Raw genomic sequence first — 288358 nt, forward strand, 5'->3', positions numbered from 1 at the left:
ATATTTGTCTTGATCCAGTGTCTTATCTGATTACCTTGGGCCACAGGAATACCCTAGGTGAGAAGGGAAAGTTGGGTTCTAGCCCAAGTCCTGTTACTAAGTCTCTTAGCTCCATGACCCTTGGATATTCTAGTTATTATTACTACAAAACTTAGTGGCTTAAAGTAATCTTTTTATTTTACATAATTTTATGGGTCAGAAATTTGGGAAAGGCTTAGGCTGGAAAGTTTTCACTTGGAGTTTCTTCTACCATTGCAGTCATATGTCAACTGGGACTGAAATCATCTGATAGCTCAGCTAGGCTAGATATCCAAGATGCCTCACTCTGGTGGTTAGTACCAGTAGTTGACTGGGATCTCAGTTGGGGTTGTCATCTAGGACAACGACACTTGGCTTTTTCAAGTGGCAGTGTTAAGACAATACTTTTAATATGACATCTGGCTTCCTCTAGGGTGAGTGTAGAACCTGTGGAAACTACACGGGTATTTATGACATAGCCTTGGAAATCATACAAGATCACTTCTCCCATACTCGATTAAGCCAAGCAGTTGCAAGTCACCCAAATTCAAAGCAATGGGACGTAGCTCCCCACCTCTCAATGGGAGATGTGACAAAGAATTTGGGAGCAATATTTTAAAACCACCACAGGTACTTTATACTATGTGAGTCTTGCTCTCCTCTATAAAATGGGACTACATTGTCTCTAAGACTCCTCTAGGGCTTAAAGTCTATGGAGCACTTTCCTTTAATAATCTTAATTTATAGATACTTACATTAGTATTTCTATTCCAATTCTTTTCTATCATAAAATAACCGTAGTACATAGAATTTTTAAAAATAGAAAAACAGGCTTAGTTTCAATGCCTAAATCTTTATGTATTTCCATATTTAGAGTTGTTTTCTGTGTGTCTGTTTATGGTGCTTGTGTGTCTGTGTGTGTGAGTGTGGTGAACCTACCAGTACATCATTTTGGCATCTTTTCTCAGAATTAAACAAGCCAGGAAGACATTCTGACAGTTTGTTTTTAAAGACCATCAGTTGCCATTATAACTAAACATACTATACAACAGTAACATTTAATATCCCAATTAAATTGTAGTGGTCGTTGACCTCAGATTACAAACTCAGGTGGGCCAGAAATGTCTTATTTTACAATAAATCTGTTTTAATTTTGATTCTGAACCCCTGTCCTGCTGAGCTGGTGGGAAATATAGCCCTTCATTTTTGAGACAACCTTCCCCACTAACTCCTGAGGTTATATCATTCATCCAGGTCTCACACAGTTGGAACAAAGGGGAGGGGGCTGAAGGGTTTTGGTTCTCAATTATCCATGAAACCAAATTCACCCTGAAATGCCCATTATCCTTATTTGCTGGACTTGTTCAGGTCTGCCTCTCTTATGGTTCCTTGCCTTGCAGGGAGTTTGTTATTATTCTCCAGGAAACAGAGTATCTCAGGTCTAGACTTGCTTTTTGGTGCACCACAAGCAATTTCCTTATATCCTCCATGTCCTCAGGGTCCTGCCATGGAACAGTAGGCAGGTGCCCTCTGCTCCAGAGATCCCCACAACTCTTTCTCCCTTAGGTCCTACAGATTCCATATCCTCTGCCTTTTGCCTTACCCAGGCTCCATTCCTGCTTGTTTCTCAGTAGTTTTTGATAGCCTACCAAAATCATTAGCAACCAAATAACTGCTTCACTTCATCCTGAAATTTTCCCTGGAGAAGGAAATATTTGCATTCCATCTTTCTACTGCTTCAGAGAAAAGAAGAACCAAATGACTATTTTTCCACAGTAAGAGTGAATGTTCACATCCTGCTACAAAAGAATACATCAGGCTAATTTATATGCATTGCATATTCTCCAATATATAAAGGGAATCACACTTCCATCAGATAGTTTTTTGAGTCTGTGTTTAACTGCTTCCTAAATCTTCTGGGTCTAACAGGAGAACAGTCTCTTTCATGGCTGACGACACTGAAGAAGTGCCAAAGAAACAGCAAAATGGCAGATTGAGTGTTTATTGTTGGGATAAGATAACACAGGTTCATAATCCCTATGTGCTGTTTCACATTCAAAAGCTCAGAAAAATCGAAAGAACTTCTAGCTCATTTGGCTTCTAAACCTGACCTGAACTAATGTGAGGCTACTTTTAAGTCTTTATTTACCACACTTACGGTGCATATTTATGTTATATACCAGAAATATTAGTATGATTGATTATGGGAGTGTTATCTACTTTGTGCTGCAGGGTATCACATGTTGGGGCTCAGAAAATGATACCCTGAAACATACTGCTTTGAACTTCCAACTAAAAGGACCTGAGGAGCAGAAAATGCTGAGTTCCTTATTTGACTAAGAGAATTTCCTCCAGAAGGCATTAAATTGTCTTGCCCCACCCCACCCTTCATCCCCATAATTTCATCAAACAGATGAGACTAACTCATAGGAAAGAAGATTGAAGCTGACTCCACACTTGGAGCCCATACAAACTTTTTCCCAGGCTATTGTCTGTTCTTCAAGCCCATTCACCTCCCCTAAAAATCATGTATTCTTCCTCAAAAATTGTCTATTATCTTCCACTTCCCTTTCCCCCATGAAAAGTGTTGAGGCTTATTCTGAGCCAATATGAGTGACCATGGCCTGAGAACCATCTCAAGAGCTCCTTCAACAGTGTGACTGAGCTTGTCAGGTTGCAGTTTGGTTTTATACATTCTAGGGAGACAGGAATTATAGGTAAAATCATAAATCTATATATAGAAGGTATACATTGGTTCAGCCTAAAGGGGTGGGATATCTTGAAGGCAGGGTTGCTGGGATGCTTACAGATCATAGGTAAATTCAAAGATTTTCTGATTGGCAGTTGGTTGAAAGAGTCAAGCTTTGTCTAAAGACTTGAAGTCAGTAGAAACAAAAATGTTTGAGTAAAGATAAGGGGGGTTGTGAGGGCCAAGGTTTTTGGTATGTAGATGAAGCTTCATAGATCGCAGTCTTCAGAGAGAATAGAAGATAAATGTCTCTTTTCAGACTTTAAAGGTATCAGACTCTCAGTTAATCTCTCCTAGATCCAAGAAAAGCCTAGAAAGAGAAGGCCTGACTCCATTAATGGAGATTCTCTACAGATGCAAATTTCCCCCACAAAAGATGGCTTTGCAGAGCCATTTCAAAATATGTTAAAGAAAAATAACTTAAAGTAAAATCTGTCTATTTCCTTCAGGGTCTGCTATCTGTCATGTGCCATGACATGCTATACCAGTCAGGTTGGAATTGGTGTCTTATTGCCATAGTCTGTTTACTCAGTCTTATGATCTCTATTTTAATGTTAATGCTGGTCAGTTGCGCCTAAACTGCAAAGGGTGGGAGTATGATGAGGCATATCAGACCTCCATTCCCATCATAGCTGGGAATTCAGTTTTTCAGGTTTCTCTGGGTTTTCCCTGAACTAGAGAGGGTCTGTTTAAAGCTGCGTTTGCAAACATTATGACAGTGAGACAAATCTAGCGTGGCTGATTCCAACTTGCTTCTAGCCTTACATGCTGGCTGTTTTTACCCATTCTTGGCTATAGGCCAAGCTAACCATGAAAGGGGACTGAATTCTGCTAAGATCTACTTTCTGTAGTCCACTACTGCTCAGGAGTCACGTGGCTGGAGGTCACAAGATTTGTGACTTATTGCTCCTTTAGATAACATCACTATTGTAGAAACTAAATTGGCCTTTTGAGATGTTTTTTAGACTTTTGTGTTCTGGCAACCACTGACCCCACCCAGACTCAGGACTCAACTGGTCCTGTGGCCCTTCACCCAGAGTGCCCCTCCAGCACACAAGGACTATTTTCCATGCCCCTGTGATTGCATCCCCAGCTAATCAGCAGCACCCATTCATTAGTCCCCTGTCCACCAAACTATCTTTGAAAAACTAACCTCTGAGCCTTTAGTGAGGCTGGTATGAGTGACAACTGCAGTTCTCCTGTGTGGTCTGCCTCATGTCAGTTAAACTGTTTCTTTACTGCAATACCACAATCTCAGTGAATTAATTTTGTCCATGTAATGGGCAGGAAGAACCCACCAGGCGATTACATGTTTATTTAGCTGAGGGGGCTTAGGATTTTATTTTTAGTTTATAAGAGGGGATTTCAGCTTCAATTATCTGAATTTTCTTTGAGTTTGCATACTTTTTGTGACTCCTGTGCACTTTCATGTTAATACATTTGTATGCCTTTTCTCCTGTTAATCTGTCTATTACCAGTTTATTTCAGCCAACTTAATTATCAAACCTTCAGAAGAGAAGTGTAAGCTTCCCTGCACACATAATATGTACCATATTATCTTTTGGAAAGTTCTCCAAAATTCTAGCTTTCCAAACCTATCTTATTCTAGGGATTTGAGATAAGGCTTGGGATATATATATATATATATATATATGAATTAGACAGTTTCTTTTTCATGGTATTTCTTCATGTGCCCATTACAGGGACAGAAAAAATAATTTTTCCTCTACCCTTGTAAATTCTCAGTGGGGGCCTCAATATAAAAAGACAGATTAACAAAAGAAAGACAAATAGAAGTTTATTAACATGTATACAGTGACTTTTTCTGTAACCTCTGCCTCCCCCACTCCCACCATCTTTATAGACCCCTGCATTTAAACCATCTGGGACTTCAGGTTTTAAACACGAGCTGGCTGAATCTTCTTGCTTGGTACCCTGCAATAAATGTATACATGGGAGACACCCAGGGACAAATGAGGAACTCTCAAAGAGATAGTTTAGAATTCAAGCATAAATACTATCTTCAGCTAAAGACAAAACAGAGAATGGTGTCAGGGAGGAGGAGGAAACTAGGAAAAGTACAGTAAAGAAGAGTAAGTTTTGTAATGCAGTTGTAAGTCAATACCTTCCCCACTGATAAGAGTCTCTAGTGATTGACCCATCCTTCTCTTTCTTATATAGAGAGGGAGACACACTTAAAAAATTGAGATTTACTTTATAAATGCAAATTTCCCATAGAAAAGGGTTTACTTCTCCTTTGTTTTCAGAGCTTCTCCTGTGTCTGCTGTTTCTCAAAATAATTCTGCTAAAGAGGCATATTTTGGGGTGGCATATTCTGGTCTCCTGTATCATTCACGCTAAATCATGGGGCAGGATGATTTTCCATTAAAGCTGAATACCAGGAAAGGCTTTTTAAAATTTCAAATGCTTGTGCTTCTGAACATCAAGAGGCAATCTGTGAAGAGATTCAAAGCAAGAAAGAAGACAGGAAACATAAGAACAAAGCTTCTTGTTTCCCCATCACCAAGTCTAGTTAAAATTTTCCAGTTGAAGGGAGACAAAGGAACTAAGATGAGATAAGATGTTCATGGGGCTTAGGGACAATGAGCTGCAGACTTGGAGGAACCATGCAGAATGAAGGTAAGTCATCATCCATCATCCAGGGAACAGCCAGCCCCCACTGGAGTGACACTTTATACTGCCAGCCCATGGGAACAGCAAGGATACTAAGTCAGAAACTCTAAAACTTCTGGATCCATTCAAGTGAGAATCATCTCTTGTGCCAAAGAATGACATCAATAGTCTTTCATACTAGCAACTGGTAAGAAGCTCCCATCCATAGCAGCCTACTGCCTACTTAATGTTAATCAGTACTGGCTCCAGTGGCCCAAGATAATTTTCTCAGGCCTTGACTGTTATGAATTAACCTAACTCAGTTTTGCCAGTCAAAATTATCAGATTCTTTTGGTTATCAGTAGTTTCAAATGCTTAGAAGCAGACTAAGGATACAAGACTCCTCCCAAAAACCTCCCCAGCAGGCTTCACTGAAAACAATCTCAGATTGCAAAGAAAGGAGTCACACAACAGAGACAGAGCAGGGACCCCTCTTAAAGGCCTGCAGCCCACCCCTCACCACCAAAGCATGATAATAAGGGAATATTTTGACTTCCTTTAAGGGAAATTCCATACACCTAGTTAGCCCTGGGAAGTAAATGAGCGATTTGATAAGCAAGAAGGCAAAAGTAGCTTAAAACAATAACTAAAGCAGTTAGCATCACAAGATGTTTTGTTCCCTATAGAAATTAAAGATAACATTTTAACCTCTCTTCCTGAGTTGGTTTACAGAAATCCAAACTCCCACCAAACGGATCCATTGGCACATAGAACTCAGATAAGGGGCAAATGAGGACTGAACTCTGATCACCGTTCTTCGTTCTAAATTTCTTCCCGAGGGAGGCAGTTAAACCCATGAGCTAAAGCTAACATTCTTTTCTGCTGATCCCAAATTTTAGACAAAGCTTTGCTTCTTAACCAGTCACAATTCAGAAAGTCTTTGAATCTACCTATGACCTAGAGGCCCTGCTTCAAGATGTCCCACATTTTTAGTCAAACCAATGTATAGCCTCAATGTATTGATTTATGACTTTTTCTGTAACCTCTGCCTCCCCATCTTTATAAACTCCTACCTTTAAACCATCTCAGAGTTCAGGTCTTAAACATGAGCTGCCTGAATCTTCTTGCTCGGTACCCTGCAATAAATACCTCATTTTCTCTCATCTCCATCCCAGTGTCACTCTTTGGCTTTGCTGCACTGGATTAACAGACCCTGGTTTGGTTTTGTTGGGTACAGGCCCCCAAATCTGGCCATAAACTGGCCCCAAAACTGGCCATAAACAAAATCTCTGCAGCACTGTGATATGCTCGTGATGGCCTTGACGCCCATGCTGGAAGGTTGTCGGGTTTACTGGAATGAAGGTAAGGAACACCTGGCCCACCCAGGGAGGAAAACCGCTTAAGGCGTTCTTAAACCACAAACAATAGCATGAGTGATCTGTGCCTTAAGGACATGTTCATGCTGCAGGTAACTAGCCAGAGCCCATCCTTTTATTCAGCCCATTCCTTTATTTCCCATAAGGAATACCTTTAGTAAATCTTATTATGACTGGCTTGCTGTCAATAAATATGTGGGTAAATCTCTGTTCGGGGCTCTCAGCTCCGAAGGCTGTGAGAGTCCCTGATTTCCCACTCCACACTCTATATTTCTGTGTGTGTGTCTTTAATTCCTGTAGCATTGCTGGGTTAGGGCCTCCCCAATTGAGCTGGTCTTGGCAGGTTTGATAATACAACCTTTACCACAACCTCAAGGAAGTTCCAAGTCTCTCTCTTTAGGTACCATCACCAGACCTCACACCTGAGACAAGAGCAACAATATTCTAAAGTTAGGAGGCAGCAACTTTACAGTTGGTGTTCAACAACCAGAATTTAGTAAATTAGTACCTGGACATTGTTTCAGAAACAAGCTTCAAATGCCATTGTAAAAGATCTGGATGTCTGAGCTAGCTGGATTCTATTCACCTGAAGATGGAAGGGATCTTCACAATATTTTTAGTCCATCCACATATTGCTATAGTTTGGATTTTTGTCCCCCAAACCTTATGATAAAATTGGATCCCCAATGTCAGAGGTGGGGCCTAATGGAAGTGTTTGGATGATGGGGGCAGACCTGTCATTAATGGCTTGGTGCCATCTTCATGATAATGAGTGATTTATTACTCTATTAGTTCCAGTAGGGAGCTGGTTGTTTATTTTAAAAAAAGGGATGGAAATGCCTCTCTCACTTGCTTCCTCTCTTACCTTGTGATCTCTGCACATGCCAGCTTGCCTTCACCTTCTGCCATGGGTAGAAGTAGCCTGAGGCTTCACAAGAAGCAAATACTGGCACTATCCTTCTTGTACAGCCTGCAGAACTGTGAGCCAAATAAACCTCTTCTCTTTATAAATTACCCATTCTCAGGTACTCCTTTATAACAACACTAACATGGACTAAGACATATACCTTGAACACCAGTAATTTCAACAATGAGCACTTATTTGTATATCCATCATGATAATTGACAAAACCTCCACCATTGATATATAAAGGTAGGTGAAATGCTTGTAGTTACAGTCTCTGAAGTGTGACTTTTAATATACTAACTCACCATCCCTAGAGTATTTTTTTGAGATTGGGCAGCCATGCATCCTAGTAATGTGCAGTAAAGCCAACATACACACACATATATATCAAATGCATGTGCTATACTATTTGAAAGTAAGTTATAGACTATAATTTATTAACTGAGGTCCTGTGTGGGTAACCTGCTTCTCAGTTTCCCAGAGCACTCAGAAGCCCTTCAAGTTAGAGGGTGGAGCAGTGGATATCTAGAAGGATAATGGTGATGATATTTAGGTGAAATCTTCCCAGCTCCTCAAACTTCACAGTTGAACATGTTGGGAACTGAATGCAATCAGAAGAAAATCTCCTCCAAAACCAGGAAAGAAGTATATTATCTTCCATTCTTTCTGGTCAGGGAACAGACCCTACATTTGGGACAGAGCTCGATTTGTTGGAATGTTTTTTCACTATAGCTCCCCTATGGACTACGCTGAGTCATGCTTTCTGCAACAAATGTCTCCGTTGTTGGCACAATGGTCCAAGAAAAAGCTGTTAATGTGGCCATACCTTGTGGTTTTGTTTTATGAGACACGTAATTGTGTTAATTTGTTTTATGAGACAGGTAATTGTGTTAATATACAGATATTGTGTTAGAAAATTAAACCATTCATATACAAGTATTGTAAGAAATTAAACTATGTTATATATTTTCACTAATTGATGTTAAATGTGGTTTCTTAAAATGCTAATATGAAGTTAATAACTTAAATATAGAACATTCAAAATTTTATAAGGCAACAATATAGAAGTGATTAAGTAAAAAGATTTTATGTCTTACATAGGCATCTGTTGGGGCTCAGAAAATGATATCCCCCAAATTAAAGTATCAGAAGCAGTCTCAGAATCAAAGTTTCTCTCTGACCTTCTGCCTTCCTATCTCTCAGCCTCATTCTCTTCCAAGGCAAATCATAGAAACCAGAATCTCTTTTCCCCAAAGTCAGCTATGAAGTTTAAAATTGTTACTTTAACTCTCCCCACCCACTTCCTTCCATGTAGAACATGGCCATAAAGAAGGTGTTTCATCTACCTTGTTTGATTATGAGTCATAACACCCCGATTCCAGAATTCTGCCCTATGACACAAGGAAATGAATTTCCTCCAATCAGTCTATTACTATTAGATCATACATTTTATTGGCCAATCACATTTCTACTCAGCTGTCCCTGCTTCACAGAAGCTAAATATGAAATAAGATAGTTTTCCCTGTGTATTAGTCAGGATTCTCCAGAGGAACAGAACTAATAGGATATATGTACATGGGAAAGGGAGTTTATTAATGAGAATTGACTCACAGCATCACAAGGTGAAGTCTCACAATAGGTCATCTGCAAGCTGAGGAGCAAGAAAGTCGGTAGTGGCTTAGTCCATGTCCCAAAGCCTAAACAGTAGGGAAATCGACATGACAATGCAACCTTCAGTCTGTGGCCGAAGGCCTGAGAGCCCCTGGCAAACCACTGGTGTAAGTCCAAAGGCCAAAGAACCTGGAGACTGATGTTCAAGGGTAGGAAGCATCCAGCACAGGAGAAAAATGAAAGCTGGAAGACTCAAAAAGCCAGCTTATTCCACTTTCTTCCACATGCTTTTTCTAGCCACACTGGCGGCCAATTGGATGGTGCCCACCTACATAAAGGGTGGGTCTTCCTCTCCTAGTCCACTGACTCAAATGTTAATCTCCTCTGGCAACACCCTCACAGACAAACTCAGAAACAATACTTTGCGTCCTTCAATCCAATCAAGTTGACACTTAATATTAACCATTATACCCTATATCATTTGGTCATTTAACCTGGAGCCTCCTGTGTCATGTAAAACTTAGATTAAATAAATCTGTTAGGCTTTTCTCTTGTTAACTTGTCTTTTGTAATAGGGGTGTTGGCTATTACTTTTATCATCCTCATGAAATGCATCACACCTTTCTGTTCCTACCTATCTATGCTTGTTATTTTATCGTTTCTGTATTTCTGTGTGCTAGATTGCTTCCCATTTCCCTTTTTCCACCATCATGAACAATGCTGCAATTAATATTTTCATATAAGTTTGCTATGTTTTATTTTTCCTTAAGATATACTATAAGAGATTATGAGTATTTTTATGATACTTATGGTCTCTGGCCAAATTATTTCTCAAAAGTTGTATCCATTTTGATTCCCACCAACAACACGTAAGACATATATTTCACAGAACATTCACTAGCTTTACATATTAGCATTTTTTAATTGTAATATTCCACAATTATGCCTCACTAATGTTATTATTTGTATCTCTTTCATTCATAGAAGGTTGAGTTTTTTCATATACTTGTTTAGAAATTATATTTCTGGGCTGGGAATTATATGTAATTTCCTGTAGGAGAGAACAGGTAGTACCTTATTGTCACCCATTGCAAGATTACTGGCTAAGATCCCTATAGCAAAAAAGCAGATTAACAAGAGAAAAGCATAACATTTTTATTTAATATAAGTTTTACATGACACAAGAGCCTTCACAAATGAAGACGTAAAAACCCACAGAAATCTATGTATTTTTGTAGAAAGTTGTGCAGAAGCGTGGCTGGAGGACAAAGGAGTGTGATCTAATGGTAATAAACAGGGGAGAACTCAGCCAGACCTGTTTGTTTAGAGTCTTACTGGCTTCCCGGTATAGGGCAGGGCCCCTCTGGAATAAAAGTCTTATGTCCTACTTTCAAGGGAGGTAGTGTAGGGAATTCTTTTATGGCCTGCTTCAGAGGAGAAAGGCAAGAGAAGATCAGCGAGGACCTTCCTGTTTCTGCGGAGCATTTTTGTCAATTTCCTTCAGCTTAAAACACTCATCATGCCAAGGTGACATATTGCCAATGGGTATTGTGTTCTGAGCCCTGACAATCCTTTATATATTTGTCTATGACACTGAAGTGATTTTATGAATTATAATATTTGCCAGAAATAATTTCCCACTGTATAGGGGAAAGATTTATTTTACCCATCACTAGCTTCACTGCTGAAGTCTCTGTAACAACAGACAGATTGACAAGAAAAACGCATGCAAATTTATTCACTTATAAATTTTTTGTGACATGGGAGTCTTCAGAAAGGAGGACCTAAAGAAACAGGGAAACCTATGTATTTTCATGCTTAAGTTTGATGAAGAGTGGACAGTTCTGCAAATGTATGACTGCACAAAGAAGACATAATCTTACGGTAATAAACTGGGGGGAACATAGCGAGGCCTGTTTGTTCAGATTCTTCTCTCTCCCTGTGTCTTCAGAGATAAGGATGTTCCTTCCTCTGGGCATAGGAAGGGTACCTCTCTGAGGGTCTTACGACCCACTTCAGGGGAGAAGGGCGAGCGAAAGTTGAGAGGGGCCTTCCTGGTTCTTCTGTTTTCTCAAAGGTCAAGGTGACATATTTTGAGAGTAGCATGTATTAAACCCTATCACCAGACTTTCATTTGCTTTTTAATTTTCTTAATGTGTACTTAAAACATTTAAACTAAAAAATATTCATGGAGTATAATCGCTCACTCTATTTCCTTATGAATTCTCCTGTTGCATTCATATTTAGAAGAAAAGTGTCTGTCCAAAGATCCAGTAAACATCCACCTCTATTTTCTTAAAGATTTTCTATGGCATTATTTTAAAACAATTAATTGCTTATTCTCTCTAGAATTTATTCAGGTTCATAGTGTGGGCTTGATGGAAGATTATTTATGTTTTCTAATTGCTAAACAGATGCCCCCAACATCATTTAATGTGGAGTAAGAATGAGAAAGTTTCATTTATTGTCAATTTGTGCTACTTCCTTAAAGATGCAGTACATTTGTCCTTGCAATGGAAACTTCTTCTGGACTATTTTGCTCCATAATTCAGATTTCAGTACAAGTCTGCTGTAGATAATATTACTTCTAATTAATGTTTGTATATTTTAATTCCAGAACAACAGAAAAATTATGGCTGTTAATGTTTTTGTGTTTGTTTTCTTATGCTTCCTTTTTATCTAATCATAAATTATTTTATTAGAAAAAATTAAAAAGTCATCACATACTCAGGCCTATAGCATGTATTCAGAGTTAATAAAGGTATTTTGTCATGTTTGATTCAGAACTTAGCCTTTCATTTGAAAAGTAACAAAACATTACAAATACACGAACATCTAAGTAACTGTCTTTACTTCCTAGTCCTGTCTCTATTGACCCTCCAAGAGTCCAGTTCTCTTTGGCTTAAATGTGGATCTTTCCTATCGATATATGTGTCTAAAATCTAGAGTGTTACTTCCTGTACGTGTTCTGTTTAATTTATGTAAATGGAATTTTGTATATATTGCTCTACAACTTTTTTAAAATTTAAGATTACACCCTTGAGAGCTATCTATGTTGATCAATATCAATCTAATTTATTCATTTTAACTGCTGTGTAGTGTTATCACACGAATATAACAAAATTTCTTTACTTGCCTTACTCAAAGACATTGGGTTATTTCCAATGCTTTTTATAATTACAAAGTGCTGAGTAGACAGACTTGATCTATTTTACTAGAAGAGGAACTATCAAGGTTAATTAACAGAAACAAAACAATTTAGATTATAAAATTCACTGAAAAGTAAAGATTGAACATAATTAGTGAAGAAACAGATAGTATAAAGAGTAGAAGACAGTGTAATTGTAACCTCAAAAAGGGAGATACATCTGTCAGTTTAAGCTCTAACAAAATATGTCTAGAATCTGTATGCTGAAAGCTATAATAAACTAATGAAAAAAGAAAGATAAACATAAAAGAAATGCTAAACTCTAATCATATATCTCTAGCAAGAATATTCTAAAATTTATGTAGAGATGCAAAGGAAATAGACTAGCCCAAACAATTCTGAAAAAGAAATAAGTTGGAGGGTTCATACTATCTGATTTTTAAAAAATACCTATAAAGTTACAGTCCTCTGAATAAGGAACCCAGAAATAGACTATACAAATATAGTAACTTATTTTTTAATAATTTTCAGAGAAATCTAAATAAAAGAAATGGAAAAAAAATCTCTTACCAATCCATAAAATCTCTCCCTTCACAAAGGTAGAAGAGAGGCCGGGTGCAGTGGCTCACACTTGTAATCTCAGCACATTGGGAGGCCAAGGTGGGCAGATCACTTGAGGCAGGAGTTTGAGACCAGCCTGGCCAACATGGAGAAATCCGATGTCTACTAAAAATCCAAAAATTAACTAGGTTTGGTGGCGCATGCCTGTAACCCCAGCTACTTGGGAAGCTGAGGCACGAGAATCACTTGAACCCAGGAGGTGGAGGTTGCAGTGAGCTAAGATCATGCCACTGCACTCATGCCTGGGCAACAGAGTGAGTGAGACTCCATCTCAAATGAAACAAAACAAAAAACAAAGGTAGAAGAAAAAAAAACAATTTTATTATTCCATAAGCATTAAACTATAATGTAAGGAGCATCACATGCAACCGGCTAAGGGGATTGTAAAAATGGAAAGAAATCACACCATTTTGTATAGCAAAGCAGATGCAATCCATTACATACATGTGAATTGTCTTTATCAAAAAGAATAATAAAACTTCTTATATTTTTGTGAAAAGCAGGAAGTTACACTAGGAGTCAAGCATGTAGGCTGAAACTCCCACAGGAACAGGAAGACAGAGCTCATCTTCCTCGATGTTTGCATTTCAAAAAGAAGGTCCAAACATCCCCAAGAAAAAAAAATAACTGAAATGAAAAACTAGCAAGAGACTCATTTAGCTTTTAAAGAGATTTAAATACGTCTCAACCTGGCACATAAAACATTTGCAATCTATTTTCTAAAGGAAGTGCCTATCAGAAAGAAAGGGGGAAATGTTTTCTCTCTCTTTTGGCATGAGGAAAATTACATTTTTAGGATTTATATTTATACTTTATACAATATACAAAAACAGCTGAGTGGATAAAGAATAGTCCTTTCTAAATAGTAGAAAAATTAGGTGTCATATACAAAATATATGAACCTCAACATATACCACACACCTTATACAAAAATGAACTCAAATGGTTTATAAAAATAAATGAAAAAGTGTAAAATTATAAAACTTATAGAAGAAAATACAGGAGAAAATCCATGTGACTTTGAGGTTAGAAATGAGTTTTTTTTTTTAAGATATGATACCAAAATAGAAAAATTAATACATTTCAGTTGATTAAAATTTAAACTTTCATTTTGTAAAAGACACTAATAAGAAGACAAAAAGGTAAATCACAGGTTGGGAGGAAATATTTGTAAATCATATACCAATAGAGGACTTTTATCCAGAATATATAAAGAACATTTAAAGCTTAATATGAAGAAAACAAAAACATTAAAAAAAGGGGCAAAAAACTGAACAAGAACCTTATCAAATAAAATATACAATGGCAAATAAGTATATTAAAAGCATCTCAACATTATCAGTCATTACAGAAATGCAAATTAAAACTACAAGAAGGCAGAGGATTCTGCAAAGATGGTGGAGTATGTAGCATCAAAATCTGACTCCTCAAAAGTCAGAAATTGCACTGGCAGAATTTGTCTGATGTAACTATTTTGGAATTCTGAAGTCTATTGAAGGCTTGCAACTTTCAAGGGAAAGCTTAGATGGCAAATTGCTGTTATTTTAGTCAATTTCAGCTCTTAAAATAGTAGTAGCTACCTATGCTCTACACCAGGGGTCCCTAACCCCTGGGCCACAGACCTGTACTGGTCCATGGCCTGTTAGGAACTGGGCAGCACAGCAGGAGGTGAGTGACAGGTGAGCAAGCATTACCGCTTGAGCTCCGCCTCCTGTCATGTCAGTGGCGGCATTAGATTCTCACAGGAGCATGAACTCTATTGTGAACTGTGCATGTGAGTGATCTTGCTATCATTCTCCTTATGAGACTCTAACTCATGCCTGATGATCTGAGGTGGAAGAGTTACATCCTGAAACTATCCCCCATACCAGGTCCATGGAAAAATTGTCTTTCACAAAACTGGTTCCTCATGCCAAAATGGTTGGGAACCCCTGCTTTACACCTCAGCCACATGGCAGGCTATTTTGCACATGTTCCTGGAGCAACTTGCACACAGCTTGTAGGACCCAGGGTGGACAAAATTAATTCTACTCTTTAAATAGTGGAGATCCGTGCTTAGTTGCTGATTGCCACTTCTGATCACAGGGGTGCAGACACAGAGGTGATGGCATTGTTGTTGTACCTTCCCCAATTGTGCAAGCCTCTTCTCCAGCTGAAGTGACTTCCAGGAGATGTATAAAGCTGGTGTCCCCTCCCCTTCATTTTTCTTTTTTTCCTTTTTGGAAACCAGATATTAAAGACTATGGCATTCAAAAGCAAACACATATATGAAAGAAATTAGAAAATCACTATATATGCCCAGGGAAACACAGAAGTTCAGAAAAGATCTGAGAAGACCTTAAGTTCACATCTGAGGTTGACTGTTGGCAAAGATATAGTCTATAGCAAAAATGACAACTAAAAAAACCATAATAACAAAAATACTTAAATCCCAGGGAAAGAAGAAAATCTGATTTCCAGAGTTAGCATGTTATTACTTACAAATGGCCAATTTTCAACAACAACAAAAAATTACAAGACAAATAAAGAAATAGGAAATAACGGCTCACTCAAAGAAAAAGAAAACCGCAGTAAAAACCATACCTCAAAATTGATCTACTAGACAAAGACTTGAAAACAACTATCTTAAAGATATTCAAAGAACTAAAGGAAGATGTGTAGAAAGTCAACAAAATGTTCTATGAACAAAATGGAAATAGCAATAAAGACATGTAAAACCTAAAAAGAAACAAACAAACAAAAACCAAAATTCTGGAGCCAAAAGTTTCAATAACTGAAATGAGAAATTCACTACAGATACTCAAAGGTTTGAGCAAGCAGAAGAAAGAATCAGCGAACTTGAAGATAAGACAATGGAAATTATTAACACAAGAAATAGAAAGAAAAAAGATTAAAGAAAAGTGAACATGGCTTTTGGGACACCATCAAGTGAATCAATGTACACATTGTGAAAGTCCCAGAAGGAGAAGAGAGAGAAAAATAGACTATTTAAAGAAATAATGAGTTAACACTTTCTAAATTTGATCAATGATATAAATATAAACCTCTAAGATGAGGGCATGTCAAAAGGACACAGAAGTCAATCTGTGAAAGCTCCCAGTGATCAAACCTGGAACCAACAGAGCATAAAATGAATATCCTCGAGTCCACACTGATATAAGTACAAAATTAAGTACATAAATAACTATGGAGAAATGCATGTTTTTCTTACAAAATAATTCCAATTGATAAATGTAAAAGAGATGACAGAAATACAAAGTGGGGCCAGGTGCGGTGGCTCATGCCTGTAATCCCAGCGCTTTGGGAGGCCGAGGCGGGTGGATCATGAGGTCAGGACTTCAAGACCAGCCTGGCCAACATGGTGAAACCCCGTCTCTACTAAAAATACAAAAATTATCTGGGCATGGTAGTGTGTGCCTGTAATCCCAGCTACTCAGGGGGCTGAGGCAGGAGAATTGCTTGAACCGGGACCTGGGAGGAGGAGGTTGCCATAAGCCGAGATCCTGCCACTGCACTCCAGCCTGGGCTACAGAGTGAGATTTCGTCTCAAAAAACAAACAAACAAAAGTTAGCAGTAGAACACCACAGGAATAATTGCAGCTGGCAGCATCCACTGATGACTGCAAAAATTAGTGAGCAAAACTTTAAGGAGAAATAGGATACTTGCATAGCCTTAAAAATCTCCCCTAAAATATTTATTAATTATTGTTAGTGGTTTTACTTTATGTCTACAGATTCTTTTATACTCCTCACTCCAAAAATGGAGCTTAATTCTCCTCCATACGTAACTGACTTATAAATAATAGTGCATGAAAAGGGAAAAACAGTAAACTTCACAATGGAGAAACCTGCCAGGTACTACCTTAACCAAGTGATCAACATTAACATCATCAGTAATAAGACCAGACACAACCCAGACATCTTAGTCTAAGGCTAATTTTGTCCTACTATTGAGGCAAGGCTTTTTAAAGTATTCTACCCAATGCTTTTCTAAGTATTCTACCCAATGTCTTGTAAATCATGAGGTTTTTCAGCCTGGCTAGTAGAAGGAGGCAATATTACAGGCCCTGTATGAGAACTGGACACTGTTTCCTTAAACCTTCTAAGGGAATTCTTTCTTCAGCCTCAGGTAGTTTTCTTACATGCATGTGCTGATCAGTACTCTGTTGAAGACTCAAGGGAGACTCTCTGCGGATCAGAATTTTCTCTCAATGTAGCTCTTTTCTCTTCAGTAATCTGTCCCAATCCTCTAGCTACCTGGTCTCCCCAGTCTTTCAAATCCGTCTCTTTAACTCAAAGAGTCTTCTGACATCCATCTTAGCTTCTCTTCCTGTGCCACACTTAAAAAACAAACAAAAAACACCTCTCATTCATTAAGCTGGAGCAATCATTGGGTTCACCTCATTAGCTTCCTATTTCTCAGGGATCACTGTCCTTCATTACCTGATGTCCAATGTCTTAAAAACTTATTTAATGTATTTTGCCCTGTTGTTTTGTTGTTTCATGTGAAAGAATAAATTTGGTTCCTGCTACTCCATCTTGTAGAAATGGAACACTTTCTTTAAATTCTTTAATTCTAGCTTTTACATCTATTATTTTATCACCTAATCCTTTTATCTCTCTGTTCATTTATTTCACTTCTGACAGCTTTCTCAAGTCAATCTTGTGCTTAATTCATCTAAACATCAAATTATTTTATATTTATTCATTTATTATCTAAATATCCAACAATCATTGCTAATATCTGCTGTTTCCAGTGCAGAGTTGAATTACAGAAGCACAAAATTATATGCAGGATACATAAGTGATTGAATTAATAAAATAATACTTCCTTTTCAGGATTATTTAAGAAAGAATATTTCGGTAAACATAAAGCACTATAATATGTTTAAAAAATAACTGTTTATATTTTCCACCCACAACTAAATCTTATCCCCTTTAATCTCTCTCTCTCTTTTTCTGACTCTGTGAGGTCAGTTTATTACTCCCTTTTCTCCCAATACGCTATGGATGTTTTCCATTTCTTTCCTGGTGATTCAGGTTTGTCCTTTAAGTTCGTGAGAAGCCCATAGCAGCTTAAACTGGTTGAGTTTGATGCTCTACTTCACCACTGTAACTTACTCAGGTCAACTCTCTACCAGGAAGCAAACTGATATCTAATCTTTGTGAAACCTAAAATATGCTTGACTCTTGTGATCCAGAATAACTGTGGCTAAGTATTTTTTCCTCGTTTTCAGCATTTAATGGCTATTTTGGTGAAAAAGAGAGAAAAGGGATTTCATGGGCAATTACTCTTCAAATTAAGAAAAATCATCTGTAAGCAATGAAACTCACAGTGGGGTCCAAAGTCACACAAACATGCAGCTAGTGCTCTTAATTCAGCAAACTCTTTGAAGAATATTCATTGGATTTTTTATTTTGAAGATAAGAACCAAAGGCAACCCATTTACAGCATCAGGCCTAAGACTTTAAGACATTTAGTTATGATTACAGAAAGCAGCATCACAGAACATTCAGCAACAACGGGATTTGAGAGCTGCAGCAGCAGCAGCATAAATGCCAACCATTGACTTCTAATTACCAGGCGCTTCTTAGAAGACGGCAGTTGGCACAGTGGCTGGTGATCCAGTTTTTCTTCGGTTTTCATATGCAGTAGTAAGTTATGATTGTCAGTGTGTTTCAGTTTTCTGAATTGTATCACATCTCTTTTTGGAAGTTACTTGCTCATCCAAATTCATTCACCCACTTGCCTACTTAACTAAGCTTCCTTCCAAATTTCCCTGGTAATGACAATCCTTTTTTCCACTTACCCATAGTCAAAGACTTGCATCAATATTCCACAAATGCCCTTACTCATAATAGTGCACCCTTACTATTGGTCCTTTAGAATAATGTGATCCACGCACATCACGTATATTAAACTGCTGACCTGTGAAGGGGAAGCTTAAACACTGGCTGTAGTGTTCAGGTCAATGACCTTGGTACCAATTTGATCTCTGTCAGAAGTTATGTATTTGTAGCTCTACCAGCCTCTGTTAACTCTTGCTTTACTCTCCATCTTTGGAAATTGGATTTTATTGTTTAGGCTTGGCCTATGCAGCATTCAATCTACTCTTTTCCCAAGATGTAAAGTATAGTGATGGTCACTGCATTTCAGTTAGAAATCTTATACTTCCTTTTTGGCTTTAGAGAACCCAAACCTGCTGCCAACACTTGACAAACATCCTGACCAAGTCAGCCCCATCCCTAAAAGTACCATGCCTTCAACCTATAATCCAGTCCCTGATCTGTAACTACATACATACACCATAGGCCAGGAGAAGAGCTGTTGTGTGAAACCTATATCTATTAAGATGTTTCCATGATCTTAAAACTCAGACCAATAGAGATTGGAAACACTATGCTAGAGCATAAATATGCAGGATTAATCACGTGACTGTTATTTCACTGATTTAGCTAGCTACAGTAGGGGTGGAACAGGCCTAGGTGCCACACAATTAGTTTATTCATAATCTCTAGGATCTGTTCTTCACCCTTGTGTGTTCACATTAGGAGAAGAGATGCAGAAATTCTCACCTATACCTTATTCAGCTACAACTACATATGGATATCCTGAGCTTGCAGAGACTAAAGATTTTTAACATTTCCTCACAATTTGCATACCAGATTAGGGCGATATGCAAACCAGCAAGTCACACTATAACATGAATGTAAAAGCCCCCCAGAAGCCATTCAGGTTGGATTGTATAGCTCTGCCCTCAAAGATGTGAGAATACCAAAATTGATTCACAGGCTCCAGACAATGGACAGTAAAACACTGAGTTGGGGATATTCATCCCAGAATGAGAGAATTCTCTCCTATAGATCCAAATTGGAGGCCTTAGAGGGGTTTTTGAACACTTGATCTAGTCATTCAACTAAAAATTCAACCCACATGTTAACTTAGATATGAGATGAAAGACATATTTTTCTATTTAGCATGGGTTCTTAAATGCGTCCCAAGAGAGGGGAGTTGAGGTAATGACATTTGCTCAAGCATCCATTGCTCATCCTCTTCTGTACCCAGCCCATCAGCAGAAAGGAACCACACCTGCAGAGAGAACAGCTGTGTTTCCATTACGGTTTAACAATCTTCTCATCCCTTCATTTCCGGCAGAGCATGACTTACCCAGAGAAACTTCAAAGCTTTCAAATAACAGAATAAAAATTGTTTAGGACTCACCATCCACGTGAACCATAGTTTGAACTATTTGTGTACTATGTTGTTATCAGTTAGAATTTCAAATTCCAGAATATTTCAAATGTGAGTCTATATGGTGTCAGTGAGGTGTTAACTGACCCATCTATGATTTGCGAAGTCTTAAGATGGATGAACTCTTGTCATACTCTATCGTGAGGAAATATTTACAACTCAAAATCATGCTTAAGAAGAAAAATTTTCTGAGATAAGTCAAGTCTAGCCGGGTGCAGTGGCTCACGCCTGTAATCTCAGCACTTTGGGAGGACAAGGCAGGTGGATCACAAGGTCAGGAGATCGAGACCATCCTGGCTAACACGGTGAAACCCCATCTCTACTAAAAATACAAAAAAATTAGCCGGGCTTGGTGGCGGGTGCCTGTAGTCCTAGCTACATGGGAGGCTGAGGCAGGAGAATGGTGTGAACCTGGGAGGCGGAGCTTGCAGTGAGCCAATATTGCACCACTGCACCCCAGCCTGGGTGACAGATAAGTCAAGTCTAAATTTATTTTTAAGAAGAAACTTTTCTCTTTTCCTGTAGGGGCACATTTACTAACCAGAACACATTATGTCTCAATTTGTAGCATGTATTTTAAAATTAGAGGTGACTTTAGCACTTTCTCTAAGGCAATTGGTTAGTTGTTTTACATTTATGATATGCCGCTCAAATTAAAAAGTCATCTCCAAATACAAAAGCACCCATCTGCCAATCTTCCTTACTTCCCTAATTATATATTGAGCAATTAATTACCATGTGTCAAGCCCTCTATAAATATTATAGTTTAATTTTTTAAAATGCACAGAGATATGTAATTACAAATAGTCACACCTATATTTTAGGGAAAGTACAGCAGCTTATATTGGTGCGATGCCATTTGTGTGGGTAGGGTAGGCAGAGAAGCCATCCTTAAAGAACTGAGAATCAAGCTGAGATCTGAACTGTAAGCACAAATTTAGTTAGGCGTAGAGAGAGAAGAAGGAAATCACACTTGAGGAAAAGGGAGTACATGCAACATCCAAAGGTTTTGACATTCAGGGGAAAGAAGAGGGGAGGCTGAAAGAAGACTGAATTTTCTGGACCCCAGCATGAGAAAGGCACCAAAACATAAAGCTGAAACTTCATGGAATCTGGAGGCATGCAGAGCTTTGGCAGCCACTTGCAGAAATAGATCCTTATGAGAATTCAAATCACTTCCTTCCATATAGCTTAACTATCAGGAATGAGAATGAGGATCACTTACACCAACAAGATTTAACTGTTTATTCTTAACTGGAGATTCTTGCTCAGAAAGTTAAGGCTGTAAATCAATGAATAACTTTATTGTTTACTTTAGGAAATTCCTGCTAACCGATTTATCCAAACAAACACTTGACTCATCTCTCCCATAAGGACAAAAGAATGCTCACGTGCAGAAACAGCTTGCTTATCAAACAGCAGTTTATTTGTCAAGACTCACATCAAGACTTTCACTTTGCTGTGCTCACCAGTCCTAAACAATTACATGATAAATTGTATTCCAGTCAGTTTGTCTTCTAAGCTACTCGTGTTCAAGACCAAAGCCTATAAATAGCCTCCTTTTCCCCCTTTCTGGGACACCACTAAAACTCATTCAAGGCCATAGGATAAATAGACTTAGGTTTTTTTCACTAACAGGTTTTCTGGTAGTCTTTGGCAGAGTTGGTAGTTGTCAATCCTGGGAGCAAACAAAAAGCGATTGAGGATTTTTAAGAAAAGTGGAAGATAGGACCAGCATTTTAATTTGGTTGCAGTTTGGTGAGCAGATTGGACAAAGCACAGAATCAATGTATACATGTGGCAGTAAGGAGGCTATTGCTATATTCCAGGAGAAATGTGACAGAAGCTTGGAATTTGAACATGACAATTGAGATAGGATAAATGGATGGATTAGGGATGTGTTTTGAAGGTAGATTCAACAAGGCCTGCTAACAGTGGAGGACAGGGGGAGTTAGAGGTGTTAAGCATTAATTTATGAATTTTTGGTTTGCCGAACTAGATAGAAAATGGTGCCATTTATTGAGATGGAAAACATAGAAAAGGAACAGGTTTGGAGAGGAATGTGAGGTTGGGGGTAGGAAATCATGAGTCAGTTTTGGACATGCTGAGTTTGAGGTGTCTTTGAGATACTCAAGTGGCACTGTCAAGTAAGCATTTGGACACGTGGTCATGGAGATCAGAAAAGGTCTGAGAAACAAAGCAATGGCCAAATACTCAGAAAATAATTATTTCATCTCCACTGTGGTTCCCGTTTAAATTTCGTAGTATATCAACTCAAAGGGCCTTTATACTGCTATCCTCCAAATTTAGTGGCAAAAAGCAGAAAGGAAAATTCTTGTATTCAGGCTTGAGAAAGATGGCAGGGTGGTATGATGTAATTATTGCCTCCTAAGAGCAACTTGGTTCTTAATGGCCTTTTCTTTCCATGTAGCTATACTAACAAGAAGCTAAGAGCCTGGGCTCTGGGGTGAAGTGGACTTAGATTTGACTCTTGAATCTATAACTTACTAAATCGATAATCTTAAGAGATTTTCTTAAACTGAGCCTCAGGTTCCTCAATTATAAGTTGAGGATAATAATAACTACCACCTCATAGGGTATTATGAGAAGTAAATAAGTCCATGTAGTGTGGCTGGCATAGTACTTTGTGTGTAGTATGGACTCAATAAATGTTAGTTGTTGCTATAATCATCCTTGGATTCCGGCATTAGAGGATTCTCAAGCTTATAGAATTTTGGCCATAAGAAATGCCATGCCTGCAAAATTAGAGAGTTAAGGAAACAGAAAACTTATACTATTTTCTAATGTACTTCATGCCCACACCCAAACTCACTGCCAACCCCATGGAACTATAAGGGTCTAAGTATCCAGTGCTTCATTTGACTAATCTCATGCCTGTTGAGAAGAAGTGGAAAACAGAATGAAGACTGAGAGCTCTCATTTTTCTCCCCTTGTGACTTACATTTAACCTGGGGTTGTTTTTGTATCACTAGATGAGTTTTCCCTTAAAAGCTAGTCAAGAGTCCCTCTATTGCACTATTGCTACTGAACTGTGGTTCCTAAAGCCAAGAGATTCATGAAAAGGGAACTTCTTTCTGAATCCAGTTGGATTGAGCAATTTAATCCATATTTTCTTGAGTTACATTGTGTAAAATAAATCCTATACAAATTTGAACGAATCATACAAGTTCTACTTAGTTGAAATAAATTTGCCCAAGGTCAAACTAGCTCAAATAGAATGTGATCAAAACAGAGAGACATAAAATTACTTCAAACTGCAATCAGGCCAGTTCAAATTATGTTAGGCTACTTCAGACCAGTTTAAATTAAAAGGAATCAAACTGGTCCTGAAGAGCTTAAATTGAGTCAAATTTTTTTCCAGTTCAAAATTGGCTCTAATTGAGTCAAGGGGATTAAGACATTTCAAGTTGTATCAATCCATTTCCAGTTGGATTAGATAAGCATAAACCAGGCAAGCTGGCTCTGATCAGCTAGAATGAGACAAATTGAATTCCAAACAGTTTAATTGGAATCAAGCTTTATCAATCTAGGTTAATTTCTGTGCTGTCTGGGAAACAAAACATTGCTTTAAGAACTGGTGTCACTCCATGCTTGTGTCATGGTGGCAAAAACGATGAGTTGCTTGCCAGTGTCCATTCTCATAGTTTTCTTCACTACTAGTGGAACTACTTATATGGTTGTGGTCATAAATGTGTCTAGCTAAAACAAAGCAAAAAACAAACAAAAACCTACATTTTCTCATCTCTCCTGAAGAGAAATATGGCAAATGGAGTGGGCATTGAAAAATAAGTTCTTTTTTATTTCTCGTGCCTGAATGTGTAAAAAAAAATGGCTGGAACTACAGAGTTGCAACCATGGGTAAAACATGGTGACTTAATTCATCTCTAAGGATGGCAGAATAAAAATATATAAGGATCCTGGGTCCCCGATAACATGGTAAAGGTACCATCCCCTGTTTCCAAAGTGGTCAGTGCTCCTTCCAAATCTCCTAGGCACTCACCAGTCCTGCTGAAGACTTTACCTTCAAGCATCTGTACTCTCTGTCCAAAGGATTACTAGGGCCATGGGAGCATGGTGGGGGACTGTCAGGGAGCTAATGACCCTGGGATCAGTTTCAACCAATTTATCAACCAATGGATTAACACCTGTTCTTCCCCAGCCCTCAGATGGGACATCTCCAAGGTATATTCTATACCCTTTCGCCAATGTCATGGGTAGGATTAAGCCTCAGTTGCTCAGAGCACTAATTTGCTCACTAATAATCACTACTGATTCTCTTCCCTTTCCTGTCTCACTGTACCACTCCCAAAACAGTGTTTCCTGGCATCACCAAATGAATAGGATACTTGCTCTCAAATCCTTGTCTCATGACTGCCTATGAGGTAACCAAATGTAAGACCATCTCTGGATTGTCTATCTTGGAACTTCTTTTGAATAAAGAAACATAAGCCTCTTTAATTAAATCACAATTATTTGAGTATTCTGTAATATGCTGCTAAACCCTTTCTTATCTGATCTGATTAGCAATGTAATAATTTCTTAAGCTTAAATCTCTTTATTATTAGTAGACCTTTTTCCAATGAAGAAAAACTATTAAAAACCAAAAGCCAGAAGAATTTAAAAGCCTTTTGATTTAATAAAGTCTGATGCCTACTAAAATAAATATTGAAAATTATATTCTTAATGTTTACTTTTAGCAAATACAATTTCAACAAGTAAATGGCTTTACATTGCCAACTAGTAAATTTCAGTTCTTACTTGACTGATCCATAGCTTTTGACAGAGTTGGTCCTTTCCTCCTTTCTGAAAAATGTTTCTCTAATTGGTCTGTAGGCAACCACCCTCTCTTGGCTTTCCTTCTGCCTCACTGGCTGCTTCTTTCCAGACTCCTTTTGCTGGTTTCCCCTCAACTCAAGCTGGTATTCTTAGGCTCAATCTTTGGCCTGTCTCTCCTTTTTATCAACAAGCATGCTCTACATGATATCATTTGATCCCATAATTTGAAATAGTATCCCTAGGTTGATAGATCTTAAATTTACATCTTCGACCCCAATTTCTCCCCTGAAGTTGAGACTCATAATTATTACTTATATACCATCTGTGGTTGGCTGGCTTTTAGACAGCTCAGTTTTTACATGGCTGAAACCAGGCAAAACCACTGTTCCTGCAATCTTCAACTCAGTAAATGGCAACTCCTTTATAATGGTTGCCCAGGCCAAAAGCATACGAAACTAGCCACATTTCCTCATTTCTCTTTCAACACTCCACACCAGTAGCCAACCCTATCAACTACACCTTTAAATGCTTCCAGAATCTGACCCCTTTTCACCATACCTCCACTAAAATGGTAATATAAACTACCATAATTTCTTGCTTGAACTCTTTCAATTGCTTCCTATTTTAGTTCTCTGAGTCTACTCTTGCCCCACGCACACCCAATTCTCTAAGTAGTAATCAGTGTGATCTTGATTCAAATATAAATTGAATTACATCAATACCCTGTCCAAATTTTCCAGTGTATATCCATCTAACTCTAAGTCTTCACCTACAGAACCCAGTGTAGCTGACTCGCAGACACTTTTTTACTTCGTCATTCACCACTCACTCTGTCATTCACTCGGCTTCAGCCAGACTCACCTCCATGTTGATCCTTGGACATATACCATGAATCCAACTCCTCAGGCGTCTGACTTATCATACCCTCTATCTAGAAGATCTTCTCACCAGCTACCCTTGTGCCTCTCTCCCTCACTTCCTGGAAGTCTCCACTCAAATATCAGCCAACAGAGGCCATGACTAACCAACTTTTCTACCATAGCATGGCCCACCACACTCTCCCTTCCATGCTCTATCCCTTTACTCTGTTTTTCTTCAGAATATTTATTGCCACCTGACATGTTATATATTTATGTGTCGTCTGTCTCCATTAGGATGAAAATGTTAGAAGAGAAAGGACTTCGCCTATTTTATTCCCTGAATATTTCTAGTACCTAGATAATTGCCTAGAACATAGCAGGCACACTATAAATGTTTTAATGAAAGAATAAATGCATTATAATCATACTTTTATCAAAAAATTATTTTTGACCACTTAGTCAAATACCTGATTGAGTGTGGTATGTCGGAATATTTCAAGAAAAATTAATGAAATTTTCAAAATTTCTGGCAGCAGTTTTTTTTTACATTGATCAAGGAGCTGCCCTCTCTCGTAAAAAGGCACAGCAGGAGTTGAACTGTGGCTGAGATACCCATGGCTTACCCAGTAATTGAGAAAGACTAAACAAGAGAGTCCACTCTTTGCTATAACTGCTTTTTCCATTTTATTCAAGGTGTTAACTAAAATACAGAGAGCTTTCAACCTACTTTTTCAGTCATTAAGCTAAAATGCCAACCAAGTCCAGTTCACTTCTAAAATGTATTGGTACAATCCAGTAAAGAGGAGATGACAGGAAAAGAAAAGTCAACAACACTAAGTATAGTCATGTTCCTTTTTGTTTCATGAAACCCAAATTGTTACAAACATCAATTTTAGAAATATTTTATGTAGACATTAAAACAGAAAGGCAACAAGAAATGCAAAATAAACACACACACACACACACCAATAGGTTTCACCTGAGAATTTGAAGTAATTCAGAGACAGATTTAATATTCTTTGACCAATAGAGATACCGAGAAACTGTGCACACTAAAATAAAAATAAGCAATAAAAGCAAATAGTACTCAAAATTTAAATGACATTGGTTAACAATGAAGTACGAAAAGGTTATTGAATGTGCTAAGTCTAATGCTTTAACACTCTTCAATCATTCACCTTTTAATGCAGAGCTTTAATTATATTCATAATCTTATCTTGTTGAACTCTACACCCACACCTATGAATTCTGTCAATTTCTTAGTTAAATAAAACTCCCCTAGAAATCTAGGACCAGGGTCAGAGATAGAATTAAAATCACCCACTCTCAGGAGAAATGGAGGAAGTATTTCCACTGAAAGGCTGCTGATTCCCAGATTCTGTAATATAAACCACTTAATAATCTATACTGACATTTCAAAGCTTAGGAAAGGGAATGTTGTACAACCCTGGACTTCATTGTGTTTATTCCCTATGAGGCACAGAGCAAGATAAGAAACAAGCCCCTCAAGCTAAAAGAGGAACACAGAAACATATATGTGTGTATATATATATACATATATATGTATATCACAGAAACATATATATTTCCCAAATTTGTTCCCAAATTTTTCTTAAAAAGCACCCCAGTTCAGGTATCTTGAATAAAGAAAATTAGTTATAGATGAAAAAAAAGAAAACCTTCCAGTTGTCTACCAAGAAAAAACTAATATGGATATTATGTGCATTTCTATTTTGAAGACCAACAGTTTATTAATTTATTAATAGAACCTGTATTTTTCTGTCAATTATTGTGCTTTCAATTATTGTGCTTTGAATTATATATATATATATGTATATATATATAATTTTAACTTTTGAGAGTGGATAATTTTAACTTTTGAGATAAACATTCAGCCTGCATAAAACATAAATCTCTATGAAGTAAACATCTTATACAGTTTCTCTCTTTAAAAATAGCTTTGACATGCTTCTGATGTCCTTAAATATTTGTGCTACAGATGCCATAGTTGTATTTTTTCAAAGACTGGCTCAGAGGCTTCTGAAATATTAGATATCCCTTTGCTGGCAAAACATCAGAGTGAGTATTCGATCATTACAAGGTTTTTCTTAAACCAGTGTTTCTCGGATTTTACTGTGCATCAGAATTCCCTGAAGGACTTGTTAAAACACAGAATACTGGGCCTCACCCCCAGAGCTTCTGATCCAGTTGGTCTGGAGAAAGCCTGAGAATCTGCATTTTTAGCAAGTTCCCAGGTGATGCTTTGATGCTGATAGTCCAGGGACCACACTTTGAGAACCACTGCTTTAAACTGTTAGTTTATAAGTTCTTTAAAGAGCAATGTAAGCTTAGAATCCAGAACCTACATGGTACTTACTAAACTCTCTTCAGAGCGGTGTTCCAGGGGCATTCCTTGAGAAAATCTTTTTTTTTTTTTAAACTTTCTTCTTTTAGCAACAGTAATGCCCAGGCAGCTAGAGAGTCCTTAATATTCATTGCTTAGCATTTTGGTTTTGCTGGGGCCTGGACTGGGAGTATTTCCTATTTCTCATCAGAAGGGCTGCAATCTACTGTGTATCTCCAAGAGGTTCTGGATCTAAACCCTCCCAGGACAGGATCTATGCCTCTGGGGGACCAAAGCCACAGCTACATGTCTTTACCCAGTAAGTCTATCTCATCCAGGAGGAAGTCTATGTCCTCCCGGCTCACTTGAGGGCTGATCACCACCTGGCGGAAGAAGTTGACCTTTCCCCGGTGCGGCTGGTAGCCCAGCATCAAGCTTCCCTTCTTCATCATCCTCTCCTTAATGGCTGGGGCCACCTGTGTGGGGAGAAAAGGGGAGAGGGGTGAAAGACCAGAACATCAAGGCATTTCAATAGCATTTTCACCAGCCATTGGACATTTACTGGGCATCCACTGGTTTGGATCCCATTCTCATTCACACAAGGTTGACACTAATAATAATAATAATTTATGGAGGACTCATGAGTACTGATTCAAGTGCTTTAGACATATTAATTAATCTTCACAATAACCGTGAGGAAGATGCTACTAATGTGCCCATTTATGGTCGAGAAAACAGGTACATGGAGAGTAAATCAATATCTCAAGGTCCCAGGCATTTTCTCCCTAAGCCCATACTCTTAAGTGTAAATCATTATTCAGTGCTGCCTCATTAAAAACAAATCAGGTGTCCACAGGGATTACAGTCTCATTCTCAAATTTGTCTTAACTAAAAAACACCCCAGTTCAGGTATCTTGAATAAAGAAAATTAGTCATAGATGGAAAAGAAGGAAACCCTTCCAGTTGTCTACCAAGAAAAAACAAATATTGATATTATGTACAGTTCTATTTTGAAGCCTAAGTTTATTAATTTATTAATAGAACATGTATTTTTCATCCTAGAAAAAAAGAAAGTTAGATATTATTCTCATATATGAAATATAAACACCCTGTCTCTTATTAAGAGATGTAAACATGGTAATAAAATTAGGAAGCACATATTTTAAAGATCTATAGCTGACATGAGAAGTACAGGCCCTGATAATCCAGATACACAGATTTTTCTAAAAGTTTAATGTTTGAAGAAACTAGTCCAATTTAAGAACCACATGGGAAAATGAGTCCATTTTCTAATCAGTAGTATGGCCACCAAAGAGCTAGGTTGTAAACTTTTAAAATAGTGAAGTTCATTTTTGATACACTGAGTTAAAATATTAAGAATGCATTTTTACTGTCTTGGAAATACAAGCAAAGTTTTTCCATTTGAATTTTATTTTAACTCTGAAAACTTTTTGAGTGTGTCCTATGTGAATATGTGGAAAGGGAATATAATGAGTTTCTATCCTTGCCTTCTCAGGAAGATGAGACTTACTCCTCCAGAAGGGAGGAGTACATATAGAAAGAACACCAGGCAGAGTGTGCTTTTAAACTCCTTAGGTGAGGGGCATGAATCTTGGTTCCCACGAGTCTCCCTCTCTCGTAATGTGATAATCCCACACCAGTCCAGTTTTTGAACATACCCACATTTTGTCAGCAAGTCAAATGACTTTATCTGACACTCAACACAATCTTGATCTGTTCCAAAGCTGATGAAAAATTGGGTGTTCTAGACCTCTGAAGATATTATGTGTTGAACTTAACCACAGAGCCTTCCCAAAGGATGTTCAAGGTTAATTTTAACTCAACACTTTTTTTTCCACATGTACTAATTTTAGAATATAAGTCTTGCAAAACATGGACTACACAGTGCTTGTAATAACAAAACAAACACCTATTCAGCAAAATCACATTGCCATTCTAGCAAAAAATTGGAAGTTTCTTATATTATCACAAGATATGAAAAGAAAATATATGCGTGTAAAAGAAAAAATGTAGAAAAGGTGATGTTAGAGGTCAAGTTAGTGAAAAAAGCATGGGCCATCAGGTTCTACAAACTTCTAAATATATGTGACACATTTTATTCTGAGCTTTCTAGAGATTAGAAAAATGTAACTAAACAACAGCCTCCATTCACTTGAAAAGAGTGGCAAATGTCCAGATGATGCTGGAAGCCAGAAGCTAGGAAGTAACTCTCTACTATGCTTATACATATCTGCTTCAAACCCATGAATTTGTATGCATTGGTTGAGTTTTCTTCCAAATCCATGTATGCAAGTAGTAATTATAAAATCTAGTAAAAAAATATGTAAAACAAAGATAGATGAGTGCCAAAAAAAGTGATTTTTGTAAAAACTAAGTTGAGTCCTTTGGAAAGAAGAGATAAAGGGGGATGGCTAAACATCATTGTGATCACACTAGGCAAGAGAACTGTAAAAGCTTTCGAGAATCCAGACTGATTCTGCACTGAGATCGCTACACAGGTGTCTGAATACTTACTTCACCTGAAGAAACACGAGCTGCATAAGACAGATGATTCCTGAAGAATGTAGTTTATGCAAGAACAGTGGAGGGCCCTCTCATCATCAGACCTCTACTTAAGAAAAGTTTCACTTGTTTATAAAAAGCATTTGGAAATCTTCACTAGGTGGAAAAAACCTTTCCATCAAAAGATGGTAACATAAATGTACACTGATGTACAAATATAACATTAAAAATTTAAATATAAAGATACAAATATTAAATGGGAAAATGCTCACATTATGTATGTATCACATTATTTTCTAGGATTATTTGCTTTACCTGACTAATCCTCCTCACCTTAGGTAGGAGGGCTTCTCGTGCATATGTGGATATAAATGGGTCTGCATGCATAAGCATGTGTGTGTGTGTGTGCCTGTGCATATGCACATGTTAATATACACACTCACATATAATTTAAACCTCTGACCCACCATATTGCACTGCTTTTAAAATCTCTCTGGCCACAGGGCAATGGAGAACCACGCTTTGACTTAGTTTCATCATAAAAGTACACTTGTTTTTAATTCAAAGAACAAGTGGCTTTCTGAACGCAAACTGTGAGAAAAAGACAACAGTAGTGCCAATGCTGAATCAAGATTAGGAAGACCTGGTTTACATGGACCAAATGTCTAGCTAAAGGGCCACAGGCTATCAGTTTTAGAGCTTACAGCTTGCGGTTCTGTGGTTCTTGTTTTTGAAATCAAAATTCTCTTCACGTTCCTCTCCTTTGTCCTCCAGGTACCCAGGGTATAACTGGCTCTGGCTTGTAGCCAATTTTAAATGTAAAACAGGCATGCTCTTGGCTCAGGCCTAATTTGCATAGTCTATTCCTGTTTACTTTTCAATACTTCCATTTTTTCTCCCAAAATGGTATTTTATGCCTTATCTTTGGAGAGCATTAGAATTTTGATTCCAGCACATAATATATCTGAGGCTCACATGAGGCAATTATCAAAATGAATCTGTCACGTTCGTATTTCTTGTGAGGAAGCCAGAAATACTTTCTAACGTGAACAAGAAAGGTAAAGGAAGAGGGCACCTCGGATGTTTTAATATAAAGATACTTTGGATGTTTAAATTCTTGCTCTTGCGCATGAATGTACTTCCATGGGCAAAACACAGGGAATAAAAACCAAACTTCTAGGACAAATTTTGTTACTGACTTTCTGAGATTATAAAGATATAACTAAATATATGACTCAGAGAACTAGCTAAGCAAGGGTTTGACAGTACAACACACTTTTATTTATGAGTCTATGAACTATAAGATTAATTCCTACAGGCAGTTACTACTAGGTAAAAAAGGAAGGTCTCCCTTGTCTATGAATACTTCACGGGAAAGAAAGTAATAAACAACATCAAAGCTGATATTCATCAAATCTCTATCACAAACTATTCTGCTTGTAGTAGTAGTTGTTGTTTTTAACAAGTATTTTACCAGTTCTTTACAATTTGCAATGTCCTTTCACTTGTCTGATTCCCATAAATTCAAATTAAAGCTTATTTGAAAGGAATTCATGTTTTGGCAATTTAGGGACCAAGCACATTCTCACTAACAGTCAGCTTTCACCTTTGCACTTAAAATCAACCATTTTTTATTTATGAAGCTCCAGGCATAATCCAACGCTAGGTAATTTGGATATTCCTTTTTGCTGATCACAGCAGAGAAACAGTCCTAATCTGAGAGGATGGCATGGTCACAGGGGAAGGAAAATATGCATGAACTAAATGTAGGTATCCAGATACCACCCCTAAATGGGGCACGCATAGAGGAAAGCAATTTGGCAGGAGTGAGATTGCTTTCCAGCTCTCAATTATTTTTCTGCTGTTTTTCCTTCAAATTGTAAATCAAATTCTTTTCTTGTGCCTCAGTGCACTGGTCCCTGCATCTTAAGTAGAGGAAGATTCTGACATTTCTATTTGGATACACAGTGACTTAATCTACACATTTCTGTGGAATTTGTCTCTCCCCACCCTTGAGTTATGTTCCATCAGTGATTTAGTCATTTAAATAGAGTCTCGTTGCACATCGCTGTAGCACCAAATAGGATTTGATAATTAAAAGTTGCTTAAACCCAAGGAAAAATAAAATAAAATGACTTTCTTTCTGACCAAGCAGGGCAATTTGATAAAAATCTTCTGACCAGGCATCATTATTGCCTTTGATTAAAATAAAATGATAATTTCCATAAAATGACATTTCTTTTTAAGAATTTGTTATATACTCAGTGTTCACAAGAACAGTTTTTCAAAATACAAAGTGTTTTTCAGGGTCGGGCATGGTTGCTCACGCCTGTAATCTCAGTACTTTGGGACGCTAAGGCGGGCAGATCACTTGAGGCCAGGAGTTTGAGACCAGCCTGAGCAAAATGGTGAAACCTGCCTCTACTAAAAATACAAAAATTAGCTGGGTGAGGTGCTGCTTCTTTGTAATCCCAACTACTAGGGAGGCTGTGGCACGGGACACAGGGGTTGTGGTGAGCCAAGATCACTCCACTGCATTCCAACCTGGGTGATGGAGTGAGACTCTGTCTTAAAAAAAAAAAATGTAATAAAATACAAAGTGTTTTTCAAACTATCTGTGGGGAAGGATCAGTTTTATTTTTTTCAATGCATTATAAACTAATACTTTAGTAAAATACAATAAAAATCAATTACTAGCAAAATGAAATAAAAATACAAGCCCAATTTTGTTTATTTTTAAGTTCAATAGTAAAGCTAATCTGTTAAGGTTGCTATAAAAATTTCTAAACGGAAACTGTGGATTTCCATAAATTTCTTATTGCAGACTGGTAACACAGATGGGTTGGGATTGCTGCTGTGGCTTTCTTCCAGTATAGTTTTTCTGGAACAATCACAAAAACTAATTTGCTTTATACTTTCCTCCCACGTAATCTGGGTTCCCAATGTGTCCCACTTTCTATGTCAACTTGAGGAGAGTTCTGCTGAGTGGGATATTGAAATCTAGTTCATGGAAAAAATTGGCATGAAATGTTCATACTTTGTATCTGGCACCCAAAACTATCACTGAGACTTATATACCTCCCTCCCCTGTAAAGTCATCTCTTTTCTTTTCTTGTCTTTTCTTTTCCTTTCCTTTTCTCCTTCCCTCCTTCCTTCCTTCCTTCCTTCCTTCCTCCCTCCCTCCCTCCCTCCTTCCCTCTCTCCCTCTCTTGATTGCTTGCTTGCTTTCTCTTCTTTCTTTCTTTTTTTGTAGTTTGGGGTCATCTTAGATTTTCTGAAGCCAGGTGGAGATACACCATGGATCAAGGCAGGGGCCAGAATTCAGGGCATGAACAGCATCAAGGGGAGAGCTTAAGTGGAAGGATTTCAGTTCAAGAGAAGTATTAACATGTCAAGACAATTCAGACTTTGATGGGCTTTCCCCGTGCCTCCCCCTTCTGAGGGGGTGCTCCAATGCAGTGGCTATCTAGAAGGCAGAGTTTTTCCTGTCTCACTGTACTCAGGAGAAAGTAGCCACAGTCCTCAAAGGCTGAAGGCTGATTAACCATCTGAGAAAAGCCAACCTAGAGAGTCTTGAATGCCAGCTTCTGCAGATGTGAAAAGTTAGACATGTGAGAAAGCATGAAATTCTTTTATTTGCTTTATTAATTTTTCTGGTATTTATCTCCATAACTAAAGCATTATGGTTGCCAGTGAATTTAAGGTCTTCAGAACCATGTTAGATCACAAAGTCTCACATCGATTTACATCTCTGTTTGCCTTTTAGTTTCAATTTTTGTTTAAGTATATTCTTCAGTGGAAAGTGGATTTCATCTGTTTCTGATGATGAAAGAGCTCAACAATATGTCTCATACAAATACTTCTTAAAACCTAATGAACATTCTTATCTCTGAACTACATATCTGACCATAAATATGAACTGAATTATTCTGCCTGTAAATATGAACTGGATTTTCCTTTACACGTGCAGCTCACAACATGTAGAGCTGAAATGGGCTTTGGATTCAGCTAAATATATATCCTCTAGTGTGTAACCTCCATGTTAGCCAGGCAGGTTGTTACTAAATGAACAGCTGTTGACAGAAAGCATTTCCTTATGGTCCAAACATATGATAGTGCAAAAAAGAAAGTGGTTGTTTTAGTCTTATATAAAAAAATTTTTGTGGTAATGGTTAGCTTTACATCTTTAAAATGTATTAAACGGATAGTCTCACCAAATAAAAAAAATTGCTAACCCACAATATAGAAGATTTTCTTTGTATTTCCAAATCTGTCTGAGTACTTTGTCTCTTGTCCCAAATGAGACATCCTACATACCAGACATTTGCCCTCCCAACACAGCTTGCTTTTGTCCATAGCCATAAACTGCAGAAATTTTGATTATCCTTCATCATATAGTCAATTTTGCTCCCCATTAAGGAAGAAACCAGTACTTGCCAGACAAGTACTTTAGCACCTTCATGTTTCTTAGAGCACCTGACAATGTAAAGAGGGGAAAATAATAGCCTTCTTAGTTTGTGTTCAGGTACCATCTAAATCTCTTTACTTTGTTGTTGTTTTTTTTCCTGATTTAGTCTTAGGTAAAATGATCTGATTTCTCTGTTGTTTCATCAAGTTACACATTTTCCTTCTGGAATAGAAAAATAGCAAGGGTGCTGCCCTTTTTGAAAGCTACTTGATCCATGCAGTAAAGAAAACTAAATCTCCCATTGCATTGTGTAGAAGGGGTCACACTATACAATTTAACCTTCTACGGCAATTGTTTGTTAATGAAAAATTTAGAACATTTTTCTTAAAAATGCCAAATCAAATGAAATCATTCACTCTATTTTCTTCTTCTTCTTTACATTGGTGTTTTGGCTGTATAGTCTTCATGAAAAAAGAAATGTGAATGTTTACAGCAACTTTATTCAAAGCAACACAAATGTACTTCAAGTACAGAATGGATAAACAAAACTGTGGTATACCTATACAATGGAATACTACTCACCAATTAAAGGGAATAAACTACCAACACAACATAGAAGAATCTCCAATAGATTATGCTAACAGAAAGAAGCCAGACTCAAAGGCTACCTTCTATATGTTTCCATTTATGTGGCATTCTGGAAATGGCAAAATCAAATGGCTAGAGAAGAGATGAGTGGTTGCCAGGACTTGGGCTGAGGGGAAGGGTTGACTACAAAGGGTCAGTCCTAGGGAATTTTGGTGAGTGATGAACACTGTGTCATGGTGGTGGGTATATAAACACCAACAGACAATAAATTCTGTTCGAAGCTGGGCCTTTGCACTCTTGGGTGCAAAGGAAGAAGGCATTTTGAACATGGTGGAACTTGAAGCTTTTCTTCCTGGTGGGCTGAGTGGAATAATGGGAACTGCATGGCTCAAGGATTTTGGGGGGCTCTACCACACATCAGATTGAACATATTTAAATGTACCCAACATACTTATTAAATATAATTCATATGTAATTATAGAAGATTTCAGTTGAATTGTGATTGACTAAATTAACATAATCTTTCATTATGTTTGTTTTTCAGTTTTCCTTTTACATTTTGGATCCATTTTTAAAACTAGCAAATATTTTAATGTGGCCCTATTGAAGTCTATGCTCTCAATGTTTATTTTGCCCTATGATTAAATAAACAAGCTGTGTTCACACTAGCGTGATCAAATATCTAGTTTGCTCAGGAGACACCCATTTTATACATGTTTTCCTGTAATTATCAATAACACCCCTTTTCATGGCCATAAGTGTCCCAGTTCAGATGATAAAATTTATGGATTAGACCGACCATTAACAGACCAACAGACTAGCTTAGACTGACTTGCGACCTAATTCCTGAGATTTTCTGTGACTTTGGGCCAATATTTAACTCCTCTGGGAATCATATTTCTCTTCCATTCAGAGCCGATAATCCTTTGCAGGGTCCTTATGTGGACTAAGTGAAATAATGAGAACACAATAAGCATAGTGCTTGGCATGCTAGGCACTCACTAATAGGAACTAATATTATTTATTTCTTAAAATAAATTTGTATTTAATCAATTTACACTCCCGTTTGGACTTTTATTACATTATTTCATTATTATCTCTTGAGACATGAACATTTGCAAGTGCTATGAAAAACATGAAATAATTTATTTTCTCCCCGAAGTGTCTAAACTGGATTTAAATATTTATGAGAGAGGCTGCAAGTTTGAAGTTTCAGAAATTAAATATTGCAACTCATGTATGCCATTAATCTTCCATTTAAGTTCCAGGATTTTTTCAAACGTTGATAAAGTCAACTTACATTTTTCCTTTACAAAGTAACACAGTCATTGATAATCTTGGCAGATTTTTTGGAGGGAAGTTTTCCACTAAAATTTATTGTGGGCAGGGATGAGTTTTTATTATATTCTAGAAATTTCTATCTGTTGCATAAGTTGTTAGAATACAAAAACATTTTAAAAGTAAAAAAAGTTACTTTTTCTTGGACCTATGAAAAGGCCATGTACTTAAAATTCATGAGCTTATTTCCAGCATTGTGCAGTCTCCTTGTGCTTTCTTGTCACTTATGTCTTTATCAAAGAAAGGTTGAAGAATACTATTTGGTATGTCCCAAACGTACATGAAAATACAAATCACCTAGATTCAGGCCCCAATCAGAGCAGCTGAATTTGAATTTCAGTCGAATAAGCCTAGTGGTCTGTACATTTACCAGGCCATCCAAATGCTATTTTTCATGATGTAAGTTTGGTGAATGATGATCTCTTACTTAGGACTTTGGGAGAAGCAAAGGTGAGGTTGGAGGTAAGAGAAGTTTAGTAAAGGAAAAGCAATTTTGACAGAAGAGGGGAGAGGAAATTGAGAATTTCCTCTCGCATTGCTTATGTCGATTTTGTAATAAAACAAACCAGTGACCTTCAAAGAAGTTGTTAGCCAACTTTTTTGTTAATCATAAAACCTAATAAAGTGTTTAAAACACTTAACCATGGCCCAGGAAACAATGAGCCTCTTAGTTTTGATTGCTCAAAGAATCAATTTTTCTCTTCTAATATATTTTCTGCCATTTTTAAACCTATCTAATTCTTCTCTTACTCCTTCATACAACCTTACTCATTTCCCCTGATACCTCCCCAATCCATAATTTAGAGGTAAAATGCATTAGTATGAGTCTCTCAAGTTTAAATTATGTAAAATTGGTGGTCTATAGCCCATGAAATCATGTGCATCCAAGAGATCATTTTAGCTTGGCAGAATATGAAGAAAAAAGCCATACTTTGATTGGACATACCTTTTTCAAATATGAATTTTACCCTTATTTTCCTCCTGAGTATATCTGAAAATCAGACATGCGCAAAATAAAAGAACTGCCTCATTCATGTTCTTTCCAATACAGATGAGCAAAGCTACAGAAACAAAGAGTTTAGAAACCCAAAAAGCCAGAAGAACACAGTGAGCTTCACATTTGGTGTTTACAACGTAGTGACGATGATGACAGCATTTCCAATAAACCTAATGTCAGTCATATATTCAAGGCAGCTGAAATGAACAGTCATAAAAACAAACGAAACTGAACTGAAAGCTTTAGCTGAACAATGGACACAATAAACATTTTATACTCTCTATAAAGCAAAAGCTTAATACCCAGTTGTGTCTCAGCAGCCACCTGAGCTAATAGCTCCTGAGTAACTGTTGTGGGCCAACTCCCAAATGTCTGCCTATGTTGGGAGATCCCTGTACTGCTCCCTAAATGCAGTTACTCAGTAGCTCTCTACCAGAGGTGCTACCAACTCCCTTGGGGCATTTGGAATCATGGCAAAGCATTTTGGATGGTTGCAATGACTGTGGAGTGCTACTTGTAGTTAGTGTCTCATGGTTAAGGGTGCCAAACACCTCACAAGGCTGAAAATAAATCTGCCCAAGGAAGAATCATGTTACCCAAAATGCCAGTAGTGCCTCTGTTGAGAAACACTTCTCAGGAGCCCCATAATTCCCACCGACATCTCTACACTTTTTCTTGACATCCCCTGAGACCTTTAAGTTTCTCTCGGGAGTCATTAACCTTGCTTTGGCCCAGAGCAAAGTAAATGGGATCTTAAGTGCTTAAAGGTATGTTCATGTTGTTTTCCAAGGATTCTTAACATATTCAGTGAGTATCACTCCATCTGAGAGGAGAGAATGAGTATAATCCCAGGTTCTTCTTTAGGTTCTATGGGCAGTGGTCCAATATTTCTGAATATTGTGTCTGGCCATTTCAGCAGGGATACAATGCTTTAGTTTCGGCATTACTGCCTATTACAATAAGTGGGTCATATTCATGAGTTTTTAGCCACACAGATGTCACATTCACACCTTACCCACACACTTAGTGAGATGAGGAGCCCCTGAAATACACTCTATAGAAGATGAAAATTATGATTCATTTTCTCACGGGTTTTCTCAGGGCAACTTTCTCTGAGAATCCTATTACTTTTCAACATTTGGCATTGGGAAATTAGCAGCTACAATTTTCTCTTTTGATTTATTCCACTCTAACAAGCCACTGACAGCCATCGAGGCTCTTCTGGGCATAAAGGCAAAACTCCTACCTAGCAGCACAGGCACAGATGTGGGAAGCGGCCCCAGTGTTGGCACAGCAATAATTTTACATTGTAGAACCTGCATATCAGGCTTGGGAGGCCTAGCTTCCTGAATTACAGAATTACTGATTTTATAGTAGATGCAGGGGCCTGACAAGGCAGGGGATGGAAAAAGAAGGGAGCCCATGGCGTTATGCTGCTTTGACCTAAGAGACATCTTGTTCTATACAGGCTGCCGAGACATTCCAATTATGCCTTGGTGAGATTCCTGTATTCACCATCCTGCACTCTCCTTCCTGTGCCCATCCTCCTGTGTGACTATCTACCTGCCCCCACCTGCCTGTGCCCACCTGCCTGCACCCATGCACCTGTATCTTATCTTGTTTATAGGTTTTTTCCACTGATTATTTGCTTCAGGAGTAAACTGAAGTCTAAGTTGTCTTTTTGACCTTTTTGTTTGTTTGTTTGAATACAGTTGTTCATTATCCATACAAAGTTAGTTGCACACCACAGGATGTGTTCTCAGCTCTCCCTATACCTTCTCTTTGCATCTCTATTTATGTCATTTTCATGTTTTACTGCACTTCTTTATTCAGCTATAGTGCATCCTAAAACACCTTGGTATTTCAATCTCAGAGGCAAAACCTGAACTTTTAAAGTCCCAAGTGTTATGTACCTTACTTTACTTCTGTCGCTGAATCAAAGAAAGCTACCATGAGGATACTTTAAAATAATTATTATTCCTGTATTATTCATAAAAATATTGAGAAAATGTTAAGTATGAGGTGTTTGTTCCTCCTGGAAATCTTTATAAATACTAATAAAGAGTCCTTACCATTAATGCTGTAAATATTAACCAATGGTTTTTAAAAGCAATCCAGACCATTTACTTAAGTAATGAAATGCTTTTGATTTGCACATTTTGAGAATATTAATGAAAGCAAGTTACACATTATTTTTTACAGAGCTTGCTCAACACTCCTAGTGTTTAAGGTTGGAAATTACTCTTTCCTCTAAATCATGATGTTTCTATTGTGTCCAGGGGGCTACAGGCTACAGAGGGATAGAGGGGCTCCCACAAGGGGCAAGAAGAAAGCAAAGCAGGCAGGACCCACCTCTGCCTAAACTAAGCTCTGCTTTACCTGCTTCATATATCAGAGTTCTACGTAAGAGTTTGCTTGGCAAAAAGGGCTCTGGTATTTAAAAAGACAGAGTTTGAATTCGATTGGTAATGTATTTTTGTTATTATTCAAGATCTTTATTTGGAAATAACTGCAAAATAGCCCTCAAGATGTCAGCTAAGGGAATTCCTACATGCCACGTCTAAGGGGAGAAAGTTGCTCTTGGAGTCTGGCATTCTTTCCCAAGTTGGGGAAGTTGTGAGAAAGGTCCTAGAGAAACATGTGGCTCTGCTGAAACCAAGCTTCTTTTGCTTAAGAGTTTAGGGTAAGTGATACACGTCAAGTTATGTTCAAGTCAAGTAATGGTAGTAATAAATTACTATTTCACATAATTGAACCTCTACGTACGTCCTAAAGCAGTTACATAACAAAACACTATCACCTTCCCCCCAAAGGTCTCTTTTGCTTCTTCCAGGTAATCACTATTCAGCTCCTACTTTCTTACTCTCCCATATATGCCCCTAGGGTTTCAAGTTATCTACCAGCCATTTGAATGTCTTCTTTTTGTGAAATGCCTATTTATGTTCTTTGTATATTTTTGTTTTGGGTGATCACCTTTTTCTTACAAATTTAGAAAAACCCTTTATTATTAAGAACATTAATTCTGACTTTACGTGTTGCAAGTTATCTGCTTTTAACTTTGTTTTTAGTTATTTCCTGAACAATTTTTATATTTATACAAACAAACATATATATATCTAATATATAAAAAACAAATATATAATATTTGATATATCAAATATAATTATATATTTGATATATCAAATACATTTGTTATATATTATATATTAATATATATAATATATTATATAATATATTATATAATATATATTTGATATATCAAATATATAAATGTTTGTATAAATATATATAGGTGTTTGTATTATATATATATGTATTCCTAGTATATATATATATATATATATATGTGAGATAGGTGGTTTGTTTGTATAAATATTATATATATTATATAATTATATGTGTGTGTGTGTGTGTGTGTGTATTCCAACACTGTGGTGTTATACTTAAGCTCTCTCTGCCCACGCCAAGATTACAAAAATGTGTGCTATTTTCTGATTTGATTATGACACTTAAACTTTTAATCCATTTAAACATTCAATTTTTTACCTTGCATAGAGATACACTCCTACATCCCCACATTTAACCAGTAGTCTCAACACTGCTGATGGAACAAGCCGCCTTTCCGCAGTGTGTATTGGAAACATGTTCGATTCCTATAAATACTTGGGCCTAAGCCTTCTATTCTGTAAGACTGATCTGTCTATTCTCAGAATAATCCAAGTTGTTTTATTTATATAATTCTATAATATATTCAGTTCCTAGAGAACTCCTCTCTCAAAATGTTCTTGCCGGTTACTACCAACTTAGTCTCCTAGAGGACATCTAGAAGTGTTTTTGATGAGTTTAAAAAATCATTTAATTATTATGATTAGAATTATATTAAGCCCATGTATAAATTAGGGAAAAATTAATCTTCTCACCTAAAATTATGGTGTTTTTCAGTTTCAAAATGAGGTAAATTTAAAAAATATGACTGCCATTTTTTTTTGACGCTTCTCTCAAAGAGATTTCTTGAATGAGAGAGGGCTTGTGGCACACTAATCACCAGTGGGGTGCAGTGGAAGAGATCCTGTGTGGCCTCCAAGGCAAGGTCAGGAGAGGTGGACTATTGTCCAAATTGTTCTCAGGTACACTGACTTTCCCAAGTTCAACTCTCCTAAGCCCACTATGAGGAATTCCAGGCCACATGGAGAGGCTTTCCTGTAGGTGCTCTGATTGACAGCTCCAAATGAGGTCCCAGCTAAGGGCCAGCATTAACCACCAAACATGTGAGTAAAGACGCTTCCAGAATATTTTGGCCCGGACAGTAAATCACCTTCAGCTATTTTAGTCTTCCCAGATGAGACTCTAGACATCATATTCCCTCTGTGCTCTGTCAGAATTCCTGACACACAAAATCCATGAGCATAATAAAATACTGCTTAATGCTCCTACATTTGGAGTGATTTGTAAAACAGAAATAGTTATTGGAACATTAAGTGGTTTTTTTTTTTGGCCTTAAACTTTTATAGTTTTCTTCCATAGATATTATACTTTATTTAAGTTAACTCTTAGTTATTTAATATACTTTTTTTATTATGGTGATAAAATTATTCTGACTAAAAAGCTACCTTCTGATGTAATTTTTCATTTTCTAGCTCCCAGTTTCTTACCTTTTGTGTAGTTATTCAACTTTGTACATCTACTGCAGTACATTTCTAAAAGTATTTTATTTGATATTCTTAGGTTTTATAGATATACAATCACACAATTTAAAATGAACATATTTGGGTCTTCTCCATTTAAATATTAAAAAATTCAGGTCTTTTTTGGTCATTATATTGGCTGGTACTCTCAGAACATCATTAACTCATGGTGGTCAAGCCAGACGTTCCTAATTTGTTACTGAGTTTAAGGGGAAGGTATTTCATGTTTAATATATATAGTTCTAAATATCATACAAGAAAACAAAAAAATATAATCATGAGATAAACTCTAAGCCCTACTATTAGTTTTGAAGGTCATATATTTTAGCATATTTCAAGTAATTTTTTTTTTTGCTACATTTAAGTGGGAGAAGTAATTTTGGATTACTTTTTTGATTTACTTGTTCAGAGATAGGAAGAAAATGGTGAAATTGCTTCTTAAAGCATGCTTCTGCTTAGCTTTAGAAATAATGACGTTCTGCTGAATGGAGCAATAAAAACAGAACCTGCGCATGATCTTGTATGCTACACCAGCTGACTAATCCATCTCCTCAGATGGTTTTTCAGAGTCCAAAAATGCTACATAAATTTTTTTCAACCTGTGTGAGTGGATTATTTTGTGGCTTCCTGAAATAATCCTCTCATCTTTTAACACAGTTCTGACCCAGTTTGAGAGAGTATCTTTAATATCTTGTTCTACTTCACTGACCTCAAGGCAGAATAGCCAGAAATATATGCATTTAACAGGCAACTTTCATCTTCAAGCTCACAGAAGGGTTGGCTTTCTTTAAAAAGGAAATTGAAACTTATATTACCAGGCAGCTTTTTAGATGATTTTACTTTCCATTTTATAACTCCAGCAAATAGGAAGCAGAGATGTGGAGTGACTGAAGGAGATATGTGGAGTGACCGAGGTGCCTCAGAATAGCGCATAACAATTGATGGAAGCAAACACAAGCTGTCACAGCGCCTGCTTTTACCTCACCATTGATTATTCATCAGGTCAAAGGCACTCATCCCAGAAAGAAAAACAGAAACACACGTATGGAAGACAAGGAAAGTGGGTTGCTAGAACAAACACAGAACAATAGCCCATCCAGAGGAGTGGGCTAGTGAGGTACTTACAGAACACAACCACTCTGAGAATTCACAACACACTCTGATTCCCTGAGTGGATGGTTAGGAGCATGGGTGTTTTCTAGTTGGTAAATGTGAGACTGATTGTTATGGTTATTGCCTGTTAAAAATAAATTTTATTATTGTTCTTCATTATTTAAATGTCCTTCTTGCCTTTGCCTCATAACCCACACACAGGGCCTGCTGTAGGAGGAGTACATATCTCTGTTCCATTGCTAAGTGACCACTTCTGAGCTGAAACTCTTAAGAGTCATTGTGTGTTTCTGCCAGGCTTTCTCCTTTCCCTTTGGTGCAAGAATAGCATTTCCCAGACAGGGGCTCCTCCATCAGTCTGGATGCTTGGGGGAAGACCATGGAGCAGAGCAGAGCTGTGACTGACCCCCAGGGCATGAAGCATGATCAAGAAATACACCTTTGTATTATAAACCATTGAGATTTGGCTGGGAAAGGTGGGTGGGGAGAGGGAGGCTTATTTGTTGCTGCAGTGTAACTAAGTGAAACCTAATTCATATGACTCAAACTAAGTTTGGTTAGATCTAGGTGAGTTCTACTTTAGAGGAAATCCTGGTAACCGTTGTTTGTTTGTAAGTTATAGCTGTAATTAATTTTCCCTGTATTCAAAGCCCCCAAACCCTGCATTCAGATACTATGCATTTAGACTTCCTTAGGCAAAGTCAAGGCAACAAGCTGATGATTCTAAGCTATTATTCAAGGAGTATCTGCCATCATAAAGGTGGTTTAGTCATATAGATAATATCAATCAATAATACAGGAGACGGCAAAAATTTTTTGTGAAGAGCCAGATAGTAGCTGAGTATGATGGCCCCTAATCTCAGCACTCTGGGAGGCTGATGAGAGAGGGTCATTTAAGACCAGGAGTTCAAGACCAGCCTGGGCAACATTAAAAAACTCCATCTCTACCAAAAACTTTAAAAAAATTAGCTGGGTGTGGTGGCTCATGCCTGTAGTCCCAACTACTTGGGAGACTGAGGCGGGAGGATTGCTTGAGCCCAGGAGTTTGAGGCTGCAATGAGCCATGATCACACCACCGCACTCCAGCCTGGGCAATAGAGTGGCACACTGTCTCCAAAAAGAAAAGAAAAAGCCACATAGTAAATATTTTAGACTTTGCAGGCCATACAGTTTCTGTGGCAACCACTCAGGTTGTAAGTGAAAGCAGCCATAAATAATAGAAAACAAATGAGAGTGGCCATGTTCCAATACAACTTTATTTACAAAAAAATGACAATGGGATGTGTTTTGCCTGTAGGCTGACCCTTGTTGTAGAATAAGAAACACGAACAGCGGCGAACGAAATCTAAATAACAAGCCTAATGTAGCATGTTCTACAACTATGTTTATATGGTTTTAAAATTAAAAGCTATCCAGGAGCCATTGAAGAACATGGTTAAGTTCTTGGTTTTCCTATATGTAAAATAGAGACAGTAGAAGTTATTTCATAAGATTTTTGTAGGAATTAAGATGAAATATAAAGTGTGCATGAGTGAGCAAGTGCTCAATGAATTCCAGCTTCTTTAATCTTTCTGTGTGCTACTATTCAGGACTCAAAGTAGATTATTAGTGAAGGCCTATTTAATTCATGCCAAGTTAACGAATGAGGTCAAACAGTAATAAGGTGAAGCACAGAATCCTTTAAGTCAACATTTGCTGAGCAATTCAAACTTACGGTAATGAAGAATAAATATTATGTCATGATTTACATGTCTATCAATTAGATCCCTAATTATATTGATTTGACATGGAAATGCTTTATTTTTATTGCAGGGGTACATTTGGAATGATAGAAAATAATTATCTGTGTTCCACACCCAAATCATGAAATTCTTTCCTGCATGGACAAGGGATAGAAAAAAAAACCCTATTGCTATCTGCTATATTAAGAAGCTGCTCAATTAAACAGAAGTCAATTTTGTTATTCATTAAACTCAGATTGAGACATCAAATTTTCTTTCAAAAAGCAGTGGATCGCAATATGTTGCTCTATGTTCTGTTAAATACCTTCCATCATGAATAATTAGTGTCAAATGTGCTCAGAAGCTCATGGCCAATATTCATCATCTTTGGTGCATGGGCCATAGTGACAATTGTTGAGATACCTGAACTTTTTCTTTTTGTAAATCTAAATGCCACCAGAGAAAAGTATATTTGTTTTTCCAATACATTCTCTGCCTGATTTAACATTTAAAATTTATCTTCCTAGGCCTCTACTTGGAGTTCATCCTGTTCCAAAATATTAAAATTCTCTTCCCTTATTCTCCTTATTCTTTCCATTTCTTCTTCTTCTTCTCCTTCCCCTTCCCCCTCCCCTTCCCCCTCCCCTTCCCCCTCCCCTTCCCCCTCCCCTTCCCCCTCCCCTTCCCCCTCCCCTTCCCCCTCCCCTTCCCCCCACCTCTCCTCCTCCTCCTCCTCCTTCTTCTTCTTCTTCTTTTTTCCTTTTATTGCACTCCAGATCTGTTGCCCAGGCTGGAGTGCCATGGTGGGGTCTTGGCTCACCGCAGCCTTCGCTTCCTGGGTTCAAGCAATTCTCCTGTCTTAGCCTCCCAAGTAGCTGGGATTGCAGGTGCGTGCCACCATGCCTGGATAATTTTTGTAGTTTTAGTAGAGACAGGGTTTCACCACGTTCACCAGTCTGGTTCGAGAACTCAAGTAGCCTCAAGAGGTCTGGCAGGCCACAGCCTCCCAAAGTGCTGAAATTATAGGCATGAGCCACTGAACCCAGCCTCCATTTCTTCTCCATTGTTAAAATTACACACTTTAAGGTACCACTCACTGCAGACCCACTGAGCCTCCAGTCTCTAAGAAGTTGTTTCTAGAAATACAATTTTTACCACATTTTCCCATGATTTTAATGTGAAACCAAGTATAAGACCCTCCTTATTAAAGGAACATGAAGAACATGAGAGATGCTAATAGTCATCACCATCAATATTTTCACAGGGGCATAAAAAACAGCACTAGGGCTGTGATAAGGGTAATAAGGTGACAGGTGCACCAGGTGAGACAGGTGATGGGGTGATAAGGTGACAGGTGGGTCAACAATTGTTAGGAGGAGTTTTCTTCTCTTTTTACTTTGTACCTTTCCTTTAGCTGAGAACAGTGTCTAATCCTGGGCCATCAGATTTCTTACACACAGAAATGCCAACACATAAAAGTGACATATAAGTTGGAGATGCAAGAAAAAAATGGACATTAAGATAATTGACAATAAAAATTTCCATTAAAATAATTGAAAAAAGTGAACCAGATCTATCATATCTACAAAATTATTGTCTATAAATTCAATGTTGTATTTTGGTGTTCCTGATGGCCAGCAATGAAGGGGAGTGAAAATGAGATATGAGAGTTTAAGCATTAAAGGGCAGAAGGATACTGAGAAATCCCTCAGTGAAACAACGCAATTTAGGCCAGGAATTTTCCACTCTTTATCCTCACAGGCCCTTTTTGGTACCTTGTATAATTATAGCAGACATATAGGGATGTCTCTGCAACATGGTGCCTGTCAGGTTCCTGCGTTTTTCTTTTTGCCTCTCAGATGATTTTTACTATCACAGGCCTGGAGAAAGTGATTTGCACATGAAGCATATTAGCAGACCAATCAATTAGAATCAGCCTTTTTCTGTTTATGTCAACAGCCAAATGATCACGAGAATACCCAGGGCATTGTTCCCTCCCAGGGATTTAGCATCCAGCACCTTGGGTTGTCTGAAAGTTCTTTCCAGGGAGCTGCCTCCAGACCTTAAACACACCACGAAAAAATGTCTCCTTGGCTACTGACAATAATGAATCAACTGCATAAATATATCTGTCAAAATGATGGTGCATTTGTCTATCTGAATACTAGAGAAGGAAGGGTAGGAGAGAGTGAAAGAAAGGTGGAATTGAGTAGTCTGACACCTCACAAACTTAGCAATTTTGGTAAAGGATAAATTCACATCTATCCATACATTTCTTTGGACATCTGTGCAGAATCCTCAAATCCAATTTCTTTGGAAAAGACAGTCTCCAATATATTTTTTGAATCAAATGGATTTTTAGTTTGTTTGTTTGTTTGCTTTTAAAGTTAATTTATAATTTCCTTTGAAATGAAGACTGTAGACATGGCCATATCTAAGAGAATATGAATGAAAGATTTAAATAGGGGCATTCATGGTCAATCCACTTCCTTTGTTTATCCTATCCTGTAAATATTTTCAGTCTACTACCCATCTGTCACTCCATTCTCCTGATTCCAGCTCTTATCAGGATTGTGGCCTGTGGTTTAACTGACTGCCTTTGCCAGAGAGTTAAAATGAGTCTGTTCCTGATTCACAGCACCAGCTAGATCACTAGGGCCACTAATGATGAGTTTAGCAAACCTCCCTGCCAATAACATGAAACCATTCAATGGCTGAAAAATGCTTCCTGTCTGAATTAATCCCCCAAATATTTACAAGCACAGCCTACAAAAAAATTCAACAGCATGCAAACTTAATTACTCAACAGTGATGAAAAGTCCACTTATTCTTGAAGCCAGAGAAGGGAAGTTAGGTGAGTTAGAAAGGGATGACTTGGTGTTTTCTCACCTTCCTCCTGGACCAAATCAATGGCATAGACACTATGGATTGATTTGGAACACCATCTAGTGAAGGATATGAGGAAGCGCATGGACATAGAAAAATCCCACATCAACTCCTGGTTCGATTCATTTAACATTTCCTTTAGACTATTTTAAATGGTTCTGAAATGAATAAGTATGTAATTTTTATAAGTTATGAAAAAAACAAAACAGAATGACCAGTGTGTACTCCAGCACCGACCAGATTCAGCTAATGAGTCCACTTGCCTCTTTCTCTCTTAGCACTTTCCCACTGACTACAGTAAGGATGTAAGAAACACCCCCATAGAGTTGATACAATCAAGTTTCCTTCTGCCGGAATGTCAGCATCTGGAATGGCACCAAAGGATTTGAGAAGAATGATGCCAGGACACCAGATTTTCAAACAAGCATCTATCAGCCATGGTATTTTTCAGTTAAACAATATATGTGTAAGAGGCTTTAGCTATCAAAAAATTTAAAAATTTTCTGGAACTCAATAGCTTTTATCGTCAGAAAATCGGTACCAACAGCACCTATTTCACAGTGTGCTGCACACAAAAAGCATTCAATAAATATGATATTGTTCAATAACTAGAGGTGGCAGCTAGAATTTTTAACCTGGGAAGAAAGCTGAATATAATTCAACCATTACATTTTGAATTCTTCTATATAAAACTGTGTCCTCAATTTATTTATTTATTTATTGAACTTCTCAACTCCACATTTCAATGTCTTACCCCTTGGGATGTTGATCCATGTGCTGTTAGCACTGAATAAATATTATATGACTGCCTCTAAACTTCCCACAGAGGGAAAAAAAGACAAAGCAAAACAACAACACAATCCCCCACATTCAATATTGTGGTTCTTTTACTATAATTATCAATTCCCGAATCAATCTTGCCTTCATTTACCCTAGTCTGACTTTCAGGAAACCTCACTGCACTGTTCCTGATTGGAATCTTGCTTTGTGTTTTCTAGCGGTTGCTCTGAAGTCACATGGTCAGCCTGCCATTTGGGGTATCATAGTTTCTGTAAGTAATTGATTCTATCCAGTCTTAAATGGAAATAAATGCTGTGTTTGTGTTGCCCAGCATGTTAAATTTTCCTTTTAGGTGAAGCAGAAAAGGTTACATAAGGTCTGAAAGCCTCAATCATAGGCCACTAGGAAGACAGTGACCTCCCATTACACTCTTGGTCTTCTCTCTAAAATCAGAAGAAAAGAAGACTGGCCAGAATGCTGGAGTGTCTCTCACTTTCTCTTTTCAACTCTTCTATTGTTTGAACAATGACTAATTAGCTGTCACTATCTTTAATCCAGCAATGTACTGACTAACTCATGCCTATTTTTAGCAACAGGTGAATCTTAGGACATTTCTTCAAGAAGCCAGCACTTTAGACTAATGGGACCTACTTTGATCTTAGAGAACAGAACAGTTTTCAAACATTCCAACTGTGCTTCCCTGATTTTGTGTGTCTGTGTTTGTGGTCCTTGAAATAATAGAGAAGGAAGGTTTTTACCTAGCAACACATTTTCAATCTGCTAGGCAACACCTGAGAAGCACCTGAAGGCAGGCAGAAGTCCTCTACTGAGTGGTTTCATTCGCCCCAGCTGAACACCTGACACGAGCTCCCGAGGCACTCTACCAAGGATAATTAGACTTAGCATGTCACTACTCAGGGACCGGCAATAAAACATGAAAACAACTATGATATAAAATGAAATGGGCTATCTGTCATAACTGAAGAATAAACTGTGATGGAGATTTAAATCAGGGTATTCTACAGCCAATGATGAGGGCCAATGGAAAAGAGTGCTTTGGGCAGGAGGTTTTGTGCTTTAGACAAAGGTCAGATTTTGCTGTCATTCAATCAGCTGTGTGTTGTGTAGGCAACTTATTATCATCCAGGTTACAGTACAAGAATTTACAAGTGACTCCTCCTCCTCTTTCTCCTTCTTCATCAAAGTAAATTAGAAAATACTGTAGATTATCCCAATATAATATTCCTCTTACTCTTGCTCTGAAATATTTTAATGAATGGGACAGAAGGCGTTAAAATTACAATCAGAAGAGCACATAACTGGAGATGCTGGTTTCTTAGAAAAGTACTTATTTCTTTATGTTGTTGTTCTGGTGTGATTATTGATAGTATCCTTTTCACTTTCAAAAATGTCCTGAGTTGGGCAATTCATCCTCTGGTCACCAGACACGCACCAACAGTCTATCTCATGAAAGCTGTAACAGCACACGGAGTGGCAAAAGTGGGTATGATGCATCGTCCACATCCACTGACATCACCGATACTGTCGGCCTCCCTCTGCTTAGGCTTCCAAAGCACCAGGTCTACCGAGATGCCCAAACAACATTGCAAAGGCAAGGTTATGAGAAATGCCACACTAGCTGTGGAAAGAGTACCAGTTGATGTTTCCAATGGAATGAAATGATGCAAACGCCCACTGTATAAAAATTTCCGTCTATCCCTTCTCTCCTCTTGCAGCCACTTTTTTTTTTTTAACACAATTGCTACTGCTAATTGTCAATATTGGCAACACACGCACACACAATATAGAATATACATATACGTATATGTAATTTGTCCTGTAGCTTCATATGGATTTCAATTCATGTCTTCTTCAAACTAACTTATTTTCAGCTTGACTAAAAAGTTGCTAATTCATTCGCCTTAGCTCATTTTTTATTTTCAATGAACATTAGGCTCTGGTGGATCCTATAATAAATAAAGCATTATACATTTTAAATATTTTTGAAAGACAGAGGACATTATCTGAAACACAAAGTCAACCTTTGTAATAAATATAAAAGTGTGCTTTGAGAGAAAGAAAGAACTATTGAGACAGGAGAATAGGAATTAGGGTAACCGGGGTTAAGGCATAAACAAAAGAACAACAGCTGCAGCCAATTCGCATAAGCAAAAGAACAGCAGGTGCAGCCAGTTCTAGGCAAGATTGGGCAGCTTACGGGCCATATCCTCGCTCCTGTGATAACAAGACAGGAGTTTCCAGTTCAGCCTCTGATTGCGGGCCAAGCCCTCACTTCAGCCTCTGATTGGTCACAGGCCAGTCCTTCAAAGGGCATAACCAATTGGAGGCCTCTAAAGGGCACGTGGGGGGGCGGTGTTGCCAATTCTTTTGGCTTTATAAAGCCCTGGGACCATTGTGGTAAGGAGGCTCTTGGGCCGTTTGCTGGTGTTTGTTTCTATTCTGTGAGTTGTCTTCGCTCAGTCTGTGCTTTTTCTTTCCTTACTCCATTCTTCTGTTGCTTTGTCTTTCATTGCTTCTTTTGTTCCTTCGTGTCTTTTGTTCAACATTCTGAGAAGAACCTGGGCAACTAAATTTTGTAATGCTATTTGCCTATGAAAATAAGCAAACTGGAAATATCTAGTAGAATAGAAAAAAGTTCTCTAGAGTTTAAGTGGGGAGGTATCTATAGAAGATAGGCTAACGTGAAAACTGAAAGACTGAAAGAGAACCGGTTTGAGGAATTATCTCCCTATAAACCCACCCCTTCATCTAGTTTTAACTACAATCGTATCTCATAGACAGGAAGATCTATGCACTGAGAAACTGAATTAGATTTCTGCTGCGCTGGTGCCCCCTGATGGTCTCGCCATTTCATGGCTCATAGTTTTTAGAAGAAAGTCCCTTAGAAAGCTTTTTTTTGTCTCTGGCTAAACACAGAAGTAGGATTAAATGGTAGGGCTAAATCTAGCTTCCGTTTTCATCCCCAACCAATCTTGTTTCTCTCTTCCCAATATCCCGTTGAATGGCAAAGGGTAATGAGGCTGAAGATGAAAAGAACAACAGCAAAGAAGACTTGCTGATGGCTGTCTAAATAAGATAGGACGAGATTCTGAAATTAAACCCAGCAAGTAGAATGCTTCTAAAGGCTACCTAGGCCCATATGCTGAAACCTATTTCGTTAAAGTACTGTTGTGGTTTCTTATTCCACACACAGTGGCACCTGACTGAGTACTTCACTGAGAAGATTGAGCAGAAGATACGGCTCTGATGTAGTGCTGTTTATCAAGTTCTCAGATAATTTTAGGGTTATCGACAGCTTTTTCTTTTAAACTTAAGGGAGGCCAGATCCACAAACCGAGCACTAGCACAGGCTGGCACGAAACACAGCTTAACTTTCATTTCAGGTATTGTAGGAGCCTATCTCTCTTGCTGACAGTTACGGGTGCAGTTTAAGCACAATCTAAGTGGTGCACTTTGCATGGAGATACAGAAATGTATAGTGAAAAGAGGATAGGAGTAACAATGGAGTCTGTGCCGCAGCCAGTCTCCGCTTTTAGATAATGCTCTGTATCTAGTTACTATAAATTAGGGATAGCCCTGGCGATGAGGATGCTTTGGGACACTGTTTGCTTCTTTAAATCACCATAACCACTCACAAACCCAGTCTCGAGGAGTTATGCGAGTGTTTCTCTGTCCTTTCTCTTAACCTGTTCCCCTTAAATATCGTTACAAGAAAACGTCTATTGGAGCATACTTCATAGCACTGTGACAGTAGCAGAAGGGAGAAAGTGACTGTTCTAGAGGAACTTCCCCCGGCTCTTAGTTCCTTTGAGTATTTAGAAAGTGGAGTCCAAAGATTTGTTAGCATTTGAGATGTTAATGGCAGGTTAAAACAATCTAGGCTGCTGGAAGCCAAGAGTGTTTTCTATTTAAGTTAACAAGATAATTAAGTTCTCAAATAACTAAAAGTGGCTAGAAGTCAAACCAGTATAAGATGATGGCAAGCTGGTAGGGCTTCTGAATTCAGTTGAGAACACAATCCTCATTTTTCAACTTGGTTTTGAACACTTCATCGTCAGCAATATTTAAACATTAAATTTTAAAAATACTTAGGGATTCCTAAAGGAGAATCATAACGGGCATCTTAAACCAGCTACTCTTTAAAATCAAAATGCTGTCACTGCCAATAAACAAGTGCAGTGTCTTTTTCTTATCAGTGAGTTATTTAGTCTGTGATTTCAACCTTCTAAGTAACCTTGCGAAATATTAACCACGCTCCACAGGCCCCACCCCTGACTGCAGGCAAGCAGAAATTCCCTTCAGATTGTGTGAATGGAGACAGTTCCAATCTACATTACATAATCTATACACAAGTGTTTTCTGACACTTATTCCTTTGATTCAGAAATTCTTCCTCAAAACCATGTTTTTTTGAATTCTAGTTTCAAATATGTCTTCGAAAATATCCATGGCAGGTTTGTGCATAATTTGCATTTTGCTTATTTACCTTGGTTGAGGTTTTTTCTTAGTTTAAAAATAAACTTTAATTTTTAGGAAAATATCAGGTTTTTTCAATCTTAAAAAAAACCAAATTACTTTAAGGAAGGATAGTTTCTTGTAGAAAGGATTAATGAAAAATCCCTGTTTTTGCCATTCTGTCATTAAGCTCTTTCAAATAAGCATCCAAAGACCAACAGACTTAAAAGGGTAACTTGTTCTTTTTTTGAGGTACTTAAGTTCACTTTTGTTTACTTGCGGGATGTGGCTTAGAGAATCCCAGTTCATATTTAGATAATACGAGGAAACCAACGTGAATCCAGTGGCACAAGTATAATAAATGAAAACTTCATTTGCTTTTTAACTAAGCCTACATAATACATGTGTTCCTATGCAAGATTTTTCTAATTCATAAATTGCAAGAAAACAGGCTAGCTTCCTTGTACACTTAAATCTGAGGCTCCTCACTCAACTTTTGTTTTAGTGGACCCTGCAAATGAGGTAACTAGACCATTGATGAATCCAGAAGAGGGAAGCAATTGCCTAAAATGACATCACTACTGTTAGCACACTAAAAGCCATAGCCGCCTACGGATTTTCCCAAGGAGGACTGAGGTGAGGGCTATTTGCATTACCAATTGTATTCTATATTTTCCACCTTCAAATAGTAAACTAAATTAGTAACAGGTTTTCCTGAAAAAGCATCTGATTGCTAATGTGCCTCCCAAATAAGTAAAAACCCTTTTAAGAAAAATAGACAAGGTTGTGTATTGGCTTACTTTTGAAGTATGCCTTCATCCCTTTTTTGCTTTCCCCATGGATTACAGGTTCAATGTGAGGGGCAGAAGGCCTACCATTTTTTTTTTTCAAGATGTGTAAAGGAGAACCATATGCAAGCCTTTTGAGGGGGAACAAACTATAATTCTGTCAAACTGATGAAACAAGTTATCAAGTATAATATCTTAGCTTCCTTCAGGAAAGAGAATATGTTGGGGCTACATTCTGATAGGATATATTCAACCATAAGCCTTAAAAGCATGAATCCTAAAGGGATATAGAAAAAAGCCTCACAGGAATGCCAATGACGGACTCTCGAATCTTCAGGAGTTCTGGGAGTATCAAGAATATGGAGTCCAAATTCTACCGCTAAGCTGACAGATGACAAAGAGTGTATTACCTCAATGGCTAAATATTTAAGCCTCATGGAGTGGAAGATAGTTGACTGTAAATGAGCCAAGAATACAAAAAAAACTGCATGTGAAATTATACTGCAGACATAAAATCTCAACTGCCTAAGAGCTCTGGTTCTTCTAAAAGCCATGGCTGACAGAGCAAATTAAGCAGTGAGATGTTTACTATGTTTAACAGAGATAAACTGGCAAATGTAGAAGATGTAATTACCCAGCATGTTTTTCTAAAAACGAATTTTAACTCTGTTCTATGAGGGGGCAAAAGCTGCAGGGCACTGATTTTTTTTTTTTTTTTTTTCCTGAAAGTCTTGTGTTTGGGTAGGATTTTTTAAATTATTCAGTAACTTGCTAATAAATGGTCAAATATTGAAAAACCAAGAGACTTTCAATGAGGAAGCAGACCAAAAGGGGAGCACTTTAGCATTTTCAGCATGTCTGAAAAGATTTCTGGTTGAAGAATATTGTTCTAGCAAGATATCCAGAGGATTTAGCCTACCCAGGGACAAAGCAGTGCTTCACATAGAGAAATTAGCCAGTTAAAGCTGACTTGGGACTCTGTATAGTGAATGTCATATATACAGATGATCTCCCACCCCAAAAACTAACCTGTACCTTACTGTAAATTATATCAGTTATATTTGTCTTGCATGCAATAGATAATTACTGACTTTAAAATATACAAAGATGTTTACATGGTAAATCAAGCTGATGATTTCATTAAATGAACCTGGATGCTTTTCTTATTAAATAGCAACAATAAATGGAGGAGAGTTCCAAGCCAGCTCTTGGAAGAAGACACTATTACTAAAAAACTTAAGTTTTTCTATGCAGATATTCTAATAAGCTAAAAATTTCTCTAAGCCAGCACTGGAATAAATACAAAGATTATTCACACATCTAAAAACATTACAGTAACCTGAAGGATAAGTGAAGACTTCTCCCCCTAAGGAATTTCTTGGGCCTGTCCTAGGAGGGCTATCTCCTTTGCAATATGTTACGACAGGAAATCGTCCATTTTTGCGTGTGTGTGACAGTTGTAGAAAATTATATACTAGCCTAATAGTGGTAGTGTTTAAATGTCTGAATCCCCTGTTAGACTATAAACTCATTCAGGTCTTGGAGTCCTCCTAGAGTAGTGTCTGACACATTGGAAATGTTCAATAAATGTTAAATGAATGAAAAATAGAAGGTAAATGTCTAGATACCTATGTTGTGACTAGAAAAATTTAAATGCCAAAGGTACCTCTTTCCTTCTAAGAGGTCATCATTTGCATACATAACATTCATACACAGTTCCAAGTCAGCTTTAAATGGCTGGTTCCTCTGTGAGCCACTGCTATGGTCCCTGGTGGTAGACTCCCACAAGCCGCCTCCTATGTGCAGATTAAGACCTCAGCTTCTTGATAGTTCATACAGTCACCTCACCTAGGCTTCGCAGGAGAAACCTGGGACTCTGCAGGAGACCTAGGAGGCTGTGCAGGAGGAGTTTCACAAATGTTTTGGCAGCAGGGAACGAGCAGCAGCAGAGATGAAATGACTCGCCACTCTTCGGGGCACAGGATCTAGCTATGTCAAGCATTCATTTTCACTTTATTTTGATAAAATGTTTTTATGGACGATGACATGAACATGAAGCTTGGTAACAGGAGAAACGTAAGTTCTGAAACTCAGCTACTCAACTGATCTGGCCTCAGTTTCCTCTACATAAGATGAGAATAAGAAGGAAATTAACTTATCTAGGTTTCGTTGCCAAGTGAGATTGTGGATGTGTAAACACTTGTCAAGCCATAAAACTCTATAATGTATAAAGTTATAAAGGCGTCTTTGTGGTAGAATGATTGCAAATATGGTACCAGTTATCCTTCTACCACTTTTTGCACTGTGCCTTTGAAGTTCCTACTATCAACAGGTGAAGTCTATTCCTCCTCATCTCTGTAATCTAGGCTGGTCTTGGAATTTGCTTTGGTTCATAGAAAACAGCAGAAGTAATCGTGTGCTAAATTCTGACCCAAGGCCTCAAGGTAACTACTTTTGCAAATATATTTGCTCTCGGAACCCTACCACTGGCAGAACAAGCCTGGATTAGCCTGATTGGGAAGTAGAGATCATGCGGAGGAGAGTTTAGTTGTCCCAGATGAGGCCATCCTTGTCCACCCTTCAGCAGCAAACACAGCCAAGATCCAGCAGAGCTCCCTACCTGACCCATAGCTGATGGCTTGTCTCACTCTTACACTTGCCAAGACCAGTAGATCCATCCAGATTCATTAGGAAAGATAAAGGCTTGATTGTGTTTAAACCACTGAGTTTGGGGGTAGTTTGTATGTAGCAATAACTCAGCACTAGCCTCCAACCAGAGTCTGTGGGGACATGTCAAAGGAGAGGGGTAATAGGTAGAAAATGTGTGGGTCTTGAGAATCAATGACAGCTGTTTCAGCATTACCCCTCAGCTTCCTCCATTTCCAGGGTGGTGGTAGTCACAACTTCTGGCTCACCTCGAGACTAGGGCTGAGAACTTCTGCTCTCAGTAGAAAGACTGCTCTTAATTGAGTGCCATGTGAACCACTATACCTCTGCTTCCAAAATGTGATTGAAAAAGAAATGGCCTCCTGGACCTTCATCAAATATCTAAGTATGCTGTCTCAATCAAGAGTCAAATACTCAAATCTCCTTTTAAATATAGCCTCTGAAATCAACCTACCCAGCCTGACATTTAAAAATCAGCTGATACAGAAAGGCAGGAAGGGATTAGTTAGCAAAAGTGGGAAAGTGAATAGATCAGAGGCTAGATCATCAGAAGCCTATAAAAAGTGTAAATGCTTAGGACAATTCGCATGGAAAGTGAAAAGGGAATTAAAGACATGAAAGGGAAACCAGTTAGTCTCTCTTTATGAGCAAGTGTATATCCTTGCTCACAGAACTCTGGCTGTGTACAGCCTAAAGCTTAATGTAATGCCATCAGTAAATATTGAGGATAATTACAGGCCCATGGATTAGTGGATTTCTGCTTTAAGTTTGCCGTTTATTTTCTAGGGCACATAACCCCTCCCACAGAAAATGAGTAAACACAGAAGGACCTAAATTCCACTCATCGAAATAGTTCTTGTGATTAGATCAGATTCACAAAATCACAAGAATTTGAAGGAGTTCTACAACTCCTACAAATGTAGTCCCTCCCCTGTTTAAACGGTTCCTTAGTCCGTATCTTCTGGATCCCAAGACGTCCCTCTTCTCTTACCAGAATACGCTAATAGCAAAGCTGCTCAGATAATCAGCAGTTCAGCAAAATCAAAAGGAATATCTGAGCTTAAGATGGAAAGGTCAGTTACCCAGTACCAATAAATGCAGATAACACTTATTGAGCATGTTATCATGTGCTGAGTACCATGGTGTTTTTCATTAATCCAAATTTTTCTCAATTCCATGAGTTAGGTATTAAACTAATTTTATAGACGAAACTTCTCAAGATGCAGTAGCTTGCCCCAAAAGTTTGATAGCTTTGTTTCCTGCACAGCCAAGAGCAAATCCAAATCTGGATGATACCAAAAATCTGGATGATACCAAACTACTCTCTCCAACCATCCAAACATCATGCCTTGGCTTTACTCAACATTCCTTGCCTTTGTACTACACATTCCTATCTGCCAAGTACTATCACATACACAGTTGCGTGAGTCAAGTATGTATTCTTAGTGAAAAACTTTGACAGCTTGGTGGAGCACTCCACTCTCTGAAGGAGCCCCTCCTTAGCTGATGAGTTTTCTCTGGGCTATTCTTTGCAGCCTCCCTCCAGCTCTTCCTTCCGTCAGATCTCCATTTCCTGCACTTTGCTCCGTATTGCCTTTTATCTTTTTCCTGTCTTCCCCTCTCCTCAGGAAGAAACACAATGATTGTGCTTGAGAACTTTAGAATCAGATTGGCTCTGTTAGTTACCATCTCATTTTTTTTGTCAGTTACTCAATCTACTTCATAGAGGGTAGTTGAGGACTTAAATGAGATCATATGTGTAATGGGCTTAGCACAGTATAAGATATAACATGGTAAATGCTTAAATCTCTAAATGTGGACCTTCTACGAATATATCAACTTGGTGGAAGAAGAGAGTAAAAACTATTCCTGGATTCTTATCACTGAGATAAAGGTTTTCATGGTGACTCCATTCAAGAGGACTCCATTGTATTTCCATAAAGCAAGTATTTATTTATTGCCTCATAATGAAGTACTTTCATAAACAGAATCCTATGCCATCCTTGCCATTAGGCAGCACTTTGTAAAAGCTGGTACAAGTGTCGCCCTTTTGATAGTCTCCCCTGAGCTTCCAGTGGAATATATAGGGGATTGAGTCAACATTTATTTGATCTCCTTCTAAAGTCCCTTCCTATATTGCAGAGGCTTACACATTTCCAAAACTCTATTGCAGTTAGTCTGATGTAATTTAAAGTGAGCCAGCCAGACGAACCTGCACATAAGCCATAATTTCAAACTTGAGTTAGGTGGGAGAAGAGTCATAATGATTAAAAATCCGTTTTTTCCAGTGCAGATCACAATGGAGCTGGGTTGGATTTCGTGCTGGCATCTCTTAAGGCAAATTCACAATTCGACAGGCCACTGCAGATTGGAGCAGAAGCAGCAGCTCCCTGGGCAGCCCAGTTCTAGGGTAGGACTTAGACATCTGTCTCTTTAGCTCTCCCAATGATTATGTAAATCTTTAATTCTCTATAAATCTTTTTCTTCCAAAATTAGCGAGAGTATATCCTACTCCCTGCACTTGATTTCTAAACAATAGCTAAGAGGAGCTCTTGCCCTTCTTTCTGTACCTCCAGTACTTGTTCCTGCTCATAATTGTTACACTGGACATTTTATTACAGTAACTTAGAAACATTTATCTTTTCCTCAAGTTGAAAGCTTGATGGAAGATGCTATGTCATCTTCACCTTTGATATTTCCCATAGTGCTTGGCACAAAGCATTTGCTGAATTGAACTGAGACACGTTCCCACAGTAACACTGTGGTAAGCTAATGCCTAATTTTGAATTGTCACTGGGTTTTATTCCACATTCTGTACATTGCTGAACTATGCCTAAACCTGTTTTAAAAGTGACCATCTTTGTGGTAGATTAGGTTCTTCAGAAATACGCATATGTATCCTCACTACACTTCCTTAGAAGTAACATTTCCCTGCTCGACTGACATTGGATTTGTGCATATGGCTGGATTTGGCTAACTGCAGTAGAGTATAGTCTCCAATATCTTTTAAGGTTGGGCTTAGTTATGAGATTCACTATGGCCAAGCTAATGTCGCCAGATATAACAGACTCACAAAATGCTCTTATGCAGCTGGACTTGTGCTCTATGCCTCTGTTACTCTCATAAGAACATGCCTCAGACAGTCCAGTTGAAGAAAGATTCACGGAGCCACAGCCACTGCCAGCCAAGTCCAGCCTAAATTAGCTACCTAATATCTCCTTTTTACCTGCAGATTCATGAGTGATAAATGCTTATTGTCTCATATCACTAAAGTTTTGTGATTGTTTCACGGTATTGTCAAGTCATGTTTCTAGAGAATTCTTTCAAAGAAAACTTGGATGTACCAGAAAGAGAAGGCATACCCTGGTATGAAGTTTAATGCTTCCCTGTAGGACACTTCTTTCCTGCACAATCATCTTCCTCGAGGTTCATCTCCTTCGTTTCCATAGCAATATATATTACTCATACCCCAGTTACTTGCTGGCTTGACCTTACATCTCTTTGTGCCTTATCAATAGATGTTCCTCAATTTTTGCTTCTCTTAAGCTTTAGTCTCTTTTAAATATCATTTTCAGGGACTTGTATCACCCTGTGAAACTCCTAAATTCTGTCCAACCCTGAACTTTTTAAGTCATAGCCACCAACTTCTAGCTACCAACAGACTGTCTAGCTGGCATTCCTCCTAACGTCTTACATAAAACTCTCCAAACCACATCCAGCAATATTTCCTTAACTTACTCTTCTGTTTCCTCTTTCTCTTACCATCTTCCAGGCCATCTATACACAAAATCTGTTATCTTCCTCTCACCATACCAGACTCCAAATTTAATAATTACTACGTATCTTAAGTGCTCTGACAAACATTCCAAAGGATTTAGGCTAGTGAAGCTTCTAATTTGAAGGAATACTATTTGAAATCATCCTTGTAAAGCAATGAGTGGTTTTGGTTATGTGACTTGGCCCTGAATTGATTCTCTAATCTTGGGACTTCTCCACATGTTTTTCTTCAGGTGGGGGCAGGGTGATGATGGGCAGCCTGTGGAGCCTCAAATATACTGATAAAGATGTCAGGCAGTCATTTGGTAGAAAGGAAAGGACATAGGGAAACTGGCCATTCCTGCTTCAACTAGAAAATTAAAGGCTGATGTCCTGTGCTGTTCTAAAAAATCAATGGCTAATAAAAAATATTATATTTACCTAGACTGGCAAAACAAGGATTAAAATTTACCATGCAGAACACAACCCACAAAACATTTTGCAACTAGTATACTTTGAATGGAAAAAAGCTATCGGGTTTCATATAGGCATTTAATGAAGGATCTCTGAAGAGACCCTGGACGTAAATCTTTATATTGTATGATTTATTTACTTTAATAAAATTCCAGCTTTCCTCTAAATCAGGCTATATTTCTATCACATTATACATTGAGAGATGTTCTATCGTGGATAGCAATGAGAATTCTGAGTCTCCAGGGAGAAGACAGCTAGAGCCTCTCAGAGCTCCCCAACAAGCTAAGCTAAAATTGACTCAATATTGGTGAATTCTAGACACAAACTTAAGTTAACCAAATATATGTGGGACTTATTGACAAAACAAGTAGCCAAGTCTTCTTCCAGGCACCCAGTGTCGGTGGCGCACACAAATTTTCGCAGTCAATTAACTACAGAACCTGGGGGATAGATATGTTTTTATTTTTACTGCATGGTATATTTTAGCTCCTATACTAGCCAAATTTTTAGTGCAAAGGATTATTGGGTAAGCTTCCTTCCCTGAATCTGAAGCTGACCTTTGTTCTGTGTCCAGGAAGTCTGAGTCTAAACCAAACTTTATCCAATTGAAACTATCAATCCTCAGCAGTCTGTAGTAACTTTTTAAAAAAGGAATGATTTTTTTAGACATATCCATTTGTGAGGGGAGTAGAAAGTAACATCATTAGACCAGTAAGTAAAAAATCTGGAATACTTTTTCTACCTTATCACTAGAGCATCCCCTCCACATAGTAGCTCTACCAATTAGATTCAAACCTATGGTCAATATTTTGAATGGCAATCTTGAAACAGCACAACACATAAAAATGCTGCATTTCACAGGATATATAATATGAAGTTTATATGCATGTGTATATGTATTATATGTATATAATATCTGGGGCCATGGGAGGAGTGAGAATCTAATAGAGTATCTGAAACTAAGGCACAAAAGAGCCGAGACAGTGAGTACAGGTCTTGCAATGTGACCTGGGTAGGTGAGAGGTCTGGATGCAGGAGACAAAGTCTACATCACCAAATGTCTTGACTGCCCTGTTTAGGAACCCATGTTTTATAGAGAAGGCAGCAGGAAAGTCTTTACATAGTGGAATTGAAGGAGTCAATGGCTGTTTATGCAAGGCCTCTAACAGTGAAGAGAAGAGGGGCTTGGGGTAGTGACGATGCTGGGAGTAACTGAATTATGTTGAGAAGGTTCATGGCAGTAATCTAGGTGAGAAAAGAGAAGTGAGGACATATGCTTTAAAAGGCTTCCTTTTCTACCCTTCGAAGACTAAAGTTTTCATGCGATTTTTGAATTGTCACAGCATGAAAAAATACACAAAGCATATCTGAACTCATGTACTTCAACAAACAACTTCAAAGTCAGATTAGAAACTTAACATTTTTATAATAAACTTAACTTTCGTGGGCACCATAGTTAGGTGTGTATAATTCTGGGGGTACATGAGATGTTTTGATACAGGCATGCACTGTGAAATAAGCACATCATGAAAAATGAGGTATACATTCCCTCAAGCATTTATCTATTGAGTTGCAAATGTCCCAACCACACTTCTTAAGTTATTTAAAAATGTAGTTATTGAATAGTCAGTCTATTGTGCAGTCATAATACGAGGTCTTCTTCATTCTTTTTATTTTGGATCCATTAACCATGCCCAACTCCCAGACCCCCACTACCCTTCCCACTCTCTGGTAACTATCTTTCTAGTCTCAATTGTTTTTGATTTTTAGATCCCACAGATAACTGAAAACATGTGATGTTAGTCTTTTTCCTTGCTTATTTCACTTAACATTACAATCTCCAGTTCATCCATGTTTCAAATGACTGGATCTCATTCTTATGGTTGACTAGTATTCCATTGTGTATATGTACCATACTTTATCTGTAGATGGACACTTAGGTTGCTCCCAAATCTTAGCTATTGTAAACAGTGTGCTACAACAAACATAGGAGTGCAGTTATCTCTTCCATATACTGATATCATTTTAGGTTGACAATTAAAAATCTAGCACCATAAATAGGTACAGTCATCTGTCAAAAGTAGAACTCTGTATGTGTATTTATACATATACATACTCCTCAGCTTACAATGGGGTTACATACCCATGATCCCATCATAAATTGAAAGTATTGGCCAGGAACAGTGGCTCACGCCTGTAATCCCAGCATTTTGGGAGTCCGAGGCTGGTGGATCACAAGGTCAGGAGATTGAGACCATCCTGGCTAACATGGTGAAACCCCCCGTCGCTACTAAAAATAACACAAAAAATTAGCCAAGTATAGTGGCCGGCGCCTGTAGTCCCAGCTACTTGGGAGGATGAGGCAGGAGAATGGCATGAACCCGGGAGGTGGAGCTTGCAGTGAACCGAGATCATGCCACCGCACTCCAGCCTGGGCGACAGAGCAAGACTCCGTCTCGGGGGGGTAGGGGGGAATATTGTAAGTCAAAACTGTATTTATTACACCTAACCTACCAAATATCACCGCTTAGCCAAATCTACCTTAAATATGCTCAGACTTAGACTATAGTTAGGCTTCCTGTTAGATGATTTTGCCCATTTTATAATAGTGTTGCATATCTCAGAATTTATTGAATACCATACGTTACATCAAAATTGCAACAGTTTCTCACATTGTAAAGTTGAAAAATCCTTAGGTCTAAGCATTGTAAGTCTTAAAGACCATATCTTTATATATCTATCTCTCCATCTATAGAGATGTAGATAACATAATCCTTAGTCAGCTTTTGACCAGAAAATTCTAAATGTGAAGATATCAGAAAATATCACCTTAAAATGATATAATTTGGTTATCCATATTTGAAAAATGATTTTATAAATTTCCTTGATAATAAAAAGGAAAAAATCTTCCCATTGACTTTTTTCTTAACAAAGAATAAAATACTTAAAATATTTCTACTAAACAAACCTCAAATCTCTAAATTGAGGATACAGGATTTAAAATACTCCGTAATTTGGTCAGAATAGCATAGAAAGTTTTAACATTCATAAAAATGCAAATGTACATTATATATGCTTATGTTTATTAAATATATTAACACTTCACTGAAGTGATTTTATATTTAAAGTTTTTCAAAACTTAGTTCTTAAGAGAATTTTCCTTCATGTCCTCAGTTACTTAATAGTTAAGAGATTTTTAGATCCGAGTCATTTTCCCTACTCAAATTGTAAGAAGATACACAGTAGAAACTAATTTCTAAGACGTGATCTGATAGATTCTGGTGTATAGACTAAGAGAAACCCTGCAAAACTTGTTAGATTACACTTGAAACATAATTCTCTTGAGTTATGTAACTCATAAGAAAAGCAAAACTACAAGACTCCAGTGCATTATAAACTGAATCAAACTGAGCTTTTCCTGTAAAAATGGAAGTAGAGCCAAGTGTAGTTACATTTTCTTTCCAACTCTTTCGTACTACTCGGTCCCTTGTTATTTTTCTAAGCCGCTTGCTGAGCATTTTATTAGAGAAATCACTCGAGAAGCATATGTCCCAAGCACCAAGAACAGTGGAACACAATAGATGCTCAACATATTGTTTGAGTAGGCAAGTTCCCATGTGAATTCTCTGATCATCTTACACTTAAGAATTGTTAACCCACATGATAGACATGATTAGTACCAAACTAAACTGCCACAGTATTCTAGTCCACCTCGGTATACTTCAGTGTCAGCTCACCCCAGGTTGTACTGACAATCTCCATTCGGAATTAGGCAAGTGATATTACAGTTGACTAAAGCAAGCTCTGCTGTGGTACTGCCAACATTTGAATTATCCCTACCTACCCCTGAAACAGTGAGGCACTACCATTTCTAGAACATCCTGCGAAGAGGGGGGACATTTTCATAAGAAACAGCATAATCCAAGGACAGATTGCAGGAAAAGTTTGACAATGGAGGCTTAACCATCTGTAGTCACAACTGCAAATTTTTTTCCTTCCGAACTGATGATTTGACCAGCAGAACAAAAACTAAATAGCAACTTACAACACTGCTAGATTTACGCAAGACAGAGGAGGTAGTTCCCTCAAAGGCAACATTAGAAGAGCCATCAAAATGTTCATCTGCCCTAACATGTCTTCCTTATTAAGCTGTCCTTATCCCGAATTCCCCACACGGATCACCATTCATAAGAAGTGGTGGCTCTCGGCTCTTCCTGCACATCAAAAGCCAGATAAAAAGATGATCCTAGGTTTTTACTGCAGACCAACTCAATGACACTTTCAGGGTGAGTAGTCATATTCTGTAAAACTACAGGTGGGATAATGGACAAAGAACGAACCATGATGTCTTCAGGAAGCCACAATAAGCATATAAATTGCCCAAATGAAGTTCATGCTTTATTTTGCTGAATGAATCAATAAACTATTTTTTATGCATCTACTATGTGATAACATTGTGAAAACATACAAGGACAATCAACCCCATTATTAAACATTCAGTACCAGGGCTTGCTTCATGGGTGTGCAACCTGTGCAGCTGAACAAGGCCCTGCCCTCAGAAGGGCATGCTTGGTTTAATGCTCAGCTGTCAGCATCTTAAAACTCTGGGTAATTTTGAAACAAGGAGCCCCACATTTTTATTTTGCATGAGTTTTTGTACTAGCCAGGCTTGGAAGGGTTGAAACTCAAATATGACCCTAATGTGACACATTGCACCTTCATCTCCCCTGCAATCTACTGTATCATAGGGGAATTGTAATGCATCATCCCTATGCTTAAAATTCATCAGCCATTTTCTCCTATGCATTGCGTAATTTGTCTGTTTCTCTCGCCTCTAGCTTGACATAATCTTTTCCAACTCCCCTCCCAAATATTGCTTTATTATCATAACTGGCAAGACGGGAAGAAAATGTGTCATAAGAGTATATGAAAAGGGGTACTCATGCTCAGGTGCCAGGAAATAAGTCTTGGGAAAGCTGAGAGGCTGACTTTCTAATTTTAAACTGGAGTCAGACATAAAAATTGACTATTGGTTAAATGATACTGGTTAAAAGCTATAAAAATGGCTTACAAAAGATTGCATCATTCCCCATTCAGAGGAAGAAACAAGTATATATCTGAGGCCTCCAGGAGGAAATTGAACATGGGGCACCAAGAATGAAGAGGTGGTAGAACATAGGCACAAGGCATCAGGGATGAAAGCAGAGAGAAAATACTAGGAGGTAGGAATGCTAAATTCACTCTCATTAACCCTGAGCATCAGGGATGTCTTGAAGATGTGCAACCAGCACAGTCACACAAGCTCCTGAGCTGACAAGGGGCCCCATGCTTGGTAATGCTCTACTGTGGCCATCTTGAAATTTTTAGTAGTTTCTGGAAAAGGAACCCCACATTTACTTCACATCAGGCTCTGCAAATTATGTAGCCTGTCCTACTTAGCACTATGTGAAGCGGTTTACATGTACTATCCTATTTAGTCCCTGAAAATCCATAACACATCATTACTGTGATTTTTTTCTCTTAATGAGGAAACAGGTATGGAGTGGTAATGTACTGTACCAAAAGGCACACCACAAAGATGAAGCCAGAACTTTCATCCAGGTTTTTCTGACTGCCAAGCCAGTGTGTTTTTGATGACAGTGATAGGCTGGCTTTCCAAGTAAAGACAGGAGAGAGCAGGTGGCTCAGTCAGCTAGACTGCAGGGGACATAAATAGGATTACCAGAGGACAAGGTAAGAAGGTTGAGTAAATCAGATCACTGTAGTCCCTGAATGATCATAGACTTTCCTATGGGACAAGGGGAAACAGTGACATATTGAGAGTTGGACTTTAGGAAGTCTATTATTGTGATAGTGTTAAGGTATTTTGTTAAGCAAACAAAAAGGCATGGAGAAGTTATCTGGGGCTCATATAGTCCTTCAAATATGAGGTAACAGGATGAATAATAATGAAAGCTAATGTTTATCAAGCATTTACTCTGTGCCAGGCACTATTCTAAGCACTTTACAGTATTAAAGCATTATACCAGTCAATCCCCATCAAAGTTCTGTGAGGTGTAGGTAGTTTTTAAATATTCTCCTGTTATTGATGGAAAAAATGAAAGGAAAGCAAGTTTCAGTAACTTGTTCATGGTCACGCAGCCAGTGAGTGGCAGAGGCATTATTTACTTCAGAATCAGTGATTTAATCTTCAATAAGAATATTTAAAAGATGCCCTTTTTAACTTAAAGGGTTCTAAAACACACATAAAAACGAAAAATATTAAAGAATGCTATTTTACAAAGGATCCAGGAGGATAGAGTTTTAGCAGATTTGAGAACCTATCGTAAAGGAAAGCCATTTAAATCCTTTGGTTCTTGGCACAAAACCAGAAACGCAGATCAATAGAACATATTGGAAAACTGAAATAGTTTTTAAAATTGTAACACATAAGACCCCATAATACAGTGTTAGGAGGAATTAATTAGAAAAACTTGATAATACTTTGAGGAAATGATCAGGTTAGATTCATACTTTGCATGATACACTAAAATAACCTCTACATGGATTAAGGATTTAAATACAAAAAATTGAATGACAGTAAAGCCAGCAGGAGATGGAATAGAATATCAGGTTTATGAGAAAACAGTAACTTCAGCTTTGAAGCAGTGGAATAAATTATGAAGGAAAAGATTGACAGATTTGAATACATAAAAAATTTAAAACTTCTGTACGATGAAAACAAGACTAAATACAAAGGACATTATTACTGAAGGCCATATTTGCATTCCATGCTACAAAGACAGCTTTAAAACCCAAACCATGTTACCCTTATTCAAATTTATAAGGAAAAACATCAGATCTCAAAATATACTTAAAATATGAAAAAATGAATACTGACAATCAGATTATTCAGCCTACCAACAATTAATAAATATATATGTGCAAAATAAACTTGATAGGATTTTTTACCTTCTAAATAACTCCCCATAACCCCCCCTTATCCTTATAACACCCAATATTGTCAGAGTTAGATTGAACCTTGTGTACTCATTCCTTACTGTTGGCATTGTAAATGTATACAGACTTCTTAAAAATTAGTAATACAAAGCTAATCAGGCTCAAAGCTGCATGAGTTTTTTCATAGTCAGCAATTACATTTTGAGCACTTTATCTTCTGGAAATAATAGCAAAAGCAGATGTGAGCAAAAGATGTTCATCTGTTATTGTTTACAATAGCAAAACCCTGGAAACCTAAATGCCCCAAATTGAGAATGGTTTTATAAATTGAGAAGGGACTACTTGTTATAGAGGGCAAGCCATTTGAAGATTTTTATTTTCAGGAGTTTGGTCCAAAGGGATGAGGAAAGAGACAGTGAAGTAGCCTGAGAGGAAAACAACATAAATGACAATTTTTCCTTAATTTCATTGAAGCCTTGGACATATCTTGTTCCCCCTCAATTGATAAATATTAGAGGAAATAAGAATGAAATTTTGAGAAGGAGAGAAGGGGAGAGAGAAGAAAGGAGGGGGGGGGAGGGAGGAGAGGAGAAGGAAGAGAGTGGCGAGACTGGAGGTGCAAAGACCTCTGAGGCACAAGCCTCAAAGGCAAACGTGGAAAAGTTTGCTTTGGAGACGAGATGTGACTTCCTCTGAGATAAAGATGAAACATTTGAAGTGAAGAGAAGGAACAATTTGATCCTCTGAGAATTTGACTTAGGCGAGTCTTTCTTGGTCTGGCAGAACCGGATACCCTGACACCTGTGATGCTGTAATTCTATAACATTTTCACAGCATTTGTTCACTCCGTATTTAGTGTGTCATTTTCCAGCTGTGAACGAAAACGTGAGCAAAAGTGCCACCAGGGGGCAGGCTGGGCACTGGCAAAAGGACTTTGAAGAGACCATGGAAAAAGTCTTTTCCTTTCAGTCCAGGGGTCCATTCTTTGTTTTTGCAACAACAAATACTGCATCAAGTCCAGAGCAATTTCCTTAATGGTTGTGTTGTGGGTATGGATTTTTGCTCCATAAACTCAAGTGTGCAAGAAATGTCACAGTACTGTACTTTATTTTCTCTAAATAAAATTAAATTCAACTGCAAGCCACCATCCTAGGCAAGGCTGAAAGTCACTCAGTCGTTATTACAGCTCCCACAACCCCAAAGCATTCTGTAGAGATAATGAGGATCTTATTCAGTGCTCATATTTAGGTCATTGGTCCATCCAGTGACTAGTGAAATACTTATGACCTGAACCAACACGATATCTTGGTACATGGTGACAGTGCTGTATCCTTATCTGTTAGGATAGGGGCAGAAGTTCCAATGTCTGGAACGCACACACGCGCACACACCCAGATACCTCCTTAGGGATCATCCTCAGCTTCCCTGCTTTGCGTAACCTATCTGTAGAAATTGTCTCCTGCACCCTCCTCTGGCTTGAGGGAAATTCCTCCTGCTTCCCCCTGTGCCTGCCTCTTTGTCTCCTCTATGGTCTAATCATGGGCCAGCTTAGGCTACAAGAACATCTAGGAAGATAGACATCTTCAGAACACACGAACCTCAGGAGAGGCATTGAAGCCCAGAGGCCCCATCTAGTTCTAGGAATCCAGAAAGGAGAAAACACAAGATCAAAATGCACCCACACCCATATGTCTAAACTGTGTTGCCACATTTGCTACGAGGTTATCGTCCTTAAAACACCCACTTGACAGGTCTGACAGTATGAGACAGTCATCTTCTGGTAGATGACAGAGCTCAAGCATCCCTCAGTCGATAGTGGGCCAATCCCAGAACTGCTGCCATGGAGGAGCAAAGATGAAAGGACAAAACTCTCATCTCAAGGAGCTTCCAGTGACACACAGGTAATCAAGGACTGACGAATTTAGGTAAGAATTGCAAGCTAAAAGCCTGAAGGCCAGATCCCACTGGCAAATGTATATTACACATTTCTAAATCACTTACGAATATTGAAAACATTAAAAACAAAGGGTTCACGTAAGCATCTGTGTATTATCTAGCTTCTCTTAAAAATAAGACCCGGCAACCCTGGCCTGCATTCCTGCATGGCAGTCATGATTAGGAGCTGAGTAGAGGTTGTTCCCTTTAGCTGGGACCAATATACTTCAGTGTATCACAGTCCCCATCACTCCCTACTATGTTATGCTCAGGCTCCTCTCATTTATGCTACTTGTCTAGCTTCTATATGTACTTGGGTTTGCAACTCGACTGAGTAAACCAAATAAAATCAGAGACACAGTGGTAAGTGGTATAAGCATTAATTAAGCTTCTGCCTTTCCTCGATGTTCACCCTGATATATTTGGGAATTCAGAATTATTTCACGTAGACCTTACACGAACAGACACTAAAGAAACAGACTTAAATGATAAACTTGGCTCATGTGCAAATGTTACACAGAAAGCCAGTGGCACTCCATACAGAGAATAGTATACTCATGCCTCATGTATGTGTGCAGAACAATAGATGCTCATGAAATGCAGATTTAGCTGTGTTCCTTGGCCTCATCTCCCATGACTGTCATCGAGGGTGCCCAGTGGATCAGTAGGTCACAAGTGAACAAGTGTTTACTGTTGTGAGCTGTGGGTGGCCACTCCCACGAAAATTCCTGAGAACTGGTCTCATCCTAACCTCAGGCCCATGAGCTCAGAGAGAATTGGTCTCATCCTGACCTCAGGCCCGTGAGCTCAGCCTCAGCCTGCAGAAATGCCAGCTTCATTCTTTATTTTAATTTTCAAGAGATAGGCTAAACTCAGAACTTATGCCACAATAAATTAGAACAGTCCAACAGAAACGAGAGGCTGTCAAGCTCAAGGAAAGAAAAAAAAAATTATAATGAGGACATCTGTACTTATCTGGCTTTTCTGGAGAGTTCAAGTTACTATCAACAAAACACTTATATCTATGAAAACGTTTAGACCACAAAACAATATATTAATCAGCAAATAAGCAAAGTAATAACAAATTTTATGCATTGAAAGATGCTATTAAATACAAAGGAAAACTCATCATGAACTTCCCGTTAAACATGCGCATACAACAAGAATTTTATTGGAACTTTTTGTTGGTTGAAATTGTATAAATCCAGTGGAGTATATTTAGAAAGACGACAATTAACTAGAAAAGAGATTGAGCATAAAAGCGAGAAAAGCACTGAGTATTCCCTGCCCTTCAGCTGAAGGAACACTCCAGCTTCTTCAGCTGATTGCTGAAGCTGGCCATAATTATCAGAAGTACCTAAGTGGCTTCTTGACCCTTAGTTGCAGAATGGCATAAGAACAAAACTGATAACCATTAGAATGCATGACAAATTGTACATAATATCTCTACCTGACAGAATACTTTAAACAACATTTTATCTTAGGTTTTAATGGTTTGGGGAAAGAGCATACGGTATCTACAAAATTCAGGACATTCATTAATTAAGCATTCTCGAAATCTACAATGCCAGCCACTATCCAAGTAAGGGGAGCCTCTTAAGTCACATTTAGAACTATTTTCTTTAAAAGGCACTTTGATATTAGACTCTTTAAACATAAATTTTAAAGTACAGCTTGAAAGCGAGTGATAACTACTAGGAAACAGGATTTTTGAAGGATATATAAATTCTGTAGCATAAGGTTTAAAAAAGAACCTCATCTTTGAACATTTTTTAAAGTGCTGCACCTTTAAAGACACAGGTGCTTTTAGTTCATAATCCAAAAATGAGTGACTGAATATACTAATGTCAGACAATGACAAAATCAGAATTCTGAAAAATACACAGCTTTCAATTGTTGTGAACTCGTGAACATGTAGCTATGCATACACACATGCACACAAGTCCCTAAGAGATCAGGAGACGTTATACACAGAATTGCTGTTATTTCTAGCCGCTCTAAGTCCAGATATTAGACATGCAAAAAGACATTCAGGAAATAAATGGGGCAAGTGAAAGAGATACTGAAGCCCTCCCTAAAATCCAAAGCAGCAGCCTGTGTAGATGTCTTCACTGTGAGGTTTCCACGGAAGCACATCACCCTACTCAGATTATGCAGTCTCATCTTCAAGTGCTGTTAATCAGAAACCTGCCAGGGAGAATACTAAACTTTCTAAAGATATCTGGAATATCAAGTTTTATCACCACACAATAAAACAACAAACCCGTCAAGTAGATTTTAAGATTTATTTTTCCTCTACTATTAAGGAGAAAGGAGCCTGTTATAAATGACTAACATTAGTCACAAATCTGCAGGTCAGCAAATGGAAAAAAAAAGTTGAAATAACCATACATGAATACGAAAAGACAGCTTGTTAATTACTTTTAAGAATGTAAATTGTGTTGGCATAATGTACTTATTTATGAAATATTGACAAAAGAAATCTTCTGCATCAGAATACTGAGTAATGATGGGGCAAAACAAACTAGTGGAATTTTCAATTACATTCTCTGGGGTCTAACATTTCCCATCTTATCTTTGCATTCTATCCTCAACTTCCTCATCCTCAATATCTGACCACTATAAGGCAGCTTCAGAAGAAGCAAAGATACAAACTTATTTCAGGAAGTTACTTCAGAAAGCAAAGTGTATAGGGCTGGGTGCAGTGGCTCATGCCTCTCTAATCCAAGCACTTTGGGAGGCCGAGGTGGGTGAATCATGAGGTCAGGAGTTTAAGACCAGCCTGGCCAACATGGTGAAACCCTATCTCTACTAAAAATACAAAAAATTAGCAGGGCATAGTGGTGAGCAGCTGTAATCCCAGCAACTTGGGAGGCTGAGGCAGGAGAATCGGTTGAACCCAGGAGGTGGAGGTTGCAGTGAGCCAAGATTGTGCCACTGCACTCCAGCCCGGGCGACAGAGTGAGACTCCGTCTTAACAAAAGTAAATTGTAATTCTACCACAGTGCCCGAAGCTTTCAGGGAAACTTAGGAAGCCGAAGCCTATTGAAGATCACTAGGAACCGCCACTAGCAATGCGTCTAAACTTAAAACCAATGCAGATACTGTGTGTGTGTTAGCAAGGAGGGGAGAGATGGGGAGGAATGACATATCGGACACAATACCTGGGAACACATCATGAGAGAAAATAGTTTGCAAACTAATTATTGTATAATCATGATCCTTAGGGTGGTACAAGAAGAAAAGATTAAAACATTTTAATATTTAAAACTTTAAAATTCATCCTTATAAAATCTGTTAAATCTACATGCTATATTTCTAAGGTAATACACGTAGATAATTTTTAAATGGTAAAAACGTACCATATTGGGATTAATGCTTATTTTTTTCTGGCCCTTGGGGGAATACATGGTTAAAACCTGGATAACTTTTTGTCTAGATAGAGCACTCAAGGAAATCTGGCTTCATTGGATCAATTACTCCACTAAGGTATCTCATTTTAATTATAGAAAATTTTCAAATTGCAGAGAAATATAAAAGAAATCACCTACAACTTTGTCTCTAAAAATATTTTGGCACCTCTTATGCACCCTTAAAACATACACAGTATTTTACATGTATTTAAGTATGTATATTTAAGCATAAAATTTCGATATTAATATACTACAGTGGCTGTTTTAAACCCCTTTTTAATATGAATTATTTTGAAACACAATCTTGTCTGGACACTACAAATCTGTTTATAAGTTATGTACTAAAATTTAGCCAGTTCTTTATAGTTGAATAGTTTCTTCTGAAATATTTGCTATTTTAAAATAATGCCTATGAATGTCTTAGTAGCTTCTCCCCCATATTTCTATAACTTAATACATTTTTAGAAAAGGAATTGCTGAAAGAAAAATTAAGATATTTGATGTGTTTTATAAAGTTGCTTTTCAGAAAAATGGTAAAAAATTTACCCACGAATAACTTACAGGAATCTGACGCTCACCAACAGTAGACATCAACATTAAAAACTACAGTGATTTGTCAATTTGATTAGTGAAAGATATCCAGTACCCAATTTCCATTGTGTTTCCTAACTCCTCTAGCCCAATTTACTCAGACATGTCTCTTTGGCATCCAAAACTCTCCAAGATTCGATTGGTAAGATATGGTAAGATTTTATTCTGTGAGACAGTGGTTCTCAAGGAAATGGTACAACATTCCTAGGGAATACCTAGGAAATTTGGGTAAATGCTTCGGATTTTCATGATTTTGAGGGGGTTGCTACTGGCATTTAGCAGGTGGAAACCAGAGGTGTCAGCTGCCCTGCACTGTGTAGAGCAATCTTGAGTGACATTGAACTGTGTCCCATGTTTTACACAACTTTCAAATGTCCTAGTAGAAATGTATGAGGTAGGAAGCTTGGTTATAATTATTCAAGCACAGAACCTTAACTGTTTAACATACCAATGCCAAATATTTTGTGGCCGTTTTTAATAGTTTTCTACTACCATGTAAAGCAAGGGAAAAATGATTTCTTCAGAGTATTCGCAAAAGTTCATAATTTTTGAAAAGTATATCAATACCACAGTTGCTGTTATTTTCATCACTAACATCACCTACTTATAATAGTCTGCATTCATAAAGAGACTACATTCACTGTGTTTCTGAGTATATGCAAGAATCTTATCACTTATGTATTCCAATACCGTCATGCTCAAGTATTTATATAATAAAAATTTTCTTAAACTTTCTCTTTCATATTGTATATAAAGTCTTATGTTGCCTTTTACAAAACTGTATAGGGGGGTCATGTATTTCATTGGTTTCATTTTAGAGAAAAGGGTATATTCTCCTAAATATTATATTTACTATAAATAGTGGTCATTGACTGACAGGGTTGAGAACTGTTGCTATATGGGACTAGGGAACAGGAAGCAAGTCAGAGACTTCCAGCAGAAGAGTGACGTGATGAAGCAGAGACGGAGGTAAAGAGGGGCTTGACAGTAAAGAAAATAAACTGGAAAAGCAGATGGCAGGAGGCAAAGAGACCAGAAAAGAGACAAATACAATCTAGGTAGGGAAGTAATGAAGACCTAAGATATCATAATGAGTGAGAGTCAGAGGAGGATTTTATGGAGGGCATCTTGAGAAGTCATTGGAACTCAGGGATCCAGTATCACAGAGTGTCATTGTATTGTTAGGCCACAGAGTGAGTGTGTTCTCAAATAGTCTCACGTATGTGCACATACTTGCAAGCATACATATGCGCTCATACCCTTCAAGTCTCCAGATTCATTACCAAATAATCCCTCTCCCCTTCTGCCGCCAAATGGAAGATTTATTGCACCAGTGATTCTGAAATCTGACAGCTCAACCTGACATTAGTCTGAATCAGAGGGGCAAAGCCTTATTTGATTTGTGATTCTCTATCCAAGATAAACCCTGAAATAAATTTCAAGTGTGCTGTAAGTACACTACAGGTTATAAATCATATACTTGTATTCTCATTCTACAGTAAGCATAAAACCTCAAACTATGTGATATATAATCTCCCTTCCCCCTTGCCAAATTCATGCACACTTCCTGACTTGCAGGGAGAGAATGATAGGAAATTAAGAAACTCAGGACCAGTGATAATTTGTCTGCAGCATGCATTTTTTCTATTCAGTAGCAACTATAACAAATGAAGTTACTAGATCAGGCAAGGGGAAACCATGGTTGTAAATGGCAGAAAAGCATTTCCAAAATTAAGGGATGGAGAGTCCAAGATGGCTGACAGTAAAAAAAATAAACTGGATATTTACCGTATGGATCATCCATTTTGGCAAATATTGGGGATAAAAGAGAATGTCCCAATTCCTGTTCAATTCCCAATTAAGATAAAAAGTGCACTACAGGCTGGGTGCGGTGGCTCACACCTGTAATCCCAACAATTTGGGAGGCCGAGGCAGGTGGATCACCTGAGGTCAAAGCCTGGCCAACATGGTGAAACCCCATCTCGACAAAAATACAAAAATTCAGTTAAGCACAATGGTGGGTGCCTGTGATCACAGATACTCGGGAGACTAGGGATGTGGGAATCGCTTGAACCCGAGAGGCAGAGGTTGCAGTGAGCAGAGATCGTGCCATTGCACCCCAGCCTGGGCGACAGAGCAAGACTCCGTCTTGGAAAAAAAAATGCATTATATTCTGTATTTGAGATTAGCTTATATATCCATACTCAATTTCAATTTCTCTAAAAACAAACATGAGTCTGTCTAGTTATTCTAATCCCTGTCAGTCCAACAGTACTGAGTTAGACACAAATATCACATTCTTCATTGTTTTTCTTAAACAATTTCTAGCTTAGTGAGAAAAATGGTGACCCTATCTTTCTCAACTTGTAATTTCTTTCTCTACCCTACTAAAAAATGTCAGCCACATCCCATCAAAGTGAAAAAATGTTACTCTAAACTTCACCACTAAATTCTCACATTGTCCAGTTCCTGTTTCTCTTTATGGGTTACTTAACATCTGAAATGTATTCTTAAGCACTTTGCTATTTTGTATGTGACAAAAATACAAGACATCCCCAAAGTCTATGCTAACTGCCTGAAATGGATAAGGGCACAGATATAACACCATCCATCTCTCCCCATCTTTGCTCCCTGAGAGGGTTTGATAAGAGGTGTATTCTGTATTGGTCATCTATTATGTTACAGGTTAGGAGGTTTGAGCCATGAATAAACAGAAAATGACCTGAAGCTAAAAGGACATGCTGCCAAGTGAGGCAATCAGTGACCATGACTTAAAGGCTATGTTCTGCCCTCTTCCTTCTAGTTAGACTGGGGCAAAAATCCCAAGCTTTCTGCCGTGGAAGGCAAGGCTCCCATGACCCTCCCTCTGCCTGTTACTCTTCTCACCTCCCATCACTGCTGCTTTGTACCCCTGTGGTCTTTGAATCACATTCTCCTCTCTTGAGCCTCTGAGTTCTCATGCTGTGATTCTTCCTAGAATCCGCTTCTTTAAAATTGTCCCCTGACTGACATCTGCTTATTGTTCAAAACTCAGCTCTAGCATCACACATTGGGGTAGATACCCTTTCTCTCTCCTTTCACTGCAAACAGTTAATCTCCATTCAGGTACTTCTTGGTTACCTTGTGATTGTCTCTTTACTCATTGTCTCTAGGAATACTGAGTTTGTCAAGGGCAGAGACATGTCCTTTTGATGTTTGTATTTCTAGTGCATAGTATAGTGGAGACACAGCAAATGTTTGTCGCTTACCTGAGTAGGGAGTTTTTTGTTTTTTGTCTTCTAAGGGGAAAATAGGCTATGGACAATAAAAATTGCTTTAAAAAAAATCGTTTTCCCCCTGAGGGTAAGGAGAGGGGTTTGCAAGTCAGCTTTTACTAACCAGGGTCATAAAGTCAGCTGTGCTGACTTGATCCCACTCAAGAGGTAGGGAATTGCCTGATTTTTAATGGTGCTAGCCCATAAGAACTTGGACTCTACATGTCATGGCCACATAATCCCCAGTGAAACTCCCATGGGTTCACTTTCAGTATGCATTATGTTCATACATCCAGAGTGTGGGATCAAGTAGTGTTACTCACGAGACTCCATAGTGCTTGGAAATCTGGATTAGAGGCAGGATTATAACTGGCAGGGCCATGCTAGGCGAGGAGTAGATGAGACACAAGCAGTCCCTGGAGCCTGGGGCCTCTCCTCACACGGTATCATCAGCCCCAACAGCTGTGTGTGAAGACACTTCCAAGCACATTTTGTTCGATGATCAGCTGAAACCCACTGCTAGCATCTCTTTTCTTTTATGTAATCCCCTTGGGTGTAAGACATAGGGCCTTTGTTAAAGACAGTAGGCCTCATGCTTACAAAAAGTATCAGATTTAGACGTCTAACATTATTTCCAAGTAAGGTGGTACAACAGTCAGAGATGCAGTAGCAGAGTTGAAATAGTCATTCATCACACAACTTTAACCTTGTGTCCCATGACCGGATGTCACTTCCTGAAGTACACTGTGAGCCAGAACTTGTAACTATCTTACAAACAACCTAATTGTTTTGGGTGTGTGTGTCAACCATGTTAATTTGTTAAATGTAAACAATGCCTACAACTGTTTGGCCTGTCATTACTTTTTAACAAACTGGAAGACACTTCTCTAGATAAGAGGGCCTAGCAAGCACAGAATTATTTATAGGATCAACAGATAATGTACACTGAATCTACTTCATCAAAAAGAAAAATACCATTTACTTATTACTTACCAAATTAAGTTTTGCCCAGAACTCGGGTCCTTCTTCCATCTCTCTGAGGCTCGGTGGAATGTACCAAAAGCAAATATTGGCATATTCAGGCTGAGAATTAGAAAAAATATAAAGTTGTTATCTTAAGATTTATCTTAGAATGCAATGAAATACTTTTAAAACTTAGCTAGTTTCTTCAAGAGTTATCATGTGTATAAAATCTTAACATATCAGAATCTTAGAGTAACAATCCCTTCTGCCTTCTGATAATATCCTATTTAAAAATTTTCTACTCCATAGCGTGCACCTAGCAGGTTCTCTTTCATCTTTACTGTTTTTTCCTGATCTTTGCACATTTAAGTTTGAAGCTGACTCAACCCAGCTCTGATCGTCAGTTAGTGCCTGCTTTACATACATGCTCAGAGATGCCCTGGATCCTCTCTCTCCAACACTGATCCTTAAGTTATTTGCTATACCATCATAGGCTTCCAATAATTCTTCTTAAGGCAGCCAAAGTTGGCCCCTACACCTGGCAAATGCAAACGCTTTGATTACCTGTGAGTTGATAGCAGCATGACATGCTTGGGCTTCACTAACCAGCACTACTATGACCCTAGCCAATACTGCTTTTGAAAAAAGAACATCACCTTGACTCCCGGCTCTCGAATATCAGTAAAAGTGAGAATTAGCTAGGGGACCTATTCAAAAATGTAGATTCTGAGTTCCTATGTTCAAAATGTCCAATATCTAAGTCCATCCTAGAAAAGGCTAAAGAATTGGCATTTTATGAAGCATGTCAAGTGATTCTGAAGTGGGCAGTTTATGTTCTATCAGAAACTCATCTAAACTAAGTAATCATAACCCAGTTATCTTCCCTGCCAGTCTGTTTTTCTATCAGACATGACTTGCTTAAACATGGGACTGTATTGTAACAGGCTTTAGCCCAGCCTTTGTCACGCAGACAAGGCTTTGTCCTCACTGGACAAAAACATAGGAAATGCGATGACTACTCAATGACTAGGAGATCTGGGACATTATGTTGGGGGTTCACAAATTAGACATGTAGAATTGTATTCAGGAAAGATTGTGTCATATGCATCTTCCTCGTTTGATGCTTCACACTGACAATATTTGAACAGATTTTCATTTTCTGCCGTAAACAGTTTGTAATAACCAATGTTACAACAGTTCTCAATAACCGTCAGAATTATGCTCCAGTATATAAAGTTTCAAAGCATTTCATCAAGAGGAAAGACCCATCATCTCATATCTTAAAATCAAGCCTGGTGATATATATGTATTTGATTTTAAATCGTAAGTGAATGCCCATGAAACATCCTCAGTTCAACAAGATAAGTTCTTGATCTTATCCTTTCATCTCTGAAATTGTTAACATTCTTATTGGACTTGACAAGAAAAGAGCTATAAATCTTCAAAATAAAAAGTAGCTTAAAATGAAACACTGTAATTCAACTCAATTTTCACAAACATCTATGAGACTACAATCATTCTTACAAATCTACACAATTTATACCTGGATTTCTGAAGTATTGAAAGTAATCACAAAAACCACAATGACTTTTGCAGCAACCTAATATAATAATTTACCTAGGATAGACTGTACTGAACTCCCAAATTCTTTGAGCATTTAATGTGAACACATTTTTCAAATGAAGTAACTATACCTGACTAGAAAGTAGAAGAAAAATATAGTAATTATCTGTCACTAGATTGTGTTATGTCAGTTATCAATTTATTGCCTCTCAGCCAGAAATCTACCCTTTTTGAGTGTCCTAAAATAATGTAGGTGGACTCTGCAGATATTTCTCCTGTGACATGTGGTCCAATCTTAGACTTTGTCAGCAGAGGGTGCTGGAGAGACACTCGAGAAGGAAGGAATGCCTTCCTGCTGTGGTGTGCTCACTTCATGGGTCTCCTACAGAATCTGTGGTTCATTTCAGCAGCACTGGTGACCAGAAACATGAGCACACCGCTACCCATCTGCCCCAGTAGCTTCCCCCAGTACACCCCTTTCAGGTGGCATCAGGTGGCATCACAGCAGACAGGCAGCAAGTGGAGGGCCCATAAATGGCTTTTCCTGGCATACTCCCCTCAGGTGGTTTCAAAGGGGAGAGATGTCAGCTAGGCACCTTGCCTTGGATGACTTCTCTGGCACTCCTTCTAGGTAGCTTGCAGTGATTTCCAAGTTGTGGCACGGCCCCTGTGGATGGCTTCCCTCAGCTCAGCACTCCAGACTAGATTTCTAGTGAGTACCACCAACGTAACATCTCAGTAAACTTTTCTGCTATCCCATGAGCCAAGGTCATACTCTCTCTCTGAAGAGGTCTAGACCTCAGTCCTGGGAAGGGATGGCCTCTCCTTTGGGCGCTCTATCTCAGTTCCAGGAGTGGTGGCTGCTCTCTATATCTGCTATTCCTGTTCATTTTTAGGTTTTTCATTCTCTCCTATGAGGCAATCCTCCATTACTCCAATCCCTTGTTAATAATTATTGATATTACTTTCCCACTTTACCATGCAGTTCTTGTTTTCTGAGTGGACTCTAATATGTCACCAAATTTGTTATTCCCTTTCATTTGCATAGGAACATTACAAAACAGTTTACGATGTTTTATCTATTATGGGCTCTATATTTTACAAGTTAGGACTTTGACCTTTTACATTTTTTAGTAAGTTTCTGTTTGGGCAAAAGGAATCAGATCTATCACTAAGCACTTTTAGAATGGAACGGCTTCAGTGCTACAACATTTGAAAGCTTATAAAGCCCTTCTGACACTTCATTTCATTGGAAGAAATTTGATGTTTCATTTGGAATATCTTTGGTCATTTCCAAAATTAAGAGTTGAAAGTCTTTGAATTTTTGCAAAAATATATTTGACTTTTTCCTGTCTCTGCCTCTGTAGCTTGTATTTTACATAATTCTTAGAGACTTCAAAGCACTAATGAGTATTTTCAGAGTAAAATCATTTGTATACCCCTTAATTTTAATTGCCTACATATATGAAAGTCTGACTTCTTGGGTGTCCTGAGAACACATTTAGTCTATGTTCTAAAATCCACAAAATTAGGAAGGTATTTACAGGAGTCCAAGTGTCTAGTGAAGGGTACAAAAACTCTGGAGCAGCAAGTGCATTGTCATAATCTTTAAAAATTCATGATAAAGGAGTAATGTGCCATTAAAGAATGAATACATTCTATACCGATTTTCAAACAAAAAACATTCTAAAGTTCTTTATCAATTTCAGGAAGAATTATTTAGCAAATTTTGAGACCATTTGGGAAAGAAATTAGTGGTCACTAAGGTAGCAGCTCACATTCTCTAAAACTGAGTCATGTCAAAAGAAATTCATCTCCTTTGCTTACAATGTCATTAGATCAGAATAATAGGTAACAAAAGCAAAGCTAGCACTATTCTGTTTTAATAAATGTAAATGCAGAATCCAGCACACAGATTCAATCATGCAAATATAGAGTTGAAGGAAAAGCTGGAATGGTGAATTGTAATTGACTTCAAGCTTATAGGTGTTAAGATTAGACTATTGAAAAATTTCAAAGGCAGAACTGGATAGCACAAAAAGCCTAAGTTTTGGAGTTGCAAGGATGTGGCTTTGAATTTCAACTTCATCAGATCTTTGGGATGAGTATCAAACTTTCTCAGTTTCTGCCTCCTAAACTATAAAATAGTTTTATAGATGATGATGTCTGCCCCACAGTGTTGGTTTGATGATTAAAGAGAAAACGTGTTTTCAAAATTTAGTACCGTGTCTGGCACACAGCAAGCACTGTAGTCAGTTAGTGACTATTATTTGGGGCCATAATGGTAAAAAGAGATGTCTTTTAAAGTGGATGAGTAGCTCCATTAAAATGTGCACTAGTGAGGTACATCACTGTTAATTTCTTGGTACTATATTTGAAGGGAAACATTAAGAAATAATGTCCAGCAAGGGGTAACCAAGCTGTTTCAAATTAATAAGCAAAGCTTTCTATGTTATAGATATTGACTAGGCATCAGGACAAGAAAATGACACTTTCTGAACTTGGAATGAATAGAGGACAGGGTGTACTGAAGAGAGGTGAAGCTAGAAACGAAGATGGGAGTCATGTCATGAAGGACTTCTCGTATGACGTACTTGGAAGCTTGGGCTTGATTCTAGAGGAACATGGAGTCACTGGAGAGTAGTTTCACTACTCTAGGAAATAGATCTCATCTTTGAAAAGCTGCTCTAGCAGCAGTGTGGCAGTTAGGCTGGAGGGATCTAAGACTGGAAGTGGGACACAAGTTAGCAGACAGTACCTAGATAGTTCAAGATCTCATCACTCTTCAGGTTGGTACTAAGGCAGTGGCTTTGGGAGTGGAGAAGACTAAGCATTCAAGATATACTTAGCGGGGAAGAAAAGGAGATAGTAAAAACATCAAGATTTTTGGTTAGTGGATCATAGTTCTAATGACCAAAAGAAGAAAGTAGAATTTTGGTAAGGAAAATACTACACTTAAGTTTTTAGAAATGTTGAATTTTGAGGTGTCTGTGGCGTCTAGGTGAAAATTTCAGGAAATATTCATATACAAAGGCCTGGAGTTTAAGAGCTAAGTTGAGGATGAAGACGTACAAAGAGGCTATTGATAACAAAGTTCTGAACGTGAGGACATTTCAGGCAGACTATGTGGCCAAAGACAAAGTGTTAGAAGAATATTTAAGGGAGTGCCCTGATGAAAAGTCCCTTACATGGAGACTGAAAAGAACAAGTCACATGGAAAAGAGAAATTGGGAAAGGAAATCAAAGAAACTAAGACAGGGGAGACTATCAAGAGATGGAGTGAATGGATAACATACAATGCTACAGAATTTCAGCAAGATGAAGATTAAAATAATGTGCATTGGATTTAGCAATTAGGAGGTAGTAATCTAATAAAACTATATAACAAGATAACAATGTAAGAAAAATCACAATGTGCTTGATACATATTAGTAGGTTCACTATTAGAACATGAATAATTAGAACTATCTGGAAGAGGAATGAACTAGTGAATTCTCTGCAAATAGGAAGTATTCAGAGGTTGACCACCTGTTAACAGATACATTAAGACAGGTTTGCTGCATTGTGCAGGAAGTTGACTATATGTCCTCGAAGATCTTCTATAACTCAGTTGATAAAACATTAATAACTCCTCCTAGTGTAGACCTTGAGAAAAGAAAAAGTTGAATAATTAGGACTCTCCCAAGAGATAAAAATAAAATATGTGAATTGACAGTAGAAGAATGAATATACCTCTAGGAAAACATCTATTAGATCTTAGATCCAACACAGAAAAATAGAGATGATTTTCAGGGGCCTATGAATAATTCAGAATTCACTTAAAATAATAACTTTCAATCATCTTCAAGAAATGTATTTTTATCCTTTCCAGGAAAAAATACTCAAGTACTGGGTATTGTCTTGTTATGTTCACTTACAATTTCCAATGTTCCACTTTCTCCTTGCTGTTAGACAACAGTGACACATACTCTCAAATACATGTACATATACATATATAGACATACAAATGCATATAAGCAAAAAGACTATCAACTTTATATGTGACATTCAAGATCTAATTCTGCTTTATTCTCAGTGTAATAAAAAGAAAAGCAGCAAATGCAGATCACATACAAAAATCCTTACACCAGGAATTCCGGAAAACCATTTAGAAAACCACCTGCACTGCTTGTGGGCCAGCTGGCTCCCACAGATGAAAAAATCCAGGGGTAGAAGGCTGACTAAATCCCACCTTAGCTTTCATTGCAAGGACATGAGTGTTTGCAATTTCCTAATGACGATGGTAAGTGGTTTTTCTTTTCTAAGACTTTAAGAAGAATATATAAAGAACTTTTTAATCGGCCCATCTTTTTTCTCATCACTTTTCAGCTCTGTCAAAAGACTGTACAGTTTCAAGGTTTATAGGACTTTTCATAAGCACTATAGCTCCCATCACCAGAGAAAATAACACAACTCAAATTGAGAAAATAGAGGAAACTCAAACCCAAGAAAATATAAAGTGATCAAACTCAATTCAAATATGACTGCTGTTTCTCCCATACATGCTTTAGGTATCCACCACTAAAAACTATAGACATTTTCTTACATGTTTATAATGCCATTATGCCTCACAAAATTGACAATTCCTTGACACCATCTAATAGCCAGTTCATATTCAAAACTCCCCAACTGTTACAAGAATTACTTTTTACAGTTGGCTTGTTCAAACTGGGATTTCAACAAGGTCTATATGCCTTATTTGGTTATGCCTCTTCGGTCTCTTTGAACCTAAAGAGATTATCACTACTCCGTTTTCCTCACGTCACCTGCCTGTTGAAAGAAACCAGGTTGTCTGTTCTGCAGAACTTCTCGCACTCTAAATTTGTTGTCTTTATAGTACTACCAGAAAGTTGTTTAATTTTTAATCATTTTGGTATGCATGCAAGAGCTTCCATATGTCTAGCTTTCTAGCACTTTGGAAGCTTAGAACTTTCTAGTCTGATGCTTCCTTTGTAGATACTAGGGGAATCCGTGCTCTAGATTCTCTGGAAAGTATTTCCCAAACTTCCCTGAGGACTATTGTCATATTTCACTTTGGCTACTAAAAACAGTTTCCAAGTTTGTCTTGCTTATTTTTCTCTTGTCCTCTCTTCACTATTGCTTTTTCAACATTCCTCTCTCCTCATGACATCAAGAATAATCTCTTAAAATGCAAGTCAGACTCCTGTCTTCTTAAAACATCTCCAGTGACTACATTTGGGATACAGGCTAAAGGCCTCACCTTGACCTACCTGACCACCACCTGCTCGGGTCTCTGCCCACCTCTGCAATTCCATCACCTGCTGCACACTCCCCTTCATTCAATACAACTTTTTTTGGCTGCTCAAAGACAGAACTTTCTTCAGCTTTAAGCCTTGCAGTTGTTTACCAGTTCTGCCAGAGTATCTGTCCCGCAAACATCCGCATGGCTTGCTGTTTATCTTTATTCAGGTCTCAGCTCAAAGATAACCTTAAAATCCCCTACCCAGCTTACTCAAACCAAATAAGCCATCCCCATTTCAGCGTTCTACACTTTTCCCCCCAGTACAGTACTATATCTATAACCTGTCTAATTATTTGTATACTAGATTATCTCATGAACATGTTTTATTGTTTTAAGACTACCTGATTTCCCTGTTAATTTGCTTAATTAGTGCCTTTCAGTTTCCACTTGAATGTAAACATGAAATCGGGGGACCTTTTCTGTTTCTAACTCCTGTGCCTAGAACCATGCATGACACATAGTAATTGTTCAATGCATCTTACTGAATAAATACCAAAAAAAGCTAGATTTCTTTTTTCTTTTTACTTTTTTTTTTTTTCCCCCGAGACAGTGTTTCACTCTTGTTGCCCAGGCTGGAGTGCAATGGCGCGATATCAGCTCACCGCAACCACCGCCTCCCAGGTTTAAGCAATTCTCCTGCCTCAGCCTCCCGAGTAGCTGGGATTACAAGCATGAGCCACCACGCTCGACTAATTTTTGTATTTTTAGTAGAGACAGGGTTTCGCCATGTTAGGCTGGTCTCAAACTCCTGACCTCGTGATGCCTGCCTTGGCCTCTCAAAGTGCTGGAATTACAGGCGTGAGCCACCGTGCCTAGCCAGCTACATTTCTTATGTATAGCACAGGTTCCAAGACTGGAATCTCTAGGTTATTTTTACATTAGGTTAAAAACTTCTATAATACATATACTATAACAAAATCTAAGAAGTTTGCAATTTATATTTCTTAAAAACCAGAATTACACATCATATTTTCTAAACATGTTTTAGAGAAAAATATTCTCTACATTTGTAACCACCTCATTTCTTACACATAGCAAACAATCCAACATCAGCAAAATGACTTATTTTCCCATTGCTCCAAAGCTAATATGCTCTCATTATTTTATAAAAAGAGAAAACTGTATGCAGTACTGTACATTCACTTAATTGATTTTTCGCATGCAGGCACCACTACATCACAGATGAATATTTGCAGTACAATCATGCAATTTATATACCAAGATAGAGGTCATAATTTATTCAATATTATCCTTGGTAATTATTATTGAGCATTTTAATTTTCAATACTTAAAGGCAAGTATATTCTGTGAATCCAACAAAGAAAAAGTACTCACTAATAGCTTAATTCATAGTCTATTATGTTAATTTACTCTAATGACTTGTTTTTAACTCTGCGACACAAAAACCAATGAAATATATAACAGATAAGAAAATTACCACCTTCATCACTGTTAACTGACAAAATCACAAGCACAATTATGCAATCACTTACTTCCATCAGTAACTTGAATCCTTCTCTTTTCTTGATTTCATCTACTAGGTACCTAAAATTAAAAGTCACAATAATATTTATAATCTGCAATGTAAAAGTGTCATGAACATGACTGATATGACAAAACTGATTCAGACAGGGCTTGGAGATAAGAAAGATACAGATAAAGGTCAAGGAACAGGCAGAGCTATGGATAGATAAATACTCCAGACCTACTGTAATTTCCTTGGCCTGAGTAAAAGGATGCATCTTTTTGATGATGATATCTATCTCACATGTTAGCATCAGGCTTTAACCCTGGTGTGAAAAGCCAGATAAAGCAGGCTGGATATATATCTCTGAACATGTGGGTCTTAGATTCATACCGTAAATGGGGGATTTAACCATAGGTACTTAAATTAAATAGCTGGCTTGGAGGAAAGAGTTTTTTGTTTTTGTTTTTTTTTTTTTTTGGTGTCTAATCCTGCTTGTAAGTTCACTTAAAATCAAGAAAGATCAACATGATCTTTTCTAAGTCCAGCACAGAGAGGACTGATAATCAGTATCATGTTAAAAGTAGGCTGATTATCCTCAGCAAACTAACACAGAAACAGAAAACCAAACACTGCATGTTCTTGCTTATAAGTGGGAGCTGAACAGTGAGAACACATGGACACAGGGAGGGGAGCAACACACACTAGAGCCTGTCAGAGGAGGATGAGGGGAGAGTATTAGGGAAAAGAGCTAATGCATGTGGGGCTTAATACCTAGGTGGTGGGTTAAGTGCGCAAACCATGGTACATGTTTACCTAGGTATCCTGCACATGTACCCCAAAACTTAAAAAACAAGAAAAAAATTAATAGGGGAAAAAAGTGGGCTGTAGCCATTGATGAAATATCTATAAAGTCATTTTGAATGTTGGGGGAAAGAGAATTATCACACCTAAGTAAAGGGCATAGATGAAATATGGAATATGAGTGAGAAAAGACTAAAACAACATTGAGAACATGGTGCTTTATATAATAACATTGACTCCTTTCTTCTAGGCTTGGCTTTTGTCTATACCAAAAGAGAAGTCTGAAATGGTTGGCCTTGTGAACTAATGATTCACGAGCCTTTGAAATATTCACAACACTTGACCCAGTACTTCAAATCTAGGACTCAAACCTAAGGAAATAATAGAGATGCTGACAGAAATGTGTTAGAGCATTTATTGTGATTTTTATAATAGCAAAAAATCACACCAAACATCAGGAATGCCTTTGAAAACTAGATTCCAGTAAGTTATGATCATGTCACTAAATCATAAATATTCAACTAATATTTAAAGACACAACCATGCTCCTCTTGGGCCTCAAGTCTCTTACCTGTAAAACTGGACTAATACAATCTTCTCCAATTTGAAATGGTTTTTAAAAAAATAATAAACATAAATGCAGACTATAAAAACTGGAAAGGGATTATTACATCATTTTAGGAAGGCCATTCTATAATGTGAATATGGAATACACTAGTTTTTAAGATGTTCCTTTTTGCAAATTTATACAGCTTTTTAAGTTAAATATTGATTGTATATTTCAAAGATATTATCTATATGCAATTGTATTAAAAATTGTCAATATTAACTAGTAATATGGGAATCCTTGAGCGATAATGTGAGCATACACATGGGCACACATGCTCACAAAGTACCGGATGTTCTACATATGCCATTCTCTGAACACTTTTTCAGAAGACATGTAGCTATAAAGTTTTTAAACCTTCTATCACACTGGCTAGCTTTCATAAAAAGCAATTCCATTGCTCAACAGATACCAGAAAAGTTATTCAAAACCAGTAATAATCAAAGAAGTGCAAATTAAAACAATATAGGCATCCCTCGGGGGGTATTGTAGGTTTGGTTCCAGAACACTACAATAAAGTGAATGCTGCAGGAAAGTTCCTCAGTGTATATAAAGGTTGCATTTACAGTATACTGTAATCTGAGTGTACAATGGCATTATGTCTAAAACACAATGCACATGCCATGATTAAAAATACCTTATTGCTAAAATGTGCTAAGGATTATTTGAGACTTCAGTGAGTTGTAATCTTTATGCTGCTGGAGGGTCTTGCCTTGATGTTGGTTGCTGACTGATCAAAAGGCTGAAGGTCGGGGTGGCTGGGACAATTTCTTATAATAAGGCAACAATGAAGTTTACCACATTGCCTGACTCTTCTTTCACAAAAGATTTCTCTGTAGTAGGCAATGCTGTTTGAAAGCATCTTACCCACAACAGAACTTCTTTCAAAATTAAAGTCAATCCTTTCAAACCTTGCTGCTGCTTTGCCAACTAAGTTTATGTAATATTCTATATCCTTTGTTATCCTTTCAACAATATTCACAACATGCTCACTGAGTAGATTTCTTCTCATGAAACCACTTTCTTTGCTCATCCATAGGAAGAGGCTCCTCATCCATTCAAGTTTTATCATGAGACTGCAGCAATTCAGTCACATCTTTGGGCTTCATTTCTAATTCTATTTCTCTTGCTGTTTTCACCACATCTTCAGTGACTTCCTTCCCTGAAGTCTTATACCCCTAAAAGTCAACCATGAGAGTTGGAATTAACTTCTTCTAATTCCCCATTATTAGTATTTTGAGCTCCTCCTATGAGTCATCAGTGTTTTCAGTGGTGTATAAAAGGGTAAACCCGTAAAATTTTCAATTCACTTTGCCCAGATCCATCAGAGGAATCACTGATATCACAGCTATAGCCTTACAAAATACATTTCTTAAATAAGACTTGAAAGTCTAAATTACTCCTTGATCGATGAGCTGTAAAATGAATGTTGTGTTAGCAAGCATGGAAACAATATTAATCTCCTTGTACATCTCCATCAGAGCTCTTGAGTTACTAGGTGCGTTGTCAATGAGCAGTAATATTTTGAAAAGAATCTTTTCTGAGCAGTAAGTCTCAAGTCTCAACAGTGGGCTTCAAATATTCAGTAAACCATGCTATAAAGAGATGTGCTGTCACAGGCTTTGTTCCACTTAGAGTACAGGCAGAGTAAGTTTAGCATAAATCTGAAGAGTCTTAGAATTTTCAGAATGCTAAATGAGCATTGACTTCAACCTAAAGTCACCAGCTGCATTAGCTCCTAACAATAGATTCAGCCTGTCTTTGAAGCTTTGAAGACAGGCATTGACTTCCCTCTGGTCATGAAACTCACAGGTGGCAGCTTCTTCCAATATAAGACTGATTTGCCTACATTGAAAACCTGTTTAATGTAGCCACATTCTTCAATGATCTTAGCTAGATCTTCAGCATAACTTGCTCAGTTTCTCCATCAGCATTTGCTGCTTCACCTTGCACTTTTATGTTATGAGACAGCTTCTGTACTCGAACCTCATGAACCAACCTCTGCTAGCTTCCAACTTTCCTTATTCATCTTCCACACCTCTCTCAGCCTTGATAGAACTGGAGAAAGTTAGGGTCTTGCTCTGAATTGGGCTTTGGCTTAAGGCAATGTCATACCTGCTTTGATCTATCCAGAACTCTACAACCTTCATAGCAGCAATAAGTTTGTTTCGCTTTCTTATTATTCATGCATTCACTAAAGTAGAACCTCTAATTTCCTTCAAGAACTTTTCCTTTGCATTCATAACTTGGCTATTTGGCAAAAGAGGCCTAACTTTGTCTGTCTTGGCTTTTGGCATGCCATCCTCACTAAGCTTAACCATTTCTAGATTATTTGAAGTGACAGACATGTGACTCTTCCTTTCATTTGAACACTCAGAGGCCATTGTAGAGTTATTAGTTGGCCTAATTTTGATATTGCTGTGTCTCAGGAAATTGGAAAGCCTGAAGAGGAGAGAGATGGGAATGGCCAGTTGGACAGCAGTCAGAACACACTCAATATTTATTAAGTTTTCCAGCTTCTATGGGTGCATTCTATGGAGCCCCAGAACAATTACAACAGTAACATCAAACAGAACTGATGACTCAAACATTTTTATTATGAGAATTACCAAAACATAACACAGACATGAAGTGAGCACATGCTGTTGGGAAAATGGCACTGATAGACTTGCTCCATGCAGGATTACCACAAGCCCTCAATTTGTAAAAACAGCAAAACCCCCAAAACACAATATCTGGAAAATAAGGTTAAGCACACAAAATGAAGTATTCCTATATTAACCATGTTTCCCAATGATACCAGAAACAAATTTTAGAGTGACAACTTCCAGTGGTGGTAAGAATATGATAGAAAGGTGCTACAAACCTTTTAAATAATACTCATATCTTATCAAGCAAACCAGTTTTGAAATGCTGGTCTACAAAGAAAAAAGTTATCAATATCAAAGATAGTACATATATGTGCACATATATGCTGTTATATCTAAATCTCTGTACTGTGGGTATATAGGTATATTCCATACAAAATAACTAGAAACAAGATTAATATTCATAAGTAGGGAATTAAAATGTGGACTATAGAAACATAATGTAATATGCAGCTATTAAAATGAATGAATTATATCCACTTAAAGCACAGGATGATCATGATAAATTAGTAAAAGATAAAAGTGAGGTTCTGAGAAATGGGGATGATTTGATTCAATTTTTACACTTTTTTTAAAAAAAATCTCTATCCACATGTATATACAAAGTATGGAAGGATACATCATAAATTATTAGTTTACCTGAGGGAGGGGGAAAGAAGCAATGGGGGTGTGGGGGGTTTTCCATTCCCTTTTTATATCTCCTTTCAAAGTTTCATACATGTGGTTACTTATATAGTTTTTTATAACGAACTTAAAAATATAAAACAAATACATGAATATACTTCCTACCTATAGGAGGAAAGCTTTGTGAACCACCCTTTTTCTCACCTTTTCAGGCACAAATGTACTGGCAATCTGTTAACTCAAAAGCTTATGTTATGATTTCATCCTGAACTGAGCCTATGAAGAAAGCTTTCTCCAGAAATCTTGGGAATAACTTTAGAAGATTCTAATTGTGCAGCTAAATAACTTTGTGAGTCTAGGCAAATTCCTAAGTCTTCCTGAGCCTGCCTCCACTTCCTCATGCATGTAAAGATGTACAAAAAAATTGGTAAAATCCTTCCCTTACAAGTTATGGCAAAACAAAACTTGCATGTATTAACCATAGTATCATTTTAAAATGCTTGTCAAACTGGCTAAATGTGCTCCTAGAGGAAAGGCATCCTAAAACAGAGCTGAATTATTTCTGTTAAAACTCTTTTTGCTAACCATGTAGATCTGGGCTTTGTGTTGGGGTAATGTTCCTATCGCAGTCACTCTCAGAGCCTGTAAAGCCCAGTGATATGGTTTGGCTGTGTCCTCACCCAAATGTCATCTTGAATTGTAGCTCCCATAATCCCCATGGGTCATGGGAGGGACCTGGTAGGAGGTAATTGAATCATGGGGGCGGGGGGTGGGTTTTCTCATGCTGTTTTAATGACAGTGAATAAGTCTCACAGGATCTGATGGTTTAATAAAGGGCAGTTCCCCTGCAGATGCTCTTACCTGCTGCCATGTAAGATGTGCCTTTGCTCCCCTTTTACCTTCTGCCATGATTGTGAGGCCTCCCCAGCCACGTGGAACTGTGAGCCCATTGAACCTCTTTTTCTTTATAAATTGCCCAGTCTCAGGTATGTCTTTATTAGCAGCATGAGAACGGACTGATACACCCAGTGTAACACTCCAGCTGAGTTGAAAGTAGAGGTGATTTTGAGGCAAGAGGGGATGCAGCTATTACTATGATAACAAAGGTCTTACACCAGAGTTCTCAGACTGTGCTCCGTGGTATACCATCTTAATAGGTTTTCCACATAAAAAGTCCCACTATCGAATAAGTTTGAACATTGCTAGGCATATCAATTAGATTGATTTTTGTCTACGCTTAGAAGTACACTTGGCCAGGCATGGTGGCTTATGCCTATAATCCTAGCACTTTGGGAGGCTGAGGTGGGCAGATTGTTTGAGTCCAGGAGTTCAAGACCAGCCTGGGCAACACGGTGAAACCCCATCTCTACAAAGAATACAAAAATTAGCCGGGTGTAGAAGTGTACATCCGTGGTCCCAGCTACTCAGGAGGCTGAGGTAGGAAGGAGGATCACTTGAGCCTGGGAGGTGGAGGTTGCAGTGAACCATAATTGTACCACTGCGCTCTAGCCTAGGTGACAGAGCAAGATCTTCTCCAACAGGAAACTATACTTGCCTTAATTCATAAGGCCATTTGTCAAGCTGGTTGGATTGTTCAATAATATCAGGAACCAGTTATTTAATTTCAGCTAGCCATGCTCTGTGTTAGGGAGGTTTCCTCTCATGTTCACAAGACAGCTGCTACAGCTCCATATATCCCATCCTTATACAGCAGTGTCCAAAGAGCAGAGGGGGCTATAGCAAAAGCACTTTAAGTTCTATTTAGGTAAGAATATTTTCCCCAGAAGTCTTCACAGTATCTTGTTGACTGAGCCACATACCCTCCCCTAAACTAATGGGGAAGATGGCTGACTAAACCAATGTTCCCAGCTTGAACATTGTGCTACGTGAACAAAATCAAGGTTCTACAGGCAAGAGAGAATGGTCCTTGGTGAGCAAATCAACAGTGTCTGCATATTGATTAAAGTTAAAAAATGCTTCTATATTACAGGCCCTCTCAAAGTTTTAAATATCCTAATGAGTAGTACTTCGAATTTCTAGGAGAGGAATAATATAGTAGTTAGCATCTCCCAGACACATTTAACCATGGAACTATTTTTTGAGGGATCATCTGTTAAGATCTCTTGGAAGTCTACTGGCCACAGCATACTTTCACTAATGCTGGTTTATAAGTGTTTCTACTATAAAGTACCCTATCCTCTTCTTAAATAAATGCTTAAATGAAATGTGTTGTTGGGAGGAAAGCCAAAATGTTTTAAGTCACCTCTGCCTCTGTTTCTAGGGATGATTTATTCCTCGTAACTTTTTTTTTTTCAATATATGAAAACAGCCCAAAGACAAAATACATTTAATAAACTAATCTTACATGGTGCAAGCCGGAAAAAAAGTACGTTCAGTTTGGGGACATAATGCAGAAACCATAAACTACTATCAAAAGGCATTCAAGTAAGTGGACTCGAAAAGCAGTAATAACTTCATAAAACTCTTTGTCCCTTCCACTAACCTTGGCATAAAAGAGAGAAAAAAATACATATTGAGTTTTCACCAATCCTACTGTGGGGTAATAACATATTAATATTCTGGCTTGATCTTGGCATATGCATTAATGATAAACTTGCTGCAAAACAATTTTTCTTCCTTACAAAGAATCTCAGTTCTGATTGGTTATATAAATCTCCCCCTTTGTTTTTATTTCTCTTGTCCTTTTGCAAGACATTCTTTCCTCTCTGAAAATAGCCTCTCCAGTCCCTTTCTTACTTCAGCAGCCGCTTAGCGCCTCCCTGAACCATTTTGGACCAAGTTTCTCTCCTAGTCTCATCTTCTCATTTGAAATCTCTTCTGATGCATTGAGCCTCCCAGAACTCCTGAGATTTTTCCATCTGCTTTCCGTATGCTCTGCATATATCAGCACATGTCACATGACTTGTGGAATTCATCACAGACACCCACGTGCTCTATTCTACTGTAATTGTAACTTTTAAAAAGATCACCAATATAAAGATAAAATGAAAACAAAGACTGTTCCCTAGTCTTCCAGACTCTGTACCTCCCATCACCTAGAGAAATACACTGGCACAAAAGCACCATTGTGTAACTGCTCACCTTTTCCATACTGATAACAATACACCCCTCGGTATCCATGCAAGTCTATGAAATGATTTCCATTTGAGAGATTGCAGAGATTGTGTGTCAAGGGAATAGATAAATGATACTCTGGAGACCAAACAAAGTAGCAGAGTGGGAGTTCCTGAGATGTTTGTTGTTGAAAAGACTTAGACATGACTCTTCTAGCCTGCTTGAAAAATCCCTTAGTGGATATCCATTTAACCTGAATGCCATAACAAAGGCCTAGAAGGTGCCCTCAGCAACAGGTAACCTTGTATAGTAAAACATTTTTTACTTTCCTCGGCAGATATCAGAAATGTACAGTCACTGGCTTTGTGCCATAGTGGTAGTTTTAAACCTGAGCCCCCTGGGTTTCAATTATGCCCAGTAATCACATGTTGCTTTAGGCTCTCAGTGTCACTGATTTTCAAACCAAAGAAGAAAAAAACATTTTAGTAATTAATATTTTCTGGGAGAAATGTTCTCTCTTCAACTGGGTTGACAGGGTAAAATGGAAATTAGGAAAAGCCTTAGAGGTCTCCTAGGCACTAAATTTTTCCTTGCTAAATTTGACAACCCATAAAATTGGAATCATTGTCCTCCTGAAAGTGTCTGCTCTTACTTTCCCAGGGGAAGATGAAGAGGGCTATCTGATCGGTGCAGTGATCATTGGTCTATCAAAATCTCATCCTTAAATCTTAGTCAATATAAAAACTTCAAAGTTAAGCTCCATTTAGATTCAGGAATATGGAAACATTATTTCTATGGAATCAGTGTAATTCTTCCTGTATCATTATCAAAGGAAAAGAGTTGCACAGCTTTTCCAGTATTTTAGAGACCTGACCCTAGGGCCTAGGGAAGTGGATATTTTAGCTATAAGAGCCTGCCAATAACGTGCTCCTCAAATACCAAAACAATCATCACGTGTAGCTTTACTTTGCTGGAGTTATCTACTGAAAGAAGTTACGCTTCTTGGAAACAAAACAATGTTACTGTGACTTAGAATTATTCCAGGTGGAGCCTTCCAACCATGGGTGAAATGCTTTTGATTTGGTAAACTCTGAAGCAAGTTGCCAGGCATCAGTGGGCTTCATGGGAAATATCTTGACCCTGTCGGTGGTTTGAACAGATTATGCTAATTCACATTATGCACATGGTTAGAAGACTGAAAGAGTTACGATTATAGCTGGAAGAGTTAAGATTATGACTCACAGAACCAGTGGTGTTCTAGAGCTACTTTGTAGTGGTTGAGAGTCCACTGTTAAATATTCAGGAATTTCCTCAACTACAACCATTGGTAGCTTGCAATTTGCTATGACAGAAATATTTACACCGTGAAAATTGGCAGACACTACAAACTGGGGCTTTCTTTAACTTCTGAAAGAAAATTTACTGCCATACCACTGCATATAGGCTTAAGCAAACAGAATAGACCCCAGAATTGAGAAAAATATTCTATCTTTCCTAAAAAGCAGAACTACAAATGAAACAGTAATTTGAAAAGAGATAAATCATGAAAATAAAGCCCTTCTGTTGCTAATTTACTATAAATCTTAATTCTAGAGAAACTCTTTCCAAGTTTTATAATTTCACATTCATACCAAATTACATGCCTCAAAGTACTCTGCCCTTTTCCTTGGCATTGGAGGTAGACTTTTGCCCACCCCAGGAATAGACTGTTGGATATCAAGAGTGTGGAAAGTTAAGGCAAAAAAACTACTATGAGTAACAGCAGGAAAGAGGAGGGATTATTTTTCAAATACTTAAACATAGGTCACAGTCTGCAGCAATGCTCACTAAAATGTTAATTCAATTCAACTTGACAAACATTTACAAACAATAAGTGTTTGTTGAATTGAATTGAAATGTTAACATTTATCCTCCTGTGATATTTCTCTGCAGAAATTAGAAAGTATTCTTAGACTATAAACTAAATTCCACCCTGAGATGAATGTTAACTTTATAATAAATACAATCATAAAATATTTATAACCTTATTTCAAGACACCTCCCATTGAATTATTTCAAAGCTTAGACAAAATAATGCAGAGATTCTACCCCATTTAAATAGTGCAAGAAAATCCACAAAAAGGGAACAGAGCTTCCGGGACTTCTAATTTAGTGAGCAGCTATAAATAATTTATGGTAGACCGTAGACTGTCTTGTTTTTTCACCACTGGGTTATCTCCCCACTTCTAATACAAGCACTTCAACCCTATCTCTAACAAAGGTACCTTCATCTAGGATCAGTACACATTCTATAAGAGGAATTGACACACTCCCCAGTGCCGAGAGAGAGCAGGTGAATCATCATTACTACTGAGAGCATCACATTGCCCTGGAAACCATGACTGATTCAGAGATGGATATTTACTTCACTCTCAAATAATTAAACTTTCCTCAGGATTGTTGAGAGAGGAGTACTTTATCTTTTTGATCTTAAACTTGAACCCGAAAGAATATAGATCTGACACTCTTTGCATCCATCTTCCTCCATAGGAATAAACCCAACCTGAAGGAAAGCAGAACTGAAAGATGCAGAGAGACTGAGGACTGCTGATACTGTTGAAGCACCTAGACCAAGCCTTCTGAAAGTCATCACTACACTAGTCTTAAAAGCCTTAAATTACCTTTGTTTATAATACCTTGAGTTAATGTTTCCATCGCTTACTACCGAGAGTCCTCATATAATATTCACAGGTTTTTCAAACTACTTCATACCGATAATCACCAGAATTACTGACTTCTAAAAGTCTTCTGAAAATGCCAAAGCCGTGTGTTTACCTGTCCTTATATCCAAGCCCTTTGCTATGTAACTTTGCAATTCTTCCTGCTAAAAGGCAGAGGGCACTTCCCACCTCCTCACGTTGGGTTTAGCCATATGATTTTCTTTGACCAAAGCAGTATTATAACGCAATCAGCTACAGATATAATACAATCAGGAGTTTAAAGTGGGCTTACATAATTGGTTTGCCTTCTTGGCCTTCTGTCATGGCCATCTCAAGAATGTGCTGGCTAGTATGCTGATCAAGGAATATGAAAGACGTGGCGAGTAGACTCAAACACCCCAGCTACTGTGATATGATATAAAGTCATGCTAGCCAACATTTAGACCTCTAGGGGGAAAACAATTGTTGTTTTAACACATTCAGACAGCTCGTTGCTCAGAATACCCACACTACTCCCAGTATAGAAAAAAGAAATTGCTATAAATCTCTAAGAAGGTCCTACATGATTTTCCAAGCAGTTAAGTAAATAATAACTAAAACTTAAATAGCATGTAGGACATCCCAGGCATTGATCTAAGTGTTCTACATGTATCAATTCCTTTAATCTTTACAGTAACTGTTTGAGATACGTGCTATTATCACTTTCCTGGGACAAAACTGAGGTGCAGAGAGACTAAGAAACTTGCCCCAGTCACACAGGATTTAGGTCTTGAATCCAGGTTGTCTGTATGTCTATGCTATTAGACTAGATTTGTTTTTTGGGTTTTTTTTGTTTGTTTGTTTGTTTTTGTTTTTTAAACTGTAAGAAATGATAGGGACTGTGTTTCTCCAGAGTCAGGCATCATCATGTTCAGCTAGTTGTTACCATGTGGGATTGAGAGCATTCTAAGCTTTGAGAAAAGCAAAAAATCCAGGTTTTTTATAAATTTATTTTTTTAAAAGCATTTCAAATATTTAAATGTTTGAATGTTTAACACCATGAAAGTTAACCCTGAACAGTATAAGCTCAACAAAACACATTTAAAACTAAATGTGGCTATGGCCTGTCCACCACTGATCTAAGTTTAGCAGTTCAGTCCTATTCAAGTAGCAATGTCTGGCACCTATATCTCGAGCTTTTCTAATGTTCTTGAAAGTGTGACAACAGTTTTATTTCTAATGTTTACTACAAGGCAAGTAAACATGGTGCTTCCACACTGCCTTTCCCTTCGAGACTTAAGCTGCCACCACAACTCTCAGATCATTTGCTTTTCAGGTCCTTAATGTCACATCCAGACTTTTGTGTCACCTCACATCCAGAGACTTGGGCCTGCTGCTCCTTCCACTTGGGTCATTCTTCTCCCCTTCTGTTTTAGTCTGTTTTCACGCTGCTGATAAAGACATACCCGAGACTGGGAAGAAAAAGGTTTAATTGAACTTATAGTTCCACAGTTCCCTGAGGCTGGGGGAGGCCTCAGAATCATGGTGGGAGGCAAAAGGCACTTCTTACGTGGAAGTGGCAAGAGAAAAAGAAACGCAAAAGCAGAAACCCCTGATAAAACCATCAGAGCTTGTGAGACTTATGCACTACCACGACAGCAGTATGGGGGAAACCACCCCCATGATTCAAATTATCTCCCACTGGGTCCCGCCCACAACATCTGGGAATTATGGGAGTAGAATTCAAGATGAGATTTGGGTGAGGACACAGAGCCAAACTATGTCATTCTGCCCCTTGCCCCTCCAAATCTCATGTGCTCACATTTCAAAACCAATCCCACACCTTCCCAACAGTCCCCTAAAGTCTTAACTCATTCTAGCATTAACCCAAAAGTCCACAGTCCAAGGTTTCATCTGAGACAAGGCAAGTCTCTTCTGCCTACGAACCTGTAAGGTCAAAAGCAGGCTAGTAACTTCCTAGATACAATGGGGATACAGATATTGGGTAAATACAGCCATTCCAAATGGGAGAAATTGGTCAAAACAAAGGGGTTACAGGACCCATGCAAGTCTGAATTCCAGCAGGGCAGTCAAATTCTAAAGTTCCAAAATGATCTCCTTTGACTGCATGTCTCATATCTGGGTCACGCTGATGCAAGAGGTGGGTTCCCATAGCCTTTGGCAGCTCCACCCCTGTGGCTTTGCAGGGTATAGCCCCCATCGTGGCTGCTTTCACATGCTGGCACACAGTGTAAGCTGTCAGTGGATCTACCATTCTGGGGTCTGGAAGATGGTGGCCTTTGTCTCACAGCTCCACTAGGCAGTGCCCCAGTAGGGACTCTGTGTGGGGGCTCTGACCCCACATTTCCCTTCCACACTGCCCTAGCAGAGGGTCTCCATGAGGGCCCCCTCCCCTGCAGCAAACATTTATCTGGGCATGCAGGGGTTTCCATACCTCTTCTGAAATTTAGGTGGAGGTTCCCAAACCCCAATTCTTGACTTGTGTGCCCACATGCTCAACACCACATGGAAGCTGCTAAGGTTTGGGGCTTGCACCCTCTGAAACCATGGGCTGAGCTGCACCTTGGCCCCTTTTAGCAATGGCTGGAGCAGCTGGGATGCAGGGCACCAAGTCTGTAGGCTGCACACAGCTTGGGGACCCTGTATGTCCCCAAGCCCATGAAATCATTTATTCCTCCTAGGCTTCTGGGTCTGTGATGGGAGGGACTGCCATGAAGACCTATGACAAGCCCTTGGAGACATTTTCCCTATTGTCTTGAGGATTATCATTCAGCTCCTTGTTACTTATGCAAATTTCTGCAGCTAGCTTGAATTTCCCATCAAAAAATGGGTTTTTTCTACTGCATCGTCAGGCTGAAAATTTTCTGAACTTTTATGCTGTTTCCCTTTTAAAACGGAATGCTTTTAATAGCCCCCAAGTCACCTCTTGATTGCTTTGCTGCTTAAAAATTTCTTCCATCAGATACCATAAATCATCTCTCTCAAGTTCAAAGTTCCACAAATCTCTAGGACAGGGGCAAAATGCTGCCAGTCCGTTTGCTAAAACGTAACAAGAGTCAACTTTGCTCCAGTTCCCAACAAGTTCCTCATCTCCATCTGAGACTACCTCAGCCTGGACCTTATTGTTCATATCACTTATCAGCATTTTTGTCAAAGCCATTCAACAAGTCTCTAGGAAGTTCAGAACTTTCCTATCTTCTTCTGAGCCCTTCAAACTATTTCAACCTCTGCCTGTTACCCAGTTCCAAAGTCGCTTCCACATTTTTGGGTATCTTTTCAGCAGCACCCCATTCTACTGGTACTAATTTACCATATTAGTCTGTTTTCATGCTGCTGATAAATACATACCCAAGACTGGGAAGAAAAAGGTTTAATTGGACTTACAGTTCCACATGGCTGGGGAGGCCTCAATTCATGGCGGAAGCCAAAAGGCACTTCTTCCATGGTGGCAGCAAGAGAAAACGAGGAAGAATGCAAAAGTAGAAACCCGTGGTAAAACCATCAGATCTTGTGAGACTTATTCACTATCAGTGCAGTATGGGGAAAATAGCTCACATAATTCAAATTATTTCCCACCAGGTCTCTCCCACAACACCTGGGAATTACGGGAATACAATTCAAGATGAGATTTGGGCGGGGACACAGAGTCAAACGATACCACCTTCTCTTCATTAGATCTCAGTTGAAAGTCACTTCCTCCAAGGAGCCTCTGCCAGTGTTCCTCAAGAACACATTAGAGAGCCCTCCTGATTGGTCTTGGACTCTATACCTCACCTTGCCAAAAATGAGGGTCATTTGTGTATCTCAGTAGGCTAGGGATCTTGGAGGGAGGTGGTAGGACTGCTCTGTTCATAATTCCTAACACTTAGTAGGTACTGAGAAAATGTGTATTGGATGAAATAAAGAATGCACAAATGAAAACATGTACTTGCAACACATTTCAAGTATTACTTTCCTTAGGTCTTCCTATTACAGACACAGATGGACACACACACACACACACACACACACAGAGAGAGAGAGAGAGAAGCTAGTACCTAGATAAAGCAAGAGCACGATTAACTCTTTCTTCAAGGCCTAATGTACCCAGGGCCTTCCAGGTCATCCAGAACTTGAATGCATCTGGTCTTCTGCTACATTGGATAGACTTGTCTCCTGTGTCATAGCTCACATCATAGAATTTATCCTGCTGGAAGAGGTAAGATGCCTTGGCAGAGTAGCATTTTTTAAGAAGATCCTTCGAAAAAGAAAAGATTACAAGACTGTTAAACTTTAGAATATAACTTGATTTTGAAGCAAACACATGTACACACACAATGTGTATATTCTACCTGTGCCAAGTGTACATCTCACTTTATGACTGCCTTACATCAGACACAATCAGTGTACATTGACTTTCAGATATACATTACCCACGGTGTTACCAAACAAAACTTCAGAGTTGACAATGCTAAAATCCATCTTCACAATTTTACTGAGTATTGAGAAGCTGAGAAGACCATGTCATTATAACTATGACATCAAAGTGGCCCAGCTTTTCAGTGTGAATAAAACTCTCTATAACTCAAAGTGCTCTCCATTGGCCAGAAAAAAAAAAACTGACATATTTACATATGTTATACAATTTCATAAGCAAAAAAACCTAGGTTTTAAGACCTTCTCCTTCATATTCATTTGAAAAGGCTAGACCCAACATAACTCAGGGATAAAAACCCAGTGAAAGAGCTATGGAAGAGGTAAACAAGAGCCAATAAGTTTTCACTACCACAGAACATCAGCCATAATCCCACAGGGCCTTTTGTGTTTGTCTCATGCTGGTCTTATTTGCAACCAAATTCCATTTGCATTTACTGACTTGTTATCATTAAGAAATGGGTGATAATTTACTATTCATCACGATTATAGGGCCTTTGCCTCGACCTCAAATCATTAAAGTTGAAGCCATGTTGTCTTCAATGTCATCTAGTGTCTACAAAAGCCAAGATTTCCTAATCGATCATTTACAGCCCTGACAACTCCCCCAAAATATTTTAGATCCTTATGCTCCTCAGTGGAACCAATGTACTCAATGTCCTTGAACCACTACATCATGTCTCATCTATGTCTTGTCTTATACCATTTGCTTGAATCTAACTCGCTATTTTATTATGATACTTGACACTTTCAAAAGAATATATGCAGTCTATTTATAAGCTGTGAAGTTTACTGACACTAAACATAGCCTGCCTTCTTTCCCAGGTCTGCCCTGCTATCAGGTCCCATCTCAACTTTTTCTTCCCCTTCAGCTTCATCTGCCCATCTCATTGGGCTCAAAGGAATAACTGGTATTTGGCTGCATTTGTTGGCCTTGGTCCTGTGCTTTCCGCATGTAATGAGCAGTCACTACCTATATTCTCTCCTTGTGTGGTCAAGCAGGTTATTGGGAGCAGGAATCATTTCCTATCCATTGTTATATCCATGCAGCTTAACACTGTGCTGGGCACAGAGCACTCTCATTAAGCTATCAAGACAATGATTCCACTCTCAATGCCCTGACATGTGGTATGAATAGAACAAACACAGTTGCATGAGCTTCTCATTTGGTGAATTTTCCAAACTTTAACAATGCAAAACTACTAGTGCTGTACAGGAAGCTACAAAAAAGCTTCTCAGTAGACATGGGGGTCCTAGAAAATGTTTCCTTCTGGTCAGAGAATGTATTAAATGTGCTTCATTTGACTAATCAGCTTGTGCTAATTAGCTGAATGAAAAGGAAATCTCAAGATATCACATTTCAAATGAAAGCATAAGTTTGCTGACTTAATTTAAGCAACATTGTCTTGTGTAGATACTAGTCTGGATCTAAATATATTCTATTACAAAAATATGATTTTATACTACAGAGAAATTATATACCAAATATAACCAAGAATTGCAATATGCCCCTCATCCAGTATCCACAATAAACTGAGTATAAAACTGATAAGGCTGGGCACTGTGGCTCACACCTGTAATCCCAATGCTTTGGAGAGCTGAGGCAAGAGGATCATCTGAGGCCAGCAGTTTGATACAAGCCTGGGAAACATAGACCCCATCTCTACAAACATAAAAATTAGTTGGGCATGGTTGGCATGTGCCTGTGGTTGTGGCGTATGCCTGAAGTGGGAAGACCACTTGAGCCCCCATGAGGTCGAGGCTGCAGTGAGCTGTGAGCACACCACAGCTCACCAGCCTACGCAACACAGTGGGACCCTGTCTCTAGAATAATAAGAAAAAAAAATATTAGTATGCCTTCAGCCTGGTTCCGATGGGTATTCTTGAGAGATACAGGGAAAGAGCAGACTGCTCTGACCTGAACACTAAAGTAGAAAAATCCCTTACTTTTTTAAGTCTTAGATTTTATCATCAATATCTCTCCTCTGATCACAGTTGGCACTGCTGCATCTCCCTGCCCTCAAAAGTCAGGAAATTTGGTTGTTTCCATAGCAACTACACTGACCATATATTATAACACTAAAAGGCCACTGCATGTACTTCAAGGACAAATCATGCACACATGTTCACGACACAGGCACCCACACACTTGCATTATGATTATAAATTTACTGTCACCAACCATGAAAGATTAAAAATCCCCAAAGCAAACGAACTTTGGACATTTCTTGAGCAAGTTTTAGGGGCCTATGGTAGTGATTGAAAGGGAGAGGAGGCTCATCCATTATCAGAAGACAAATTGCATCATCATAAGCAAGTGGAGAACAAGAGAGCCAAGAAAGCAAACAACAGAATAAACAATTGTCCTGCAATAGTGACAGTTAATTTTATGGCACTAAAAAATTCTGCCTTGGGAAGGTTTCCTAAAGAACAACTGGAGGCTTGGGATTTACTTTATCAAAAATAAACTTTCCTCCCAAAGATTTCACTTTGCATTTTAGTTTATGTCCTTGTATTAAAATGGATGAGATGTCCTTTAGTTTTAAGACATCAACTAAGAGAAGATGTTGAGATGTTCAGAGAAAACATTTTAGAATAAGTATAGTAAAACTTAACATTGTTGAAAATAATTATTATTGTGCTATCAAAGAGAAGCACCATATTTATCTTGCTCATCTTCATACTCTTAATCCTAGCAGGACAATAAATATTAGTAATATGGCTTTCAGAGACAAGTATCCAATGAAAATACAAATTGCTTTATATTGTGATATTAATTCAAACTCTCCTCAGGGATTAGTAGACATTGTATTAGGACTTATACAGTGGCAAATGAAAGAAGTTTAAGCAAAAGGGAGTATTTTTATAGGCTTTTGTATATTTAATAATCTAGTCATATATAATCTTCAGGCACAGTTGAATCCGGTACTTAGTAATATCCATTATCAGGAATATGTCCTTTCGTCTTGTTCTATTGTAGCCTATATTGGCCTCGCTCCCTACATATGGAAAGCTGGTAGGAAGCCTGAAAACCAAAGCTTCCAAGTAGAATCTGTGAGCATGGAGAGAGGCTCTGTTTGAAGACAGGAAATGACAGAGAGACAACTTCTGCTGGTGGTGCTACTAACAAAGATTCTGTTTTTGACTAACATTTAGTTACTTAGTCTGTGTCCTCTAGGTCTCCACCTTGACATTTATCTTTCTGTAAATTCATCACCCTATTGTAGCAAGAATCTTGCTAGTCAGCTTGGAAAGAATCCCCCACCCCGATATCTCCCTTTATCTGACCAAATTCTTCATCCTTCTTACTTGTTATCTGACTATTCTAGCCTGCCTTCAGCAAGAATCTTGTTAGATGTCTAACCTGTATCCTTTTATTCCTAACGTTTTCTTAGTCATTTTCCACCCACTGACTCCCAACCTGCCCCTTGGCTATGAATCCCTACTTGTCCATGCTATATTCAGAAGTGAATCCGGTTATACTGAGGTCTATCTTCCTCATTGCAGTAGTTCCTGAACAAAGTCTGTTTTTACTACTTTACTGTCTGGTTCTGGTTTTCTTTAACATTACCCATGTAGAGAGAGACTCTTGGCCTCCTAACCTCACTATCGTATATGAACCTTTTGTGACCAAACCTAGCAGGAAGCCAATTGGCAAAAGAGCCTGGAAAATACGGCTTTTAGGAGTCTGGCCCTTTTGCAGAGCAAAGTGGAGGAAAGTAAAGAATGGATTGGATTATACAGTAAAGAGAAGCCAATGACAAGCACAGAAAACACAACTTTAACTTTCCCTCTTTGCAATCACAACACCTAACCTAGCGCACATAATAGTGACCAGAGCTAACATTTATTGAGCTCTTACTATTTTCCAGACACTTCATATGTAATAACTCACTTAAATTTCACAACCCAGTGAGATAAATTCTATTTTTGTCAACTCCATTGTACATTTTGCAACACAGCAAGTTAATTACCTAAGTTCATGTAGCTACTACGTGATAGGGCTAGGTTTCAAACCAAAACTGCTTAGATTCAGGGCCTGAACGCTAACCTATTATACTTTATTGCATTGACAGTGGGCACTTAAATACGTGTGAAAGAGGGTGCTCCATTTGGAGAGGCTGGTGAAAAGGAAAATGGCAGAAGAGAGAACACTGAGCTAGAGGTCAGAATAACTAAGATCCTGTTTCAAACTCTTATTTTTTCCTATAAACATGACCTCTGGTCTTACCACCAGTAATATCCTGTTTTTAAAGCATTTTGAGATCTTTATGAATACTTGTGAATCTGGTAACATTATGGAAAATATTCACTCATTATGTGAAAGAATTAATCCGTAGGTTGCATATTCTCCTGACCAAGATTACCAAGCCATCTTTGATTTCTATAGGCCAGATCAGAATCTGCGGTCTCTTTTTGGTCAGTGATCCCATGGGTCTACTAAGTCAGGATTCTGTGCACCAGCAGTCCCCAGCATTTTTTTTTTTTTTTTTTTTTTTTTGGCACCAGGGACCAGTGCTCATGGGAGACAGTTTTTCCACAGATGTGGGGTGTGGTGTGGGGGAGATGGTTTCAGGAAGAAACAGTTCTACCTCAAATCAGGCATTAGAGTCTCATAAGAATCACGTGACCTAGATCCCTCTTATGCACGGTTCACAATAGAGTTTGCACTCCTATGAGAATCTAATGCCAAGACTGATCTTACGGGAGGCGGAGCTCAGGTGGTAATGCTTGCTCACCTACCACTCATCTCCTGCTGTGTGGCCCGGTTCCTAACAGGCCATGAACCGGTACAGGTCTGTGGCCTGGGTGGGAGGATCCTTGCTCTCCACAACAACAAACCTTTGTATTTCCTCCTTGCAATCATGTTTTTCAGCTCATCAAAGAAAAGCTACCAAAAGCTCTTCCCGTATGGCCCTTCCTATATTCTGTCCTATGTCACCATATTTACATGCAAAAAAAATGGTCTAAATGACTTAGAAAATAGGAATATTAATCTTTTAATAATTCATCTAAAAATTATGTATTGAGGACCTATTATATAACAAGCACTACCATGCCAGGAGCCTCGGTATACAAGCCCATGAAGGTGCTAAGTGTCTGGGTTAGTATTTGTTGGCGTAATGTGCAAAATCAAATTTAGGTTGCAAATAAAAGACTTGGCTGTAATCTAAAATATAAAAGTGAACTTTTAAAATGATTATGCCATCTGATATTGGCTTTCTTTATTGATCAAATATTTGGGTACCTTAATATAGGCTGAAAGCTGTGCTAAGCACTGGAGATGTAATGGCAAATAAAAAGTCACCATCCTTAAGGCATTTCAGATGGGAATAGGAGCAGAAAAAACAAGCCACTACTGTCCAGTGCTAGAATAGGAGAAAGAACAAGGCACGACAGAGCACAAATGAGGGTCATATTCACCACCTTAGAGGTGTGAGAGATGGCTTTTCAGAAGAAGCTGAGAGCTGAAAAGTGAGGGACAGCTGGACAGATGAGAGAACAGAACTAATTGAGTACAACTGGAGCTAATTAAGGAGGTGGGCCATAGCTGGAGAGTTCAGGCCAGAAATCTAGAGTAGCCAAGTCACCATGCATCTTAAATGCCACAATAAGAATGATTAGTGATGGAATCTTCCCAGGCTCCTACAGATATTACAACTTAAAACTTCATTACTAATCTGGCAGAATAAAGTGAGAATCAGCAGATGTGAATTCTGCTTTTGATTTAGTTACTTGGTGTCAGAGCTCAAAGCCTGTCACTTAACATCTTGGGCTTCATTTTTCTCATTGGCCTAATGAAAATGCTGTTACTTGCTCTACCCATCATACATAAGTATTATGAAAATCGAAGGAACTAATGTTAACTGGGAATACTCTTTAGTCTTAAGCCAAAAATCTTACCCACCACTCTTCCTCTTCTCGAACATTCCAGTATCCCCTGACCCCTCCCAGCTGTCACTGCCTGTTCTTCCTTTGGTTTCCTTTATTTCCCCAGGCAAGCTACAGAACAGAACATCAGCTCTAGACTTCCCCACTGTTTATGAAATGAACATATTACAACCCTCCCCCACCTTCCTTTTTAATGGAATGTATTTGCCAGTTAAACAGTTATAGAAGTAGGCTGAGTTGACAGAACATATTACAAGAAATCTTAAAGCAACAGGAAGAGTTATCAATGCTCTACATCCTTCAAATGGAATGGATCCTGACTGAATTAAGCTCCCATACTTGATGTCCTTGGTAGATGCTGTGGGTCTTTACAAGTCTCAGTGTAGTTTAAATGGAACACTCTAAAGGCATCACATAAAATAAGAATGACCCAGGGTAGGGATGCTAGGTGGACTTGAGAGCTAAGGAGCCATCAAATGGCCAGGTGTAACTTGAGTTTTCTCCGTTTCCTTAAGCAAAGAGGGAAAAATGGTTAACTCCTGTGTAGTTGGTGTGGGGGTGAAAGGAAGAGAGTAAGCAGAGGACAATAGTGGATGTGCGGCCGGGTGCAGTGGCTCATGCCTGTAATCCCAGCACTTTGGGAGGCTGAGTCGGGCAGATCACTTGAGGTCAGGAGTTTGAGAGCAGCCTGGCCAACATGACGAAACACCATCTCTACTAAAAATACAAAAATCAGGCAGGTATGGTGGCACATGACTGTAGTCCCAGCTACTCGGGAGGCTGAGGCAGAAGAATCGTTTGAACCCGGGAGGTGGAGATTGCAGTGAGCCGAGATTTTGCCACTGCACTCCAGCCTGGGCAACAGAGAGAGACCCCTTCGGGGGGGGGGGAAATAAAACAGTGTTTTTCCCAAAAGGAAGCAAATCAGACTGACCCAAGTAAAAGGTCAGTGTATTAGGTTGGGCCATGAATAGTCTGAGAAGGAAGAAAAGAAAGGAGGAGGGGAGGGAAAGAGCAAGGGAATGGCAGGGCAGAGAGGTGGAAAAAGGAAGAGAGAAGCAAAGGATGAACCGGCCGGGCCCAGTGGCCCACGCCTGTAATCCCAGCACTTTGGGAGGCCGAGGTGGGCAGATCACTTGAGGTCAGGAGTTGGAGACCAGCCTGACCAATGGTTGAAACCCCATCTCTACTAAAAATACAAAAATTAACTGGGCATGGTGGTTGCATGCCTGTAATCCTAGCTACTTGGGAGGCTGAGGCAGGAGAATCGCTTGAACCTGGGAGGCAGAGGTTGCAGTGAGCTGAGATAGCGTTCCTGCACGCTGGCCTGGGCGACAGAGCAGGACTCTATCTCAAAAAAAAAAAAAAAAAAAAAAAAGGATATCATTCAAATGTGAGATTTCAAGTGCTAAAGTACAGGTCAATACAAAGCGTCTGTGTAAATGGGTGCATTTTGAGCTTGTGGAAACCAGCAGACTATTTGGATGTCATCTAACATACAGATTCTTATATTAGCCCACTACTTTTATGAATCTTTTGCCTTTTTTGTCTAAAATGCTGATGTATGAAGTTAGAAAATGGGAAAAATAACCCTCTCTCTTCATTTCTCTAAATGCAAGTCCATCCACTACTTTTATCTCTTTTTTTTTTTTTCCCTCAGTGTTATAAATATTCCCTCTTTCTGGCTTTCAAATGTATACAACATGTTACAAGTCCTATGATAAGAATGAGAGCAGGTCATCAAAATCATTTGAAACCTCACCATCTTTGCACTTATGTTCACCTCACTCTCCTGTGTCTGTTCTTCTGTGTAACCTCTGTTTTCCCTGTCTCATGCACAGTGACTAAACGGTGGTGGAGAGTGTGCTTCATATACTCAACTCTACTGTAAGAGCTATTCACTTATAATTGGGAATTTGCCTTCAGCTTTAACCAGCCAGGACTCATTTCCTGAGTGTCTACTCACAATATTTCTGCATTTTGCTGTATTTATGTTCACCTATAATCCAAAGCAGGTATTCTTTCATTTCTGACATCTTCAAATAAACATCTTGCATTTTTTCCTATGGCATGTCTTTAATTCATTTCTTTACTTGGATTTATTTAGTTAATTCATTTTCTTTCTGCTGTAGATTTTTCATTCTTTGTCAGAGTAGAAAATATTTAAAATCCAGTTTGCATACAGCTTGGAGAGAGAACTTATTTTTTATAAAGGGTCACAATTATCTTTTGAATTTACCATCAAATCTGAATTCCTATTTGCCTTTTCATCTGCAATTTGAGAGGCTAATTCAAGAGGCAGACACATTGTGCTCCATTGGATGTTTCAATGTAGGAGGTTCAAATCATGATATAAACACTTGCTTCTATTACCAGTTCTGAATCATTTTTTGATATTGACTCAGCTATCTTTCCCATTCCAGTCAAGCATTTTCCAATCACTGGTATCGCCTATAGATCAATCTCCACTCAAATCCTCAATTTGTTCTCCAATTCTCACTTCCTTCCCATGATCTCTTGTACTTTCTGGAAGATGTTTTGTACAGAAGTTTGCTGATACTTTTTGTTTTAATAGTTTAGAGGTGGGATTGTAGAGAACTTTCATTTAAGCTCATATTTTTATATTACTTGGATTTATTACAAGTATATATTAACAAAAAGTGAAATTTTTAAACACACCTTTTCCTCCAAAAAATCATTGCATAAAATTCATACTGCAAGAAGGGTCTCTATGCATATTCTGTGGGTATATATACATATTTTTTGTCTTATTTCAATTTAAGGAGCATGAGGCTATAAGGAGACAACAATCTTGCTCTAATATTTTCTCAAATATTCTGAAGTTTATAAGCTATGTAATGAAGTTTGCTGATACATGAGGTGCTTGTGAGTGAATTTCTGTTCTGGTGAACAGTCTGCCCTGTTCTCTTCTGCCATATAGTGACATATTTGAGCTTTTGTCTTGCCATTTTGACATCTCCTTTCCTCGAGTTTATTTCGATCTCCAGTTTCTCAAAAACTGTGTGCTATCAGCCCTTTCACAAACTGGCTTGATGGTCTGCCTGGTTCAAGTTGTTTCCAGAAAGTTTCTGGGTGCTGTGTGCTAGGTTTCCCACAAAATGTGATTTCCTCTCATTTCAGTTAATTGATACAATGCTTTTAACTTCACAGCTATCTGTGAAAATGTGTTCTTTGAGAAAACATCAGCATTTCAATTCATGATACTATGAAAGAAAAGTTACATGATATATATAGACAGACAGATACATAGGTAGATATAGAGATATATATATATAGAGAGAGATCTGTGTTTGTCTTCCACCTTTGGCCCTTTGGTTGATATGCTCTTGAAAATTCTTAAGTTGCTTTACAAAGCTGAGGTCAGTTGCTTCTTTCCTTAATACATTTGACGTTTTTGTGGTTGTTCAAAATCCTCACTTTCCCACTGTGTATAATGCTTTACGTAATAAGTTATCAAAGAGATCCTACAGCCCTGTGTCCAGCTCAAGGCAGAAGGGCAGGAAACGGCATGTTTGTGCAGTGGGCAATACTCCCCAGGTCCCTCCCATGAGCCCCCAGTCCTCTCTTGGCCGCACCCTCCTCTGGCTCGCCTTTCTTCTCGTTTGTCATCCTAGCTACTCTCTCTCCCAGTCACCCACAGTAGTCTCACAGCAAAATGCGCAAAAGAAATAGCAGCCTTCCACGCAAAATGAAAGAAGAGGGGGAGGGGGGAGGGAAGTCCCTCCCCCTCATGCTACAAGGGTGGGGCTGGAAACATACCAGCCTTCTTGATAGTGGTTTACACATTACCAGCTATGAACTGCTAAGAGCTCACAGGCACTGGATCAGTTTATCATCTGTAAAAACCACTGACTTCTGAAATATTCTGAACACTTAGTGTTGAGATCAAGACTCCCCTTCCCCTTCCAGAAAGCCTCTTGGAAGATTCCAGAAAGCTTTAAGTTTCAGGGCTTGCAGACCCGTTAGGAATTTTCAGAGAACTGCTAGCATACTTTAGTACAAGATCTGAGATATTTTCTCCCAGAGTGTAAATCTTCCTTAAATACCCCTAACTAAGGGTTAGAATGAGCTGCTTAGAAAATGAGGAGACTGAACTAAAAGATATTTTTAGAAATGCAACTTAATAATTTTAAACCATAACGCTGCCTACAAGAGAGGAAAGTTGGACTCAGTTTCTTAGAGAATGTGTAAGTGCCTCTATAAATAGTTAAGAAACATTTGATAGTGCAGAGATCACTTGGCAATACCTCTGCATGCCCTACAAGCATTTAAAAATAGTACAATCGGGCTTCTCAGGACAGATGGAGATTTTTCGATTTTCCCTAGGCAACAATCCACACACCTTCTCTATTAAAGATAATCTAAAACAGTGTTTTTCAAACTCTGACTAGAATTCACAGTAAGAAATTATTTTTAAATAGTGACACAGTATCCGCCCTACCACACATGAAACTGAAAGAAAAATTTCATGGAATAGTACACATTATTACCACATGGAGTGCATACTGATTTTTTCGATTTCAGTCTGTTCTGTTAATTTAAAGGAAAAAAATAAAAAGCTGGCATGACTTACAATTGACTGTGTAACTCAAGAACAATTGGTACAGTGATTGTTAACCCTGGATAACATTAGAATCATATGGGTTTTTTTTGCCCCAAAATAACATTGCAGGGTTCCTACTCAAGGCCAAAAAACCAGAATTTTCAGTGTGAAGTAAGGGCAGTGTTATTGTTTAAAATGTTTCCCAGTGATGCTAAGGTGCAGCCAGGATTGGAAACCACTGCTCTGATGGGTCTTGATCTCACATTGAAAAATCCTGATCTAGAAGTTTAAGTCAACATTACATTCATGTTGGGACTACAGAAGTCTGAAGTGTTGAGTTTTTCTGATAACATATAAACCAGGGTGATTATCTGACTTATTTTTTTGCTACTAGTACCCATTATAAGAGTTTTATTTGTGTGAATACAAGTGAAGAATGGCTTTATTCCATGCAACCCAAAGAGAATATGGGTTACATGTGGTCCATGCTGAAGTCTTAATCAGTGGAAGAAAAAAAAGAAGCTCCAAACTATAAAACCTAAGTCCATGGGTTATGGCATGGATGAAATGTACAAACAAAACCAAGAACCCTAACCTATTCAACCTTTTGCTTTGCTATGTATATTAGTCTGTTTTCATGCTGCTCATAGATATACCAGAGACTGGGCAATTTACAAAAGAAGTTTAATGGACTCACAGTTCCACGTAGCTGGGAAGCCCTCATAATCATGGTGGAAGGTGAAAGGCACATTGCTCATGGCAACAGACAAGAGAACTTGTGCAGGGAAACTCCCCTTTCTAAAACCATCAGATCTTGTAAGACTTACTATTATAAGAATAGCATGGGAAAGACCTGCCCCCATGATTCAACTACTTCCCACTGGGTCCTCCCACAACACAAAGGAATTGTGGGAGCTACAATTCAAAATGAGATTTGGGTGGGGATACAGGCAAACTATCACTATGTTACTGTGATATGGAAGAAGAAAAACTTGTGTTCAGAAGCTAGTATCAACAGATAGGGGAACTTTGCTCACTTGGCTCTGATAGGAAGAACTGTGATCCTTCCTCTTCTCATATTATTGCTAACTCTGAGTTTCTGGGATCCATTTGAGACCCTACTTTGTTGCGAAAGGGATTTTAGGTAGCCTACAATATGGTAGGATTGGGAGGAGGACAGGAGGAAGGAGAGAAGAGAGATAGAAGTGAGGGAGGTAGGGTAGATCAGGGAAGAAGAGAAGGAAGGGGAAATAAAAGGGGGAGAATGTGGAACAGAAGAAATGAGGTTCAAAGCCAAGAGAAAATGCAGTGAGGAAGCCTGGAGTGTCTGCACACACACAAGGCACATGAGAAGGGAAACAGAAGAGATTACAGAATTTGAAAAATTTTTGGCATACCTAGGAACTGATGCATAGTATGGCAAAGGCATTCAGTAGTCATTTGCTCCTTCTGAACTTCAGGTATTTGCTATGTAACTGTCAACTACATCACCTTGCTTCATCATATAACATTTTCATTCATCTGCAAATTGAGGATAATAATATTGCACTGCAGCCCACCTCCTGGAGATATTTGGATTATTTGTGGCATGATGTTTAAGTAAATGCCTGGAAAAAATATATTTATTAACACAGGACATATTTCTTCAGTCTAGATGGATTAATTGCATCTCTCCAGAATAGGCAGACAGACATATAGAAATGTTCTTTCAAACTGGACAAAACAGACACAGAGTGAGTGTTCTGCTTTGGAATGAGGCTGGAAGAGCAATTCTTCACCAAGAGCACAATACTTAACAAAATCAATCTATGTCCCCAGCTTATTGTGATGCTGTCAACAAAGGCATGGTTCCTTCTCAAATAGAATTTTACATTTGAATTTTACCTGTAGCAGTAAGGCCTGTGGCCTACATTTCTTGGAGTTTGAGCATTCTTGAGAGGTCTGGCCTCTGAGGCCTGGAGTATAGGTAGGAGATTGATTTCACAGACAGGAAAATGCTATGCAGGAATGCAAGTTCTGAAACACGAGTTCCCTGGTCGTCTTTGTATAAATCCCATTGAAGATTTGTGGGATATTACTGACATTACTATCATCATGAGCAGTCCTATTTAAAACTATCCTTAAATAGCAGTTAAACATTTAGGAAGTACTTGGCAGAATCTTTGGATAGAACAAAAGATGTAGTGGACAATAGCATGTTTTCAAGGACTTATGATAAAATACAGAAATGCGCTGAAATGACAAAAAATGTTTCCACTATACTAATGGCTATTTGTTCAGGCAGAAAGAGCCTGTGCATTAGCATCTGGGTTACTCCTCAACATAGTCATAACAAGGAAAAAGGAAATTACATTTATTGTATGCTTACTACTTGATTAACAATGCACTGCACACGTTTGAACATTATCTCATTTAATGTTAGTTTTTCAAAACAGAAGGTGTCTTCATTATACAGATAAAAGCATCAAGGTTCAGAAAGGTTAAATGGCTTGTCAAAGTCACACAAGGCAGTCCCAAGCAGAGGAATAATTTGAACACAAATCTTGCTGGGTTTCAATGTCCATAGGTTCATTTACCCACTGAGAAATCATAGTTAATCCCAGAATTTCCCAGTTCAAACTATAGCCTTAAAGACTGGGTAAAGCAAACCCACATCTCTGGATGTTCTAAAACAAGGATGAGCAAGTGAGTCCATCTTATATATCCTATATAGGATAGATAGAATCTTATCTGTATAGGGCCAGGTAGTAAATACTTTCAGGTTTGCAAGCCATATGATCTCTATCACAACCACTGAACTCTATGGTTGTAGCATGAAAGCTGCCATAGAGAATATTTAAATGAGCATGCCTGTGTTCTAATAAAACTTTATAAGAACAGGTGACAGGCCAGGTTTAACCCAAGGGCCATAATTTTTAGACCCCATGCTTTAAGACATTCCAGTGAAGAGACATTCCATAAGATAGTCATTTCCAAATTTGTAGAGGCAGAAAAAGTTAAACGTTTACATGAAGGCTGCAAAACCAGAGACATTATTCTTGATTAAAAAAAAAGAATAAGAGTTCGAGATCAGCCTGGCCAAGATAGTGAGATCCTGCCTGTACTAAAAATATAAAAATTAGCTGGGCATGGTGGTGGGCACCTGTAATCCCAGCTACGTGGAAGGCTGAGGCCGGATAATCACTTGAACCTGGGAGGAAGAGATTTCAATGAGCCGAGATTGTGCCACTGCACTCCAGCCTGGGTGACAGAGCCAGACTCTGTCTCATTTAAAAAAAAAAAAAAAATTCTTTCATTTTCATTAAGGCAAATTTTTAATCCCTTTTACACAGTAAATACTTAGCCACTAAAAGAGATACTTAAACTGGGAAATAAAATGGCCATGGTTTATTTGCCTTTCTGGATTTGAGAAACATTTTACACAATTCCCATAGAGAATGGCATTTGAAAATCAAGACCCATACTGGCTGATAATTTCTAATTTTCATTGTTCCCCCGATGCCCCAAGAAGAAAAAAAATTACTCTGTGATAAAACTGGTTAAATTTGGGTTCATTTTCTGTTTTACTGCAAACAGCAAGTGGAAGCTACTAGTAAAGGAACAAGAAGGCAGGGAGGGAAAGTAGACAGTTCTCTCTGGTCGGTTAGAAGGAGGGCTATGTGATGACATTTACGATTCTCTGGCACAATTCTAGGTCTCCAGGTATGAGAATTATAGTTTCCAAACCAAACAAGAAAACCGTTGCCTGACAGATTGCAAGTGTCCCGAAGGGAACAAGAGAACCAGATGTATTTAGAACAACCATGACTGCAAATCCTGGGGGAGAGTGACTATGTCTACAGAATTTCTGTACAACCTTGGCTGAAAGAGGGAAAGTGTAATGAGAAAAACCTATAGGCAAGAGTCTGGGGACCGAATTGAGTTAGGTGGAGATTTATAGGTCAGTTTAATCAGACTGGCTTTGGAAATGAGTTAGAATTAGCAAAATCATCAGCATTACTACTTCATTTTGTATAGGTTCCAAAGGGGATTAAACAATCAGGTTTTATCTTTCTAAATCAATGTTTTCTATTTCTGTACACTGTTATGGCTTTAAAATTCAGTTTTAGGCGGGAAACAGGGTTGATCCATTACCTGCCATCTTGTTTTAGGCACACATAAGCTGTGTGGTTAAAAGCATGGATTGCGGACTAAGCATGACTGACTGAATCCCAGTTTCATCCTTTATGAGCTTCATGGCCGTGAGCATGTTATTTATGCTTTCTGTATTCAGGTTCCTCATCTGTACAGTGGGAAGGGGAATAGTCCCTACCTCATGGGATTGATATGTGGATTTAATGGGTTACTATATTTATCCACTTGTTTTATCTGTTTATTGAACTTGCCAGGCCTGCACTGGACATGAGAACAGGTAAGGGAGCCTGTATTTCAGTATAGATGAGAGGCTAATGGCTCCACCATTAGAGGAATTTGCAATATGTACTGAACAAATGCTTGGCTAGAGAGGAGACCCCTAATGCATCCTGGAAAAGCAGAAGGGGGCCCCCTGGAAGAGTTGAGGCTTGAGCTGTGTTTCATGAGAGAAACAGTAGGACTTAGGACTCAAGTGGGCAAAGAAGAGTTTCTGGTTTTCCACACAGAAGGAACAACTTGGCTGTAGGAAAATAAATGCATTCTTAATGTGATGTTTAAATCCCTCCATATGTAATCTGAAATTGCTTCCAAGCCTCATCTCCCAGCATATCGTTCCCCAGTCCCAGACACCTGGCACATGTCATTGTCCAGATCTGACTTTGCTCTCTCCAAGATCATATATTCTTAATTTGTTTTTTTTGTTTTTTTTTTTTTTTTTTTTTGAGACAGTCTTACTCTGTCACCCAGGCTGGAGTGCATTGGCGCTATCTTGGCTCACTGCAACCTCCGCCTCCCAGTTTCAAGCAATTCTCCTGCTGCAGCCTCCCAAGTAGCTGGGACTACAGGTGCATGCCACCATCCCTGGCTACTTTTTGTGTTTTTGGTAGAGACAGGATTTCACCACGTTGGCCAGACTGGTCTTGAACTCCTGACCTCAGGTAATCCACCTGCCTCAGCCTCCCAAAGTGCTGGGATTATAGGCATGAGCTACCACACCTGGCCCACATATTAATTTCTGACAGTTCAGTGTTTGTCAGAAATCAGGGGATAACTGTATTTTATAGCATCTTAGGGTGAAGAGTACCACACCCTATTCCTGTCCCATATCCAATCACTTATATAGTACCCAAGCCTATCACTGCTCAGCATACCCTCTAAAAAGTCACCATGGGCCCATACCCCAGTGACCTAAAATAAACCATAGACATTTGCCTTCTCCCCTGCCTTACAAAATCCATGAACCCATTACAATGATGAGAGACAATGTCTTCTCTCTAGTCTCGTTAGCCTGGCATGCGTGTCTGTTTTTGGTTCTAAATAATTATGATAAATGTCCTGAATGTAAGTGACAACCTTTCTCAAAATTGTCTAAAGCTATAGAGGCATTGAGAAAAATAAATCCCTATACAGGGAGTGTTAAACTCCATGAGTTCATACTAATTTTATTGTTATATTGTAAATCCAATATCAGATTCTGGAATATACTTAAGATTCCAGCTCCGTGAAATTAACCTTGCCACCAATCATGGGTAAGTCATTTCCTCAATCACAAGCTTTTTAAACAAAGAAGACATTTGAAGAACTCTACTTCCCTAGAGATTTTCCTTTTAGATTTCAGTTGAACTTTTTAAGTGCAGGGGCCCTATATCTTTCAAAATTGGGAAATGAAATCTATTAGAGTGGCTAATCCTCTAATGCTTGATGTTGCTACCTCACAGGCAGAAAACAATCTTTTCCTTATTACATATAAATTTCTGGTTCACACTAGCTCTGAAAACAGCTATGTATTTCATTGCATTTCACTACCTCTCTGGCAAGTTGAATATTGAAATGGCACAAAGATTCTGACAGTGCTATAAATGAATGCACCAGTATTTCTATAACTGGATGTCGAGGGCTTAATCCGCACTATGGTGCTGTCTAAGACTGATAATAAAACAGAAGAATACTATTTCAAGGTAAGATCAAAAGGACATATAATAGTCACATGTGCTACTTTATGACAAGGGCATAATGAAATGTACTGGGAAGACAGTAGCCTTACAAAAGGGAAGTGGTGAACTTCTTTCTGATAACTGCTATGGAACTGGAGATAGGGAAGATACAATTCTTGTTTTTTTAGTTTCTGGACTACATTTAAAATTCGGCAATCCGCTAGTAAATTGTCACAGCAAGACATGGAAGATATTCATTGTAGACACAATTTAGCCTCCTTGTCCAGTTCACAATGACCCCTTACTTCCCCTCTCATCCATAGAGATGGGCATAATGAACCCTTGCTCCATCCCGCTGCCCTACCAATTGGACCAGAGGCTAAGAAGACTAGAAATGTGGAATTAACACTGAGAGATTCTAATTTAGCTTTGCTGGTCTCTTGGGCAGAGATGTAAACATTATACTGTGGAGGTGCCATATTTTACCTGTCATGAGAACTTAAAAGCAAATATAATTGTTAGAAGTTTTAAAATTATATCACTTTGGATGTATAAAAAGGGAACTTTATTTTTCTTTAAAACGTTTCTGATTTGGAGCCACCATTACTTCTAATGCATAATATTTAGTCTGGTCACTTTCAGAAAAACTCAAATTGACTAGTCAGACCATTCAGAAATAAAACATGGTTGATTAAGATTTTTTTTTTCCTGAGAATAATTTCTTCCTCCCCTTGTTCTCTATTTCATGTTATTGTGAATTTCTCAAATGCTGCTGAGAAGAGTTGCCAGTTAAAATACAAAATACCTCATTAAATTTGAATTTCAAACACATTATAAATTTATAAAAGCCATTAATATAAGTATGTCCTATGTAACATTTGAGATATCCTTACACTAAAATATTGTTTAATGAAAATCAAATTTAACTGAGCCTCCTGTGTTTTTATTTACTGAATCTGGCAACCCTATACTGAGGTGTGAAATTTGCTTGTCCAATTTGGTCACTGCAGTCGTGTGTTGAGCCTCCACCCTTAGCTCATCCCAAGATGGTCTTCCCACCTTGCTGCTGATACCTGAATATCTGCTATGGCCTCTGAATGTCAGATCACTTGAGGCCTGCTTCTTGCTTCATGCCCCTATTTCCAGGCTTCATTGTGTCTTGTTTCATGTTCAGTCACTTTTGGATGATCCTCCATACCAGCCATTCTGAAGCCTGCAGGAACACAGGGGGCTATCCCAGGCACTCTTATGCCTAGATAAAAGGCCATCTCTAGTTTCTGCTTGACCATATTGACATGGGAGATTGAGGGGGGAGGCTTCGCACATTGAATTTCACCTAGAATTTGAGCTGAGAGGAAAGAACCTATTATCATTTCATTTACAGGGAGGTTCTATTCTTTCTTGGTGCCATGGGTTTACACTTATACTTAAGAATTGCTTTATCTTCAGAGAGTCCCCTTCCCTCCCCAACTCTGAGGCCTGTTTATCTACTTGGGAAAGAGGGTGTGAACTAAAAATGGTTTTTTGTATAAGATGTCCTTCCAAGAATAACTATGAAGTGTAAAAGATAAAAATTTGTCACTCTTTATCTCTGGTTTCATTCTGATCATTATCTGAGTACAATAAAAAGAACCAGAATTTCATAACACATCTTAAGCACTTGGGAGGTTAAAATCACTTTTATAAGTCAGCCTTTGCTCAGAGTAAACTAACATGGTTATTATAGATTAATTGGAAAGTAATTTAGATGAGCACACTCCAAAATGGAACTTAAGGAGCTGAGCCAAAACTGCCCTCAAATGTAAAATAGCATTCTTACAGAACAAAAACATAAATCAGGAGAAAATGAATATTAATTACATAAATTTAATAAGGACATGAAAAATAAATGCAAAAAGTGATTCCTCATGGAAAGAAAAGATAAGTAATCAGGGAAAAAAATTTTAATTAAAAATTAAGATTTCAGGCAGGAATACAAGACAAAAATGAGATAAAAATAAGGACATGGCATATATTATGCTAAGATCTTTGAAAATCTTAGCAAAATATATTTAAGAAAATATTGTAATGGACTCAACTAGAGCAGAAAATTAATAGTTCAATGAAAATGTAAAAACTGAACACACAAATAATTATCTACCCCAAAATTTCTGAGCAAGAGTTTTATAATTTCCTGAACATTTCTAAAAACTGATGCCTGTTATTGAAATTATTTTTTTAAAAAAAGACGTTTTAAAACTGCACTCAAAATACTATCCAAGATAAAACAAATAATAGATCTATATTATGTACACGGAGGCAAAAATCATCCACTAATATATTAGAATAGTTTACTGCAATAAAATGAGGTTAATCAGTAATACAGAAAATCTGTTAACATAAATTTAATTTTGTTTAAGGAGTAAATTGATATCTTTCTATTATCAAATAAGGTAATTCTATGTGGTAAAACTCAATACTAGATAATTTCTCAAGATTTATAAAGAATGTATAACTTAGGGCAACTTCAATAAAATCACAAAGACAATGTCTTATGTTTACTGAACATATTTTTGAAAATTCTATCAGTCTATTATAATTGTAACCAGTATGAAGCTTAGATATTAGAATGAAAAGATAATTTATACTGATAAAATCATATTCTTGGAAATGCAAGAGAATAACTTAAAATCTCTCAGAACCAATTAGCAATCTGGTGAAATAGTTAAATATAAGTAAATATTTCAAAAGTTTTTCTTACATCAGCCTTAGCAGTTTAGGAGGTTTAAAAAATAAAATATAAAATGTATAAATAACCCTAGCAAAACATATGCAGGATCCTCTATTAGAAAAGCCATTGATGGGGTTGTTTTTCTTCTTGTAAATTGGAAACAACAGGTGCTGGAGAGGATGTGGAGAAATAGGAACACTTTTACACTGTTGGTGGGACTGTAAACTAGTTCAACCATTGTGGAAGTCAGTGTGGCGATTCCTCAGGGATCTAGAACTAGAAATACCATTTGACCCAGCCATCCCATTACTGGGTATATACCCAAAGGATTATAAATCATGCTGCTATAAAGACACATGCACACGTATGTTTATTGAGGCACTATTCACAATAGCAAAGACTTGGAACCAACCCAAATGTCCAACAATGATAGACTGGATTAAGAAAATGTGGCACATATACACCATGGAATACTATGCAGCCATAAAAAATGATGAGTTTGTGTCCTTTGTAGGAACATGGATGAAATTGGGAATCATCATTCTCAGTAAACTATCGCAAGGACAAAAAACCAAACACCGCATGTTCTCACTCATAGGTGGGAATTGAACAATGAGAACACATGGACACAGGAAGGGGAACATCACACTCTGGGGACTGTTGTGGGGTGGGGGGTGGGGGGAGGGATAGCATTAGGAGATATACCTAATGCTAAATGACGAGTTAATGGGTGCAGCACACCAGCATGGCACATGTATACATATGTAACTAACCTGCACATTGCACATGTACCGTAAAACTTAAAGTATAATAATAATAAAATAAAAAGATGAAAAGCCATTGAAACTGAAATACTTACAAGTAAACTGATATAATGTGTGAGTGTCTTTTTTTTTTCTTTTTTTATACATAGGGAAGAGGAGGAAGCAGTAGATATGAAACTGGTCATGAATTGATCCCTACTAAAACCATGTGATGGGTTCGTGGAAGTTCATCTCTACTTTTGTACATATTTGAAATTTATCATGACAAAAAATTAAAAAGAATATTTGTGTGAAATAAGATCTGAATAAATATTACTAGGTTGGAAGGCTAAAATCATACAAAGATGTTAAGTCTTCTCAAATTAATTCACAGGTTTAATATAAACCTTAGAAAAAATCCCCAGTGGAAGTTTTTTAAACTTAAGTTTTTGAAAACTGGAAGAATAAATAGATGATAATAAGTCATTTTGTAAAACAGTGAATATAGACTTACCCTACTAGATGAAATATATTCTGAAGCTATAATGATTACAGCAAGGTGGACTTGGCAAAACAACAGCTGTTTGATTCAATGAATGGGATTATTTCAGAAATGGAATATCAAGTTATCTTCTTGCCTTATCCAGTCTTCTGACCCTTAATTAAAATTCCTCTACTTTTCTCCTCCAGTTTATGCACTAATGCTATGTTTTTTTACAAATTATTTTCACTTTAGACTATTCCACATTTCCTGTAGTTGATATGCAGGTTTTGTACAATATTGGGTTTCATTTGGTACATCTAATGGGATAATTTGCTCATATGGAAGTCTGGGATCACTTGGAAACTTTCTCTATAGATGAATAGTTAACATGTGTCACAAAAAGATGACAAAATTCCATAACAAGAATAGATGGTTGGATGATATTTCCAAATACCAATATCTCCTAATTGAAGAAGACAGGTTTAGCTTCCCATGTTTCTGGCAGTCACTGATCACCTCAGTAACTACTGTTGTAAGAGGTGTCTGGATGGGGACTGAGATGAGGGAGGAGGTGTTGCAAATTTTGTTATAGGAGGAAAGCTAAAAACATATATGGACTTTCATGTAATGCAAACTGCTGAGCTGGGCTGAAGGTGCTGAATTAGCTGCTTTCGTGGTAATGATGACCGTGATTAAAGAAATATTCTCAAGCTTCTTTAAACCCAAGGAGCCTCTGTTTTTTAGATCATAAGAAGGGGTAGAAGTGGATAAAGAAAGCAAGATGCTGGTTATATAAGCAAAATATATTAATCTATACTTATCAGCCTAGATATATATTAATATGCATCTCAAGAAAATTTTAAATGATTTAATATTGGCTGGTGTTTTACAAGTAATTTTCACGTTCTTAATTATGCTTGACTCTGACAGTGTGATCATATAATACTTTTAAAATATGGAAAGAAAATACCAGTAACTGATATAAGTCACCTCTGCTGCAAGTTTCTTGACCAGCCTTTTCAGCAGTGTTCTCATTTTATTTACATTCTCCAACTCCTGCTTTTTAATCATTACATAACTAAATAATAGTATATGTTTGCTTAAAATGTTATTAACCTTTGACTTAGGGTAGGGAGCATGTCTTATTCACTGAATACGCAGTAGTCTCTACATATTTTCAGGTTGAATGAAAGGCTGAATAAACAAATGCTTATTTCCAGTGGCAGTACTGAACAGCTGCTAATTATTAAAAATCCAGAACGTGGCACATATCAATTCTAATAAAGGAATGGATGAATTAAAGACCTTCCCACTGAATACAGCCAAGAATCCTGGAACAGAATATAAAAACTCCATCTAATGAAAAGCCTAGCAGACCTCCACAAGACAGGGATATAAACTACTGGGAGGTACAATGAGGGAAAGGGAACTCAGGGAGGTAAGCTAGAGACGTTCCTACTCCAGGACACTTTCAGACTCAGGGAGGACAGCCAAGACAAGAACCAGAATGGTGAGAAGGGAGGGAACAAAGATTGAGGTCCTGTGTCCACCAAGTGTGGAGACCTGGAGTATTATCACTTCTCACTAGCAGATATCCTAAAGACTTCAGGAAACAAAATTCAAAAGTATTCATTGTTATTAAGGCCAAGAAAGAAATCCCTTTTCTTGTTTGGGACCCAAAGTTCTCCACCATGAAGTGGAGGTACAGGCTATACCCTGAAGATCCAGAAAAATGTCAAGCATTGGTCCTGATCTGCTAATTCCCTCAGATACCCATAAAAATGAAAATAGAGATTCCATTTTTATAAGAAAGATCACTTCAGGTCTCAAATTATTCCTAAGGGTAAATTTTCAAGTAAGATATTAAGTAAACCACCAAAGATTATAAGGTACCTCTCTAGGCAATATGAGAGCCAGGAATCATGGACACAAGAAATAGTAATTACACCAAAGGGAAACTAGATATTGAAGTTAACAGAAGAGATGGTAAATCTATGCTTACAGTGTTCAAGCAGATAAAAGCTAATCTTAAAAACATCAATAACCTAGAGATGACAGTATGTAGGTAAAAAGAATCCATTAGAAATTATAAAGCTAGAAAGACAAAATAACTCGAGATGGCTTTCGCAGCAGATTAGATACAGCTGAAGAGAAAGAATTTCAAGATAGGTCAGAAGAAACTACACATGAAACATGGAAAGACAAAATTAAGGAACATACAAAATAGAGAGTAAGAAGAAAAGAAAGGAAGAAGTCTTAATATGTATTTAATTGACATGCCAGAAAAGGAGAGAGAAATGAAAGCAGGGATAATAATTACAAAACGTATCAATCTACAGATTCAAGAAACCCAGTAAAGCTCATGCAAGAAAAACTAAATAAAATTCATATTTGGAACATCCTTGTTAAATAGTAGAAATATTTTTAAAGCTTGAAAATTTTAAAAGAAGCCAGAGGAAAAAGTCATTTTATCATTAAAGGAATGACAGTTAAATAGAAAATATTTTAACACAACAACAAAAGGGAAAAAGAGAACAAAAAATTAATTAGAAAAAGAAAAATATCACCAAAGTATTGAAAGAAAATTACCGACAATCTTAACACCAGCAAAAATGAAAAACATTTTTAAAGAAGCAAAAATAACATAATATGCTACCATTTGACCCACAAGAAAATTCCAAAATGTGGTCTTCAAGAGGAAGGAAAATTATTCCGGATGGAACCTTAGAGATAAAACAAGAAGTAAAGATATGTGCACAAAAATACTCAGCAAATTTTTATAAAAGCCTTGAAATAAATGCCCATCAACAATAGAATGAATAAGGAAATTGTGATATATTCACATAGAATAGTATAAAAGAATGAAAATAATCAGATTGTGCCACAATGGATAAATCTTAAAGACATAAGCTTCAGCAACAACAAAAATCCAAGCACAAGAAAATACATACTATATGATTCTATTCGTATAAAATTCAAAAACTAAAGTAAATTATATTATTTGCTATAACTACAGAGCAAAACTAATAAAAGCAAGCAAGCAAGAAAGTCAGTATCAGAAAGAAACACGTGAAGATCTCTGGGTTTCTGGTTATGTTCTTTATTTTAATCTGTGTGAGAATGACCTGTTCACATTATAATAAATCAAGCTGTTCATTTATTTTATGCATGTTTTTATATCTACCTTATGCTTCATAATTTTAATTTTAAAGTAAAGCAAACAACTTTCAAACTCCCAACTAGCCTACCAGAGAATGAACTACCAGGGAAGACATTGAGTTCCTTTTGCTATTAACAAAACCCTCTAAATTATGATTTTCAATCAGCATCATAATGACCTAAAGGTATGTTTGCTGTGCAAGGGTACATGCACATGAGTGTGTACTTGTGAATTATATGCAGTTTCACATCTTGGAAGCAGGAGATTCAAGACCAGGGTACCACTTTTATTTTCTGATATTTTTTCTGTGGGTATTGGGATCCCTACTTAAAAAATAAGCTTGCTATTTTAGAGTTTTTATTTTTCTGCCCAAATCATTATTTATTGTATGCCACCAACAATTTCTGTACAAATTAGGGCTGAAATACAATTACTAAAAGTCTATATAAAATCTATTTTCAACTTCTGAGCTACTTACAAAATTTAGAACACTTATTCACATGGACTTGGATTAACACTTTGAATCACTATGGAACAACACATTCAGCAAAAAATTGACTCCCTGTAATCTTTTGGCCATGAAGCAACAAAGCTAGAAAGCCTAATTAGAATTATCAGGTATGTTTTAAGATATCTTCCTTGGAAACCAATATGACAACTAAAATTCTGCAAAGAAAAACAAATAGAGTGATTCATTCCAAGAACTCAAAAGGGCTTCAACTATCATATCAGAGTAGCGATAAAAGAGAAGGCCTTAACTTGCACAGGAACAGAAAACCAAACACTGCAAGTTCTCACTAGTAAGTGGGAGATAAACAATGAGAACACATGGACACGGGGAGGGGAATATCACACACCAGGGCCTGTCCTCAGGTGGGGAACAAGGGGAGGGAGAGCATTACAACAAATACCTAATGCATGCAAGGTTTAAAACCTACATGATGGGTTGATAGGTGCAGCAAAGCACCGTGGCACATGTATACCTATATAACAAATCTGCATGCTTAGCACATGTATCCCAGAACTTAAAAATAGAAGGCCTTGTTGCCATGAGTTAATAATAAAATAAAAGGCAAAAAAGGCAGATACTTGGAATCCATTAAAAATAGTAAAACCAAATTCTAGCCTACCTGAAGCGGGCGTAGCGTGCTTATTATGGCATAAATTTTTCTATTACATTCATTCCAGGCTTGCTTTTATTCCCTTAATCTTATGTTTCTTCCTTTCTTAGATTTTAATTTATGTAATCTTTGTGTTGTGGGACCCTAATCAGTTTTGTTTCAAGCTGAGATGGAAAACATTGAGCGTGTAAATAGAATCCTCTCTCTGGGATATTTTTCAACTGCTGGTCTTTATCAAATTAAAGATGACAGAAGGACACAAAGGCAGAATTTCATATTTTTCTTTCTGGTTATTTTTTAGCAAATCTGAAGTCCTCCGTGATGACTGGCAGAGAAGCAAAGGTTGGAGTTCCATACTGAAACAGGCTGACTGCCAAGATGAGTGAATTCTTTACCTGGGAAGGGCATTAGGGAGATTTCTACACCCTCAGGGTTCTGCACAAATAGGCAGAAAATATAAAATCCAATAATGGGCAAAACCCCAGCTCATCTAAGCCAAACTGACAAAATAAATGTAGCTTAATCAGTAAGACCAGGTGGCAGCCACCCAAGAGTTCTGAAGGAACTCAGGGATGAAATTGGGAGACCGTTGGCCAAGATGCTGGATCCAACATTATAAACAGCCATTTCCAGCAAACTGGCAGATTGTGAATGTCATTCTGTTCATTAGAAAGGGGTCAAGAGAGGACCCAGGGAGCCTTAGAAAAGCAAGTATCTCTTCTACTTGTCCAGTCTCCAATAAAAGACAGCATCATTAGATACTAAAACAAAAATAACTTCCTAGGGGAAAGACAATATGGTTTCTGAAAAAGGAAACCATGAGTCACTGATTTATTATTGGTCTCTGAGGCATGTAGATAAAAGGCCAAATGCTGGCACAACCCAGAGTCAAGATTTTTAAAGTGCCAACATGGGATGGGATGAGAGAAGGTAATGGCTACATCAAGCCATATGGATAAGACAAACAATTTCCATACCCCTTCAAAAAAATTCCTATGTATTTTCCAAAGCAAGAAGGGGTCATGCTTTGAGACTTGAAAGATCAGGATGCATGATAAAGGACATACTACTTCACATTGTGGGTAAAAAATTTAAAACACATTGCCATTTGGTGGTATTGGAAATAGATACAGATTTAGTCACTTCAGGAAACATTTTTTTAATTGAGAATTAACTGAGGCTTGGGTTTATACTCAGTAGTAGAGTGATAGTGGTGAGTGAGACCCATTCTGTCCTCAAGTAGCTCCCAGTGTACTACACAGATGATTCTAAGACCTGTGGTGCCCAGTTCAAGCCCTGCATTAGGACCGGTACACATTTATGACTAGGTGGTAACTGATGATTGAGATCAGATAGTACAATCACAATTACATAACACATCTCTTGGGGCCACAGTCAGCAATAGAAGCAATATACTGAGCTGTATGGGGCATGGATCTAAAGCAAAATGCAAATTCCCTTGTTAAAATGAATGGCAATGGTAATACCAACAAATAAATCCTAAAAATGTTATTGGTTTGTTTGGTGGAGAAATAGATAATGGATTCTGAACACATGAGGCTCTAACGTTATTATCCCTTTAACTTATAGAGAAACAAAGCAGAAATGACAGAGGTGTTTGTGATTACTGATGAAATCATGTTTTTTAATGTGATGCACCTACAAAGCTTCGTGGAAAGAAAATTACCTGTTGCTTATTATAATTTTAAAAATACAAGAATTAAAAAGAGTATTTACCAATCAGGAATTGAATGAATTCTCTGTTTGATTCTCAACTTTGCCAAAAGGTCTGGGAAGAATTTTCTGAGCTCAAGCAAGAACAGCCCAGACACAGAGAATGATTTTGGCAGCACGAAGCACAAGAGATTGATCTCTCTCCTACAAGTCAAATGCTTCTCTTTTCTAATCAGTTTTGAACACCTACCTTCCCCTTTTTCTGCTACATTAGCTGGTAGGCTGTCATTCTAAAGAAATTTATAATGTACCTGTGCAAAAAAGTGTGAGTGTTCCCTGGTGGGAGAGAAAAAAATTTCTTTGATCAGATTGTTCAGTATTTTCAAACCATCTAATGGCATTTCCACAGGAGCTCTATGAAGGAAAAGCAAGAGCTAGGAAAGAAATCCCCACAAAAGCAGATTTGGTTTGTTCTAGTTTCTCTGATTTAAAAGAAAAATGTACTTTCTTTCCTTTTCCTCTTTACTTGCACACTTTTTAACTGGCATGTAATAATTGTCATTTGTAACATCAATCATTCAGAACAGAAATGAAAATGGGGCTAAGTAACCTGCTTCTCAGGTATATTTTCCAGCAAAAATTCTGTCTTTTCCTGGCGACCACACTGGGAAATGACATTAGTCTCCTTTTTTTTTTCCCTTTACATTGCACTGTGTGGCTCAGCACATCCTCAATAACTATGTGTTGAATGATTATCCCACTCTTCTTTTTTTCTGCTACTCCTTCTCCAAAAATAAAAGGGGGGGGGGAGCGGGGGAGGGTCTATATTCCAAGCCTCCTCTAGAATGAAGATGAAAGGAAAGGAAAAGCATTGCAAGCTTATCTCCAAGCCCTCACATTTAAAACCTAGGTAATTTACAATTGTGTGTCAATACACTGAGCCAAAGAAGCTCCCTGAGAAGGAGGTATAAAATGTCAATAGATAAAATTAGAAGGAAAATGTTTGCATCTATGTCATTAAGCGTACAAATATCTTGCCTATCAAATTGACAAAACTATGCCTGTGATGTCAAGGTTAGAACACAGACGTATGCATGCACACACATATGCATATATATACTCATACTCTGCTAATGAGAATGTAAATGCTTTTGAAGAAAGATTAGGAAACCTGAATTTAAAAAGCATTATGAAAGCTAACTATTTCTCTTCCACTTCTATAGGGATTTATGCTAAAGGAATACTAAAGAGGAATCATTTATACTTAAAAGGCCATCTGATTAGCATGTTTCATGTTCTCATACCTGTTGAGTTTTTTTAAACTAAAAAATCTGTCTCCTAAACACTAAAAATCAAAAATCTGATACTGACATTTTTCTCCATCTATGCAACTGATTCTTAGAATATATTGCCTTTTATTTTAGATCAAAGCATCAAAACTGTCTTTGATCCAAAACAGCCATGCAAATCCCACATTTACCTCTGAAGTCAACCTATTTATAATCACAGGTTTTTTTTTTTAAATCCCTGATTTTCTTTTTATTCCTGTGATTCAAAGAGGGTTAGTGATAGTACAACTTTGAGAGCAACAGCTGTGCTTTGTTCCTGAAGCAGTCCTATTTACTAACACAGGAAATCAAAAATGCAAAAACTACCAGTCAATCAGGAAAACAGCATTGTGGATGTCAGGGCTTTGTAGGTACAAATTGGGGAATTAGTTTTTTCCATGAACAGCAGTATATTTACTAAGTAATTTACTTTCTTTTAAACTAGAGTTATCCTTTTACATCAACAGAAGAAGAACCAATTAAAATCACTATTCATCAATTATTGTCCTAACACAAGCCTTGTGTTAGGACCTAGGCAATAGAGCTTATCAACTAATCAACTATAATTTTAATCATTGTATCTTGGAGTTTTCAAAAGGAATAATTTGGGGTAAGGGAAAAATTCAAATTCTTAGTTACTGCTGACATGAAGGCAGATACTTCTGAGGATGATTAATGTATTTAATCAACCATTCAGTTTTTAAATAGATATTAGTGTTTTTTTTTTCCCTTTTCAGTGAATACTTGCTAGGCACTGACAACACAGTGGTGAATATAATGACATTCTTTCTCCTCATGTAGCTTCCATTCTAGTGGGAGAGAATATTACATGAAAAATCATAATTACAAATAGTAATTATACACACTATTATGCAAATAGTAACTATAAGCACTTTAAAGGAGAGGAACAGTCTGAGAAACAACACTGGGGAGGTGCCAGTTTATCTTGGTAAGTCTGGGGACTCTTCAAAGAAGAGGGTGACAATAAGCTGTTGCATGAAGGATGAAAGTCATTCACATGCCTCACATTTTGTATAGCTCAGAACACAGTTATCCAAAATATGGCACCTTGGAGGTCACTTTCTGATCTCCTCTCACCTTTCTTCCCTGAAACATGGTCATAGATAATTATTTGACCTACCTCCCCTAAAAGGAGGCTGTTAAGACCCTCATTCTGGAGGGGTCCTACCCTATGCCTGGAAGTCGAGAAGACTGGACAAACAGGCCCTGCAAAGTCCCCCCCTGCCAGCTTATGACCATACTTCTGCATGATTGTCCAGAAAAATATAGTTTTCCCTGGGCCTTTGGATCTTCATCTCTGAAGGTTCTTGTTTCACAAAAAATTTTGGTTAAATAAGTTTGTTATGCTTTTCTTTTGTCAATGTCTTTTGTTATAGGGAAGTCAGCCATGAACCTTGCAAATTGGGGTAAGGGAAAGAGATGACTTTTTCTCTCCTACATGTTCTTCCCTGTTTGGTTAGCATCACTCTTTCTGGTCTTCCCACCATCCCCCTGGCCATTCTGACTCAGCCTTCATGGGGAATCCTTCCTCCTCTATCTAATCTCTAAATGCTAAAGTTTTTCAGGGCTAAGTTCTAGGCCTTATTTTCTTCTAATTCCAAAGATCCTCCCAAGGCATCTAACCCATTCCTATGACCTCAGATATCATCTATGTGTTAACAATTCTGTAATAGACTTTACCAGTCCAGACTTATTTTCTTAGATTTGGGTCCATATGCCAACTTCCTATGTGACTTCCTGACTTGAATATACCTCCTAAGAACCTCAAATTTAGTATGAGCAGCACTAAAAGGTGTTTCACTCTCAACTCTTTCCTCCAGTGATCTTCATCTTCCTAAATGGAATCATTCATTCAGTTGCTGTATCAGTAATCAGGATGATTACATGACACCTGCTTCTCTCTCATCTCCCATAATTGATAATTGATAATAATTGATAATTGAGCCCTGTCTAATTGATAGCTAAAATGTATAGTGAATGTCACATTTTCCCATCTCTCTTGCCATCAACTCTGGCATAGATACTGCAAGCCTTTTTCTTAGTCTTCCATCTATTCTTGTTCCCCTCCAATTCATTGTCCTAAATGAAATTTTTTTCCAATAACTTTTAGTTCTTCTATTGTTCTAAAGATCAAGTCTAAAATCATCACAATGGTCTCTAAGACCCTTCATGATCTACCCACTGCTTAATCCTTTAGTCTCATATTATGTCAATCTTCACATTATTCTCTATGCCTCAGCCAGAATACGCTTTTTTCAGTTTCTAAAATAATTTTTTTAAAAGGGGCATTCCTTTCTTAAAGAATTTTCACATGATGTTCCTTCCACCTGAGACATCACCTGCTGTGTATTACTGAAGTACTATACTCTTCTCTGTATTAGACAAGGGTGCATTTGGCTGCAACTAACAGATTACCCAATGGAGATGGTTTCAGTAGTAAGAACATTTAATTTTAACCACTTGATATCGCAAAGTCTGAAAGGAGTCACGTTTTGGGGGTGCAACATTTCAAAATTACCCCAAACCAAGACTTTCCCTTTGTTTCTGTCATTCTGTGCATATTAATTTTTTTAATTTAGGGTAATTGCCTTATGGTAACAACCCATATATCATGTCTAATGCAACTGCATTCAAGGTAGACAAATGCGAGAAGAATGCTCTCGTATAAAATTATTCTCAAGGTCCTCACCACATTTCCCTACATCACATTAGACATAACTATGTCATAGAAACTGCAGGGGAGGCTAGTTAGGTGAATATTGGGAGATAGGCAAGAAGAGAAGGAGGCTGGAATGCCTGTTGATTTTTACAATCAACAGAGTCTGACATTTGTTAGTGCACTTATCAAAACAGCAGTTAAAAAATTAAATATCTGCATTTTGTTCATTGTCTTCCCTGTGAGATTATAAGCTCTTTGACTTTGGGGAATATGTCTGTCTGATTCAACGCTATAAGAGCCTAGACTCGCACAGTGTCAAGCCTACACAGATCATTTATGCTGATTGATGGAATGAATTAATGATATGGAAGAGAGTAACAGAGGCAGAAACCAGGTACAAAAGAGATAGAAAACTGCCAACACAAAACTTAAACTGATTGCCATATCTCATGGTTTAGCTTTCCTATTCCATTTAAATTGAAAACGGTCTTTTCATTAAAAAAAAATTGGCAACTTTTTGAAAGTGCTCAGTTCTTTGCACAGTGAATAGAATTCCCCTAACCTCTTAATTCATGCCATGAAAATAGACATGGGTGTTATTGTCACTAAGATTCAGGAATGAATTCTTAAAAAAAAAAACCTGTTAAGGAGTTATATGATCCAGAAAAATTTAAATTGCCTCAAGTACAGAAATGTAATTCAGTTGTTGGCTAAATTACTCAAATATCAGTTAATAAGAAAAGTGTATGAAAGCTAGAAAATTATTTAAGAGTAGTCATAAAATTTTTAGTCTAAGTTCTCCACTCCTTAGCGTATCACACCAACAGATAAGTTTGTCATTCAGATTGGCCGATTTAGGTAGAAAGCAAATGTAAAATACCTCACTCATAAAGGATGCTTGATACATTTTTGTTCTTATACCTAGACCAAAAGAAAAGTTGGGTTTATTCCTATCTCTGTCCCATCCTAAATGTGTACCTATGGGCAAGTTGATTATGTTCTTTGGTTCACAATCAATATGGTAATCTTAAACTACCTTTTAGTTACAAATAGTCACACCACAATTTTGAAACTTAAAATTGAAAATTAAATGGTATTGAATACATTCAACTATATCCAACCTAATAAAACATTAAGGAACTGATTCATATTTCTGGTAGTGTCTATTTCTATAGAAGCAAAACCTGTTCCTAGTTTCTGCTGGACAGTCTGTTTGATCATGTCAAAACGCACAGGGCACTAACATAAATATCACAATTTCTTTAAAAAGTTGTAAATAGCTACACATGCAAGACTAGGTTTCAAGTTTTAAAAATAGTTTTCATTTCAAATAAAATTCCTTAAAAACAGAAAATGACTTTAACATTGGCAAAGGGAGTCCCCTAAGAAAAAAATGTAAACAGATGGCTGAGAAAGATCACCCACATGCTGAACACAGATCTTGAGGAGGCATTTCTAAGAATGAAGTAGCACTTCCCAGCCTGGGCCACTTCCCACAAGGATCCTTATTTAACCCATGGAAAACACAGAGTTTATACCTCCGGCCAAGAGGAGCCTCAACTTTTTTCCCACTTGCCTCACAGTGATCCAGACAAGTTTCCAACTCTCCCTAGCATTCCAAAAGAAGCTAAGTACCAACCACTTGGGATGAGCAATCCCCTAATAAATTAGTGTTCGAAGATCAGCCCTGAACAAATGTCTTCCCATATAAACGGGCTGTTAAGCCCTAGCTAAGCGTATTAAGTATTCAATTTAATGTATGACACACATCTGTTCCACTTTCTCAGTGAGCAGAAGTTTCAAGATAACTTAAATCCCAGACTTAATCAAGGAGAAAAAAATCTTGGCAATGTTTAAAACTGAGTTTTGAAATATAATCCAAATGAGGGTGAGAGAGAGACCATTTTGCTGTAACTAATGAGATTATATAATACCTAAATCAAATCCACAAAATTACCTGAGCAGAATCACTAAATATTTTATCTAGGCTTATTTGTCTTTCATGTAGAGACCATCAACATTTCCCAAAGACCTTCAATTTACGCCTCGCCCAAGTCACCAAGAGATGAGCAAAAATGAAGCCCTTGGCAAGCACAGTGGCTTAACCCCCTTGAAGCCCAAAGACCACAAGAGGAAAACTTACAGATTTGTCTTTCACAAGGAGAGCACAGCACTGGATCCCAGCCATCAGCATCTTGTGTGGGTTCCAGGCCACAGAGTCAGCCCTATTGTTTAAACAAAGGGACAGAGTAGGGAGAGGACTCAATTAGTTTCTACAGGCAATGGAATACTATCATTATCAATATCTGCATTCAGTACTCATACATAGTTTACTGTTCTATAGAACTCCTTATCTGAGTGGTTTAAGGAATTTGGAGGGTTTTGTTGTTGTTGTTTATTTAAGGAAAACAATTACTTTGTTTTTTTTTCCTATTTTCAAAATATCACGTAGTCCAAAGAGATCCCTTTGCCTGACAAAAGTTGGCTGTACACCAGGAAACTACATTTACCTGTGGATGCCATGCAGAAGCTTGCGGTGCTTCCTCGACATCAAAGCTGAGCCACCCCAAGAAGCCTGTTGAGATATTTACAGTACCAAAACAATGTTATTTCAATGTTATTTGTTTACCAGTGGGTTGTCATAGAAAACCCTCAGTGAGGACCTCAATCTGCATTATTTGATATTTCATTTTATGTCATGTTAACTAATTTGTACCCCAGGAAATTCTGATCACTGGCTCTACTCAGGCAACCAGAACCTCATCACAACAGATGGGCCCTCACTGACCCTTAGAATTATAAATTCACGCATCATAAATTGGTATATTAACCAACTGAGCTATATGTGGATGAAGAGGTTCAAAGTCCATGCCCTCTTGAAGCTTAGACTCTAACATAGACAACATCTTCACAATGCTAACATTTTGCTATTCAGTGTATGATGAGACATGGGCTAAGGACTAGCATTTTATATAATGAACGAGGCATATTATTGACAAGGTAGATAGAAGGCCAACTAGGATGAGCTAGGCGGAAATATCTGTTAATGAAAAATTAGATCATTTTAGCTAAATGGCTTTCAGAAATATCTACAAATGAGAGAGAGGGCAAGCTTGGGACAAAAGGAAGTTATCCACTGGAGAAGTAAATTTTGTGAGCAAAGGAGAGGGGAGCTCAGATAAAATCCCATAGTCAACAGGTCTGGAGCAAAGGGAGAAAAATTGATGTAAGAAATACAAAAGTCAGTATGCTTCTTGAAAATGGTGCAGACATAAATTTTAATTTGTAGGACATTAAAGGATAACTGTATTGAGAGAATTTGAAGGGACTAGCTTGGGCTGTATTGAAAATGCTTTCCAAGTTTATTTAAACCTTACAGTATTCCATTAGGAATGGAGTTATGATCACTTCCACTTTTTATAAAGTTCAGAGGTGTTCAGGTAAATTGTCCAAGGTCTCGCCAATGACAAAAATCAGATCTGAGATTGAAAGCCCATTCTCTTGTCATGTTAACATCATTACTTAAGGAAGGTGACAATTTGGCCAAACTGGGGAGTATAGCATGTAGAATGAGGGTGACAGAGATGCTTTAGGCAATAGGTAAGTTCAGGAGTTGCTTAGGATGTAGCAACTTCTATTTTTGGCTATGGAATTTAAAGGCATAGGTAGACCTTAATATCATGTAGAAAGAAGTGGCATGGTTGTATGCACCACAGATATGGAAGATAAAGAAAATGAAGTATCTCTACGATCCTCAGAGTATTACAAAATCTGGGCCCATTGGTAGCCAATAACAAGAAAGTACAGCACAAGCAACTTTGTGGCCTTAAATCCCATTTAAAAACAACTTTCATTGACAGCTGAGACGAGGGTGAAGTGAGTGAGTCAGGGTGCATAATTCAAGGAGGAACTCATCTCAGAGCTGGACTCTTGCAAGGCCCTAAGAGTGAATGCTTCTTAAAATTTGAGCCCTGCCAACCCCACTGGCCTCATATTAGCACCAGCCTTGTCCCATGGACTAGAGTCTCCATCAACTCCATGGGGTCCCCAGAGGCCTGCGAGCTCTGATGTGTTTCAAGGGTGTTGTGTGTTCAAATCCCAAAGATTCCCAGGTAAAGAGTTAGTAACTTGGCATTATCAGTCAAATTCCCTTCCTGCTGCATTTCCTCCCTTACTTGGATTCACAATGGACCACGTGTGACTCAGGCTGAGCCACAAAGGCAAATGCCCTCAGCATCTAGGAAAATTTTATCCCCAGCCTACAACTGAGGATCTCCAGATCTGGATTTTGAGAACTTGGTCCTTGCAAATATTAACATGAGTTACATATCACATTTTTCTTGACTTTCATTACATATTCTAAATCCTAAATTAACTACTTTTCTCACTTCTCTTATCCCCCAACCTCTCTGAGAACCTATCAGTGACAACTACAGGAAGGATTAATTAGTCCAGTCAGCCACACCTGTTTGCTCGCTCACCCTTTCCACCTGCCTCATACCCTACACTTCTACTCCTTCATGCTCCCTGAGCTAGCCTCTGCCTCCACTGCTTCTCCAAAAAGGTAAATAATCTCCCAATTCTAGTGAACTGGATTTAAGTTTTGAAATCACAGGAACCCTTCCAAGGCATTAGTTTACCACTTCACAAAGTACTTTGGCAGGGTTAGGAACAGCTCATTCATAAATTTATTCCTTAAAAAAAAAAAAAAACACCCCTGATGTAAATGCCCTACTTTAATTTGCTGCACTCTAATTCCTAACTCCAGAAACTGTGAAATTATCAAATCAATCACCTAAATGATGGAGTTTGGCTTTCCATCTCAATAAAGACTGTCATTTATTAAGCTATTACTATATGTGAGGCACCACAGTATATCATTTTATATATATTTGTCTTTAATTAGTTAATAAATTAATAGTAGAACCAATCCTGAAAGGGAAGTGAAGGCAAGAATGGAATTGAGATTTGGCAGCCTCTAAAGCCCATGATTTTAAATATGTTTGTGCCTTCTATGGGACTTGGAATGAAGAATGGGTGAGAGAATAGGAAGCTTTGTTGGGAATGAGAGGCTTTCCAGCAGCTACAACCTCTGATTTAAAGAAGAGCTAGACCAGCCCGACGTTTTGTTCTCAGACAGAAACTAGCATAACAATTGCCCTCATGAAGGAAGAGAACAGTACTGGAGTGCAAGAGTCTAATAAAACTAGTTTTTCTTATTCGACTGTTTAAAAAACGCATTATATTACCAAATTGAAGACAGTATCAAATGTAAGCATCCCCATTTTTTGTGTACTACTAATAAAAATTGACATCAAAATATCAACTTCAGAGTTAAAATTTTTTTAAGTAAGTGCATCTTAGAATTAATAAAACATGGTATGTATGCAGAGCAGCATGGTTTTACTGAAAACCCAGAAGAACAAGTAAATGTCTTTTTATTTTTAAAAAGAGATAAATATCAGTTTTTTAATATTTGAAAGAAGCTTTAAAATACTCTTTAGAAGATTTCAAACAGGTCAAAGCAATTATTGCAATTTGTTAATATTTTCTTTAATAAAGTACCTATGGCATATGAAGTTTCTTCAAGATAAGCTACATGTTCCTGTAGTAACATTTTATTGATTTGACACTCACAATACTAAAGGATGGGTAAACATGTCTTTAATAAGCCAGATAGGCTTGTGTCAAATTTAATCTAATACTATAGGCATTTGCCAGATGTATACTATGCACAAATAGGATAATTTGGTGTGGTTTATATTCCCTTATAAAGATGTTTTCTTCAAAGACTCAACCTTTAATTTTTAGAAAACCTGAAGAGCTTTTCATTCATAAATCACAATTTTCTCTAAGCCCCATAAATCTCTTAATGTCACTCCCAATTTAAAAGCTGCTGTGGTGACTGTTTTACATAAACTATTTACTTTTCTCCATTTTATACAAACTACATAAACTATATAATCCATATGTGATGTTTCTTTTATGAGAGTACAATATTTAGGTAGAACTGCTGATGTATTTGATTTTCCCCCTTATTTCCACAGTTACAAAAATGCTCACTTCATATTATCTTTTAGGATATAATGTATTGTTATGCTTCTAAGTCTATAAAAATCAATAAGATATAAGTTGAAATATGAACAGATACAAATGCTAAAATCCCGTTAACAAGTCACGGATAATCTACCTCAAGTATTGCCATTGGCATACTAATAGAAGCTATAACTCTAGTAAACTTTATACTACTGTTGCTTTTACAAATGTTAGTATTCAGTTAATGTAAACTTTGAATCATATCACAGACACTCTACTAGGTGATATGATTTGATTGAAATAAACACTTTGAAAGCATAAAATCATCTAAACTACAAAATTATGTGTGGGTATATCCCCCCAAATGCTGTTTCCTTTTGTTCAGCAAGTCAAAAAATATTTCTTCTGCCAAGGAGGATCTGAAACTATCACTTACCAGAGGAAAGCTCCCAAAACACCATGTGCAATTGTCTCTTTGGTTAGAATCAAACTAATTAACTGCTGGTTTCACACAAAAAAATTAATTTTAAAAAAGAAAATTAAAAAGCTCAACAAGTGTTCATAGTTGGCTGAATTCAGCATTCTAACCCGGGATAAGTAGAATTTTTAAAGTTACCTTTGATTTAAGGAAATATGTATTTTGAATAACCGCAGGACTTACAAAAATTCTTTTAAAAAGCCAATCCTTTGCTAGAAAATAATGGAGTATATTATTCCAACCCCCCTCAAATAAGTATCTGATAGATCCAGAGAAAATTTGCTTTAGTTATAGCGTGCAATTATGCATTGTAGCTTTTTGCATTTTCCAGCTGTTTGGAATCATAATTTTAGAGCTAGAAAGATACCTTACAGCCCACACATCTACCATCCCCTCTCTTTACAAATGAAGAAATTGAAATCCAAAGGCTAAGATCGCAATGAAGAAGAGGCAGATCAGAATTTCAAACCAGTCTCTCGGCTCCTTAATCTAAAATGGGTGCCTTACACCAGGCTGCTTCAATGACAGTAGATTTGAGGACCAAAGATGGCTCATGGGAGTAAAAGAAGCAAAATGGAATCCAGAAAACTAAAACAAAATATACACAAAATTGTGGAATCTTCTCATTTATACTTTACAGAAAGTGGCATACTTATTTCCCCCAATTTGAGACACACACAAAAGCGTTGGGGACTCCACATCTAGTTTCTGAGAATAAGAAAAATTTCTACCAAGGCTACAAAAAGACCAAAGGTTAAACAGGTATGTACACATAAATGAACTTACGTCTACATGAAGCCAGAGGCTGTGCCTCTCGCAGATGTCTGCTATTTCATCCAGAGGGTCAAAAGCTCCCAACACAGTTGTACCAGAAGTGGCACAGACAAGAAATGGTGCTGCCCCCTGTAAGAAGGATCCACACACACAGAATTATCACTGTCATCACTAAATTTGTCCTGTAATAGCTGGAAAATATAAAGGGTTATGCATCCAGAGAGTTATTTGGTTTTATTGGAGGTAGTCATTAATTCAATGGGTGTTTTTAAATTTTGTGAATATGTGGCCTCTTGGCATTATAAACAGATTAAGGAAACAGAAAATGCTATGGCAATAGCATTTTCTGTCCCAACTCAGTACATCTTCAGTATTATTCTCATGTTTTTTGTAATGTTTTGTTCTATCAATTGTCCAGATAGAAATTTAATAACTTCAGCTGCAACAGCAAACTGACATTTTGTATGACTCCTAATTTCTTCCTGAAAAAATACATTTAGCCTCCATTGTGCCATCATTGTCACCTTCTCAAAAAAAAAAAAAAAAAGATTGGAAGACAAACAGAGCTCCTGGAGTAAACCATGCAGGCCTGTTTGCTCGTCTCCTTGTAAAGTAAGTGCAGTTATAAAACAAAGAATGTAGAATATTCTCAGGTACAAATTCAGCATCAGAGGAGATAAGGCAACCTCACTGGGATACATTCTCCAAAATAGGTGATGCAACAGAGAAATCCATTGGCATGTGCTGGAAAAGAAAATCTGTGTCACTTCTATCATGGTTATTCCTCTTCATATAGCTGATGACTGCATCTTGTGGCGTGAACGGGTACTGGTGGGAAATAGAGAAGAAAAGGGAGAATGTGGGTGCACACAAACAGATGAATGGTTATCTCGGTCAAGCTAGTCACACGCTTTGTCCCCATTAAAGGACTCTATGCCAATCAGATAGATGAAGAGTACATGAGATTGTTTCCAAATGGATTGCTCCAGGATGGTGGTAGAGATGTGTTGCTCGCTGTATAGGTGAAGTTTGCAGACAAATGTGGGAGTGAGGGGAGCAACTAGAATATTAAGATTCTAGAGCACCTGAGAAATAGTGACAAGAATATTTACTGCCTCTGAAAGTTTAGTGCCTCTAAAAGTTATTTTTTTCTCCATTTAGCATGGAGCCATTTTTTCCCCTCAGTTTTATAAAGTGCATGCTCGTTGCAATACATTTTTATGTCCTTTAATGCCAGGGATTATTGTGTTTGAACCAACTCTTTCCAATTTAACCGACTTTTGACAGAAAGATGTTATTTCTCAATGGAAAGTGGGGCACAGCAAGAATATGTGGTTCGCCTCTCTAAACTGAGATGCATACGGATCAAAGTGGTGGTATATAACAAATCCATTTGCCATCTTGGGAGACAGCTGTGGCAAATAGAATCAATCCCATCTACCCAAAACTTTTAGAGCCAAGTCAGTAGGTGACAGAGCCCTGGAGAAACCAGAGGCTTTGAAACTTCTTCCCTGTATTCAAACTACTGACAACTATGGCTTTATCATACCAGTGACCTAAAGGAAATAAGACCAGCTTTACATCAATCATTAAAATCATTAAAAGGAATAGAAAAAGTAATTTACTAAAACCATTTAAGTTGTCTTTAATGGTTGCGCTTTTCCTCATAAACTATATGACATCCTGACAGTCATGAGAAAATACATTTGCAAGCTATTATAGCCTATTAATGAGTTTTCCTCACCTTTAAAAAAAGATCTCACTATAAATACAGGCCCAGAAATTAAACTTTTGCGATCTGGATTTAACCTTCTAGACTTTCTTCCCCATATCTCCTGCTGTTAATGAGAATTCAGTAGAAACAGTATTGATGGCATGCTGCCAGCGAGCTGTATTGTCTAAGAAAATTTGTCATTTCTAACACAACTCTAACAAAATGTCTCTAAATATTCAATGTTCATCCTAGTTTGAGCTTGTCAGTAAGCCCTTTAGGACCTCTGATGCTTTGTGTTTTTCACCATCTATGTAATGACATCAAGACAAGGTCACTGTGCAACAGTTTTTCAATGGATTGTCATAGGCCAGGGAGTTGAATCCCAGCAGAAAAAATAGTTGATGGTACTATTCCTCATATATGAAACAACATAAGTTAAAAGCTTGAAACAAAACAACTAGGCCTGAAGCTACTGAGAAAAAATGAACCAGTCATCATGTATTATTATCTCAGAATGGATGCAAGGTTTGTCCTTGGTGAATCCAGGCTCAAGTATTAGCTGACTTGAAAGAAAACTGAGGAGACGTACTAACTCTAACCCCATTGCCCTACTTTTAAATGTGCCTAAAGCAATTTTTACTTTTCAAAAACTTACTTTTTTGAGTTCTCAACTTTAGTATTATGTCCGTTTCATGTACTTTCACTGTCAAAACAAAAATTTGAGCGACAAAAATGATAATGACTGTGGTGGAATAAAACCCTCTATGCTAGAAACATGAATTCTTAATGACACTAAAAAAAAATGGGGATTATCTTTAGGGGATGCTAGGCAACAAACTCACTATTTTAAAAATTGATAAATAAGGGGAAAGAATAAGACGTTTATCCTGTCTTGCCTGTGCAATGTTTCCTTAGGGAAACAAAATGAGGAGGAATATTTTTCTTTATAGTAGAATGCCTGACAATAAAGAAGGAAAAAGAGAAGGAATTAGGACATCACTTAATGAAATAATGGGTCTAGACAATGATCATCAATGGCAGCAAAAACCACTAAGTGAGAAGCTGATGGAGTGGAGGGTATTGTGATGGATGGACTGACGATACCAGACCCCACCAATCAATGTTATTACAAAAGAGACACAGGATGTCTCCTGATGGCAGGAGCCAATGAAGCCTCCCTGGTTTTAAAAAAAGAAAAATACAACTTAAATCTCATTGAGTCTCAAGATCTAACTGCCAAATTACAGAAAATATAAAGAACAAACCGGATGGTGCAGAGGAGGTGAGCACTTAGGGTCTCAAATTCTTGATGTAATCCACAAAAATCTATAATGTGGAAAGCTATATGGGACAAAAGACCTGATCTTTTCAACAAATCAATGGTAGTGGGGGAAAGAGGAGGAGGAGGAAGCTATAGATCAGAAAACATTTACATTTGACATATCAACCAAATGCGATTTGTGAACTTTATTTGAATCCTTGATTCAGACAAGTCAACTATTTTTTTTAAAAGGGCAATGGGGGAAATTTTAATATACACTGAAGATTTGATATTAAAAATTAAAACTATGATATGTTTTTTAAGCAAGTACGTATCCTTCATAAATATACTCAACTATTTATAGATCAAATGGTATTATGTCTGGGGTTTGCTTCAAACGAATCTAGTGGTGGTATGAGGGTATGTGGTACAGATGAAATAGAAAGGAGCATGAGCCTAATGACTGCTGATTACAGAATGGGTATATGAAGGCTCATGATATTAGTCTCTTGGTTTTTGTGTGTTTTGGTTTTTCAGGAAACATTTACAATTTTTTGTAATGAGAAGTTTAAAATTTAAGAAGTGGGGAATAGGGAACGGAGAAAGGGAGGAAGGAAGGAGAAATGAGGGAGGGAAGAAAGACAATCATGACACAATTAATATTCCCCACCAACAAGCATTAACAACATAATGCAAATTATTTTTGATAGGAATTTATGTAGAAATAAATGAAACTAAAACTAGAAAACAATATCTCTGGTTCTCAGCAGAACGAACTTACAAGTTGTTACTCAGAATTATACCAGAGTCAAAGAAATCTGATCATGCAAACCACCAGATAACAATCAAGTTCACTTGTCGTTGGAATGTTAAAAAAAAAAAAAAAAAGTAGGACACACACCTGAAGTCAATACATCTGCAATAATGGCAGAAATTTTAAATACAGAAGTTCAAGCCAAATATTGTGATCTAGCATTCTCCAGGACTAGGTAGTTTTTATGAAAACTTGAAAAAAAAGAGTACAACAACAGAACTATAATATTCAAATTTAAAAACATTTAAAAACCCATCCTTGTTAAAGTATGAACTCCTATGAGGATACATACACTTGTATCCCAGCTTAGGAGCCAGGCTTTTTATTTTTCAGTAGTCATGCCTGCCTTTGTTGCTACCTATTGGAAAGTTATTGGAGAACGGTCTGAAGCTCCATCAGCAGGCAGCGGTGGGATGGGAGAGAAGCAGCAAATCTAGCAGGCTTTTGGTCCAAAAAGCAAAATGGCTGAGACCAAAATAATGATACACCTTTTGTTTTGTTTTGTTTTTTGTTTTTTGGTTTTTTTTTTTTTTTGAGATGGAGTCTTACTCTGTCTCTCAGGCTGGAGTGCAGTGGTGCGATTTCAGCTCACTGCAACTTCTGCCTCCTGGATTCAAGCGATTCTCCTGCCTCAGTCTCCTGACTAGCTGGGATTACAGGCATGCGCCACCACGCCCGGCGAATATTTTGATATTGTTGGTAGTGACGGGGTTTCACTGTATTAGCCAGGATGGGCTAGATCTCCTGACCTCATAATCTGCCCGCCTCAGCCTCCCAAAGTGCTGGGATTACAGGCGTGAGCCACCGCGCCCGGCCTAATGACACCCCTTTTTAAAATGCAGGTGTTAAGGCCAGCCTTGGCTGGAGCACAGCAGGTGCCCAGAGCCATGCCTTGCCTTCTCCAATATTTCAGTTTTAATATATTCTAGCAGCGAAGGAAGAAAGGATGTTCTGTCACTGAACTACTAGATACAGACCCAATAGGGGTTGATAGTAATAGATGGGTTTTGGGTTGGAAGCAACCTGGGAGAATAGGTTGGTCAAGAAATAAAAAATCACCCTGAATACAGCCCAGAGAAAATTGGTTTGTCCTGCAGATTTCTCAGAGGGAGGAATTATAAGGAGAGGAGAGGCTAGGGCCCTGCTGGAGAGGCTGGATTGATCCTTAGAGCTTCTTCTAGCCAAGAATCCTGAATATGGGTGATTTCAGTGTTTTAATAGTCTCCAGCCACCTGGGAACAAGAATATTCGGGAAACTCCACAGAACATGGAGAGCCAAGCACTTGGAAATAGAACATCTGTAAATGAGTTTTCCTATTTTAATTCCAACATTCTCTCTTCTCTCTCCCACACATAGAAATGGTTTTGGCTGTTTGCATTCTCTCCTTGCTATTCCCTCTCTTTCACAAGCGCGCGGGCGCGCGCGCACACGTTCTCTCTCCCTCTCGCTTTCTCCCCTCTCACCTCTTTTCTGGCTTGCCAGACTTGCTTCTCCAGTTCCTCAGGTATCATTTTACCTCTAAGGGACAAAGATTTGAGACTTTCAGTTATGTTTAGTAATCAACAGACAATGATACTGCTTTATAAACCATATAAATTTTTCCCTCCACCCACCAGGCTTCCAGATCCTGTTCCCATTACCTTCCATCTGTTTCCACAAAGCAAACATTCTCAGTGCCAATCCCAAGAAAAGAGGCTGCCTTCTTCATAGAGTAATGGCACTGAATTCAAAGGGACAGTGGGGAAGGGAGAGACATGAATACATAGCACAAAAAAAGCATTGCTTATTATCAAAGGTAGATGAAAGTCAGTATGGCTGAGCACAATCTTTGGGACATTATTGCATAAAAAAGTAATTTAATTGAGCTCCTTAGCATAGTGGTTGAGAACATTCGCTTTGGGGTCAGAGAAACCAGGATTTAACGTCAAGTATTCCAGTTACAGCTATGGAATCTTGAACAAATAATATACACTCTCCAAGCCTCAATTTCCTACTCTTTAAAGGGATCATGCCAATAATGCCTACTCCATCTGCTCATGCTAGACAAAAATGGGTTAATAATATATGTAGAGGGCTTAGCACAGAGCCTGGCACATGGAACAAACTAGGACACCAGAGGCTGTTGTTTTCCATCCCATTGAGAAAAGTAAAGTTTCTCCTGATGCTCCTCATAAGACTTAGTATTAATGGAAACTTAGAATCTAGTCCACTGCTGACTTGAAACCCTCTAAGGAGAGGGCAAGACTCTATCTCAAAGATTGCAATCACAGGCTAGAGAGGAATCTAATTATTTCCTAGAGCAAACAATGAGTTATAAGTGCTGATGAGACACTTGACCAATCTTGTTTAATACTGAACACAAGACTGAAACACCCAAGAATGTGGCTAAAATCATAAGAACAAAAGTAATAATAGACAAACTACTTTACTCAGCTATGGCATGAGTGAGGCTAATAGATGAATATGGAATTAAGTCTGGTCTATTTCCTATTGATAAATAGTAGTGTGTGCTTTACATTATTGGGCCTTCTCTATACTACATGAAGCCCATAAAATAATTAGCATGCAAACATTTGATATGTCGCTCTTCATACATTAGTGAGGACAGGTGGTCAATTAATTCTTTTTCTTGCCAGAAAAATGAAGGTGCTAAAGGACATTATTGTACCAAAAAAAAATCTTAGTAATTTGTAGGTATGAATACATTAAAAGAGTAGTCATGCCTTCACACTTCACTTGATATATTCCCTCAAATGTGGTAATTTTTTTCCTTCTTTTGTCAGGAGAGTTTTATTGGGAGCTCTTTTTTTAACTCTGTAAAAATAAATGCAGAAGTAACATCAGGAAAAATGAAACCGTTCTAAATAATTAATTTCCAAATATCAAATAGGACATGTCCAAAATGCCTGTAGGATGCTTTTATTTCAGGTTGTTAAAAGACCATATGCATATTGAAGAGTAATAATGTACATGAAAGTGTAATTAATTCTCTGCTTGCTCCACCAGCCTATGCTGGTTGGCGCTAACCTGCCTGCCATAGCTAAGGTGACATAGCTCGGGTGAATTATTTCTCACCAGAGAGTTGAGCTCTGGCAACCAAACAGCTATTGATTTCATAATGATAAATGCTAGCCTACCCCACTGACATCTAACTATAAGGAAAAGCACAATGTTCTCCCCCTGAGAAATAGCAAAATATCTCCAACCAATGAATCTGCTGAATAAAAATCTTGTAATCAGAATAAGAAAAGTGGAGCTATCTTTAAGTACCTGAGGGCAAAATACAACCCAATGTCAATCTGAGATAGATAGATCAAAAAAAAAACTGCAAAACTGAAGTTTAAACATCTGAAAGCTTCAGAGAAGGAAGAGCCCTGGAAGGGGAACAAAAGAAGGTGATGCTTCAGACATGCTGAGTAGTTTCAAGGAAAGGAAAAACCTAGAAGGCTGGAATTCAGAAGTAACAACTGCATTTAGAAACAATCAGTGGCGTTTCTATCATTGGCAAAAGATAAGTCAGTTGTTCTAAGACTCAACCTCCCCATAGGTTTCATAAATCTACAGAAGACGAAAAAACTCTCAGCGGGTGTTCATTTCTATAAAGATAAAATAGCAAGTGCCTACATGAAAGAGAGCATTGAGCTGGAGTTTTACTTTCTGGCTCCCACAAGGATTTTTTTCTATGACCTTGAGCTTCTCAATGAACTGCTGCTTTCTCATCAATGTACACTGTGCCCTGGACACCTGGACTCCAGTGCTGACTAATTTGATTCTCAAGTTAGCTGGTAGAGAGAACGGGGTATATAAATGTACACTGTGCCCTGGACACCTGGACTCCAGTGCTGACTAATTTGATTCTCAAGTTAGCTGGTAGAATGGGGTATATAAATGTTACATTTTAGAGAATGAAGAAAGAGTGTCCAAGGGATGTCTCTAACAACACACAGCTGGTTTAATTCCCCAAGAGGCCAGAACCAGAAGCCAGATAGACTGAACCCAGCCTCATGCTCTGCAGGATGTCCTACGAAGCACCTTCTTGCCCGTGGAGAAGACCTACAATCACATCCCATCGCAACTCAAACTCAGCCCTCACCCAGCAATCAGGAGGAAGTGAAAGAGGCACCTAGGGTGCAAAATTTAGAGGCATGACCCTGAGATACACCCTACATACCTCACTTGCCTCTCCTGGCCTAAACCCTGCTAGAGAGGAGCTAGCCCATTGATTACTGGCCTGGGAGGTAAGGGTTTCTTTTTACCCTACTTTTTAGTGGCAAATCATGATCACTGCTTTATGCTAATTCCAGAAGTGATCTGAAATATACAGGAACTTTACAAACACGGGATTTCTATACACCCAAGAAATTTATATCAAAGTGCAAACCAAGCCATAGATTTATTACTTTTATTTCTCCAAAAGTCCCCTTCTCTTAGATTCCTATTTAGCACTAGAGAGGCAACCTTGGATATATTGACAGTGCAAAGGTCTTTGTCATGACCTTGCAGGTCTTTATCAATAGTAAAATTACAATAAAAGCCTAACACATGCAAAAACACCTTCAGTGGTGGGTACGTATATTCTGCACTGGATGGTGCAAGATAGAAATGGAGTAATTAGGGGTAGCACAAAAACTGAAAAAGACCACCTAATATAACAGTACTGGGCCATGGACCAAACCCTTAAAAGAAAATAAGGGAGGTATAGCAAAAAGACTAACACAGAGTTTAAGACTGTTTACTAAACACAACCTTCTTTAATTCTTTAATGAAATAGATGGATTTGTTGTAATAAGTAGTAAAGGCAGTCAATAAAATATGAATTAAAATAGTGCAAATGCTATAACCTGACTCTTTGAGTAGGGAAAGGAATGAGCTGCAAAGTAGTGTCTCGACCAATGGAGTCAAAATATAAATTCAAGGCTACAGTGTGCTCGAAGTGATGTAATTTTTCTGTGGAATTCACACCTAGTTCTTGGTTTTTCTGGCTCCAGCTTCTGCTGGCATGTTAGCCAAGGCATATATTTTGCCTCTCTTTGGAAAGTTTTTAAAAACCACTTAGTTATGGTTTCACAACTACATAAGGTTTCAATTTCTTTTCACTCCCAATTCATAAGCCCCACCTGTTACTGATCTTTCCCAGGCATAGTCTCTATTCTAGGCTTCCACGTAATATCTTTTCCCTTTCCATGGTAATTATTCCAGAAAAGAACTCCAGCAAGCTTTAAACCAAATGAAGAATGAAAAAGGCAAAAGTAAAAAACCTGAGCTGATAACCTGGGCGCTATTTAATCAGCTTTCCCAAGCTTGGAAATAGCAGTTTGAATGCAGAAGAGACTCTGCATTTATGATCCACTGGGGTCCCTTACATTGAAACATCCAGGGCTGAAGCATGAAGAAGGAAACTCTATTCGATAACAATCCCAAATAATCAAGTACTTTTTCCCAGCTGTCCACATTACCAAATATTCTTCTCTTGGTACAGAAGGAATGTCTTATGAACAAGAACCTCGAATGGCTGAGTTAAGAATCTCAGGCTAGATGATTCCTCCCAGTTGCCTCCTATCACTCAACTCCCACTTTGCACTTAGTGCTGAAAGAACCAGAGCAAAGGTCAGAGTGAGAGGAAAACATGAGAGTGGTCATAGTTTCTCCTACTGAGGAGAAATTAGTGCACAATTTGTCCTTTTGCAATAAGAAACTAACTTTTGTATTTAGAAGAAAATGATAGATACAGGAAAGCCTAGCTGGAAATAACAGACTCTCAGTTTTTTATTTTGTCCACTTCATGTTAGTGGCAGGATACCTGATATTATCTCAGAAGGTAAGAAGCTAAACTCATTCTGCCAAGAACCTGGGTGATGAAGCAGTGGTAGAATAGACAGAGGCATCCACTAGAATCACACAAGAATAGGAAAGGGAAAAAATCTCTTCCAATAAAGGCTGCACTTAAGCCGTGCCATCTACTTCTGCCCACCTTGTTGCAGCTGGAACATTCTCCTAGTAACAATTATAGTTAATATTTTAAAAAATCTATTATATCCCAGATGATACTTTACATGCAATTACTCATTTAACATTTGCCAAAACTCACTAATCAGCAACTACTGCGTGGTTGCTGGATTGTTCTAATGGTTCCAGTTGTTCTCTGTTCCGTGTATTCAAATCCTTTGCCTGGTGACTTTACAGCAAGTCCCCCCATGAGGTGTGGGGTCTTTCTTCCCACATCTTGGATCTGGGCTCACAGATGGGATTTTGCCAAGAAAATGAGGCAGAAGTAACAATGGCCAGTTCTGAGGCTAAGACTCAAGAGGCCTGATGTGTTGCCATGCCCTTTTATACCTGCACCATTGCCATGAGGACACACCTAGACTGACCTGCTGGAGAATGAGAGACATAAGGAGCAGAGAGGCATCACTGGAATCATCCCAGCTGAGCCACTCGTAGATGGGCCATCAGCCAGCCAACCCCTAGACATGGAAGGGGGCCCAGCCAAGAGCAGCAAATCTGCCCAGCTATCTTGAGACTTATAAGTGATAATATACAGTTATAGAATGATAACTCTATATTTGGGGTGATTTGTTGGTTATAAAAGCTAAGTGATAAACTTATTTTTACAAATTTAGGAAACTGAGGCCCAAAGAAATTAACTCACTCAAGGTTACTCAGACAGTAAGTGACAGAGGCAGGGACTGAATCCAGGCAGCCTAACTCAAAGCCAATGCGCTTATCTACTGTCTGACCACCTACTTTAGTGGAGAGTAAAATAAGAGATGGAGAACTGTGGCAATATCTGTGTGTGTGTGTGTTTTCATTGTTACTGTATATCTTTCTTTTCCCTGGAAAAGTAAGATACACATCCCTTATATTAGCCAATCAAAGCAATCATTTTAAAAGGAAATGTGAGTAGAAGACATAGCTGAGATCCATAGTGTTCATCTAAGTACTAACAAATAAGACACTCAAAAAAGATTCACAGAGATAGCACTTTCAAATTAAATATTCTTTTCTTAAAATGTTGTTACAGACTTTAAATTTTAAATAAAGGTAATTATACAAAATTGGACCAGGCGTTACAACATCAAACTCATTAGAATTTACTTTGGAATGAAATACTATGTTATACTGCAGCATATTAGTCACATGGGTATAGGACAAAATCACATCAGGAATCTTCAAAGCCCTCTTAAATATGCTTTCTCAGAAAATCTATATTCAATACCAAAAATAATTTTTACCTCTGCAGATGTGAAAAGGATTAATCTTGGCAAACCAGACAGCCCCTTTTCCTTAATATCAGGACAATATTTGTATCTAGCTAAATTCATTGCATACATATTGGACACTGAGCCACCTGCAAAAACAAAATTAAAATGGCATATTTATAGCATGAAGTTATAGCTTGCAAAATGCTGAATACAGTGGAAAGCATGAATGGCCATGACTGCTCTAGTCTAATGAAAAATCACTGTGAAAAGCACATGAACACCGACCTCCCTGCTCCCATTATTCTGAATATTTTATTACATACCCTAATCTCTAATTCTAGAACTTTTATTCTTAGAAGATAAATTTTGGTTTATTCCCATGACAGGCTTTTTTTCAAACCAAAAGTCTCAATCTGTGAGCTCTGGACTTAGGGCCTTTACCTAGGTCTCCATAGTTAATATCCTTTGTCACCTAATCAATAAAATTGAAATAATATTTGTTGGTCTCTGGCTACAAAAAAGGACTACAGGATAAACAGATGTAATTCAGAAATCTTCTCAAGTAAAATTTGATTTTAAAATTTAGAGGACTTACAGCCCTTCCAAACTTCCAGCATCAAATCGATTCATTTGTGTTAGATATAAATCCTAAACTGTAGGCACCTCATTCATTAAGTATGTATGTCATTTATTTAGCATTAATACAAAATATTATCACTCTGGAGAAAGGCATAAGCTAGATTCTCAGCAAGTAGAATTATTAATATCCAACTTTTTGTCGTGTATAAATCTGCAAGGAGTTGTTCCTCATGGATAAATTTTTACGTGGTTGTATTGGAAGGTTGATATCAATAACTAATTGTACTCACCTGGGTTAAATATTCCATCCCCTTCTTTCCAGCCAATAAATTCAATCATTTTCTTCAGAACCGCTTCTTCCACTAACAGAAACACTGGGGACACCTCATACGTATAACTAGATAGATATAAAAAACACTTCACTTCTATGACTAGAGTCAAAACATTCCTTTGGTGTCCCAAGAAATGCACAAAGAGTTCTATTAAACCAAGTGGCTGCTGAAGTGTAGGCAGTCTTTGGAAATTTATCCATTGAAAATAGAGAATTACTCCATCAGTGACAGCACTAGTCATGGTTAGATAAATGCCAATAGCTTGTGGCCTCAGGGATCTGCAAGTTGCTGCAGCAGTCTTACTTTCGAGAAAAACCTGAATTCCATGAGGAGCAATAAAGGCAATGCATTTGCATTCTATGTATTAGCCATGAGCAGTGGCCATTTCACTCTGCGGATGCTTGGAACACTGACTTGGATGCTGTTGATGGTCAAAGAAAATCCATTGTCATGGTAACCAAGTTTTATCAGATTACTGCCATGAGTATGCTAACAGTCCCCTCTAGATATTCTAAGTGGAGACTACTCCACCTGAACCAGGGTTTCCTCTACTACACTCTCTGTGTCTGTATAAATGAGGAGTGTTTTGTGAGACATCTCTTATGTGATAATTTTACTGCAAAGCACTACCCAAATCCCTTGTCAATGAAGGATGTGTTGCTCCGGGCTGGAACGCTGTTGTCAGAGCATTGATGTTTTAGCCCCTTTAGAGATTGCCTTGGCTGCAGGGAGCTACCTCCTCCAGGGTCACACCCATTCTCGTGGTGGTCTACACCTGATAACTGCTGGAGATGTAAAGGCCTAGATGTCTGGGCCCAACTCCAGACCCCTCTTGAAGGGCCACTGTAGTTCCAGAGATCTCCGAGCGTCAGCCAAGATTGTCATGGAGCCTGCGTGGCAATTTGACTCCTATACTTGCCCTTTCTTGCATCCTCCTCCTCCTTCCCCAGGTCACTCATGTTGATCCCAAGGGTACTCCTTAATAAACGTCCCACTCACTAAACACCATCTAGAGCAGCATTCTTGGGAACCCACATTGTAACAGTCACCATGCCTTGTTTGATATTTATTTTCTCTCTCCAGACAACTTGAGGGTGACTACATATCTATGATCTCCTTCTCAATTAAGGGATTACATTAAATTGTATCTGAATAAATGTGTACTCTAAATATGTAAGTTAAGCAGACACATTTAGATTTATAGTCACAGAATTTAATGCAATTATTTTAACATCTGGAAAGGAAAACTGGATTGAGGCATAAAAGCTGGTCACCTACTATGTATCACCTACTATTTATCACCTACATATGTGTCAACTCTACAGATGTTATGCCATCTTAAAAATAAGATAGATTCAGCTGGGTGCAGTGGCTCATGCCTGTAATCTCAGCACTTTGGGAGTTCAAGGCGGGTGGATCATAGGTCAGGAGTTCAAGACCAGCCTGGCCAAGATGGTGAAACCCCATCTCTATTAAAAATACAAAAATTAGCCACGCATGGTGGTAGGGGCCTGTAATCCCAGCTACTCGGGAGACTAAGGCAGAGAATTACTTGAACCTGGGAGGCGGAGTTTGCAGTAAGCCGAGATCATGCCACTGCACTCCAGTCTGGGCAACAGAGCAAGATTTCATCTCCAAAACAAAATTTAAAAAGATAGATTCTGTTTCTTAACCACGTTATGAAGCCAGTGTACATACACAAAAAGTATGAAAAAAGCATATATTTATGTGAACCTACAAATATATATAAAATAGTTACTTTCATAATAAAAAAAAAAGTATTTAGCCTGTCTTTGAAAACTGGCTCAATTATAAACCTAGGAATCAGCCTGGAGATGGAGGAAAAGACAAGATAGAACACACTCATGGGTTGGCATATTTTGAGTGGATGGTTTAGCTTAGCAGCAGTTTAACACTTCTTTAATCTGAAATATTTAGAGATTTTTGAACTTAGATGAAGAGTTAGAAAACCTGGGATATACAAGAAAAGATTGAAAAAGGTGTGTAATTTTACTGTCTCTCCTGACTTACCCTCACTGTAACTGATTGTAACCTGGTATCTGCTGTCATCACTCCATCAAAACCTCCCTAAAGTTGCCAGTGACGTCCATGTAGCTAATCCAGTGGATGCTGTTTAGGCTTTTAGTTGAATATTCAACAACATATGACACTAGGCATGCTCTCCTCGTGGCTGCCACAGCTAGCCTTTTGTTTTTTTCCTTCTATTCTTGCCATTGTAAGCTGACCCTGTTCCTCCTAACCATTAAATGTTAGATGTCCTCAGGGCCCAGTATTGAGCCGCCTTCTCTCCCCACTCTATACTCTGTCCCCTAGGCAGTGGTTCTTTATCTTGGCTTCCCATTGAAATCACTTGTTGAACTTTCTAAATATATCAATGCATGGGGCACAGCCACAGAAATTCAGATTTAATTGGCCTGGGTTGGCACCCAGGTATCAATACATTTTTATAAAATTCTCAAGTGATTTTCATGAATAGTCAGGGTGGTGAATCACTGACATAGGAAGTCTCATCCACGTCCACCATTTCAATTACCATAATTTCACTGATAATTCTTAAGTTTATACCTTTCATATAGACTTCAGAATTCCAGGTCCATATATTTCTCAGCTTAGTTCCTATGCATTCTTGGATATATTAAAGTCACTGCAAACTCAAATGCCCACAACTGAAAATGTAATGCTTGCTCTTGCCTCCTTCACCATATACTTGAAAACCAGTTCCCTCTCCCAGTGCTTCTTATTTCTATGAATGATATGACCATGAACCTAGCTATGAAAGCCAGAAACCCAGGCATTGTCCCAGAAATCTTCTCCCTTTTACCGTTATTTTCAAGCTGTGTATCCCATCCTTTCTGTTTTATTTTCTGAACTCATTCTTTCCCGCTCTATTCCTATCTCTTCTCTCCAAGTCCAAGCTACTTTCCTCTCTCACCCGACTAAAGTAATGCCCTCCTAACGGGTCCCCTCCAACCTATTTACATTTTTAGAGATTTTTTCAGTAAGCAAATGGCACCTAGTGACTTAGAAACCTTCAATGGCTTTTTGTTACATTTAGAAAGACTCATAAACATGGTCACCTGGGCCCTATATGTCTGGCTTCTATCTCTATCTCTCTTTCTCTAGTCTTATTCTCCACTACAGTCCTGTAACTCTCTCAGCTGTACCCACACTGGCCTTTCAGTTCATAGAGAATGGCATGCTGTGTCCTGCCACAGGGCCTTTATACATGTCATTCTGTCTATTTAGAACTCATCCCTCACCTTATCACCTAATAACACTTATTCAGTGTCAACTGTCATCTTTGCAGAGCACACTCTCCTGAGCTTCCAACTAGGAAAAATTGTCCCATTCATATGAACACTTGATGAGAGTTTGGATTTTACATTAATTTTTGTGGACCACTTCGATTAGCATTTTTATACCAGATATTATGCTCCATTAGGGCAGAGTCAAGGTTTATTTATGTTCAATATGTCTCTCCATCACTTAGCACAGAAAATGACTTTTCACGCAAGAACAAATAAAAAATTGCCAATCAATTTTCTCATCTGTTAAATCTCATTAAATGAGATAATAATGACTGCATTTTCCATCTCATGGTACCACTATTTAAATCAAATAGCTATTTGAATACTGATAAGTATCATAAAGCTATTCCATTATTTGCGATGGCACTATGCAAAAGAAACTATTAAATAGAGATTTTTGAAATAAAATTTCATCTACTGAAAGTCTCTAATCCACGTTTGGTGTGAAATTTCTATAGCATGGCACTTACACACTTGGATTCAATGCTTCGGTCATAAATCGGGCCACCAAGGAGTAATAATCAAGTCCAGCATACAATTGGTTGAAAAATCTTGGGTGGTCTGTAAATTTAAAACGGAGTATTCATCTATGCAGCAATTAAAAAAAACTACCGATACAGCATTAACATAAATGAATCTTTCAGAAAATGAAAGCAGACACACACAGAAGAGTTATATATAACGTAATTCCATTTATATGACATTCAAAACCAACAAAGCTATCTAAGGAGATGGCGGTTAGAATTCTAGGTACTTTGTGGAAAGAATTATGGATTGGGAAGGGACTTCAGAGAGCCTCTGGAGTGCTAGAATTGGTCTATATCTAGATCCAAGTGATGGCTCCATATGTACAGCTACGTACAAATTCATCATGCTGAGCAATTAAGATTTGTGCTCTTTACTGAATATAAATTATACCTCATTCTAAAAAAATCCAAAACAGGATCATGTGCAAGGAAAAACATGTTGAAGACACATCGTAGAGCCCTTTCTACTGATCAGTGTTTGTAAGTAAAATCTGAGTTGTCTTTTAAGAGCTTTGATTTACTTGCTCCTCTTTTTTACAACCCAGACCCAAACCAGAACCCTTAAATAATTATTTGAACACTATTTGTCCAAGGATCACAGGGTACTGCCTTTTTTTCTGAAAATATCAATATTAACTTCTCACTTCATATACATTTCACTCACAGCAGAGTTCACCCCAGGCTATGGCACTGAGCAGCCTTTTCATTTTTCAGATTGGACCCATGCGACTGGCAGTATATAGATGGAGTAAGATGTGACTCACTATGCGGCTTACATACACTTCTGATTCAATTTGCTTGAAATGCAATCGCCTTTAAGAGACAAACAACGGCTTGTTCCAATTTTAATGTTTTCCCCCTCCTATAAAAGGTCTCATAAAGGTTCTTGGCTTTACACCATGTGAATAATCACACCATACACCCGGCTAACTGGCTTGGCATTCTCAATCTCAGGAAGCTCAGCATGACAGAACAAAGAGGCAGGAGGTCTATTTCTATAGTTGAGTATTTGGGAATCATTTAATTTGGTGACCTCTCATTACAACTTACAGCATCTGGTTTTAGTTTATTTTAGTTTTATTTTTTTTCTCTTTAGGGGTTCAATAAAAAAACAAGTCTCAAAAGAAAATGTCTTTTCAGCTTAAACATGGAAAACTTCCTCTGATCTGGCAAAAAAAAAAAAAAAAAAAAAAACACGGCATTGCTACAAGTAATTTTAATACTTTTTTTTAGTTCTGTGTTAATTTATGATTGATTTCCATGGTAACATGGAAAATATCCAGTAAACTGAAAAATCTACTGCATTAAATGTCATTCTGCACTTTTGACATGCACTGGTAATAATAATATCTCTGCTTTTGAAATGCTAACTGAGTTTTTGATACATACACCAGACTTTCCCAAAGGAATATAATCCAATTATTTTTAGCCAGAATTTTACTATGTTCTTTCCACTAAACTTAGTCCAGTGTCAGAATTTACAAAGTAATGCCTGTATGATCTTAAGCACTAGATACCTTTACATTACACTGACAAATATTTTGGAAGATTATTCTCCCATTTTTGAAACTTGTTCACTGGATGAACAGGATATTAACAGGTAAGCTGGAATGGTGCCTCAGTGTAAGATTGACATCACATCACTGCACGTACAAAGTTCTCAGTAGTTACGACATCACTGTGAAATAATCTCATCAAAAACTTGGAATGTATTCATTTGTCTTATATCCATCTAAGGGCTTTTATTTATTTGTTTTTGGTACAGCCAGATTTGATCAAATACTATGGCAATTACCAACTGCCAAGAGTTAATCAGTGTCTTCAAAATAAATCATTTCTGTTTATATTAAAGATACCTTTTGAACACTTTTTTTGCATACTCTGGGCCATCAAGATTTAAAATCCCTTAACAAATTTATATAATCAAAATACTATTTGCCAGTTTGGTCTAACACAAGAAATGATAAGTAGCAGTGATAATATATGATCTTGATTACAACTAGTATGTGGGGGTTGGCAAGGAGAAGAGGATATTTACATACAAACACTAACACCTACAGTTTTCCTGTCAACTTATCTTTGGCCTTGGCAATGAATCTGGATTAGGGATTAAAGGGACCATTGCAAAAACATCAGAACTACTAATTTTTTGATCCAGATTTCTCGTTCCATAAGCATTGCTATACTCAGCTTTGAGAGGTAAATAAATGCTTTGCAAACATAAGAACTTGTCAGAGGTACAGATCAAGGAAGTAAATTAAAGTTCTTACTAGTTTTGACACTGTAGTGTATGACATCCCGACAGAGTTCCAATAGTTTATGGGGTGGCTCGCCTGAGTCTCTCATCTCCAAATCAAGAAGCTGTTTCAGTTGTTCAGGAGGCCTCCATTCACACACCTGGAGATTCAACCACAACACAAATTGAGTATCCACCATAGCCAGGTATTGAGAGGATGTTACAAACGTGGACTCTACCATTACAAAGCTTCTGGGCAGCGGGTGATTTAAACATGCAACTATAGTTCAGTCGAAAAGAACTATTACAGTAATGTAGATGTTGATGGGACCAATGAGGGGCGCCATCTTAGATTTGCAAGGTTAAGGGAGATTTCCTAGTGATACTGATATCTAAGTTGTTACATAGAATAAGAGTAGAGCAAATCAAAGTTTAGGGAGGTTCTAGATGGAAGTGACAGAAGTAACAAAGATCAAAAGTAAAATTAAAAAAGATAAAAAATTCAGATCCTATGGCACATCTGTAAAATCAAGTACATTTGGTATGGCTTGAACATGGATTTTTGAGAAATGGAGAGGAAATAAACAGGAATGCTGAAGCAGTTTTTCTCTCTGTGTGTACCCTGCCCTATGCAGTCTGCTATCAACCTAGCAGCCAGAATGATCCTCCTAAACTTAAGCCATGGCCATTCCTCTATTCAAATACATCTGATGGCTCCCTGTTTCTTTCAAAGTAAAACCTGAGGTCCTTACAAAGATATAAAATGATCCTTTACGATCTGCTTCTCCTGGTTTCATTTTTCCTCTAGTCTCATCTGGGACTACTTTCCTTCTGGCTAACTCTGCTCTTGACACCCTAGCCTCCTTACTGTTCTTAACTACACGAGGGAGGTTCCCATACTGGGGTCTCTGCACTGTGTGTGCCCTCTGCCTAGAATGTTTTTCAAAATATCCTCATAACTGAATCCCTCACTTATTTCAAATCTTTGCTCAGAAGTCACTTTCTCAACAACAGCAATCCTGACTCCCTTACCTAAAATTAAAATCTACCCATTACCTCTATCAATCCCCTTTAACCTTTCCTACTATTCCTTTTTGCAAAGCACTTATCACCCTCTAATATACTGTTACTTATTGTATCCTACATAATCTCCATACAAGCAGATCTGTCTTTTTGCTCACTGATCCCAAGTGACTACCACAGAGTCTGCACATAATAGTGCTCAATAAAGATGTGTTGAATAACTGAATGGATAAACAGAGATAAGCAAGGCTCAGATCATAATGGGCTTTATGTGACATATCATAGAGTTTGGACTTGGCTCTAAGGAAGCCATTAAAATGTTTAGGACAGGGGAATGAAAGGATCATATTTGTGTTTGGGGCAATAGCTTTAGTTGTTATGTGGAGATTCCCAATAAAATTTGAAATAAGAGGTTGCTGTAATAAGCCAGGCAAGAGAAGGTGATGATCTGGATGACAGTCAATGCTGTATTAAATATGTAGTTTTTAGAGATATTTAAAATGCAGAATCACTAAAACTTGGAAATCAGTTAGATTTTGAGGGTGAGATGAATGAGCCAAGGATCATCCCAAGGTTTCCAGCTTGGACACAAGATTGGATGGCAGCAATGGGGATAGCAGGAGAAGGATCTGGTTGGGGTGGTGTGGGGATGATGAGGTGTAAGCAGGTTTAGGACAAGGCACCTTCAGAATATCCAAAAGCTGTATAGCCGTTGATCTGAGGCTCTTGCAAAAGATTGAGGACAGAGTTCCAGGGAGACACTATGATAATATAACAGTAGTTGATGTGGCTCAGAGAGAACCTACAGCAGAGCAGAAAGGAGCAGAATCTTTCTGGGCATCACCAACACTCACGAATGGGCATAGGAAGAGGAGCCTGACTGTCCTGTGGAGGGCACGCCAGAGAGGTAGGGAGAATCCTAAGAGTTTAGTGCTACCATAACCAAGAAGAAAGAATGCTTTAGGAAGGAGATGTTCACCACTGTCAAATACTGCTAAGAAGCCGAATTAGATAAAGACTTGAAGTCCTCATGGAATTTATCAACAAGGAGGTGTTCTTGGCAAGAGCAGCTTGACTTAGAGAGGTGGGGGCGGAGGCCAGATTGCTTTGAAGTGAGAATGTAGGAGGTGAAGAAACGGAGGGAGGGAATATAGATAATCTCTAAAAATTTTGGCTGTGGAGGGGAGGAGAGAGATAGGGAAGTAGCCAGGGAGTGAAAAGACTGGGAGGCTGGGGGGAAGCAGGAGGAAATACCAAGTTGTGCAAGTAGTATGAAATTAAACTATGATGCTATAACCATGACAGGCAGAGGTAAATTGGAAATGCCTGAGACAATCAAAGGAATGACTACTGGTGAATTCAACAACATGGATGAATCTCAAATGCATTTTGTTGAGGGTAAACAGCAAGACTCAAAGCCTACTACAATACTATTCCATCAACATGACATTCTAGAAAAGGCAAGTATCATAGGGAAAGAAAATCAGTGGTTTCAGGGGCTAGAGGAAAGGGGAGGATTGATTAGAGAGGGGCACAGAATAGTTATATAACTATTCTAATGAAGATATAGAACAGTTCCATCATATCGTAGTAATAGTTATGACTTCTGAAACTCATAGAACCACACCCCAAAGGGGTAAATTTTACTGAATATAAATTATAATTCAATTTTAAAAACTGGCTGATGAAGAATTTTCTGCTAATGAAACTAGCAGTGATCACTGCACCAAGCTTGGGTATATATCTGCAGGCTACCTTTTAATGGTGCTCTGTTGGATCTCAAACAAGGTAGGCTAAGTTAGTGGTATCAAAACTTCACCTCCTTCCCCCAACTCTAGCATAGCTTTCAATCCAACTTCCCGTGGGTAGCCTGCACATCTATTACATTGTAATTGACTTGTGGTTCCTTAATTGACAACTTAGGATCTTAAGATCTTCCGTTTCTCATCTTATTAGTCCCCTGTGTGAGCCCTTTTTTTCCGGGCAAAAAATGGTCCCCTTGCTGTGTTAAGTACATCTTGTCCTTTTGCAATGCTCTTTCCATTATTGACCTTCCTGCTTTCTTCCTCCAGAAATGAGTACCCTAACGCCAAACTTTCTCTTCCCCTGCCACTGTCCCCCAAAAGTCTCACTTGCCCTTTACTTACATTCCACATCTGAGCTCAAAGTACTCGCTCCTGAGTGAAATCCCAAAAATCTGCTCCAGTCTCAAAGCATTTATCACATCCTTACTGGGACCCCCGCTGCCTTTTCTAATGAAAACATATCCTTCCAATTAGATTATAAATTCTGTTCAGAGCTGGGCCTTTATATTGTTTTTCTTTATATTCTCTAGGGCTGAATATAAAGCTTTAGTCATAGCTAATACTCAGTTAATATTTAATGACTGAATAAAGGCCGATAAAAAATACTGCCAGAGGAGCAGTGTACTCCAATGTAAAGCAGGTCCAAAGTATATCACAAGTACAGAGAAGAACAGAAATTATATAATTATAAATATGCTATCTGGGCAAATACCAAACACCATCAGGATTTTGCCTTGAACATAACTTCCAAATTCATGCATCAATCTATTTTCCTACTAGTTTTCCGAAAGGCCTGTGATCAAAAATTCAGAATAAATATCACCTCACTTTCAAAATCTTTTAAAAATGATACTTATTTCTAATTAATATAACTGGAATAAAAATCTCTTCCTTACATCCATTTGTTGATAATCCACCTCCAACATGAAAACCAATGTGATAAAGGTTGATTCGGTAATTTTAAGAGGCATATGGAGTAGTTAAGAGTGCAGATTGTGAAGTGATACTGCCTGGATTTTAGTCCCAGCTCTGATACTTGTGTATAATCTTAGGCAACATATTTGACCTCTTTGTGCCTGACTTTCTTTCCCAGCTCTAAAATGGGGGTAATAGTATCTGCCTTTTAGTGCTTTTGAAAGGATTAAATGCATAAGGAGTAGTCCTTAGAACATAGTAAGTATTCTTAAGAGTAGATGTCATTAGCGGCGGTTCTAATATCAATTTGAATTGAATTTGAGCCTGAATTTGAAATCTACAACCAATAATTGGTACCAGAAAGGAGTCAGACTTAACCACCTAAGATTTCTAGGCTAAATTTAGACAAGCTCTTCATAAGGACCTTAAGATAAATTTAAAATGTTTTTACATCCTTTTCCATCTTTTGCTTGATTTTCATGAACAACATGAAGAGTGTGCACTAGAAAATGGGGAGCAAAGAGCATTAGAGAGTTGCATAAGTCAGATTAGCAGGTTACTTATCTATGTTATTATCTAGGGTGCAGGAAGTTTCATCCCTGTGCTTCATGTCCTTATGTGATTAAGCTCTAGGGTCTCAGCCAATCTTCCCACGATGACTGGCAGAGTAAGGAGGCAACCCTTCAAGGAGAGCAGGAATTGCCTGAAGGACAGCCTACACTTTTATATCTGGACATCCTTTTGAGACAAAGGCATAGAAGAAATAAAAACTTGGCCTTCCCATTTGCCTTCTATTCAGCCATACTGATTTGGGGAACATCTATCTTTCCCATTTCTGCAATTTCTTACAGGTTTTAATTTTTACCTTCTCATTGACATCTGTAGCTTTCAAAACCACCTCTTCCATTATTAGCCTACAGGCCTCTTCAACAAATTTTTCTCCAGCTTTTGCATCTGTTGTAGGACCATTCAGCACAACCCCATCCACAAGAACAGCATTCTTCTTACTTGGAATCATCTCTTGTTGATCAATATCTCCTGGAAGCAAGCAAACAAATTGTGTTTGAGAGATAATCTAATTACATCACATAACAAAGCACGGGGGACAAAATGCATCACTATCCCAGCTTCAGATGGCACATCTTTTAATACATGAAGGCATCATTTGAGGTGTTGAGCTGACAATTTCTTATGACACACCATGGTATGATAGAGTTAAGGAAAATTTTACAAGGAAAGCTCACAATTTATGGATTAAGTAAATCTACCTTATTATATATGTCACTCTGTACTGGGCTGAGTTAGTCATGGAGTATATGACCCCCTAATTCAGTGCAATTTCAGGTCTGATGGGGAAAGGTACCATTCACATACAATTCCCATGCTAGATGGTGTTTGAAGTTGAAAAAAAAAGTTTTCCATAATTAGAAAGCTGGTTCACAAAGCAACTGCCCCTAGGAGAGAGTAAATATTCATTGGCATTTCTACACATGCACAAATGATTAAGTGATTTCCCTAATCCTTTCCTCAGAGACAGCCATCACTACCACAGGAGAGTTCGAGATGGAGGAACAGGAGTTAGGCATTTGGAGAAAAGGATGAGGAAAAAGCCCTTCAGATTTTATCTAGAATTAACACCACCTCTATGCTGTCAGTGTCCCCTTAAAATATAAATAATACAATAACATACAATAGTTGTTTTAACTTTCAGAATCTAGTGCATTGAGTAGACAAATCCTATAATTAAGGTAGCAAGCTTTTAGCTTCATTTCCTTGTACAAAGTCCTTTAGCATTTCTGAGCCCTAGGATGAAGCTTTGGGCAGAGATAAAGAAAATAGCACCTGTCCTTACACAATTTATTTTCCTCAAGGAAGAGATAATGCATTTCCAGATTGAAATAACAAATTGAATTTTATGAAGATCCATCTTGTATTGGATGTATCTGAATTATCGAAGTATCTAAGAGGGATCACCTGGTCACCTTCAACAAAGTGAATATTGAAATCTTCAAAGGCAAAGAGCTAGCTGCTTTCTTCTTGAACTAGCACCCATGAATATGTTTCTCCAAATGTATGTCCCCTCTTCCGTTAGGTGCGTGTAGCTGTTGGCCAATTTCTCTATGAACTAGATTACAAAGTTTACACAAAAGTTGTATTTTCCATTCTTGCAGCATCTTGTTTAGCATCAGGGAGTGTGGAGGAGACCAAGAAATGTAAATGTAACCTATTTTACTCATTCTTGCAGTCACCTTTCAAACACATGTACAAAGAGATCTTCGTAAACATAAGCCCACGTCTGTTACACACACACACACACACACACACACACTCTCACACACTCACTCACTCTCTCTCTCTCTCTCTCTCTCTCTCTCTCTCTCTCTCTCTCGTAATTTGTCAGGGATACCGTATTTTCCCTTTTAACCAATCATTCCTTAAAAAGCAGCAGCGATATAAACTTGTCACTAATCTTAATTGTATGTTTTAATTCTATGTTTAAATGTTCCTCTACAGATACTGCTTTGTCCCTGACAGCCTCTAATTTTTCAGCCATTTTCTACATAGAGAGTGATAGAGGAAAGAAAGCAGCACAATGTTTTGTTAAGCCTGTATTAAATGCCTTTAAACTTTTCAACCTTGCAGTTTAAGCACAGGCAAAAGGATGAGACGGAACATGTTCAAGACTGTACATGCCGATCATTGACTAAATGTTAAAAGTCAACATGAAAATCTATATCTGAGAAGAAAGGTTACTGCCTACCCAAAATAGCCCTCCACAAAAATAATTCTGGCAACTCAATCCAGATATTCAACCAATTTCCAGCACAAGCTTTGATTCAATCACATTCTCTTTTTCTAATCAGTATGTTTCTCCACCTTATAATGTATATGTTCATTTAATTGTTGAAATTGACAGAAACAATTTTTAAAGTACTTTTCAGCACTGTACCTCACACAGTATCTTCTATTTTAAATCCACCTTAAATATTCCAATGGTCTACAAAAAAAAAAAAACCCTTCTAAATATATGTATTTCAAACACTTCTACTCTTAGTGAGGGCTCTAACAATATTAACATTTATCATTTCTTAGACTCCACCTTCTCCTCAAAGTTAAACGTTCTGATAAAATTCTATGGCTCCACAAACACTTTAATTCTGTTATTGGCAAACACAAATGGTGTCTATGAAGGCACCAGATAAAAATGTTACAGGAAGATCCCCCAGTTGGGGAAAGATGCAATCTGCAGCAAAGGATCAATCTTTTGTCCTCTCACTGAAAGAGAAGCCATTTAGAGCTCCAATGAAGAATGTTAGTTCCAGCCCTCACTTTCACATGAAAGGAAACATTTAACATGGTTTAGGGCCAAATGTTGAAGCCCTAGAATTGAGCTTTTAGATGGAAATGCTCTGCACCTGAAGGTACTTTCCTCTCCTCCCAAATTTTTTAGGCCCTAAAAATAGAGTAAGAAAGAGAGCAATTATTCCAGGAACTCTGGTTATGTGAGTAGGCAGTGCTATTATTAAGCACGCAGAAAAAGTTAAGATTTTTTTTTTTAACCTCATTAGTAGGATTTCAAGCTTTTATTACCCAGGGAATAACAGCAGCTCTATAGCCTGCTCATTATGTTTCTCTTTCTCTTTCTCTCACCCCGTTCCGTGTGTGTGTGTGTGTGACACACACACACACGATAAAATAAAAAATGTCAACACCCACTCGTAACCAGAATAGCAGTGAAATTTAAATTATCACTGTCTTCACACCAATGAATTAAAAAAAATCCCCATAATTCACACAATTATCTAGGAGAAAATACTATAAAAATCTATACAGAAATGGGTCTAGATTATGTCTTTTCTTTGATAGACACATTTTATTTTTATAGCCAGATGTGATAATGTGCCTCTTTCTCCCCCAGCATTTGTCCAGGTCAGAAAAGGCCCTCTGGAGACTCTAGAATAGGTCAAGCTGTGGTCTCCTGAGGAAGGATATCCAGAATTTTCATTCTAACTGCTAGAGTTTATAGTGGCTCTTAATGAAGTCTTTCAATTTGAGGAATCTTCCATGAAGACTATACCTAGGATATGACTGCTTTTCATCACCCTCACTTTTACTACCTTAGTTCAAACCACCTTCAAATGCTAGGGTTACTGCAGTAGCCTCCCAACTAACCACCTTTCTTCGCCCTTTCCCCTCATTTTCTGTGGACTATTCTCGACACAGTACCTCCTACTTCCCTTGAAAAGATAAATCTGATCACATGATGACTCCTGCTTAAAGCATTCAATGACTCCTCATCAAACTAAAAGCTAACATCCTTCTAATAACCTCAAAGGCCCATTTCCCTATTATCTCATGGACCTCAAACCTCATCTTGTTACTGTCCTCCAAGCTCACACAGCTCTATCATCTGTGGTCTTTTTCACCATTCTGATTCTTTCCTTAAACATCAGTTTCTCAGGGAGGCCTTCCTTGACTACCTCATATGAAGCTGCAATCACCTCTCTGCACTACTTTCTCTGCTTTGATTCCAGAGCGGTGACTACCATGGGATATATAATACCCACGTAAATTAATATATATATATATTTTTTAATATCTGTCTCTCCAATAAAGAAAGGTTAAGCTCTGTGAGAGCATGAGTTTGTGTCTGTCGGTTTCACTGTTATTTCCATAGCACCCAGAAAGTGCCTGGCAGTTTGCAGGAGTTTGATGAACATTTTTTGACTATTAAATGAAAGTTCTTCCTGGTTCCTTTAACCAACCAGTGATAATGTCTTCCTCCCCTGAGATGCCGTCGCAGGTTGTCTGTATGCCTTTCTGAACTGATAGCACAGCAAGGAGACTGGACCTGATTAAGCAGGGAAAACCTTTGGCTGGGGATGCAATAGACATAGAACACAGTTAATGGGCTAGAGAAGAGACAGTGGAGGCTGAAAGAACCCCGGGAACAGTCAGCAAGGCAAACCTGGGTTTCTGTTCTCTTCATTATTAAAGGAAACTGTGGCTGCAAGACCCTCCCTTTCCTCTCCTCTCCATTCTTGTTACCGCAGCCACTTTTTCTGTGCCCTTATTTTATGGTAGTCATTCGACTTCTAGAAGTCAGCCCACGGACCACAGTCTCACTCCAGAAACCACACTTCCAAATTTGAAAGCCAGTCAATTCCTAAAGACTCCAACTTCTGCATTTTTTACCAATTCCTCCCCTCCATAGCTTCCAAAATTCTGTATAGGATCAACTTTTGCTTTGTTCAGAGAGATATATTGTTCTCCCTTGATTAACAAACAGTTCAGCTTCAAATATTGTTTCAGATTTTGAGAGATAGCCTCTTCCTCTGACATAGAATTAAGTGAATTAATAGATAATGCCTTAAAACAGTGTCTGGTACATAGTGGGAACTAAGTAAAAGTTAGCTAACAGTAGTAAATAACAACAATATTTATTCAATACATAAATGACACCAGGCACAGTGGTTCACACCTGCAATCTCAGCACTTTGGGAGGCCGAGGCAGGCAGATCACTTGTGGCCAGGAGTTTGAGACCAGCCTGGCAAACATGATGAAGCCCTGTCTCTACCAAAAAATACAAAAATTAGCCAGGCATAGTGGCACGCACCTGTAGTCCCAGCTACTTGGGAGGCTAAGACACAAGAATCAGTTGAACCTGGGAGGAGAAGGTTGCAGTGAGCCAAGATCATACCACTGCACTTCAGCCTGGGCAAAAGAGTGAGACCGTGTCTCAAAAATAATAGTAATAATAGTACATAAATGCATAAAGGAAACTTGCATGTGATGGTAAGCTGTGACAATAGAAAGGGAGGTCTTCTCAGATTGATCAAATGACCAGGGTAATAAACTCTAGACCAAGTGGCTGGTGAGTTATCACCTCTGGAAGGGGCAGGAGGAGAGGACCACAGTGGTTGGGGGTTCCCCTGTGAGAAGAGCAGAGCTTCCTCCACCATGTTCAGAACGCAAGATGGTAGCTGAGTAGTTCAGCCCACACTGGGTAGGCAGCTCCCTAGACCTTCTGCCTTGTTGCTTTCCACCTTGCCCTGTGTTTACCTGTGTAGAGGTTTCATTTCTTATACCAGATTATAAACCTACAGAAAAAAAGAGCCATGTCTCATTTTACTGACCATTCCAGAAACAGAGTTCAGCAACTGGCTTTCAATAGCTCTCTGAGGACTGACTGGCTGACTGTATATTTACTTTGGAAGTCATCTTATCTAACCTTTTCATACAATCCAATAATTCCCTCCACAACCTGTGGCCCAGACATGAGAAGAGCTGACTTCTAGTCCCACTTGATCACTCCCAAGTTCTCTGATCCTGAAATAATACAACCTCTCTGTGCCTGTTTTCTCATCTATAAAAATTGGAGCCCATCTGAGGAAAGTGATCTGCTAGCTTCCAAAAAATTCCTGGGAAAATTAATGAAGATTCAGAATCCGGATTCCTACCCAAAAGGATTCTATGTGGAGCCTAGGATCTAAAATTTCAGGAAGTATTCCCATTTATATTAATAATACTGAAATACACTAATATGCAATGGGTATGGAAATGGTTATTCTGGGTGACCTCTAAAGTCCTTCCAAAACTTCAGATCTTCAGTTGTCTAGCCCCTCTCTCTAATCCTTTAATAATTATGTATTTATCTTAAATATGCATCAATCTCCGAGAAGTTAAGAACTGAAAAATTACAATACTACATATATATACACACACATATATGTGTGTATATATACACACACATATATGTGTGTATATATACACACACATATATGTGTGTATATATACACACACATATATGTGTGTATATATACACACACATATATGTGTGTATATATACACACACATATATGTGTGTATATATACACACACATATATGTGTGTATATATACACACATATATGTGTGTATATATACACACACATATGTGTGTGTATATATATGTACATATATGTGTGTGTATATATATGTACATATATGTGTGTGTATATATATACATATATATGAGAGAAAGTACTTACTATGTGCCAGGCCCTGTTCTAAAAGTTTTACAGATTTAACAAATGTAATTGTAACAAACTCCAGTTACTCAGTTTTTCAGATGAGAAAACTGAGGCACAGAAAGGATTTAATTGGGTTGAATTGCCTTGCCCAAGGTCACAGAACTAGTGAGTAGTGAAACTGAGTTAAATTTTTACTGAGTACTAAATATTTACTGAAGTTCTATGAAGGATCAGTGAGATTCTGCTTTATGGGTATCTACCATTAGCAAGGCATCATTAGGGAGTTAATAATGACAGCAAGACGAATTACTGTACTTGGGTAATTGGGGGCCTCAAAGTGCTGAATAACAGCAATAGAAGATAATAAGTGTCAAGTAGTGCCACGTGGAAGACACCAATAAAATATTCTGAATGTAAACAATGTAGACATTTGAAATTAAGGGTTGTGGTTATAGGAGAAGTTGAGGTGTCAGGGAAGATTTCTGAAATTAGAAGACCTGCCTTCTCTTTGAACATATGCAGTAATAAATAATATACTTTTAAAACCTCATGACTTCTGAAGTAACAACTTCATTGACAGCTGCCCAGACCTCCCACCTTGTCACTTTCACAATGGTCACAAAACTTTTCCTGAGAGTGACTCCAAATATGCATTTCTGTCATGTCTATAGGCTTTTATAGTAAATGAGTTAAGTACATGGAATTTTTCTTCCACAGGACTATAATCCAAATATGTGAAGACTTTTTATCAATGCTTTTAACTGTCAGTTAAAACTGCTCTCAGTTTTTTCAGTGGTTTCCGATAGTCCGTGGTCTGTAGTCTGGACCAATTTGCTTTTATCTTATAAAAGGAGGCATCTCACAAAATTCCAGGTGTGATCTCACCAACTCTCAACATAGTGAACTCATATTTCCCATCCTCTGGTCACCATGATTTCATTAATAAAGCTTTTATTGACACCATAGTGGATTCCAAAGCCTGAGCTTTAAATCCTGGCCCAAATTCTAACTCTGCTTCTGTGACCTTACCCATGTTATTTAACCTCTGTGATCCGTATTTCTTTTCTGGCAAATGGGGAAAACAGCTATGAGTCATTGAAAGGGTCAAATGTGGTAATGTGTGCAAGGTACTAAACAAAGTGCCAGGGACAGTGTAAAGAACTCAATAAATGATAACTATTAATGAGGTTCAGTCTATATGAACTCTTTTGGCACTCACGTTACACTGTTGGCTCAGGTAGAAGTCATAATTAGCAGTCTTAGGGTTTTGTCAGAAAGTCTGCCAGTAAAAGCCAAGTTTCCCATCCAAGTCTCTTTAATTGTTCAGAGCAAGTTAGCAATAGAAAAATAATGTTTGCTTTCAAAGGACAGAAATGAGAAACAATGAATCAAAAGTGAATCCAGACATCTGGTTGGGGGAGGCCAAGGAGCTCTTCAGAAAGTTAGTGCAAAGACACTGGGGACCGAGGGAGGCAGAAGGGTCAGGACTTAGAGAATCCCATAGGCCAGTCCAAGAGAGTCTGAGAAGCAAAGTTTAAGAGCTGGGGTAGTATTAATTAATAAATTAATAAGAGCCTCACCCAGCCTGGCACCTGTGGATACAGAAGTAAAAAACACAGTCTCTGTTCTCAAGTTGTTAAAAGTCTAGAAAGTGAATATTTAAGAAACCAGGGCAAAGAAAAATTGAGATTTAAAAAACTGAAGATATATTTTCTCTTCTGGAGGTTTCTAAGTCAGGCATTTCTTCCAAGCTCAAAAGAATGGATGCCTAATTTACCTGATGTACCTGGTACATCAGCCTCATAGATTGTTTGCCACACTTTTGAATTTCACACTGGTTTTAAAGCCATTTTAGTTGTCTTAAAAATGACATGCCAATGAGAGCGGGTAACTGTGAACAACCTACAAAGAAGAGGACTATGGGAAATATTAAGAAATAACAATAATACAAAGCCGTGAGAACAGAAGCTCTGAAGCTTTGGGTAATGGCGAAAAATGTGGCAACTTAGTCCCTGGATCTAGCCCTGTGATTTGATAGAATCAAAAAGAAGGCTTAGGGATTGAACCATTTCCACATCCAATCCACAAACATGAATTCAAAGGAGTAAACAGAAAACTATGTTTACAACTTTGTCAGCAAGAGATATGGGTATCTATTTTATTTTATTTTTTTGAAAAGAGCAAGACAAGATAATTTTAATCATTTCTTTAGTCTCATCTTGGGGTCAAATTCTCCTTAGCTGAAATCCACAGTGAGCAGATACTTCTCTTACTCATGCTTTCATGAGATAGTCATAAAATATTGAATTGCTACTATGTTCAAGACATTAGGGCAGGCACTATAGAAAACTTCAAGACCAAATAGACACACAGATGGTGACCCCAAAATCCAATAAGGGAAATTAGATATGTTTATTAATACTTGAAATCCTATCCAAAAGGCATAAAGTTTGATAGGTGAAGTCAGATAAAACATACTGAAATTTCAGAGAAGGGTATTGCTTCTGAATGTGAGAAGCAGGAAGTCCTTCTGGATGAGGTGGCATTTGAGACAGACCTCCATTCATCCAATCAGCAAATACTTATATTTAGTGCCTATTATGTATAGAACTCTGTGTAAGGCATTCGAGGTTGAGCAATGAACAAGAAAAATTTACATTTAGTTGGGGTGGATAATACATGCAGTTGAGACAAACAGATAAATTATTAAAATAATGCAGGCAATAATAAATGTTCTAAAGGAAATACCTGAATGACTTCATAGAATAAGGACAAGGAGCTATTGTAGATATAATTAGGAAAAAATGTTCCTGAACAGAAGATATCTGAATTGAGTTGTAAAAGAAAAGGAGCCAGACACGAAAGATATGGAAAGAGAATGATCCAGGAAGAAGGAACAGAAAATGCAAGCAATCAATAAGCTGGCTTCTTTAAGAAGTGGAAAGAGATAAGTGTGGCCCAAGTGTGAGGGCAAGGGAAAGGAAGGGTGAAATTAGATTTGGAAATAGGGACTGGGAGCAGATCAGGTAAGGTCGTATTTTACTCTAAAATCAACAAGAAGCCACTTAAGGGTTTTAAACAGAGGAGTAACGTGAACTGGCTTACATTTATGGAAGATTCCTCTGGATGCCGTGTAGAGAATGAACTGTCAAAAGACAGATGTGGAAATAGGGAGACTGCTTAGGTCGCAACTGTAGAAGTCCAGGCAGTAGATAATGGGAACTTTGGTCTGGATGGTGGCAGAGGAGATGGAGCAAAGTGCTGCAACTTGGGAGATATTTAGGTGATAAAGCTTAAAGAACTTGCGGATAGATTGGATGTAGGGGTCAAGAAAGCAAAAGAATTTAAAGTAATTCTTAGGTTTGAGACCCGAGCAATGAGATAGATGGTGACTAGTGAACCCTCTATACTGATCTGGGGAATGCTGGGGAAAAGCAAGTTAGACAAATGTGTGGCTGGGGCATAGGAAGATCGACATTTTGACAAATTAATAGGAATTGGTCATGATGACATAGAAACAGGATTCATGCCATGGACATTCATGACAGAAAAAGCAACATGGACTAAGGCAGAAAAGTGTGTGTGTGTGTGTGTGTGTGTGTGTGTCCAAGAAACTCAAGTACTTCTGTTTGTCCAAGGGGCAGGGTCTGTAAATGAGGGAAGGAGCTTTTGAGAAGGAGGCAAGGAGACCAACCTTGCAGGGAGTTCAGTAGAAACTGAGGAGTTCAGTTGTTACTTACTGAGTGGGCAATAGGAGGCCACTGAAAGCTGTTGATGGGATAAGAAGACTGCCTTAGAAAGATGAAGCGGGACTGGTGTAAAGTTTAGGTGTGAAACCAAGAATTGAAGGAAGAGAGAAATGATGGCAATAATCCAGGCCAGGGAGAAGGAGGAAATGAACTAAATAGTAGACAGGATGGTAGGTTTACATTTTATTTTATACTCTCTCCTACAATACCATTACTGAATTTGAGCCAGGTATCCCATATCTTTGTAAAGAGTTCTACAACTGTCAATGGATAGACAGCTTTTCTCTCCTCCAGTAAGTCTATGTTCTAAAAATGATCATTAGATAAAAAGTGACAGAATAAGATGGGAGAAAATCACTTTGTGCATCAGCACCTTTCTTGCAAAGCACAGATGAACATGTAATATTTCTGGGAGGGAACATGTTCCCGTCACCCAGAGTTTTACATTATGAGACTATGTTGTGTTAGAATCTCAGATACCAGTCAGATAATTCTGATTCTACTGAAACACCAAGGCACCCCCACGAACCAAAGAGCCAGGTCCATAAACACCATCCAGCTTCTGAGAGAATGTGCTCCTCAGAAGGGAGTCTCAGAAACAGCCAGAAAAATAGCTGGCAGTGTCCTACCAATAGCCAATAAATACACAGTGCATCATAAACCCTGCTTATTTTAATTTCAGTAATGTTTTTCTTTCACTGGGCACAAGGCCAGGAATTAGATAACCTAATCTTTTCAAGAGAGTAGATTTTTCAGAGACACTTACTCCTATTGCTTGAATAAATATTACTTGATAAGGGGCATGATGTGCTGCAATTGTATATCTTAGATTATCATATTAATAAGGCAGCTCTCCAAACCACCTCCACCCACCAAACCATTTCTAAATCTTTTGAACTTCTATAATGGGTACAAATTCAGCTTGAAAAAACTTATGCAATTGGGCTCCACGAAAAAAATTTGACTTAACATAGCCATTTAGTAAATTTTATCCCTGTCCTTCAGTCCCAGTTTGGAGCACTTTACTCGATCATATCCTTTAATGTGGCTTAGTGGTAGCTACTGCACCACAGAGCAGTATTTTCCTCAGGAGCTGTATCTTCCTTCTTCTCTTCATTAACCACTGTCACCCCCATAGTCAGTTTCTGTTGGCATTTTCCTCCTCTGACATCTTGGCTGTTTGTCCTTTCTTATTCTTCATCCTTTTCTTGTCTATATACATTTATAAAACACCAGGTTTCACTCATTGCTTTAATGGTAACTTCTGTGTTTTCTGAGATTCAGGGCTGAGTAAAGAGAAGGCCTGTTTTTAGTTTGCTTGTTTACTTGAGGCCATTTTTGTTCTAACTAGCATCCCAACTAGAACCACCCTTTCCCTAGGACATGGTCTTGGTGATACTGTCAGTTAAATGCCCTTTTGTGGGTATCTCCAAGTTCTAAGTTTTCCAGATCTCAAGTCACCTTGGTTCCTGTCTTATTTAAGAACTAATTATTTATCTTTCTCTAATTCTGTGAGCTTTCTAAGATACTCTCAATAAACTCCCCCTTTTGGTGAGCAAGAGTCATTCTGCACTCTGTGAAACTAGAGAGCCATATGAATACTCTGAGTAGCTTGGATTCTATAGCCATTTCCAACTGATGAAAATTAAAACCAACTAGACACACCTTACTAAGTATACTCTCTTGACCTTCAGAGTCTCTCATCTATTTACACTGTTTTCCAAAACTTGGAGGTCAACCAGTTACTGTCAGACAATAAATATGCTGGTTTTTTTCTAACTTTCTTCCCATGTATAATTCTGGATGCTTGAGGTCAGTGTGGATAGTGCAGTCATAGCAAAAAGAGTCCAGGGCAGTGCTGCCAAAAAGAAATATAATGCAAGCCACTGACACAAGCCACCTGAGTAATTCCATCTTCTCTAGTAGCTTTTCTAGTTGTAGTGTGGCATAAATGAAACAAAAATATAACTGCACTTATAATAATGGTTAACATTTAATGGATACTTACAATGGACCAGGTATTGGGATATAATATATATATATGAGGTTATTTAATTTAATCCTCATAACAGCCTTATGATGAAGATATCTTTATTAACTCTATTTTATAGATAAGAAAACTGAAGTTAGAGAAAGAGAATTGCCCCAGTCATATAGCTAGTAAGTGGTGGAGCCAGAATTCAAAGCCAGGCAGCCTGATTCCAGATGCCATGTTAATAATTACCATATTCTCCTTTTTCCAAAAAAGGCAAGCAAGAAGATATTGCTTTCTGTGTCTTATCAACCACACTAAACTATTTGGATGCATTTTTGTACTCCTAAAGCAATAAGCGATTATCTTAGAAGTATGTATTAAATTGCAATGTGTTACAATTAATATATAGTTTTAAAACCAATTTGCTCAAGTGTTGACCACAGGATTTTAAATGAATTCCATTTAACCAGCAATTTAAATGAAAATTTAAATAAATGCTATAAATGGGTGCCTCATTTGCATCATCTGTTGATTAACTCTGATATGGGGATTATCTTTGCCCAGGGTTCTGCCTCCTGCTTAGGGCTTTGGTGAATCATTTTCTAGGTGAACAGGAGGCATTTACTCTCAGCTCTCTTGCTTCTCAATGCACATGTTGTAACATTCACATGTGGCCACCTTCAGATACAGAAAACTGTACTTACCAAATTCCTTTAGAGTTACTAAATGTGATTGGAAAGTACATATTGAGAAGCTCATTGGAATGGCAGTAAAACCTTTCCAAGGGGTACATTTAAATTAAAACAGATGGTCCAAACTGCCTTCTAGGGAGGGAGGACACTGTTACCTGCAAGAAAAATGCATTGCTGAGTAGGCTTTGCAAATCTGGGGCCAGAGCTGAATTGCTTAGTGAAGTAGTGAAGAGGGTGAGGCTGAAACTCATCCCTTTATGCCACACAGATTCAGCTTCACCTCTATATAAAATTGGAGCAAATGTCCTAAAAATTGTAGCTTCCTGGGAGTCACCACAGTAACACAAACTACATTATAGATTGTACTGCTGGAGTGGCAAATGCAGGTGCCCTGAGGAATGCCCACACATCTCACTGCTACTGTAATGTTGAGAACTGAAGTACTCGCAGAACACTGCCTAACAGATCACAGTGACACTGGCCTGGGTTATTCCTCAGCTGAAACTCACTGAGATATGGGTTTGGAACCATCTAGGATATGGGCCAAGGATGTTTTTGGCCGTTTATATGTAAGATTTTGGGATCTTAGAGCTTTACAAGCACTTACAGATCAGTTAGCAAATGTCCTCATGTTGAATTTGAGAGAACCAAGGTTTGATGACACAGAGATTGCTTGAAGCCTGTGTAACCCCTTCTAAAGATTCACCAGATCCACTAAGTGTTATCTACATTCCACCACTCGTAAACATCTAGAACCTATTTCATATAATCATAGCTAGCATTTATTTAGTGCTTACTCTATGCCATGTTTTTGTAGGTCCTTTGTAAACAGCAGCACATTTATACAAAACAACTCTTTGAAAATACAAACAACTAAACTCACTCTAGTTAAGTAAAGCAGAAAAAAACCTACTCGAAGGGTATATCAGCTGTCTATAGTTGTACCAAAAAAGGAATCCAAAATTTAGTAGCTTAAAGCAGCACCAATGTACATAATTGCTTCGGGGTAATTCTGCTGGTCTTGCCTGGGCTCACTCACACAACTGCATCCAACCTGTGCATTGTCTCAGAGCTCAGCTCAGCCAGGAAGATTGAGATGGCTGGGCCTTTCTATGTAGGCTTTTATTATCAAAGAGATAAGACTTGTCTTCCTCACGAAGTAATACCAGCTTTGAAGACAGTGAAGGCAAAAGCTACAGCACCTCTTGAGATCTCAGATGATTTGTCATAAATATCACTTCTGCTGTCTAGTGGTCAAAGCAAGTAACAAAAGCAGCCAGACTCAAGGATATAGAGGAAAAAAAAAAAAAAGCTCACCTCTTGATGACAGAAGGCAGTGTCACATTGCAAAGTGGTAAGCATACTAGGAAGAAAGGATTCTGAAACCAATTTTGCAATCTATCGTAGTCCAGTCTCTGATCAAAATTCATATTCCTCTCATCCACAAAATATCCTCATTCCCATATGAGGACCTTCCAAAATCTTATCTCATTATAGAATTAGGCTTGAAGTCCAGAATATCGTGGTCTGTGTCTTGTCTATAGGCAGACAAGACTGTTCAGTTATGTTCTTGGTCCAGAGACCCCTAAACTAAAAACACAAGTTATCAGATGTCGCACACAACATACAATAGTGATGCAGGCCAGGATAATTTCTGCAGACACTCTCACGAAAGAATAGGAGGCAGAGGGTAATCACTGTCTTATAGCAGTTCTGAAATCCCACTGGGCACATACTTCACATATTAAATAGGATCTGATTTGCCCTCTGGGGTGGTTTCCTAATCCAGTATTCTCTGTGGCCCTTGGCTCCACACTCTGGCAGAAGTGAAGCAGTGGCCCAGCCTCTCTGAGGTCAAATGCCGTGATGGGGTAGATACAGACATGCCAGCATATTGCAGTTTATCCTCACTCTCTTCTCATCTAGATGCTTTGTAATTGATCCCAGAGTTATCATTCACACACAAGAAAAAGCTTCTCCAGCCCATTTCACTATCACACTTTGGCAATTGGACATGCCTGGATTACCAGATTTTCCTACAAGCTCCAACTTGGCCATTCTTGCCAGTTCCTCAGGAAGCTGATTCGTGACTTTTCTCTGATTTCCAATTCTCCCTTATGAATGTTTTCTTCTTCAGTTCCTGTTACAATTGTGTGTAAGGTCTAATTCCCATAATACATTCCATATTCTATAATGTTCTATACATATAATATGTTACTGTATTTAATCTTCACAACAGCCATGCAAGTTACATATTAACATCCCCGTTTTATAAATGAGGATATTAAATCTGAGAGAAGTTAAGTAACTTGCCCAAGGCTACACGGCTAGAAGGTATCAAATTCAAATAGGTCTATATGATTCTCAAACCTATGATTGTAACCCCTATTTTCCATTTATGGAAAGAGATGGGATAGGGACAGTAATGTGTACTGATAAATTGGTTTCTGAAGAAAAGGCTCTGATTGGTAGCATTCGCCTATTTCTATGGTGTAAAGACCCCGATCATGGCTAATTTCAGGGCCAATTTTAAAACTGGCTCACAACATTTCTGAATATTTAACACTTGTAATGAACAAGTATGAGGTGGTTTCAGCATGCCTCTGCATGGGGAGCCAAGAGAACAAAAGTTCATCAATTGAAAAAATAACAGAAATGGAGTAGAGTGTTTCTTCAGGTGTCTCTTCCATGCACAGGCTCTCTAATTTCCAAATGTTAGCATCTCATATTTTTGCCTGCAGCCTATTTTGGTCAGAACCTACTCTGCCCACTTACATGCCAAGTGTGAAGCTCTAAAAATAAATACCCATAGCTCAGCATCCTTCAACCAATAAGTGATAGAAACTGATGTATTAATAACCAACTTTCTTGTTCTTCACATGCAGTAACACTAATGTCTGTCTTCTTCATTAACACCCAGAGTTACCCAGCAGGATTAAGCTTTAGTTACCCACAGTGAGAAATACCTTACTTTATTATGCATCCTCTATTGGCTGTCTCCCTGAAATCACCTTACAAAGTAACTACCCACACTCTAATTCTTGATTCAGAGTCTGATTCTGAAAAATCTAACAAATACCTACTATTTTTTGAATCCCAATGGACCAGAAAGACACTGTACTAGGCACTTGTATTACACGTTTTTGGACAAATATTCATAGCACCCTAGAAGGCAAGTATACCCAGTTCTACAGATATGGAAATTAGGATCAGAGAGGTTAGTTAACTCTATGGAGGTCACATAGCTGATATAGTAAATAGCAGAGCTGATATTCAAATTATGATCAATTGTAACATCTCTTCTCTTTACATTAAACCATGCAGCCTCTCTCACCAGAAAGATTGAACTAACATGCATGAAACACTAAAAGAACAATTAAATGCTAAGCTGACATATTGTATTGAACAATTTTGGGCAAAACTGTCATCAAACTTATGTTCCGCAATTACTTTCTAAAATTCTCTTTTTTTGTGCCATCAACTTGAAAAATAAGGCCACTGACTAATATTAGGAAATCCAATTTTTCATAAGTTTTCTTTATCCTCTATGACTGCATCGTACAAATTAGGTACTGAAATAAAACTGAGTGAGTGTCATGACAGAATATACCATGATGAAAATGCATATGAAGGAAATACATTGCTTGGGTATGTTTTTCGGCCCACATAGCAACTGAAAAATCAGATACGTCATAAAATACCAACTAAGTCTCTATTGATTTTGTAAGTCAATACAAAGTATTAAAAGATCAAACAACACAGCATACAGAGTGCTGAAATGGGAATAGTCTTATCAGCTAACAACATTAGCAAAGGAAGGACTTTGATTTGACTTTTGTCTGTTAAAGGGGCAAAAACTGAAGTGTGGAAATTTAAGATGGTTAATGGTGTAGTATTACCATATAGATTTTAATATTTAACCATAATAGATTTTAATATTTAACAGTGGCTTGCTGTCATCAAGTAATTTAGATAGCTGCTCTACAATATTTAACATGAAGGAGGTCCTGAATGCTGAAATTATTAGCACTACACCAAAAAATCTCAGATGCTGGTAGAAACACACATAAATTCCAAGTATGATTTGATCAGTGTCTTACAGGTTTTGTTTCTTACTTTTAATTACCTGTCCTGGTGATATGCACAAAAGGGAACCCTCTGGAGTTTGGGGTGAGAGTTTTAGCCCTGACTCTGGCCCCCAAGTAGCTCTGTGGCTGCAAGTACTTTAACCTTTCTGGTTAAATGATACTCTCAGTTAAATAATGCTCTGCAAAACACCTTGTCACTCTAACAATGATTCTATGGCTAAAGCCTAATTTTAAAATTAAGTTCTTATTTACCTAACTAACAAAGATCACATTCTACCATTTCTAAAAGTGGTCCTTATTAGTGCTCTTCAGAACCATAAATTTCTAAAATCGTCCAGGACCTTCATGGAAGTAGCTCAGGGAAGGAAGTGATGGAGAACATGAGCAGGTAGTCTTTTAGGCCCATGAGGCCTACTTTAGGTATAGAAATGCAATTTTAACTGAAGTATCTCTGTAAATTGTTTTCCTTAAACAAACAGGCTGGAATGAATGCATGAATACTTTGGCTTAAATTATAATATGACTGATAGACATTTGATACCCATCTCTTTTCCCTCTTCATAAAATGCATAACTTATCTACTGAGACTTATTTATCACAGGACACTTCACTCAGAGGCCTGAGACCCAGCTTTGCACATATTTACCTTTGGCAACTGCACTTATCCAAAGACAGTGCCAGTGGCAGTGGCACTAGCTGAAGCAGTCAATTCCATTTGTTTTAAGCGTATTGTGGTGCTATCATTTTTATGACACTAGGGTATATAGAGAAAATATAGTATCCTTATTATGTTCTTTAATTAATCTTGTCTTCCACATGAGCCCACATTGCTGAAAAAAGGTAACAACATTTATTTTATTTAGTCCAATCTGGTTAAAACATGATATATAGTAAGTTAAACAGTTCGTTTAGGCAATGTTCTGTTTAACTGTGTAAACATGTTTGATATCTCAGATTTCCACTTCTCTGAATACTTTTCTTGATGACTTCTAGGATGTGGGGAGAAAAGAATGTCTCACTCAACCTCAGAGTGGAGGAAGAGTGGTGGAGTCCTTGGATCACTGCAGTGTGTACTGACTGGTACCTTTGTCCCTGGGCAATCTCACTTGTCTACATCTTTAGAGCATTCACACCTGGCTGTCATGTGGGATGCATACTCATGGCTTCTTATCTCTCATGTTAGTCAGAGACTGGGGTTCTCTCTGAATGAGGTGGTCTCACTTTAGCTTTTGGTGATGGTATAGACATTTCTGGGCTTATGCCCCATCCTTCCTTGGCTCCCCAGTAGAGAAAATGCATCCCATAGCTTTTGCCTTCATCCTCATGAGAGAAAGCCCACTGGGAGGACCAAGGGTACTCAATTAATCTACCTTCTTCTGAGGACAAAAAGGCTTTTCTGAATCATTTCCACCCCTTGAAGAGATCAATACAGGCTCTCCCTCTCTATCCTACTTTAGTGAGCCATCACTTTGGCTTTGATAAGTCTGCAAGGTGATCTCCTCCAAGAGAAGCTGATAAAGGCCTATGTTGTTGCTTACCATATTTCCATAAAACTACCATATAACCATCCACTGTCTCTCCACCCCTGCTTCCATCCCAAGTAATACGAAATCAAGAATGTGCATTTCTGCACTCGTCTCTCTTGCTTAATCCTTCTTTCTCTTCTCATTGTCACTTCATGCCAGAAATGGAGATTTTTCAGTGACTTTGCCTGCATTAAATATTACTTTTTCTTGACGCCAGCCTCATGGGTAGCCATTGAAGGTGCACAAAAATATCTTTTCTGCACCAGGAAAAAAACCCTGTAATTTCGTTCTCTAGGCAAAATTGGTTAAGTTAAAGGGAAAATAAAAGAATGTAGAAAGCCCAAGGCAATAGTCGGAATGATAAAATTATTGTTTTGCTTTGAAACTCCTATTTTGACTGCCTGAATCTAAACAGTAACTGCCTTTCTCTTTGCATTCTACTTACAAAGATCAGAATCTTTCACAGCCAGACACTGCTGGCATAAAGGAAGAGGTATTCATAAAGGCAGCAGAAGAAAAGCACAGTAATTTTTTAAATACATTCCTGAAAACACAGTCCTCTGCCTCTGAGTTATACATCTATGGATTCAATAAATATTTTAAGATATTAAATACTTTTAAAAACCGACAATGACAGTGCAATAAAAAATACAATTTTTAAAATATGGTATAAATATTTACATATCATTTACATTGCATTAAGTATTATAAGTAATCTAGAGATGATTTACGTATACAGGAGGATGTGCACAGGTTATATGCTGATATGGTTTGGCTGTGTTCCCACCCAAATCTCTTCTTGAACTGTAGTTCCCATAATCCCCATGTGCCATGGGAGGCAACTGGTGGGAATTAATTGAATCATGGGAGTGGGTTTTTCCCATGCTGTTCTCATCATAGTGAATAAGTCTCATGAGATCTGATGGTTTTTATAAAGGACAGTTCCCCTGCCCACACTCTCTTGCCTGCTGCCATGTAAGATGTGCCTTTGCTCCTTCTTTGCCTCTGCCATGATTGTGAGGCCTCCCCAGCCATGTGGAACTGTGAGTCCATTAAACCTCTTTTATAAGTAACCCAGTCTCAGGTATATCCTTATAGCAGTTTGAGAATGGACTAATACATATACAAATACTATGCCATTTTATATAAAGGAATTGAGCATCTTGTGGAGGATTTTGGTATCCACAGGAGGTCCTGGAACCAATTCCCTGCAGATTCTGAGGGATGACTGTACTCTTAAATTTTATGGAGGTGAGGATTAAATGACTGTAAATTTGTTAAAAATGGAATTGTACTCTCAAATTGATGAATGTTGTGGAATATAAATTAGACCTCAAGAAAGCTCCTAAAAAATTATATGCAGTATAAAAAAGAGTGAAACATAATTGGCCACCCCCTTTTCAGCTGTACTATGGACTCTTACTAGTGTTGCTTATGAGAGCAGTGCAAATGGAGAAAGTAAGGAAAGAAAGCATAGGCATTGTCCTTTTCCCTAAGGGTTAGAGATCAATCACATTCCCAGTGCAGTTAAGTGAGTAGAAAGCTATAATATTCCTTTCAACTGGGACTTACCTCGCAATTCTGTTCATATGTGTATCTCTTGAGCAATAAAATATTATCAGCTTTTCCAAATCATGGGCGTAAATTGTAATTATGCTTGTATACATTTACATAAAAATATTTTCATTTACATATACTTTGTATGCAAGCTTCTTATCTGACAAAATCATATAACTAGAACATATGCAAGAATACAGAAGAATGCCAAAAATTAGAACAATGTGAAAGTAACAGATACTTAAACTCTTATAGTAGATCTTAACATTTTCAGAGGCAACCTAAATTACACTATATGTAATTCCAACCTTTTTTGGGCTAAAAAACTAGACGACAAAACAATGACTAAGCTTGTTAAATGCAATACACAAAAGCATCAAGTGGTGATTAAGGATGCTACTGGAATTCAAGAGAAGGAAGAAAATATCACTGACCTTCATGGGAGACCCTGATGAGGGAGATGGCAACAGTATAAAAAAAGATATAAGAACTCAAGAACAGCAATCTGAGATTGTTCAATGAAGGGACAAATAAACAACTGGACACATCTCTTCTCTTTAGAAAATATTACATTATGATCAGTGCTGTCTAGCAATGTCAAAATACAACAAAAAAATGATAAATTTGTTAAGGGACTGCTATGGTTTGAATGCTTGTCTCCTCCAAAAACTCATGTTGAAATTTAATTGCTATTATAGCAGCATTAAAAGGTGGTACCTTTCAATACTATAAAAAGTAATTAGGTCATGAGGGCTCCAGCCTCATGGGTGGGGGTTGAAGTTGTTACAAAGGCAAGAGTGTAGCCTCCTGCTGCTGCCTTGCCTCTCTACCTTCCATCATGGAATGATGCAGCAAGAAGGCTTGCCAGATGCTGACCCCTCAATCTTGGACTTCTTAGCTCCAAAGCAGTAAGCCAATAAAATTGTTTGTTATAAATTACCCATTCTGTGGTATTCTGTTATAGCAGCACAAAATAGACTAAGACAGTTTGACAAGGAACTTTCTAAATAGTTTTACACACTTTTCTATCCTTAAAATATTTATTTTTTTAATTAGGTATTTTTTATTGTGGTAAAACATGAATAATAAAATTTACCATCTTAACCATTTTTAAGTGTACAGCTCAGTAGTGTTAAGTATATTCACATTGTTTATTTGGACATATATAACAATGTTTCACATTGTGAAACAGATCTTCAAAACATTTTCATCTTCTAAAACTGAAACTGTATACTCATTTAATAATTCCACCTTCCCCCTCGCAATCCACTGGAAATCACCATCCTGTTTTCTGTTTCTGTGAATTTTACTACTTTAAATACCTCACATAAATGGAGTTACATAGTATTGGTCTTTTTGTGACTGACTTCACTCTGCATAATGTGATGAAGGTTTATCTATATTATAGCACTGACAGAATTTCCTCCCTTTTTAATAATATTCCATTGTATGTATACACTACATTTTGTTTATCCATTCATCCAATGATGGATACTTGGGTAGCTTCCACCTCTTTACTATCGTGAATAGTGCTTCTATGAACATTGGTGTGCAAATATCTCTTCACCCTGTTTTCAATTTTTAAGGTAGATACTCAGAAGTAGAATTGCTGGATATGGTAGTTCTATCTCTCTTTTTTTTGATTTTTCATTTTAATGCTATTTTACATAGCAGTTACACCATTGTACAATGTCACTAACAGTGTACAAGTGCTCCAGTTTGCCCACATACTCTCCACCACTTGTTATTTTCAGGTGGTGGGGTTTTTTTTATAGTAGCCATCTTAATGGATGTAAGGTGATAGTGTGGTTTCAGTTTGTATTTCTCTAATGTTAGTGATAGTGAGCATCTTTGCGTACATTTGTTGGTTATTGGTGTATCATCTTTGAAGAAATGTCTTTTCAAGTACTTTGCCCATTTTTAAGTTGAGTGATATAATTTTTTTGAGTTGTAGGAGTTCTTTATTCACAATATTATCAGATGTATTATTTGAGAATATTTTCTCTCATCCCATAGTTGCCTTTTCACTGTTGATTGTGTCTTTTGGTGCACAAAAGGTTTTACATGTGATGTAGTCTCATTTGTCTATTTTTGCTTTTGTTGGCTGTGCTTTGGTGTCATATCCAATAAATCATTGCCAAATCCAATGTCATAAGGCTTTCTCTTTTTGTTTCCTGATAGAAATTTTATATTTTTGGGTCTTGCACTACATCTTTAATCCATTTTGAGTTGATTTCTATATACAGTATAATAAAAAGATCCAACCTTATTCTTTTGCATGTGGATATTCAGTTTTCCCAGCACCATTTATTGAAGAGACTGTTCTTTCTCCGTAGAGTGGTCTTCTAGCCTTTATCACAGATCATTTGACTGTATATGTGAGGTGTTATTTCTGATTTCTCTATCCTATTCCCTTAATCAATATGTCTGTCTTTATGCTAGTACCACACTCTTGACTCCTGTAGCTTTGTAGTGTTTTCAAATCAGAATGTGTGAGTCCTCTAAATTTCTTTTTCTTTTAAAAATCATTTTGGCTTTTCAGATTCCTTGAAATGCCATGTGAATTTAAGGATAAATTTTTATATTTCTGCAAAAATAATGCCACTTGGGTTTTGATAAAGATTGTGTTAAATCTGTACATTGCTCTGGGTAGCATGGACATCTTAATAATACAATTTTCTAATCCATGAACACAGTATGTCTCTTTATTTGTGTCTTTAATTTCTTTTAACAATATTTTGTAGTTTTTAGTGTATAAGTCTTTAATCTCCTTCATTGGGTTTGTTACTATTTTTTTATGCTATTGTAAATATTTTAAGTTTTTAAATAAAAATTTTAATTACTTGGCTTTTTAAGAGATTAGCAGTGAGAGAGCTGTGGAAAGACAACTGGTATCCCACTTGTCTAAGTCCTTCAACTCTAAATATCCTATTTGCTCATCCAACTCCAAATGCTTCCACATCTTAGTCTACAAAATTCTGCCATTCCACTGCCAATAAGGAACAGGAAGGGAACGATAGGGATGCATTCCATATGATCTTGGTCGGTGTGAGGACAACACTTTCTACGGTCCGTCTCCAACTTGAAGAGCCACAGCCACAGTAGCCACAGATCAGACAACATTAAGTAGAGTATTTGAACCACATATGGGGACCTGAGATGAAGCCCAGCTGGGGAAGGAAGATGCCTTCCCTGAGACAATCCCATTTCATGAGAACTTTGTGATATACTCTTCAAAAATTAGCATCAGGCAAAAACTCATATTGGTGATCTCTGATTCCCTTCCTGTGCAAGTCTGCAGCACCTGTTGAAGAGACAGTCCTTAAAGAGGTGGTGGCAACAGAAGCAGAACCAAATTCAGTTCCCTAAATCCACGAGAGATAGAATCTGAGCACAGGTTCAGGAAGATACCAACCTCAACCACTATAACTTCATCAGTAGCCAAAAAAACTTAATCTATTTACCTCCTACACTTATTTTTCTATCATATTTTCTATCTGTGCTGTTTCCATTCTGAGCAGAAAGAATCTTTGATACCGCCCTTTTTCAGTTACACTATATTACGAGTGATAAAAGTCAAAGGTGTCCCTTCCTCATTATACATTGCATTTGTTATTTGGTTTGGAGGATATATTTAAACTAATCTTTATTAAAAATCATACTCCCCAGAGATTTTCATGCATACGTATACATATAATTCAATGTGATAAATATTTATTGAGGGAGGAAGGTAGAAAATACTTCTGATGCCAGGTACTTAATAACATATATTCTCTATCAACCCTCACAAAACCCTAGGGAGGTAAGCAGTGTTGTTTCTTATCACCTTTATCGTATGGGGGCAGTGAACTGATGGCTCATTGCTATTAGAGTCAGAACCCAAGCCTCAGTCTATATCAGAATAATGTTCAAACTTTGTTTTTCCCCTTTGCTCTCCTGACAAGCACCTAGTATTTGTTCGATACCAACTTAACCAAATATAAATTGGTCAAGATGATCATTTGTAAAAATAAGTATTTCCAGTCACTGATTTCCAGGGATTAGTAATTCTGGTGTGTTCCTTAGTAAATTTCTAACTCCTCATTATGCCTTAGAACATTATTAATCTTTTTCCAGAATTGCACTGTTCCTCCATTTTTTGCTTCTATATTTTTAATTAATTTCCAGCCAATTATTTTTTCTTCTGTCTTATCCATGATTTAAAGATGTTAAAATAACTTAAGTATCCAGCAACAGGGGATTAATTAGAAAACATTTTAGATTCCAATGTAAGAATTTTTTAAACAATAGAATGACATTAATGCCTGTATAAGATGATGAAAACCAAACCAGATGGATAAAGCTAAAAAGCCTGGCCTAAAGTAAGTGAGAAAAGCATTTAAGCAAAACAAAAGCTTCATCCCCACCAAGTTTTTTTTTTCTTTTTGACAGAAACAATACAAACTCATTACAGAAAATACAGACAAGCGAATGAATCTAAGAAAAATTCTATTATCCACCCAATCATCCACAACTACTTTTAATTCCTAGGTGTAAATATTTTCAATTCGTTTCATATGTATAAATGGATGATTATTTTTCAACAAAACAGACTTCTATATAAACTATCTTTCAATCTACTATAAATAAGACAGCATTTACATTTTTGTTTTAAATTTTATTTTATACATTTTTTATAAAATTAAATTTTATATATTTACTTTTAATAGAGGTGAGAGCTCACCATGCTGCCCAGGCTGGTTTCGAACTCCTGATCTCAAGTGATCCTCCTACTTTGTCCTCCCTAAGTACTGGGACTATAGGCATGAGTCACCGTGCCCAGCCTATGTTTTTAAACTAATATTTATTTCTAAGCAATTTAATGAATATGAGTATTTCACTATTGGCAGAGAAAAAAAAAATTGCCAGAAAATTAATAAAGAGATCAAAAACAGACTAGCAATAAATTTGAAAAATTCTAAATACACATCAACAAAAGGCTTAAAATATAAGTTTGCAAAACTGCCCCATAATGCATCACAATGAAAATTACTAATATTTGAACTAATTGGTAAATGAGAACATCAATTTTTACCAATCATTATAATGGTTCATGAAGCTAATACAAGAACTGTACTTGATCGCCTAATAAGAAGCCCAATAGATAAAATGACTTCATGTTTTTTTCTGGAATTTGAGGATTAGATTGAGGAATGTACTGTAGTCAAGAGGACTAGATATATCCAAAAGAAGCAGCAATATGGAGCCATTTCTGCACACCAAAAGACAAGGTGTTGATTTCTCACCACTAATTTTTACAGTATCCATAGTTTCTGCAGAAGTAAGCAAGACCCTCCCCCATGAGTAACTGTGCAGTTTTGCATTATAAAGAACAAACTATGGACACAACAAGAGCAAACTTGGGCTGGTGAGAAGAGGACAGGGCAAGGCCAAGGGATGGGGAGTGGAGTGGAATAGCAATGTCTGACAAAGGGGCTTCATTGAAGGAGGGGACTCTGACCTAACCAGTGCTGTTGGAGCCTGTTGAGGTAGAATGACTTCTCAGCATGGGGTTAGCTTTATGCTAATAATTCATGTTGTAACTGTTTGCTCACCACAACTGCGTTATACAGAGAAGACTAGACAATTCTGATTGCTTTGCAGCATCCAGCCTGAATGGAGCTTCTGGGTCCCAATCTATATTGTTGTGTGCAAGGTCACAGCCTAGAGCTCCTGGCAGGCAGCGTAAGATAGACAGTGGACAAAACCACAGACAATGGAGTTGATAGGGTACATTGGAGCTTCGGTCACAAATGTAGTCTGCTACTTCTTTCTACTTAATAATGATAATCATAATAACAGCAGCACGTACAGAATGAGCTAGTGTTAAGTGTTTACAGGTATCATCTCATGTCATCTTCACCACTACTCTGTGAGGCAGTCTCTGTTACTAGTTACAGATAAAGAAGCTGGACCTCAGAACTTGGGCAGCATGCCCAAAGACATAGTTCAGTGCCCACAGTGCCTAAACTTCAGTAAGTGGTAGAGCCTGGACTCCAACATGGTGTGTCACCTCACCTCATTATAGCTGTTACTTAATAGAGTACGTAGCATATGCAGTCAAGGACTGAGAAGGAGGACACACTAGGGTTGTACAAACTGGAGTTAAAAAGAAGATGCTGTGGTTTGAATGTCCCCTCCAAAACTCATGTTGAGACTGAATTCCCAATGTGGCAGTACTAAGAGGTGGGGCCTTTAAGAGGTAATTGGATTGTGAAGCCTCTGGCTCTTTGAGAAAGCATTTATAGATTATTGAGTTAATGATTTAATGGGTTATCATAGGAAGGGAACCTGGTAGCTTTATAAGAAGAGGAAAAGAGAACTAAGTTTGTGCATTAGCACTCTCAGCCCCTTTGCCATGTAATGCCCTGCACCACCTTGGGATACTGAAAAGAATCCCCACAAGTAAGAAGGTTCTCACTAGATGCACCCACTCGACCTTGGACTTCCCAGCCTCCAGAACTGTAAGAAATAAGTTCCTATTTTTTTTATGAATTATTTTGTTATAAGCAAGAGAAAAGAGACTAAGAGGCAGTCTTCAGGAAAAATGTTGAACCGTGAGCACAAAAGTAGTGTAATCCAGATTGTCAGTTTTACAAGCTAAATGGCCCTGGTTCTTCAACAGGTAAATTTTAAGAATAGAAAAGAATGAGAGAGAATCTATACATTAAAAAGACATCTCATAGTTTCTAAATGGTAAAACTAAATTGTTATAACTAGCAATGCATATATGAATGGTAAAACTATTTCAAAATGCAAGAAAGTAATGACAGTCAATGCTTGGTGTTCACAGGGGATTGGTTTCAGGTCCCCTATGGATACCAAAACCCGAGGCTGCTCAAGTCCCTTATGTGAAAGGGTATAATATTTGCATATAACCTGAGCACATCCTCCTGTATATTGTAAATCATCTCAAGATTATTTATAACACCTAATACGATGTGTTATGTAAGTAGTTGTTATACTGTATTGTTTTTGCGTTATTTTTTGTTTTTTATTTCTATTTTTTAAAAATATTTTCCTTCTGCAGTTTGTTAAATATGCAGATGCAGAAACTGCAGCTAGGAAGGGCCAACTGTACTAACAAAATCAGGATGCTGGTTACTTATAGGGGAGAAAAGAGCTCTGGGAATGGGGCACATAGAAGAGCCTTCTTAGACAATGGCAAAATTATATTTCCTCATCTGGGTGGTGGTTACGAGTGTACAAAATAATATTTGGGTGTTCTATGTGTGCATACCTCATAATTCAAAAAAGTTTAATAAACAGAAAACAGAATCACCATCGTGGAGTTGTGGAGACCCTCAGGAATCCTCAGAAGCTCATAGTGAAAGCCAAGTGGGAAGGAGAGAGAAGAGGGGTGTTCCAAAACCCCTGAGTGTCAGCAGCAGATTTAGTGGGGACAGATTCTATTTCTGAGATACTTTTTTCAGGATTTTTCCCATTCCATACCTATTATCCCCAAGTGGGATGCAATAGGGGTATTGCCTTCAAATCAAGAGATTAGGACTTCTCATTAGAACTTCTTATTCTTTCTTCAAGAGAAGGAGTATATTAGGGCTGCATAACAACAAGGAGACAGTCTCAAGGGCACTCAACAAGTTTATCAGAGTGCCTATGAGGGAAGATATTAAAAATGAAGTAGGGCTTTCCTTTAAGACTGAAAAAGAGTTCCCTACATGAAAAGTAATGTGGCTGGTGGATTCTGGAAAAAGGGACCCTGAATTCCACTTCTGTCAGAAAACCAAACAGGCAACCAGATGTTAGAAAGAAAACAATGTCATATGTTCCCAGAAACAGTGCGGAACCAACAGTAAAATTTTTGCAATATATATAAATGTATAATATTAAAAGTTTACTCATTCATACCTCTATTCCCAAATGTTAATTTAAAAACAGAGAAAAGTTGTATTAGTACATTTTCATACTGCTATGAAGAAATACCCAAGACTCGGTAATCTATAAAAAAAAAAAAAAAAAGAGGATTAATGGACTCACAGTTCCACATGGCTGGGGAAGCCTTACAATCATGGCGGGAGGCAAAGGAAGAGCAAAGGCATGTTTTACATGGTGGGAGGCAAGACAGCGTGTGCAGTGGAACTGCCCTTTATAAAACCACTGAGTCCCTCCCATGATGTGTGGATTATGGGAACTACAATTCAAGATGAGATTTGGGTGGGGACACAGCCAAACCATATCAGAAGCCATCTTACTTTACAAAGTTTCTCGTTCCTGGAGCTGCCTTTGCAGACAAAGAAATGATATTCAATGGTGGCCACCTTGCAAACACCTCAAGCACACGTGCAAAACAATTAGGGAACACTTACACAGGAGGTATTTGCGAACTGTCAGAAAATGTATACATAACAAAGCAAAAGCCAAAAGCAGAAATGAGACCAAAAGTTAACTATGACTTACAGCAAAGCAATGTATTTAACGTGGCAACATGCTGAAAAATTACTATTCTTAGTCACTGGATTCCAGTTAACTTTTTTTTTCCTACTTTGAGTTTCTTTTTAAATCACGCATCTCTTTTAACTCAATTATGCAATTTTGGAATGCTGAGAGGTTGGAAACTACTGAAATGTTCAAAAAGAGTTAGAGGAGGGCAAATTTAGAAAATTAGCTGAGAAGACAACCTTAAGTGCCCAGTGACAGGTGGTACAGTATAAGTGATCTTATAATATACATAGTTTATATTTCTTATACTGCATTCCCTCCTTGTAAAAGCAATGCAGATTCCTACATAAGAATCAGAAATATAATCAAAAGAATTTAAGGAATATTCACAATCCCATCTACCTAGAGACAACACCTATTCTTTGCTATCTAGCCACCTAGAACCTCTTGCAATGTGTAGTCATTGTCCAAACATGAAATGCATTCACATAGTATTCTATACTCTACCATAATTTATTTTAGCCATCCAGCTATTAGATATTTAGATGTTCCAAACAATGCCTCTTTGTTTGATATGTAAATGGTTACTAATTTTTACTATTACAAACAGCTTCAAGGAGGCAAAGGTGAATATAAACTTAATATTTAAATGCAAAAATGAAAAGAACTTAAGATTTCAGGAATCATGCATTGTCATGATTCTTGTCACTCTAAATCATTCATGTATGAGTTTACTGAACAAACACATGTTAAATATATGTACCTATTATGTGCCAGGCACTTTGCTAGATGCTGGGGATGCAGTAAATAGACAGATGTGTTCCATACCCTCATAGACATCAGGCAAGAAATAGATATATAGAATTACAAGCATGTAAAAAAGAATGATGATGTGGTCAATACAGCCTTTACCAAACACATTAGAAAAACCAGTGAACAGAGATAAAAATCTTGAAGCATCTGTGGTAGTAACTCCATTATGCCAGTGACCAAAATCCTTTTTGAAAATCACCTCCCTATGAATGACCTGGACTCTTAATTCATTCTCCTGTTTTAATATGTAAATTAACTACTCATTCTTTCCTAAAACTGAAAGCCCAAATTACAAAGACTCAGCAGCAGACCAAATGTATAGAGTGTGGGGTAATCATGCAGCTGGTGGATATTCTTCATCAATAGGTGAATATGAGATTGTGCTTGGTAGCATTGTGGAGTTGAGTGAACATCACCATGGGCTCTTCCTGTAAAATCACATGGTGCTTAACACATTTCAATAACCTCATTAACTTTCACATACAATTTTCTGAACATAATAAGTCTATAACCTACTACCTGCCATGCATTGTGCATATTATTCCTAATCTTCATGATAATCCTAAACAGTAGATATTTTTATCCCTACCTTACAAATTAACAAACTGAGGCTCACAGAGGTTAAATCTTGTATCCAGAGACCCAATCTGAACAGGCTGTTGGCTAGAGTATTTACTTTGCATTCTTCTTCCTTCCTTCCTGTGGTTACCAACAAGAGAACAGCTGTGGTGAGTCCGCCTGCTCCCAGGGTACTGCCTTATAAAATGGAATCATCTGTCATGATCTGAGAGGAACAGAATCAGTAAACCTACCCCAAGAGAAGGGCTGTTATAGAGAGTTCATCCCGTGGGATGCTGCCCTTTTCCCTCAGAGCCAGGCTGCTTTGATCCTTAGCAACCAAACAGCAGAGCACATATACATGCCCCTGAGAGAGGGGCAGTGAGCTGCCTCCTCAGGACTGCCACATCCAGCCCTACCATGAGTGCGAACCTCCCAAAACTGACAGCTTTTCTCCCCATCCTTCCCACTCAAAGAGGAAACAATGCTACTGTCATTTCAAGGGACTTAAAGCCACACACATCTCAGGGTCTTCTCCAGCATTCTTCCTGTGGTCCCAGCAGAGGCAGGCAAAGGAGGCTGTTCCAGGTCCCTGGCCCATATTCTGTAACATAGGCCAGGGCCAGGGATTAGGTGTTAGGAGTGTAGGGGTGCGGGACTCTGGAGTGAGAGCCCTAGGTTTAACGCCCAGAGCTGATCTTTACCCTCTCCAAGCCTTGGTTTCCTTAAGATAAAAAAAATAAATAAGCGGACCATAATAGTATCCCCATTGACTTGTTAACGAAGGTTACATAAGATGGTATTTGCAGTTCAGCACAGCAATAGTAGGGACCATGCACCCAGTGATGAATTTTGCCTGTTGGGGGTTTCATTTAAATGATAAGAAATAAACAAAAAATGAAAAAGCCACAGAGAAAAAGAGAAAATCTAGAGTGGGGTAAAAAAAAAATACAGAAATTTTGGTCCCAACTGTCATGATTTCAATTTTATTACAACATGCCAGTCTTATAATGGTATATAAAAGCCAGCATTTCAACAACACATTTTTGACTGACCATGAAAACTAGAGTTTTACTTCTCTTTTAAACATGTTTTAACAAGAATCAAAGCTATTCAGGAAGAATGGAAAGTTGTGTTATTATTTCAAGTGATAGAGAAAAAAAACATTATTTGAGTCTGAAGAATCATTCATTTTTAATATAATGAAAATTTGAATCTGATATAACTAATTGCTTAAACCTCTCTTGCATGTACTACAGCAAGATCATAAAAGATATCAAAGCATAAAGAGCAGAATAAGAATTCTTTATCTGCAACAGGATTCCCTATGGTATTCTTCCATAATGTATAGGTCTGTAACAGATATTCAATAAGAGAATTTAAGACAAGATATCATTTAACATACTAATTCAATGTTACCTTCAGGATCTCATCATACATACTTGGAGGATTACTTAGTCTGACAGATAGTTGTCTTGTACTCTTTTAAGATACCATAGCAAGCATTTGGCATAATTAGGTGTGTTGCTGCCTTATCACCTGCTCAAGGATAACCAGAGAGCAACCCAAGAATTGTGGTGTTTTCAGAAATTCAGATTTAAGGCAAACTTTGAACTTTACTATTTATAAATCATATATTCAGCTACCAAAGCCACCACAAGCTACAGACATGCTTTGTTACAAGGTACATGTTTAATCTAAGAAAAGTAGATACCTTGGTTTTTTTGTTACTGTTTTTAAAAGTTTCTATCATATTTCTGAAGACTATGCTATATGGCTTTAAAACAAGAATTAAGGTTAAAAACAAAACAGAGCAGGGTTAAGGTCAGATAAAATTATTCTAACCATCCTTCCTTCACATAAAGAAGTCTCCTGTATTATTAGGATTCCTAAATAATCTATACTTTTCAATCCATTCTCAAATAGCCAAATATTTATTTTATGTTATTTTATTTATTTTTTGAGACAGTCTTGCTCTGTCACCTAGGCTGGAGTACAGTGGCGCGAGTCTTGGCTCACTGCAGGCTCCACCTCCCAGGTTCAAGCGATTCTCCTGCCTCAGCCTCTCGAGTACTGGATTACAGGCATCCACCACCACGCCCGGCTAATTTTTTGTATTTTTAGTAGAGATGGGGTTTCACCATGTTGGCCAGGGTGGTCTCAAACTCCTGACCTCAAGCGATCTGCCCACCTCGGCCTCCCAAAGTGCTGGGATTATAGGCGTGAGCCATCATGCCCAGCCTAACCAAATATTTAAATAAGCATGTGCTGACCCTAGAAACATGAGTCTGACAAAATGCCTTAGCAGTTTTCAGTGTCAGTTGTTTTTCTTCTTTTTAAGTTTTATTGTTTTTAATTGAGACATCATAATTGTACCTGTTTATGGGATACAATATGATGCTTCAACACATACATACATTGTTTAATGACCAAATCAGGGTAATTACCATACACCTGTCATTTCTTGGTGGTGAGAACACTGAAATCCTCTCTTCTAGCTTTTTTGAAATATACATTATCATTAACTATATTCACCCTACTGTGCAATACAACACTGGAATTTATTCTTACTAACTGCAGCTTTATACCCATTGACCTACCTTTCTACAGCCCTCTCCGCTCCCCAGCCTCTGGTAACCACTATTCTAACTTTCTACTTCTAAGTGCCAGGTTTTATTATGCCATATATAAAAATAATAATGATAATACAAGTTTTAAAGTTTTTTTAAAAGAGCGTCAGGACAGTTATGCTGGAAACTCTCCCTGGGACATTAAAAGGTGAAATATTTGTTTCAGCCAAATGGTTTCTGCCTCACCAACTGCCGTGCAAAATTCGCAGCCCTGAAAATGACTGATCCGCAGGGGACCCCAGCTGAGTTACCTGACCTACCTGTTGAGCAGATGCCCCCAGAGAGCTTCAACTTTGAGACTTCATTAAGCTGTGTTCAGCACAATTCAAAAAAGTTATTGATACAAAGAGTAGTTATGCCTGGAGGATCACTCCTAAAACGCCAACAACTAGTTAGAATACCTGAATAACAATAATGATAACCTTTCAAAGAAGCAGTAACTATTATTTTACAGAAATAGAACTAAGTGGCACCTGAGTTATAAAGACAGTTTGGAGGAATTCTGCTGCACACGATCTTTAAACAACTAAGGTCCCCGTTCTCAATCTGCAGCTCTGAACCAAAGACCATTAACGGCATCACTTACTCTGAGATGACGTTGGCCTCTTTTAACCCCTGTTTATAGAATAGCTGGCTGCAGGTGAAAGGACTGAGATGATGCTGTCCTTGTCCCCCAAAAAGAAGCAAAATCATCTTTTTTTTACAGGGCAGGTACTTCCAGTCTAACTAGGGAAACATGCGGCAGTTTGCCAAGCAGTAAAATCTCAATACGCATTTATTTAACAAACCCCCATTATGTCTTAGGCGCGGTTCTTCGCGCTTTATAAAAGTTAACTCATTTGATTCTAAATAATAACCTTTTAGGTACGGAAAATGGAGAAAAAATCCATGAAGATGGGGACTTTCTACCCACCCCAGCCGCTTTACAAGGAAATAACCAAACTTCTAGTCCCCAGGTCAAAAATAAGGAGATTAAAACCCAGACAGGGGAGGTTAAGGACAAAAACCGCAGCCGCGCTGAGTCGTTACCGTCCACAGGACACTGGCGGTCCGAGTCGCTGCTCATCTCTGCTCCCCCACTCCAGGCTGCCCCTGGCGCGGCTCCCGCAGTCTGGGCGGCGACGGTGGTTGCCGAGGCAGCGCCCCCCGGGGGACCCGCAGGTGCACCAGGCAGCCGCGGAGAGAACACCAGTGCAAACGGAGGGACGAGGACGCGCGCGCTCCGTGCTCCTTTCACTTTGCTATCCAAGGCTCCAGTGCCAGGCTTTTGCTGCCCGCGGCTCTCTGTTAATATTTGGAGCGCTGCTGGCTGCTTTGCCACAGGCTTGACCCAGGGCCAGGGTCTCTCCGCCTTTGTGGGGAAGGGGTGGGGAAGTGTGTGGGAGCGTGGGTAATTTGGGTAGGAAAAGGCAGGGAGCACCCTACCAGCCCTCCTAGGATACAGGCTGGGCAAGGCAGATAAGTGGCTCTTGGCCTGGTGACCTTTCCAGCGTCCAGTTCTTTGGAGTAACCACTTCGCAGAGCCTCATCCAGCCGGAGGAGCCCCAGGCTAAATATGATGCCTGCGCCAGGTCATCAGCTGAAGGAACCTATTTTAGGGCAGCTGTGGTGAACAGGATCCACTACCCATTCATTCAGCTCTGCCCTGACATTTAAGAGTTCTATAAGTGAATCCCTTTTCCCAGTCCACTTTCAACTTTGTGTGTGTGTGTGTGTGTGTGTGTGTGTGTGTGTGTGTGTGTGCGCGTGCGTGCCTCTGCAAAATTTTAAGTTTGGAAAAGGGAAATGGTAGGGGGTGGTGGGCATGTTGTTACCTTATAGTAATGAGCAAAAGGAGGTGGTAAAAGGTGAAATGTTGTAAAAGGCTCAATATTTGTCTAGTCTTTAGAGTAAAATTTTCTCCCTGTATTTGCTCCAGCAAGCCCTTGGAATTTTAGTTTCAGTCACATTCCTATTGTAAATTTAAATTTAATTAGTGAATGCAGCATTTTTGTCATTCCTCCAACAGGCTTTATGTTTAAAGTTAAATTCCCTTAGGAGCTTTTAACTGAGGCTGTCGATGGGATAGAAACAATCAGTTAATGCCATTTCAAAGCACATTTATGACAACTACATTTACGGAGCTGCATTTGTAATCCAGATCTCAATGGACTAAAAAAAAAAAAAAAAAAATCTCGCTTTACATTTGCAAATGCCTAGTGTCACTTCTTAGCAGGTGAATTTTTTTCCTCTGGCAAGCATAATTATAGTTCACATCAGTGAAGACAGGGCAGACCTTTCTTCCAAATAAGAATAGATTATTTCTAATATACCAACAACCAGAGTTACTAAAGTCAAGACCCTGCAGATAAATTTCAGAAAGACTGTGTAAGTTTCTGAGAACCCTACATACTCTTTTGTATCCAGTCTCAGCAGAAATATCACTGAGATCTAGTGATGAAAACATAAATAACACTAGGAGTTAATCTTCTGTAACTCTATTAAAATATACTGAAAGAAGTGCAGTCCTGTGTTGATTAATGATGGGGATACGTTCTGAGAATGCATATCGAGGTGATCCATCATGCGAACATCCTAGAGTGTATATACACAAACCCAGATGGTAAATTCTACAACACACTTAGGCTACATGGTATAGTCTATTGCTCCCAGACTGCAAACCTGTACAGCATGTCACTGCACTGATTAGTGTAGGCAACTGTAAGACAATGGTAAATAACTATGTATCTAAACAGAAAAGATACAGCAAAAATATGGTATAAAAGTTAAAATAACATGTTACATCTGCATAGGGCACTTACCGTGATTGGAGCTTGTAGGATTGGAGGTTGCTCTGAGTAAGGCAGTCAGTATTAAGTGAGAATGAAAGCCCTAGGAAATTACTGTACACTACTGTAGACTTTATAAACACTGTACCTTTAGGCCATACTAAATGTATTAAAATATTTTCCTTTATTTAATAATAAATTAATCCTAGCTTATTGTAACAAATTTAAAAACTTATAAAACGTTTCTATAGGCCAGGCGTGATGGCTCACGCCTGTAATCCCAGCACTTTGGAAGGTCAAGGCAGGTGGATCACGAGGTCAGGAGATCCAGACCATCCTGGCTAACACGGTAAAACCCCGTCTCTACTAAAAATACAAAACAAAATTAGCCAGGCATGGTGGCGGGCGCCTGTAGTCCCAGCTATTCGGGAGGCTGAGGCAGAAGAATGGTGTGAACCCAGGAGGTGGAGGTTGCAGTGAGCCGAGATCGCACCACTGCACTCCAGCCTGGGCAACAGTGAGACTCCATCTAAAACAAACGAAGTTTCTATAAGTTTTTTAATTTGGTAAACTTTTTGACTTTGTCATAACACAACTTAAAACACATTGCACAGCTGTACAAAACTATTCTTTGTATCCTTATTCTACAAGCTTTTTTTCTTATTTTTATAAGCTTTTTGGTTAAAAACTAAGACACAAACATACATATTCACCTAGGCTTATACAGATCATCAATATCACTGGTCTTCCACCTCAACATCTTGTCTCACTGGAAGGTCTTCAGGGGCAGTAACACACATAGAGCTGTCATCTCCTATGATAACGATGCCTTCTTCTGGAACACCGCCTGAAGGACCTAAGGCTGCTTTACTGTTAACTTTTAAAATACATATATGTATGAGGAGTGCACTATAAAATAACTTAGTATATAATTAGTATAGTAAGTACATAAACCCAGTAACATAGTTGTTTATTAGTAGTATCAAGTATTACGTATTATACATAATTGTATGTGTTGTACTTTTATAGGACTGACAGCACAGTAGGTTTGTTTACACCAGCATCACCACAAACACAGGAGTAATACATTGCACTAACAACATCGCAATGGCTACAAAGTCACTATGTGATAGAAACTTTTCAGCTACATTATATTCTTATGGAACCACCATCATATGTGTGGTCCATAGTTGACTAAAACATTAGTATGCAGCACATGACCGTATACACTCCAGCAAGTTTTTCACTTTTTTCTTAGCATTTTAATAAGAAAATCCCCTCCACTCCACTTTAGGATAGTGACCCGCGGCAGCTGCTGCTAAATTTCATATTTCTCTGTGTGACAAACCAGGGCCTGCAGGGGCCACAGTCATTTTACAGACCTGGACCAAGACCCCCAATCAGGGAATATGCCTTTCAAAATTTCTTAGATTGAAAACCAGAAACTGCCCTATAGCACACCCCTTACTGACTTATTTCAACTATCACATTTATTCCTGTAACAAAGGCATTGCATTATATTCTCCAATTACTAGACTTTTTCCCTGTGCCAGACACCAAGGATTTAAAGAAAAATCCTGCATTCAGAATAGTTTAGTATAATTGACAGAGAGATGCTTAAAACCAGCTAACCTTTCTTAGATGTTTTATTTTCAGTGAAAGATAAGGGACATTGAGGAGCCACCACTGAGGGGATGGTTAACTCTAATAGGGGGATTAAAAAGTCTCCAACAGGAAGTGACAATTTTGAAATACTTGGAAAAATTCACTAATGATAGTTTTTGTCATGTACTATGAACTAGGTACTCTGCCAAATGCTTTTTATACATTCCCTTTTATAACCCTCACAAAAATAGGAATTACTGTCCCATTTTGCAAATGGACAAACTGAGGTTCAGATTAAGTAACTTGCCTAAGAACCCAGAGGTGAAGAGTTTTAGAATCATAATCGGAATGCAGCTGTCTCTTATTATAACGCCTGTTTCCTATCTCTACAGTGGACTGCATTGATTAGCAAAGATACTTTCTAAAATCTTTGTAGTGTAAAACTTTTCACATAAACCTTTCATTTGTGAGTACAAAGATATGCCACTTGGTGTTACAGGAAACTGGACTGCACCTAGGCAGTCACATTTCCCTCACAGAGGAATCTCTACTGGTCATGACAAGATAGAATACACGAATGGCTCTCTAAAAAGAACTTGGAAGGCAGGCACGGTGGCTCATGCCTGTAATCCCAGCACTTTGGGAGGCCAAGGCGGGTGGATCATGAGGTTGAGAGATCGAGACCATCCTGGCCAACATGGTGAAACCCCATCTCTACTAAAAATGCAAAAAGTAGCTGGGTGTGGTGGCCGGCACCTGTAGTCCCAGGTACTCGGGAGATTGAAGCAGGAGACTCGCTTGAACCTGGGAGGTGGAGGTTGCAATGAGCTGAGATCATGCCACTCCACCCCAGCCTGGTGGCAGAGTGAGACTCTGTCTTAAACAAACAAAAACTTGAAAATCAACATCCCAGGCAGGACTGCTGTGGAAACAGTATTCATTAATTCATAAATTTGTTCAACATTTGCTGGGCACGTACCTACTGCATTGCACATACTTTTTATGGAAGCTGACCTCATCTCAACAACAGATTTTCATAGGAATGCTCCAAGGAATTAGATACGTACATGAAAAGAAAGAAAAAAGAAGAGTTACTCCATGCAGAGTTGGCCAGTAGGCCAATTTATTTAAAGATGAGAAATGTGCCTTTTGTCAAATACGAAGTGAAAGAGAACAAAGAAGATCCCAAGCTTCCATTCGGATGAGAAAATCTCTACCAGTCACATCTATCCAAGAGGCTGCCCCAAATTGTGTGGCTTTGAAAATCTGGAAGCATACTCAACAGAGAGGCAGCAAAATGCAGTGATTAAGAATCCAGTCTTTGGTGTCAAATAAACACTACATTCAGATGCTGACCAGTCCAATCAATGGTACTCAATACGGGGTCAGTCCAATACTATCCAATGAATGAGTAACTTGAGCAAGTGATAAAACTAACCTAAGACTTCACATCTGTGTAAAGTGGGATTAATAGTATAAACTTTAAGGAACTTTTGTGTGATATCTCTGTATAGGGTAAAGAAGTGCTTTCAGTTACTAATGGCAGAGATCTAAATTAGCAATGATTTAAGTACATTAGGTTGTTTTTTTTCATCATTTAGCACAAAGTGTGGAGGTAGACATAGTCTAGGATTGTTATTACAGTTCTATATTTTAATCAAGCATGTTTTAATTTTCTTCTGTAGCATCTTTAATGCAGCCTTCCAGCCTCAGAACTTTCTCGTGGTCTTGTAATGGCTGCCAGAACTCCGGAGGACTCCTGTTAGTCTTCCAAACAGGAAAGAAAAAGGAAAGGGGAAAGGGGAGAAAGTGGCATCTGGCAGTTGTTTCAGACCCTTTAAATAACTTTCCCAGGGGTTTTGTTCAACAACATCTATTTAATATAGATACTTCCTCTCAAGAGAGGCTGGGATGTGTGTGTGTGTGTGTGTGTGTGTGTGTGAGAATATGGGCACTTTGGGGGTTCTGCTATTGAGGAAAAGGAGAATGGAGATTGGGTAGACAGCCAGCAATATCTGCTATAGTTACAGATTTGATCCAGTGCCACAAAGTAAATACTCAAAAAAAAAAATCGGTATGTTAGAAAATAAAAGATTCCTGACAAATGATAATAGAGCTAGTCTAAGTGTGTGTGTGTGTTGAGGCTGAATGTGAGAAAGAGTTTTGATCAGATAGTTACTTCTTATGAAAGAGGTAGAACATTCGTTAATTTTATCAGTTTCAAGCTGAGCTCAAAACTGCCCGGAAACATCATTTAGGTTACAATCTTTTGCATACTTTGGTGCTAAAAACGTGAATAGGAACACAGTTTAGTTACTTCACAGAAGAACTCTAGGCCAAGAGAAAGAAAGAGCTTAGCAATTCATAGAAACAAAAGTGGGAAGGTGGAAGGGAAAAAATGAGAAAGGGATCTAACATGTATTGCTTGCAAACAACCTAAATCACATCTGCCTATCTTAAGACGGGTTTTACAGCAATCATTTGGGAGGATAGCAAGGCCATACAGACTTCACTGAAGGTTGTAAAGATGGAAAATCAGACTTGGCAGTTAAGCAAGAACCAAGCTCTGGAAGTTCAAAAACCAGGAAGCATAACAAGTAATTTTTTATAGGGATGAGTCTGATCAAGGATACCCACTTTGTCCCACTGCTGCAAGAAAGCCCCGTTGCTGCCATCAGATGCTATCTCAAGTACTCAGAGATAATCCAGTTTATTTTTTAATTTTATTTTTCTAATTTAAGTTCTGGGATACATGTATAAAATGTGCAGGTTTGTTACATAGGTAAACATGTGCCATGGTGGTTTGCTTGGAGGATAGGTCAGTGGGTGAATCCAGTTTCTTATCTTTGTATCACTTGATCAAATCAATCAGGTGTATGTGCCTGATTACCCATGTCATGCCTGGATCCAAGGATAGAGATAGGCTGAATCTCCTCCCTTTGGCTTCCCTGGGCAGTAAAGTGGCCCCACCATTATCATCCTCCAAGAGGGACTCTCACACGTAGGAAGGAGGGTTAGATGCAGGACAGCCAAAGAAACAAAAAAGGAGGGACAAATATCAATCACAGTGTCTTAATGAGCCAAGCTGTGTTGAGCACCTGATGTGTAATATTCACCATGATCCTGGGAAGCAATAATTGTAACTACTATTCTATAAATTAAAAATTAGGCTTTTATCTAAGGACCCATTGCTAGTAAGCAACAGATCTGGGACTCAAACTAGGTTCATGGATTTCAAGAGCTCTTCTGTTTTGCAATATCTGACCCTACTTCCATGTCTTATTTTTATCTGGATTTGACATATTTTTAAAAATCTGCCTCACTGGGACTAAGTCAAAGGATTTGAGGGGATGACAATGCAATATTCAAGGCCATTTGACATGGAGCATTGTTCTTTTAGCTAGTAGACAATGTGGACACTTGAACATTATTTTTCCAATGATCAGGCACTCATTCAAATAAGTCTTATTGAGCTTTGATGTGAAAGGCGCACTGAGCTAAACGTGGCACATGAATAAGTCATGGTTCCTTAGAGAACTGGCAGGGGAGACTGATATGTGGACAGTTAAATCACAATATGTTGTGTTAAGTGCAACGATAGAAGTATGCACAGAAAAATGTACAGAAGCAGTGCTGAGCAGGCAGCTACTTGGACCCCTTTAAGTAACTTTTCTGGAAGTTTTGTCAGGAACACTTGGGTTGTGCTCAGCAGCAAGTAAGTCCCCAAATCAACTAAGATTTATTTCCCACTCCTGCTAAATGTCCACTATGCATCTTCTGTACTTCATTGCCCCCCCAGGACCCAGGATGCTGAAGTAACCTCTCTCTGGACAGGCTCACTTAAGAGAGTTAAGAGTAAGCAAAACCATGCCCTGGCTCCCACACTGTCTATCCAGGAAGAATACCCATGTTTCTGCCTATAGTTCATGGGATAAAGCAAGTCACATGGCCAAAATTGACACCAATAGGACAGGAAATAATAATGTTGATCTTCTCCCAGGGAGGGGCAGCGAGTGTTTATAAACAAGAGTAAAGACCACCACATGAGCCATCTGGGAGACAGGAGCAACCAGAAAGGCTTTCCCAGAGAGAAGAAATGTGAAGTGGTCCGGTGGAAGGTGGGATCTGGGTTCATCCTGGGTTTGAATCCAGTTTCTACCACTTACTATTGTATAACCATTGGAAAATTACCTAAATTAGCTAACTGCCATTTCCATTTCCTCAATAGTAAATGTAGAATAAAAAGGGTACCTACCTCATGGGGTTCTTGTAGAGAATAAATGAAACAAACATTTAGCGCAGTGCCTATCATACACAGTACACTCTTAAATGTTCACAATCAGCATAAAAAGCTAATATTTTAGCTGAATTTTGAAAAATGAATACAAGTTTTCCACGTGGATGGTGTTAATAAGGTAGAATACTGGTTTTCCAGGCAGAAGGGCAAGTATAGGCCAAGTAGTGACCTCTGACCCAGAACCAATAGAGCCAGTACTTTCTGGAGGTGTTAAAGTGGGGAGAAAAGGGTGTTTAGAGATGAGGGTGGGGAAGGGAACAGGGCCCAGAGCTTAGACTTTCTCCTTTAGGCAATGGAAACCCAGGGAAGAGTTTTAATCTGGGACAGATGGAGAGAGATAGTATCATTATGGAACATGCCCAGAGGTCAGGGGTGGGGACAAGGTGAAGCCAGGAGAGGGGACTATTCTGTGTAATAATCCAGGTGAGAGGTGGCAAGTGCTGCCAGCAAGGCAGGGATGGTAAAAACTGAGAGGAAGGGACCGACAGGAGGTAGCATACAAGGGGCGTGCCAGAGCTGTGAGTGCACCGGGACTTCTTGCCTTTTCAGCTGCTGAAGCCCCAAACCCAGAGTGGCATGAGGCAATGCATAAGGGGTTGTTGAATAAATGCATCAACAAGACTTGTGAGTGGATTCAGAAATGGTGGGAGAATACCTGATGGGGGTATCTTTTCTCTCAGTATTTTCCAGACTTCTCAATTATTGGACTCACCCAGGGTACTTACTAAATATACAGATTCCCAGCAATCCCCCAACCTAGCTCCTCCATCTTTTGATGAACCTTGAAATCTCTATTTTTAAAAATAACTATTGATTAGTGGTAAGAAACTAATGATTCATTTGGTAAATCCTGCTAAACTGATTAAAATATTAGTGGTCAAAAAGGACAAGGGTGCTGGGTATGTCAATGAGGTGTCATGATTCAATCTGGGATTGTGCATTCATTCTTCAATGCTGTTTAGAGATGTTTATGGGCACTCCTATTCATATCCTAGAGCACTTATATTAGGGTTAGTTATGTTGTTTTAAGAAAATGTCTATATTATAAGTTACATGATTTCCATCTGTTTTTATTACCCTTGGGTAATATACAAATTCTTCTAAAATTCCCCCACATTGGGATCTCATCCTTGGGCTAATGAGAAAGGCAGTGGGAAAACCTCTTCTAGAATGTTACTTCTCAGAGTGTGTTCTGCAGACCAGTGCTGATCTGGGACATGCTCATAACTGGCCCATGAAAGGTGAGAGCAAAAATTGAGGTGAGTCATTTAGACACTACAATAGAAACATCCTCAGTACTGTGGACCTCTGGAACCTGATGATTGTGGTGGAAGCTGTCCTGTGCATTGAAGGATGTTTAGCGTCATCTCTGGTGTCTTCCCACTAGATGCTAGTAGCACTCTCCTCCCAGTTTTGACAATCAAAAATGTCTCTAGACATTGGCAAATGTCCCCACAAGATAAAATGTCCCAGGTGAGAACCATTGCTTTATAACAATTTAATAGAGTAATTTATGCCTATGACTCCAATAATATGAAAATAAAATTGGATCGTTTGAGTCTTTTAATTTCATTTTCTAGTAATTCATTATTATATTTTGCTCTTAATTCATACAGAGTTTTTTAAATAGCCCTTCGCTATATATAGCTTAAAACACACTGAGCGAAAGTCACTGTAAAATACAGAAGTGATCCTTAGAAGAAGAGGTACAACCTTGGACTGTCTGTCACCCCCCTGCCACAGTCAACATTACAAGATGACTTTGAGGAAATTAACTAGACTTTGTTTTTTATGGTTTTATTTCTGTAACCCATCATGGAAAAGTCTCTAACATTCTCATATCACTACAAAGGAAGAAGCAGCCAGCACTAGGTTACCCATTCTCCAGTGAGAGTAAGTAGCTCTTTTTTTCTTTCCCAGGTCAGATGAAAATTTGCTGGAGGGGAAGGTGGGGAAAGAACCTAGAAGTAAACCCTCAAAACCTTTGTATGAGAGAAAGCCCTAGGTAAGAGGTCACACACTACCTAACCACGGTTAAATTTAGTCTACAGACAGGTTTTATTTGCCTCACATATTGACTTTTAAAAATTAATTACAAAACTACTTCTCATAAAAATCATGATTGCCAGTTTCTCTTGAAAGATCAGAGCCTTTTGGCAACACTGGGCCTAGCTTATCTCACAATGTCAATCATTGGAGCTGAAAAGCAACTGCCATCCTCAGCCCTCTTCTGCTGTCTCCTGACAGCTCCACTTCCTGATCCATGTAGCCATGTGAGCTGGCAATTCCTGGGCAAGGTCAACAGAGCATTTCATCTAGACATCTGAAGAAATAGAGGTGACAGAGGATTTGGACTTTGAGGATACAACATGGTAGAACCAGGGACTGTCCAAATCTGGGACAGGGCAGGTCAAAGGCTCAAGTGCTTGCAGTTGCTAGGTAATTTAGGTCCTGGGTCTTGGAGGTAGGTCTGCTTCAGATGGGACTAGCAATATGGGCACCTCTACAGGTAGGAAAAGATTGCCTGAGCCTGATCTTACTGACTGTATTAATTGAGCCATGAGACTTGTCTGTCTTGGTCTTGGCAGCAATGTCCCTCACTAGCTAGTGTGCAGGATCTTCTCCCATCACTAATTATTTGGTCTTGTAAGATTCAAGGGGTATCCCAAATTTGATTGCTAGAGAATGTTTAACCAGTCTGTCAAGTGAGCACTCAAACTAAACTTAACGGATCTTAGGAAAATAAGTAACAGTGACCTTGATTGCCCTCTGAGTGCGGAGGAGAAACCGTCATCTGTTAGGAAAACACTTAGTGGGTATTTACTCTGTGCGGGCTTTGAGGTTCCAAGGACAGGTGAGACAAATCAGTGCTCCTCACCCTATGATGCTGTCACTGAGGGATGAATTCAGCTGTGTAAAAAGATAATCAGGACACACTGGGTGAATGCTATTTCAGAGGATGATCCAAACCCTGAAGCAGCCAAAGCATGAGTAACATAATCTCTGCTTGGACAACTTGGGGCTTCCTGGAGGAGACGCCATCTCAGCTGGGCTTTGAAGATTAGGTGGGTTTATTAGATAAAGAAAAAAAAAATAAAGCATTGTAGCCAAAGGAATCAGCCTGTGTAAATAAGGCTGGAGGCTGACTGAAATGAGCAGCAATTTAGTATGGCAAGAAGAGAGTGTGAGCAAACACAGTGGTAGGCACCTGATAAAGGGCTGAGATCAGGTCAGGTCATGTCCTCACATCAAGGTTACTTGAGCTTATTGGTTGCGTGAAAATTCAACAATTATGTGATCTTATCAACTTTGTTTCTTTAGAGATGAAATCTGATGGCATATTAAAGATAGACTGGGCAAGAAAAACTGGAGGCAGACAGCCCAGCTCTGAAGCTGTTTGCAAACCTGAACTAAGGCAGTGACAGTAGTGAGACATTCTCTCAATTTCAAGACTTACATTAAACGAGGAGGTGGGAGAGACGAAGGTGCTTTCTGACTTGGGGAGACTAGATGGTTGACGAAACTCTTAACAGAAATGAAAAAAATAAAGAGCATGTTTGAGGAGATACGGTAGAGAGTGAGTTGTTTAGGACAAGTTTGAAACAACTGTGGGATCTTCGAATAGACTTATCCAAAAGATGCTGAAAAATAGGATACTAGAGTTTCAAAGAGTAAGAAAGATACTAGAGAGATCATAAATGATTGATGAAGCCGCATGAGTGGCTGAAAGTGCCAGAAAGAGAAAAGGAAGATCCAGAACAGAATCTTAGGGAACCTTCAATTTAAGGGACAAACACGAGAAGAGGATACTATAATAAGGGAAAGAAAGGACAGTCAGAGAATTGGGAACATGAAGACTACAGTGATAGAAACCAGTGAAGGGAGGTTTCAAGAAGCAATCCACCCTAGTGTCCGCCAGGGGACACGCAGAAAAATATCCATAGGATTTTGCAATTAGGAGGCCACTAGAGACCTTAGCTGGAGCCACCTCAAAGGAAGGGGAATGGCCAGAAGCTAGAATGTAGTGGATTGAGGCATGAACTCAGGGTTTGTGGAAGTGGAGACGGTAATGCTACCGGAGACGGGCCCTGATACACCAAGAGAGGGTTCTTGGACCTTGCACAAGAAATAATTCAGGGTGAGTCCATAGAGTAAAATGAAAACAAATTTATTCTGCCTACTCCATAGGCAGAGCAGCCCTGAAGGCTACTGGTTGGCTATTTTTATGGTTATTTCTTGATTGTATGCTAAACTAGGAATGGATTATTCATGAGTTTTCTGGGAAAGGGGTGAACAATTCCCAGAACTGAGGGTTCGTCCCCTTTTTAGACTACATAGGGTAACTTCCTGCGATTGCCATGACATCTGTAAGCTGTCATGACACTGGTGGGAGAGCCTTTTAGCATGCTGCTCCATTATAATTAGTGTATAATGAGCACTGAGGACGACCAGAGGTCACTTTCATTGCCATCTTGGTTTTGGTGGTTTTTAGGATGCTGGCTTCCTTACAACATCCTATTTTATCAGCAAGGTCTTTGTAACATGTATCTTGGGCCTATCTCCTATCTCATCCTGTAACAAATGCCTGATCTCCTGGGAATGCAGCCCAGTAGGTCTCAGCCTCATTTTACCCAGCCCCTATTCAAGATGGAGTCGCTCTGGTTCAAATGCCTCTGACAGTAAGGTGGACTACTAATTCGTAAATTTGATATTAAAGCTAACCCAACAGGCTAGAGGCCGGAAGCAGGCTACAATTGTGGTATTTCATCCCCATTTGTCAGCCTTAATTGCTGGGGATGTCTTGAGCTTATTTGTAACAAGAGGGAAAGGCCCAGTGAAAAGAGAAAGACTGAAAATTCCTAGAGACAGAGGGTTCCAGGGCATGTTCCAAGTGAGGACTTTGGGAATGTCTGGGAATGAGGGGAGGATCACAAGCTCTGCTTTTATGACTAATGGGAGGGAAATTGACTTGAGGGAATGTCTCATGAAAATCCTAGCATTTCTTAAGGTTTGGCTGTGGGGAGCAGGAAAGCCCTCCCCCAGGAATTTGAGAACCCCCAGCTGACTCACGGGGCCCCTCCCAGGAGCCACCAAATCAGAATCACTGGGAGGAGGACCCCAGGACCTGCATTTTAAACCAGCACCCCAGAAAGCCACCATGTGAGAAATGATACAGAGTAATTATGCCTCCTCTGAAGCCAAGTTGCCTGGGTTCATCTTTCTTCTCTGCCAATAACCAAATATATGATATTGGGAAATTTACTAAATCTTTCTGTGCCCCAGTTTCCTCTTTTGAAAAATGGGCATGATGGGAACTACCTCAAAGGGGTATTGGTGAGGAGTAGATGAATGAGTGTGTGGAAAGTACTCACAACAGTGTTTGGCACATAGTAAATACACAAGAAATGTGGACACATGGCTTTTATTTCACATTTTCTGTCATAATGATTCTCAGTTTACAGTATGAGCACGGATCACTTGGGGAAATGCATGAAAACTCCAAATTTTGCTGCTGAAATTCCAGAGAAGCTAATGAAATTGGTCTGAGATGGGCCTCTAAAATCTGTGTTTTAAACAAGTCCATTTTCCCCAACCTCTCCCCAGCCCCCATAATTTCAGTGTAAGTGGGCACAGGACCACACTTCCAGAATCATTGTTCTGCAGGATTGTGCCCATTGGGCTAGCTGTGCCCCTTCTCTCAGCTTTGCCTACTTGCAGGAAGGTCAAGATAGCCCTGACGCCCCTCAAGGCCCTCACTGGGCGGTGAGAAGAGAAAGGACTGTGAATTAGAACTAATTATGAAGACTTTTTTTTTTTTTTTTTTGGGATGGAGTCTTGCTTTGTCACCCAGGCTGGAGTGCAGTGGCGCAATCTCGGCTCACTGCAAACTCTGCCTCCCAGGTTCACGCCATTCTCCTGCCTCAGTCTCCCTAGTAGTTGGGACTACAGGCGCCCGCCGCCACGCCCAGCTAATTGTTTGTATTTTTAGTAGAGATGGGGTTTCACCATGTTAGCCAGGATGGTCTGGATCTCCTGACCTCATGATCCGCCTGCCTCGGCCTCCCAAAGTGCTAGGATTACAGTTGTGAGCACCGCGCCCGGCCTAATTATGAAGATTTTTAAAACAACTTTTGGTTTTAAAAACCTTTGACTCTGAAAGTATTTTTACCCACATTAGTCATTTGTCAGCCTTTATTGCTATTGGTGTTTTCTTTGGGGGGAAAGCAATTTGAAAAGAGATACATGTGTATATGTAGGAACTTTCAGAGACATGAGGCAATTTTTCTAGTGTATTTATAGCACAGCCATTACTATGTGCGCTGGTTTCAAACTTAACATTACAAAACACAAGAACAATAAAACTTAAAATGTAAACGAGCTCAGCAAACCAAACATTTTCTTCCAATTGCGTAAATGGTTCTAAAATTTTAACTTGTATTCAGCACAAGGGATCGTTATTGACATAAATAAAAATAATGGAAAGAGTGACTGGAGGTGAAATTAGATTCCTCCTGGCAACTGTATGTAAAGAATGGTAATTGCAAAGGAGAAGACAGGTGTCTGGCCTCCTGTGTGCAATGCAAATGAGCCTCACTGGCTTTTTTCTTTTTCCCCCCAACGTTTAGTTAAAGTACTGTGCGTACTGGCTTTAAGTTGGATAAGGCTGTTGTTTGCAGGTGATGTGAAGGTGTCCTGGGTCCTTTTGCTGATGAAAAGCAGTGGCCAACAGGGTTAACTTCTGTTCTCTAACCCAAAGCAGATTCATAGTAATTTATCGGGGTTTTCTGTATTTTTGATTTAAAAAAAATTAGAGCTTTGCTGCTTACAAGGCTTTTAGACCCATTGACGCGAGATTGCAAATGGGCTGTCTGAAGCCTACACAGGTTTTCTTTTTGGCCTGCACAACGTTTTAAAAATAACTAAAGAGTTGCCAGGGGTTTTCTCTTAATTGGGAGAATTCACATTAAATTCAGATTTCAACTCTTAAAAAACATCATGTCGTGACCTATATTCTTGCATGACTGAAATGAGCTGGAGCCGAGTAGCAGCTGCTCCCTTTATATAGGAAATGTATTTTCTCTGTTATCCTCTCTGTGCCTCAGTTTCTTCATCTGAAAAATAGGGATAGTAGTTATTCCTCTTTCGTAGTTACTGTGATAAGCAAGGAAGTTGATGTAGGTAAAACACTTAATGCCCAGCATTTAATAAGTGCCACAGTCTCCACCCAGCCCAATTGATTTAAATTCCTGGCAGGCACATAGTTTACATGCATTTGCATTTGTGACCCTTGCTAAGTCTCGCAAATTTTTAAAAGTAGATACCAAAAAGAGTAGATACCAACGTTTCTAAAAAGCCGAGGAGTTTGAGGGCCTTCAGCACCTTCCTGCTAAAAAGAGCTGGCCCCAAGGAATTTAAAATCTGAGGAGAACAAGAACTAATTTGCTGAGGGGCAAAAAAGTGAGGGGACAAGGCTGTAATGCTTTATAGACTCAAAACACTGTCTTTGTTAAACTTTGTAGGTTAAGTTTGCAGCTTTGGGATTTTTCCTTTTATTCTCTATCTCTTCTCCTGTGGTTTTGAGTAGTGAGAATGCTTAGAAACTCCCAAATAATTTGGCATGTGTTTAAGAGGAAGTATTAATACATAAAAAGTTCAAGACAAGATTGTGCTCCTGAAAAATACTGAGTGGGAACCATCATGCGGCGGCAGTTGTGTGAGACCCCAGTGGAGTGGCACTCTATTTGTCACCAGGATTGCTGCATCTTACTACACAGTCTTCCCAGATCCACTCTCCGTCCTTCCACCTGCTTGGGGTCCCCAGAGGCTAGCTTGTGTGGGCTCTCACTGGCTTCCCAGCCCTTGGGTGTTCAGCTAGATTCAGCCAATGAGAGGCTTGGTGGGAGATGAGGGAGAGGAGAAAAGGTGAGGTTGTGTGTTTATTGCAGTGCTGCCCTGCTGCTGGCCTGCGGCAGCCTGGCTGTGTCTCCCTATCAATGACCCAGGGCTCCTGCCAGGCAGCTCTCTCGAATCAGCTGTGTTCTCTCAGTTCCAGTCATTGCTCTCCACCCTCTTCTCCTTCAGGCAGGTCCAGGGATGGCAAAGGATGCCCACTGTTGCCAGACCAAGGAGACCACACCATCTTCAGTGACTTTCCTAAAGCCCACTGGCACCTTTGAGAACAATCCTTTTATTAAACTCTCAATGGTTTCAACCCAGGCATGGGTTTCCTGCCAGAACTCTGACTGATAAAGGATAGTATATGGTAGATAAGTTTACCACTTATACCCTGCTTGTGTTTAAGAACAGGGCCTTCAAAATCTTCTGTGCCCTGTCCTTATTAGTAAATTCTTGGGTTCGATCTTATTATTATATGCTAAGCAATGCTTACTCAGTTGCATTAGTAGATTGAGTAATGTGTTAATCAAAATAATGTTATCGAAGGTGAAATTTTGAAGAGGAATAATGTTAACTCCACATGAACTTTTTTCTGTCTTACCATGAAGGAATGAGAAAAATGCCTCCATGTATGTGCTTCCCATAATGCCTTGGGCTAAGAACGTGCTCTGGTCCTACCCTATGCCCCCAACCATGGAGCTCACATATTCAGGTTTTCAAATATAAGCAAAAATTCTACATGATTGAAAGTGAAGGGAAGGTGTACATAGGAGGAGACAACGAATTCGTTAGTGAAGGAGTAGAGTTGTAGCCCACTATGGTGGCCCTGGGCCATGTGTTGCTATTGAGCAGTTAAATTGTGGCTGGTCCAAATTGAGATGTGCTGAAAGTACAGAATGCACCCTGGATTTCAGGGTATCTATGAAAAATATGCAAAATATATCATTGATAATCTAAATATTGATTACATATTGAATTACATATACATTTATGCTCTTTTGAATATACTGGGTTAATTGTAATATGTTATTAACATCTTTTTGAAATAGTAAATTAGAACTGTTCTGTGTCTCTCCCTCACTTGCAACCCATGGGCTTTATTGAATAAGAGTGAAATGGAGGGTTAGAGCTTATGCTTGGCACATGCCTTGTAGCCACCTTCTTTGAGCCATACCCCATGGCATGTCCCACATATGAACATGATTTGTAACCCTTTTCTCAGGTAGAAAAGGGATTCTGTGTACCATAAATGTCAGTGGAGGCCACTTGTCCTTTGAGATGTACGTAAAATTCTCTTCAACATTAGATCCTCACTAAGAAGGAAGTCATATGCCTCTCTTCCTCTGGTCACTTCTTTCTCTCTCTCTTCTCACCTTCTATAACTCTTCTCCCCGTTGGGTTTCACACTGACCCAGGGGTGGTCGATGTGTCCTAACTCTTGATTTTCCTACCAGTCTCTTACGCAAAGTATTTAAAAGTTGCAGCTTTTACTGAAAGTAAAGGATGGAAGAAATTTCTTTCACACCAAGGCATGGGGGATTTCTGACTGGCCACCTTTGTTGATAAGTACCTCCTGGAATCACCTCTTTACTCCCAAATTCCTTCTACTTCTTAAACAGAGTACTGTAACCATCTGTTTGTCCTGCTACAATCTTCCATGCCCTATATCCTGGAGTCTCATCTTCTACACTTAAACGATTCTATGAAGCATCTGTCTTAAACACAGACATTTCTTTGTGAAATGCTCCGCTAGAACTTAAAACTAATGTGACCTCTTTACGTCTCAATATCCTCATGCTTAAAAGCTTAAAAAAGCACCACTGGGCTTATTGTGAATCTCAAGCAAGACAATACCCATGAAGAGCATAGAACATGGTCTCAGATATAGTAAGCCTTTAGTAAGTGCTAACTGACAGTGATGTGTGTTCTTAAAACAGAAGGAACTTCCACCCCATTACACGAGCAACTTTCATTTTAAGGTAATGCTTCACTTCCGGAAATCCTGGGGCAGGTGACTAGCTGCCCAAAGATACCTCTCTTTCCCCTGCTGTAGTATAATGGCTTGGATTAGAGACATTAGAAAAATGCACCCACCAAAGGTTTGAGGAGGTTTCCAGTGACCATATGCTAGACTTCTTATGGCACAAACTTTCCATGGCAACCTCTGTAGTAGTTTCCTATGACTGCTGTAAAAATTGCCACAAACTTGGCAACTTAATACACATTTATTGTCTCACAGCTTCTGGAGGTCAGAAATTTAAAATGAGTTTCACTGGGCCAAAATCAAGTTATCAGCAGGGCTGTGCTCCCTCCAGAGGAGCTAGAGGAGAATCTATTTCCAACTTCTAAAACTGCATCCCTGAATTCCTTGGCTCATAGCCCCTCCCTCTATCTTCAAAGCTAGCAGCTTAGCACCTCGCTTCAGTCCTCAGATTGCCTTCCTCTGTCTCTGCAGTCACATCTCCCACTGCTGCCTCCTTATAAGGTCATTGTGATTACATTGAGGGTACATCCAGATGATCTAGGATAATTTTCCCATTTTAAGATTTTAGGATGATCACATCTGCAAAGTCCCTTTTGCCAAATAAGGAAACATTCACAAGTTCCAGGGATTCTGACATGAACATCTGTGGGAGTTATTATTCAGACAATTTACCTGACAATTTACCTAAATAGGAGTGAAGAAATTGACCAGGATTTTTTTTTTCTTTAAGGATAGGAAGAAGTACTAATATACGCATATGAGCAGTTCTAACATTCTTCATACAGTCTCACAGAGCAAGAATATGCCCCTATTCCCAGCTCTAGAAATACCACTGCAAGTGGCAGCTTTTAAAATCCATTCATGTATTCTTTCTTCCATCCATCTATTCATTTATTTATTCATTCATTTATCAGGCAACAAACAGTTGTCGAGACTGTACTAGGTCCCAGGCACTGTGATAAGAATTAGGTAAAATACATTCCCTGCTCTCAAGGGGATTACAATTCATGGTGATGATGGGCGATGGCAGGAAATGACCAGTTAAGTAAGCTAGAGAAATACTGTTTTGAATGCTGCTACAAAGGAGGTATGACAAGCATTGGGAGGTGCTGTGTGTCCTTGAAGTAGGGCGATATAAAGTTAAATTTGCTAAGGAAATGCAAAAGACAGTAATATTAGATATCTTGGTGTTTTTTGGTGAAATACGAATTTTTCTTGATGACTAGAGCACTGGTTATTCCATTTAGCTACACATTTGATTCCCCTGGGACTAGGGAGAATGATTAAATACAGATGACTCAGTTCTACCTCAGATATTCTGGTTTAATTGGTCTGGGGTGAGTTTTTAAAAATTGGGACTTTTATTTTATTTATTTATTTATTTATTTATTTTGAGAGGAAGTCTCACTTGCCCAGGCTGGAGTGCAGTGGCATGATCTCGGCTCACTGCAAGCTCCGCCTCCCAGGTTCACGCCATTCTCCTGCCTCAGCCTCCCGAGTAGCTGGGACTACAGGCGCCCGCTACCACGCCCGGCTAATTTTTTCTATTTTTAGTAGAGACGGGATTTCACCGTGTTAGCCAGAATGGTCTCGATCTCCTGACCTCGTGATCTGCCCGCCTCGACCTCCCAAAGTGCTGGGATTACAGGCGTGAGCCACCGCGCCCGGCCAAAAATTGGGATTTTTTTAAAAAAAAACTTGCAGGTGATTCTTTTTTGTTGTTGTTTTTTGAGATAGGGTCTCACTCTGTTGCTGAGGCTGGAGCGCAGTGATGTGAACACGGCTCGCTGCAGCCTTGACCTCCCGGGCTCTCAAGCAATCCTCCTGCCTCAGCATCCTGAGTAGCTGGGACCACAGGCACATGCTACCTTGCCCAGCTAACTTTTTTTATTTTTTCATAAAGATAATCTCATTTTGTTGCCCGGGCTGGTATCAAACTACTGGCCTCAAGTGATCCTCCCACCTCGGCTTCCCAAAGTGCTGAGATTACAGGCATGAACCACCATGCCCAGCCCCAGGTGATTTGAATGTGCAGCCAGGTTTGAGAATTGCTGGCCTAAAAGCAGAATGAAGGGCAAATGCTGAGACAAGAGACAAGCCAAGGGAGAGGTATAAGCGTGGCTCATGACAGAGAGTTGTGTGCCTTCCTAAGGGATTCTCTTTGAGCATCCCTTAGGAAGGGATGATTTTTTTGTTTTTAGGGGTGACTTCCAACAACCTCCTTTCTTGCTCCAATGGTGGTTTGCTTTATGGCATTTGCCTCCAGGCTGCCTTGGCTTCTCATGTGTTTTATACAAAAGCATTAAAACAGGCTAGAATTGAACAAGTTTATCTAGGTGCTCTGAATTTAAGCAGCTGGAAAGTGATTATGCTGTGTACTACGCATAGGCCTGCCACAGACTAACCACATGCCCTTAGGCAAGATATTTTCTGAGGCTGATTCCTCATCTGAAAAATGGGGATAAATATGTAGAAACTCATATTTATTGGTTACTGTGATGTATAAAATACTTGTGAGAGAGAAAATCCTTAGAGCAGTGCCTGGCACACTGGAAATCCTGAGGAAAGCTTCATCTTGTTATGATCTGAACTTGCTACTTAAAGGGAACCTTGGGGGACCGCTGGAAATAAAATAAGATAATACAGAACAGTGACACTCTAATTTATGCAGCTCGTCTCCAAACACAGCCCCCAGTGAATCAGGCCTCCCATATCCATGTCTTCCTGTCATCACCTCCCAGTGACTCTGGGCTGGCCCCGTGATTCATTTTTGACTGTAGAATGCAGCAGAAAAATGTTAAGCGAACTAAGGCAGAAATAGAAAGACAAATTTTGCATATTCTCATTTGTGGGGGCTGAAAATTAAGCAAATTGAACTCATGCAGGTAGAATAGAATGATGGTTACCGGAGGCTGGGGAGAGTAGGAGGAATAGGAGGGTAAAGTGGAGTTCGTTAATGGGTACAAAAATAGTCAGAATGAATAAGATCTAGTATTTGGTAGCACAATAGGGTGACTATAATTAACAATAATCTATTGTATGTTTTAAAATAACGAAAAGGGTAGAATTAGAATGTTGCTAACACAAAGAAATGATAAATGCTTAGGTGATGGAGGCACCAATTACCCTGAATTGATCCATTAGACAATGTTTGTATCAAATCATCATATGTACCCCATAAATATATATACCTAGTATGTACCCATCATTCAAAATAATTTTTTTGAATGGGGCAAAATTAACACTACATAACTTCTGAGACTAGGTCAAAAGGAGTCCTGCAGCTTCCATGCGGATACTTGAAACACTCAGTCTTCCTTCCTCTCCCCTGAAAGGGCCATACTGTGAAGAAGCCCAAACTGGCTACCTGAAGGCAGCATGGAGAGAGAGAGATGCCTGGCCAGCCTCTAGTCCTTTCAGTCATCCTGGCTGAGGTGCCAGGCAGGCGAGAAAGGAAGGCTTCTCGGACATCTTGTGCAGCGGAACTTTCAGATGACTCTAGCCTTAGCTTTCATTTGACCGTGACCACATAAGCGTCTCCAAGATCTGCCCAGCTAAGGCTAGTCAACACATGGACCCATCAAAGAAAAATACATTGTTTTAAACCACAGAGTTTTGAAGTGGCTCATTATCCATCAATAGATAACCACAATATAACAAAAAGAGTTCTCTTCATCTAACATTTTGTAAACACACTATCTTACAGTCATGTGCATCTGCAAGGAGCACTTGAGACAGGTCTTAGATGCTGGCTGGCTTCCCTCAGAGTGAGCATTTCAAGAGATCCTGGTGGAAGCTGCAAGAATTTTGACCTTGTACCACATCTGCAGCCAAAAGTGAATCAGAGGGTCAGCCCAGATTCACTGGGAAGTGATGACACCAAGGCAAGGATATGGGAGGCCTGCTTCATTGCGGGGACTATCTTTGGAGACTAGCTTCCACAAGAGCAGATAAACTAGAGTGCCACTGACCCCACTGTGTAAGGCTGCCTTCTTAATTGGCTGTTGAATTGTTATATCTTGCAGTCAAATTATTTTTCCATCCTATTAATTGAATTCTATACACAGAAAGATATTGAGAACTGCTAAGTGAACTAAAGAACAAACTGAATTAGAAACTTTCCAAGGCTGTAGGACCCAACCCACAGACACGCTTTTGTTTGCCTGCACTGCAGCTAATTATGATCCTGGTGAGGCTCTGATTAATGTTCAGGAAAACTAGGTATTCAATGTGTAGTCCATTGATATTGTTTCTTCTATTGTTAATGTCTGTAGAGCAAATTTAAGGTCTTGAAGGAGAAAAAAAATCTGCCTCTGTTTTTATATTTTGCCTTATAATCAGGAGGTTGTGTATTTTGTAACTGCATTAATGAAGCTATACAGATACAATGAAATCCATGCATATCAGAACAGTATGATCTGGTTAAATGCCATTTGGCAGGGTTAGAATTATTCCCATCACACCTACCACATCCTGACAGGGTGAAAAACATTTTAAAATTAGTATAATGCTATGTTTCCTTTAGTCTGAGGCTTTTTTTTTTCTAATTAATTGACTCATTTTTTAAAGGCAGTTTCAGGTTTATAGAAAAGCAGAAAGTATTTTGAACAGAGTGTCCATATATCACCTCTCCATACCCCTCCCCTCAATTTCCCCTATTATAAATGTCTTGAAGACTTGACGTGGTAGCATTAATACTGTAATCCTAGCATTTTGGGAGGCCGAGGCAGGAGGATCGCTTGAGACCAGAAGTTCAAGACCAGCCTAGGCAACATGGCAAGACACTGTCTCTACAAAAAAGAAAAAAAATAGCAGAATGCAATGGCTCATTGCCTGTAGTCCCAGTTACTTGGAAGGGGCTCAAACCTGCAGTCCCAGCTACTCAGAAAGCTAAGATAAGAGAATCACTTGAGCCCAGGAGTTTGAGGTTGCAGTGAGCTATGATCATGCCACTGCACTCCAGCCTGGAGGGCAGAACAAGACTCTGTCTTAAAAAAAAAAAAAAAAGACAGAAAATCTTGCATTTGGTGAGGTATGTTTATTAAAACTGATAAGCCAAGACTGACACATTATTATTAACTAAAGTCCATAGTTTACATTAGGATCTACTCTTTCTGTTACACATGCTATAGACTTTGGAAAACTTATGTATTCATCACAAATGTATGTTATGTATTCATCCCTGGCCCCCAGATATCTTGTGTTCCACCTGACCCATATCTTTTTCACATTTTAATGTCTCAGAAATGGGGATATTCAAATACCATTGATGGCTACAATTAATGTAATGTGCTGTCTCCTTTCCCTTCCTCTCTCCCCCCTTTCCCTGCCTCTCTCTCCCCTTCCTTTCCCTTCCAACTTTCCTTCACCAGAGAGGTTCTTGTTAAACTGCCAGGGTATTTTATAATCCATGGCATCTTAGCACTGAGGAAACATGGTAGTAAAAGAGGCCTTGATATGAAGCCTAGTATGTACTCTCTTCTCCTTTGTTGCATATCACTGAGAATAACTAACAGGACCTGCTCCATTCTCCTTCGGACTTGAGTTGTGGGGGAGGTTGCCTAATGTAGCAGCCTTTTTCTGCCATGTGCACATGTCACTTTCTTCCCTGCCATCAGAATCTGGTTTTGTGTTTGGGTGATGTGCTGTGTTTCCCCTGCTTTCTCTTTGAGGTCACCTCTTCTCCGTCTTTCTCCACCCTGCTCTGCCCCTGGAGACTGCCCTGTTTGGATTACATCAGTAGGTCCCAAGCCCTTTGGCTTTCAGTTGTTTCATCAGTGAGGAGTCTGGTCAGGAGAATGGAAGGACTGAGGCAGGTGTTTACTCTCCAAGTTCTCTTATAAAGGCCACCTTAACCTGGCTCTGTTCCTTGATAGAAGGTCACTGCTCCTCTGGAAGTGGGTGATTCTACGAGAATCTTTCTCTTTTTGAATCTCATAAGCTCTCTGTCACCTCATTACATCGGCCCAGGGATGGTAGCAGCCTGTGTTTTTATACCATCCCTTGTAGTTTCCCCAAACCCTGGCCACATCTTCATAATGAGCCCCCTTTGTAAATTCACCCTCCCGGAATTGTCCTCATTTGAATGGACCATCTGGTTGTTGTCGGGTTCTCAACTGATACAGGCTGCAAATGGAGATTACTTTCATCTCAGGGAGAGGAGGCCTCAGTCCCAGGGGATGAACCATGATTGGTCTAAACAATTCTTGGTCTAAATCTTTGTTACTAATGATTGATCTAGGCCCTAAATTCTAGGGGTTCCAATAAATGTAAAAGGAAGTCAGCTGGGGGACTTCTGTTTTTGAAGATAAAGACAGAGCTTCATGATAGAAAAAGACATTTGTTCTCCCATGGATATTGGTGTAATTTCATGATGCCTGGAGATACAACTGCCACTTTGCGACCATGAGGTGACCAAACTAAAAAAAAATTTCAAAAACCCTGTCATGTACAGAGAGTCAGGATGTCTCTCTCTCTCTCTAAAAATATATATTCTCAATGGTATTTCAGAGCCTTGCATGAAATCTGAAACCACCTATTTTGGATTACTCTTCTTTGGGTAATATGATTACATGCCGTTATTGTTTATGCCACTAAGAGTCAGCAAAACCCATTCCTACCTGATAGAGTGAGGGTGCGGGGTTGATAATAAAGGTAACACATAACATTCTCCAGCTCAGGATGTGATGGAGTAGGGATAGGAAAACACTGAGTCTAAGATGAAAAGGGGTTCATATTGACTTGCCCTCATTGTTCTATCTTTAGAAGAGGCAGTATGAGGCTTTTACCATCCATTGGACCTGTGTCATACTCAATGCAATATCAGAATCCACTACATGAGAAGCTTCTCAGTGTTTAGAATCTGACTTTCATAGCCAGATAACACTGAGTCCTTACTCAATGTTTCTAAAGCTCCCACTCTGGGTTTTTCCACTAACTGCCTTTGCTGATATTAGACTCTTATCCTTAGCCTGTCCATTTGAGGAACAGTCTTTCTGTTTCTAGGGGAAAAATAACTAATTCCTGACCACCTGCTCAAACCAGGCAAATATAGTATTTCAAATCCTAACAATCCTGCAAGGTAGAAACTACAATTACCTCCATTTTACAGAGAAGGAAACTGAGGTTTTTAGATATAAAATCACCCAAATCTGTCTTAAACCTAAGCACTTGTTTCTAGTATGCTTAAAGTAAGCATAAATTCTGAGCACACCTGTCTTATTCATAATCTGGACACTGTAACCCCTTGCTGCATTTTCCCTATTCCTGACCTGTCCCTTGCTCTCCTCCTGCTGTTCATCAGCTTGCTCAATGCACAGCACTGATCATGCATATTCCTCCTTGGGCCCAATTTTGCTCTCACTTTCAGACCCCATCCTGAAGCTTTGGGGCTGTCAACACCCACAGGGTGACCTCAGAGTTTTTTACAAAAGAAATAGACTTCACACACTTGAGTGAGCCTGACATTTTCTCTGGATAAAAACCAATGCCTAATTTACATTTTATATATTCAGAGTTTATTTTAAAATTTGGCTTCTATCTTACTCTATACAGACGGTTCTCAATTTATGCTAAATCAACATATGATTTTTTGACTTTACAATGGTGTGAAAGTGATACGATACTCTCACACATTGCTGGGCGGTGGCTCCCAGTCAACCACATGATCACCAAAGTAAACAACTGATACTCTACAGTTTACTGTGTTGCCAGATGATTCTGCCCAACTGCAGAGTAACACAAGTGTTCTGAGCACTTTTAAGTTAGGCTGGACTAAGCTATCATGTTTAGTAGTTTAGATGTATTAAATGCATTTTTGACTCAATATTTTGAACTTATAATGAGTTTATTGGGATGTAACCCCATTTTAAGTCAAACAGCATCTGTATAGAAGAATCAAACAAGATAATAAGACATACTACTCCTGAAGAGAGATTAAATAATCAGTGTCTACCCACATTGGGAGTAAAGGCAATGGTAAACAAAGGGTTTATGGGACAAATGATGTTCAGAACTATCAATGGGCTCATTAGACACACACACCAGGATCGTTAGAGCAATGACTGGCTTGAATTCCACCAGAGAGAAGCCATGAGAAACAAATCAGAAAGTTCCATGTATTCTAAGAGGCTTCCTTCGGATGTCAAAGGATCTGGTAACTTCATTTCTTTGTTTTTCTGGAATGCTAGATCATATGATTTTCTGGAGACACAGAAAAAAAAAAATGTTGTTTTGATGATACTGATAGCAACAGGAGGCATAGAAATTCTAGGCAGACAGGGGCAGGTCACTGGTGAAGCTCCGCCCTCCAGCCAAAAAACCTGAAACTATAGCCCGAAGTGAGAACTCATATCCCTCTTTTCCCACTTGAATGCTGCCTTTTCCTAAACCACCCATGGCCCCGCCCCACCCCATCCTGTGCCTATAAAGACCCTAGACTCAGCTGGCAGAAAGGAGAAGCAGCTAGACAGTGGAGACTACAGTTGAACATTGGAGAGAAGCAGCTTGACTTCAGAGGGACAGCTTGATGGCGTAACTTCGGAGAAGAATCCAGCCAGAGACAGCCAGACTTTGGGGGAAAATTACCTACCTACCCCATCCTGTTATCAGTTCCCCTTCCCACTGAGAGCCACTTTCATGGACAACAAAATCCACGTTTACCATTTTTCAATTTGTTCGTGTGACCTCATTTTTCCTGGACACCGGACAAGAGCTTGGGAGCCACCAGTGTGGATACAAAAGGCTGTCACACTGGCCCTTTACCCTTGCTGGCAGAGGACAGCTGTGGGCCCACTGGGCTGTTAACACTTAAGCTATCTGCTGATGGCAGAGTTAAAAGAGCACTGTAACATGCCCTTTGTGGCTTCAGGAGTCGCAGGCACCCTGCCTGGATACTGCCATAGGCCTGCATATGAAGTTCACTCCTGCCAGCACCCAAAAGCACTGGCTCCAGCTGCTGCACCTGCTCACCTGCATGCTCCCTCCCATGAGAGGTGGAATGTAGCAGGTCTGAGTCAGTTGAATCTGATCCCACCAGTGCTGAAATGGCTGGCCAGTTCCAGCCGTTGTGAACTCCAGCTCCTGCCGTGTTCAGTCACACCCTGTCTCCCTGGAGTTGACAGCGGTGGGCTGAGTAAATGAGGCACCCCTGTCATGAGTCCCACAAAGGGGTCAGGGAAATATCCTGCTTCAATATCATCTGATTCACTCACTATAATATTTTTCACAATGACGATTCTATTCTATTTTCAAAGTATGATTCTCACAGGTTTTGTTAAATGTGGTGAGAACATATCCTTAGAGGACCAATGCTTTGGTAGACTTTATGCATGGAAGTGGCACATAGCGATATATTTAGGTGTAATAGATAATATCCAATGAAAACATATGCATTATCATTTGTTGAGCATTTCTGTGTGTCTCTCAATATTCTAAACATTTTGATGCTAATTCATGTAATCTTCAAACAATGCCATGAGGTAATATCAAATTTTTTTTGGACTTGTGAAGTCACTGAAACTTAGCAAAGGTATGAAACTTGTTCAAGGTCCACATGTGATAGTGATAGAGCCCAAGTTCCAACCTGTTTCACCTGATTCCAGAGCCCACACTGTTAACCATGCTAATATACTGTCTTTCATTGGCATCAAAAATTATGACTTGAAACAGCCTATTTGCAATTGAAGACATGTCAGGTTATCTACATAGATGTATTTGCCAGGTTTTAGGGTTCAGACTCAAGCCAAGAGTTGGATAACCCAGGGTCTTTGTGCTTTAGGGACCTCAAGGGGGGGATCTCATTTAATATATAAATATATATAAATATATAAAATAAATATAACAAAAAAAGCAGGGAGAGTGGTATTTTAATTATTCTTTAATTTGTTACAACTGAATGCTGTGCTTTCCAAAACTTCATCTGAAGATCAAAACATACTCCTTCGTTCCAGAAGTTCTAACCAATAAAAAAGATTCTCTTGGGAGTAGAACTTTAGGAAATGGTAACTGTGCTGCCTTATCGTTTATAATATAAAAGTTTGGCAACATTCAACTAAGTTAAATATACCTGTGATTTGAAGACAAAGCCTTTCAAATTTTTGGAGATATAGAGACATGTATCAGCTATCTTTTGTTGTGTAACAAACCACCCACAATTTTGTGGCTTAAAACAATAAAATTATTTAGCTCATGGTTCTGTGAGTTGGCAATTTAGGTTGGGCTCAGCAGATTAGTTCTGCCAGTCCCTGCTGGTCTCACTCATGTGTCTCTCAATCAGTACATTAGCTGGAGTTGTCTGGGACTGGCTGGGTTTATGATGACCTCAGCATGGATGGTTGGAATGAGTGCCGTCACTCTCCATATAGTTTTTCATCTTTCAGTAGACTAGACTGAGCTTGTTCTCATAGTGGTCACAAAGTTGCAGAAAGTCAATCTCCAAAGTGAAAGCATATTTCAAGCATGTGCTCAAGTCAAATTTGCTATTGTTCCATTGGCCAAAGCAAGTCACATGGCCAATCCTATGTGTGGGGCATGACCATCCTAAGATGTGGCTATAGGGAGGCATGAAAAAATTGGAAGTCAAAGCAATAATCTATTACAAGATATAAATCCAAAGGTACAGATTTCTAAAGATGGATATTTTTTAAATATCTTAAAATAAAATTTTGATTATGCAAAACCAAATAATTTTAAATAATTATAAAGTATCAAATTTTGTAAGAAAACCAATGTTTTTCTACAGGGAACCATCTGATAAGTTTGAATTTTAAAAGATAGATACAAATGATAGAATATCATTATCAAGAATAAACTAAATGGGAGACATCTGTGAGAATAAAAATTTTTAAAAATAGAGGTTTGAAAAATGTATCAAGACAAACAATGTTGTTTATTATCAGACAATCTTTTTGTGGTATTTTTTCATTCTTCATGTATGTTCTGAGCAAGGAAGAAGTGATAGGCCAAAGCTTGGAGCAGTTAGTGTTATGTTAGCAGATGGTCAGGAAAAGCAGAACTATTCCCTTTCTGTCGTGCTTCCATTTTCGCCATTAAAAAGAAAGAACTTTAAGCTGGAAAGGTTGAAATAAATGTGATTGAATAAAAAATGAACCCGTATTTGCTGAAGAGTTGGTTTAGTGCTCAGATAACTACATGGGATAGTGATAGCAATTGCAGATGTGACTGTAGAATTTTTATTTGAAAACATATGTGACATAAATATGTGGAACAAGAATTTCCAAAAGATCAATGGTGACCATTTATAAAGCTGATATTCAAAAGGTCATGTATTCTACGGTCATTTCAATTTCAGAAATTTTACACTACCAAGTTTATCAGTCCTTTCTTGATTTTAGGAGAGAGTCATTTGGTCATTAATTCTCATTAATTTAATCAATATTAAGCAGTGGATGTAACAATGAATGTCTGTCTAGGGAAATTCCCATTTACTTAGGGAGACAGAAATGCAAATAAGCCACTATATTGCCCATGAAAGAATGCTGAGACCAGGCGCGGTGGCTCATGCCTGTAATCCCAGCCGAGGCGAGTGGATCACAAGGTCAGGAGATCGAGACCATCCTGGCTAACACCGTGAAACCCCGTCTCTACTAAAAGTACAAAAAATTAGCCGGGCGTCGTGGCGGGCGCCTGTAGTCCCAACTACTCGGGAGGCTGAGGCAGGAGAATGGCGGGAACCCGGGAGGCGGAGCTTGCAGTGAGCAGAGATCGCGCCACTGCACTCCAGCATGGGCAACAGAGTGAGACTCCGTCTCAAAAAAAAAAAAAAAAAAAAAAAGAATGCTGAAAGGAAGACATAGCATCTTGAAGGATGAGAAGGATTTGGCGAGGTGGGAGGTTGGTGGGTCAGAAGGTGAAGGAAATAGAACTAGAGTGTACACAGAGAAAGCAGCTCGTAAAGAGATTCGGGTTACAGAGATCACTCGGATGCATCAATGTGGCTAGATATTAGGGAGGGATGAGGGAACTGTAGGAGACAAACCAAAAGCATATTTTATTTAAAGGCAGCAGAGGTATTTAATAAAAAGCATTATTTGCTAGTTATACATTTATTCCAAAGGAAAAGGGAAACTATACAACATGTTAATTTCCAGTATAGGTCTATTTCTGAGTTTCTAATGTGTTATATTGATCAATCCGTTCATATCTAAACAGATGATTAAACAAATCCCCAGAAAAGAAAGACTCACTGGAACCCATCATGGTTCTTAGGGCATGTTTATAATTCTTTCTGCTAAAAGTTCAGGTATAAAATTTGTAAATATGAGACAAACAGCCACTTGATTTTGGTAATAAATTTGACAAGAACTCATACTATCTTAGTAGACAAGATTAAGGCTAGGTAATTATATAGTTGGGTAGATGTATTGTGACTGGACAATTTATTAGAATCAGGCTTTTTGGTATCCATACTTAATCTTTTACATTTTTTTTTAATCAATAACTTGGATGAAGACACATGATTATAAATGTTTAAGTCATGCAAGCAATAGATAGTACATTGGAAAATCAGGTTCAAAGAACTGTGTTATGCTCTAAATAACAAGCTAAAATCTGAGATGAAAGTCCAAGATTTAGGTTACAATTTTTGATATGTCAACTAAATGTAATATGAGTATTCTATTTGGATCCTGATTTGACTAAACCAATTCTGAAAATAAATATTTAAGACCATACTGGAAAATTAAATATAGACTTGGCGTTAGATAATACTAACAAAATATTACAAATTTCTAAAGTATGATAGTGGGCCTTTCGGTTACATTTAAAAATAGTTCTTTCCGGGAACAGTGACTCATGCCTATAATCCTAGCATTTTGGGAGGCCAACGCGGTTGGATTGCTTTAGCCCAGGCATTTGAGATCAGGCTGGGCAACAAAGTGAGATCTATCTACAAACAATTTTTTAAAAAATTAGCCAGGTATAGTGGTTTGCACCTGTACTCCCAGCTACTGAGAAGTCTGAGGCGGGAGGATCCCGTGAGCTCAGGAGTTTAAGATTGCAGTGAGCTAGGATCCTACCACTGCACTTCATCCTGGGTGACAGAGCAAGACCTTGTCTCAAAAAATGAAATAGTTTTTATCTTCTAGCAATACATGAATATTTACAGGTAAATTATATGACTATGGTATTTGCTTGAAAATAGTACAGGAACAAACAAACAAAAAAACATGGGAGGTAGATGGACGAAATACATACACAAAAAAAAGATAATGTTGAATCTGAGTGATGGGGATGGTAGGGGAAATTAAGTTCCTGTTCTGGGGGCTGAATACTACCTACCCTTAGCTCTGTCTTCATGAATGGGATTAGTGTCCTTACAAAAGAGGTTTGAGGGAGCCCTTTTGCCCTTCCCCTTTTGCCTTTCAGCAAGGAGACACTCACTGTGGATGGTATCCATCCAGAAAAGTGGCTAGGCTACTTGCTTTCCAACCTCCTCTTCTCTAGAGGTGCAACCAACCTTCTGTTTAGCCTGCCCTGTACAGGCCAGTGGTCTCCAGTTTTAATGATGTGTGTGTGCACATGGAGGTGTTGAGGGAGAGGAGGGTCAGACAGGGATTAGAGCAGAGAAACAGACCAATTTCTCATGTAGACTATTGATTACTTCAGCCGTGCAGGACACCTCCTTGTACAGCATGATCTGCTGTCCTGTTGAAAAAATTATAAAACAAGCTCCTCCCTCTCTGTATTCTCGTCATGGGGATATTTCATGTGGGCAGTTGTAAGCCTTCTGGGACTACGTCTTAGAAGTACTTACGCTTAATCCAGGTAACCAACTGTCAAGGAGCGTACCTATCTGGCTGAATATCTCTCCATTTTATCATCTGTGATGATATTTCTCAGGAGTCTTTAGGTAAAAGGAGCTACATGCTCATATTAATGTTCTCAAATAATGAGGTATCTAATTTTATAAATAAGTGGCTCTGCTTCAGAAAAGTCAGCTACAGCTTACACCCTATAAAATAATCAAAAAAGGACAAGAACAGTCACAGTATTAAATGAAGAGGCATAAATGTAGAGGAAGCAAGTGTAAGTGTGCTAAGGTAAGACAGAAAATATGTCGATGGTAGGGAAACCTAAAGGCAAGGTAGAGAAGTTTTCTGAAAATTACGGCTGAGAAACAAGCTTGGTAATTAAACCAACACTTAGTCAACTTATCTAATGATTGTGACATATAGCCAGATTCAGAATTGTTTTTAAAAATCAATTTGTGCATTTTGTAAATTCCTCTACAAATCAATAGGTAGGATCACACAGCAGAAAGCCCATCTAATCCAATGAAGGGGAAACTGGGGAATGGGGAGGTGAAGTGATAAAGTCACACAGTTAATTAGAGTAATGACACAAATTAGGATCCAGATCTTTAAACTATTGATTATGTTTTTTCCCCAAACAGATTAATACAGACAAATAGCCACCTACAGAACTTCAAAGTTCTAGAAAGCCAGTAAGGCTTATCTCTTAGCTAATGGTGTTTGGAGTTCCATTTCATAGTTTCAGCCTATGGAGGACCCTGGTAGGAGACTGCAATGTGGTTGAAAGAAGAGATAAAGATAATTCCACTTTCTCTTTCTTTGCCTTGAGTTGTCTCTTCAGCAGAAGCTGATTGGTTTCAACTCTGGTCAGACAGACTCCACGATAGTTACAGCTCCTACCAGGGGGCTGTGGCTTCTGCAAGGTGGTCAAGTCCAGTGGCACTGCCCCCTGCCTTTGTCTCACCTCCCCAGACAATGGAAGCATCTTCCTGCAGTTGCTATTCTGAGATGTCTTACCGTCTTCCTTTGCTTTTTCAGTTCTTCTAGCACTCTCATTATTAGGTGTTCATAGTAAATTCCTTTCATTAAACTGCTCAGAATAGATTCTATTTTCTGGCTGAACCCTGCTACTCAAACCCTTGGCAAGTCCCAAAGTGTAAAGAAATTGATCTACCTTATGATCAATTTCATCAGAGTTACACACAAAAGAAACAAAATTTCATTTCCAAAATCTAAAAACAGTTGTCTTGACTAAGGTCTCAAAGAGGATGCAAAGGGATGAGAACACATTGCCTAGCATGCAACAAATTTTTTCTATAGTTTGTGACATTCACTTGCTCCCTCAAAACCTGTGTTGATTATGCTACCATCTTAAAGTTGAATGAAAAAGGTTTCCAAATACAATGACAAAACAAACAAAATCTATTATTTTATCGAGATTCATTGATGTTAAAGATTACATTTATATTTTCAACTGCAAAATAATTATAATTTGCAGTGAATAACAACCCTTAATGAATCAATTTCAAATATTTGGTCGCAAAATAAGTAATGATACAATAAAATTATTTACTTTTTATTAATAAAAAAGAAAAAAATGCTGGGATAAAACATAAAGATGGTAGATTTCAATCCCAATATACCAGTAATTACATTAAGAGGGTAAATATTCTAAATAATGATTTGTGTTGTTGGACTGTATAAATAAAACTTACCATATGCTGCTTTTAAGAGACATAATCATCAGAATCGAATAAATCTTGTAAAACATGTAGGTGCTCTACACTAAAATCTAGAAAACTTTATTGAGATAATTACCTAAGACCTACATTAATATATAGACACACCATATTCAATAATGAAAAATAATCTATATGATAGAGATGTCAATGCCCCCTAATCTGGAGAGTGCTGCATGTTCTAATGTTGACAAATAACTAGTGAGCTCGCTCTCAGGTCACCTCTGACCTGGTGGCACAGAACTCTAGCTATGGACGAATCTAAAGTCTTGAAATGCATGGTTTAGAAGTCTTTATAAAGTACCCTTTCTGGGGAAAAAGTAGGCAACTGAGAACAGAAAAGTGTCTTAGAAGGAAAAAAAAAACCCAACTGGCAGAAATTGGGACTTATAGAACAAATGGGTACAACAGAATCTGAATGTACCTCAACCCTTCTACTCCCCCACAAATGCCACATATTAAAGAAAACGCACCTCACTGCCCTGACAGAAGAGGGCGCTCATTTTTTGTTTATTTGTTTTTGAGATGGAGTCTCGCTCTGTTGCCCAGGCTGGAGTGCAGTGGCGCTATCTCAGCTCACTGCAACCTCCACCTCCTGGTTTCAAGGGATTCTTCTGCCTCAGCCTGTCATGTAGCTGGGACTACAGGCACATGCCACCATGCCAAGCTAATTTTTGTAGTTTTAGTAGAGACGGGGTTTTGCCAGGCCAGGCTGATCTCGAACTCCTAACCTCAAGTGATACACCCGCCTCAGCCTCCCAAAGTGCTGGGATTACAGACGTGAGCCACCGTGCCCAGCTGAGGGCACTCTTACACTAAGAAACCTGTGAGCCATCCAAACCCTTTGCTTTTTTCTTTAATTGATGATCCAGTTAAATCCAGACATTTAAAGACAAGATAGGCAACATCCATATAAAGCAATTATGACAAGAACAAATAAAATGGGAATTGTTTTTACCTGATGACCATGATCTAAGTAAAGAAACAGCAGAATAAAACTGTAAAACAACACTGCAACGTGATCTGTCATGAATAAGTATTTGCAAATATGGGAACACCTCCAATAAGAAATGTAGACTAGGATAAGCAGAAAATAGGAATGTGAAATCATCAAACTCAGAAAATAACTTGAATTTAGGCCGGGCATGGTGGCTCATGCCTGCAATAGTTCAGGAGTTTGAGACCAGCCTGGCAAACATGGTGAAACCCCATTTCTACTAAAAATATAAAAAGAAAAAAAAATTAGCCGTGCGCAGTGGTGCACGCCTGTAATCCCAGCTACTCGGGAGGCTGAGGCACGAGAATCGCTTGAGCCTGGGAGGCTGAGGTTGCAGTGAGCCAAGATTGTGCCACTGCACTCCAGCCTGGGTGACAGAGTGAGACTCTGTCTCAAAAAAAATAAAATAAAATAAAATAAAATATATATATATATCAGACTAAATATCAAACTCCCTAAGGGGAAATGAAATCGATTAAAAATAAGGAGCTCTGAGGAGATGAGCGAAAACAGTTATAAGAAATTGAAACAAAGGATCCAAGAGCCAGTACAAATATTCTTGAAATAAATATAATTGGAATCCATGAAGAAGAAAAAACAATGGGATATAACTAATATTTTAAAACATCATCCAAGAAAACACTCCAGAGGAAAAAAATTCTAGAATACGTATTAAAAAGGCCCACTATGTGCTGAGAATTGTCAATTTCAAGCTATAACCTAGAAAATCATTAAATCGTAAAGATAAAGAAGAAATACCACGGATCTCTCAGTAAAACAGCAAAGTCATTTGCAAAAGACAGAAAAAAATGGTGTGTATCAAACTTCTCAATAGCAACATGCACAATTTTAAAAATTGGAGCAACATTTTCTCAAAGCTCAAAGATAAAGTCAGCCAAGATTTTTTTAAATCAAACTTCTAGAATCAAAGCTATTGAAGAATGAAGAATAAATTTAAACATTTATGAACTGAAAGAATATTCATATGTTCTTGAAAAATTGGCTAGAGTATGACCAAGAGATGATTGGGAAAATGCTGTCAAAATTTTGAGTATATATATACTCAATAGACCCCATATTTCCATGTTGTCTTTCCATACTCATATATTGAAGACATATATCGGAGACAAAAAAAGTGGTGGTAATGGGGGGAAAATAGTTTGTAAATGTTGTATGTTTTGATAGAGTTGAAACAATACAACTAAAAAGTGAAAGAAAGGACCATTCAGGACATAGGCATGGGCAAAGACTTCATGACTAAAACACCAAAAACAATTGCAACAAAAGCCAAAATTGACAAATGGGATCTAATCAAACTAAAGGGCTTCTGCACAGCAAAAGAAACTATCATCAGAGTGAACAGGTAACCTACAAAATGGGAGAAAATTTTGGCAAGCTACCCATCTGACAAAGGTCTAATATCTAGAATCTACAAGGAACTTTAACAAATTTACAAGAAAAAAACAAACGACCCCATCAAAAAGTGGGTGAAGGATATGAACAGACACTTCTCGAAAAAAGACATTTATGCAGCCAACAAACATGAAAAAAAGTTCATCACTGGTCATTAGAAAAATGCAAATCAAAACCACAATGAGATACCAGTTAGAATGGTGATTATTAAAAAGTCAGGAAACAACAGATGCTGGCAAGGCTGCGGAGAAATAGGAATGCTTAGACACTGTTTGTGGGAGTGTAAATTAGTTCGACCATTGTGGAAGACAGTGTGGCGATTCCTCAAGGATTTAGAACCAGAAATACCATTTGACCCAGCAATCCCGTTACTGGGTATATACCCAAAGGATTGTCAATCTTTCTACTATAAAGACACATGCACACACATGTTTATTGCAGCACTATTTACAATAGCAAAGGTTTGGAACCAACCCAAATGCCCATCAATGATAGACTGGATGAAGAAAATGTGACACACATATAGCATGGAATACTATGCAGCCATAAAAAGGAATGAGTTCATGTCCTTTGCAAGGACATGGATGAGCCTGGAAGCCATCATTCTCAGCAAACTAACACAGAAACAGAAAACCAAACACCGCTTGTTCTCGCTCATAAGTGAGCATTGAACAAGGAGAACACATGGACACAGGGAGGGGAATGTCACACACCAGGGTCTGATGGAGGATGGGTGGCAAGGGGAGGGAAAGCATTAGGACAAATGCCTAATGCATGTGGTGGTTAAAATCTAGATGACGGGTTGGTAGGTGCAGCAAACCACCATGGCACATGTATACCTATGTAACAAACCTGCACATTCTGCACATGTATCCCAGAAATTAAACTAAAATTTGAAAAAAGAGACCAACTTTCTATTAGAGCAAAAGTGTAGGAGAGTATATTGGCAGCTGAAGCAGGTGAATGCTGGGACAAAGCAGAAATGAACATATGTGTGGGTGACCCACCCTATGGCAGAGTTTAGAAAATTATCCCTTATTCCTTTCAAAGAAGAGCCCCCATTCCAGTGTTTCAGTGACCCAGCGATTTTAGATGTTCTTAGATATTGAAAATGTGTCTTCCTTCTCCAGCCCACTAAACCCCTGAACATATCTTCAGGTACCAGAGAAAAAGTCTCCTCATGACTACTATGTTCAATGCAGGAATGGAGACCTAGTGCATTCAAAGAGCTGGGCCAATACTTGGGCTGACGATGTGATACACTTCTCAGATGCTCTTGAAGAATTTGTGCAACATATATTTTCAGGTGGACCTGCCTGGTAGACAGAAAGAAGGAGAGTGAAAGAAAAAAGAAAGTAGAGTAAGTTTCTGATTGTCTTATAGGTAATAAATGGGACTCAAAGGATATCATTTAAAGATGACAAATCAAATAGTAGAAGCATAAGTAAGGAAAAGGGAAAATGAAAACATTATAAAAGACGTTAACATATACGCAAATACTGGAAAAAAATACAAACTTTTTCCTAAACACCAAAAAGAGAAAAATTTTAAAGCAAAGACAGGCTACCTAGGGTCAACATCCCACAAAAATATGTAACAAAATGCACACAGCATTAAGTGGGCAAAACGTAAGTAAGGGTAACCTAAAAAACAACATTAATGTAGGTAATATAGATGTTCATTAAGCTTTAGACTCTAATAATTGAAAACACACTTTCTCAAGTACATATAGTAAAACTGATGTTAGCTTACAAGTAAACCACAATAAATTCCATAAAACAAAAAATAACAGCATTATCTGATAACATTTCAATAAAGCTAGAAATAAATAACAATACAAAATTAAAGCAGAGATTTCAACCCAAAAATGAAAAATCTCTATAAACTCTTGCAATAATCAAAATTAAGAATTTCTGGATAAAATAATGATAATTACAAACATTAGTTGAGCAGTGCTAGGTGATGATGATAAAAATGACAGTAATCATAACAAAAATAATGGTATTGAGTATTTTTTACTTCATATGTGAAATAGAAATATTTTCATATATTTAATTATATACATACCCACACATAAACATAATTATATATAAATGTATAGGTGTGATCACGTATCAGTGTGCTAGGACTGCCATAACAAAGTACCACAGACTGGGTGGTTTAAACAACAGAAATTTATTTCCTCACAGTTCTGGAGGCTGGGAGACCAAGTTCAAGACGTCGGCAGGGTTGATTTCTTCTGAGTTCTCTCTCCTTGGCTTGCAGATGGCTGTCTTCTCCTAGTGGTGTCTTCACATGGTCTTCCTTCTGTTTATATCTGTTTATTAATTTTCTCTTTTTACAAAGACGCTAGTCATATTGGATTAAGGCCCACACCAACAGCCTCATTTAACCGTATTACCTCTCTAAAGGCCCTATCTCTAAATACAATAACATTCTGAAGCCCTTGGCGGGTTAAGACTTCAACATTTGGACTTTGGGAGGACACCATTCAGCCCACAACAGATTATAAGCACTTTTATTGTGGCCTTTTCTTTCTTTCTCCTTTCTTCTTAATTCCCTTATCTGTTTTTCATGACCACATAGTTCTCTCCTCCCTCAGGGTAATCCGTGGCATGCATATTTCCATGTTATCTTTCCATACTCATAATAAACATACATGCACATAAATCTGTAGGCACACATACATATTTATATTTATATATAGAAGGGCTTTTTAAATGCACAAAAGTGACACACATTATTCACCCCTTTCTGCATTTTATTTTTCATATTCCACCATACCTCATAAAATATCTCCATGAAGAATTCTAACTCATTCGTCTTGAGAACTGAACAATATTCACAGTATCCCATGGTGTAGATGTGCCAATCCACTCATCTGTTTCTCTGATAGTTTTGTAGGCACTAGAAATCATGCTGCATGAACACCCATGTACACACACCTCTGTGCACTTCTGATTTTATTACCATGGGATAGATTCCAGAAGTGAGATTTCTAGTTTGAAGGATACATATATTTCTTTCTTTTTTTTCTTTTCAAGATGGAGTCTTGCTCTGTTACCCAGGCTGGAGTGCTGTGGCACAATCTCGGCTCACTGCAACCTCTGCCTCCTGGGTTCAAGCGATTCTCCTGCCTCAGACTCCCGAGTAGCTGGGATTACAAGCTCACACCACCATGCCCAGCTAATTTTTTGTGGTTTTAGTAGAGACGGGGTTTCACCATGATGGCCAAGCTGGTTTTGAACTCCTGACCTCAAGTGATCTGCCCGCCTTGGCCTCCCAAAGTGCTAGGATTACAGGTGTGAGCCACTGCGCCTGACCAGGATACACATATTTCTAGTTTCACTAGATGCTGCCAGCTTGGCTTCCAAAATGGCTGTAACACTCCACACTCCCATGAGGCTGGAATTTTATCCCTCTTTTAAAGCTCAAGAAGCCGAAAAGCAGAGAAGATAATGTGTTCATGCTTATTAGCATCAGAGGTGAGGTACAAACTACACCTGCCTTGCTTGCAAACCAGTGCTTTTACCACCCCAGTACTCAGCCTCCCAAAGTGACAGGCACCTTGTCCTGCAGCAGCCAGGTGTGTGCATGTCAGGGTGAAGAACTGTTTTTCCCCTGATCCTTTTGTCCACTAGGCTGGCTGTACCCTCTCTGTGGCTTGCTGAGCCACAGGTGCTGGGTTTATACTGTTTATAACATAAAATTGCCCCCTCATAAAGTATAATGATGCACAATTTGTAAGAATAAGGATCCTCCAGGAGCAAAAGTGGGTACTAGAGCTTGATGCCACTAAATGTTATCTGAGAGGTCATAAGAGATAGCTAGTGCAGTGAGAAATTGGGGCCCCTTCTACCTGATTAAACACATTACCCAAATAATGCATATGAAAGTAGAAGGGGAATGAGAAGCAGGTGCTGTGGTCGGTTTTCTTAACGCTCTCCCTTTTAGTTATCGTTTTTTTGTAAATAACAAACGTGCCATTCAACTAAGTCTTGCTTACTTAGCACATTTTGAGAGAGGGAAAGAGATTGAAAGCAGCATTAATTTTAAGAATAAACAAACTGATGCATCTTTCTGTAGCTGTTGTTGGAGCTCGTTTTGAGAATACAATTATGCCTCTAGACATGTACACTGGAAAAGGTTAGCTATAATAATTCAAACAGCATTGCTGTGAAAACATCCTTTCCAAATACGTTGGAGAAAAAGCAAACAAGTTTCTTTTGTGACCACAGGGGGAAACATCAGCTTGGCGTTTGAACAGTTTCACAGCTTGCAGGAGAAGTGTTCCACCTATTTGTGAGTTATGGCAGGAGGAACATGAATAATAACATTTTATTTTCTCCTTGGAAAAATATAATAGAGGGCAGGTCGACATGGGAATGGCAAAACTGTAAAATTCAACAGGTCTAATTCACACTTGATCATGAGCACACGAGTAATGGGACGGGACTTTTGGGGTCTTTGGCAGAGAGGAAACTTGTAGGAAAAATAAGAAGCAAGAAAAACCAGAGTGATCCAGTTCTGTACGATGTGGCAATATTGTATAATTCTTCTAATCTTAAACCTTCTTTTAAACAATTCTTTAAATAACTGAGCTTTCTTGTTTTCTTTTAATAGCTGTTAAAGTCACTTGAAATGAATGCTCTAGTTTAAACTAAAAAATACCCAGGAAGTGACCATTTAAAAACCAAAAACAAATCTAACCGTATATTTTTAGTCTATATAGCCTTCTTCAATTAGTTTCATATTTTGTCCATTTTATGCCACGACTTGTAGCTTTCTACATGGCTAATGATGCTAATAATAAATTTTGTATAGCATCTTCAACTTTTTCTAAAAGCAGGGTTTTATTTTTTATTTATATTTTTCAGAGACAAGATCTCACTTTGTCACCCAGGCTGGAGTGCAGTGGTCTGATCTTACTCACTCCACCTCTAACTCCTGGGCTCAAGGGATCCTCCTGCCTCAGCCTACAAAGTAGTGAGGACTACAACCATCTGCCACCACACCCAGCTAATCAGAGCGGTCTGTTCACAACTTTCCAGTGAGGCTGGAAACTGGGTATAATTATCTTCAGTTTACAAGTGTGCAGATCAATTAAGTCACCTACTCAAAGTCACATAACTGGGAATAGACTCAGAAAGAACCTAAACCTTCAGATGCCTAGCCCAGGCACTTTCCATTATATTACACTTCATACAAACAGCGACATAGATTAATAGTGTTTACTAACTTTTGCCTGAAATAACCAAGCTCTGGGATGACTAGACACCAGTTAGCAGTGGCTAAATGAAATGCTGTTTGAGAAGGATTATAAAGCTATATTATAAAGCCATCAGAGCCACGATGGATGGGATGATAATATCTGTCATGTGTGAGGAGGGGGTTATGCTAACATACAAGCCATGTATTTCCGAATCCTGAAAATTCCAAGATCCTTATTCTGCATTTTGACCGTCATTTTCATTTGCTGTCAACCCAATGTCATGGTCACTTCCTGGACCATTTTTCAGACTAAACCGTGTCTAAACTCTCCTTTTTTTCCTACCTCTGTCTACAATCTCTTCTTCTTCCATCTTCCTCAGTACTTGCTCTCACACCTTTGTTATTTAACTTAAGAAACACTCCCCAAAATTCCTCCACCACTTTCTTTTTATTATTATTACTATTGTTGTTGTTGTTGTTGTTATTTCAATAGTTTTTGGGGAACAGGTGGTGTTTGGTTACATGTATAAGTTCTTTAGGGGTGATTTCTGAGATTTCCAAGCACCCATCACCCAAGCAGTGTACACTGCACTTAATGTGTAGTTTTTTATCCCTCGGCCCCTCCCACCCTTCCCCCCAAGTGCCCAGAGTCCATTATATCATTCTTATGCCTTTGTGTCTTCATAGCTTAGCTCCCACTTATAAATGTGAACGTAAGATGTTTGGTTTTTCATTCTTAAGTTACTTAGAATAATGGTCTCCACTCCATCCAAGTTGCTGTGAATGCCATTATTTCCTTCCTTTTTATGGCTGAGTAGTATTCCATGGTAAATATATACCACTTTTTTTAAATCCACTTGTTGGTTGATGGGCATTTATGTTGGTTTCATGTTTTTGCAATTGTGAATTGTGTTGCTATAAACATGCATGTGCAAATGTCTTTTTCACATAATGACTTTTCCTCTGGGTAGATACTCAGTAGTGGGATTGCTGGATCAAATGGTAGACCTGCTTTTAGTTCTTTAAGGAATCTCCATACTGTTTTCCGCGGTGGTTGTACTAGTTTACCTTCCCACAAGCAGTGTCAAAGTAGTCCCTTTTCACCACATCCACGCCAACATCATTTTTTAAAAAAATTATGGCCATTATTGCAGGAGTAAGGTGGTATCACATTGTGGTTTTGATTTTCCTTTCCCTGATAATTGGTAATGTTGAGCACTTTTTTCATATGTTTTCTGGCCATTTGTATATCTTCTTTTGAGAATTGTCTATTAATGGCCTTACCCCACTTTTTGATGGGATTATTTGCTTCTTCTTGCTGATTTGAGTTCCTTGTAGATTCTGGATATTAATCGTTTGTCAGACACATAGTTTGTGAATATTTTCTCCCACTCTGTGGGTTGTCTGTTTACTCTGCTGATTACTTCTTTTGCTGTGCAGAAGCTTTTTAGTTTAATTAAGTCCCATCTATTTATCTTTGTTTTTGTTGCATTTGCTTTTTGGTTCTTGGTCATGAAGTCTTTGCCTAAGCCAATGTCTAGAAGAGTTTTTCTGATGTTATATTCTAGAATTTTTATGGTTTCAGGTGTTAGATGGAAGTCTTTAATCCATACTGAGTTGATTTTTGTATAAGGTGAGAGATGAGGATCCAGTTTCATTTTTTCTACATGTGGCTTGCCAATTACCACCACCATTTGTTGAATAGGGTGTCCTTCCCCCACTTTATGTTTTGGTTTGCTTCATTGAAGATTAGTTGGCTGTAAGTGTTTGGCTTTATTTCTGGGTTTTCTATTCTGTTCCATTGGCCTGCATGCCTATTTTTATACCAGTACCATGCTGTTTTGGTAACTATATCCTTGTACTGTAGTTTGAAGTCAATGTGATGCCTCCAGATTTGTTCTTTTTGCTTAGTCTTGCTTTGACTATGTGGGCTCTTTTTTTTGTTCCATATGAATTTTAGAATTGGTTTTTCTAGTGCTGTGAAGAATGATAATGATATTTTGATGAGAATTTCATTGAATTTATAGATTGCTTTTTGGCAGTATGGTCATTTTTACAATATTGATTCTACCCGTCCATGAGCATGGGATGTGTTTCCATTTGTTTGTGTTGTCTATGACATCTTTCAGCAGTGTTTTGGATTTTTCCTTGTAGAGATCTACAGGGAAAACTCTTTCAATTTCACCTCTTTGGTTAGGTATATTCCTAAGGTTTTTTCTGTGTTTGTTTTTTCAGCTGTTGTAAAAGGGGTTGAGTTCTTGATTTGATTCTTAGCTTGGCTGCTGTTGATGTTTAGCAATGCTACTGATTAGTATACATTGATTTTAGATCCTGAAACTTTACTGAATTCATTTATCAAATTTAGGAGCTTTTTGGATGAGTCTTTAGAGTTTTCTAGATGTACAATCATATTTTCAGTGAACAGCAACAGTTTGACTTCCTCTTTACCAATTTGTATACTCTTTATTTCTTTCTCTTGTCTGATGGCTCTGGCTAGAACATCCTGTACTGTGTTAAATAGAAGTGGTGAAAGTGGGCATCCTTGTCTTGTTTGAGTTCTCAGGAGGAATGCTTTCAACTTTTTCTGGCTCCATATAATGTTGGATATGGGTTTATAATAGATGGTTTTTATTCCCTTAAAATATGTCCTTTCTATTCCCATTTTGCTGAGGGTTTTAATCATAAAGGGATGATGTATTCCATCACATATTTTTTTCTGCATCTATTGAGGTGATCATAAGATTTTTTTTAATGCTGTTTATGTGGTGTATCATATTTATTGACCTATGTATGTTAAGCCAATCTGCATCTCTGATATGAAACCCACTTGATCATGATGTATTATATTTTCGATATGCTGTTGGATTCAGTTAGCTAGTATTTTGTTGAAGATTTTTGCATCTGTGTTCATCAGAAATATTGGTCTGTAGTTTTCTTTTTTGTTATGTCCTCTTCTGGTTGTGGCATTAGGTGATTCTGGCTTCATAGAATGATTTAGGGAGGATTCCCTCTTTTTCTATCTTTTGGAATAGTTTCAGTAGTATTGGTATCAATTCTTTCTTGAATGTCTGATAGAATTCAACTGTGAATCCATCTGGTCCTGGAATTTTTTTGTTGACCATTTTTTTTTATTACTGTTTCAATCTCGCTGCATGTTTTTGGTCTGTTCAGAGTTTCTACTTCTTCCTTATTCTAGGAAGATTCTCTATTTCCAGCAATTTATCCATCTTCTCTAGGTTTTCTAGTTTTTGTACATAAACGTGTTCGTAGAAGCCTGAATGATCATTTGTATTTCTGTGGTATTGTGATATCTCCCATTTCATTTCTAATTGAGCTTATTTGGATCTTCTCTCATCTTTTATTGGTTATTCTTGCTAATTAATGGTCCATCAATTTTGTTTGTTTTCAAAGAACCAGCTTTTTGTTTTCTTTATCTTTTGTATTATCTTTATTTCTTTCAATTTCATTTATTAATAGTTCTTCTCTGATCTTGATTTCTTCTCTTCTGCTGGTTTGAGTTTGGTTTTTTTTTGTTTCTCTAGCTCCTTGAGGTGTGGCCTTAGATTGTCTGTTTGTGCTCTTTCAGACTTTTTTGATGTAGGCATTTAATTCTACGAACCTTCCTCTTAACACAACTTTTGCTGTATCCCAGAGGTTTTGATAGGTTGTGTCACTATTATTGTTCAGTTCAAATAATTTTTTAATTTCCATCTTGATTTCATTGTTGACTCAAATATCATTAGGAGCAGATTATTTAATTCCATGTTTTTGTATAGTTTTGAGGATTCCTTTTGGAGTTAATTTCCAATTTTATTCCACTGTGGTCTGAGAAAGTACTTGATATAATTTCAATTCTATTAAATTTATTGAGACTTGTTTTGTGGCCTATCATATGGTCTGTCTTGCAGAATATTCCATGTGCTGATGAAAAGAATGTATATTGCGCAGTTGTTGGGTAGAATGTTCTGTAAATATCTAAGTCCATTTATTCTAGGGTATAGTTTAAGTCCATTGTTTCTTTGTTGACTTTCTATCTTGATGACCTATCTAGTGCTGTCAGTGGAGTATTGAAGTCCCCCACTATTACTGTGTTGCCATCTATCTCACTTCTTAGGTCTAGTAGTAATTGTTTTATACATTTGGGAACTCCAGTGTTAGGTGCATATATATTTAGGACCTGTTGGACTGATCCTTTTATCATTATATAATGTCCCTCTTTGTCTTTTTTAACTGTTGTTGCTTTAAAGTCTGTTTTGTCTGATATAAGAATACCTACTTCTGCTCACTTTTGTTTCCATTTGCATGGAATATCTTTTTCCACCCCTTTACCTTAAGTTTATGTAAGCCCTTATGAGTTAGGCAAGTCTCTTGAAGATAGCAGATACTTGGTTGGTGGACTTTTATCCATTCTGCCATTCTATATCTTTTAAGTGGAGCATTTACATTCAACATTAGTATTGAGATGTGCAGTACTGTTTCATTCATCATGCTAATTGTTGTCTGAATACTTTGGGTTTTTTTTTTATTGTGCTATTGTTTTATAGGCCCTGTGAAAATTATACTTTAAGGAGGTTCTATCTTGGGGTATTTTGAGGTTTTGTTTCAATATTTAGAACTTCCTTTAGCATTTCTTGTAGTGGTGGCTTGGTAGCGGTGAATTCTCTCAGCATTTGTTTTTCTGAAGAAGACTTTATCTCTCCTTCATTTATGAAGCTTAGTTTCACTGGATACAAAATTCTTGGCTGATAATTATTCTGTATAGGGGCCTAAAGATAGGCCCCCAATCCCTTCTGTCTTGTAGGGTTGCTGCTGAGTAATCTGCTGTTAATCAGATGGGTTTTTCTTTATAGATTACCTGATGCTTTTGCCTCACAGCTCTTAAGATTATTTCGTTCATCTTGACTTAGGTAACTGATGACTGTGTGCCTAGGTGATGATCTTTTTGCAATGAATTTTCTGGATTTTCTTTGAACATCTTATATTTGGATGTCTAGATCTCTAGCAAGATCAGGGATTTTTTTCTCAATATTCCCTCAAATAAGTTTTCCAAGCTTTTAGATTTCTCTTCTTTCTCAGGAACACCAATTATTCTATGTTTGGTCATTTAACGTAATTCCAGATTTCTTGTCCATTTTTTAATTCTTTTTTCTTTGTCAAATTGGGTTAATTCAAAAGCCTCATTTTCGAACTCTGAAGTTCTTTCTTCTACTCATTTGATTCTATTCTTGAAACTTTCCAGTGTATTTTGCATTTCTCTAAGTGTGTCTTTCATTTTCAGAAGTGTGATTGTCTTTTCTTTGATATCTATTTCACTGGAGACTTTTTCATCTATATCCTGTAGAGTTTTTTACATTTCTTTAAGTTGATTTCACGTTTTTCTGGTGCCTCCTTGAGTAGCTTAATAATCTTCTAAATTCTTTTTCTGGCAATTTGCAGATTTCTTCTTGGTTTGGATCCATTGTTAAAGAGCTAGTGTGACCTTTTGGGGGTATTACAGAACCTTGTTTTGTCATATTACCAGAATTACTTTTCTGGTTTCTTCTCATTTGGGTAGACTGTTTCAGTGGAAAGATCTAGAGTTCAACGGCTGCTGTTTAGATACTTTTGTGCCATGGGGTGATCCTTTGATTTGGCACTCTATCTCTTCCCCTAGTGATGGGACTTCCTGAGAGTCAGACTCTAGTGATTGCTATTGTCCTTCTGGGTCTAGCCACCCAGCACGGCTACCGGGCTCTGGGCTGATGCTGGGGAATGTCTGCAAAGAGTCCTGTGATGTGATCTGTCTTCGGGTCTTCCAGCTGTGGATACCAGCACCTGCTCTGGTGGAGGTGGTAGAATATTGAAGTAGACTCTGAGGATCCTTGGTTGTAGTTTTGTTTAGTGTACTGGTTTTCTCAAATGCTGGTTGTACCAGCAATGAAGTTAACATGTGAACAGACTCAGGACCTCTGGTTAGCCAGGATGTTGCAGGCAGTGGAATTAGCTGTTGTTTTCTCCTTCTTTGGAGCCTGGCTGTTCTGTTATGAGTTGCTGTAATGGCTTGAGTTGGTTGGTCTCCAGCCACAAAATGGTGCTTTCAATAGAGCACCAGCTGCAGTAGTGGATGTGGGATATAATCTTGCCCTGTGTTGGCCAGAGGAAGTACTTGGGTTATTAAGGTAGTGGGTGGGGCCATAGATGTCCCAAGAGTTGATGTCTTTTGTCTTCAGCTACCAGGGTGGTTAGAGAAAAACCATCATGTTGGGGGAGGGTTAGGCGTGTCTGAGCTCAGACTCCCCTTGGGCAGGGCTTGCTGCTGTCACTGTGGGGGTTGGGGAGATGGTTCTGAGGCCAATGGGGTTATGTTCCCAGGAGGATTATTGCTGCCTCTGTTGCATCATACAGATCACCAGGGAAGTGGGGGAAAGCCGGCAGTGACAGGCCTCAGCCAGCTCCCACACAGCCAGCAAGGCCAGTCTTATTCCCACTATGCCCCCACGACAGCATTTAGTTTATATCCAGGCAGGCAGTAAGCAGGGCTGAAATATTACCCCAGGCTACAAGCTTCCCCCAGATAAAGCAAGCAGGGCTCTCGGACCTTATCCCTCCCTGCCTGCTGTCACTTTTGGCTGCAGCTTCTGTGCTTGTATCTGTACTTCCCATTCACCCCCCGGATGATGTTTAGGAAAATTTGTGTTCAGTCAATATTATTACACAGCTCAGCTAGGAGCTTCCTTCACACTGTGGTCCCTCCCCAGTTCCACTGGCTGCCTTCCCTTCCCCAAGGACCTCTGTAAAAAAAGGCCAGGAATGCCTTCCCTGGGTTCAAGCTGGGGACTGGGAGTGCCTACAGGGCTCTTCCCACAGCTTCCTCTACTTTTATATTTTGCTTAACTCCATAAATCCATTTCAGTTCTAGGTAAGGTTAAATCTTTCTCCTATGATCTGGATTTTCAGGTTCCCCAGTGAGGATGTATGTTTGGAGGCAGACATTTTCCCCTTCTCACACTTTGAGAGCTCAGTTTTTCAGCTGTGTCGCAGCATCTACAGCAGCAAGCCACTTCTTTCAAAGGGTCTGTGAATTATTTCGGTTTTCCTAGTATGTTCCTACAGTGGTTCTTGTAGCAAAAGTTCACAATGTGAGTCTCCACATGCTGTTCTGTCCATCCAAGTGGGAGCTGCATGTTAGTCCTGTCTCCTATCTGCCATTTTCCTCATTCTGTCTCTATCTCTCCACCACTTTCTTACCATTCCGCTTGACTCCATAATCCATTTCTTCTAAAATGCTAAACTTTTTGATCCTTTGTCTTTTTACTGTACTATACTTGAAAATTTTCTATAGCCAATGAATCCAACCAGTCTACTTTTACACCTGAGCTCTGCTGGAGTAAATGTTTCCAAATATAGATCTTAGTGCCACTAAAACCTTTTTTTTCTTTTTTCTTTTCTGAGACAGGGACTTGCCCTGTTGTTCAGGCTAGAGTGCAGTGGTGTAATCATGGCTTGTTGCTGCCTCAACCTCCTGGGCTCAAATGATCCTCTCATCTCAGCCTCCAAAGTAGCTAGGACTACAGGCATGTCCCACCAACTCCTGGCCTTTTTTTTTTTTTTTTTTGACAGATGAGGTATCTCTGTGTTACCCAGGCTAGTCTAGAACTTCTGGGCTCAAGCAATTCTCTTGCCTCAGCCTCCCAAAATGCTGGGATTATAGGTGTGAGCCACCATGCACCCTAAAAACTACTTTTTAAATTTTTATTTATTTTTTATTTTTTTATTTTTGAGTCTCACTCTGTCACCCAGGCTGGTGTACAATGGCATGATCTCAGCTCACTGCAACCTCCATCCCCTGGGTTCAAGCAATTCTCGGGCCTCGGACTCCCAAGTAGCTGGGATTACAGGCATGTGCCACCACACCACATATTTTTAGCAGAGATGGGGTTTCACCATGTTGGCCAGTCTGGTCTTAAACCCTTGGCCTCAAGTAATCCACCTACCTCAGCCTCCCAAAGTGCCAGGATTACAGACGTGACCCACTGTGCCTGTCCCAAAATACTTCTAATATTCAGTTTCAGCTTGTCTGTCTGTGTTGCCTTTCAACCCGTTTACTCATGACTGATTAAGCAGACTGTCATGCTGCATGTCATTACATGAATTAAAGTTGTACTATGTAGCTGTACTATTGGTCAGCATCTTTTCTCATTCCTCACATTGGTTACCCCAAATTTTTATAACTACCCTCAAGTTACCTTCAAAAATATCCAATTTCCTCACCCATTAAAAAAAATCAGTTCCACCATGTGTTATTGATTTGAAATCATGACATAAGGTAGACCTCAATCTCTTATTATTTACCACATTTGTATATTGTAAATATACAAATATACAATATACATTTGTATATTGTAAATAACCTATTATTTACCACATTTGTATGAATTTCCCTATATTGGATTGAATTTAAAAGTCTTGCATGGTGGTGCATGCCTGTAGTCCCAGCTACCTGGGAGGCTGAGGTGGGAGAATCACTTAAGTCCAGAAGTTACAGGCTGCAGTAAGCTATGATCACACTACAGCACTCCAGCCTGGGCAACAGAGGAAGAACCCATCTCTTAAAAAAAGTCCTTATCAAGCCCCTCAGCTCCCAAGGCAGATCATTTTACACTATGGCTAGTTAGGAAGAAATGGAGAATAAAAATAAAATAGTGGAGAGGATAACCACCATTCTGCTCAGATCCCTTCACATCTCTTCTTAGCACTTATTTATTGATTATTTCGTATGTGCACATTTCCATCCCTACTCTGACATTGACGTGCTTTCGTCTCCAACAGTTTTGTTTCTGAGGACTCCTTTCGACCCACTGGAGTCCACTCGGCCTGATTAGAGAGCTGGAAATGCTAAAAAAAAAAAAAAAAAAAAAAAAAAAAACTTTTTAAAAAAGCCTCCCGAAGTGGCTACAGGAGTATAAAAGCCCCAGATTCCTTGCCTCAGGAAGCAACAACTCTGAGGTGTGGCTTGTAACCCCCAGCTCCCTGAGGGATCAGGCTACAGCTCCCCTCTGTGGAACTTCGCCTTAGATTACCCCCTTCTGCTTGGCTTCCTCCCCTCCCTGTCCTGCTTCCTTACTCCATTATTGGTCTTCACTGAGAACATTTTCTTAATAAATCACTTGCACACTTCTGGGGAATCAATTTTAAGACAATTAGGTAATAAATATTTGTGTGACTGAAGAAACTGATCTAAACCAAACAAGTTTTTGAAGGCGTGTTGTCGCATTAAAATAGCTTTTGAGGTTTTTTATATTACCTTTTAAAAAATTTGAATGTTGGGCCTTGAAAGTAATTTTTTGTTACAGTTCATAAAGTCTAAAAATTCAATTGCAATCATTTTCTGAAATGCAGTTTTTCTAACATCCATAAACCAGAGATAAAATTGTATAAATAATAAAATATTGTCCAAGCAATTTGTAGTTGTGCTAAGTACTAGTATTTTTAATTTTATCATTTCAAAAGAATTATTCAGGTTATAGAAATTGTATAAGCAGTTTCTGAGGTATTTAGAGATGTGGGAAGATAGACATATTATCTTCTATAAAACCATCCTTTGCCAAGAAGAAAAAAAAAATGGTGCTGAATTCTCTCTTTCCCCTTCCATTCTACCATGTGACTGTGCCAGTCATGGATATACCTCTCAGCTCCAGATTCACCCCTTTGCCTGCTCTGTGATAAGGGAGGGGGGCCTCATAGATATTTTTCCTTTGACAGCCAACACAGTAAACTTTTCAGTAGAGGACACTGGAGGGACACAGGAAAAGGAAGGGGATTTCTCCTCCTGGTTCTGGTGTGCTCCTCTTGTGGTCCTAGTTGAGTTCCTGCAGAGTGGCTGACGTTTTGTGACTATGGCCCCACAGCTAACAGCAAGAGTCACCTGCTCACACTGGAGTTTAGTGCACTCCCAAGGGCAGCTAATGAGTTCCACAGGCACCTGGCTCATTTCCTGGTCATTTTCTGATGACTCAAGGGTATCCCACCACACACACAGGCAGCTTCCAGGAAATTTTCTAGAAAATCTACCTGTTGGCTTTCCAGGAAGTTAATGACTTCCACCTTTTACCCTCCTCAGCAGCTTCCTGGTGAATGTCTTTCACATCCTAGCAGATGGTTCTCTGCCTACCAGCCTCAGCCTCATCCCACTGTGTTTGGACAGCGACAACACAGTGCATTCTCTACCATTGAGTGGACTTAAACCACACCCTGGCATCCAGTTGTGGAAAGAACATCCCCCCCTCAAGTTTGTTTCTTCCTTGGGTACCCATTCTCAGCCCTAGGGTGTCTTTATGAGTTCTTTTTTCCCTCCTCTTAGACAATTCCCTGTTATTCCATTCCTGTGTTAATAATTTTTTATACTGGTCTTTCCTTGTTCTGTCTCCTGATGGGGGCTCTAACTAATATAATGACTAAGCAATGCAGAATAATGAAATCTTAAAAAATTGCTAGTCCTCTCAATGTGTGAATTCTTTAAAGAAAGTTTCTTTTTAAAGAAAGATATTTAGGCCATGCCTTTTAAGTCTTTTTTTTTTTTAAGTTGTTCTTCCACTCTTTAAATGGCTTTCAATTTGAGACAAAACAGTTGCCAACTCTAAGAGTGACAGCTCTGACTTTTTGTATGGTTAATATGAAAAAACCAGAGCTGTCACTTTTGGAGTAACTGCCTAGTGCTTGGCACTTTACAAACAACACATTTAATTCCCAGAAAGCTCTGCAAGGCCCACACCATCATCCCTGTTGTAGAGGTAAGGAAACTGAGGCTCAAAGATGTGAAATGATTTGCCTGATATTACATTACTGTTATGTGCTGGCAGGTAGATCAAAAAAGTCTCTTCACTGTCTTTCATGGTATCTCATGTAGACACAAAATGAAACTTTTCAGATCTTTAGTAATTTGATTAATTAGTTCCTTCCTTTATTCCCCAATATTAATTGGATACTTCCTATGTTTCATGATAAGTTAAAAAAGCCTCAAGGAGTTTTCATGTTAAAAGCACTTTTTTCTTAACTACTTGCCCTTGACCATGCATTGCACTTTGCCCCTTGTTAAAGGCTTTAAATTCCCAAGCAAGCCTGTGCAGAAAGTGACATTTTTCCCCAAAGTTGCTATGGGCCACTTCCTGCTTGCATGCTTTGCAGCATTTTGTATTGATTTGCCCAGTTTTTCTGCCCCTCTTTAGGTCTCTGTGCCTTGGGACTCAGTCTTGGCCTGTCCCCTTGGATGCTGCTCCATTTGGGGGCTTCTTGTTCCTCTTCTGACCTTTAGCTCTTCCCCTCCACCATCTTAGTTTCTTCAACCATTCTCTAGATCTGCTTCTGGTGTTCCATACTTCATGACCCATCACCACCACTGTTAAGACTGACTCCCTAGCCACACAGGGGTGTGGGAATGGGCAGGAGCTTTTTCTAAGTGGAGAATGTCTGTTTCCCCAAGACACAGATTTGGGGGCAGCTCTGATCTACATTGAGGTACAAGCAAGACAGTATCTTTATGGAAGAAGCTCTTCTGGCCTCCTGCTTTTGCCTCCAGCAAGCCATGATGTTATGTCTTCCCAGAATACTCTTCTCTTCTCCCTTGCCCATGTCTTCTCTTCCTCATAAGGCCTATCCTTCACCCCAGCTATCTGTCCAAATTCTATTCATCTTTCATGTTCAACTGTAACATTAACTTAAGGAGATGGACCTCCACTGAGCCCTTGCTGCAGTGCTGAACTGTATTGGCTGATTCTTTGTGTCTTAGAAATTGGGAGCATCTGGAGTACATGGACTGTGTTGTGTTAGTCTGTAGACACCAAAGCTTAGCATTGTGTGGCATGAAAGTCCCTTAATAAAGATTTGGGGAGAGAAAATGGGAGGGAGAAAGAGGAAAGAAGGCAGAAAGAAATAATTAGTGAAAGGGAGGCAATGTATTCTTTCTCTCTTTCAGCAAGTTATAACATTTTACCAGCTGAAGTAAATTAAATTTATCATCTGACATTTAGGATATCTCCAAAAACACGGTTTTAGGTGGCTTTTGGCTGAGACTCTGTTCTAGCCAGTGACTTCACTCAGAGACAGAAGGAATAACTACCACCACAGTAGAAATAACATCAAACAACAATGAACACTTAGTGAGCCCCTGTTAGGTATCAGACTCCATACTAAGCATCTTCTATGCATTATCTCATTAATCACCACAATCACCCAATGAGTGGATACTGTTCCTCTTTTCAGATAAAGAAACTAGCGTAGAGATATGAAGAAACTTGCCAAGGTCACACTGCTTGTCAGTAGCAATATTAGGGTATTAAATCAGGCTGTTACCCACCCAAGCCAAACTTAGAACCGTTACACTATGGTGCTTCTCTAAGGAAGTGATGTATGTTTTCATGCCCAGAAAGGCCCACAAGATAGCAGAGTGGATCCTAAAGAGAGAGACACGTAAAGCTTTGGTCAATAAAAGGCATTTAATGCAAATTAAAACTACAGTGAGACATCATCTTACACCAGTCAGAATGGCTATTATCAAAAAATCAAAAAATAACATGTTGGCAAGGATGTGGAGACAAGTGAATGCTTATACACTGTTGGTGGGAATATAAATTAGTACAACCCCTCTGGAAAAGAGTGTGGAGATTTCTACAATCGAACTAAATATAGAGCTTCCATTCAATCCAGCAATCCCATAATGGTATTTTCCCAAAATAAATAATTATATTAAAAAGATACTTGTAATTGTAGGTTTATTGCAGCACTATCCACAACAGCAAAGATTTGAAATAAAACTAAGTGATCATCAATGGTTGGATGGATAAAGAAAATGTGTAAATGTACAATGGAATACTATTCGGCCATAAAAAATGAAATCACATCTTTTGCAGCAATGTGGATGTAGCTGGAGGGTATTATCTTAAGTGAAACAACTCAGCCAAATACCACATGTCCTCACTAATAAGTAGAAGCTAAATAATCACACATGGACATGGAGTGTGGAATAATAGACACTGGAGACTCAGAAGGGTGGGAGAGGTGGAAGTGGGGTGAGGGCTGAGAAATTACTTAATAGGTATAATGTAAATGATATGAGTGATGGTTACACTGAAAAGCCTAGACTTCACCACTTTGCAATATACCCAGGCAACAAAACTGCACTTATACCCTTAAATTTATACAAATAAAAAGATGTTTAAAAACCCTCAAAACCCAAATGCATTAACATGTGATGACATTTCCTTATAGAAGCAAAATGAAAGTCACTCTCATAATGAAATCTGACTGCTTATTTGAGTTGGTGGGGGGAGGTGGAAAAGTGGTGAGCAAGAAAAGCAGAAGCAGCTGATGGAGTAGTTTGCACAACTTCCCACTAAATTGAAACAACAAATAATAAAATGGTTATTGAACTCAATTGGGAGGCATCAAATAGATTATTGTAAGGTAAATATTATAATAGTGAGGCTCTCAGGCAGAATCAATTCCCCAACAACCGGGAGAGATTTTGTCTTAGGTCACAAATGCATGTCCTCCACAAAACAAGGCCCCCATATACTAAGTGAGGGAGAAAGCATTAGGTGGAGAAGCACTTTCAAAGAGAGGGCAATTGAATTTTGAACAGCAATGAAACAAGCTTCACAAGAGTTGGTTTCAAAATTAAATGGTTTGTATGATGATCACTTTGACTGCCAGTGCATCAAAACATAAAATATTATTTTACATGCATTTCCACAGCCCATTTCTCTGTAATACCTCACTGCTTTGACAAGCATGTTATGTTAGAAGGAAATAACACACAAAGGGATGTGGGCTGCCTGGGGACCAATCATATGGGAGTCTTTGTGACTTGCTTAAGATTATTCAAAGATCAATGCAAAGAAATGTGTCTTGCCTCTCTCCCCTAAATCTTGTCTGGAATCTCTTAGAGAGAATTTGCAGCTTTGAGTCCTCAGCTTGGGAAACTCTTCACCTTGGTTCTGCACATATTAAATTTCAGAATGTTCTACTCTCAAATTATTTATTCTCAGTGATGGTCATTTGTTGGCTGACAGGTCATTTATTTAGATGTAAGTAGAAGGCAGTAGGACACCATAAAAAGCATCTACTTCCAACTCCCTGTCCTCAGATAAGACTACTACATATGAAGTATTTATGGCACATTGTTTGCAAAAATGACCACAATCCTTTGTCCTTCCCTATATGTGTACTCTTTGTACTGTGGCTTGCAGCTTCTCCCATCAAGAGACAAAGTTTTTCATCTGCCTTTGAATCTTAGGTCTTGCTTCAACCAATAGAATGTGGTGGAATTGGCACTATGCTGGTTCTGAGCATGGGTCACAAGAAGACATGCACCCTTCCATTCATTTCCTTGGTCCCTGCTTTTGCCATATATATATGTATATATATACACACATGTATACATATATATATATACACACACACACACACACATATATATATATATATATGGACTCTGAATTTCAAACCCAAGAAGGAGTGGTATAGTATAAACTAAATAGGAAGAGTGGTAGGGAGGGGAAGAGAAAATTAAAAGACAAGTATTAGACTTTCCAGTCCATAGATGACCAAGTTATGCTGCAATAGAACATGGGTCTCACTCACTAATAAACATCTATTAGAAATTTTTGATGCCTCAAAACTCAAGTTTCTTGTTTAGCATGTGTAGGGAGGGGCCTAGTATTTCAATACAGAGCTTCTCAAACATTAATGTGTCTATTAATTATGTTAAGGATCTTACTACAAGGCAGATTCTGATTAAGAAATTCTGCAAGAGGCTGTAGATTCTGCAGTTCTATCAAACTTCCAAGAGATGCTAATGCTGCTGGTCCCTAGACACATTTTGAGTAGCATGGATCTAGAGCACTAGCTGGATTCTTCAAATAAGATCTAAAGTCCTGATACAAATTCCACTCAAGGACCTGAGAAAACCTGAAAGTAAAGCCCTAAAGTATGATCAGAAGTCATTTAGAAACATAGGTGCATGAGATATATAAATATACATGGAAAATAAATATATATACATAATATAGTTTCTGTTTCAAAGAGGACAAAATAGTCCCAAAGATCAGAACAAATTGTAAAAAAAAAAAAAACAAACTTTTTTTGAGATAATCCAGAAAATTTTGACTACTAGCTGGATATTTGATGATATTAAAAAAGATCATGTTTTCATTGTAAAATGTCATTGTGATTATGTTTCTAAAAACAACTCTGTTTTGAGGAATACCTACTGAACTATGCACAATTAAATATTCTAATACTATTCAAAACAATCCAGTGGTGGTTGGGAAGAAGTGGGTGATAAAACAGGGTAGCCAGAGAGATAAGTTCTGAAGCTGGGAGCTGGGAGTGGGGGGTTATTTTGCTAGTTTTTCTGCTTTTCTATGTATTTGAAATTTTCCGAATTTAAAGTTGTAAATAAATAGTTATGCAAAAAAGGGAAAGAAGGATGGAGGAAAGAGAGAGGTGGAGAGAGAGGAAGAGAGGGAGAATAAGAGAAAGAGAAATATTCAGAGGATAGTCTCATCCAAGTTCCCTGCAAAAAAAAAAATAAATAGGTTCAGCAAAATAACTGATTCCAACCTCAATGCTAGGTAATATTCTAAGACATATTATTGAGATAGTGGAAGTTAAGTTTTAAAAACAGAAAGAGATGAGATCACTGGGTCCTTCTCAGGACAGATTGCTAAGGACTCTGGCTTTTTTATTACGGCTTTTTGACAGGCATGTTAGATCCTGTAGATTTAAGGCCTCTGAATTCAGAGCATTTGTCAAAGTCTTCTGTGATCTTTATAAAGAAGGCAAAAATTGTGGCTCAGATGATAGCATGGCAAGGTGGATTTATGACCAGTTGAACGTACACCCCAAGAGGAATAGATTAGGAGCCAGCATCAGGCTGGAGGCAGCTCTTTAGTGGAAGACTGAAGGAGTCCTGTTCAACATGTTGCAGTTTTTTAAATCAATGGCAGGTGAAGTTAAACAAGATGTTTTGGCCAAATTGACAGGGGGGCATAAGGTCTAAAGGACTACCTTATAATATATTTGACAACGGAATTATAATCTAAAGACATATCAACATGCTACAGCTAATAACCAGTGTTAGCAGGCTGAAATTAATAGCATTTTTGATCAGTCAGCCAGGAAAATTCAAAATGAGAAAAAGACTTCTCAGTGGACCACGTGCACCTAGGGGTACTTGTTAGCTACAGACGGCCAGGACTCCTCCCCCTGAATTTTGCCATCATGCTGTACTGGTTTGGGAAGCACTGACTTCAAGATTTTCTCTCATTGTAAATTACATAAGAATCAGGAATGTAAGCGGCTGCTAAAGCCAATTTGATCTGCTAATTTTATTGTAGGGTACGTTAAAATAATTACTTCTCTAGAAGAGTAGAGGGAATAAAAGGAATAATTGCATCTACAAGTTACTAAGCATTTACTATGGGTGAGGCATTGCACCAAGTATTTTGCATACATTATCTCATTTAATAGCCACATAATTCTTTCCATGTGGGTGTTAAAAACTTCATTTCCTACATGGGGAAACTTGAGTTCAGAGTGGTTCAATGACGGCTGAAGCCACACAGCTGCTGAGCATCAAAATGGAGATGCGAGTGGAGCTTCTGTGGTACAGCAGCAGCTTAGGAACGCAATGCTTGCTCTCACATTGTCTGGGCTGGCCCCCCAGAAATCCCAAGCACAGGGTTGAGCTCTGGTTACTGTGCTTCAAGAGAGCATCAGAAAATCTTAGCCTGTGTCCAGAAGATAGTCTCACTGATCACGGCAGTGAGAGAACAAGCACATCATATGTGGTCCAATTAGAAGAAAGATAGAAGAGTCAACTTAGAATGCCACAGTAGGTGCTTAGTAAATGTTTGCTAAAAGACTAACTTTAGCTTGAAAAAGGAATTTTACGGAGTCTGCTGTTTTGGTTATCTATCATTACATAAAAAACTATTCAAAAAACATGGCTTAAAACAGTAACCATCATTTATTTTTATCTCTCATGGTTCTAGGAGCTAACTGGGCTGAGCTGGGCAATTCTCACTCGGTCTCTCAAGTTTTTGCAGTCAGTTGGTGGTGAGAGCTGGTATGGGGGGAAAGAAATATCTTCTCATCCATCGCCAGGTTCATGGTGAGACCTCTGTAACAAAAGACATATTAACAAGAGAAAAGAATACAGTAAGTCTAACATGACATGGGAGCCTTCATGAGGAAATGAAGACCCAAATAAACAGATAAACTTGTATCTTTTTATGCTACATTTGATAAAGAAGTAAATAGTTGTGGAGAAGTATGGTTGGACAAAGGGTAGATCATCTAGTGGTAATAAACTGGGGGGAATTTAGCAAGGCCTGTTTGTTCAGATTCTTCTCTCTGTCCCTGTGTCTTCAGCGATAAGGGTGTTTCTTTCCTTCATGTAATAGGATGGCACATCTGGAATAAGGGTCTTATGACCTGCTTCAGGGAAGAAGGACAAGGAGAAAGTGGGAATGACCTTCCTGCTTCTGCTATTTTCTTAAATGCCAAAATGCCATATTTGGGGAATAGCATGTCCAAAACCACATCACTGGAATAATGTCAAAAGCTGTTGAACTCAACTACTTGGAAGCTACATAATCACTCAGGGTTTGAAAGTATGTGTCACAAGCGATAGAGTCCAGCAGTAGCTGTATTGTCTTCTCCAATCTGCCCTAGCAAACCACATAGTGTGCCTTCTGTATTCTTTTTGTCAAGTCAGTCACCAAAGCCTGCCCAGTTTCAAGGGGGGGTGAGGGGGATGTAGACTCCACCTCTTGACAGGGGAGGGAAAAGGTTTGGAGAAAAGGTTTTTGAGAAAGTTTATGGAACCAGAAATGTGATTGAAGCCATTTCTGGAAAATACAATTTTCCACATCTGCCTAGGAATATTTGGGGCAGAGGTGGGGGACTAGAAGTGTTGTATGTGGACAGAGAAGGTAGAACTAAGCCAGGTCATGAAAAGAAGTAAAATAGAGACAAATTTGGATTCAAGAAAGGAAGATGTTTTCAAGACACTGGATTATTTTAAGGGGGAATGAATTTTCTGCCATTGAAACATGGGCTGTCAACACGTTTCTAGGGTCTGATACAGTGAGATATCTGATCCCTCCAGCTCAGTGTGTCCAGGACTAATCTGTTAGGGGTCAGTGGCTGGAGCAGGAAGTCTTCATGAGAACCAGAAAGGCTAGAGGACCGAGCAAAGCTGAAAGTTAAAATGTTTTTAATTTTTAAAAATTTTTAAAAATGGTGAAGCCCGGGCTGCAGGAGTGGGGTTAGAAGATTTACTGAATGTGACAGGAGCTGGAAGTGAACTTTTAAGTTGGGGATGTGAACAAGAGTTTGAAACCAGAGAGGAACAAATAAATAGAACTAAAGTAGATCTAGAACTAAAGCTTTGGAGGAGCAGAGCAGGGAAGGACAGCACAGGGGACCTGAGCAGTCGAAGCACAGCCTCTGGTTGCTAGAGCACACTCCCTGGGCCTGCTGGGGCACTGGACATGTTGGAGAGAGAAGGGGGCACTGCCCGAAGGTTAGCTTGGCCTAGTGCAGGACAGACACAAGAAGACAAGCTCCACATGGAGGACTCGGATTAGGATGGACAGTGAGGAGCCTTCTGAAGCTAGGAATATTCGATTCTCATAGGACTAGGGCACATCTAGTAAATGATTGTCAATCTCTAGGCATTCTCTGGGTGTTATATGAGTCTTGACAGTAGACGTTTTCTGCCCTTTGATAACTAATCAATAACAGCCTTGGCATGCCACCCTCAGATGTAAATGAAGCCCTTACAGGGAATCACAGTTCCATGGCCTTACACATCAGCTATTGCATGATTTTGAGAAGGTTTATTTCATAGTTAAAATCCAGGTCTGATGAACAACCCAGCACCACGAAGCCAGATTGTGTCTTCTGCCCTGGTAAAGGCCATTATTCCCATTAGGATTGCTACATAGTTGAGAAATCACAATTGTATTATATTCATTCATGTGCCTATGTAGGTTTCAGGGAAAGTTGCATATATTTTGACAAGGTAACACAGGTTCAAGAAGATAAAAATGGTGGTGAGAAAACACAGATCTGTATCAATAAAGAAAACCTTATCCTGGGCCACCAAAAGGACAAAGAACACTAGCTGGCTTTAGTGGCAGGACAATGAGCCAAATGAGCAATTGGCTTCAAATGGGAGTGAATGAATGGGTGGAACACATGGCACTATAGTGATCTTCCAGCAACCCAGACTGACACACTTTGGCTAATAAGCCAGCAGCCCCATATTGTACTCAAAGAGACACGCCATGCTAAATCCTCAGGCCTGGGGCATCCACCATCAGCAGCTATACTCTGGTCCCTTCCTATACTATATGGAGTGGCCATTAAACCAGACTTCTCATTTGTAGAATACATCAATCCGGGAGCACATATATTAATTTAAATCTATATTTGGGTACAGTTCAGTAGATATGGAGCATGATTCCTGGCTTCAGCTTAAAAACCTCTTGGGAGCAACACAGCAACTAGACTGGAATGTATTATTCTTTACACCTTTATGTTTACTTTACTGGAGAGAGTACGGTGTTATGCTGGAGAAAGCCGAAGTAAGAAGAAAGCTGAATTAAGTCCCAGCTTGAAACAGTGTCCCAAAGGTTCACAGAGAAAATGTAGATTGAGACCAAAATGCAGACTGAGACCAAAATGCCCACCTCTATTTCAAATCGTAGAATTTTGTAAGTTGGAAGTAGCCTTAGAAATTATCTCACCCAATCCTTAATCTTATACATGAGAAAACTGATGCTGTAGAAGAAAATTATATACCTTCTATTTCTTTCTATCATAGAGTATTTCTCTGATATACATATTGAAAAAGAATGGAAAGAATAGAATTTGGCTTGCAGAATTTTAATTTCCAAACCATGCCATTTAGAGTGATTGTTATATCACTTTGCCACCTTTGCAGCATGACCTGGGGGAAGGAAAGAAACTCTGTGGTTTGAGAATTCTGTGACCTGGTATCCCCTCCATCCTAACTAGCTCTGGGACCTTCTCTCCGGTCCCTTTCTGCCTCTTTTTTCATCACACAACCTAGCAGAGTGCAGAGCACGTGGTTGATAATAAATGTTTGATGTCCAGGCACAGTGGCTCACGCCTGTAACCCCAACACTTTGGGAGGACAGGATGGGTGCATCACTTGAGGTCAGGAGTTCAAGACCAGCCTAACCAACATGGTGAAACCCTGTCTCTACTAAAAATACAAAAATTAGCCTGGCATAGCGGCACATGTCTGTAATTCCAGCTATTTGGGAGGCTGAGGCCAGAGAATTGCTTGAATCTGGGAGGCAGAGGTTTCAGTGAGCCGAGATCGCACCACTGCACTCCAGCCTGGGTGAAGAAGAAAGACTGCATCAAAAAATAAAGTAAATGTTTGATGAATGAATAAATGCACTTAAGCTCTAAAATATTATGCTTCTCAGGATAGTAATAAGAGAAATAGAAAACCCTTTTCAATAGGAAGTTTCTTCATCTATCAGAATATGAAAATATCCAAACTCCTGGATTTGTGTTAAGATAAATGAACGGTTTTTTTGCTAAAAATAAAATACTTTCAAAAGAGTAATTAACTTGGCATCATGATGCCCCAGAGATGTTCATTCATGTCATTAATTTTAGGAAGATGAGCACTTCATTTTTATTCACTGGAGGGTCAAGACCCTTGGGAAAAGCTTTATAGATTGATCTCCCTTTAATGTTCCTAGATCCTTACCTCTCAAAATGGGGGTCCATGGACCAGCAACATCAGCCTCAGCATCATCTGGGAACTTGATAGAATTGCAAAGGTTCAGTCCCCACCCAGATCCACTGAGTTTGAATCTACATTTTAACAAAGACATTAGGTAATTTGTGTGCACTCTAAAGTCTGCAAAATGCTGCCATAGATCAGTCCAGCAGCCTGAAATCTTTAGCAAGAAGCATCATTCTTCTTTACAGTTTATGGCTTCCTTCACTTCTACCAAAGGATCTGTCATGCACATAATCTATTTGAATACTCAAAGATAAATACCCCATGAAACAAACTTCACGAAGCCTTCTGAATATTTCCTTAATTATTAAGGAACTATATGAAATCTTGAACCATATGAAATCACTGCAACTCAATGTTTTCAATGGCAAATTTTTGTATATTTCAACATAATATAATATCCACCATTTAGTGAGTGCTTATAATGCAACAGGCTTGGTGTTACGTACTTTGCGAATGTTTATTCTAATCCCCAAAATACTCTATGAAGTGGATATTAAGTAATTTTATAGTTGAGAAAGTTAGGAATGAAGAAGGTTAAGTTCCCAAGGTTACCCAGCCAGTTATGAAAAAGCTGGGAAACACATCGAGCCCTAAACCCAAGGCCCACCATTTCTCGAAATGTGGACTTCAGACCATCATTAGATCCACATGGGAAGTGTGTTAAAATGCACATTTCTAGGTGCCATCCCAGATAGTTGAATCTGCATCTCTGGTACATGGTCCTTGGAATTTACATTTTAGTAGCCCCTCTGTGAATTGGGCATGCTTTCTTTGAGAAAAAAATGAATCCACTATTTTCATGCACTGACTCTTTTCCAAGTAGGTGATGGGAAATCACTGACGTAAAAATTGACTTACCCAAGGGTAGAGTGACCATATGTCCTGTTTTCCCAGGGCAGATCTGGTTTATGAACATTGTGCCGGTACAATTTCTAAGAGCTCCTCTTTGGATTCTCAAAAGTATTCTGGTTTGGTTGATAAATTAAATGAGTGATCTGTGTTAGGGAGGAAACTGAACTGGGTTTCTCCCAGGAGAGCAGCAGAAGCTCTATCTCCCGTAGGAGAGCTATCTTGAAGTTCTCAGTGAGCTGAGGAAGTCTGAGTCTATCTCTGGAAATGTCCAGTGTCCTGAACCTCACTATCTTCCTCCTCCCACCCTGACCTCCCTGGACATGCAGCTCCAGGCAGTGGCAGCCAGGATTCCAGTATACTCAAGGCATTCCCCCAAGGCTGCCTATGCTGGCATTCCCTAGAAATTCTAGTTAGACCTTTTAGTTTGTTTGAACTCTACTCAGAGCACCAACTGTTTCCCATTTCTCATTCTCCATGCCTTTGATGGAGCTTTGCCTGAGACCCCCTCTCCATTCCTGCAGTGTTTGTGTCCCTCTCGGGCAGAGGCTCCCAGGGCTGGTAAGTTCTGACTCCTCTCTGGACCCTAGTATGTGATACGGGACCAGGCACTGAGTGAAATGCCAATATATGCTTGTAGTTGGCCTAAATAAGGAAATTAATGCAGTTATCCGATTATCGTACCAGGAGCAGGTTTTGACAAATCAGGGAAAAAAGAAAAACAAGAAAATTGTTGGGCAGAGAATGAAGATATATCCAGGCCTTGAGAGAGCTCAGAAAAGAAAAAAGTCTATATAGTGCTACAACATTAGGAAACAAAATTTAAACTTATCTTTAAAGAACACATTAGCCACATCTCCAAATTATATGCTCAATATATTTTCCTTTAGCCTCTAGGCACCTTTTCAGGTAAAGTGCCCCTGAATTTAAAACAATGGATCTAATTTTGAATATACTGTACAGCATCCCAAAAATCCGGAAACAAGAAAATGCTGCATTCTTCATACCTCTTTCAGATTAACATTTTGACCCTCTGCCAATTTACAAGCATTTTTATCTGAAAACATTTGCAAGTATTTTGTTTGAAAATATTTATCAAAAATAAATTTATTCTATGTATGATGATTAATTTTATATGTCAACTCAATTGGGTCATGGAGATATTTGGTGAAATATTATTCTGTGAGGGTTTCTTTGGATGAGATTAGCATTTGGGTGGGCAGACTGAGGAAAACAGACTGCCCTCCTTAATGTAGATAGGTCTCCAATCAACTGAAGAGTTGAATAAGAAGAAACTTCACCTGCCTGACTGATTGATCTGGGACATTGGTCTTCTCCTGCTGTGGCACTGGAACTTAACACCATTGGCTTTTCTGATACTCACGCTTTTTTACTCAGGCTGGAATTTATATCACCATGTCTCCTACATTTTCAGCTTGCTGACTGCAGATTTTCAGACTTCTCAGTCTCTGTAATCACAAGAGCCAATTTCTTATAATCTTTCTCTCTCCCTCCCTCCCTTCATCTCCACACACAGAAACACACACACGCACACGCACGCACACACACACACGCACGCGCACACACACACACACACACACACATATCCTATTGTTTCTACTTCTCTGGGAACCCTGCCTATTACTTTGTTTTCTATCTTTCATACCTTCATGTATCCTGTACTCGAAAACTTAGTTAAGAAAAAAAAAGGTGTTAAGAAAGAACCTTCTATTAAATAAAATAACACTATTTTTTCTTTGAATATGTTCCTGCCTCAAATGTTGTAGATTGAATCATCCAATGCTACTGTAATTTGTTTCTTGTTTTTCATTATTTATAGAGGCTGGAAAGCTAAAAATCTACATTTCCTAGACTCCCTTGCAGCTAGAGTATCCTGTTGTGATCTAGCTTTTGCCAAGCAGGTGCATCAGCTCCAAGCTGAGTGAGCAAAAGTGAACGTGGTAGCTTGATGGCTGTCTGGAAATGTGGTGCAGAAATGCTTGAGTTTTTTTCATGGCAGCGGTGGTGAAGCTTCTGGTGCCTGAGCAGTCCTAAGCTTCAGTATTGATAGCAGCCAAGGTGAATGATTTCTGAATAGCAGCTTTTCTGTGTGTAGCAGAGGCAGAATGGCTCTTGAGTCAGCAGTGGTGGCATCAGCTCCCATGCAAGCCAGTTTTGTAGGGTGCCTCTGGGAGTAGCTCAACCTACATTTGCATCTCCAGCCCATAAAGTCTTTCTATTTAATCTAACTAGAGTAAGATTCTGTTTCTTGCAACTGAACTCTGACCAATTCAGCAGCCTGAGGAAAGATGTCTTAAAGCAAAGTCCAATGGACTAGGAGTCTGATTCTTGGCACACTGGTTGGTCACAATGCTTTGATTAGAGGCACACTCCTGCATATCTGCATACTCTCAGTTTAGAGTTACTGCAATTCAGCTTTTCCCAATGTATGTTCATCCAATCAATATATTACCTACTGTATTAGTCTGTTCTCATGCTGCTAATAAAGACATATCTGAGACTGAGTAATTTATAAAGAGAAGATGTTTAATTGACTCACATTTCTACAGGCCTGGGAGGCCTCATGAAACTTACAATCATGGCAGAAGGGGAAGCAAATATGTCCTCCTTCACATGGCAGCAGCAAGTAGAAGAATGAGTGCCCAGCAAAGGGGAAGCTCCTTATAAAACCATCAGATCTTGTGAGAACTAGTTCACTATCATGAAAACAGGATAGGGGAAACCACCTCCATGATTCAATTATCTCCACCTGGTCCCTCCCATCATGGAGACATAGCCAAACCATATCACCTACCTACCCCCAAAATGTTTTATTGGTCAAATGAATAAGAGAAAATTAAAGGCAAAAATGTTTTGAATCAGAACCTTTAAGGTGATTTCATGCCTTAAAAGTCTTAAAATGTGCTTCAAAGAGATAAGTGTAACATATGCAGTTTTTGTTTAGTATTTTCAACCTCTAATGCCCCATTCTGCTACCATTCCCTTTTATTTTTGTAAGACTGATATTCCAAGAAATATGCTGGGGAAAAGCTGTGCTCAATCCATTCAAAGTGGCCAGTTCTGACTGTAGAGAAGCCATTGGCAAGTGAGGTTTTTGAGCTGCTTTCTACAGATGCTACCATTGGACCTCTGCATTAGTCTGTTTTCACGCTGCTGGTAAAGACATACCTGAGACTGTGTGATTTATTTAAAAAAAAGAGGTTTAATGGAATTACAGTTCCATGTGGCTGGGGAACCCTCGCAATCATGGTAGAAGGCAAGGAGGAGCAAGTCACATCTTAAGTGGATGGCAGCAGGCAAAAAGACTGTGCAGAGAAACTCTCCTTTTTAAAACTATCAAATATCATGAGACTTATTAACCATGATGAGAACAGCACAAGAAAGACCTGCCCCCATGATTCAATTACCTTTCACTGGGTCCCTCCCACATCATGTGGGAATTCAAGATGAGATTTAGATGGGGACACAGTGAAACCACATCTCCCTGGCCTCTCCCAAATCTTATGTCCTCACATTTCAAAACCAATCATGTTCCCAACAGTCCCCCAAAAGTCTTAACTCATTTCAGCATTAACTCAAAAGTCCATAGTCTCATCTGAGACAAAGCAAGTCCCTTCTGCCTATGAGCCTATAAAATCAAAAGTGAGTTAGTTACTTTCCAGATACAATGGGGGTACAGACAGGCCCCATGCAAGTCCAAAATCCAGTGGGGCAGTCAAATCTTTAGAGCTCCAAATAGATCTCCTTTGACTCCATGTCTCACATCCAGGTCACACTGGATGCAAGAGGTGGGTTCCTGTGGTCTTGGGAAGCTCCACCCCTGTGACTTTGCAGGATACAGCCTCTTTCCTGGCTGCTTTCACAGGCTGGCATTGATTGTGGCTTTTCCAGGTGCATGGTGTAAGCCGTCAGTGGATCTACCATTCTGGGGTCTGGAGGATAATGGACCTCTTCTCACAGCTCCACTAGGCAGTGCCCCAGTGGGACTCTGTGTGGGGGCTCCAACAATACATTTCTCTTCTACACTGCCCTAGCAGAGGCTCTTCATGAGGGCCCCACCCCTGCACCAAACTTCTGGCTGGACATCCAGGTGTTTCTATACATCCTCTGAAATCTAGGCAGAGGTTCCAAAATCCCGATTATTGACTTCCGTGCATTTGCAGGCTCAATACCACGTGGAAGCTGCCAAGGCTTGGGGCTGATTACCTCTGAATCCATGGCCTGAGCTCTATATTGGCCCGTTTTAGCCACAGCTGGAGTGGCTGGGACACAGGGCACCAAGTTCCTAGGCTGCACACAGCATGGGGATCCTGGGCCTGGCCCACAAAACCACTTTTCCTTCCTAAGCCTCTGGGCCTGTGATGAGAGGGGCTGCCGTGAAGACCTCTGAAATGTCCTGGAGACATTTTCCCCATTGTCTTGGGGATTAACATTTGGCTCCTCATTACTTATGCAAATTTCTGCAGCTGGCTTGAAAATGGGATTTTTCTTTTCTATCACATTGTCAGGCTGCAAATTTTCCAAACTTTTATGCTATGTTTCCCTTTTAAAACAGAATGCTTGTAACAGCACCCAAGTCACACTTTGAATGCTTTGCTGCTTAGAAATTTCTTCTGCCAGATACCCTAAATCATCTCCCTTGAGTTCAAAGTTCCACAAATCTCTAGGGCAGGGGCAAAATTCTGCCAGTCTGTTTGCTAAAACATAGTATGAGTCATCTTTGCTCCAATTCCCAACAAGTTCCTCATCTCCATCTGAGACCACATCAGCCTGGATTTCATTGTCCATATCATTATCAGCAAATTGGTCAGAGCCATTCAACAAGTCTCTAGGAAGTTCCAAACTTTCCTACATTTTCCAGTCTTCTTCTGAGCCCTCCAAACTGTTCCAACCTCTGCCTGTTACCCAATTCCAAAGTCACTTTCACATTTTTGGGATATCTTTTCAGCAGCGCCCCAGTACCAGTACCAATTTTATAGTATTAGTCAGTTTTCATGCTGCTGATAAAGACATACCTGAGACTGGGCAATTTACAAAAGAAAGAGGTTTAATAGACTAACATTTCCACATGGCTGGGGAAGCCTCACAATCATGGCAGAAGGCAAGGAGGAACAAGTTACATCTTACGTGGATGACAGCAGGCAAAAAGAGAGCCTGTGCAGAGAAACTCCCCTTTTTAAAACCATCAGATCTCATAAGCCTTATTCACCATCATGTGAACAGCATGGGATAGACCTGCCCCCATGATTCAACCACCTACCACTGCATCCCTCTCACAACACATGGGAATTCAAGATGAGATCTGGGTGGTGGCACAGCCAAACCACATCAACCTCCATGGCTTTTTTTCATTCAAATTGCAAAAATCTTTTTCATATCTCTTGGCTTTTTATGTTTCATCATAAAAACAAGATTTTGTCTTTCCCTATAGAATCTGCTTCCTTTGGGACTAAAGATCAGTATATAGCATAATGGCTGTGATTGATTGGGACTAAAGATCAGTATACAGCATAATGACTGTGATTATGGCTTGATTTCTGACTCTGTGTGTTAGTCCATCTCACATTGCTACAAAACAAAACCTGAGACTGAGTAATTTACAAAGAAAAGAGGTATAATTGGCTCACAGTTCCACAGGCTGTACAGGAAACATGATGCTGGCATCAGCTCAGCTTCTGCGAAGGCCCCTGGAAGCTCGCAATCATGATGGAAGGTGAAGGGGGAGCAGGCATGTCACATGGCTGGGGCAAAAGCAATAGAGCTAGGGGCGAGGTGCTACACACTTTTAAATGACCAGATCTCACACAAACTTACTATCGTGACGACAGTACCAAGGAGATGGTGCTAAACAATTCAAGAGATATCTGCCCCCATGATTCAATCACCTCCTGCCAGGCCCCAACTCCAACACTGGGGATTACATTTCAATATAATTTGTGCAAAGATATACATGCAAACTATATCACTCTGATACTTGCCAGCTGTGTGAGCTTAGGCAAGTTGCTAACCTCTCTGTGCCTCACCTCTCCATCTGCAAAATGTAGATGATAATAGCTGTTGTATTAAAGAAGTTAATACACATAAAGTCTTAATATAGGTCCGTGTTGTACAAAAGTGTAGTCCTTAGCCATATGTTGCTGTTTCCACTAAAAGTAGTTAAATTAAAATTCACTTCCTTAGTTACACTAGCCACATTTCAAGTGCTTGATAGCCAAGTACGACTAGTGACATCCATTTTGGACAAAACACATATAGATATTTCCATTGCCACAGAGGCTTCTAGAGCCTAAGCACTTAGCAAGTTCTAAATAAAAGCTAATTTTTATGCTCCAAGACCCAAATAAGTTCAATTGCCCTCATCAGATTCTTAATCTTCAGTCAGATCTCCCTCTAGGAAACAAATAAAAATTGTAAAATTTCAGTCACTCTTTGCCTTGTCTTCTCTTTTTCCCTTCTTTTTCCTTCTTTCCTTCCTCCTTCCCTTCCCTCCTTCCTTCTTTCTTTTGTTCCTTTCTTTATTCCTTTCTTCCTTTCTTCCTCTTTCCTTCTTTCCTTCCTTTCTTCCTTCCTTCCTTTTTTCCTTTGTTCTTTCATCTTTCCCTCTCTTTTCTTCTCTTCTTTCCCTTTTCTCTCCACCTCTGTGGAGGCAACCAGAGAGTTTCCTGGTGGGGATTTCCTAGTAAACTACCCTGACTCTCCAAGTTTACTATTACAGTATAACTATTACATTGGAGCCCAAAAGCCCATGTTACTCACACCAACATCTGGAAAGTTCTCAATTTTGTCAGAAAGCTGAACGTGTCTTTCCACCAACTTCATCCTTTCTCTCTATCAAAGCATAAGATTTTGACAAGATAGATGTGCTTCTATTAAATTATTTGTAGTCTCACTGTAATGAGTTCATCCTAGCATGATTGCCATGGGCCGCTGTCTAGGCCTCAAAGAAACAGGCCAGAGGAAGATTTCTGTTGATGATACTCATTGAAAAAGATGTGACCACTAGTCCTTTCAAAAGGATCATAACAGATATTGATTCTTAGTTTGGGAGTTTGCCTCATTAAAATACCAAACAGAATTCTATGGGGAATGGGCTATATTGATTGTTTTGTTTTGTTCTATAGGTTTGTTTCCTATGTAACATGTAATTGTATTTTATAGTTGCTATAGTATGCCAGAATTAAAGACCTAATCTGGCTAAACAAGAATTGGCTTATAAATTATGAAACATTCTTTCCCATCAAACTTCTAGATAATTAAACAAAAATTTAGGAAATGTTATCTTTGCTGATTGTTTTGTATTGTGGTAAGAGCTAGAAGAAGATAAATAAACTTTTTTTTCTTCTTGTCACTGTTTAATTTTCTTAGCAATTAAGCCACTAGTGATGAGCTTAGGGATTTCAGAGAAGACTATGTTTTTTTTCTGAGGTCTATTAAACTGCCTTTTTTTTAAACATGATTTTGCTTCTAAAATTTGAAAATGAGTTGCCATCAATGGCATGATGGAGGCAGCACAGGTTCTGAAAGTATTCAGACTTAAATTCAAACTCTGTATTTTCCCTTCTGTTTCAACTAAGGCAAGTTACTGAATGGGATATTTTGAGATTTTAGAAAGTTGTTCTTCTGTACACAAGTAGATTTAAAATAATCACTTCTTCCTCCCTCTTTTCAGTAGATAGATTGTACTTCAGGTGCTTTGATTCTGCACTTGGCCATCTGACATGCTTTGGCCAATGGGAGTTTAGCAGACATGCTGCAAGCAACATCTTGAAAAATGCTTGCATGGTTGGGCTTGCTCTCTTACTCTTCTGCCACAGCTGTGAGAACATGTATTAGCCACCTGATTCCAAGAAAAGAAACAGAAACACCTAGAGCAGAGCCACTCACAGCCAACCACAAGTCTCCTACCAGAGACAGAGACAGAATATTTTTCTCTAAATAAATTCAATGAGGGTAGGTCCAGTTCCTGTATGGTGAGGCACCATATTGAAAACAGAGAGCTAAGGAAATAGCTACATAATTAATAGGCATATCCCCATCCTTCTCTACCTGTTTACAGCATGCTAGCCTACAAGTCTATAAGTACTAGGCAGGTGATTGGAAATATTTCCTGTAGAAATAGATTAACCCTAGAGAAAGACCCACAGATTTCCCTATTGCAAATGTCATCCCTGATTCAGCTTCATTGAAACACAATGGTTTTGACCAACCCATATGTGCATAGATTCTAATCAGCTTTTTAGTACTTTATAAAATACGATTAAATCTCCAAGGATCACCTGATGTTTGTGAAAAGTTTTTAACATCAAAAACTGAGACTGGGTTGGCTGCATGTAATCATTGACCAGAAATAACAATGCCTTAAATATAAGAGGAATTACTAGAGCTCCAGATACCATGTCCAATTCCAAGCAGTAGGGAAGGAAAAAGGGCAGAAGGGTAAAAGGGCTAGCCTTTATTTGTGTCAACTCCCTTTAAGCAGGTTCCCCAGAAGCCCTACAAAACACTTTATTGGCCAGAACATGCTCATATGAATATATCTAGCTACAAGGGAGGTTGGAAAATATAGACTTTCAACAGGATAAATATCTCTCCCAAATAATATTGTTTTATAGATGAAGGAAAGAATGAACTTTTGGTAAACAACCTGCATACACACACACACACACACACACACACACACACGCTGAATAAAGTAACTTGAAAAAAATAAGATTGATGTACTAGAAGCAGAAAACTCCAAAATATGATATTTTCAGAAAGAAGATATTTACCCATGAATAAAGAACAGATTTCTATTTAAAAGAAAAGAACAACAAAAAACCAAAGAGCTCCTTGAAATAAAAAAGAAAATACAGTAGTCACAAAAGAGGGGGATTGTGGACTAAAATATACAGTTGAAGAAATCTCACAGAAAAGTGAAAGCAAGAAGATTAAGGAGAAAAGAACAGAAAACTAGAAAATCCAGAAATCCAAATATTTTAATAATAAGTGCTTAAGAAAAAGATGTCAGGCAAAAATTAGAGTAGTAAAAGAATTAATTAAAAGTTTTTTCTGAAGTATATGTGTTTCCATTTGAAAGTGCACATTGAATGTTCAATAAAATAAGGGAGAAAATTTCACACAAGATATATTATCATGAAATATCAGAACACCAGAGAGACAAAATAAAATTTCCAGAATGAAAAGAAGTATTCCCAAAGCAATACTGAAAGATATAATTCAAAATTATCTTACAAAATGTGAAGAAAAACAATATTCAGCCTAGAATTCCCTACTCAGCCATACTAGCAATTGAATAGGATGGAATAATCATTTTCAGACATAAAGTGACCCAAAATATTTACCTACCATGCACTCTTTCCCAGAAAACTACTGAAAGACGTTGACCATTAAAGTGATGGAATAAACCAAGAAAGAAGAAGATGGGAGGGCTGGGAAACACAAGATCCAACACTGGAAGAGTAAAAAATTCTCAGGATAAGGACAGAGGGAAGTCTCTGGATGTCAACTGTGCAGCAGATCTAGAGCAACCAGTCAAGATTGTCAGAGGGGAGGATAGAGTGTTCCAGAATAGATGGAATTAAGCCAAGATGTTAGAATTGATGAATAAAATTATCCTGAGGGAGGCTTTAAGTTTCTAGCAAAGACAGTTTAGATCCGTAGAATACTTTGCAATTAATAAAATTATAGCAGCTATTTTCTTTAATGAAAAACCTAAAAATTTGTATGAGAAAGGCTATATAATGCAGGGTAATTCATGGCTACACTATGAACAACATTTGCAAAGCTATAACAATATGTAAAAGGTTAATTTAACCAGAAATTGTGATGTAACCATATTAGGAAGATAGGAGAGGGGAGTTTAGGGAATATATAATAAGTTTAACAATAAGCATGCTTAGAAATGGAGGTAAATATGAGGAAAAAGAGCTAAAAAAATTCAGAACAGTTTCCCCTAGGGAGTGGGACTCCTGAAAGGAGATAGGTGCTGTAAATTCCCATTGTTTTTCATGATAAACATTGTAGAAGTGCCATTTGACTTTTAGAACTATGACACCTATTATTATGATAAAAGAAAAAAATTAGGCATGTATGCAGAAGCAAATAAAACAAAATAGTTTTATTTGCCCCTTTATCGAAGACAACTTCTAGCCAGCATTTCAAAAGATTGGGGGGAAAAGGCCAGGCACGGTGGCTCATGCCTGTAATCTCAACACTTTGGGAGGCTGAGGTAGGGGGATCACGTGGTCAGGAGTTCGAGACCAGCCTGACCAATATGGTGAAACCTCATCTCTACTAAAAATACAAAAATTAGCCGGGCGCAGTGGCACCTGCCTGTAATCCCAGCTACTCGGGAGGCTGAAGCAGGAGAATCGCTTGAACCCGGGAGGTGGAGGTTGCAGTGAGCCGAGATTGCACCACTGCACTCCAGCCTAGGCGACAGAGCAAGACTCCATCTCAAAAAAAAAAAAAAAAAAAAAAATTGGGAAGAAAAAAAGAAGGAAAATAATAAGAAAGTGTCAACCTACTGTTTAAATACAGTCTCTACATTCTTGTACTCAGACTCCACATGCATTTCAGAAAAGCTTTATTGAAGCAGAAAAATACCCAAGAAGAGGTTCATATTAATCCAGGATTGAAACGGCTGCGTGATAAGGGAACCACTTTTGCCAACAAGCTGCTCTTCCCGTTACCCTAAAGCAGGGCTAGTTATGAGATAAGACTTTCTGTCTGGGGTCAGGCACAGTGGCTCACACCTATAATCCCAACATTTGGGGAGGCTAAGGTGGGCAGATTACCTGAGGTCAGGTGTTCAAGACGAGCCCGGCCAACTTGGCAAAACTCCATCTCTACTAAAAACACAAAAATTAGCCAGGTGTGGGTGGTGCACGCTTGTAGTCCCAGCTACTCAGGAGGCAGAGGTGGGAGGATTGCTTGAACCCAGGAGGCTGAGGTTGCAGTGAGCTGAGGTCGAACCACTGCACTCCAGCCTGGGCAACAGAGGGAGACTCTGTCTCAAAGACTTTCTGTCTGAGAAGATCAAGACTGAAAAGAACATTGTCAAAGTTTAATGTTATGAAAGCTTCATAGAACAGTTGACCACAAGGAATAAACGTTGTGTAGAAGGAGTAGAGAAAGGAGCAGGCAACGAGAGCATCCCTTAAACCCTTCCCTCATCTTTCAAATACAAAAAGTATTTTGTAACAGAGAGAAATGTGATAAGGCAGTAAGGAGTACAGTTAATAAGCTCCATGAATTACAAAGCTAGTTCAGTGTAAACATCTGAAATATGACAAGAAGCACGCCATTGGTGAACCACTGATACAAACGATATGGATCAATCTCAAAAAATGCGATGTTGAGTGAAAGAAGCCAGTACATGATGTATTCATTCATTTTGCCACTCTTCCTTAAACTATACATATATGATTAATTTACTTTTATAGTATGATATATCTCCCAATGTAAACAATTCTGGAGGTTCACTCCTGCAATATTTCTAGAATATAGTGTTTTTACCTAAAAATACTGGTATCTATGGAGTAGGTCATTAATGTTTGCTGAAAACCTAGTGTACTTTTGCTACTTTATATATATCACTATACATAATACTGAAAGTAACACTGAATTATTTGTCATTGATATAAATTAAACATTAGAACATTAAGGCTCAGAGAGATGAAATAACCTTGCCTAAAACCTAGACATGCACGCAGATCTATTTGACTCCAGGGCTGCTTCTCTTTTGATACTGCCCGATTGTGAGTCATTCTGTTCTTTTATTTTAAGGGCATTTCTAAGAGGAAACCAAGGATTATTTGGAGTTGTGTACAAAACAATTTCAGGGAAGGGCAGTTAAAAGTCTTCTCTCCCAGGAGATGGTGGTATCCTTTTTGCCACACAACTTTTGTCCCTGCAGAGGGCACCTGAGGGCCTACTTCAACACAGCTCTTCTGCCATCTTTCACTCGTCTGAATAATTATGTGCCCTGATGTTCTGAGAAAGTGCCATCCTAGAAATTAACTTCATCAATAATACGAAAACATTTTTCTTTTCTGTTGGGAAATTAAATGAGAAAACAACTGATCAATGACTAGGAAAAGCCAAAAATTAACAAAACTTGAAAGCAATGGCTGAAACTGCTGGATGTGTTAGATGAATTATGTAGAATATTCCTAATGAGATGCACTAGGATTTGACTCTTGCCAAAGAAAGTAAACAGAACCTTGGTGATTTATTTAAGAAATTGTTTAAATTCACTTGATCAATGGCTGAGGCTCCAGAGGTGACACGACCTCCCCAACATTGCTCTTCTTTCTGGAGTAAAAATAAATTAATAAAAGAGAGATAACTAAAGTTCCATTTCTGATCACAAAAAAATTGCCTCACTCTGATTCTTTAGGAAATCTCTTTAGGTTGAATAAATGGCAGAATATAGAATCTTCCCTCTTCCCAGCCAGTTTCATTTTTAAAAGCATCAAAATGAAGCCTCCAGAAGGGAGATAAGTGCTGCTGCAGACAGCTGCAAACAATTAATTCTTAAAAACAAAACTGAAAACAGACTAATTAATTTACAAAGTGTGCAGGGTGTGCCAAGAGTGCAGTAAAAATCCATCCCACTTAGTGTCCACCCGTATTTCGGTAAAACAGAGCATTTGCAAAGTGCTACATATTAAATTATAAGGCAAAACTATGGTGCATAATTCTCAGATGCCCACGTATATCTCTCTAATAAGAACAGTTTACCTAAAACCATTTATAATGTAATAAATTTCTTAATATTGAATTGGTAAACATCTGCATAGCCCATGCTACCAGGACTGTATCTGTGAAATTCTTAGTAAGCTGGTTGGCTCAAACCAGGGTGGTAGCAAAACACGTTCTGAGGAGGTAAAAGTCTGGATCCATTTTCAAGATAGAACCAACAGGATTTTCTCACAGATCGAGGTAGGTCATGAGAAAGATAGAGATGACTCAAGGATTTTTGACTTGAGCAAATAGATTATGAAGCTTCTGTAGAGTGAGAAGAAAATTATGGGTGCAGCAAATTCATGGGGACAGGGAAGCTCAGTTTCGACATGTTGATTTTGAAATATCCACCAAAGCTCTAAGTAGAGAGCTAGAGTAGACAGTTGAATGTATCAAGAAAGAGCTGGGGAGAAAGACAATAATTATTGCGTACACACTTGGGTGCAGGGACTTTATATTCATTACCTCATTTAATTCCACAGAAGTCTATGTGTTAGCTATTCTACCTGTTTTGTTTTATATTGTTTAATAAAAAAAAGTATTGAGTATCAAAGAATTTGAATAACTTGGTAAAGGCCCTACAGCTGATAGATGGAGAAGCTGGAATTCAAATTCAGGTCGTCTGATGCCAAACCAAAGTCTATGCTTTTGTTTTTGCTAACCATGCACCCCAGGAAAATGCCCTTTGCATTTCTTTACACTTTGGAGAAGTGAATATTTCACCTACTTTTATTAATTAGAATGTAGGTTGCATGTTCTAGAGACTCCAAACAATAGTGGTTTAAATAAAACCATTGAAGCGATTGCTCTTTTACATAAGACTGGAGACAGGCAATGATGGACTGTTGTGGCAGCTCTGCTGCAGGGCTCATCTTGGGACCCGGGCTCCCGCTATTTTCTTGCATCACCATATCCATGATAGTTTTCTTCTCTGAACAGATCAGAATAGTTGACTGTCAGGGTTACAATCCAGGCAATAGGATAGAGGAAGGGAGAAAGAAGAGCCCAATCTGAAAGTTGCACACATCATTTCCACTCATATCCTATTGGCCGAAACCTTTGGCCTAGCTTCAAAGCAATCTGGGAAATATTATCTTTACTTTGAACATCCAAATGTCAAACTAAAAATCAGGATTTCTAATACTTTGAAAGAAAAGAGGAAAATAGATGTCAGAGAACAGCAAGCGTTGTTTACTACTTTAGTACAAGGTGGGCCGAATCTCTTAATGTCTTCAGATGAATGCTTATGAAATAAGTTCATCTGATACAGATTTTAACTTGGAAAAAATGATTAAGATTTCAATTAATGTGTGAACCTGAAAAAATGCCAATTATTTCATATAAGATATAAGGAAACACAGTTTTCAAAGGATGGAGACAAAGTGAGTTTGTTAACTGTGTTTATACTATTGCTATATGGAGCCACCACTTCAGCTAGTAACAAAAACACTTGTCATTCTTGGCCAGGGTGAGTCTTGAATGACAAGAGTTTTGAATTATCAGATGTTTCCAGTAGTGCGTCTGTCACATAAACTGTGACCACTCAATAATTCTAATTTTCCTTTCCATGATCCAATATTCAGACAGTTTCGTTTTTTTTTTTTCTTAGAGCAAAGCAGATCTTGTCAAAATAGCTACTATTCAAAACAGGCTGCCAGTTTTAGGAAGATAGGGTCAAAGAAAACAAGATCTCCTCTCCTCTCTGCTTCTATCATTAAGTAGAATAACAATGAGAGTAATGATAATGAGGAATGAGAGAAAATATTTAAATGTAAGTTCCAAATTTGCATTTCTAGCTCAGACTTCTAGCCTAAACTGAACTCCAAATTCATATATAAAATTATCTCCACTTTGAAGTCTAGTAGATACAATGTCAAAATCTCTAAAACTGAATTCTTACTATATTGACACCATGCACACACTACCCATCTCAGTTGATGGCAGCTGCATCTTTCCAGTTACACTATCCCTCCATAGGTCAACAGTTTAGGTTGATTCTTCTCATTTTCTCGTATCTACATCCAATTTTCTAGAAAAGCCTTTTGGTTCCATCTACATACACATAATCTGATGACTCCCTCACTGCATTCACTACTGCTATCATGGTACCAACCATCATCTCCTCTCTTGCCTGGATTATTGCAGTATCCTCCTGTGCTATCTCTACTCCCTGTAGTCTACCCTCAGCAAAGCAGCCAGGATGAAGCTTTTAAAATATGACTCAGATTATGTTCTTCCTCTGCTTAAAAGTCTCCAGTGGTTTTGCATATGCCCTGTAGCAGTGTCCAGAGTCTTCATAGTGGTCTTCAAGGCCTGTGGGATCTGCTCTGCTACCACTATCCCCCCACTCACTCAGCTGAATCCACACGGGCCTCCCAGCAGTTCCTGGAACAGGCAAGCATTTCTGCTTCGGGGCACTTGCTCTTGCAGCCCTGCCTGAAATGCCCTTTCCTCCCATCGTCCCCTTAGCTCACTTTCTCACCTCCTTTACGCCTTTGCCCATATCTCACCTGAGAAGTGAGGGCTCCCTCCGTCCCCTGTTAAATACCTCAACTACTCCCGTAATCCAGTATCTAGATTCCATTTCTCATATTCTTTTTTTCATAGTGCTCATTATCTGTATTAATTTGCCATGTGTATTCTTTCTCCACGTGCATTTAGAATACCAGCCCCAAGTGGACAGGGATCTCTGCCTTGTTCATTACCACATGCCAAAGCCTAGAACAGCTTACTGATGGCACTCACTCAGCTCCCAACACACATTTGTTGGCTAAATATTTTTTTCAATTTATAAAGAAAAGAGATTTAATTGGCTCACGTTTCTGCAGGAAGCATGGCTGGGAGGCCTCAGAAAACTTACAATCATGGCAGAAGGCAAACAGGAAGGAGGCACGTCTGACATTAGTTTATTAAGTCAAACTGATAAATTTCACCCTATGGACCCTCTCAGTTTTGAGAACAGCAGTGCTACACTGCCAAGAATTCATGCTAAAACAAACCATAAACCTGACCTACGTCCCTAGTCTGCTGACTTCGCCCAAAATCTAAGCTCTTGCATTAGACGTTAAGTCCAAGTGATATCATCATGGATTTTAGAAGAAAACATATATTGCCTTTGATTTTTATTTTTAAGGTGATAGTAATAAAGACCAGGCAGTATGAACACTGAATGCAGTGAACTTTGCTTGCACTTGCTGGAATACCCTAAACCAGCCTATTGGTTTTCCTATGTAGTTTCTGTAATTGTAGAGCAGTTGGAACAGGGCTCCGGCAAGTTACCAGCTTACCTATGCCTCAGTAAATCACTGAGCCTTAGTTTCCTGATTTGTAAAACAGGGGACACTCACAGCCTTGTAGGAGGGCTAAATGAGTATATAAACAAAAATTGCCAGGCACATAGTAAACGTGCTATTTATTACCAGCTTGGATTTTACATCTATATCACTAAGCTAGCATTACAATAGAAATTAAAATCTGAATATCTGGGTTAAGAAAAAAAAAAACAGATGATGAAAATGAGGGTAGGAAAATCAAACAGGTTTGAATAAGCCAAGTTAACTTTTATCTTAATGTTTAAATACAAGATACTTCAAATGTAGGAAAGTAATACTTACACTAGCACTATTACAGCCAGGTATTTTATTTTGAGGAGGTTTCCTTAAGTTCCTAAGTCCCTTAAGTTCTCCTCATTCTCATTCTCCTTTCTCTGGTGAATTTAGTGTGCAATCTACCAGCATATGTTTTATACTTTTACTATATAGATGCATTATACCTTTAGTACACGTACTACATGCCTATATAAACAATATAGTGATGTTTTGTTATTACATTTGTATGTTTCTGCTGCTATGTTCTCAAACTCCACATGAAAAGGTATTATAATGTAAATATTAATCTTTTTTCTGAACATCAAATGTTGGTGATATATTCATCCTGGTTGACATAGCTTTAGTTCTGTATGGCAGGAGTCAGCATACTTTTTCTGCAGAGGGCTGAACAGTAAAGGACCAGTACTGTAGGCTTTGCAGGCCACACGGACTCTATCGCATCTACTTGACTCTCTGGTTATGGTGTAGAACAGCAGCCACAGGTAATGTATAAATGCGTGAATGTGGCTGTATTCCAGTAAAACTTGTAAAAACCGGGGTGGGCCTGATTTGGCCCACAGGACGTGTAGCAACCAAACCCTGCTATATAGCATTTCATTGAAGAAATAAGGCACAATTAATTCTCTATTTTCATGATGTGATTATTAATTTTAGTTGTCAACTTGAGTGGGTTAAGGGATATGCAGATAGCAAGTAAAGCATTATTTGTGGGTAAATCTGTGAGAATGTTTTTGGAAGAGGCTGGCATTTCAATTAGTGGACTGAGTAAAGCAGATCTTCTCTCAGTGAGGGTGGGTTCCATCTGATCTGCTGAGGACCTGGATAGGGTAAGTAGGTGAATTTGCACTCTCTCTCTTCTGAAGCTGGGATGCCCTTCTTCTCCTGCCCTTGGACATCAGTACTCTAGGTTCCCTGGCTTTTGGACTCCAGTACTTGCACCAGCAGCCCCCCACTGGGTTTCCAGGCCATTAGCTTCAAACTGAGAATTACACCACCAGCTCCCCTGGTTCTGGGGCCTTCAATCTTGGACTGGGGCAAGCTGTGGGCTTCCCTGGTTCTCCTGCTTACACTGGGCCTATCATAGGGCTTCTCAGCCTCCATAATCCTGTAAGCCAATTCCCCTAATAAATTCCCTCTCATATACCTGTGTCTATATCCTATTGGTTCTCTCTCTCTGGAAAACCCTGACTAATACACATGGTAATGGACACTTAAGTTGTCAACCTTTTTTTTTTCTAAATCAGCCAATGTTTCAGTGAAGAATCGTATACATGTTCCCTGCATGCTTGTATAAAAAATCTTCTAGATCAGTGCTTCTTAACCTTTAATGTGCCTGTGACCCACCTAGGGATCTTGTTAAAATATAAAATCAGTAGGATGGGATGAAGGCCTGATATCCTTTTGGTCTAACAAGCTCCCAGGTGATGCAGATGCTGCCAGTCCATGGACCACATTTTGAAAAGCAAGGCTAGACTAGAAAACTAGAGTAAAATTGCTCGAAATTATTAGATGTTGCCAAATTGCTCTTCAAGGTAGACAAACCTGTTTCCATACCCAGCAGGAGCATATGCCAGTTTTATTTCTATATATTCTCACCAACAGTCTGAATTTTCATACTTTTTATGTCAGCAATTTAAAGAGTATGAAATTATACTTTAAATTTGTTTTTATCTGATACCTTGAGGTTGAAGATCTCTTCTATGTTTTTTATGTATCTGGTCTTGTTCTTCTATGTATATCTTGTTCACTTATTTGTGTTTTTTCTTGTTGCTTTGTACGAATACTTTTAAAATTCTATACATTGATCTTTTGCCTATTATATCCTTTGCAAGTATTTTATCCCAGTCTGTGTTTCTCTTTCAATGTTGTTTTTAGTACACAGAATATCTTAATTTTAATATGCTATAATTCAACCATATCCCCCCTTGATGTTTGCATTTTAGAACTTTGCTTAAGAATTTTTCCTAACTTCCAAAGCCATAAAGATATTCTATTTTCTTCTATCTATTGGACAGTTTTTCTTTTTCTATTTAGTTTTAAACTCATCAGAGATTGATTTTTATAAATGTGAGGCAAAGAACAAAGTTTTTTCCTAATAGAAAACCAGTTCTCCTAACATCATTTATTAAATAGCCCATCCCTTTTCCTTCTGCTGATTGTGATGTTTTGGTAAGTGTCTCTATCACTGGTGATATTTCTGTATATGTATTGGTCTGTTTGGGGACTCTATTCTGATCTGTTACCCATCTGCACATCACTACCACACTCTTATTTGCTACAGCTTTGTAAGTGTTGATGTCTGATAGGGTACCTTGTTTTTCTTTAAAACTATCTTAATTATTTTAGATGTTCACTTTTTAAGCTATTTTATTAACTATAAGTATATACATATAAGTGCACATAAGTACATATAAATGTAGCTCAATAAATTTTTTAAAACTAAATATACCTATAAAACCAGAATGCAGATCAAGAAAAAGAAGTTGGCTACCATCCCCAAAGCCTCTGTCATGCTCACCTCCTGTCGCTAACGCCTCTCCCCAAAGGGAACCAATATTATGAATCCAATATCATTGCATAAATTAGTTTTTAGTATTTTATGTAAATGGAAATATAAAGTATGTATACTTTTGTATATTCAACTCTAATAGATACTCTCAAATTGTTTCCAAACTGGTTGTACCGATTTACTGTCAATATGAGAGCTCTAGTTGCTTCATATCTTCACCACATTTTGATATTTTCAGACAAATGGGATATGTCTGAATCCCATTTTAGCCAGTTTGGTTGGCATGTAACTTTATCCCATTATAGCTTTAATTTGCATTTCCTTAATAACTAATGAAATTGAGTGCCTTATACATTTATTGGCCATCCTAGGTATCCTGGGTTCTGAAGTATCTAAGTTTTTAGTTCATTTTTCACTGTTCTCCCAAGCATAGTCTTTCAATTCCTGTTTTACACTTTCACCTGTTGTGGGGTTTTGTTTTGTTTGTTTTTTGTTTGTTTGTTTGTTTGTTTGGGGTTTTTTGTTTGTTTGTTTGCTCTGTCACCCAGGCTAGAGTGCAGTGGCATGATCTTGGCTCACTGCAACCACATCCCAGGCTCAAGCAATCCTCCCACCTCAGCCTCCCAAGTAGCCAGGATCACAGGCGTGTACCACCATGGCCAGCTAATTTTTTGTATTTTTAGTAGAGATGGGGTTTCCCCATGTTGTCCAGGCTGGTCTTGAACTCCTGAGTTCACAGGATCTGCCTGCCTCAGCATCCCAAAGTGCTGGGATTGCAGGCATGAGCCACTGCACCTGGCCACGCTTTTGCCTTTTTCTTTTCCCCTATGTAAACAAAAGTCCATCCTACCCTGCTATATAGAACACATGACCCTTTCTTCAAGAATTCCTTTTCCTTCAAGGCCCATCGTGACTTTCTTGATCTCTCATGCTTCTGCTAATTCCCCAGTCAAATACTGTATCTACCCCGTTTGATAATTTGTAGGTTTTTTTTAACTTATTGTTGATAACACATTCTTCCTTGAACTAGAACTATCTTTGTACTTGTCACTTGCCCACTATTTCAGAGTTTTCAAACAGTGGGTAGCAACCTATTAATGGGTCATGAAATCAGTTAGTGTTTCACAACTGATATGGCTTGGATCTATGTCCCCACCCAAATCTCATGTTGAATTATAATTCCCAGTGTTAGAGGTGGGGCCTGGTAGGAGGTGATTGGACCATGCGGATGGTTTCTGATGGTTTAGTACCATCCCCTTAGTGCTATCTCATGATAGAGTTCTCACGAGATCTGGTGTTTTGAAAAGTGGGCAGCACCTGCTCCTTTGCTCTCTCTCTTCAACCTACTCCAGCCATGTAGGATGTGCTGGCTTCCCCTTCACCTTCTACCATGATTAGGAGTTTCCTGAGGCCTCCCCACCCATGCATCCCACACAGCCTGTGGAACAATGAGCCAATTAAACCTCTTTTCTTTATAAATTACCCAGTCTCAGGTATGTCTTTATAGCAGTGTGAGAACAGACTAATATAACAACTATAATTTTTAAAATATGAAAGAGAATAGACTAGAAATGGAATATAAATAAAATATGAATATAAATAGACTAGATAGAAAATATCAAGTTAACTGCATATCATGGTAAATCTTTATTTAATAATATTCTTATTTCATATATATATATATACCTGCATGGTGGATTATGTTATAAAATGTATTTTTTAACACTGAACTTCTGTCAAAAAAAGTTTAAAAAACAATGTCTTATTTGACTTTAATCTTCATGAGGGCAAAGAAAGTCTTCCTTCTTATTTTATTATTTATAGGGCTGTCATATTGCCTTGTAGATAGGCCAAGACATATGATTTGAATTGAATTGATCCTCAGAACTTAGAAATTTTGCTTTCATTTACAAATCATTTTATATTGCCGCTTTGCTGTAATCACTCATTTAAATAAAGCGTCCACTCCAAAAATTAAGGCATTAGAAGAAATTTCAGATCCCTGCCTTTTACGGGAAGCCCTTGAGTCCTGTACACCAGTGCTATCGTATGTTAGTGAACCAATCCTGGTCTACAAACATTTTTGCTAGTGATTCACAAAGCGATAGTCGAGAGTAAATATTTTGAAACTTCTATAGCAATTCGACACAGTAGTTGTATGTTTGTTAAATCTAATAATTAAAAAATAGAGATTGTTTTTGTCATTTCACTTTTTTAAGTAATTTTTATTGTATTTATAAAAATATAAGTTCAAAATGGTTTAAAAATCAAAAAGTGGTCCTACAAAAAGACAATTTGAGAAGGACTGTTCCAAAATATAAATGAAAGATGTGCATTTTTAAATTATCGAAAGTACAAGCCAGGTGTGGTGGCATATGCCTGTAATCCTAGCACTTTGGGAGGCTGAGGCAGGAGGATCACTTGAGCCTAAGAGTTCAAGACCAGCCTGAACAATATAGTGAGATCTTGCCTCTGCAAAAAATAAAAAATTTAGCCAAGTGTGGTAGCATGTGCCTGTAATTCCTGCTACTTGTGAGGCTGAGGTGGGAGGATCACTTGAGCCCTGGAGGTAGAAGCTGCAGTGAGCTATGATTATGCCACCACACTCTAGCCAGGGTGACAGAATGAGACCCTGTCTGAAATAAATAAATAAGTACAGATTTCTTCTGTAAGTTTCCTGAATTTTATTACTAAAGCAGAAAGTATCCTATGTAGCCTGGCCTTTGTTGAAGTCACAATGTATATTTGCTGTCGTTTTATGGGTTGCATTTGTGTATTTTATCTGGAATACCTGCATCTTCTGACTAATGGCCTCCACATCTTTTTGACCATGCCTCTTGCATTAGTAAAATACTTTGAGAATATGCTCCCATATATGTATATTTATTAGCAATAATTTCATATTTACTATAGTCAATTATTAGGTACATTGTAAAACACATATCAAAAATATAAAGGTTGGGACAAAAAAAACAAATCTTCATGGAAGTTCAAGTTAAACATTTTTCTCCTAAAGGTGCATATACTCTGACTTTGGAGATTCTTACCCTAGATCTGGAGCAGCAAACCTTTTCTGGGAGGATCCAAAGAGTTAATATTTTTAGCTTTCAGTCTGTGTTGCAAGTATACAACTCTGACTTTATAGTATGAAACCAGGCATAAGCAATAGGTTTAAAAATGAGCATGGCTGTATTTCAGAAAACTTTATAAAAACAAGTAGTGAGCCGGACTTGGACCAAGAGCCATTGTTTGCTGATTTCTGCTCTAGATTTTAGGGAAAATTGCAAATCCCATATTCACTCTCCTAGGGAATGCGAATTGCAGCATAAGAAGCCAGAGAAATATAAAAATCCCAATTTCCTATTTTGTTGTTGTTGTTGTTTGTTTGAGATGGATTCCCATGCTGTCACCCAGGCTGGAGTGCAGTGGCCCAATTTCGGCTCACTGCAACTTCTGCCTCCCAGGTTCAAGGGATTCTCTTGCCTCAGTCATTGAGTATCTGGGATTACAGGGGCATACCACCACTCCCAGCTAATTTTTGTATTTTCAGTAGACACAGGGTTTCACCATGTTGCCCAAGCTGATCTTGAACTCCTAACTTCAAGTGATCCACCCCCTCGGCCTCCCAAAGTGCTGGGATTACAGGCATGAGCCACTGCATCCAGCACCCACCCTTTTTTTTTTTTTCTTTGGAGTACAAACAAACTTACTTTATGGATGAGGAAACTAAGGCCCAAAGAGATGACCTTCCCAATCATCCCAGCAAAGAAATATTGCTGTATATAATTGCAATTCATGCTTACTAACTAAATCTTATACTTGGTCATAAAACCATCACATTTAGTAACAACCAATTAAATTATTTTATTAATAAAGAAAATCCTGCCTCAGCAAATTATGATTTCCTATAGTTTTTTTCCCTGAGGTTTTTCATTATTTCACTCAGAAAATATTGCATTTAGGGTTAAGAAAGCTTAGCAGAATCACTTCTAACTAATTCAGTGAATAAAAAACTTAAAAAGATGGATTTTTAAAAACCCAGTCATTTGTTTTCAGGAAAGTCTCAAAAATTGACAAGAATTCAAATTACAAATGGAAAATATTCTCAAGAGTTTCATTTTAGTAACTGTACCTGGTATTAATGATCCACATAGGTGTTGCTTAAAAATGAACGATCAATTTTTGCAAACAACATGCTTGCCAACAGAATGCAGAGGGCTTTCACACACACTGCTCTTAAGTCATGGTTAATTCATAGCCAAGGACACAACTAATGTGAACAGTAAATAACATCTTGCCGTGCAGGTCAACAGATCAAGAAGGATGTTGTTACCCTGAAAGGGCTCAAGGACATCAGCTAGTGCCTCTTTATTTGTTCTGCTTCTGCATCTAGGACACAGCCTAGCACGGTATGGAGAGTTGACATTTGTGGAATGAATGAATGAATGGATGAAATATGGGACTGCTGAAGAGGACTGAATTCTCTACAGAGATGTCTTAAAGTTGTTCTCATTGCTTTTACTTTTTAAATTTCTTCTATTTCATTGAGACTATTTAAGACAAAGCTGAGGAATAATCTTGGGAAATGAATCTTTTGAATAGTGATCTGGTTCAACAGAAAAGGAACTGAAAGAGATAAAAAATTATTAGGCCAACATTCTATATCTTCTGGTAAAGAGTTTACAAATAAATAAAATTTACAAATGTTTTTTCACACTTTATAGTATCCTTTTAAAAACCCAAACTCGTTGTAAGAATCTGTCCGGACAAGAGAAGACCTCCAAATTTACTCTATCTTTAAAATGAAAACTATGAGACTTTGCTTTGCAACTCTATATAGCAAATTCCATGGGAATGGGAAAATAGAATTCATGAGTGATCCATCTCCAAACAGCTTATAGACATTCCTACTAAGGTGCCATCTTCCCATCCTTTGTCACCCAAGAAAATTCCCCAATGAGAACTGATTTTGAGTGGTTGAGAAGAGGAAAGGATTCCTCTTTCCTACCCCCAATCCCTCTACTTACTGGTAGTTTGTTAAAATTCCTTTTAACAAAGGACCACAATTTTTATTCAATAAAAATACTTAAAATGCAAATAACTCTGGAAGTAGGAAAAAAAAAAAAGAAAAACAAAGCTGTTGATTTAGATTCACACTAAGGGGTAAATAGCTTATCAGATCTTTTCCAGAGAGTAGGTTCTGATGGCTACAGGCTCCATGGAGAGAAAAAGGCCCTGGGGAAAAGTAGAACAAATGTTGCCTAATTTACATTTTTGCTTGAGGCTGGCCCTGTTTCTGAATTTAGTGCCTCTACCTGATCAATCCCCAGAGACTTGTTCCTATCATGTCTCCAGCTGCCATTCGCCTTCCTCCATCACCTGTGCCTCCCCTCCTCCTCTACCTGCCTGTTTTTACGCCACCAGAAGTCATTCTATTAAATGCAATTTCAGTTTTGCCCTGTCTGTCTCAACAAAGCCACTCCATATGGGATCAAATGCTAGATAAGAATCTTTTGAGATAACCGTGACCCAGCTGATTAGTAAAGGACTTCGGTTTTCCCTAAGATGGTGTATCACTGGTCAGCTCCTGCGATAGCAGCAGGAGATTTATTGGAGAGTATGCTCGGAATCACCACCCCTGAGAGACAGAGGGAAGTCATTGAGGGCAGGGAGAGAAGTTGAGCTACAGTATAGTTGCAGCGAAGGTCCCAGCCAATCCAACCTGGAGATCTAGAGCTGAGAGGGCCCTTCAGAGTTGTTCTGAATTGAGGCAGGAGAGCTGCACCTTTATAACCCTGCACTGACCAGCCACTGAATGTAGTTTGTGCCTGAAAATGGGTATGATCTTGGGGCAAGACACTCTCTTCAGCCAAGCACAAATCCCAAAGAGGACAATCAGCTAAGGGGCATCAGCCATTAGCACTCCCAGCAGCTGGGAAAATAAGTGCCTCTTTCCTAGAGGGGGATCTTAGGTATCATGATATCCACTAAAATAAAGTTACTGTTCTTTTTAAGTACAGGCTTTAAATTGGGGCTTAAAAGCAAAAATCACTCATTATTTTGTTAGAAACTTTACCAAGATCTCTTCTTCCTTGCAGAAAAACATGTCACCCATAGTAATGCACCCATGGCTTCCAAGTTGCCAATTCAACACACATGGATTAATCTGCATTTGCAACTGTCATATTCATGATAATTCATGCAGACTTCCGTCTGCTTCATTGTAAGTGTAGTCAGACACATGAATTAAAATATTTGGGATGGACACAGTGGCTCACGCCTGTAATGCTAGCACTTTGGGAGGCCGAGACGGGCAGATCACGAGGTCAAGAGATCGAGACCATCCCGACCAACGTGGTGAAACCCTGTCTCTACTAAAAATACAAAAATTAGCCGGGCATGGTGGCACGAACCTATAGTCTCAGCTACTCGGGAGCCTGAGGCAGGAGAATTCCTTGAATCTGGGAGGCGGAGGTTGTAGTGAGCTGAGATCACACCACTGCACTCCAGCCTGCCATAGAGCGAGACTCCGTCTCAAAAAATAATAATAAAATGAAATAAAATACATCTGAAATTTATATTATTATAAATTACTTTTCTATTCTCTTTAACATTGCAGTTAAGAATATGTGTATAGTAATATTTATACAAATTTTATTTCAGGAAAGTAAGGGAAACACGGCAAAATATTTTGTATGAAAAGAGATCATTAGATCTGAAAATGTAATTTAGGATGGAAGCTTGCCTTAGAGTAATTCTAAACCCTAGCTGCCACTTAAAAACACTTACGAAGCTATAAAATATCCTGATGCCCAGGTCATATGCAAGACCAAGTAAATCAGAACTTCTGGAGGCAAAACTGAGACATTATTATTTTTGAAACTCTTCAAGGAATTGCAATGAATAGATAAGATTGAAAAATCCATGTCCTGGGGCAGTGATTCTCAAAATTAAACGTGCATCGCAAGCACCTTGTGGTTGATCAGGCGCAGATAGCTGGGACCCACCTCCACAGCTTCTGATTCAATAGCTCTGGGATAGGGCTGAGAATTTTTCTTTCTAATCAGTTCCTGAGTGACGCTGATGCTGCTCGTGCAGGACCACCCTTTGAGAGGCAGGGTTCTAGAGGCTTTGCCTGCCTGACCAGAGTCCCCTCGCCACATTTAGCAGCTTTTCCTTGTCCCTGGTATCACCCATAAAACATTTTGGAAAATCTTCCCCTTTGTCAGTTTTTGGAAAGACCCTTTCCCCTCTATGCAGCTATTTCCAAATGCCACATTTTTCTACCCTCTAAGGAGGAACCACCAGCCATCAGGAAAGATAACCTCTAACTTCTTCCATAATTTTTTCATCTCGTTTTGTTTTGGATTTATTGGTCATTATAGACATGGTTTTACAAATTACGGAACTAAAAACACTCCTTTGAAACAACAACTTAATTGCTTCTGTTGCACAGTTCAATCCTAACATTTATGCTGTTAAGAACCAAATGCACTCACCGATGTCTTTTCACACTTGCTTTTTATCCTGAGATGGGCCAGATACAGCCGCTCTTCTCTATTATATAGCATTTTGCTGCCAGGTACTAGAAGTACATTTGTTTTGACTCAAATCAAGCAAAGGCCATAAATAACACAAAGATGGGCAGGAGTAATTTGGCCACAACCCTCTCTTAGTTCCTCCTAAAATCAGAGTATTTCCCAGGAGGATTTAAGATAGGATTTGTTTATCCCCTACTTCCTGCAGTTGCTTCAGTGAGACAGAGAGGTTTCTGAAACTCCTATGAAGTCTCATACCTCAACCTCAAGCACTAAAGCTGATAAGGAAGTTTGGCGATTCAGATAAAAATTAACTTTCCCTTTTAAGAGAGCCTGAGGAAAAAACGGACAAAAAGTCCTCATTTTCTTTAGCAAAAGAAAAATAGTCACACAATTTTTCAGCTTGGCCAAGATTAATAACTCGTAATCTGAAGATATTGGCTTCTGTTGAAGTGAATATCAAGATTTATTGACCTGTGAAGTAAATATTAACAGAGGTGAAACTGAGGTTAATAACAAACCTCAGGGGATAATACATCTTCATATTTGCTGGGACAAAGAGTCAGCCCATATATTGCTCATGCATACATTCAAAAACCTCTTTAACCAAAAAGCTCTGGAAATCTCTTTGCTGTGACAGATTGCTTAAATATATGGCCGAATTTCCATTTGTATTAACATTCTCTGGCTGTACTAAGGCAGCCAGAAAAGCAAAACATTAATAGCTTCTTCTGAGGATCATCAGCAGCCAATCAAAAGGCAGTTGTTTATTTGCATATGAGACCTGATTGGAAGAGACTGATCCTAATCAGTATCTGATTCCCCTCAATCTCACTGATGTAGGCAGTGTATTGATATGATCACACTAGTATTCAGCCACCTAATAAGCCCATCTTTTCTCCACATACAAAATAAAATACTCTAAACTACGATTTTATACACATTGAAATAAATATGCTCATTGTCACCAGTGACAAATTTTATAAACGAATGTTAAGAAATTTTATTTTTTAAAGAATAAGAAGGCCAGGCGCAGTGGCTCACGCCTGTAATCCCAGCACTTTGGGAGGCCGAGATGGGCCGATCACAAGATCAGGAGATAGAGACCATCCTGGCCAATATGGTGAAACCCCGTCTGTACTAAAAATACAAAAAATTAGCTGGGTGTGGTGGCATGTGCCTGTAATCCCAGCTACTCGGGAGGCTGAGGCAGGAGAATCGCTTGAACCCGGGAGGTGGAGATTGCAATGAGCCCAGATCATGCCAGTGCACTCCAGCCTGGCAACAGAGCGAGACTCTGTCTCAAAAAAAAAAAAAAAAAAAAGAAGAAGAAATATGTTTCTTATTTCATACCTGAACAAAGATATGAAAGGTATGAGATTTCTGGGCATTGGTGCCAGAGGAGCTGTTGGAATTCTAGTTCTAAGACTTACTTTCTCTGTGACATCAGGCAAGTCACTTCACTGCTCTGTTCCTGAGTTTCCTCCATTGGAAAATGAAGATAACGATAGCACTTACCTCACAGGGTTGTTGCATAGATTAAAGGAGTTAGGACATTCAAAGTGCCTTAGAGTGTGCTCAGAGCATACTAATGAATATATATTTGTTTGTTTGTTTGTTTTTTAAGTTATAGAGAAAAGGGTCTTTGAAGATCCTGTGGCCCCACAGTCTCAAATCTTTGTGGGCATCTGTCCCTCAGTTTTCTCATGGTTAGCCTTAACCATTGACTGTAAAGTGTTGATATTACTGATGTTTATTTAAATTTAAATTTAGTTGCCAACATTTAAAATTCAGGAGAATTCCATGTAAAATAATAAGAATGCACAGCTTTTCTCACAAAAATTTCAGAAGACACAACCACAGTTGGACTCGTATTCTCAGCGGCCAAGGAACAGGTGGCACTAAGGGGCAGCTGCCTGCTGCAGAGGGCAAGTGACTTTATTTTCACAGGTGTGAGCATGCTATTTGCCAGTCTCTACCATTCTCCATTACTCCCTATACTGAGGCTGAGGGTCAACAGCCAAGTATTATCCCATTAACACTGTTACTTTTCTTGTAGTAGAACAAAAAGTAAAGAGAAATTTATCCTCACACCCATGTCTCTTTCGAAATGAGAAACAGAAACAAAGACAGAGAGGCCCATGCTTCAAGAAAAATGTGAGCCAGACATGCTTGTTTAGAGCATAAAGAGGATTTCTGAGTTTAATATACCAACAAAGTGCATCTGTAGAGAAAAGAATACAACTTAAACCTCCATTAGGAAAACAAACCATGAGAAGAACCATGACTGGTATGTGGAAAAGATGCCTGATGAAAAGCTTAATGATCTGTAAAAGAGACTGGAATTTTAACACAGTTGATTTTGTGAATGTGAAACAAGTGAGTGGTGGTGCTGTGATATGCAGCGATGTACATTTTATACATTTACGTCACCTGCTCCGTGCATGTAGGTATTTGTATTTCTGATCCCTAATCTAAACTAAATTATTATTATATAGATGAAGAAACTAAAGCCAGAGAAGTTAAGGCAGTTGACTGATTGTAGCATACTAATTAGAGGCAGAGGTGACATTTAACCTGGGTCCCTTGGCTTCATTCCATGTCCTATTATTCAAATACAAATACAAATAGCTTCCACTGTGACTTCATGACGATACTCACTTTGATGATACTCAAAGTGAATACACACCCTCAGGTGAATTGAATCTCACCCTTCTCATCTTATGAGACCATAGAGAGGTTTAAATTCTCTCAGCCTTAACTCTCCAGTTAGAAAACACTAATCCTAGTGCTAGAATTATAATTGTTCAAAATGTTTTCAAGCTGGAATAAAATATTTGATCTACTGTTTCCTGTGTCAACAGACCACTATAATCAAAGTATGAACACTTACCCAAGTCCTTTATTGGCAGAATAAAAATATTAAGAGTGGAAATATAAAACAAACGCTTAAACAGTAAATATGACATCTCATCTGTTGCCAGAGATTTCTTCACTTTCTTGTCTCAATACAGTAGAAAAAATTTTCATTTCTTTTGAAGAAAATGCAGCATTGTTCGATATCTTACTTAATCTTAGCCAACTCTCGGATTCACTCTGATTTTATTGTATTATCTCATTCTCCCAATTCTGTGAGCCCACTGGTCAGACACCTTTAGAAAGACGGCATGAGACATGCCTAGAAATAGAAAATAAAAGCTGGGAAACACTTTAAAAACCACCATGAAACTATGCCTTCTCATACAGACTGACATGCAATTTATTAAAGAGAAAGGCAACAATATTAATATCTATGATCACTTGCCCAAATGCTTTTGTTTTCTATGCCTTTGCTGCTCCTCCTTCAGCCAATGGCTTTCTCAAAATGTAAACTGAAAATTCTTGTTCTATTGCTTATTTTATTTTTGGTTAGGTGATTTTGTTTTGTTTTGGTTCTAAGATACTAAATGATCTTATTTCTTCAGTGTGTTTCCACCTTCTCTCCCCTCTTTCTCCCATTGAAGGTGATAGGGGCTCTAACAATTGCCTCAGGGAAGGGATCTAAAGCCTCAAGGGTGGATACTGCTTAAAAGGTAGAAATCGGCTTTCAGACTTTGGTTTACAAAAGCCTAAACTAATCAAGAACTTTGCTGGTCGAATATCAAGAGAAAGAGTGTAGACTGATGGCAGAGAGGCAGCTGTCAGCTCCAACCCTGCATTTGTTCTCAGCCCCTCAGCGCTAAGTATTCGACAGTTGACCACCTTTCGTGGAGGTTAGAATCCAGCGAAGGGGAAGAGAACTCCAAATAAATTGGGAGAAAAGGGGGAATGGATGAATCAAATTAGAATGGAAGATGTGGAGTTTTTTAATTAGTTTTTCTGGCATATCTGTGTTTGTTACCATTTAAGGACAAAATTCAAGCATCGGGGTTATTTTGACATGAAGACAGGGTAAATAGCCCCCTATTAGTATTCAGTAAGGAACTCAACCCCCTTTTAAGAGCTCTGTATAAAACTCCCTTAAAACGTGTCCTCCCCTACACTGACACGGGTATAGGAACCAGAAATAACGCTTTTATCTTTGCCTCCTCCATTTCCTTTACCCCTCAATCCACTTATCACTACATTCGCTTTTCCCTTCATCTCTGTGGTTGCAAAGTCCTGCAGATTTTGCCACATCTCAGTGCTGTGGCTTATTGCCTCCTCTTTCTCCTTCCCAGCACTGCTTTAATTAAGGCCCTCATTGCCTCCTGACTCACCTATACTCCTAGACTTCTGACTTGTCTCCTGGTTTTCACTCTTGTTCTGCTCC

General features: G+C 38.5%; 1 protein-coding gene across 1 annotated transcript; it reads right to left on the reverse strand.

Moving 5' to 3' along the window:
- Positions 1-26628: 26628 nt before the first annotated feature.
- Positions 26629-195587, reverse strand: GADL1 (glutamate decarboxylase like 1). Its single transcript, XM_008951617.3, has 15 exons — positions 195307-195587; positions 162103-162275; positions 157529-157655; positions 155202-155292; positions 151361-151467; positions 150522-150637; positions 144930-145009; positions 144753-144807; positions 139512-139628; positions 134722-134786; positions 134355-134436; positions 101412-101611; positions 86946-86997; positions 78618-78707; positions 26629-28772 (listed from the first exon to the last, which is right to left on the reverse strand). Exons 1-15 carry the CDS (start codon positions 195341-195343, stop codon positions 28599-28601), a joined length of 1566 nt encoding a protein of 521 aa, XP_008949865.1. The 5' UTR covers positions 195344-195587; the 3' UTR covers positions 26629-28598.
- Between the last annotated feature and the right edge of the window lie 92771 nt (positions 195588-288358).

Source organism: Pan paniscus, chromosome 2 (genome assembly GCF_029289425.2).
Source record: "Pan paniscus chromosome 2, NHGRI_mPanPan1-v2.0_pri, whole genome shotgun sequence".
NCBI classification, from domain to species: Eukaryota; Metazoa; Chordata; class Mammalia; order Primates; family Hominidae; genus Pan; species Pan paniscus.

Bases quoted from the DNA above. Each gene is read 5' to 3' on its own strand.
- GADL1 (XM_008951617.3), bottom strand. From the start codon at position 195,343: ATGAGCAGCGACTCGGACCGCCAGTGTCCTGTGGACG. The intron at 101,612-134,354 runs GTAAGTTTTCCT...TCTTTTTCGAAG, and splicing joins TCCTTGTGAAAGACAAATCT to GATCTTCTTAAAAAATGCTA. The intron at 86,998-101,411 runs GTACTAGCTTCT...TTTTAATTTTAG, and splicing joins CGTGCTCTTGCTTTATCTAG to GTACCTAGTAGATGAAATCA.